Source organism: Lytechinus variegatus, chromosome 7 (assembly GCF_018143015.1).
Source record: "Lytechinus variegatus isolate NC3 chromosome 7, Lvar_3.0, whole genome shotgun sequence".
Lineage (NCBI taxonomy): Eukaryota > Metazoa > Echinodermata > Echinoidea > Temnopleuroida > Toxopneustidae > Lytechinus > Lytechinus variegatus.
In genome coordinates, this window is record NC_054746.1 from 24,631,246 (window position 1) to 24,919,603 (window position 288,358).

Sequence of the window (288,358 nt, forward strand, 5' to 3'; positions counted from 1 at the left end):
AAGTCCTGTATAAACTGCATTACAATTTGTATTTCGCTTTATGTCATTTGTGTCATAGCTTGTATCAAATGTAATCAACTTTAAAGAGTGAGGAGTATTCCTCCTGAATTTTCTGGAATCATTTTCTAGAGTGTTCCGTATTTTACGCACGACACTAAGAGCGATTGGTAACCTTAATTGTGTTTGTTTGTGTTCCAAGCATGTTAACAATATTCATGTTGACAAAATTGCGTTACATTTATACAGATAGTGACATATAACATGAACTGAGCATGAACAAAAGGTGTATAAAGCGCAGAGTCCTTTTTTATAATTCGGTAGAGTAAAACAAGACTTGAAATAAAGCATTCGCAGAAATAATAAGAATAATATGCCCACTGTTCTCATTACAGTCAGTGTGTGGTCGTCGCTCCTGGCCGGTCGTCACAGCCCCTCACTGTTTTCTGCAAAATTATTTACCCTCATGTATCAAACACTCCAATACTAAAGATTAAAACAATAATTATTTATTAAAAATGCACAATATTGGGCGATTCTGTGCTAGAAAAACGGATCATTTTCAAAACATTTATCAACCTGCTGTCCAAAGAGAGGAGGAGCTTCAATTTATTTTGTGATAATAATAAAAGTAGGACTACTACTGGGCAGTCTAGCGAACGATTACAACCAACAAAAATATTTTGTCAATGGGAGAACTACAGCTGAAAATAGCGAATTTTAGCATCTACTTCACAGACGCTTTCTGCAACGTTAATAATCTAATGAAAATGCCTGTCAAATCATAATGGACAGATTACAGGTCATTGTCGAAAGGTGGTGGACCGGGACAGTATTAAGGTATCGTATTAAGGTTCGAACTTTACAAACAATGCAAATATGTCGTTTGTTCAGAGTCCAGGACGACACTGCTTTTTTATTCACTGATTTTCGACAAAGGCTGCTTTTGACAAATTACAGATTATCATCGTTTCAGCAAGCGTCTGTGAATTGACTGCTAAAATTCCATAATATTTCGCGTCTTTCCTAAAGACATTTGGGACCTTTCGCAATCTTCACCGACGCTAATATTAGGGTCCCCTAACACAAATGTTAACGCTTAATCATACACTTGATTTTTAAGATTGATTGTACATGATAGTCAATATAATCAAACGTAGAAAACTGTTCTACAATCAATGCTAAGCTTTGTGTTACCGGGGGATTACAGGCCCTACAAATCTGCCTTTCGTGTGCAAAATCCTTTCCCGCGACACCCGCACCATATATGTGTATGTATATTACGACTGATGGCTGGAGATATTCGAAATGCAGGACCTAAAATAAGTTATGACATGGATAAGAGAGTGGTTTTTAGAAAAAATCGACTACATATTGAGAGGAAAAACTTACTGAATGAAGGCTTAGATATAGATCATTACAGTCCATCGAATCGATATTGCATTTAATGTGGATTATTGGTGGATCACTGGCAATTGATTTCATGGGTTGGATTAACCTCTCCAGCCGAACATTTCATTTCGCATGCGTTGATACACGTATGTACACAGCATGCAATACGTTTGACCAGGGACTTGTTGACCTCGCGGGTTTCTTTTGTTTCTTTTGTTTAACCCCTTCTACACAAACGATATGCCTCTAGCACACGATGTAATGGGCATTATGTTTTACTTTCCGCAGAAATGTGGATTAGATTCAAATTCCGGGGGGACCACTTCCATTGATGAGTGGATACCAGGCACGACCATAGGGTTTCGAACAGTACCCCGCTAAACAAGGGAAGCAATTAATTATTTTCCAGATTATGAAAATGCATCTCTTAACAAGTGTGAAACCCTACAAGTATTGGATATGTATCCTTTTTTCAGCATTTTAAACATCGTTTTGACACCTTTAATTATAACGTTACATAGGTCTATACGTAATGTACTTGCCCACTCTGTCCCCTTTTACGCGTAGTCGCTCTTAGTATCCACTAATCAATGGAAGTGGGCCCCCGGGCGGCCTCTCGAGCTCTAGGAGGAGTCAAATGTTGATTTGGAAAGTCGTCCTCAATCGGATATATCGCTGTTACCATAGTAGCAACCAGAATTTTGCACACGAAACGCATATTGAACGTATCCGTCGCAGATGCGAAACGAAAAAAAAAATCTCATGTCACACAATTTGCATTGCCGGCCAGAGTTTTACGACGGGCCCTAAAGTCTCTTCCAAAATCAACTACCGTTGTAAATTAGCGTACGCGTCCTCAAACGAAAGGTCGGGATTTTCACGTCTAGTTCGCCAATGGACAACGTGATTTCTTCTTTCTTCGTTTGCAACAGAGAAACGCTCATAATTCATCGCTCGTTTTACTACCTCGTATGCATATATTCAAATAATGTGTTCTAATTTGAAAAAGAATATATTGAAGAGGGAAAATTAGGAGGGAGAGCATATGCGGCATACATTCAGGAAAAAAAGATCGCCGAACAAACAAATCTTATCTCATGACTTATACCTCAGTGACATTTCCGTCCGATTAGATTTACGATATTGGCGATGTATTTTGGCCATTTTGGACTGCGTGTCGGCCGAACACCCTTGGTCATCGTACGATGGATTCGGGACCCTGAGAACGATTTCTTTTAGTGGGGGTGCTGAGGTTAATTTGGAAAGCGAATAAAAAAGGACCCCCATCACACCTGCTTTCCAGGAACATGCCGTGGCTCTCAGGAAGCACCGGAAGGATGATCGGCCAAGAAAACTATAATATTCCGATGTCTCCACCGATCTTTTTAATCACCCACCAATCCTTGACACATTGTTCGGAGAGGATATTTTGGTCGGATTGGGCACCACGTTTTCACTCTATGATCACTTGAAATCAGATATCCTTCATTTCTGGAGTTTTCAGTGTCTAAAAAATTGCATTTTGATATTCAAATCTTATTGATACACCAATGCCTCATACTTCGTTAGTGATAAAGATGCTCGGGCTTAAAATAATTAGGCGATGGGTGAACAAAATACGTATATCAAGTTCAGGTATCACAATAGTTCGTTTTCTCTTGTAGGTTTGCTAATACCTTGACATCGTTGAAGTGAGATTGCATTACACATGATTATTTCCATGATGATACATAGGGCCTTTTTATATTCCTTGATTGTAAAAGCAACCCTTTTTGCGAGTGTGCGTGAATATAAAAGGGGCGGGGTCATGTGCTTGTACATAAGGACCCATCGATAAGATTAAGGTAACAACCTCTCCCACAATCATTTAAAATAAGGACGCCCCTGATCACCGGAGTAAATCCCGGGGTGGGAGAATTTACCCCCCACGCTTTTCGGAGGGGTGGGGCTGTACAGTCATCCCCCATCTTTCAAGACAGAAGCAATATTTTTATGATTACCAAATTAATTTTGTTATATAAGCCCTACTTCTATTATTGCGTAGATAAATATAAATGCTGTTAAAATGGCTAAACTTAGAATTCTTTGCATTCCACTCAGCGAATTATGAAAATTTATACAACGCATTTTAATATATGCATCTTATAGTAACTGTTTCAACAGTTTAAACAATTTTTTGATATCTTAAACAACAAAGTTTAAGTTTTGATATTTCATTCTCAATAAACATAGTTGTTTAAACTTAAACTGTTAAATAACTACCGTAAGGTTTATACGGAAAGCAGCGTTGTATGAAAATTTAAACAGCGTTTTTACTGTTAATCACAGAGACGCGTTCAATCTTTCATTTAACTCTGAATTTGGCCGTGTCAAATTGTCCATTTTCGGGCTGCATATCAAAGCTTATATCCGCTGCACCAGGTTGAGTATGGTTATAAGAAAGCATTTGCACGCAGTGAAGACGCCGTTTTAAGTTGTGTACATTGCTAATCTTCTACTTTATGAAGCTTATTGTTTAACAGATTAAACGACCGTGTTTGATTTTATTAGAATAGAGTATTGAGCATCGAACTTAATTGTTTGAAATTGTGTGCACTTGTTTAAACAACTGCTAGAAGGTTCATGATATAGTACACAACGTTGTTTAAAAATCATAACAACATTTTTAATGAGTGAGAGTTGTATGGTATCAACGTGGCTCACGATTTCAAGGACTTTTGGCTATAACTTTTATCATAATCCTATTAATACATTCTCTAAGTACACTGGCGTGAATGGGGGATCCTATCCTGGCACTTGGGGAGGGGGGGGGGTAGTTTAAGTACAGGCCTACACCATGCTCCACCACGTTTTGGGTGTATCTTCTTTCATTATCATGTCAGTAAATGAGTTTTCATTGGATACATTTCAGTTGTTTAATCTCCATTAAAGAAGAAACAATTAAAGTTTCCATGGATACTGATTGGTCTCTCAACTACTGAAAAGTTGCTCACTCGCCTATTAATATACATGAACGGTCCAACTGCAATAGTATAGGCCTAGGGGAGAGTGGGATAAAAAAAAGGGCAATAAGACTTCCTATTAGTTTTAGCTCACTGCACAAGAATGGTAGGGTCAAATGGATTACTGTTTGTGTAGTATTTTGAGTCAGTTCCTATAAAGGCGCAGTCATGCAGTGTTCTGCATCCACCGTTGCGTTCAAAAAGGGCCAATTTTCCCGCGGATTCGCGCGGGTCCCCTCCCATCACCAATTATTTTGTCATAATACGGAAAAAGATGCGGACGATATGTATAGATACGTGTAGATACGGATTCTTGCGTCCACTTGCGGATATACTCTTAAAAATTGATGCACCATTTGTTTTTTCGACTTAATAATAATAATAAAATAATAACGTTTTATTTACCCAGGGTAGCCACTTCAGTTAGGAAACTGCTCTACCAGCGGGCCCTGCATAACATAACATGTTATTATTACCCTTCTCCAATCTAAATGCTGAGCGCCTAGCAAGGAGGCAGAAGGTCCCATTTTTACAAGTCTTTGGTATGACTCGGCCGAGGATCGAACCCACGACCTCCCGTTCATAAGGCGGACGCTCTGAGCCACCATGTCCGGTTGAGTAATCTTCCGGATACTTTTGAACCAAGTTTTGAACACTTGCAAATCTTTTCGGACAGTTGCGGAATGTTACGGATATCTACAGATTGTTACGAATAATTATGAACAAGGCTCGGAACATACCCTGCCCAAACAGTGTATATGAGAAAATGACTTAATACCTCCTAAGTGATGGCCCTTCAACACTCTCAACTAATAACAAGGCAGGCAACATTTTCAATTCAAATCTAAAAGAAAATGACAAAAATACAATCACAAATCGATAGATATGTAAAACAATGAATTATAAAAAAGGAGGAAGTGTAAAAATATGCATTTTTACATGAGAGGAAAAACTGTGAAAAGAAAATTTTACTCAAAATATAATGCAGATTTCTTAATTCGAACATGGTGTTTGTCTTTTCAGAGAAGTATTTCTAATGCCAAAACGTGCATAAGAATTAATAGTAACTAAAGCACATTTCCTATTTCTTGTCAACAAATTACTGATAAATCTTGATTTAAAAATGATTCATTGATTTTAAGAAAACAATCAGTAAAACGTAATAAACAAGGAAACTACTTTACAATTCGTTGGTGTTTAAGATTTACAATAAACTTACTTAGAAAGACCATATAAATGACGTATATAGGCTAAAATATCATGTACTGTTGGCTTTATGAGTATGGGATTAGTATAAGTATAAATATTTGTAATCATATCTTGTCAACTCTTCATCAACTGTTAGTTCTCTGGCCTTTGCCAATCACCTATATCCACTACATGTTGTCATTATACTGTTCTGATTTTTCTTGTATTGATTGTTTTCCTTTTATTGTTCATATATACATGCTCTTATTTTTCATTGGATGTGAATATAATAAATTTGAATTTTTATTTGAAAATTTCCCCAAGAAGCATGGTGATAGAGCTAGGGGATAGGGGGAACGGGTGGTTGGGGCTCCCTTTCGAAAACGGACGCGATTGTCCGCAGCATCCGTACTTGTTTGTATAAACATTGCAATTCAATCTACAAGTTCAATTTAGTTTCAAACGGACGTAAATGTTTGCATACGAGTACTTGAGGGTAATTGCGAATACTTGTGGTGGACGCAAATGAACGCAAATGGACGCGATGTAAAAAAAAATTAACGGATGATCTGCGTCCAAGCTACGGATTGTTACGTACATTTACGAATAGTTGCGTTTATTTACGGTTACTTGCGTTGGTCACCATCCGCAGCGACTCCCTACGAAATTTTGAACATCTCAAAATTTCACAAGCTTGGTGCCGTAAGTCTGCGTCCCACTACGGATCATTTACGAAGATATACGTTTACTTACGGCCCTGCAGATGGCTGCGTCCATGTCGCGTCCACTAATCCGTATCTATCCGCTGCGGACGTAACTCAACGTGAGTGGCTGTGTGACTGTGGCTCTAGCACAGATTTTGAGCATGGATAACGTCTCACAGCCGAGTGCACATGGCCAGGAGGAGCACAAACCCAGCAGCACCTCATAATCAAAATATTGAAAGTAGCATTGCCACTTTAGAGAGGCGCGTACTGTACCTACCCAGTATAACGTGTATTAGCTTTTATCTTTACTTGACTTGTTTACTTGTGTAAGATAACTTTTATCTTTACTTTACTTGTTTACTTGTGGAAGGTATTACTGTGCATGCCAGAATTGTAGTAAATTTCAACATTTTCCCTCTTTGTTTTCTCTGAATGGATGTCTATGAACTCAACATGTCCGATGGGGCAAATTAGGCCACCCATGTTAATACATAAGTAAAACTCTATGGTTACATCTGTTAAAACTTTAAAATGCAGTGTAGTCATCATCACGCTTGATTATAATGTATGTGTCCATTACCAATAAAACACGTAGATACACAATAATAACTGCTTCAATTACTACGTTACTTACACCATGGACCTATTACGTAATAGGTCCATGCTTACACCCCCTTCTTTTAGTGACCATTGTTAAATGTCTTGTATTGTATAATGTGTTTCTATTCTTAAGGTTGCCTCTTATTCTATTTCCAGTTTTCACCTCTTACTTTCCCTCTTTTGACTTATCTCTATTTGCTTTCCTTTTCCTCTCCTCTCTCCTATTTCATCCCAAATCTTTCATTACCCTTTTCTTCATTATTGACACCTTGTAGTAATTATGTTACAGGTTTGTCTGGGCATTTTTCTTATGATACATGTTTATTTTATATTTTGTTATGATTTTATTTCCCCATGTAAACAGTCGCTCATTTCAGTCTTTGACTGTTTGTGATTTTATTTTGATAGTTTTATCGCTATAAAATCCAATATAATACATAATGTAACTGTGACAGAAGAAAACAAATTACAAGATTTTTTCTCGATAATATCGGAAAGGAATAATAAATTAATCCTAAAATGGGGGTATTTTGGTAAATAACTAAATGTTTAGTGATTGTATCAAACCAATTGAACTATTTTACTTCGAATAAAACAACATAATACACTGTTAGAAAAAATAAAAGAAGTTCCTGCAGCAGAGTCTCGAGAACACCTGTAATCTTACCGAATTGCGTAATAATCATTCTGTAAATTCATAAAAGAAGAATTTTTCTGCAATTTAACAGAACAGGTCTGTTTAAAAAGGGGAAAAGGGTGTTTTATTCAAGGAAATTTGTAAGATTCCATACATCAAATACCAATTTCCTGTAAGATTACGCAATTCGGTAAGATTACAGGTGTTCTCGAGACTCTGCTGCAGGAACTTCTTTTATTTTTTCTAACAGTGTAGGTTTTAATCAGGTGGCCTTATTTACCCACAATCTCCCCTATATCACAATCAAAACCACTAAAATGCCATAGAAAAATATTGCTATCATATCCCCCCCCCCCCCCCGCTCGAAATTACGCCACCGCCCCCGATTGTTTGGTGGCATAATGAGAAAGAGCACTGACTGCACAATATTTTTTCTCCTGACTGAACATAAATAACACTCACCGCTTATAAAAGCCCTTGTCGACCCGAGCCATACGCCACACCTTACTATACCCAACGTACCAGAGAAGTCTCGTTCGTGAGCTCCAGACAGATTTCTGTTTTATCCACAACTTGCGGAGTTGATCATAAATTGGAGAAAATGGTAAGCTGGAATTACTTTTAAAAGCTATTACTTTCCTTTTTTTAATTACATTTCCGGACAGTTTTGATGCTTTGTAAATGCCCCTCAGTCATGAACGCTCTCTTTAAATAGAGGTGACATTCAGTTTCTCAGTGATAAAATTCACAGGTAAAGCCAGATTACTATCTACACGAATATTACAATTTTCGGTCATTCAAATATATACTCTAGAAGATTATTCTGATTTACCAATGAAAACATTAAGGGCCACTGATACGTATTTTCTCTTAAGCATTATGAATTCAAATTATCTTTTATATTGTTATCCTCACATGAATAGCAAATAAACAACATAACCTATCTCGGAAAATAATACTTTCATATAATATCAAGATAAATCACCGGTCAGACGGATTGCATTATAGTCTTGAAGATTCCTAACAAGAGAGGCCGTCGATAGAAACGATTTTTTTTTTGGGGGGGTGCAGTGAGATTTCGACATTCCTTTTTATGTGAAGGAGGCAACCAGTAGTGTGATGTATGACGGGCCGTTCATGCCATAAGTCGTCATTCAATCGCTCTCTCGAGTGAGTGAATGATTTGTACTTACTAGTATTTTTATCATAACTCAGTCGAGAGAGTGTCTGATTGTACAGTTTTATCAAATCAGAGAGCTATATAGTTTTGGGAAACCCCTCACTGAAGCGAATGTACATCCCCTCGGGTCGATATGCGAACACTCATCAGTGTTCTTAAAACAACCACTCCTCTGGTTCATCGACCAGAGTGGGTGTACATCCATTCATGAGGGGGTCCCCAAAACGATTCTAGCTCTCTGATTGGACAAAACTGTACAATCACTCATTCTCCTATAAGTGATTAATGTAAAATACATACAAATCATTCACTCATTCGAGAGAGTGAACGAATGACGGCGTATTGCATGGACGGTCAGTCATAGTGTTGTGGATTGTCAGGGACTCGATAGACTGATTTTTTAAAGCTTTATGTGAGACAATCCATAGTTTCAGCTGTAAAAAAAACAGGTGGTAAATCCCATAACTCGTCAGACGATGAACGCTCTAGACCTACTTGTAACAATAACTCTCTAGTGATACAACTGCATTTGTCACATTTGCTATACGGCGGCCGTACGTCGAATCGAAAACGGCCGTGTTTAACAATTTTGTACCGGCTATATAATAGGTGGTTTGAAGAAAAATGAATAAAATGGCTGTTTTCGACTCGCCGTATAACCGTCGTAGGAGAAATGTGACTGAGGTATTACGAACCATTCAAGTTTTATGTATGCTTTTTTAAACAAAGTTTTTTTTTCACTCATCCAATGGACGAACTGATTTTTCATGGTGCATTCTTATCAGGGCCCCGTCTTACATAGAGTTACGATTGATAACTGTCGTTATATTTTCTACCGGAAATGTGCACAATATCCTTTGTAAACAAAGAGAAGCACGGCGAATTTTCAAGACATCGATGTATGCATGTATGAATATAAATCATAGCTAGAAAATATTTTGAACAAACATGCGCATAATAGATGTTGACATTGCTGGCCATCCATAGTTGCGATCGATTGTGTCGATTGCAACTCGTTGTAAGACAGGGCCCAGATCTAGGGCGTGGTCTTGATAACCTCTGATCAGATATCATATATGCAAACTGAATTCCATGCAATGTTTTTCATTCATCTCTCCTCTACCGTTCATGATTTGGTTCACTGGAACGAAAAGCATGCCAAGTTATACAATACATTTCGTTCTGTCATTCACACTCAAACGATTACCCTATGTATATAATATCCATACATTGCATGCCTGTATTGTTAAAAAACAATCCTGGAAAAAAATGGCACGTTATCTAAATGATTTTTGCATGTTATTTTCCTCGGAACTCAGAAACAAATTAATCTGGAAGTATTAAATAACTTACAATACGTGGAATCCACTTTGCATACAGTATCTGTTGCCACATCTGGTATGTCAAGAACAACTTTTTTCAGAAGGCATTGATTCTATTTCATTTGATTTATTTGTTCAACTACGGTAAAGTGATCTATTGACAAATATGGGAACCGCTTATGTAATGATGGCTCTTAATTTTCTAGGAAAGTCTCCGAAGATGTTTTTGAATTTTTTTTTTAAGTTTGCATGTGCATCCATCCAGTTTGAAAGAGCTGGGGGCCGTTGCAGAAAGAGTTGCGTTTAAACGCAAGTCAAAAAATCAATCGCAAGTCCCAAATGCACGCTGTTGATTGGTTGAAAATCAAGTTGCGCGTGATTTTTATAGAGTTGCGATTGACTGCGACTCTTTCTGCAACGGGCCCCTGATGGTAGTCGATTCAACACTGAATGAAGTGTATTGGAACGATAAGATGACACCTATATTAGACTTAAGAATAATAGATGCGTATACTCAAGGTCCCTCAGTGCTGTCATCCATTCTGAATCAAAGGTTGAAAAATAATACCTCAGCCGAGATTCGAACCCGGTTCCCTGGCTCTGATCGCCAATGCATTAACCAATATAGACCACAGAGGCGGGCCAGCAATTAGGCGAGGCCGAGTTCAACTAACCGGCAGGCAAATTTCAAACCTTTAAAATGAGTAGCCGCAGCTAAGCTGACAACATGCATTCATCAGGAAGGGGAAAATAAATTGAGAGAAATTAGATAAATGAAAACAACTTGTGGCAACTCTCTGGTAAAAATAAACATTCTCTAATTTTCATTCGTTTCACTGTTTAACAAGAGATTTGCCACAAATTGTTTGCATTTATCTAATTTCAACCCCCTTCCCCACCCCCTCAAAATTAACTGTACACTATATGCTGTACGTACTTGGTGTGTGTCCTTTGTCCAAATGTGAAGTTCGTGTATTTTTCACCGTGGGTAAATAAGTGGACAAGAGAGTAAACACCCAAAAAAAGATAGAGAAGGGAGGGGCGGGAGATATAGTTCTTTTCATAACAGAGAGAATGAAAAACGAAATGATTAAAAGATTTGTTATGAATTAAACTTCTCGAAACTTAAATATTTCTTTTATTGTTCTTCCCCCTTTCAATGCAGGCAAGTGGGCTACCAAAGGAGGAGATTGAAGGTAAGAAATCAATCTGAATTCATATACATTCTAATTTTATATTAAGCAAGTATATGAAAATTTACTTTTTCTCTCAAATTTTGCGCTTTTTTTTATTTTATTAAATATAATATGAACTATGTGCAATAGTTGTCGCTGCCCTTTCCACACCAATATTCATTGTACTCTCATTTTGCTCAGTGTAATTTATGCCCGCTTTCTCGCTCACTTTTCCCCGCATACTTTCGTAATTCCGAAGCTTCGTTATTCCGAAGGTTCGGATAATCCGAAGGTTCGTTAGTCCGAAAACGAAGTGAGGTTCGTAAGTCCGAAGGTTCGTTAGTCCGAAAACGAAATGATTAACGAACCTTATTTCGTTTTCGGACTAACGAACCTTCGGAACAACGAGCCTTATTTCGTTTTCGGATTAACGAACCTTCGGAACATCGAACCTTATTTCGATTTCGGATTATCGAACCTTCGGAACATCGAACCTTATTTCGTTTTCGGATTATCGAACCTTCGGAATAACGCCACAAATGTTCGGATTAACGGACCCTTTTACGTTTTCGGATTAACGAACATGGAGGTATAGGCAAATTACGTGTTTCGGAATTACGTACCTTCGGAATAAAGAACCTTCGGAATTACGAAGTGTAACCATTTTTCCCCTCTTGACCCCTTCCCTCCTCCTTCTTTTCTTTGCCTTTAGTTTCTCGCCCTTCTTCCTTTTCGTATTGTGTATTTGTATTGCATTTGTGTTGCAGGCGGATCCTGTCACAAGCATTTGCTTCCAGGGAACTTTACGCCTTCTTCTGCTAACAAATATGTTATATATTTATACTTTTAATGAAAACATAGTTTGTATGATTTATATTTTTAAAAATGATATTTTTTTGAAAAAAAAAGAAAATAAACGTTAACTTGAATCGAATTTTTCAAAAAAAATCTTGACATTTTCCAATATGAATATCTCATGATTTAAAGCATATTATATGCACAAATAAACTATGCATTATAGTAAACCCCTCATTAGTTCAGTGGTCCCATTATTAAAAAAAGGGCTCTGTACGCAAATCAGCGAGCCAGTGAGGTCATGAGCTCACATGTTCTAACATCATGGCCTCTATATCAAACCAAACAGTATGTTTATCCATTGAAGGTATCATTCTCTGCAAATTGATAATAATAATAATAAAAACAACAACAACAATAATAATAATAATGACAAAGTTGATTATAATAATGGTTATAATAATAATTTAATAATAATAATAACAATAATAATGATAATAATAGAACTAATAAAAATATTGATATTTATATGATTCATTCAAATAGAAATGCATAAATCAATTACAAGAGTAAAAGGACACCCTACAGCAGGCGCGGATCCATGGGGGGTCGAGGGGGCCTTGGCCCCCCCCTTCGGCTAAAAAAAAAGAGAGAGGGAAAGAAGAGAAAAAGAGGGGAAGAGGGGAAAGAAAAGAAAAAAAGAAGGAAGAAGGGGAAAAAAAAGAGAGGAAAAGGGGGGGAAAGAAAAAGGGAAAAGAGAGAGGGAGAGGAGGAAAAGAAGAGGGGGAAGGAAGAAGAGGGGAAAAAAAGAGAGAGAAAAGGGGGAAAGAAAAGGAGAAAAGGGAAGAGGGGGAAGGAAGGGAAGGAAAAGAGAGAGGAAAAGGAGGAAGAGAAGAAAAGAAAGGGGAGGGAGAGAGAGGAAAGAAGAGAAGAAAAAAGAGAGGGGAAAGAAAAGAAGAGGAGGAAAGAGGGGAAAGAAAGAGAAAAAAGAGGAAAAGGGGGAAGGAAGAGAAGAAAAAGGGAGGGGAGGGAGAAGAAAAAAGAGGAAGAGGGGAAAAGGAAAAGGAGAAAAAAGGAAAGAGAGGAAGAGGGAAGAAAGAAGAGGAAAAAAGAGAGAGAAGGGGGAAGAAAAGGGAAAAGGAAGAGGGGAAAGAAAAGAAAAAAAGGGGGGGAAAGAAGAGGGGAAAGAAAGAGAAAAAAGAGGAAGAGGGGGAAGGAAGAGAAGAAAAGGGAGGGGAGGGGGAGAAAAAAAGAGAGGAAGAGGGGGAAAAGGAGAAAAAAGAAGAAAGAGGAAGATGGAAGAAAGAAGAGAAGAAAGAAAGGGGGAAAGAAAAGAAGAAAGGGGAGAGGAAGAGGGGAAGGGCGAGAAGAAAAAAAGAGGAAGAGGAGGAAAGAAAATGATGTTCGAACCAAAAGGGCGGTGAAATGATGTTCGAAGGAATGTCAAAATGCTGTTCAAACTGGGGGCAGAATTGATGTTGGAACTAGGGGGCGCCAAATTGATACTCGAGCGAGGGGGGCGAAACGGTATTCGAACTAGGGGCGCCAAATTGATGTTGGACCTACATGTAGGGGCGCCAAATTGATACTCGAGCTAGGGCGCCGAAATGATGTTCGAACTGGGAGGGGGCCGAATCGATGTTCGAGCTCTGGGGGGGGCCGAATCGATGTTCAAACTAGGGGGCGCAAAATTGATACTCGAGCTAGGGGGGAATTATATTCGAACTAGGGAAGGTAAATTGAGTTCGAAGGGATGCCAAAATGATGTTCGAACTGGGGGCCGAATTTATGAATTTATGTTCGAACGGGGGGGGGGGGGCCGAATTCATGATCGACCTACATGTAGGGGCGCCGAATTGATATTCGAACTAGGGGCGCCAAATTGATGTTGGACCTACATGTAGGGGCGCCGAATTGATATTCGAACTTGGAGGGCGCCGAAATGATGTTCGAAGGGATGTTAAAATGATGTTCGAACTGGGGGCGCCAAATTAATACTCGAACTGGGGAGGGGGGCCGAATCGATGTTCGAGCTGGGGGGGGCGCCAATTGATACTCAAACTAGGGGGCGCCGAATTAATGTTCGAACTAGGGGGGCGCAAAATTGATACTCGAGCTAGGGGAGGGGCCGATTCTAACTAGGGAAGGCAAATTGAGTTCGAAGGGATGCCAAAATGATGTTGCAACTGGGGGCCGAATTTATGTTCGAACGGGGGGGGGGGCGAATTGATGATCGACCTACATGTAGGGGCGCCAAATTAATGTTGGACCTACATGTAGGGGCGCCGAATTGATATTCGAACTAGGGGGCGCCGAATTGATGTTCAAACTAGGGGGGGCGCAAAATTGATACTCGAACTAGGGGGGGCGAAATTATATTCTAACTAGGGAAGGCAAATTGAGTTCGAAGGTATGCCGAACTGATATTCGAACTAGGAGGGCGCCGAAATGATGTTCGAAGTGGGGGCATCAAATTGATACTCGAACTAGGGAGGGGGGCCGAATCGATATTCGAGGTAGGGGGCGCCAAATTGATACTCAAACTAGGGGGCGCCGAATTGATGTTCAAACTAGGGGGCGCAAAATTGATACTCGAGCTAGGGGGGCGAAATGATATTCGAACTAGGGAAGGCAAATCGAGTTCGAAGGGATGCTAAAATGATGTTCGAACTGGGGGCCGAATCGATGTTCGAACGGGGGGGGGGGCAAATTGATGATCGACCTACATGTAGGGGCGCGAAACTGATATTCGAACTGCCGCGTTGTTGTTGGCTCATTGTCCCATATATTGAAAGTTTGAAATGCCTTGGCCTTGAGGTTTTTAGGCCTTGGGTTTCCATGCCTTGGCCTTGGCCTTGGGGATTGAAGCCTTGGTCTTGGGTATTAAAGCCTTGGCCTTGGAGGTTTCAGCCTTGACTACAACACTGATGGATATATTGATAGATATTATTTACAGAAATTTTGAAGTTTACTTGCACACACTAAGAAAAAAAGGTTCAGAATTTAACCCCGAAAGGTTGATGCAAAATCAGCACCCTATGGGTTCAAAAATTGAACCCCTGATTTGGGGTTCAAAAATTGAATCCTGCGGTTGGGGTTCATTTTTGCACCATGCGGGTTCAAAATTGCATCCCTAGGGGTTCAATTTGAAATTTAGGGGTGCAGTGTTCAGGCCATAATATCATCAGATTCCGCGCCCTCATTATGCATTAATACTAAGATATCAATTTAATAATTAAATTGTCACTTTTGTTTTATCTCGCGCTTAGCAAGATGAATAGGAAGATATAGTCATTATATTCATATGATAACATGTCCTAAGGATGTCAAGGTCCTATGTCTCAAAATTAAAGTAATAATGAAACATATCAGCTCTTTATCAAATGCGATTTATATCCACCTTACAAGTTTCCTACAAAGTGTTTGAAATATCAGATCGGAATATCAAATATTTTAAGCTCGTGTTTCGCGCTCGCTTTTATTTTCATGATAAAAGATTGTTTAGAATGCCTAGATTCTAGGTCTTAATCTGAAACACGCCCGGGCATTTTCATTCAGTTATCCAGTTTCAGATCACAATATAAAAAAATTCTGCTCGCCCTTTGTGCTCGTATTATTAATGTAAGAAGATCCCCTTTCTCATCCCTTTCATGATTTACAAAACATGAATAGAGTATCCCGTACAAGTTTTTACGCTCGTGTTTCGCGCTCGCATAAATTGATTGTGAAATATGTAATGTCTTCATGGCTAAATGCAAGCAGTCCTTAAAAGGCACTTTTCGATCAGTTCAAAACGTATACAAACATTTTCTGCTCGCGCTTTGCGCTTGCATTATTAATGTAGGAAGATCCCCTCTTGCTCATCTTTTTCATGATTTAGGAAACATGAACAGTGTCCCGTTCTTGGTCTCAATGTAGAATTTTTCTGCTCGCATCAATTGTTAAGTTATATAGCTATCTTGATCATGATTACAAAAACTGATTAAAGTTATCCATTCTTTATGAATGCCAAAAATGTTCAGTTCGCGCTTCGCGCTCGCATTATTTGATTGATGAAATATCTAATGTCTTGAAATGAATAGTGTCCCGTTCTAGGTCTAAAACTAAAATTTTCCGCACGCACTTCGCGCTCGCATCAATTGATTTGATTTGACTTGATTTATTATTTTTTTCTGCATCCATAACATTCGTATAATACATTTTTCACAACATAATAAACATAATATGTTAGCATTTTTGGCATCAATCATAAATAAAGAGTATAAATAAAGGGTCTGAATAGAGGTTGGAGAGGTCGGACGTGTTTTAAAAGTGCTCTGACATTTTGTGAAAACGTTTTATATGGTTGCAACAGAAACTGGATAGTGAATATCAAGGATATACTCATTTTTCATTTGGATTACTTATTTGGACACTATCAATCATTTTTAACTTGAAATTTTGATCATTTTGGAGAGGAAATAAAGTGTCAATAGACTTCTAAAACTAGCATCATTTACGCGTCATTATATTGCCTAGCAACTCATCATTAAACGCATACTGGCTTGGATGGAACGCATCACTGGTATCTCTTTGCGCAACCATTCTTTGTGCGCTTAATTCTGATTGTTTCAAGTAATTGTGACGTCACGATGTCTGGGAAGAGAAAGTCGTCGAAAAACAACTCTGGTGATAATGAAGAGACGAATGAAAACTATCTTCTATCACTGATCAAGAATGAGCTAGGGAAACTTTCCAATTCCTTGAATGCTAAGTTGACCGTCTTGGAGCAGTCGATCGACAGTATACGAGAGGGACAAAGTAGCATTGTCAACTCGCTGTCGTTCCTCAACGAGAAATTTGAGGAAATGAAGTTGAAGGCTCAGAAGATAGAAAAGGAAAACAGAGAACTGAAGGAACAAAACATCTGTCTTCAGAAGAGATTCAGTGAGTTGACCTTCCAGCTTAACGAACTTGACCAGTACCACAGGAGAGTCAACTTGGAGGTGGCAGGTGTACCAGAACGACAGGGCGAGGTTCCTGAAAAGATCGTACTTAATATCGCGAAACACATCAGCCCTGAGCTTGCAGCATCCGACTTCGATGTGGTTCATCGGCTGGGTTCCAAACGCCAAGCTGATAACAAAGCCCGCCCAATCATCGTGCGATTCACCACAAGACGAGCTCGGAACATCATGTATGATGGGAGAAGGAAGCTGAAGACTCTCTCCACAAAGGATCTTGGATACAACAGCGATGGCAAGATCTACCTCAATGAAAACTTGATCGCTTCCACTAAGGAGCTAATGAAAGATGTCAACAAGGCCCGCCGAGATGCCGGATACAAGTTCCTGTGGACCCAGAATGGCCGAATCTATGTAAGGAAGGATGAGAAGTGTCAACCCATCATCATTCATTCCAGAGAGGACTTTTCTAAGCTGTAGAAGGACTATCCATGTTATTCCATTTTCCAGTATTCTTTTTATTTCTTATGAAATTCACGTCACAACATTTTTCGCATCGATCAATATTTTTGTTATTTTCCGTGGTAAATTTTGCATTCTTTCACTGCCCTTTCAATAATGTTTCAATACCAGACATTTCATGGAGGTCATTTTACTTATTTTTGTGTGCAAATATTCTTCATCGACTGTTAATAATTGTATCAAATAATCTTTATTTTGTCAACTATTACAACTACAGTATTTTTCAAACTCGTATTTGGGGTCATGACGGTATCAAATCTAAAAGATGCTTTATATGCTCAGCTTACAAAGATTTTGATTTAAAATGGCAATATATTCTATTTCATAATGGTGGATAATATGCGTGATTTCCCATTTTATCATCTGAATAATGATGATTTCTTATTACTAAATCATCCAAGTCAGGATAAAAGCAATATTATCTCAAATCATCATACTCCATTTGATAGATTTTCTACTGATATTCTTACGAATAATTTTGATGAACTTCAAGTTGAATTCGATATTCATGATAAAGCATACAATCTTTCCTCCTCTCCATATTATACATAAAATTCATTCAAAGACTATGCTAAATTGATTGGAGAAGATGATGTTTTTATTTTGCATTTGAATATAAGAAGCGCTAACCAAAACTTCGAGAAATTACGATTATTATTAGAAAATACGCAGTTTGCCAATCCCCCAATCATTGCTCTTACTGAAACTTGGTTCACGGAAACACCGAATTCCTTATGCACCATCCCGAATTATGATATTGTTATAAACAATAGGAAAAATAAAATTGGAGGTGGACTAGCATTATATATTCCGTCTTCATTTGATTATGCAATTAGACATGAATTTGAATATATGAATGATATCATCGAATCCTTATTTGTAGAAGTAAAACTTCAAAAAGATAAGAAAACTCTAATAGGTGTCATCTACAGACCTCCTTAAACTTCTTGTATAGAAGATTTTTTACTTGCTACTAATGAAAACCAAAAACTTCGAGAAATTACGATTATTATTAGAAAATACGCAGTTTGCCAATCCCCCAATCATTGCTCTTACTGAAACTTGGTTCACGGAAACACCGAATTCCTTATGCACCATCCCGAATTATGATATTGTTATAAACAATAGGAAAAATAAAATTGGAGGTGGACTAGCATTATATATTCCGTCTTCATTTGATTATGCAATTAGACATGAATTTGAATATATGAATGATATCATCGAATCCTTATTTGTAGAAGTAAAACTTCAAAAAGATAAGAAAACTCTAATAGGTGTCATCTACAGACCTCCTCAAACTTCTTGTATAGAAGATTTTTTACTTGCTACTAATGAACTTTTGCAAAACGGAGAATTGATAAATAACAATTGTATCATCACTGGTGATTTCAGTATTAATCTCTTGACCAGTAATCACTCTGCAACAAACGATTTCCTTGAATTAATGTTAACTTCTACTTTTTTGCCGATTATTTCTAGACCAACCCGTATTACTGATCATTCTGCTACGCTTATAGATAATATATTCTGTAACTCTCATCCTCTTCCGAAAGCTGGCATCGTAACGACAGACATATCCGATCATTTTCTTATTTTTACCCATATCCAAACAATGCAATCACTCGCAAAAATGGAAAAGAAATATAGGATCTGTCGCAACTTTAGTGACAAAAATATTGAACGCCTCCAAGAAGATTTAAGCTCTGTTGATTGGTCTGACGTTTATAACTCGAAAGAGAATGTCGATGACTCATTTTACATATTTTTGAAATATTTCAATGATTGCTTAGATTGTGTTCCTTACAGAAATGTCGAAATTACGACTATAAACGTGTTCCAAAGCTACCATGGGTTTCAAAAATGATATTAAGGTCTATCAATCGGAAAAATAATCTGTATGTTTCTTATATATCAAATCCAAATGATGTTTCACGGAATACATACACGTCTTATAAAAATACCTTAACAACTACTCTCCGAATAGCAAAAAAGAGGTTTTATTCAGAAAAATTACAATCATATAAAAACGACCTTAAAAATACATGGAAAACAATAAATGGGGCTCTAAACAAAACTAACAAATCTAGTGCTGTTAATAAATTATGTGTAGATGGAAATATGGTTGAAGATACTCATTCTATAGCAAATGAATTTAATTCATATTTCTCTCAAATTGGACCAAAGTTAGCTTGAAATATTATCCCCGTAGAAAATTCGTTTAAGGACTTTTTGGACAAACAAAATGATGATTCAATATTTCTTACTCCAGTTCATAGAGAAGAATTACTTGAGATTGTATTTAATTTGAAAGCAGGAAAGACACCCGGATATGATGGCATTACAAATAAAGTAGTGAAAAACATTATACATTCTCTTGCTGATCCCCTGCTTCATATATTTAATTTATCATTACAGCTTGGCCAGGTCCCAAAGAAGATGAAAATAGCTAAAGTTATACCCATTTTCAAGAAGGGGGACCAATTAATTACTAGTAATTATCGCCCAATATCTTTGTTAACTTCGTTCTCAAAAATTCTTGAAAGGATCATTTATAAAAGGACAGTTGCTTTCCTTAAGAAATATAGTATTATATGTGATAATCAATTTGGTTTTAGAGAAAAACATAATACAACTCATGCTATATTGACATTAATAAATAAAATATCTACTTCTTTTGATAATTCTGATCATACTGTAGGATTATTCCTTGACTTCTCAAAAGCGTTTGACACAATAGATCATGAAATACTGTTATGTAAGCTATCAAATTACGGTATCAGAGGGACAGCTTTACAATGGTTAGGAGTTATCTTACTGATAGAATTCAGTTTGTTACAGTAAATGAATCAGAATCTCCAACAAGGCCAGTTTCCTGTGGAATTCCACAAGGTAGTATTCTTGGCCCCTTGTTATTTATACTTTATGTTAATGATATGAAAAATTCATCTCATGTTCTCTCATTTATTCTCTTTGCTGATGATTCCAATATTTTCTATACACACCATGATCCACATGTACTTGTGAGCACTATGAATACAGAATTTAAAAAAGTAACAAACTGGATTAAAGCCAACAAATTATCACTGAATCTGCAAAAAAACTAATTATATGCTTTTTAGTCATTCATTGAAACATCTACCGCATCAAATACTTTTAGATAATACTGAAATCAAAGAAGTGCAAACAACAAAATTTTTAGGTCTTACTATTGATAACAAGCTTACGTGGAATGCTCATATCAACAATACTTGCAAAACTGTGTCAAGAAATATTGGAGTCATCAATAAGCTTAAATACGTTCTACCAGCACAGGCGCTATCCATGTTGTATTGTGCATTAATTGTACCATATCTTAATTATGGAATTCTGGCATGGGGCAATGCCTCTCAAACGAGACTAAATAAAGTCTTGCTACTTCAGAAAAAAATACTGAGAATAATATGCAATATGTCCTTTAGAGCTCATACGGATGAATTGTTTCGTCAGAAACGTATCCTTAAAATCAATGACCTGTACCGCTTGCAACTATTCCAATTCATGTATCAGCTAGATAGAAATAGTGTACCTAATGTCCTACAAAAGAAATTTATGAGAAACAATACTTTACATTCATATAATACGAGACAATCAAATGACTATCACTTACCTAAAAGTAAAACAGTATTTTCTAGCAAAACTGTATTTTTCACAGGACCAAAACTCTGGAATTCTCTGGACAGAGAAATGAAAGAGGCAACTAATCTTATACGATTTAAATTACTCATCAAAAAATTTCTCCTGAATTCTTATTGATTCAATCTACTATTTGTGAACTTCATACTTATCCACGGTAGTATTGATTATTTTTTTAAGTCAATATTTAATTTTGTATATAGTGTAAATACATTTGTGTTACAGTGTGTATATCTATATAATTTTATAGAATTTTGCTGATTATTTTACTCTATTGTATCATATTACCCTTGTATAAAGTTTTGATAGGGGGTCTACATTTTACAAGCTCTGCTTTTTAGTAGGCCCCTCCACTTTTTTCATTTCATTGCTACGTTTCAATCCTGCATATGTTATGCATTTTTTTCATTGTAAACATGATTACGAAATGTACTTGTGGAATTTTTTTTTGTGGAATATGAATATATCAATAAATACTGAAAAAATAATTCTAGACAAAAATGATAAACTATATGATATTCACAATTTGCAGGAGAAGGATTGTCATCATAAGCAAATTGCTTAAAAAACGACAATCCCAAACTTATACTAATTGAATTAATAGATTTATAAAGCAGAATTGGCATTTATTTTCAAATACGAAACATGAATTCATGCAATATTATAGCATAAAGATGAAGATGATAAAGCTGAGGGTGACGGTGATATGATGATGATGATGATGATGATGATGATGATGATGAAGGCCATGGAGATGATGGTGGTCATGATGAAGATATTGGTAATAACTAAACCGAAGGAGGAATAAATTCACGATAAAAAGGATACGACACAAAAATTTTACTTCAAATATTCTGAAAATAACATAGATTTAACGTTTGTCTTAAATGAGTGAAGAGACGAAGATTGTTTTACAGACTCTGCTGGTAGAGAGTTCCACAAATCTGGATCATGGTGTCATATGGATCTCTGCGCAATAAGCAGTTTGGGGTTGATTAAATGGAAATTTGAAGAGTTACGGGCAGGGTATGAATGAATAGATGTATTCAGGTAATAAAAATTGTGGAATGAAAGTAGGTGGGAGCATGTTATTAACGTACTTAAACATAAGTAGTAAACTTTGAAGTGTATTTATGTCAAATACTGTTAGAGTCTTTAGTTTATGGAATAATGGATTTGTGTGTGATAAATATTGGGAATCAGTACAGATTCGAATTGTTTTTTTTCTGTAATTAAGTATATTGTATCAAAGTTTTCCATTCTTTATGTAGAAATGTCAAAAAAAATTAGCTCGCGCTTCGCGCTCACATTATTTGATTGATGAAATATCTAATGTCTTCATGGCTAAATGCAAGCAGTCCTTAAAAGGCACTTTTTGATCAGTTCAAAACGTATATACAAACATTTTCTGCTCGCGCTTTGCGCTCGCATTATTAATGTAGGAAGATCCCCTCTTACTCATCTTTTTCATGATTTAGGAAACATGAATAGAGTTTCCCGTTTAGGTCTAAATCTAGAATTTTTCCGCTTGCACTTCGCGCTCGCATCAATTGTTTAGTTATACTGTATAGCTATCGTGTTCATGATTACAAAAATAATTTAAAATTGTCCATTCTTTATGTAGAAAATGTCAAAAATTTTCAGCTCGCGCTTCGCGCTCGCATTATTTGATTGCTGAAATATATAACGTCTTCATAGCTAACTGTATGCAATCTTTAACAGGACTGGTAGGCCTACCTTTCCGATCGGTTCAAAACGTGTATCAAAAATTTCTACTAGCGCTTTGCGTTCGCAGTAATTATTGCAGGCACATCTTTTTTTCAGAATTTTCAAATTTTAGGGAAAAATACATACAATTTCAAAAAAAAATTGCTCGCACTTTGCGCAGGCATTATAAAATAAGGATTATGATATTATACATTTATGTTGATTTAAATAATAATGCTAAGAAATGACTTATAAGACTACCCCCTTCAAATAAACAAACGAAAAAAAAACATCTTCGAGCGGCCGATCGGGGAAATTATGGCTAAACAAAAATTCCGGGCCCCTTTATTGGCGAAGGCTGGATCCGCCCCTGATTCATGTGCCTATGAAATAAGATAATTTAACATGCATTTAACGCACTTATGATTGCCTGGGGGAGGGAGGGGCCGCCATTTTTCCGAAAAGTACACAGGGGCGCCAAAATCAGGTCGAATTTGGGCCCCCCCTCCCTACGAAATCCTGGATCCGCGCCTGCCCTACAGTACCCTTCAATCACATTCTCCCCGTTCATTCATTTCTTTTCTCATTTTATATAATTGTTTTGTAGAGCTTAGGAAAGAATTCAATAAGGAGGACATTAATAAAGATGGCAGCATCTCTGTTGACGAACTATCGAAAGTTATGGGAAATTTTTTCACGGATGATGAAACAAGAGCATGGATTAAAGAAGTCGATATTAACAGTAAGTAAAAATAATTGTTTTTGCTGAGATTTATTGTCGAAATGTATATTGTTATCGAACCAAACATTCCCATGTGCATCGTGAATTGGATAAAACAAACAAAATATTAGGTTACAATAAATACGATTTGCAAGCCCACTAAGAAAGGTAGGTACTCCCTTTTCTTTCGCCATATTTCTTAAAACTTCAATTATAGGCTTTATTATTTGCTTACAATACTTTCCCCATAAATATCGCATTTTTCTATGCTTAAAATGATTAAAAATTTGCAATTTGATTTCCCAGCTCTTGCACAAAACACTTTCCTTATCCGATCGTATAACTGCAATACGCATGCGTCAGCAGCTCTACAACGTGTACGAAGACAAGAACGAATGAAGTAAATAATGCAGTGCTTATCAAAAAAAAGTTTACACTGAGAAAAAAAAATCCTGTAAAATTATACACTTGTAATATCCTGAAGATTTTTCCCCATTTTAACATTTGTACAGATCCAATTAAGCAAATAACGATATAACTGTCGGAAAATATTTCCGCTTGAGTGAGCACCACTTACCTTTGGTAATTTTGTGAAGAATGATTTGCGCAGAACCCTTGAAATAGTTATGCGAATATAAGTAGACCTTAATCATGAATAACACGTGGAATTTAGCTAGTAAAATTGATTTGAAGATATCTTTTCACCTTTTTTTAAACTTGTTTCCTTGCCCAAACCACTTCGAGGAGTGCATTGCGCCCCACCCCACTCCCAACACACCGAGGCCATCGTGACGATATTTGCTTTATACTGACCTGTGATTTACATAAAATGGCTTCGGCTTAATTTTCATTTTGTTAGTCATTGTCAAGCTTGGGAAATGTGTGGAGAAACAAGTATTACATGAAAAATGAAATAGAAACTCACTTTAAATGATAAAAATTAGTGAAAAAATGCTTAAGATGTCTGGTATAAACTTTTGTTCAGGTTCAGTTATGTCCTCAGATCCACACTCTAAAAAATGAAGTGCTAATTCAGCTCTTAAAGAGCGTTTATAGTGACTGCCCTTCGGAGTGCTGATTTCCTCGTTCAAATTTGAACTAGACAAAACAGCACTCCGAAGTGCAGTCACTATACACGCTCTTTAAGAGCTGAATTAGCACTTCATTGTTTAGAGTGCAGCTGGCACAAAAGGGTAAAGGTTGTGTTAACTGTTTAAATTTCATTTTGGGTGACAAAATTGTTAGAAATGCTTGAATGTATCCGTTTTATTTCAACTGACTAAAAGTGCAAGGGAAATGTATGAGAAATGTTTCGCAGGGTAAGTTTGATTTCGCCCTTTCCCCTTGACAAAGTGTACAAATGAGCATTTCTGCGCAAACGGATTTCCGCGAGCTTTACAAAAATGGACAGTGCTCACTCAAGTGTAACATTCTGTTAAAACTTTTACTTTCATTGGATAGATGAGGCCAAAACCGAAGATTATATGAGAAAAAATTATCCACATGTTGCATATTTTCTAATTCTCAGGGCTTTTTGAAAGTGTAAACTTTTTTTAGATACGCACTGTATATACAAAAGATGCATGCATATGAATTCATTATATAGACGGGTCAGTATATGGTTTGACCCGGAACAAATTGCAACAAATGATTTTTCAACGATTTTTTTTGTACAAAAATTGACAGTGCTCACTCAAGTGTAACATTCTGTTAAAACTTTTACTTTCATTGGATAGATGAGGCCAAAACCGAAGATTATATGAGAAAAAATTATCCACATGTTGCATATTTTCTAATTCTCAGGGCTTTTTGAAAGTGTAAACTTTTTTTAGATACGCACTGTATACAAAAGATGCATGCATATGAATTCATTATATAGACGGGTCAGTATATGGTTTGACCCGGAACAAATTGCAACAAATGATTTTTCAACGATTTTTTTGTACTATTTGACCTCAGAAATAACATACTAAAAATCTACCAAAATCCGCATGTGGGAAAGTAGTTATTTTTTAAGATGGTGTCCAAGATGGCCGCCATTCACTGAAAATGGATATAACTCACTCATTACGCAGTGAGTAAGCGAATTTATTGATACAAGTTAGAGTGAATATTAGCACTCCTGGGGCCCGTTGCAGAAAGAGTTGCGTTTAAACGCAAGTCAAAAATTTAATCACAAGTCAAAAATGCGCGCTGTTGATTGGTTGAAAATGAAGTTGCGCATGATTTTTAAATTTGCGTTTGATTGCAACTCTTTCTGCAATGGGCCTCTTGGTACCAGAAATTCCAAGATGGCGCCCAAAATGGCCGCTGGAGGCTAAAAAAACAAACAAAAATTCATCTATTACTTTCTTAAGTGGCTTTAATTTTGTTTTTTATTCAGTGGTTTTGATGGTGAAGTAGTACATCGGTACAAGTTACAAGGACAGCCAGTGGCCTGGTGTGTCCCAAAAGCCAAGATGGCTTCCAAAACTTTAGTTTTAAATGGCTGCTAATACTTAAAATTGATATAGCTCATATAATATCCATCTGGGAGATGTGATTTCGGTATCTAGACCATGCTTTCAATTGTCAAATAATTCATTTGGGACATGTTACAGGGGCAGGCAGTGGTCCAGTATGTTAAAAAAAAATCCAAGATGGCTTCCAAAAGTGGATTAAAATGCTGTTTCTACTTAAGAAAAACAACAGCATAGTTTGTTCAATATCCGGAAATATGATTTTTGTTTTGCCTCTATACCGTGGTTAAATGGGTCTAATAATACATTGGGATAAGTTACAATGACGATGGATGGTCAAGTGTGTCCAAAAGTCCACAGTGGCTTAAAAATAGTGCCCATGTAATATCCATCAAGGGTATATGATTTTGATGTCTTTACCATGGTTTTAAAAGGCAGAAAATTAGTTACAAGGACAGTCAGTGGTCCAGTATGTCGAAATTCCAAGATGGCTTCCAAAAAATCGGAGTCTAAAATGACTGCTGTTCATAGTTCATTTAATATCCACCAAATAGATTTGATTTCGGTGTCCACACTATGATTTCATGGTTGAAACAATACATTTGGACTGGTTACATGGATTTGCAGTTGTCCAAGAGGGTTTCCAAAAAAAGCATCTAAAACGACTCATATCACTTAATAATGGTCAGAGTTCTGCAATATCTATCTGAAAGAAATAATGTTGGTTTTAAATTTTGGTATGAAGGGTCAAATGATACATTCGGATAATAAGAGGGATGGTTAGAATTCCATTTTGTCAACAAAAAACCCATGGCGGATTCTAAACTTTCATCAAAATGGGTGCAGCTGTTACCAACTCATGAAACAATATGATAATTTATCCCCATGCATTTAAGTGTAGGCACCAAGATTATTTCTCACAGGTGGATATTGTATGAACTATGTCCATTTTTAAGTAACAGCAGTCACTTTAAAACCCATTTCTTAAGCCAACTTGGATTTTAAGGCAAAATGGATAACTGCATATCATGGTAACCAGTCACAAAGTATTTTTACCGTTGAAAACCCTAGTGTAGATACCAAAATAATACCCCCAACTTGTATTTGTAATGTTCTATATCCAATTTTAAGTAACAACAGTCATTTAAGACCCCCATTTTTTTTAAAGTCATCATCAATTTTGGACATACCTGTCATCTGACTGTCCTTTCAATTTAACCCAATGTATTACTTGACCCATTAAACTCTAGTGTAGACAGTAAAATCATACCTCCGAGGTGCATTTCTAATAAACTATGTATAATTTTAAGTAACAACAGTCAAGTTACAGTCCATTTTTGAAGTCATATTGGGTTTTTTTTTAACATACAAACAACTGACTGGTCTTGTAACTAACCCTAGGGTCCCTAGTGTATTACTTGATCCTTTAAACCATGGTTTAGACACCGAACTCATATTCCCCAGATAGATATTGAACAAACTATGTCCTTTTTTAAGTAACATGAGACTTTTTTTTACTCCATTTTGGAAGCCATCTTGGAATTTTAGACATACTAGATCACTGAATGTCATTGTAACTTGTCCTTATATATGATTTGACCCTTAAAACCATAGTTTAGACACCGAAATCAAATCACAGGCGGGTATAAAATGAGCTATGCCACTTTTAAGTATCAGCAGCCATTTTAGAATTAATTTTTGGAAGCCATTTTGGATTTTTGGTCATACCAGACCACTAATTGTCCTTAAAACTTGTCCCAATGAATTATTTTGACCATTGTAACCAGTGGTTTAGATCTAAAAATCGCATCTCCCACGCCGATATGAAAAAGGCTATGTCCGCTTTAGGTTACAGCAGTCAATTTAGAATAAATTTTTGGAAACCAACTTAGATTTTTTGACAACCAGGCCACTGACTGTCCTTGTAACTTGCTCTAAAGTATTAATTGACCCTTGAACCAGTGGTTTAGATACCAAAATCACATCCCCCAGGCCGATATGAAATGAGCTATGCCTGCTTTAAGAATAAGCAGCCTATTTTTAAGACCAATTTCGGAAGCCATCTTCGATTTTTGGACATATCAGATCACTGACTGTCCCTGTAACTTATCCTAATGTATTATTTGACCCTTGAAACCAGTGGTTTAGACATTAAAGTCACATCTCCCAGGCCAAAATGAAATGAGTTATGTCCGCTTTAAGTATTAGCAGCCATTTCAGAATCAATTTTTGGAACCCATCACGGATTTTTGCACATACCCGACCACTAATTTTCCTGGTAAGTTGTCCCAATGTATTATTTGGCCCATTCAATCATGGCATAGACACAAAATCATATTTCTGGATATTGAACAAACCATGTCGGGGTTTTTTAAGTAGCAACAATTTAAGACTCCATTTTTGGAAGCCATTTTGTATTTTTGAACATACAGGACCACTAACTGTCCTTGTAATTTGTCCCGATGTCTTATTTGATCATTGAAAACATGGTATAGCCACCAAAATCATTATGTCCCAGGCGGATATGAAATGAACTATGTCCATTTTAATTATCCACAGCCATTTCAAACTCCATTTTTGGAAGCCATCTTGGATTTTTGGACACACCAGGCCACTGGCTGTCCTTGTAACTTGTTCAAATGTACTACTTCACCCTAAAAAACATCGAATAAAAACCGAATTAAAGCCACTTAGATCAATTGTGGATTTTCAGTCTACGGCAGCCATTTTGGGCGCCATCTTGGATTTGCCAGGTACACTGGAGGGGTTATAATTCACATTAGCCTGTATCAAAATTTTTTTACCCCTAGACCATGGATTATGAACCGAAATAGGATTCTAGGGTGGATAATAAGTCAGTTGTATCCATTTTCAGTGAATGGCGGACATCTTGGACGCCATCTTGAAAATAACCACTTTCCCGGATGCAGATTTCGGTAGATTTTTAGTATGTAATTCCTGTGGTCAAATAGTACAAAAAACCGTTGAAAAATCATTCGTTGCAATTTGTTCTGTCCTCATGCGAGTTGAGGCTCTGTGTGATGTATTTTTCCCCAAAGCGCGTAGCGCTGAGGGAAAATATTCTCCCGAGGGAAAAATATAGCTTCGGATGGGAGTTGAAATGTTATTTATTAAAACGATAGACCAGGCAATATCTGTTATATTATATAGTCTATGTGGATTCGCCATCAGAGATTGCATTCATCATGAATTTCTTGCTACAGCTCTGATCCATCTACGTCATAATATATATACTTTTTTTTTTACAATGACAATGACATTTATTCCCACGTCACCCATAGAGTGGGTATTGGAGAAACAATCATATAAATGTACAAAATCTTAAATAGTATTTCATCAAGTAATTTACAACTCATTTAGAGTACATTTAGAAAAAAATTAAAAAATACAAATTTTAGCATTAAAAATAATTTTATGATTACATTTAAAATATTACCTTGAAGCTTCAAAAATATAATCAAAGTTTACATATGATTAAAAAAAAGATAAATCATATAGTAACGACATTATCGCATCGTTGGATATTAAACCACCACAGCCTTTAAAAAAGCTCAAAATTTTATATTTCGAACGTGTCAAAGTTTAGAGAATTTGATAAGGCCTACAGAAGAGATAATGGATAAATTAAAGATTAAAAACCCAGGTTATTAACATTATAATTAGCATAAACATTTGTTTAATATAAGGCAAGTAATGGCATCAGCATATGATTGGCTGTTATACCACTTTTCAATTACAGCTCAAAGTATTGAATTTCGAGCATAACTTATTTAGAAACGAAGCATAATTTTCTTGCAAAATTTTACAAGGTTGGAACGGATTTCTGGTTTTTCACAGCTAAATAGCTGATTCATTTTGAGTGTATTCGGTCTATCAGTGTAATATGTTTTAAGATGAAACTTTCTTTCTTTAGCAAGAGAAGGACAAACGAATGTATAGTGAAATTCATCACCAATTGATTGAAGGTTGCATAATGTACAAAGCCTCATGTTTCTTTGACGGTTTCATATCTTCCTGAGGTAATAGGAAGTCGATGATTTTTTATTCATATTAATGAGGTAACTGTCTAGACGAAGATTTTCTTTGAATATTCTGTAGTTAATACACTGAGAGTTTTCGTTTATGAACGTTAACCAATTTTGAAACTGTGAGTCCTTTACTCGTAGATCTACAGCTTGCTTTACCCAATTTCTGCTCGAGGAATCAGAAATGTCAAATAAATTCGTCATACCAATCTATCAAGCGTTTGCTTTATCTTTGTTAACCAGCTTGTCTGATATAAACCTTGATCAGAAAGAATCTTTACAATCTCATAAATCATACCAGACATTTTTGTTTTACTACTGTGAACTAATCCACACCAAAAGTTTATCATTCTATTCTCAATATATTTATCTAATTTGAATCTTCCAAGTTCGCCTAAAACCATGCAGTTTGCCGTTGATTTATTAACCTAAAGAATCTGCTTGCAAAATTTCATGTGAAACACTTCTAAATCTCTAATCACATCAAAACCCCATATTTCTGACCCATAGAGGAGTATCGGTAAAACAAGTTGATCAAATAACTCAATTTGGATATCCACTGGTAAATCAAGATGATAAATCTTATTCAACATGCTATACATTGCTCATCTTGCTTGATTCAGTTGTTTAGCTTGAGCTTTCCGAAATGAATTATTATAATTGAAGGTAATTCCAAGATATACAGTCATCTACTACTTCAAGAGCGTGGTTATTAAATGTAAATGAACCAGTTTTCCTCACTTTGCCACGGGAGAATATAACAATTTTCGTCTTGTCTATATTCACATTTAAATACCATCTTTTACAATAATCTGATACTGCATTGAGCGCACATTGAAATTCTTGTTCAGATTTGGCAAGGACAATGGTATCATCTGCATATAGTAATAGAAATAACTTCATGTACACATCAATTCCATGATCTAGTAATGATGACTGAAGCTTCTCAGGTAAGACATCAAGACCATCATAACGTTCACTGATATATTCTTTAAAATCATTTATGAACATAGCAAATAATAATGGTGATAAATTTTCTCCTTGACGTACTCCGATATTACAGTCGAATAGGCTTGATTTTTCACCATCTTTGATAACACACGATTCAGCTTGTGTGTACATATTTTTAACCACTTTAAAAAAGTTTCCATTTATATCACTTGAAAGTAATTTGTTCCAAAGTGATGTCCTATCAACAATATCAAACGCCTTACGATAATCGATGAACGCACAATATACCCTTTCTCTGCCAAACAGGTATAATTCGAGTAACGAATGTAAAGTAAAAATGTGATCTAGCGATGAATGATTATTCCTAAACCCAGCTTGTTCATTTCCAATCTTTTCACAGTCTTCTAAATATAAATTCAGTCGATTTAAAACAGCTGTGAATAGTTTACCCAGACAACACAATAAAGTGATACCTCTATAATTGTTTGGATCATCCGGTTTCCCCTTCTTGTAAATTGGCCGTATTAAACCAATAGTCCAATCTGTTGGTACAATTCCACTTTCAAACACAGCATTGAATAATTCAAGAATAAGATGAAGCAGAGAATTAGTTGAGTTCTTCAAAAATTAATTCGGTAGCAAATCTTCACCATGCGCCTTACCGGTTTTTATTTTTTTCAACTGAGTGATTACCTCATCTCTGTCAACTGGTCTATTTAAAACTGGATTACTTGTTGGCGATTGAATGATTATTTCACTATTTCTTTCTTTGTGATCTTGATTCAAGTTTCTGAAATGTTCACAAAATGCTTCAATTTCAATATTTCCAAGCGTTCCTTTAGACGTACAAGATGAATTGATAAGTTTCCAATATTCATGAGGTTGTTTCTTTTTCAAACCTTTTAGCTCTTGGTGCAGATTATAATAAAATTCTGATTTGGCATTTTTTATCGCTTTCTTATACATGCGTTTCTTTTCTTCAAGTTTTTCAGTTAGGTTAATAATTTTGTTTTTCTTTTGATTTTTTTTTCATACCAAAATATTCATTTCTTATTTTAAAACATGTATCGGTGAACCAAGGTTTAGATCTCCTCTCTAATTTTTCCGTAGATTTTTTATGATTTGATTTGCAACCACTTTTCATCATACCACTCTTTTCTGCTGCATCATAATACAATTTTTTAAGACGATTGACAAGTTCATCAATTGAATGTTGCGTAAAATCTCTTTTTTTTTCTTTATCTTTAATATCGTGCAATAACATACTAACGCACTCATCATCTATGTTTTTTGTACAGTCTGTGGCAGATTCAGGATCCCATTTAATTCTTACCGTTTGTGTTGGTGGTGCATTATGTTTAGATAAGCTTTTCATTTGGTACGCATTGTCTTTAATACACACGGTAAGAATAATGGCATTATGTTTATCTGACAAAAAAGAATCAGATGTATCCACCATAAAGTCCTTATAATTGCAGAATAAGGAAGGTGATGAAATGCAGTAATCAACGGTGCTTGCATTAGCACATGTGAAATCTCCATCCTTATCTATGCCTATTCTTCCATTCACAATAATCAAGCGAAAACTTTTACAGAGCTCCACAAGACGATTTCCGTGATTATTAATTGTTTTATCTTTGTTTTTTCTTTCTTGATCTATGTTTAACATTTCTAGATCACTAGTATGTAAGATTTCATCACTACCATCGATCAAATGATGGAAATTAGATTCATGAATTCCAGTTTCAATTACTTCACACATATTACCTGTTCTTGCATTAAAATCTCCTAACAAACAGATCGGTAAATCGTAGGTGTTGTTGAACATAACAAGATCAGATGATAGATCATCAAATATTGACTCTTGAAAATATTTTGAGTTTTCTGGTGGAATGTACACTGCTCCAAGTATAAAAGAATATCCAAATGCTCTTTTGTCTATTATTAGCCATAGTACTGTTTCTGATAAAATGTTTTTAACCACAGTCACAAAGTCGAAAAGACTTTTCCTGATTAAAATTCCTATTCCATGTGCTTTACGTAGGGTAGTTCTTTACTAGTACATTTATATCCGTTAGAAACAAGTGATTCAGAAATATCATCTGCCCTAGTTTCGCCTTAACATATAATATCAAAATTCGAGATACGGAGTTACAAGAAAGCGAGAATGACAAAGAGCAACAATGATTTTTTGCGATACAAGAAACTTCAAAAAGAGTGTAAGCAGGCTTGTAAAGTAGCATACAGTGACTACATTACCAACATTGTAAGCCCAGAATGCTCCTCAAATCCAAAAAGATTTTGGAGTTTCATCAACAGCAAGAAGTGCGACAACAATGGTGTATCCACTTTATATTCTCCAAACAAAGGAATGGTGTGTGACAGTTCTGCTAAAGCTAGTCTTCTCAATAAACAATTTTCTTCAGTTTTCAATGGAAACGAAGACATCACTAGCATACCACAGAAAGGACCCAGTCCTTACAAGAGTATGGAATCCATTAATGTGTCACCAGCAGGGGTTTACAAGCTCCTACACGATTTGAACCCACACAAAGCTTCTGGACCTGACATGATTCCAGCGCGGCTCTTGAAAGAACTTGCACTTGAGTTAACACCAATCTTTGTTCACTTCTATCAGGCTTCCCTTAATCAAGGTACCATTCCTGAAGATTGGAAGAAAGGAAACATCGTCCCAGTCTTTAAGAAGGGTGATAGATCGCTGCCAGAGAACTACAGACCTGTATCACTCACCTCTATAGTATGCAAAACCTTAGAACATATTGTGTGTAGCAGTATCATGAAACACCTGGACTTGCATCATATATTATCTGATGCCCAACATGGCTTCCGGAAAAGGAGATCCTGTGTAACACAGTTAGTTAAAGTAGTTGATGATCTAGCTTCAACAATCGACAGGAAAGGGCAAACTGATGCAGTCTTGTTAGATTTTTCCAAGGCGTTTGACAAAGTCCCACATCAAAGACTGTTGTACAAGGTTGGATATTATGGTATAAGGAATGAGGTACATCTTTGGCTTGCTGACTTTTTGTCTCAACGTAGTCAACGAGTTGTTATTGATGGAGCAACATCAGAACCAGCACCTGTCCTCTCAGGAGTACCGCAGGGGAGTGTCGTCGGTCCTTTGCTCTTTCTTCTGTACATAAATGACTTGCCAGAGTATGTGACCAATGGCTCTTCAGTTCGTCTTTTTGCTGACGACCGTGCCCTATACCATCCCATCAGTTCACGAGAAGACGCCGAAGATCTGCAGCGTGATCTTGATGCCCTGCAGCAATGGGAGAGGGACTGGGGTATGACATTCCATCCCGGAAAGTGCCAGGTTTTACACATTACAAGGAAGAAAATTTTTTCCACACAACATGTACTTCATCCATGGCCAAGCTCTGGAAGAAAAAGGTAATGCCAAATACCTCGGCATAACCTTTAGTAATAATCTCAGTTGGAACGCCCATAGACTCTATTACCAAGAAAGCAAATAATACCAGATGTTTTCTGCAAAGAAATCTCACAAGTTGTCCAAGAAACACTAAGGTCATTTGTTACAAGATGCTCCTGGGGCCAATAATGGAGTATGCATCTGAGATCTGGGACCCATTCACACACTAAAAAATCAGAAATCTTGAAATGATTCAACACAGGTACGCTCGCTATGTTTGTCACGACTATCGAACTACAAGCTTCATTTCTGCTATGCTTCGACAACTACAGTGGCAAACCCTTCAAGAGCGTAGGGCCCAAGCCAAGACTCTACTAATGTATCGCATCATTAATAATCTTGTAGACGTCCAGCAACAACTGAAACACTCATCATTCAAATCCCGAGGTCATTTTCAAAAACTCATGATTCCATTTGCAAATACGGAATGTTACAAAAACTCCTTCTTTCCTGCCACTGCCAGGTTATGGAATTCCCTACCTCAGGACGTCGTAGACAGCACCTCGGCAAATATATTTAAGAGTGAGGTGCAACATGTCATACTATGTTAGTCTGCATTTGTATGTAAATATGTAAATATTATATATATGTTTGCTTTTTTTACCACAACTTCAACGGTGGATTCTCAGCACTCAGCATTCAAATCCACAATACAGTACGACAATACACCACAGGTGGTATGTACTTATATAGGAAGAAGAAGAAGATTTCTCAAGAATACTATCAGATAATTTTTTTCGGAGACCACAAACATTTAAACTCATTAATTTACCATCAGTCCTCGTTTCTTTTTTTGCTTTGCCCTCATCCTAATGTTGAATAAATAGCCCAGATTCTTTCATCTTCCTCTCACTCCATCCGATGTTGAATAAGTCGTCAGGAGTGTCGATGACTTTCCTCGTTCCATCCGTCATCAGGCACGTTACCTTTCCATCGAAAGAATGCATCAAGCATCGAAAGAATGCATCAAGCGCGTTCATCATGCAATCGACGCGTTAACACTAGCGCGTACATCAAATAATACCGTGTTTACACATGACTCGGCTCGAGTGTTGAATCCTCAAGCAGGGTCGAACGCTGCGAAGAGGGCATGCTGTGATCGCGTTTATACGTACATATAAAAAGGCGAGTTCAACACGGCTCGCGGATCTCGAACGGAAGAAGAATTATGACGTCGCAAATTAAAGGCGGGAAATTCACCGCCGGAATCGAATCTTGTCCGTGCGAACAACAACAATGCCAAAAGTGAAAGCGCGCGCAGTGACCTAGGTCAAGAGGGTTCGACACGGCTTTCTGTTTACACACGAAAAAATTGCCGAGTCTGACTCGGCTCGCGGGTTGAAACCTACGATTTTGGCGGATCAAAAAAGCCGTGTTCGACACGGCTCGCGGATCACAGTGATCGCGTTTACACAGCATAAAATTGCCGTGTTCGACACGGCTCGCGTGTCGAACCCCCGAGCCGTGTCCCTGTGTAAACACGGTATATATTACCTGATTACGCAACTTGTAAGCAGCGAGTGGTCGACGTCACCTTAGTGAATATAACGCCGCAATTGAAAATACAACGCAGTTATATTCACTGAGGTGACGTCAAAACTCAGAATATAAAAAATGCGATCCTCGCAGCTATGGTCACGTGATGGCGTATTGACCTGATCACTGATTCGAATCTACATAACCTATGTAATATTATCAATTATTGAATGCTTGATATATAGAAAACTATTCTTAATATTAAGAAATACAATTCTTGATATCTTATTCTTGAATTTATGACACCACGCATGAATGAATAAATTATTTTGAAAAGCAAATAGTGTTATTTAATTTTTTCAAGCTTTGGTAAAAAAAAACAGGGGGAGTGAAGAGAAAGGAAACTGATCGGCTATTGAAAACTGGAATCTTCTTAGCCTTGTATTCTTTAGAAGAGATCTACAAAGGCTATTCAATGTGAACATGTCAACATTGTAAAATAAATCACCAGTCTTACTTTCTCAAAACTTGGGAAAATTTGATTCGTACCTGGGGGGCGTTTCATGAAAGGACTTGTCGGACGTTTTATCCGACAAGTCCCATTTTATCCGACAGTTACCATAGGAACAGTGCCTCTGAGCCAATCAAAATCATGGAAAGATGTCAGATCTGACAACTTGTCGGATGAAAATATTTATGAAACGCTCCCCTGGTGTCTTCAAAATCACTTCATTCGGCTATGGTGTCAGTGCCTACAAACAAGATATCAAGCAGATGAGGAACTATTTCATATTTTTGGTAAATGAAATGCTCAATAATCTATATTAGCCCTTGAAAAGTAGTCTACATCTTGTATATGCATTGTACTATCCACTGCATCCATATAAAGCTGTTATAAAGGGAAATATTTATTATCTTGCTCATTGTTTTTTTTTTTTGTTCATTAGGTGACGGACGTGTTCAATTTGAAGAGTATTTGTTGTTGGTGCAGGGAAAGAAGATGACAAAATCTTACAACAAGGTAGAGTTAGAAAGAATGTTCAAAGACCTTGACAAGGATGGTAGCGGAAAGCTCTGGTAAGCACCTCCACATATAGTATGGGCCTGGGTGACTTCCATTTGTGCGCATATTCAAATCAAATGTCAAATATTCTGAAGGTGGAGTAAAAATGATAGACATAAATCTGCATTGCCAGTCATTGAAATTTCTTAAATAAAAAAAAATAAACGGTTCCATTGACGGTAATATTATTTGTCTTCTTCAGTCTTTTTTTAATAGAACGCAAAACTTGTATCTTTGTATGGGAAATAACTATTTTTTAGACTGGCACACGAAATTAAAAATCCATTTTGGAAAGAAATGTTCTTCGCGTATACACTGTTATCTATGCACTGTAATGATATACCTTGCCAACCCTTATGGAACAATGATTTTATCAAAATGGGTAATAGCTCAATTCACAGTAGATCTCTAAATAATAGGGGTGTTCGTTTTGTTAGTGATATTTTAGATGTACATGGCAATTTCCTCTCTTTGAATGACCTTCAGGAAAAATACAATGTTCAAATTCAGTTTACCTCACTCGACATGTTGTACCAATCAATTATAGCTGCTTAAACCCAAAACTGAAAACAAAACGAACGTTATTTCTCTTATAATGCAACCAAGTTTTCAACTCCCTATACCACTTCATAATCAAACATTCCCTTCTCTCCAAATCTTCCAAAACGCCTAAGACAATACCAGACCAATTGAACATGTTGAACAAATTTCCGCTGAAACCATCCAAGATGACCACTGTCTTATGGTTCTTCTTTTTTTTCGTTACTTGTATTGATTTTGTCCATTGCGCTTTGTCTTTGTGTTAGTATAATTTTCATGTTTTATACTCATTTCATATATGCTTTTTTAAATGAAAACCTATGCCATTACTTATTTTCAATCAATTTTTTTATTTCTCTGCATGTCATGTTTATATGTATGTACATTTGACAGGGCTCCCTTGAACGGGACAACCCTGTGTTATAAAGAAAACGTGAATAAATAAATAATACTATTTGTTTCTGACAGTGTCCAAGAACTGAGATTGGGCTTCAAATCGTTCTATGAAAAAAGGATCGATAAGATTTTAGCAGAATGCGACAAGGATGGCGATGGTCTCATCGACTATAAAGGTATGTAAATAACAAATATAAGTGGTCGAATTGTGTGCAACGTAATACTCCACCCATAAAACCATGAATTTAACATTGCGTCGATAATGAAGGAACCAGATGGAATCTCTTGACCGCTTTTATTGGCATATTTCTTTTTTTTTATTATTGTCATTATTTTAAAGGACAAAATCCTTCTGACGTCACCATTGTTTTGATGACATAGAAAAATATACCAATGTTTTTCATTATTCAGTTAAATTGTAAGAAACATGTATTTAATAAACCCTCCAATGACATGCAGATATGTAAATATTATACGCATGACCTTTCAAAACGGTAAACTATCACTCGCCGGTAATAGGGCATGTATGTAGAAAATATTTCAGTCGCTTTACTAGATTAAGTTCATCCTATGTAATTTTTGTCATATTTTTCTATTAAAAACAGAATTCACCGAGTCGTTGATTTTTAAACTTCCCGTTCCAGAGTGAAGGTGATGATCGTGTTCTCCTTACTACAAATCCTCTATTAGATTCCACTCACAAGGTCGACCCTCATATTTATATGTTACTTTAAGCGAAGGTGATAATTTCTGTTTGTGTATATTTTTCATCATTATCTTACTTCTGAAAGCCGACTTTACATTATCCATTATTTTGTTTCCTGGTGGGTGTTTCATAAAGCTGTTGGTAAGTTAAGAGCGACTTTAAGAACGACTGGTGATCCCTTCATGCGGTAAGTGGTATATTGTATTGGTGATGGTTTAGCGCGTAAGAAAGGTTCACCAGTCGTTCTTAAAGTCGCTCTTACGAACAGCTTTATGAAACGGCCCCTGCACTCGGGATACCTTATAATCATAACGGAACAAGGTGTATATGTGTGGGTTTTTTTTATTCTTGAGTCCAAACATTTGTCATACAATGCCTGTCATGAATGATACATTCGTTTCAGATATTATAATAATCACAATGGAGAATAAAGACTGAAAAGCGCATGAATGTATATATGCAGGTAGAAAATAGCCCCAGAAATTACGGACCTCCCAATTTGATTTTAGGCAGTTATTTTCATGTTTATCAGACAACGTGGCTGGAAGCCTTAAGAGCACACTTTCTAAAGTCCAGTTGTGTTTAAAGGTATAGACTTAATTCTTTGTACCCTCATAAAATTCAATTCATCTTTTTGACCTGTTGACACAAATGCAAAGTGTAGGCTTTCTTCAGTCAAATCACTGATAAACATTTATGCCACATTTGGTATCGCTGTGAAAGCGTGAAGAGGAGTTGACACAGTGCAATCATCATTTTGTGTATACATATATCACGTCGAAGAATAAATAATTATGGACGATGATAACATCTTCAATGTCATAGCATTTAGTCTTAATGTAATATTGTTACAACGAAATTCCAGTTCGTATGTCACATTTGTTTTTTCTCTTTTTGTCATATATTGTGTATGATCCACGTCAATGTGTTCGACAGCAGGCCTACGAGACAAACCCTGTATTGAACTTTTTTCTGAATTCTATGGGTTAAAATAAAAAAATTCACTCTTTTCTTTGTTTGCTTATTGTATGCCTATAAAAGAATAAATACTAATAAAAGAATAAAAGTAAGATTGACCTGCCTCGTGTTTCGTGTTGTTGAAAAATCATATCGATTGGAAAGCCTAGAAGATCCAGAATACGACAAAGCAATAGGCCAGTGCGGAGTTCCATTCAGCGCATGATCAGAAGAAGGTCATTCGTATTAAAAGTGGCATGCCATGGTGGTTTAATATCTAATGAGATAAGCATTACTGTTAAAGTTTTGATTACTAGTATTCATTTCTTCTTTTGAATTTTGTTTTTCATTAGATCCACAAAAACAACAATGCGTCCATTATATAGCGACTGGTATTTCAAGGTTGGCAAAGTACATTATATAGACTTGTTAATGCATTCAAAGTAAAAATGCAACAAATACTTTCAGTGTTCATTGGTGTGCTATTCCAGTCACCTGGTCTATACAATTACTCCATCCTGCTATGTAAGGCATCTTTACATAATATCTTGCTTTGAAATCTGCTTATCATAATCAGTGGCGTAACTACGGGGGGCATGGGGGGCACGTGCCCCCCCAATCGGCTGACCAAAAAAAAAATGGGGAAAAGGAAAAAAAGAGGGAGAAAGGAAGAGAAACGTTGTGGGAAAGAAGAAATTATTGTTCATTATAATGTTATATTATATCATAATTATGTTATGTTATATTACATAAGAAACATTTTTGTTTTCATAACTTAATGAAACATATTACATTTGCTCAGGGCCTAAGTCTCCATTGCTCCTGGTGCTCGCATTGTCTGTTTAACGAGATATATAATCCTGTTATACTAAATTAAACCTCCCGAATTCAAGTCAAATACACCAAACTGCCAAATATATTTCCTCGCACTTCGAGTTATTGTTTTATGTACAATAGTATGCTTCTTTTTCATTACTGCTTAAAGTGATTGCCCTATTTTAAGGTCTTAATATAAAACATTTCCTGTCCGTGATTACGTTCGCAGTAGTGGATTGGTGAAATATGTCTGCTCTCCATGAATTCCTAGAACCAGTCCTTAAAATTTCCCTTTTCTGATCTGAATATCAAAAATTTTCAGCTTGCGCTTCGCGCTCGCATCATTTGGTTAGTGAATTACGTATGGTTTTCTTGAATTCCTACAAGCCTTAAATTGCCCCTCTTCAGGTCTGAATTTCCTAAATTTTCAGCTCGCGCTTCGCGCTCGCAAGATTTGATTAGTGAGATGGGCATGTTAATCACGATTATGTTTAGATATAATTCTAACAAAATCAGCAAGTGCTTATTGGCAATCGCATTGAATGACTATGGTGAGATGTGTATACTCTTATTGGATTCCTAAAGTAATTATGCTGCATATACTGTAGAGCGCTCAGAGACTTCTGACGAAGAAGTGTTAAGCGCTATATAAGCAAGTATAATTAAAATATAGTCCTTAAAATCTTCCTGTTGGGGGGTCAATATTTACAAAAATTTCAGCTCGCGCTTCGCGCTCGCATTATTTAGCGAGACAGGTACGTATCATGGGTTACAAAATATTCATTATAATGTCCCTTTTTAGGTCTGAATATCAAAAATTTTAAGCTCGCGCTTCGCTCTCGCATTATTTGACAAGTGAGATACATATCCGTTTAATGGCACTGTCCTTAAAATGTCTCTATTAGGTCAGTATACCTGGCAACTGGGCGCGCTTCGCACGCTCACTATAAAGTGACTCAAATTTTTGTTTGTGCCCCCCCCCCCAATGCCGTGACCCACGGTACGCCACTGATCATAATGCAAAAATGAAAGGTAATTTGACAAAATTGCCCATGAGGTAATGCCGAACTTGTTTATTCTCATGCATTTCCCCGCTTACCAGTGAGGTATTTTTTGCTTTATAAACACTCGGATTTCGTGGTTCACGATAATGGGTTTCAGTGCGCTTCTCAAAGACCTATAATGTCATCCTAATATAGTATGTGGTCGGTTTTGGGATAACATGCGTTGTATGTAGACAAGATTGATAATTTTATTGTTTTCCAAATTACGAATTGATCTTTTAAGGACAATACTCACAGATGGAAGAAACCCAAGATCTGGAACTTATTTTGGTCAAGTTTCATTTGCTGTTTATTTGGCGCAACTTTGCATTGTGTGCATTGAGTTCGTATTTGACTGACATAGCAGTTATAGCCAAATAAGCGGCAAAAAAGAAAAATAAAATCACAAATCAATGGGAAAAGCTGTGGGGATAACATTCATTAAAGCACTAAATAATTACAAAAGACTTATAAAACAATAAAATTACCCTTTTACAAGCACAAGCATATTGTAATCACAGCTGTATCTACGTAAGATGTGGCAAATCCTTACTCGCAAATAGCTTTAAAGGACAAGTCTACCCCAACAAAAACTTGATTTGAATAAAAAGAGAAAAATTCATTAAGCATAACACTGAAAATTTCATCAAAGTCGAATGTAAAATAAAAAAGTTATGACATTTTAAAGTTTCGCTTCATTTCACAAAACAGTTATGTGCACATCTCGGTCGGTATGCAAGTGAGGGAACTGATGTCACCCACTCATTATCTCTTTTGTATTTCATTATATGAAATATTTTGATTTTCTCGTCATTGTCATGTGAAATGAAGTTTCATTCCTCCCTGAACACTTGGAATTCCATTATTTTAACATTTTGTGCTTCAGGCAAGGAGGTCCTACTCATCAAATTCGTAAAAATTGAAATATTGTATAATTCAAACAATAAAAAACAAAATAGTGAGTGACATCATCAACTCTCTCATTTGGATGTAACTGGCTCGTTCATATAACTATTTTGTTAAAAATACGCGAAACTTTGAAATGTCCCAACTCTCTTATTTTACATCCGATTTTGTTGAAATTTTCAGCATTGTGCTTGTCTGATTTTTCTCTATTGATTCAAATAAACATTTTTCTGAGGTGAACCCGATCTTTAATGGTACTTCGAATTTGAACGTTTATAACAGAAATGAGGTGAAACCGACCTTTAATGGTACTTCGAATTTGAACGTTTATAACAGAAATACTCAGCTGAGAAAGAAAGAAAGAAATAAAGAATGGAAGGAAGAGAGAAACGAAGTCAAGGTAGAAAGAAAAATGAAGAGCGGAAAGAAGTAAGAAAAATGAAGAACGGAAGGAAGGAAGAAACATAAAAAAGGAAATAAGAAAAAAAAGAGACAAAGATTTTTGATCAAATTAAGGATGTGTATGAAAAGAAAAAAAGTACAAGAGATGTGGGGATAGTGTGGGATTCTGGGCCTTAAATGAAATCATTCCCACGTAATGATGTAGGCAATATGATGATCATGTCGGACACGCTTCAATTTTTTTTCATCGAAATTCCTTACTCTCACTTATTAACATGATATTTTGTAATTATGTGAAGCTTGTTTGCAAGCCTCGCATGTATAAGTATAATAATTATCATTTTTTGTCAATATGAGGAATATAGCCTAAAATACCCGACACAAAGGGCTGACGAAGCGAAAACTTTCCACAAACAAAGTAAATTTTCGTGATTGTGGACGAAGAAAGTTTTCTCATAAAATACCGAAAATAGCTGTTTTGACTAAGGAAAAAACACAGAATTTTTAAACTGAAATGAGGTGAACCCGACCATTAATGGTACTTCGAATTTGAACGTTTATAACAGAAATACTCAGCTGAGAAAGAAAGAAAGAAATAAAGAATGGAAGGAAGAGAGAAACGAAGTCAAGGTAGAAAGAAAGAAAAATGAAGAGCGGAAAGAAGTAAGAAAAATGAAGAACGGAAGGAAGGAAGAAACATAAAAAAGGAAATAAGAAAAAAAAAGAGACAAAGATTTTTGATCAAATTAAGGATGTGTATGAAAAGAAAAAAAGTACAAGAGATGTGGGGATAGTGTGGGATTCTGGGCCTTAAATGAAATCATTCCCACGTAATGATGTAGGCAATATGATGATCATGTCGGACACGCTTCATTTTTTTTTCATCGAAATTCCTTACTCTCACTTATTAACATGATATTTTTTTATTATGTGAAGCTTGTTTGCAAGCCTCGCATGTATAAGTATAATAATTATCATTTTTTGTCAATATGAGGAATATAGCCTAAAATACCCGACACAAAGGGCTGACGAAGCGAAAACTTTCCACAAACAAAGTAAATTTTCGTGATTGTGGACGAAGAAAGTTTTCTCATAAAATACCGAAAATAGCTGTTTTGACTAAGGAAAAAACACAGAATTTTTAAACTGAAATGAGGTGAACCCGACCATTAATGGTACTTCGAATTTGAACGTTTATAACAGAAATACTCAGCTGAGAGAGAAAGAAAGAATGGAAGGAAGAGAGAAACGAAGTCAAGGTAGAAAGAAAGAAAAAATGAAGAGCGGAAAGAAGTAAGAAAAATGAAGAACGGAAGGAAGGAAGGAAGAAACATAAAAAAGGAAATAAGAAAAAAAAGAGACAAAGATTTTTGATCAAATTAAGGATGTGTATGAAAAGAAAAAAAAAGTACAAGAGATGTGGGGATAGTGTGGGATTCTGGGCCTTAAATGAAATCATTCCCACGTAATGATGTAGGCAATATGATGATCATGTCGGACACGCTTCATTTTTTTTCATCGAAATTCCTTACTCTCACTTATTAACATGATATTTTGTAATTATGTGAAGCTTGTTTGCAAGCCTCGCATGTATAAGTATAATAATTATCATTTTTTATCAATATGAGGAATATAGACTAAAATACCCGACACAAAGGACTGACGAAGCGAAAACTTTCCACAAACCAAGTAAATTTTCGTGATTGTGGACGAAGAAAGTTTTCTCATAAAATACCGAAAATAGCTGTTTTGACTAAGGAAAAAACACAGAATTTTTAAACTGACTCGCATACATGTTTTTTTTACGTGAAGTACACTTCTTAATGTCATATCACGAAGAATACAATGAAATCCATACACTCAGATTATATTGAAACTTTAACGACAGTTTTTTTAATGTAAAAATGTATATGCCCATCAATTAAGCTTCGAGCTCACTCGCATGACAGATTCTTCCCATGAAATTGGGAATTTATTTATTACCATTCACAATGCAATCAGGCGCGGTTTTAAGGGGGGGCTTTTTGGACTGAAGCCCCCCCCAAAAAAAAAAATCGACCACACAGGAAAAAAGATGTATATGTGGTCCCTATTTTCGTATATAATTAATACAGTATACCATTCATGTCGTCAAGTGCTCTAAAATCAAGTTTGTTTTTACTATTGAAATTCGATAATTTTCTCGCTCGGTCGCTAAACGCTCTCACAAAATATCATCTAAATGCAGAATACATTAATGCTCTCTTACGAAGTGCGAATATGGGAATCAATTATCTCCTGTAATATAGTAGACTTCCTTGCATTTTTTTAAATCAACATCCCTATATACTTTACCCACCACGAATATAACAATACTAAAGCCATAAAATTGAAGTTTTAACTCTCATTCCCTATATTTTTCTTAGAAAATAACTCTATCGCTATGTACTCTCCGATTGAGGCTAAACTTGTTTAAAACATAGTTTAGAGTCAGGAGTGTCGATCTATGTTTCCAATTAAGTCCAAAATTTTCGGTGCGGATAATGCAGATATTTGCAAGTGAAGCACATCGAAAAATTACAATTTCATATGTTTAATAGTATTTAAAGGTGAAGTTTGATGGTTTTATAGCACTTTTAGATATTTCTTCAATCACATTTTCAAATAGATTCATAAAGTTTTAATTTTGTAAAAATTATTGGGCAGGGCTAATCGATATGTTTACCGCATCACCAATATTTTCATGGCGATCGCCGATCATCGCCCCTTGCCCCGCCCCATGATAGAAGCAACATGCAGTATGATTCGGCTCTATTCTCTAGTACTCTAATTGTGTAGACTTGTGTTATACAGGGCAGCGTCATAAGGTCGTATTCTTTTGCAGTATGCATGTTGAATATCCCTTTCAGTAATTTAACGATGTTTTTGATGTACATTTATTTGGAAATTCATAAAGTGCTCAAAATGCAAGGTTTCACTTCAAAAAAATTCTCCCTGGTCACTACATTTGCTCGTAATATTTTCAAGAGGTGTCACTGACATTAAGATCCATCTCCTGCCATGTCCTATTATACCTTTTTACCTTCAAAATTTTGAGATTATTCTTTAAAAAAAACACCTTGAGAAAGTAACAGCTCAAAATCGTTTCCTGATATTAAGTCCTACCCTCCCCCTTGTCGTTAAAATGCACGTTGAAGATGAAAAATTCACAAGCATTTATAAAATGTGATTTTTTTTCGCTCGGTCGCTACCCATCTCGCATGATATTAGAAATATTTTTATGGGGGAGGGGGACTAGCGGCTTAGTCAGTATAACCCACAATAGGCTATCTTATTGTACTGAATAAGCCAACGTTTAGAACCGCGCCCAGTGGCGTAACTACGGGGGGCATGCCCCCCCCCCCAATCGGCTGGCAAAAAAAAAACGGGGAAAAGGAGAAAAAAGAGGGAGAAAGGAAAAGAAACGTAGTGGGGAAAGAAGAAATGATTGTTCATAATAATATGTTAAATTACATTATGTTATGTTATATCACAAAAAGCATTTTTTCATCACTTTATGAAACATTATTTGCTCAGGGCCTGTGTCACTGTTCGTGGTGCTCGCATAGACTGTTTAACGAGATCTATAGCCCTTTTGTACTAAAACCTCCCGTTCTGTACGCCAAATATATTTCCTCGAAATTCGAGTAGTTGTTTTATGTAGTGACATTTGCTTCTTTTCATGACCACTTAAAGTGATTGACCTAGTTTAAGGTCCTAATATAAAACATTTCCTGTCCGTGCTAACGTTCACATTAGTTGATTGGTGAGATGTCTGCTCTTCATAAATTCCTAAAATCAGTCCTTAAAATGTTAACTTTTCTGATCTCAATATTAAAAATTTTCAGCTCGCGCTTCGCGCTCGCATCATTTGGTAAGTGAAATACGGACAATCTTAGTGAATCCCTGCAAACAAGCCTCTTCAGGTCTGAATTTCCTAAATTTTCAGCTCGCGCTTCGCGCTCGCAGTATTTTTTATTAGTGAGATGAGTATGACTATGACAAAAAAAAATGTGCTTTGTGTTTAGATGTAATTCTAACAAAATCAGCAAAGGATAGCATTATAGCATTAGATGACTATGATGAGATATGTATACTCTTAATGCATTCCTAAAATACAGCCCTTAAAATATCCCTGTTTGGGGTCAATATACACAAAAATTTCAGGTCGCGCTCGCATTGTTTGTTTAGCGAGAGGTCCGTATCATGATTACAAATTGCTTATAATGTCCCTTTTTAGGTCTAAATATCACAAAATTTCAGCTCGCGCTTCGCGCTCGCATTATTTAATCAGTGAGATACATATTCGTTTAATGGCACTGCATGTCCTTAAAATGTCTCTATTAGGTCAGTATATACCTGGCAATTGAGCGCGCTTCTAAGTGACTCAAAATTTTTGCTGGTCCCCCCCCCACATGCCGTGACCCACGGTACGCCACTGACCGAGACTGAATGCAATGTTACAAGGAAAACATCGAATGCACTTCTTAAGATACAAAAATATTGAAATATCGGATTTTAATACGAAAATACGAAACTTTTCAAGGTTGCTCTCTACGCTCACTCGCATTTCCTCGTTTTCCGTTTACTTTATATAAAAAGTCTCGTCTTATCGCCTGTCTTTATATCTTTTGATTAAAAAAAAATAAGATGGTAACTTCGTATGCATAGGTTTTTTATTGTACAAACTGCCCTTTGGAAGTCTAATAATTCTGGAGATTCCGGAAGCTTCACCGGAACTGGTAAAGCACTTTATTGTTTCGACTCACAATGGATTACTTTATGAAGGCTTGCCGCATGGAGTAGATGCAGATCGGCAACACCTTGCCTTCAGGAGATATTGCTTTTCATCAAAATGTCATAACATTTATGACATACAATATAATATATATATATAGGTTACAGAACAAGGTATGATGTAATTGCTATATTTCAAGTTTTTACGCAAATAATTATTAAAAATGTGATATTTAGTGCAAGTTTGCCACCATGTGGGTGTACTGGGAATGCTGGATACATTAAATAAAAATCTAAACTTAACCCTATCCAGGCCAGGGGGGCTCTGAGCCCCCACCCCCCCCCCCCCTCAACGATTCGCGCAATATTTTCGCTGCGCGAATTTTCTTTTGACCGCGCCGTTCGCTGACTTTTTACTTTCAAGTCTTGCACCACTTTTGCGTTATCTGGGTACGCGGTTCTGGAATTACGCAACATTATGTAAGTGCATGTCAGACCAAAAATTGCTCAAAAACGTGATTTCGTGTACAAAGTCAATGCAAATTGTGTTTTCAACCAAAAATCATAAATCTACACTGTAAAAACTGTGGTGTTAAAACTGACACCAATTGGTGTTATTAGAGGACCACACCCTGAGGTGTTAAAATAACACCCCAGAGATTGAACATAACACCAAATATTGTTAATGTAACAACCATAGGTGTAAAACTAACACCACCAATTTAACACCGGTGTGAAATAACTGGTGTGGTCCTTATGTACACCACAGTTTTTAATGTGTATGATTATTTTTTGGTTTTCTGGTCCAAATGTATTTGCCGTTTATGATCTCAGAAGAGTCCCCAACAAATTTCAATGAAAAAACAATGAAAAACAAAAGGTCCAAAAACACAGAAATACATAAGAAATTGCAAAAAAACAATATTTACATAAGTAATTGATCTGATATCGCAATTTTTTCATGAACACTTGCTAAGAACACCACACAGCAAAAACTGTGGTGTTGACCGGTGTACATAAAGGACCACACCAGTTATTTAAACCGGTGTTAAATTGGTGGTGTTAGTTTACACCTATAGGTGTTATTACAACACCTATGGTTGTTACATTTACACTCTTTGGTGTTATGTTCAATCTCTAGGGTGTAATTTTAACACCTCAGGGTGTGGTCCTCTATTCACCAATTGGTGTCAGTTTTAACACCACAGTTTGTACAGTGCACAAAGAGTTTCCAAACCAAAGTGAGAACATTTGGAACTTAAGGAGTTAGAGGGAAAAGTGTGATTTCGCATAGTAATTACGCATAAATCAGCATATCACTTAATAGAAATTTGCATGAAATAAATTACTAAATAATTTTGTAGATTATGTCCCAGACGACCTGCGTGCCAATTTTCGGCGCGATCGCGCGGCCAACGGAGATTCTTCTGAGATCATAAACAGCATAAATTAAATACAAATATATATAAATTGATATATACATAAATATATATATAGACAGATATATATATGTGTGTAAAGTTATACATGTACAACAGCTTTTGGCAACTCTTTTTATTTAAATATTGTAAAGAAATGGATGAAGAGAACAATGGTAGGCGTAGCTTAAATCAAGGTTCCCCAGAGCTATCTACCCTTTGGAAAAATTGGTGATGCCGAAAAAATGTCTCTGCCGGGAATCGAACCCGGGCCCCAGCTTTGAACGCCGGTGCCTTAACCACTAGACCACAGAGACAGGTTAGTGGCTAGGCCGAACCCAATCCGATTGACCGTCAGATAGACAGATTTTCGACACTATACCAATTATAATTTCCTTTGTCGGGTGAAGGTGAGTTTAGAACAATGACAAGCCGCCATGCCTCAGCTGGATCAAAGCTATTGCTTCGATATTTTTTCGGCATCACCAATTTTTCCAAAGGGTAGATAGCTCTGGGGAACCTTGATTTAAGCTACGCCTACCATTGTTCTCTCTCTCTCTCTCTCTCTCTCTATACAGTGCGTCCCAGAAAAAACGAAACTGAGATTTAGCGATCATTTATCATTACTTAATCATAGATAAAATAGACAAATGACCTACCAATTTAAAGCTTAGAATCTCCCCTTTCATCTGATATTACTTAGGTTATTTGTTATTCACGCATGAGTGAGCAAATACAATTTGAAGAAAGGATACCAAAAACTCATTTGGCGAGGAGTATCTGGGTTTTAAAAAGAAAACCACATTTTTTAAAAGTTCAATATCTCCTCTTTAATTTGATACCTAAATTACAGAAAATGGTCAAGACATAACAAAGTTCTGGTCATTTGAAATAAGGCTTGAATATCAATAATTTCATAAAATGAAGAGGTTCTCCAGGCTTGCTTTCAAACTTACTCAACACTCCGTTTTTGTTGACGATTAGTCATGCATTAAATCTTTTGTTCACCATGCGAAAGCTTCTGTGGGAAAGCGGTGAAAACACATTTATCTCATGAAATTATGGAAATACAAGCCTTATTTCAAATGACCAGAACTTTTTTATTTCTTGACCATTTTCTGTAATTGAGGTACTAAATTAAGGAGTAGATATCGAACTTTTCAGAAATGTGGTTTTCTTTTTGAAACCCAGATACCCCTCGCCAAATGAGTTTTTGGTATCCTTTATTCAAATTGTTTTTGCTCACTCATGCGTGAATAAGAAATAACCTAAGTAATATCAGATGAAAGAGGAGATTCTAAGCTTTAAATTGGTAGGTCATTTATCTATTCTATTTATGATTAAGTTATGATAAATGATCGCTAAATCTCGGTTTCGTTTATTCTGGGACGCACTGTATATATATATATATATGTATATGTATATATATATATATGTATATGTATATATATATATATATATATATGTATATATGTATATATATATATGTATATATATATATATATATATATATATATATATATATATATATATATATATATACATATTTATACATACATCATTACTATCACAAACAGTCATTCAGTCATTCACTAATTGACAAAACAGACTACGCATTTAAATGAGTGACAGAAAAGTATTTGTCCATTTGTACTGGAAATTATGAAGAATCTCGTTCTTTTATTGTGAAGTTAGTGAAGATTTTATATAGAGGCATGCTCCATAAAGTTTGATGCTTCACATTAATGTAATAAAGAAATGATATATGTTTTGTAGCTGAACTATGAAATAAAATATGTGTGAGACCTACAGGGATAATCTATCAGCCATTCGCGCGTATCAATGTTTTATTTAGTGCTGTAGTATTGAATTCGCATCAAATCAATTTCAAAACGGTAATCATTCTTGGTGAAGTTTTTGAATTGCTGCCCCCACGGTTTCTCTGCAACGTGAACTCATGCCATGTATATCATAATTATGTCCATGCAATTCAGCCTGCTCAAATGTGTACAAAGTTTAGCGTCGCTATACATAAACCTGTTTTATTACTAATAAGTGGGCAATATTTTGGAAAAATACAGCATTGCATCGCCCATCCCCCGTCCTTCCCACACTCTCCACGCCAAACTTTTACTATTGTGTATTATGGTTAGAGGTCATTCAAAATGGAGATTGACAAATATTTATTTTAAAAAAAACAGGGTTGTAGAAATTATAAAGTTTTATTAGCCAGATATAGTACAATGAACATCTTAAAAGAGTAGAGCAATTTTGTTCTTGAAAAGTAAATTAATTCTAACTGAAGATAATGGAAAGTTCTAAGTACTAAGAAATATGACCGATAAGGGATGTAATTCTCCCTTCAGGAATACTAAACAAAAATCAAAGGATTTACCCAAGATAATCATTAAACTTTTTTATTAGTTTGAAACCATAAAAATATAGTAGAATAAATGTAATAAGATTATGTTAATATATCAATTGCATCCGCAGCTGATGATCTAGTCATTCTGACTCTGGTGTTTTTACACTCTAAAAACAAATCAGTAAAAAATGACTATAGGTAATAGGGTCAGCTGGATGAAACTTATTCTTGTCATATTTGACTATTTTATAGTCGTATACTAGAACATAGTTATTTCTGACTAGAATATATGTCAGAATTGTGACAAGACATATCAGTTGCACCCAGCTGACTACTGCACTGTAAAAAATGAAGTGCTAATCTAGCAATTACAGTGCTAATCTAACAATTACAGTGCTAACCTAGCACTTACAGTGCTTGCATAGTGACTGCACTACGAGTGCTGATTTTCTAGTTGAAATTTGAACTAAACAATCAGCACTCGTAGCGCAGTCACTATACAAGCACTATAAGTGCTAAATTAGCAATTTTGTTTTTTACAGTGTGGTCTAGTCAATTTGACTGATTTGTTTTAAGTGTAGAATGTTGGAAAGCAGGCTTGGGCCGTTCATCGTCTTTGTGAAATGGGAAGTTTAAGAACCATCAACGTCTGGACGAATTCTGAATTGTAGAAACAAACAACATAATTACCAATCTTACCTGATATATATAAAATTGGATGTTTGAACCTTAAAATTTGACATGATTATGTGCGAGAAATATAAATGTAGAGCAAAATAAAATACTACATAGGTCACAGGTGATGTAAAATCTTTCGGACCTTGACCTCAATGGTGTAGGCATATTTTGCTAAACGAAAGAAAACGAAATTTAAAAATGAAAAGCAAAGAAAATATACTTTCAGACTCGAAAATGATCGTGAAAAGGGTAATTGAAGGGGAAATGGGATCTTAATAATCTATTGATTGGGTGTGGTCAATTTGGTTGTTGGAGGTGATAACTGGCTGTAATTGTATTTATTCTGTCGATGAATTCATACACCTAGTAACGTCTAAAAAATATTATGAAGTTTTTATGAAATTACACTGCGATGTCGAAATAAAGAGCAAAGAAAGCGGTCGTCAGTGCTTTTGCACTTCTATTGATCCCTTCATACTCAACTACATACCTTCATAGTTGACCAAACCGTCACCATTCTTGTCAGATTCATTGATCAATTGATCAGCTTTCTCTTTAGACATGCTGATACAAAACTCGCCCAAAGCCTCTCGCATCTCCGTAGCACTGAGCAAGAAAATGATCAATTATCATTTATTAAAACATTTTCCATTCTTAACAATCATTGTTATCATTATCAGCATCATCAAAACAGATAGCTTATGTGTATTGTGGAAAGTATAAAACGATTCAAGCATTACGCCTGCTTGACAACTAAAAACGTTTTCTACCCCCTTTTCCACAAAAAGTCACCTTTTTTTCCTTATGGTCGCTCGTCATCCCAACCCCCTTCCAATGACAATGACAATGATTTTATTTCTTGACAGCCCCTCCTGGGGGCATAGAATAAATATAACAACTTATAACAATGGCAATAATAGGCATAAGAAAAATACAAACGTAACAAAAAGATAAAGATAAAAAAAATAAAACATGATAATAAACATATGTACCATACAAGAGCAAATCCCATCCCCGGATCCGTGCAAGGTGAATACAGTTAACTGAGAGTGGGTATAGCTTGGTGGAGTTAGCTAAATTACAAGTACAGAAACTGAAGAAAATAATCAAGAAGGAAGAGGAAAGGGGGAATGGAAGAAGAAGGATCAAGGAAAGGGGGAAGAAGATTATAAATATTAATAAGTAGTAGTATTAGAAGGAGAAGAAGAAGAAGGAGGAGAAGAGTAGATGAAGAAGAAAAAGAAGAACTTTTACCATTTTCTCCCGCTACGCCAAGTCTGGTCCCCCTCAAAATTTCTACCCCTTCCCAAATCTGTCTAGCTCACCTGATACAACCGTTGCCATCTTTGTCAAGTGTTTTGAACCATCCTCGAATTGCATCTTCACTGTAATAGGATTCCGCTTGTGTTCTTGCCTTCATCATCAGGAACTCTTCAAAATCAATTTTTCCGTCCTCTAGTAGAAGAAAATATCAAAAGTTTCAATATGAATTTATGTTTTCCGGGTGTCCGTTCCACATCAAAAAAAATATACCAGGGGCAACAATACCTACTTGTCATTTTGAAAGCAGTCTAACACATTAGATTTCCTTTATATTTATCCGTTTTCTTATAGTTTTTATAGTGAACTACATGTCAATCTTATACAACTAGATAGGCAGAATCAGAAACAAGCATTATTTTGTATCATAATCATCAGTGGTGTAACTACGGGGGAGGGGGGACATGGGGGGCACGTGCCCCTCCCCCGAAAAAAAACGGGGAAATGAGAAAAAGAGGGAGAAAGGAAGAGAAAGGTAGTGGGGAAAGAAGATATTGTTCATTATGTTATATTACATTGTTATATTACATAAGAAGCCTTTTTCATAACTTAATGAAACATTATTTGCTCAGGGCCTATGTCTTTGTTTTTCCTGGTGCTCGCATAGACTATTTATCAAGATATATAATCATGTTGTACTAAAACCTCCCGTTTTCAAATCAATATACTGTACACCAAATATATTTCCTCGCTATTCGAGTTATTATTGTTTCAGTGTAGTGACATTTGCTTCTTTTTCATGACTAAAAGTGATCGCCCTATTTTAAGGTCTTCATGTAAAACATTTCATTTCATGTCCGTGCTAACGTTCGCATTAGTTGATTAGTGAGATATCTGCTCTTCATGACTTCCTAAAATCATTCCTTATAATGTCAATTTTTCTTATCTCAATATCAAAAATGTTTAGCTGGCGCTTCGCGCTCGCATCTTTGGTTAGTGAAATACGTACGGTCTTAGTGAATTCCTACAAACAAGCCTTAGAATACCTCATCAGTTCTGAATTTCCTAAAATTTCAGCTCGCAGTAATTAATTAGTGAGATGCGTATGATAATCATGATTACAATGGTTAAAAAAAGTGCTAAATGTGTTAAGATGTAATTCTAACAAAATCAGCAAAGGATGGCACTAGCATTAGATGACTATGCTGAGATATGTATACTCTTTAATGGATTTCTAAAATATAGTCCTTAAAATGACCCTGTTTTGGGTCAATATATACAAAAATTTCAGCTCGGGCTTCTCGCTCGCATTGTTTGTTTAGCTAGACAACTACGTATCATGATTACAAAAAAATGCTTATAATGTCCCTTTCTAGCTCTGAATATCAAAAATTTTCAGCTCGCGCTTCGCGCTCGCATTATTTAATCAGTGAGATACATATCAGTTTAATGGCACTGCATGTCCTTAAAATGTCTCAATTAGGTCAGTATACCTGTCAACTGAGCGCGCTTCTAAGTGACTCGAAATTTTGGCTGGTGCCCCCCCCATGGCGTGACCCACGGTACGCCACTGATAATCATAGTATGCATGTCAAAATTTTATGATCGTGAAGGGGTGTCTGTAAGAGTTACAGTTTCACTCATTGTTCAGTTTGCGATTCCTGATATAAATCTTCGTTATGGACTTACTGGTCGTATCGGCTTTTGTTACCATTTCTTTAATTTCCTCCTCAGTAAATTCACATCTACATTTTTCCAGCGCAGCACCCAACTCTTTGCTCGTAATAAAGCCATCACCATCACTGTCATAAAATGAAGAGAATGTCTTCTTGTAATCTACAAAAAAAAACAAACGATTTCTTAGTACACAGTATAAAGGGAAATTGGGACTTAAAGCCAAATTTCACTATGACGTCAAGTTTGCTTTCCTAAACGAAAGCCAGGGAAACATCCCAAAGAACTTTTGGCCAAAATCCAAAGAATAACGAAATTATGGTTCTATCAAGTTCTCATTTTGTGATGTCATATGCCGACAGTGGCGTAGACAGGTCCTTAGACCTGGGGGGATGATCCCTACTAGCTGGGTCATATATATATATATATATATATATAATATATATATATATATATATATATATATATATATATATATATATATATATATATATATATATTATATATATATTTATACATACACACACACACACATATATATATATATATATATATATATATATACATAATTAATATATAAATATAAAGAATGAAGGAGATAACGTACTCGATAAAAACAAAATATCATGGGCCAAAGCAGACGAGTTAAAGATAACAAAATAACACGATCTGCCTCATGGATTATCTCGTGTGTCTTTTAATCACTTTGCTTTCAGCAATAAACAGGGCATCCAGTAATAAACAAACTTCCTTGCACATTTTTCATGGCAGTAATCTTTTGTTTGATTAATGACAATGAGTAAAGATGATCATAAGAGAAATGTCATTTGTCGGATGTCTAGTTATCATCTTGGTCATGACAGTCCTGCTAAACATGATCTAGAATAACTAGTATTCCTTATTTTACTAGTATAGTAGTATACTCTTTTAAAAGTAGCGATATTGTTAATGATCAAACAAATGAATCAACAACTAAAGGAATAAACAAATAAACAGCCAAATAACTAAAAAATATCAATTACAATTATAGTAATAGGGGTAAAATAAAAAAAAGCTCAACATTATATTTCTTATCCACGTGCAGATATGCAGACACTAAAATGATAGCACACTCTGTTTAAAATTACCATGATTACAAAGGCTTGATTGAATTAAGTATGGAAATGAAATAAACCTCATCGGGTTGTCGGAAGTAAACTGTATAGATAATTTTTATCGCGTAAATGCGCGAGATGATTATGTTTTTTGTCAAAGGTCCGACAGTGAACACGCTGAGGGTCGAGTTAGGCTTGTTCTGTGATCTTAGACCATAAATTAATCTTATCCATGGATTGATTCAATCTGCCTTCGTGAATTAAGGCATGTCTATATATTGGATGATTCTACCTTCTTTGAAAAGCGCAAAGTACTCTGAAAAAATTAGTGAAATAGTTCACTCTTTAAGGAGTGAATATATGAAAGAGTGAATATTGAGTGAAAAAAACCTCGGATATCACTGAGGCCATCCAAAATTTGCACTTTCATTCCAAAATCATTCATTTACTAATTCGCTCCTTAGAGACTGAAAATTTTCACCTTTCCTTTGCAAAGTAGGGGTTGAGGACATGGCCAGCAGGGAAAAGGGTCAGTGTATGTGTATAGGTAATTTCTTATTCATTCGTTTGAACAGTGTTCATGTGTTATGAAAGCAATTGCTCTGAAAGGGAGTGATTAAGCGACTTTCTTAAATCTGTAATGAAATATTTTGAACTTATCTCCTTTGCAAATACATAATTATTATAAGGAAATGTACTTGGTGAAACTCTGAATAACGATCCTTAAATGTATATGACGACGCAAGACAGTTGTTATTACTTAAAACTTGCAAGTTGTAAATACATATAAGATGATTGACTCTGAATAAAAGTCCAATTTTGATCATGTTTGTCATTGCTGTACGTTATGATTATTACTGCTATTATTATTGATTGATTTTAACTAGCATTCATTGCTTTATTACTGTATAGTTTTGCTTCTTCCCCCACAGAAACCTGGGGGATGATTGTACACACCATCCCCCCCCCACCTAAAATTCTGGGGGGATGCATCCCCCCGCTATCTACGCCCCTGTGCCGACAGCGCCCTTATAATCATATAATTTGATTTTTTTTTATCCATCAGAATTCTCAGAAAATTAATTATTTGATTTTTCATTAATCATCAGACAAGTCAGTAAAACAAAACCAAACAATTGTCATCCGTCAATTACACGATAAACAAATGCTTATAACAGTATTCAATTTTTTTCCAAACAGAAAATATTCAAGGAATAGTCTCCCTAGCAAATATCTAATTTAAACTCGAGAAAAGTAATCCAAACTTCACGCTGTTAATAACCTCATACTCAAAACCAGATGGAAAAATAAGACAATTATGTTATCTAAAATATTTGCTTAATTTAAAAAAACTGAATATCACTATATGTTTTTTTTTAATTTTGTTACAAGTCATATTTCCATGTTCTTCTCATACTTCTCAAACAAGGATTGACCCCTCCCAGAATTTCAATTGCCATTTTCGTTCAAACTATAGTAATTCATAATTTTTTTCTTTGTCAAATCTGCAAAAATTGAAATATTGTGTTATTCATATAATAAAACCTAAAAGAAATGCAAAAGAAATAGTTATCATTTAAACCTTACTGCGTTGTGTAGACAACAATATCTCTTTTTATTCAAATCAACTTGTTGTTTGGGTGGACAACTCCATTAAATGTTATTTATTCCGTTTAGATTTTAATAAAGATATTTCAATTATTAAAACAATGCACGAGAGTAAACTGGTAAGCCAGATTGTACAAAGTGTTTTTACTCAATAAAAATGGGAATCTATTAGATAAGACATATGGGGTAGGTGCTCACATGTGACGTCACAGGGTCAAAATTTTAAAATTGTGAATATTTCATCTGATGGCTTATCGCCGGACCTCCATCATTGTGCTTTTCTATTTTTCTGTTTTATTTAAAAAGGACTTGATATCGGGCTGAACTCCCCCTTAAAGGAGATTTGTTAAACAACAGATAGACGTGTGACTAATGATTCATATTTGAACGTTCTATATTTGCTGTTGTATATTTTAGTCTGTCCTAATACCAGACAATTCGTCTCTTTGTTCACGTCAGTGTTGAAATCATGGCCCAAACCATCAAGGCCAAGCAGTTATATAAGAAAATGGTGATATCAAATCAAATATTTTTCATACTAAGAAAAATATAAATGCATGAGACTATAAGATATTTGATGTGCTGAAGATTTCTAATTCTATGAACCATAGGGAAGGAGGGGTGAGATGAGCCATTTTTTGCTTTAATGCATTTAGGACTGATATGATTCATAATCTTGTAGAAATAAGTACCTAACCTTAAAATTTAATTCTTGGGAAACATGTCTTACCTTTATGTAACTTTCTACCCCCACAATGAAAGGCACTGTAACCTTTGAAAAAAAAAATGTCAAACGGCTCAACTAGCTCCGCCAGAGGGGTACGTTGAGCCACAAAAACTATGTACAAAAGCTATATGGGACAAGAACCATATGACAATTTTGTTTAGTCTTTTCACTTTCTAGTTCTCTATAAACACTTTGGTCTATCATGGTTTTATGATTCGTATTTGAGTAGGCGAGTGAGCAACTGAGCACATGCACATGAAATTATCAAATCCATTTCAGCTAAATATTGATAGGAATAAATTCAGAAAAATAAACAATAACGCTTACAATGTCATAAAATCTGATATAATGTGAAAAAGTAAATGGCAGTTTAAAGAAAATTATTATCATTTTTGGTATCCAACCATAAAGTGTTCCTCAAAATAATAAGAGGAACTCGAGTCCCGTGCATTCGTCATTCGGCCAATCAGTGTGCTCAGATTTGTTTGCTCATTTGTTAGGAATTGTGACATTCATGGCTTTCCATAATTATGATTGAATCATTGGATCTGGGGCCTGTTGCAGAAAGAGTTGCGTTTAAACGCAAGTCAAAAAATCAAACGCAACTCCCAAATGCGCGCTGTTGATTGGTTGAAAATCAAGTTGCGCATGATTTTTAGAGTTGCAATCGATTGCAACTCTTTCTGCATCGGGCTCCAGTTTTGGATGAGGCCCAGACAGTAGGGAGTTTCCGCAATCACTTCACACACGCTTCTATAACGCAGAAAAGCCCTTCAATGATAAAACAGCCTTTGTCGAAAATCGATAAATCAAAACAGAAGTGTCGTCCTGGGTAGCGTTTCATGAAAGGATTCGTCGGACGTTTTATCTGACAAGTACCAAACCGACAGTTACCATAGTAACATTGCCCCTCGGTCAATCAGAATCAAGGAAAGATGTAAGACCTGACAACTTGTCGGACAAAAATGTTGATAAAACGCTCCCCAGGACTATCTGGACAAATGACATTTTCTGAAATTTTTCGTCCGGTCCGAATCTTCGGACGATCTGCTGTCTCGATCCTTTTAATTTCGAAAAAAAAACTCTCAGCTGTCCATTGTGATTTGACTTGAATGTCAAGGGAATAATTGGTGCGTTGTAGAAAGCGTCTTCGAAGTGATTGCGAAAATATGCTATTATTTTTTGCTCATCGACGTATGGAGGATTCAAGTCAGAGTAAATGTATTCATGCCCGTTTAAATAACAAAGGCAGTTGGGAGGTCTTTGTCGAAAATTGGTGAACCGCAACAGCCAGTTTCGTCCTAAGCTACTTTCGGTGCTGAGGAAAAATTGTAATTATGTCTTTCCTCCAGAACTGCCGTTTTGATATTCATCAATTTTCGAGAAAGACTTCTTTTGTTTTGCTTTGTCATGCTGGACATTTGACAACATACTTTCAAATGTTACTTACTTTCAATTTCTTCGGCTGTAAAAAGAGAAGACGCCTGCATTGGAGCAAGAAGAAATATAAAACGAAATGAAATAATTTAATTTTCATGTATTTCTACAAATGCAGACTCTCTATGATAAAATATTGAACATTTTCAAGATATTCCAGAAGGTAAAAGCGGGTTCAAGAGAAATGTTGATGGTGTATATTGACTCCGATTATCTCGCAGAGCAAGACCGACCAGACTGAAACATGCTAATCAAGCTTGATGGTGGAAGGTCAGTAACCTTCGGAAATGGAAACTGAGCACGCAACCAGAAAATAAATATTCGCCTTAAATATTTATGCGTGTTTAGTTTTATCGGGGAATACTCATTTGCAATTTCCGGCTCTCACAAGGTGGTGTAGGAGGGAGAGAAGGGGGGGGGGGTAAATAAGGCCCCCTTTTTCAGAATTCCAATCATATCTTTTTAATACATAGTGTAGAATCGTGATATGCCTAAAAGCAGATCGTCACTAGACTTATACATTACCCAATAGAAATATGAGGACTAATCATTCTCATTTGCATATTAATGAACGTCAGGGGTCTTACTTGCCCCATCTAAATGAGGCCGGCCCTTGGTTAAGAAACTATTTTGTGTTGCTATATTCAAAGTAAAAATGGTTCAGTTGGTTTGATATACAGTCACTGAACATTTACTAGTATATCAGAGGATCAATATTCAATTATTTTCCTAAATGCCCCATTTAAAGATTTATTTATGAATCCTACCCAATATCATTGATTGGGGCCTTATTTACCAAGGGCCTCAATTACTCCACTCTACATATTTATCTGAAGATGTGCAGATTGTGGTAAATTGCCAATAGTCTACCGTAAACTCGTCCACTTACCAAATAGTCTTCCATTCCGTCCATCAACATTTCGTCTAACAACCATTTGGTCTAATCATCACTTCGTCTTATCACCATTTCGCCTATGACCACTTCGTTGGGCTAGGCCTATAAGATTTTATTTTCAATCATTTTGCACAATACACTTAGTCGAATTTTTTCAATTCAATTCAATTCAATTCTTTTATTTCATTTCCATTCAAAACATAATACAAAGTAATATAAAACAATACAATACAAAACAATACAAAACAATACAAAAATACAATACAAAACAATACAATAAAACAATACTTAGTCGAATTGGATCAAATAAAATGGTGTATGAACTAAATGGCTATTGGACCAACTGGTGATTAGACGAAATGGTGATTGGACGAAATGGCAATTAGACCGTGTGGATAGTGGACGAACTGATGCTAGACCAAATGATAGTAGACGAGTTGACAATCGGACGGATTGGCAATAGACGAATTAGAAATAAATCCAGATTGCAGTTAAAATCTCAAGTTGACGACAAGGGTTCTGTTGTACAAAAGCAGGGGCGGTTAGGAAGGGTATAAAAGAAACTCAGACACAATTTTGAAAATCTATCGGAATACAAATAGTCCAGTCAATCTAGCCAAAATAGGGGGGTGACCCGCCACTAATTGCAACACTTGATTTTCCACTGCAATGCATTCCAGGAAGGTCCCCTTAACAACATACTAAAAGTCCCAAAAAATCCAAGCAGTGGAAATTTACGAAAATTGCATATTATGCAAATTAGCCACAAAAAGTTAGAAAAATAAGGAAAATAGTCCAAAGATTTGAAATTAAGTGTCCTAAACAATTTAATTTGAGCGAAAAGTAATGACAAATAACTGTATTCAATGATTTTATTCCAAAGCGCCAATAAATCTAACTAATTTGCATATTATGCAAATAAGCATCCTGACATGGAAAAATGAAAACATTTCATTTATGTAGACATTTATAAGCTACAGTCACTAAGCATGAGAATTCATCCCAATGCCTGAAAATTAATTTGCATATTATGCAAATTAATATTAAAATTAAAAAGAGAAAATAAGGAAAATAATCCAAAGATTATAAATTTGATATCAAAAGCAAGTAATTTGAACAAAATTTCATGATGAATAAATAAGTACAATGTTTTTATTTTAAAAAGCTAGCAAATCTGCCTCATTTACATATTATGCAAATAAGTATCCATATATGGAAAATGTCAAGAAATTTTGATTTTCTCACATTGACTGTTGTTCAAATCAATATGCTGCTATCACTAAGCATGCATATTTATCCTGATATAATTTGTATTTAAGGGAAAATACTGGAAATGTGTTCTTCACGTCCTAAACCCATGTTGTTAGTCTGACAAGATGATGGGATTGGCAAGAACAAAGCACAGTATTTGAAATTGGTGAGTAGTTTGTTAGAGCTGACAACCCTTTCTTATATGGATGGGAACGACAGAAGGGAGGCAAAGAAAAGCAAACTTATGGCAGGTGAGATCTGATGAGTAGTCTCATTAAGAAGTGTAGCAGAGATTCCATCTGGCCTAGTAGCTTCATGCAGGTTGTTTTCTTTAACAATTTCTTCAGTAGTTTGGCTACACCCGCTTGACTAAAAAACATGTTTTCCGGCCATGTCTGGGTCAGAACAGGGTTCCAGGACTTGCAGAGCAGCGACATCATCATCATGATCAGTGGTAAATTCTGATACTAAAAATGTTATCTTCCAATGTTGTCATAGCGCATGATATTAACGGCTTCCAACATGTTGGTTGTTACAGCCTGGATCATTGCCAATCCGGTCAACAAATTGTGTATTATAGGCTTGTCTACAAACCATTCTATGGTCCTCTTTAATGCATTGTAGCAATTCTGAGCTTCACCTTACTGATGCTTTAGGAGCTCAACATGCGCAAGCCTTCCTATAAAACGTTTCTTCCGACACAACTTATGTCCAGTGTCTCATTGAGGCAATTTGTGTCGGAAGAAGACATGGGTAATGGTTTGATTTTTGTCAAAGTCCTCTTGATTGACATTCAATCTCCTATAGGCTATATGCTCGACTTGTCGGATTTGAGTGCAGAGAGTTGTATGATTGTCCAAAGTACAACTGCATGACATTGTGAAAGTCAGCATTCCTCTAGAATGCATCCTTAGTCGTACCATAATCTCTGAAACGTTTATTTCTCTGTATACCCTCACAGTATACCAATTAGTAACACAAAGTGGCTAACAAATCCTGGAATGGGTACACACAGTTTAATCAATGTTGGATGGTATTTGATGGTGATGTTAAGGGTGTTCCGCTATGTTGTGTCCTCTTGTTGGAAAGGCAATAATCTGGCTGTTAACGTCTACTTGGTTGTTCATTGTCTCACTGAGGAATTTCCATTTGCCATAAATAACAGGAAATTGATATTATTTGCATACGATTTGCTTAGAAACTATAGCCATAATATTTGTAGATAGTTGCCATCCTTAGGAGATTCATCAAAAAGGAAAGAACAGAAAATGGATGCTTCATCCTGAAGCGGCACTGGATTCAGCAAGAACGTCTACTCGTGATTCCTGTATCTGGGAAGATGTCTATATACACTTTAAGCATTTATCATGACTTTATGAATGGCTTTCATGTCGCTCGTATGGGCAAATGCTTATTGGTACTCTTATAAACCATGCCAAGAGATCTCGTGAGCAAGTACTCATATTCACCAACAAGACAAGTGGTGTGCTACAAGGACCAAATATTCGAAGCTAACGAACTTTTATTAGTACTGGGTGTGACATATTGTGCTGATCACTTGACAATCAAGGAGCATGCTAGCGTGGACTATACTAGCAAGAAACGCAAAGACTCTACATAGACTCTACCAAGTCAAGGAGAGAGCAAGACTTGGATGGAAATATGAAGCATTCAAACAGTGGGACCCATGACGAACTGACTCCTCATTGCACAATATGAGTGGGGTATCTGCCACGGTGGTAACTGCTATGAAAAAAAGTTAATATCAACCAAACAAGAAGCATAGGGATGGTCATCATGGTTACACTAAATCTACGTGGAATTTTAGAGGAAAATATCACAAGTTTCCTTGATTATTTATAACATGCCGGATGCTTATTTGCATAAAATTTACATTCCACTTTGGATATTAAGCTGATAATTAATGTACTAGGCATTCTTAGTAATCATATCTTATTGATCTAGATCTACAGAGTTGAGACCTTTGAAGGACCAAAAATTGGCAAGGTCTTATACAGCAGTCTCAAAGATCACTGAAATTTGCCATCTCTGTGGAATGGCTCAGAAAGACCCCTTAAAGAACTCTGAAAGACACCTGTCCTATAAAAATCTTTCAAAGGTCTTTCAGATATGTTTATGCATCAAGTTAAGTGATCTTTCAGAATTCTTTCCATAGACTTTGCCTGGTCTTTCATTTATCTTTCAATGATCTTTCAATGATCTCTCATGAGTCTTACAGTAATCTCGGTTGCTTTTTCATACAATGATGCTCATAATTATATATGCAAATGATATAGATTTATTTACAATTTTTCTTATTTGAAGAATTATTAAATTTGTAAAGATTATCATGAGCTTCCGTTCAATCTATATTGTTTTCCGCACTTGATTTCCAAATTTTTGATTATTTTCCTTATATGCAAATTGTTAGGCTTATTTGCATAAAATGCAAATTTGTGATTTTCCTATGCTTGTCTATTTAATGACTTTTAATATGGTGTTAACTTCCTGTAAGGCATTGCCATATTCAAATTTCAATAGATAAGGTACTTGCAATTTTCACCAGTGTGTTTTCTTGAATATTTATTACATTTTAGATTAATATACTTATTTGCATAATATGCAAATGACACTACGGACACTAAGCTTAATATAAATGTATTGAACGTCCTTAGTGATAGCAGCATGTCAATTACAACAATATTGAGGTTTTCAAGCAGTCAATGAGAGAAAATCACAATATCTTGACATTTTTGTCCATATAAGGATGCTTATTTGCATATTATGCAAATGAGGTAGATTTTTTTGCACTTTTGATTAAAAACATTGATTATAGTTATTCATCATGAATTTTCGCTCAAATAAAATTGTTTTGGACCCTTAATTTGTAACTTTTAGACTATTTTCCTTATTTTTCTAACTTTTTATGGCTAATTTGCATAATATGCAAATTTCATAAATTTACACTGCTTGGATTTTTTGGGACTTTTAGTATGTTGTTCAGGGGATCTTCCTGGAAAGCATTGCAGTGGAATATCCAGTGTTGCAATTAGTGGTGGGTCAAACCCTATATTGACTAGACTAAAAGGCACTCCTACAATCACTGACGGTGCACTATCAACGTGGGATTGATATCCCATGTGGCGTGCCGATGTTAACCCTTCGGAGCCAACTGGCTTCTGCAGAAGCAAAATATAAGTATTTACTGTTTTTGTCTCTAGAAGTATCGGTAGTGATCAATTTCTTTTGCAAATTTCAAACAAGTTATGAACAAAGAGTAAAACCATTGTGATATTTTCATGACAAAATACCAAAGAATCGTGAAGACAAGACATAAAATTTGTAAACTATACTGATAGAATTGACTAATTTCAGCATCTTCCGACAACTTGAGCCATTAGAACTCACTCATTATGGAAGTATGACATAATTTGTACAGTAATTTATGTGTGCTCTTGCGTGAATCTGAGATAATTAACTTTAAATATTACTTGAATTATGATTCTTTCTGTTCGCTGATACACATTTTGCCCACAAAATGTACTGATGCATCATTATACCCCCATTACACCAACGCTACGTCCATGCAGTTCTCGCTACGTCAAAGAAAAATTGCCATGACGCGGTGAGAACTGCTGCAGCGTACTGAGAGCGTAGAGAGAATTGTTATTGACGTGGCAAAGTCTGCATGATCTCCGAAAACAAATTTTGCGCTACGTGCACTTTGAACATGTCCAAAGTCTGCGTAGCGGAAGCGCCGTCTAAACCGAGCGTAGTAATGACGCAGTAAAGACCTACCAACAGCTTCATAGACGTAGCGGACACCGAAAGAACGCGGCAACAACTCTGTCCATGTCTACTGTACTGCCACTACGCGGCCACCACGTAAACTCGGTTGGCTCTATACGTCCAAATAGACGAAGGGACAGAAAGTCGCGCAATCTGCTGGATGTAGTCGGAACGTAGCGGGAACCGTTTCGACGCAGCATGGACCGGCTCTGCGCGCAGAATGAACTTTGTGGGCACACTACACACGCAGCATAAACGTCACATTAACGTGATGCGGACGTAGCACGCACGTGACAATTTCACATCCTTCGAGAAATTCAAACAAAGTTGGCGCCACGTCCCAGGGTTTCTTCTGAACTTCGAGAACGTAGCGGGAACTTCGTCTGGTGTAAAGGGTGTATTAAGAACTAGACAAGACAAGTGGAATCTGACTTTATCTTGTTGCTCCTGAAAAAAAAAGGTTCCTATTATATTGACACATCTGAATGTCATTGTTGAGACATCTGTTTTATCTTGTCGCCGCGGCTCATCACATGGGGTTAAAGCAGGCTGTATACATTCCTATCCTTTCTACATGTTCTCAAAACACATTCCTGATATAAGCTGCCGTTATTGAATATCCTATGGTAACTATGGAAGCAATGCTCATCATTCAGTCAAAGACTAGTATTCCATGAAAGATACCATTGGATGGTAAAGTTATCATAATGGTTATCATGATATAGGACACTGAAAGAACCAGCATTGATAATAAAAAGTGGGTGTATAGAACGTCCCTCGATCGTAGAATAAATTGGGATGCGATGCAGAAACAGTGTCATAATGGTGCATCCCATAATGCACTGTAGCGCACCTAAGAGGGGGACAGGAGACGTATCCCTGCACCCCCCCCCCTGACGAGTCGCAACTGATCCATGGGGTGTGCACCCCCCCCCCCCTTGAGAAGCTAAATTAATAATTTCTAATGTAAAAATGCAATGAAAACAGTTTTGTGCCTTTCTCTTTTGAACCTGAAGACTATTTTTTTGCTTGTCCAAATTTTCGCGGACGAAAAATTTGCCCCCCCCCCTTTAGAAAATCATAGGTACGCCAGTGCCATGATGGACCTATTACAAAGGTCCAATGATAATATCAAGGAGAGGTAGGCCTATATTTTGTCAAAATGGAATGGGCACCTATTCATTGTGACAGATCAAAGTGATAAACAAGTTGAACCCGTAACACTTTATCACCGAACAACACCGTTTATCGAGAGAAAACAAAGTTTACCGAGAGAAAACTATGTTTATTACTTGACAAAATATGCATGGATAAAACTCTGTTATTTCGCTCGAAAAACAGCGTTTTCGGCGATAGAAACCGTATTTCGCGATAAACATTGTATTTAGCGATAAACTATAGACAAATATGAAAAAATATTATTCAGATGACAATGACAGCCACAGCTAAGTGATTCATTAAAGGACAAGTCCACCCCAACAAAAACTTGATTTGAATAAAAAGAGAAAAATTCAAAAAGCATAACACTGAAAATTTCATTAAAATCGGATGTAAAATAAGAAAGTTATGACATTTCAAAATTTCGCCTCATTTCACAAAATCAGTTATATGAAGGAGCCAGCTACATCCAAATGAGAGAGTCGATGATGTCATTCACTCACTATTTCTTTTGTTTTTTATTGTTTGATATATGAAATATTTTTATTTTCTCATCATTGTCATGTGAAATGAAGTTTCATTCCTCCCTGAACACATGGAATTCCATTATTTTAACATTTTGTGCTTCAGGCAAGGAGGTCCTAATCGTCAAATTCGTAAAAATTGAAATATTGTATAATTCAAACAATAAAAAACAAAAGAAATAGTGAGTGACATCATCAACTTTCTCATTTGGATGTAACTGGCTAGTTCATATAACTATTTTGTTAAAAATAAGCGAAACTTTAATGTCATAACTTTCTTAATTTACATCAGATTTTGATGAAATCTTCAGCATTGTGCTTGTCTGTTTTTTCTCTTTTGATTCAAATCAACATTTTTCTGAGGTGGACTTGACCTTTAACTACCCGATGAATGTCCAGTTTGTATATAGGTAGAAAGAACAAAATGTCTACTATAGACCTGCTATAGACTATGAAAAAAAAAATTGAAGATAAAGTCATTTTTGCATCCGAGTATAATATCCGACCTGCATGAAACATTGCATCGTAAGCAATGCAGGCGAGGAAAATACGTTTTGAATTATGATTCCAACTTGGTGAACTTACCATTTTGATAGACTGATTTTACTCTGTAAACTTAAAGACCAAATCTGTCTGGACCTGTAGGCTGTCTCCTAGACTTGTGACAAGGGTGTGGTGCGCGGAAGGAGTTTTAATGAGTGAAGTCGATGCGTGTCGAAATAAATGTTGTGCAGCGACGCATATATCGACCAGTACAAAATGTATATATTCGCCAGAAAATAATGTAGTCTAAATAATAGATATCTTTCCGTTGAAAGTATGCTCTAGGATAATGACGAAGTGGATTAGCATTCACCTCAATGGGATTAGTTAAGGCAAAGGGATACAGCATTAAGAGTTAAAAGGATCAACATTTTATCAAGGAGAGGTATAGGCCTAATCAGACACTCCTTTCTTATAAAAAGGAAAAAATCTGCACAGAGCACTCTCACTGTTGATTAATGCGATATATTACTACGCCACACGAGATGACCACTGAAGTGTTGATGACCATGGGACCGATTGCACGAAAGGGTCTTTGCAAGGATAATCTTCCGTGTCGCCCATTTACTACGTGTCATGTGAAACGCATATCAAATAACCTGCAAATATATTTTATTCGTCCGTTAGAGTAAACAAAATGTTTGTCTATAAAATTATGTGACATCGCATGAAATTGGGAAAAAATGATTTAAAAGCTGACTAACGAATTTTATTTGTTTATCCTAAATTTCAGAAATATCCCGCATACACGGTACACCGCATCATAAAAGACACGAAAGACGGTCCCTGGACAGACCCTTTCATGCAATCGGCGCCTGCATTGTCCAAAAAAATAAAATTCAACTATGCAATTCGCTTGGTTAATTTGAGATCATTAAAGTGCTAGCGGCAAACTTATTGGTGTGTCTGCTGACCATAATCTGCTCATAATATTTGATCGGAGAATTGTTCATATGCCCGCCCCCATGGCGCCACCTGATGGGCACTGTTGCATAAAACATGAGAAAACTCTGGATATTTCTCACCACACACGCTACAATCAGTCAACTAAAATTGAACATATAATACCTCACTCGAAGAGTAGGGGAAGGCGGGGTAAGTTGAGCATAGGGGCAAGTTGAGCCACCACCCCCAGGCTAATAATGAATGAGTCAGACGTTGTGGTGATGTCACGTATTGATGACCCATTGTATATCCCTTAACCCCACCACACTGTTTTAAACTTAAAGAGGGAAAAATACAAATTTCATCCTAAAAATTAAGAAAAGGTGTGAAATAGATAAGTGTTTTTTATCCACACACATCTTTAAATATATTATAAAGATAAGAACATTATTGTTAGTCCATGTATGGATCTTCATTCTTGTCATAGTCTTTTACATGATGGATGCATAAAAAATGTGGGGGTGTGAAAATATCGCAATAAGTTCGGACTGGGGTAATAAAAGCCAAATCAACATGGGGCAAGTTGAGCCATGGTAATTCTTATGGTGATGTATAATGAAAAATGAAAAAACGTAAAAAGTCATTGATATGCAGGCAGAAGGGAGCAAATTCACATGACAGTTCTCTTACTTTTAGAAGATGTTAGTAGAATTAGCAAGTGAAAAGACTTTAAATGAAAAAATTGACATCCTGGTTTTCCCGCATACATTTTATACATTTTGTACATAGTTTTTGTGGCTCAACTTACCCCCACAGATGGGGCAAGTTGAGCCATTATGCATCTTTGTTTCAAAGGTCACGATGACTTTCAGTGTGGGGGTAGAAAGATTTATTTAGGTAAAAAATATTTCCCACGAATCAAATTTAAAGGCAATGTACTTATTTCTACAATATTACTAGTCATATTCTAACATGCAAAATGCAAAAAGTGTCACAACTTCCCCCGCCTTCCCCTACTCAATATATCACTTAAAAATTAATTGGCGGTTTAAAAATGAGTAGATTCGCCTTCCGTTTTAAAAGAACAAAATAAATAACAAATAGAAAAACAAGAACTCTTGTCATTCTGAATGATCGAAGCTAGCCATGTCCTAATATGAACAGTATTATTGATCCACTGATAATACTCGAGTAATATATGAGATTGTTTTAGAGTGCATCATTTTTGTGTTAAAATAAATTGCGTAATAATCAAATTTTGCTACCGGGTTGTTGGGGTTTTTTTTGGGGGGGGGTGGGCGGCGGCGGTTGTGGTAGTAGAAGTAGTAGTAAAAGTTTTCATGACACTCTAAAAACTATATGCATAATCACACATTCCTTCACCATAAGCCTTACTCCTTTACAAACATCATTTCGGTCATTTCATTGTTAAAATCGTGCATTGACGAGAAGGATGTCGAGAGCAGGGGAAAGGTGATGCGCCCCCCCACGCACACACACACACAGGCAGCGACGCTCCCGTTGGGAATAATCGGACTTCTCGCATCAATTCCTATAAATTGCAAATCAAATCACAATGGAGACCTCCTGAGAGGCATTTGTCGAAAGTTAGTGGACCGCGGGACAGCATCGGAATCTCTTGATTCTGGACAACGACATAATATGCAATTGTTTGTCTCAGGGGTGGATCCAGCCTTCGCCAATAGGAGGGGCTGGAATTTTTGTTTCAGCCATATTTTTTGAAGGGGTATTCCTAATAGTTATAGCTTTATTCTTAAAAATCAACATAAATATACAGTGCGTATCAAAAAAAAATTTACACTTAGAAAAAATCCTGTAAAATTATATATTTGTAATATCCTGACGATTTTGCCACATTTTAGCATTGGTACAGATCCATTTAAGCAAATGACGATATAACTGTCGAAAAATATTTCCGCTTGAGTGAGCACCACTTACTTTTGAAAAGTTGGTAAAAAATGATTTGCGCAGAACTTTGAAATAGTTACGCGAATAAAAGTAGACCTTAAGAACACGTGGAAATTAGCAAGCAAAATTGATATGAAGATATCTTTTACCTTTTTAAACTTGTTTCCTTGCCCAAAACACTTCGAAGAGTGCATTGCGCCCCATCCCACTCCCCCACACACCGAGTCCATCGTGACGATATTTGCTTTACACTGAGCTGTGATTTACATGAAATGGCTTAGGCTTGATTTTCATTTTGTTAATCATTGCCAAGCTTGGAAAAAGTGTGGAGAAACAAGTATTAAATGAAAATGAAATGTAAACCAACTTTAAATGATAAAAACTTAGTGAAAAATGCTGGAGATGTCTGATATAAACTTTTGTTCAGATTCAGTTATGTCCTCATATCCAGCTGGCACAAAAAGGGTAAAGGTTGTGCTTACTAAGTGTTGAAATTTCAAATTTGGGCGGCAAAATTGTTACAAAATGCTTGAATGTATCCGTTTTATTTCAATTAGCTAAAAGTGCTGGGGAAATTTATGAGAAATGCTTCGCAGGGTAAGTTTGATTTCGCCCTTTCCCCTTGACACAGCGTGAAAACAAGCATTTCTGCGCAAACAGATTTCTGCGAGCTTTACAAAAATGGACAGTGCTCTATCAAGTGTAACATTCTGTCAAAAAATTTATTTTCATTGGATAGATGAGACCCTAACCCATAATTATATGTGAAAAAATTACCCAAATGTTGTATATTCTTTAATTCCCAGGGCTTTTTCAAAGTGTAAACTTTTTTTGATACGCACTGTATATCATAATTATGCTTATCTAAATAATGCGAGCATGAAGCGCGAGCTTAATTTTTTTGTTGAAATTTTATGTATTTTTCCTAAAATTTGAACATTCTGGGCAATGCTTGTTATCCTGAAAAAAATGTATGCAACTTAATAATTACAACGAACGCAAAGCGCGAGCAGAAATGAACTGATGCAGGTACCTGTTAAAGACTGCTTGCAGTAAGCCAGGAAGGCGTTACATATTTTAAAAGTCAAATAATGCGAGCGCGAAGCGCAAGCTGATTTTTTGTGGACATTTTTAGCTAAAGAATGGAAAATCTAAGCACTTTTGTGACTTATTTAAGAGATTTGAATAAACAATAATTGATGCGAGCGCGAAGCGCGAGCGGAAACTTTCGAGATTTAGACCTACTGGATGACACTCTATTCATGTTTTCTAAATCATGAAAAGCATGAGTAATTGGGGATCTTCCTTACATTAATAATGCGCGGCGCAAAGCGCGAGCAGAAAGTTTTTATGTACGTTTTGAACTGATTGAAAAGGTTAAGGACTGCTTGCACTTAGCCATGAAGACGTTGCATATTTCAACAATCAAATTATGCGAACGCGAAGCGCGAGCTAATTTTTTTTGGCATTTCTACAAAGAGAATGGAAAATTTTAATCAATGTTTGTAATCGTGAACAGGATAGCTATATAACGAAACAATTTATGCGAGCGCGAGCTGAAAAAAAAAAGATTTAAACATAAAAACGGGACACTCTATTCACGTTTTGTAAACCATAAAAAGAATGAGTAATAAGGGATCCTCCTCCCTTAATAACGCGAGCACAAAGGGCGAGCAGCCAAAAAAATTATATTGTGATCTGAAACTGGATATTGATTTAGAATAGAGAACAAGTTGAGTATCTGAATAAATATGCGCGCGCGTGATTGATATTTAGGCCTAGAATCTAGGCTTTTCTGATCTTCCTATTAATTCCTCTTGTTGAGCGCGAGATAAAACAAAATGGACAATTTATTTTTAAATTAATATCTTATTCATTAATGCCTAATAAGGGCGCGAAATCTGAAGAATGGCCTGAAAAGTGAACAGTTCAAAGACAGCTTTATAATAAACAAATCATGGAAGCGCGAAGCGCGAGCTGAAAAAAAATCGAGATTTATACCAAAAAGCCAATCAAAATTCAAGTGTGCAGTGCTAGCTGATACGTTTAGACAATCAGACCTGAAAAGGGATGTTTTGAAGCTTTATGGAATACACGATAGGCACCTGCAATCAAAAGAAAATTGCCAGCCCGCAGCGCGAGCAGAAAATATTAATATTCAGACTTTTAAAAATAAATTTGTAAATCACACAAAATAATGAAAGCTCGATTTCCGAGGTGAAACATATTTTGTATTATTGACCTCCCAATTTGATATTCAAGCTGCATATATTAAGACCACCTAATAGGCAAAGCGAGCGTGAAGCGCGAGCAAAATTTTATATAGTGACATAAAATATTCTTTGTATTTTCCAAGTCTTCCCCTCATCTCATTTTATTCACTAGTTTTCCTCCTCTTCTTTTTTCTCCTTTCTTTTCCCTCCCTCCCTTTTTTTTTCATTTTTTGCTCCGCCAATAGGGGGATCCGGGCCCCTCACCCCCCCCACCCTGGATCCGCTTATGTGTCCGGTGCAAATCTTTGGATGATCTGCTGTCCCAGTCCACCAACTTTTGGCAAAAGCCTTTCAGCTCTCTATTGTGATTTTAATGACATTTTCAAAGGAATCGATGCGCTGTAGAGTGTCTCCGTATCGAAGAAGAGGGGAAGGAATTAAGGGGAAAGGAAAAACGTAAAAGAAAAATGAATAAAGAATTAAATAGGGAACAAAACGAAAGGATAAAAGGGAAGAAAGGACCAAAGAGGAGGAAGGCAAAATATAAATAAAAAAAGGTGAAAGGAAGGGGAAAGAGAAGGGGACGGGGTAGGTGAGATTGAGATACCCTACGCAAGCGCAGAGCTGTTGGACGACGTACGCCTGTCGGAAATAAAAACTGCCGGGTCACGAAGGACTTTTTATCTTTGTCGGTAAATGTCATATTGCTTAGTTGTATCATTAAATTGTTTTTTTTTCACAATGCAAACGTTATAGCTCTATGTACCGACAGTGACTAGAATTCCCGGCTTTAGGTCTAAATCGCTCCCCCCCCCCAAAAAAAAAAAATGCTCGTGCTTCGTGCTCGACCGCACCATTAATTTAGTGAGATCCATATCCTCGGGCTACCTTGCGGGCGCGTCTTGGTCTAGTGGTTTTGACTCTTGCCTTATAAACAGAGGGTCGAATCCTAACCGTGGCGTGTTTTCCTTCAGCAAGAAATTTATCAGCACTGTGCTGCACTCGACCCAGGTGAGGTGAATGGGTACCTGGCAGGATTAATTCCTTGCATGCACCGAGCGCCGGTGATGGTAGCTCGAGCCATGAATAGGTCCATACTCGAGCTAAAGCCGGGGTAATTAATAGCAGCGCTTTGTAGCCTCAGCCCTCAGGCAAAAGGCGCTTTATTATCATCATTATTATCATTATCCTCTTCAGAATTTTCCTACGTGTTGGACAATGCATATGATGAAAAGTTATCTTTTTGGCCGTCAGCCACTGGCGTAAATCCCGGGGGCAGTGGCGTACCGTGGGTCACGGCATTGGGGGGGCACCAGCAAAAAATTTGAGTCACTTAGGGAGCGCGCGAAGCGCGCTCAGTTGTCAGGTATACTGACCTAATATGGACATGCAGTGCCATTAAACGGATATGTATCTCACTGATTGAATAATGCGAGCGCGAAGCGCGAGCTGAAAATTTTTGATATTCAGAGCTTAATAGGGACATTATAAGCAATTTTATTTTAATCATGATACGTAACTGTCTCGCTAAACAAACAATGCGAGCGCGAAGCGCGAGCTAAAAATTTTGTATATATTGACCCTAAACAGGGAAATTTTAAGGACTATATTTCAGAATCCATTAGGAGTATAAATATCTCACCATAGTCATCTAATGCTAGTGCCATCCTTTGCTGATTTTGTCAGAATTACATCTAAACACAGTCATGAAGCACCTTTGGTAGTCATTGTAATCATGATTATCAAACGCATCTTACTAATCAAATACTGCAAGCGCGAAGCGCTAGCTGAAAATTTAGGAAATTCAGACATGAAGAGAGGTATTCTAAGGCGTGTTTGTAGGAATTCCTTAAGACCGTGCATATTTCACTAACCAAATGATGCGAGCGCGAAGCGCAAGCTATTTTTTTTGGTATATATTGACCCCAAACAGGGATATTTTAAGGACTACGTTTTTTAGGAATTCATTAAGGGTATACATAATTATCTCACCATAGTCATCTAATGCAAGGGCCAAGCGCTTGCTGATTTTGTTTTGTTAGAGTTACATCTAAACACATAAAGTACTTTTTGAAGTAATTGTAATCCTGATTATCATATGAATCTCACTAATCAAATACTGCGAGAGCGAAGCGCGAGCTGAAAATTATGTAAGAAATTCAGACCTGAAGAGGGGCATTCTAAGGCTTGTTTGTAGAAATTCACTAAGACCCTACGTATTTCACTAACCAAATAATGCGAGCGCGAAGCGCGAGCTGAAATTTTTGATATTCAGATCAGAAGAATTGGCGTTTTAAGGACTGATTTAAGTTAATGAAGAGCAGAAATCTCACCAATCTACTTATGCGAACTTCAGCACGGACATGAAATGTTTTATATCAAGACCTTAAAATAGGGCAATCACTTTAAGTAGTCATGAAAACGAAGAATATGTCACTACATAAAACAATAATAACTCGAATTGCGAGGAAATATTTTTGTTGTATATTGATTTGAAAACGGGAGGTTTTGGTACAACGGGATTATATATAGAGTTAAACAGTCTATGCGAACACCAGGAACAACTTGAACAATGAAGACACAATGAAGCAAATAATGTTTTATAAAGCTATGAAAAAATGCTTCTTATTTAACATAACATATAACATAACATAATATAACATTATAATGAACAATAATTTCTTCTTTCCCCACTACGTTTCTCTTCCCTTTTCCCTCTTTTTCTTCTTTTCCCCGTTTTTTTTTTGGCCAGCCGATTGGGGGGCACATGCCCCCCCCCCCGTAGTTACGCCACTGCCCGGGGGAATGGGAAATATACCCCCACACTTTTCGGAAAAGGTAGTGGCATGGACAATCATCCCCCACGCACACTTCCAGACAGAAAACAAATATTATTTTTAATCATCAAAATGATTAATACTTCTTTTAATGCATGGATTAACCAAATTGATTTGGCACAATAAGCATTCTCAATGCAAAATTTCTCGCGAGGTCGCTTCACTTCTGCACTCAATCTAATCTTAAAAGATTTTTGCCAGACAAATCCCTATACATTTCACCTTATTGCAAACCTTATATATCCACTGCATCATGTGGTTACGATACGTCTATGTATGAATTATTGAATGATGGTTAACTTTGATCATAATCCAATCAAAACATCATGTGAATACAATTGCGTAACGGCCGGGGGTCGTAATTATCCTGGCATCGGTTTGTGGGAACGGGGGATAATTCGTACTTATATAAAATACATGTATAGGAAAGTCAACTTCAAGTTATTACTGATATGACATTGACCAAATGAATGCCCTTTTTTAGAAGCACGGAAGTAAATAAGAGCAAAATTTTCCCACACACATTACAATTTCATCCGTTTTTAGGAGACTGTAAATCAAATTGATTCTATAACGATCTAACAAAAATTTGTAATATGAAGTTTGCTCAAAACTTTTAATGCTGCAAGATCTCCCAATATAATTTTTCCTTTAAATATGCATTATTGTGATATTTTCATGTTTTTGGAAGTTGCACTGTGGCCTTTAATGGCCTGTGATGGCCTATAATCATTTCATAAATCACCCTTAGTCCCGATAATCATGATCCCATTTGGTTTTAATTCTAAACTCAAGATTCAAGATTCAAGATATGTTTTATTCAATTTAGCAGCTACGAAGGCTGAACTGACATTGAATTTACAATAAAAACATATAAATTGCACATAAACATGGTAAAATCTCAATTACAATAATAATCTTAATTCAATATAGCCATTATAATTCAAATATACAGTGATAATTCAAATTTCGAAAATAGTGATTCTAATTGCAATACTAATTTCGATTAACCATAATTATTTCACTGAACAATAATGATTCAAAAGTAAGAGAAATGATAATTTGAGTGTGTGTGTAAGGAAGCGTTTACAAGTAGAACATAAAGAGGAAAAACGGTCCTGCTGAACACAAAATCGAAAAGGTTCAACATAATGGGAATAATATGGAAGGGGGGGGTAAAAACTATCTTTCAGCAAATTATTATTTAAGTTTCAAAATAGATGGGGCATTGTTACAAAATAGGATAAAGTCATAATTGGTAAAATTGGCCATTGTTTCGTTCATCTGGTGTTTGTTATACAATGAATATATAATTATTTGAACATACATAGGAATTTGGTAATATTCATCATGGATATAAAAAGGGTAATTAATACATTATAAGATCATTCCGGGAATACATAGGACGTTTAAACTTCATAGAAACACATGTGTTACTCATCTATCATTTAAAAGCCTGATTAGATAGGGCATGGTACTTTTCTTGTATCGTTCTGTGCGGCACTTCGTCAGTCTATATTTCTCGTTATTTCAGAGGGCTCTAAATTCAGATTGTTTGGGGGGTAGCCAGTGAGGAAAGAACTTTTCAAGGGATAGTGCAAATTTCATACACAAAGTGACACGTCTGTCATATAAGGTTGTAAGGCCAGAAGTTGAAAGTGCATTATCATACGAGTAATAATCTTTGCCAAAAATTATACGCAATGCTCTTTTCTGGATAGATTCTATTTGTTTTGATTCATTGGCTGTTATGGACGAGTGCCACACAGGTGCACAGTACTCTAATATGGGTCGTAGATAGCATGTAAAGATAGTTAGTAGGTCTTTTCTAGAGAGGTTGAACTTTTTCAGACTACGAATCATGTACAGTTTTTTACTTGCTCTGGATACGATGTCAGTGATGTGAAGACTCCACTTCAAGTCATTTTGGATTGAGACACCCAACAGTTTTACATGATTTGAATTTTCGATGACTTGATTAGAGATGCTAATTTCTTGTGGCAATGGGGGGTTTCTACCGAAAGACACTTGAAGGGATTGACATTTGCTAGGGTTTAGCTTCATATTAGCGTTTCTACACCAAGTCTCTAGTTCGTGCACAGCGATTGAAATGATGCCAGTGGATGTTGATAGTCGACTCTCTGCCAGTGTAAGATCATCAACGTACTTCCACCTAGGGACCGATGATTCAAGGAGGGCATCATTCACGAGTGCGAGGAAGAGCAAGGGGCCCAATCGTGTCCCTTGAGGGACGCCAGCATGTGTTACTCGCTGGTCTGATAATTCACCACTATACCTCACCCGTTGGGTTCGTTGAGTTAGGAAACTCGACAGCCATGGGATTAGTTCAGGTGTAGCTCCAAGAGAAAAGATTTTGCGAATAGCAATGTTGTGATCTACAAGATCAAATGCTTTTGAAAAGTCAGTCAGTACTACTGTTGAGGTATAACCAGGTTTGTCAGCATTGGAATGGAGGAAGTCTAACAAGTTGACAAGGTAGTGCGTGGTAGATGTCTTAGCCCTGTTTCCATATTGATGAGGGTCCAATGTGCCTTCTATGTCTCGGAGTAGCCACTTGCAAACAAATTTCTCAGCAAGTTTTGCAAAATGGCTGGTGAGGGCGATCGGTCTCAGTTTATCAATGGTTGCAGGGGAAGATTTAGGTACAGGCACTATTGTTGACTCTTTCCATTGTTGTGGTACAATACCTTGTTCCAGTGAAGCATTGACTATTTCGCAGATCGGTGTGGAAAGTTCGAGGGCATATTCTCTGATCAAGCGGGTAGAAATGCCGTCTGGACCAGCGCTCTTTCCTACTTGAAGTTTCTGAAGCTCGCGATAGACATCCCATGGTTGTACATAAAAAGGGAATTTCTCTCTTCTTGGGAAGGATGCTGGGAGATTGGATGTTGATAATGAGGGAATCTGTTCAGCAATCTCCAAAAAGCCATCATTGATTTTGTCGGCAATTTCTTTGTCAGTAATGTTTTCGGGGCCACCAGGAATATTGATGACCAATTCACAAGGTTTATTTGATGTCATCAACTTGATATATTTGTACCAAGCTCTAGGATTCTCTCGTTTCAATCGTTGAACTCTATTACTATAGAACTCCCTCTTGGCCGATGTACATTCTCTTAAGATCTGATTGCGGACACTTCTCCAAGCAGGTAGACTCGATTTAAATAGATGCTGTCGACGGGAAATCAAAGATTTTATCCGGGCAGTGATCCATGGCTTATCATCTTGATGCATCCTGACGCTTTTGATGGGAAAATGGGTACTTACAGCCGCATTCAACTCGCTATAAAACTGATCACATTTGATATTTACATCATTACTAGCAAGGGCAGGGGACCAGTCGTGGCTAGTTATCCAGTTGCCAAAGCTACGGATATTAGAATCTTTCATAGGCCGTACTATTTTTTTGTTTGTTTTGTTTGGATGAGATGGTAGGCATTTGGGCTTGAGCAGAATACCACGATGGTCGCTACGTCCAACAGGAGCTACTAAGTCGACAGGTAAGTAGAATTGTTTAAGATTTGTAATAATTTTGTCCAAAACCATGTCGTTCCTTGTTGGCTTGTCTACCAGCTGCTTTAGAGTGTGTGCGGAAAGAAGGGATGACATGTTACTGCGATTCATATCACCATTGATGAGCACACCAGCACCTGGATGGTTGTTAAAGATATCGTCTAAGGCTTCGGTTAGGTAAGTTACTAAGGTATTGTCATTGTTCATGCTAGGAGGGCTATAAACAGTTGCGATGAATATAGATGAGACTGACCTCGGGAGACGTTTTGGTCGTATTTGAGCCCATACCACTTCTAGGTCTGCTGGAACTTCTAAAGGGACAGGTTTGGGATACATTGTGTGCTTAATGTATGTCGCCACTCCTCCTCCACGCCTTCCATCACGAGATCTCATGAAGACTTCATACTCTGGGATACGGTAGACATTTGGTGGATCTGAAGCTTGGAACCAGGTTTCGCTTACTGATACAATATCAGGCTGTAGTGTATGTATCACTGCATAGAATTCATCAAGCTTGTTGCTCAAGGATTGGGGATTCACAACATACAGAGATGGGAGTACGTTACTAGTTGGCCTAAGTGTGCCCTGGAAGTTGGATTTATTTACTTGTATCAGGTTTGATCTGGAGATATCCCTTTTGGATCTGTTACTATTAGTTGGTATCAGTTGACTCTTTCTTCTACTAATAATGATTGGTATTGCATGCTGTCTCCTTATTCCGCCTCGTTTTCCACGATGGCTCAGGCGATGAGAAATGATACCAAGTTCTTTCAGGTTACTCCAAGTTTCATTTGATAATTTAGACTGGGGGTTGACTTGTCTTAGTTTGTAAAGTTCAGGAACCGTATATCGGTGAGCTTGTGGTGACGGGATAGGTGGGCCAGGGTTTAATTCAATGTCACCACAAACAAAAAGCTGGACAGTGAAACAAGCCGAAGAATTGGGGTAATAGTTGATAGGGTGATGTAAGTATTTCGAGGGGTGTATAGAGTTCTTGTGTTCCACATTTGGAGGATGGAGTTCGGTAATAACATGTTCATGTACATATAGCAATGTAAGTACATGAAGGAACACTTGCACTAACATGATGAATAGAGTGATCCCATGCACTGGGTACTTACTATTGTCAGGCGCGCCGGAACACTTTCAGTTTTGGGGGGCAAAATCCCGAAGGGGGCACAATATATTTGACAGCGTGAGATACCGAAGCGATCGTGCGGGAGAGGGGGTTGTAAGGACTTTGTGTAAAAATAGAGTATAAAAGTTGCGTTTCTAAGAGAATTCAAAAATAAATTTCTTGAGAATTAAACATAGAATTCACTACGAAAGACTATACTCAGAGTTTATGAGAACCTATAAAATCTACGCGCAAAATGTGTTTTTTGTGTCTGATCAATTAAATTACGTAATACGCTAATATTGACTCAAAATACCAGAAAATTTTCAGCATTGTCCTTTCAGAAATATTATTTATGAACATTTACATACACGGACGACGCGAGAGAGCACAATTATCATAAGTTTCAAGGAGTGTATTAAGCAGAAGAAGCGTAACAACAGAAACAACATACATTCTAATGAATGTCTTTTTAAATTCAAAATGTCATACTGTTCTGACGTGGCAGACGTCGATAAGCACTTATATCCCCACTTTATGCAAATCATTTCTGAACTGAGCATTGGAGATAGTCAGTCCCTGATTATCCATGCATAGGCAAAACGTTTCATATTCTGTAACTGGAGGAAAAATTGATATGACCTGCTTAATTATTGTCTAACAATTTTAAACTTTTCTGAAAATTTATAACATTACTCGATTTATGTGTTTCCTTTGGCATGTTTTGTATGGCTGGGAAGCACTTTTGGATGACCCCTTCAAAATCTTCTTTTTTCTTTACATATTTTCTGGGGAAAATGTGACCATAACTAGGAAATGATGAATATCAAATTCCAGGAAATATTCATTAGTAAATAATCATGAATTAACAAACTACGGCAGTTAATAATGTACATTATTTAGAAGAAAACAATTACATTCCAATAGCGAATATGGTTGTCGGAACACCAAGTGGAGTTTTCGAAAAAGTGGATAGAGGAAGAAGTGAAATTGATAGGAGGAAGTGGACAGTTGATAGTCGAGTAATTTTTTGTTCAAATGAGCGTAGTCCTGATAAAGACAGTAAACCAGAAAAGGTTGAAGACTTGAAGAGGCTTGATTAGTTGATAGATGAGTACTCCATTCGCCGACTCAAGCTAGCATCTTCTCATTTATCCAATAAGCAACTACTCAAGCCTCATATAACTCTTTAAACTTTTCGGTTTTACAGCTATTTTCCGATTCCATGTATATGTTGCTCGAGTAACTATAGCGTTCACGCGCGTTAGTGATATCGGGTCCGGGGAGCATTTCATGAAAGGACTTGTCGGACGTACTTTATCCGCCAAGTCCGGGGGACCGTTTCATCAACATTTTTGTCTGACAAGTTGTCAGATCTGACATCTTTTCGTGATTCTGATTGGCTGAGAGGCACATGTTACTATAGTAAATGTCGGATAAAATGGGACTTGTCAGATAAAACGTCCGACAAGTCCTTTCATGAAACGCTCCCCTGTTTTATCCGACAGTTGGGTAACAATGCTTCTCAACCAATCAGAATATAGGAGACGAAAGTTGTCAGATCTGACAATTTGTCAGACGAAAATATTGATGAAACACCACCCCGGTCTGAGCGTTTCTGGGCGACCGCGCGTTTGTTAGCCGACACAGCATTGGTGAACCACTTTCAATTTGCCATTCGGTTTTAGTCTGAAATGTATTCATTAAAAGGTTACACGTTATCACACTGTAATAAGATGGAAAAGGCGCTTATCAAAGGTATGTTTCACAGAGGGACATATTCGTCAAAAGACATAAGGCTTATACTATGATGTGTAATTGCCCCGTCAGGGGCGAATTTTTTTCATTTTTCACAATGGAAATGACAATTCTTAGGCAGGAAAGTGCCTTCATCGTTTACTTTTGTCCTTAAATAATATGATTTTTTTACTTTTAGGGGGGCACTTTGGGGGGGGCAAAATCTCGTTTTGCCCCCCCAAAATTTTCGTTGGGGGGGGCAAGTGCCCCCCCCCCCTGCCCCCCCGCTTCCGGCGCCCTTGACTATTGTTACAGTGAAAGGGTAAACAGGGTTGAGTGAATCCAGTGTAAGAGATGAATAGCACATGTGTAAGTCAATGGTAAGTTGCTGTGAGCAGAAATGGAGGCTTTCTCATTACAACACAGTCTGGTAAGAAATGTTGAACTTTCAAAATCCAAATGATGGTAAGGTGAAGTCAACTGAAACTTGTCCAACTGAGTCCAGGGATGATATAATCGCCAAATGAAACTCACGTTTAAACTGTGAGAAAATGAGTTTCATTGAACAAAATCTGGACTGTTTAATTTCTTTTTTCTTCATCATCAAAAGTATGTAAATTATTGATAAGTTACCCTTATTATCCTCTGTATATCATTCGCATATCAGCTACGAAGGAAACTGTGACCGAGGTGATGGTCGTCGAAGGTCGGCAATCGGTACCGATATCTTTCTGTAGCCCATATAGGATACACTGAAAAATCCGCTGCTACGGGGGGGGGTAGTTTTTTATATTTTTTATTTTATTTTTTCTACATTACCCGATTTTTCTCAGTTCTCCTCCTCAGTCGGGAGAGGATACCTCAAAGCCAGACGAAGTCTCAGCGGAGCATATGCAGACCAAACTATTATTTTTTTTGTCGGTCTATCGGTGGCCTAATCAAGTGCCTCTACCCCCTTACTGGGAAGACCTTTCGACGCCCCTGCTCCCCCCGCCCTTTAGCGACGGGGCCTGATCAGGTGACTTAGACATGCTCTCAGCCACGCACCTCGGGTCGTCTTTTTTTATATTAAAATTTCAAGTTTTCGAGTCGGAATATCAAAGATCTTCAGCTCGCGCTTTGCGCTCGGTTAATTCATTGATATTCTTCATTTTTATGATTATAAAAAGTGCATAGTATTTGCCGTTTTGATCTCAAAATATTTAGCGCGAGCTTCGCGCTCGCAATACTTGACTTGTTATTTAGTTTGTTGTTGTTGTAAAGCATTCTCTTATTGATTCATACAGTGACATTTACAAAGAGCAGTTTACAAACAAGTGGAGCGACTCTGGCAGTCTCACCTGCATTACGCGGTTCAATATTGCAGCAGTGCTGACTTTGAAATTTACCATAAAATAATTATTCACAAAAACACCATTCATAATGATACAATACTTCGATCGGCGGATCCAGGGGGGGTGCGCAGGGTGCGCGCGCCCCCCCTAATATTTGAGCGGCGCCGAAGGCGCCGCTCAAAATAAAGAAAATTAAAAAAAAGTAAAAGAAAGAAAAGGCGCCGCTTGAAAAATTAAAAATAAAGGAAAGAAAGGGAAAAGGCGCTGCTTAAAAAAAATTATACACTGATATAACATTAGCAACAGTAAAGAAAAGACTATCCCCAGCAAAGCGTAATCATATCATCTTCCTTATTTTTTCTTTTAACTACCCTTTTCCCAACAACTTCGCCGGTAGCAGTGCGCTGCCTGCATATAACTGGCGCCAATCAAGAATAATCAGCGCCACCTTAATCTAAATCGGCGCCGGACAAGAATAATCAGCGCTATTTAGTTATAAATCGGCGCCAGTCAAGAAAAATCGGCACTGCCAGAGTCTTAACCGGCGCCGATCAAGGATAATTAGCGCCACCTAAATCTAAATCGACGCTGGACAAGAACAATCGGCGTCATCTGGTTATAAATCGGCGCCGGTAAAGAAAAATCGGCGCTGCCTGAGTTCTCAACCGGCGCCGATCAAGGATAATCAGCGCCACCTATATCTAAATCGGGGCTGGTCAAGAATAATCAGCACCACCTGGTTAAAAATCGGCGCCAGTCAAGAATAATCGGCGCCTCCTGGTTCTAGATCGGCGCCAGTCGATTATGGATTGCCGCTGCCTGAATCTTACGTAACGTCGGTAAAAATAATCAGTACTACTTGTTTAAATCGGCGCCGGTCAAGACAAATCGGCGCTGCCTTTGTCTTAACCGGCGCCACCTAAATTTAAATCGGCGCCGGTCAAGAATGATCAGCGTCCCCTGATTTCAATAAATAAGCGCCGGTAGAATAATGAAGAAGGACCTATTGCTAACCAAATCTAGATCGGCGCCGCGGTCAAGAATGATCGTTTTGCCCTCCCCCAATAATTCAGCATGTGCAAAAACAATAAGATGGTAATGTTACACAGAAATCAGCAAACGAGATTGAGCTACACAACTCGTTCTTTATTAAAAATCGTGCTCAAATTATCAGATTGGAACATAAAAATTTTCAGCTCGCGCTTCGCGCTCGCATCATTTCTGTAGCAAAACCCCATAATTTTCATGATTAAATAGGTGAATAGAATGTCCCGTTTTTAGTTCTGAACCTCAAAAGAACTCCCGCTTCGATTTGCAATAATCTTTTGTTGGATATAATCTTGTTCTTTATTAAAACGTACATTAAACTGTAATGTTTTCAGATCGAAATATCAAAATTTTAAGCTCGCGCTTCGCGCTCGCATTTTTTTTTAGATACCCATCTTAATCATTGGTACCAAGAATGCTTAGAATATCAAGCTTTCTGGTCAGAATATAAGTAAATTTCAGCTCGCCCTCGGTACTCGCATTATCTGTGTAGTGAGATATGTATCCTCCTCATGAGTTACTACAAACAGTCCTAAACAGGCACCTTTTTCCTGTTTTCAGGTCAGTATACTTTAAAAATTTCAGCTCGCGCTTCGCGCTCGCATTAATTTGTCGGTGAAATATGTGTCTCTATCTCATGAGTCATGTATATCTATATGATATGAGTCATATATATATATGCATGTGTGTGTGTGCGTGTTTTGACAGGGTCAGGCATTACCCCTTTTTCTTTTTCAACATTTTCTTTTATGGCGCCGGTGAAGTGCAAAAATATGTGCGCCGCTCGGCAGTGCGCCCCCCCTTTCGCCAAAAGCTGGATCCGCCTATGATACTTCGTTCATTGACCCCAATGACATTTGACTTTGATCATGTGACCTAAGACTTGTAAGTGATACTTGGTTACCCCTAAGTCCACAATTCATAAACTGTCTCCATAAACTTTGAAAGTTATGACATCAATTTAATAATCACTTCCAACGTGGCCAAATAGACCTTAATGAACTTACCTTAATTGGTCATGTGACCTGAAACTCACACAGGATGTTCAGTAAAACTTGATTACTTTTATGTCCAAGTTTAATAAATCAGATCCATAGACATTCAAAGTTATAGATAAGATAAGATAAGATTTATTTTATTCATACACGGCTAAAAAGCCCAAACAGTTCGCAGACTGATTTCCAATGGGTCCGTGTGGAACATACAATTGACAAAAGAAACATTTTAAAATCAGTGTTTAAAGAACAATATATATGGAACAGAAACATCAATGAAATATTACAAAGCAATCAATGAACCGCGAAGAGGAGGGGAGGAGAAGAAAAAAAGGAAGAAGAAGAAGAAGGGAAAAGTGAGAGGGAGAAGAAAAAGACAACAGAGAAGATAACAGAAGAAGAAAAGAAGAAGAAAAATAATAATAATGATAGTAAGAAAAAGACGAAGAAATTATATACCGTTCTCAAAAACATCAATAACTTACAACATGAAACATCTATCGGTAAATTTTTTTTAACAAAGCGGTGCATACACGGTAATAGTAAATGTGTACATGGTAAAGTAAAATGTCAAAATAAATATGATGGTAACTCAACATATACGCCAAACTTGGCCAATGTTCATTGACCCTAAATGACCTTTGACCTTGGTCATGTGAATTTAAACTCAGGGAGATGTACAGTAAATAGTTTCATGAACTAGGTATACTTTCTAAGTTATGATGACATTTAAAAAAATGAAGCTTATAGGTCAAGATTTCAATATTGACTCCCCCCAACATTAAGTTCAGTAGCGTAGCTTCGGGGGGGGGGTGTCCTTCTTCTTCTCTCACTTTGTTTCTATTTCTTTCTCCCTCTTTTTTCTCCTTTTCTCCTGGATTTTTTTTTGGCCAGCCGATGGAGGGGGGCACATTCCAGCCCGTGCACCTATAGTTACACTTCTGGTTCTATATAATCTTTTTGAGACGAGTTCACTTACATGGACAATTTGTTGATATAGGGAAGATATTCATGAAGAAATAAATGTACTTTGAATAGGAAGCTGGGGGAATTTCAGTTTAAAATGCTATATTCACGAATTTAAGTTCATATCGTTTTGGTCAGGTTTTCGCTATGTATGCCCCTTTTGTAAAAAAAAAAGAAATTAAAAAAGAGGTAGAACATATTGAATATTCGAAGTACATATTCTTCGCATAAGAATAATGTTTTGAATATCTCTAATGATTCTTTTTAACCAGTTACCTACAGGAGTAATTTCTATTTATGAATTGAGAATAGTCCTATTCTATAAAATCTTTTGAGACGAGTTTACTTACATGGACATTTTTGCCCGAAACAGTGAATATTTTTCCCTTTTCTTTTCGTCGGTTAAAAATGCATATGCCTTTTCCAGCAGGGCGAAATTTTCTTTAATATATTTATCATCTGTCAGTCTATATTCCATGAAATGAGACCTGTACTTTTCAAATGTGCATCTGTTTTCAATTTACCATTTTCTTCTGAAATATTTTAACCTGATTATACCTATATCGAATGGAAAGCCTCGGAAACATCATTTTTCTATGAAACTCGAAAATCAATATGACTATAAAAGTGCTAAGTTTCTTTGATGACTTCACTTTCATTACAAGTTGAACATAATTTTTTCATCATTGGTACCTGTATAACTTTCAAACATTTTTAATAATAGACTAAAAAATTGAGGATTTTTCTTCCCACTTTCGTACAAAAGAAACTCTTTGGCCTATCAGTACGCCTATTCAAGCCTCCCCCCCCCCGCTGGAAAAGGCCAAACGTTATTGACGCCCTGCCTCCCCCAACCCCCCCCCCCCCCTTTCTTTTTTTAATTTTTTCTACCGGAGCTATAGCACTCGGACATCGCGGGCAGGGGCAGGGGCACGCGCGCTAGCTGGATATAGATCCGGCCTAGTCTGCTATGCAGACTCTGAATGGCTCATGAGGTGGGAACTGCTACTGGTTTGCGAAGCAAACCAGCCTGAAAGGGCGAGCGTAGCGAGCCTCTGTAGACCTAGTCTGCTATGCAGACTCGTTGAATCAGCTAAGGTACACACACTGCAGATGTGGGTCTACATTTGTAGACTAGATCCGGCCGGCCTGGCCTAGCGCATGCGCGATTTATAAGAAATTGCAGTCGAGTCGGCCATTATTTGCTTGACTGGTGAGTGGTGCTTCCACGACGTTGTTTTGCTGTTAAATCTTAAACGACTGTCTGTTAACCATGAATAGAATATTGGTAAGAGCTCAGGAAAATAATATCCGTTGATTTATCTGTGTGAATTTCAAATTCTCGTTTTAGGTCTAGATTCAGTATACAATTCAGCACAAGTCAGGTCACAACCTTTCAAGTTTCATTCATTATTCAACAACAGTCAGAGCCTCACACACTGTCACAGGCATTTTTGCTTTTTACGCTCCGGTATGATGGTGGGCCCCAAGTCTGCGCACCTAACAATTTGAGTTAAGATTTAACATGAATTTCTTTTTATTTCACGCCATCTTTATCTTTCAGTTAATAATGTTCCTTATATTATTAAGAGTAAGTGTACCAAATTTCTCATTAAAAATGAAAGAAAATATTTCTTGAAAAAAACCTATAAGCCAAAGCCCGGGCAAAGCCAAAGGCTAGCCTATAGGCTATATAGGCCTACGAATCCCCAGGCCTACCCCATGTCTGCTCATTCACTTTGCACACGATTCGGGGATTTTGATGAGAAAGGCTGCATTTTGAGGCCGTCGTATTAAATGCCCTAATTTCATTATTTTTCCACCATTTTGAGTCGGATTTTTTTTTAATGAATACCTGTCTATAGTAGCATTGCATGTTTATAGTTTGTGCTCGTTGCGTATCTTTTACTAGAATCGCTACTTGTCTGCTAACCGTTTCACGAAGCCCACTTGGCTCTTAGACTTAGTAACTTTACCAAGATCGGGTAGGGTCCTACCGTACTAATCCTGAGTCGAATCGATTTTAAAATCGGTGTTCGATCGATGTCATCGAACACCGGTGCAGATTTTGCAAAATCGGTGCATCGAAAAAAAAAAAAAAATACGTCGGCCGGCCGATTCGTTTGGTTTACACAATCAATCATCAAAATATCAGTAATGTCCAACTTTACTACTACTTACTTGATTTCTATTGCCCCCTAAATGAAACCGAATGAGTAATTATGATGCTATTCACCATTAATTTGAAGTATATTTCAATCATAGTTCGAGTCTTACTCGTCTGCTCGTGCCGAGATAATTTATGCATGATGAATTCATGAATGGAAGTCATGGCCATCGATCGTGCATGCGCAGTACTGTTCTTTAATCAAACCAGAAAATGGCTGGAAATTGACGCGATCAACGTAAAATAAATCTTGCTTTCATGAACAATATTAAAATCATGACCATAGAACATTATTTAATCGTAATATTTAACAATAATTTGCATATGATAATCATTAATATGAATTTAGAGCTTGATGTGAAACGTTTGTATTTCGTTTCAATTTTCAATGGCGGACATCTCATGACGATCGACTTGACTTCTTGAGTCGAGCTAGTGCACTTGTCTAAAAAAAAAATAATATCACGTCAGGATTGATTCTCGAACATTGTCTACATGCAAAAACTCTGTTCAAGTTCGTAATATCACCATATAATAACATTTTACATGACAAAACAGAGAAAATTGCGTTTGATATTTTTTCCCATCAATTTGAAGCTAGTTTGTGCCCAACTTTGGCCTCAGATTTCATGAATGGGAAAATATGTCATACGTCATCAAACACGCATGCACATTGTGCTTATTTTCTGGGAGCTTGGAGGAGACGTCCAGAGATGGAATAACAATAGAAATAATCCCAGTATTATTTCTTCCATATGAACATAACATACTTTGCTGACATCGTCAATATTCTTAGTATGACCATAAAATCTTGTTAAATCGTAATAATTTAGATGAATTTAGGGCTCGATTCGAAACATTCGTATTTATTTTGATCGCATGCTCAATTGCGTCTAAAAAACTGGATTGTCATCAGGATTAATTCTCGAACATCGTCATAACTCATATTCCACAATCTTTCCTCACAATCGTTATATCAGCATTGAATAGCGATTCAAATGACCATCCAGAGAAAATTACGTATTTATTCCCATGAATTTATTTGGAGCTCATTTTGGATCCAACTACACAATCTCAGGCAAGTTACAGCGCTCTCCGTTGATTGCAATTGTTTGCTGGCGCTGACGTCAAGCACGCCTGTCGTTTCGGGAGAGTGAGTGTACGGCGCTGCGGACGGGGCTGGTGAATGGACTGCGAATGCTAGTCGACCGAAAATCATTCGGATCGACTCTGCGTGATTCATGTCTTTATTATTGTTTCATTTTAAACTTATATGTTGTCATCTGCAAATATCATTGTTGAAGATATTTTGGGAAGAATTCTGCTTTGGTCCCCGGCCTTTTTTGTGTGTTTTGTGATCATGGAAAATACAAACGAACTTTGCTCTGTCATCTGCTTGTGCAACGCTCACCCGGCCAACGCCAGCGCATATCGTCAGTGCGTAGTGCAATATGCAAAGCGCATCGCATCGACGCAAAAACAAGACTAAATTTTCCCCGCCTTCAATATTCGATGCATCGATGTTCGATCGAATTAGAGCTGTCGAACACCGGTTTTCAAAATAATCGATATGACTCAGGCTTATACCGTACTGTACAACAACCTCACTAAATTATTTACGATACCTCCGAACCTGTCATAACTTCTTTTTCAATGACGTAGTGACATCATGTGGGTAGACTATGACAAGACAAGCAAAAGTGCCTAGAAATTTTGAAAATTATAATCTAATCAATCATAGAGGTTGAAATTACATCCCGAAACAAGTGGAATAATGCATTCAATGTCAAAGAAACTATGGTATGCCACAAAACCATTCATTTTGAAATAGTAATCGATAAAGATTCTACCACGTCAGGCCATCCATAACTGAACTCGTTTTTGTTGTTTTCAGAATCCTATTAACATTTGGATGAATCCTTTCTCTAGTTTATGCATAGAATTTGTCAAATCATAAGTTTTGGTTTCAAAGATTAAAAAAAATTGTTTTATATATATTATATATATTATTTCATTACTAAAAAATCACATGTAGACATTGAGATGGGTACCCCCTAGATATCCAATTTTAATAGTTTACAAAAGTAAACCATAGCAGTTTGCTTTGGAAAATGTTGAAACCAAAAAAATGTATATATAAAAAACAAGGTTTGGTCAATTTTGTATGGGGCCTATCCTGGACTAGTTAAAGGACAAGTCCACCCCAACAAAAACTTGATTTGAATAAAAAGAGAAAAATTCAACAAGCATAACACTGAAAATTTCATTAAAATCGGATGTAAATATGTAAAATAAGAAAGTTATGACATTTCAAAATTTTGCTTCATTTCACAAAATCAGTTAAATGAACGAGCCAGCTACATCCAAATGAGAGAGTCGATGATGTCATTCACTCAATATTTCTTTTGTTTTTTATTGTTTGAAATATGAAATATTTTTATTTTCTCCTCATTGTCATGTGAAATGAAGTTTCATTCCTCCCTGAACACGTGGAATTCCATTATTTTAACATTTTGTGCTTCAGGCAAGGAGGTCCTAATCGTCAAATTCGTAAAAATTGAAATATTGTATAATTCAAACAATAAAAAACAAAAGAAATAGTGAGTGACATCATCAACTCTCTCATTTGGATGTAACTGGCTCGTTCATACAACTATTTTGTTCAAAATAAGCGAAAACTTTGAAATGTCATAACTTTCTTATTTTACATCAGATTTTGATGAAATCTTCAGCATTGTGCTTGTCTGATTTTTCTCTTTTGATTCAAATCAACATTTTTCTGAGGTGGACTTGACCTTTAACCCTAAATAGACTGGGCTATTTCGACGCCTAAAAAGACTGGGGGGGCTGATTCAGCCCCCCCTTATGATCTCGGCCGTTGATCGCGCGATCGCGACGAAAATTGGCACACGCGTTACCCATGGCATTATCTACAAAACTATAACATCAAATTCGGCAAAAATCTCATGTCTCATTAATTATGCTAATTTATGCGTAAAATCATAAGTTTGCTCTAATTAATAAAATAATGCCCCTGAAATGCTAATTTTTGTTTCACATACTCTAGATAGGCATCTGATCAAATTGATTAAAAAAAAATTCAAAATCAAATTTATTTTCTTATGTATTCTATTGTTTTCTAAATTTCTTATGTATTTCTTTGTTTTTCGACTTTTTGTTTTTTATTGTTTTTTCAATGGAAATTGTTGGGGACTTTATTTTGACCATAAACAAGATAAAATTAATTGATTTTAAGCAGTAAAAGGAAAAATAATGAAACATTTATGAATTTTGGCTAAGAACACTATTTGCATTGGATTTGTACACAAATTCACGTTTTTGAGTAATTTTGGGTCTGCATGCACTTACGAAATGCTGCGTAATTTTGGAACCGCGTACCCGGGGGTCACAATTTTGGTCTCAAAAGTTGCGCGAGACTTGAAAGTAAAAAGTCAGCGAGCGACGCGGTCAAAAAATTTCGCGCGGCGGATTTATCGCAAAAAATGTCGAGGGGGGGCTGAATCAGCCCCCCCCCAGTCTTTTTAGGGTTAAGGGGGGGGGGGCAAGCTTTCCAACACTATGCATGGTGTCTCATTGACTATGTGTTATAAATAGCTAGTCCCACTCTCTCTCTCTTTAGATATCTAATACAGAAAAATTGTTAAACTATATTTCGATGATGTTAGGAATCATAAAATACTGTATAATTATCATTTTCCAAAGCAAACTGCAATGGTTTACTTTCGTAAACTATTAAAATTGGATATCTGGGGGGTACCCATCTCAATGTCTACATGTGATTTTTTAGTCATGAAATAAAATATTCATAATTTTATTTTCTCAGCAATTGAGTGCTCAGTGCTCCAGTCTTCATGGTCTAGGTACATGTATATGTATGATACCCGGGAGGGGGGGGCACTTACATTGACGAGTGGATACCATGCGTGACCCAAAAAACATGTAAAAAGGATGTCTTTTTCACGGTAGGGCACGTAAGGTACGTAACGTGATAAGGGTGTCAAAAACACAAAAATGAAAAAAGGTATCTATTTCACTAGTAAAATTGTGTGTTTAGGGTCGATTTTGTGGGGATGATAAAACTAAATTAAAATGTTTGATAAAGGATGTCCTTTTTGCGCAAGGCATAGAAGGTGGGGTCGTACTAAACCAAATAAGGTAAGCCGACAACCGAAGGACCCGTAACAATAAAACATTCCTGTACTTGTTTAGGGGTTCATTTCAGGGAATATTTGACAAGAGTATCGTTTTGTTTCCAATACTTGTTAAGGGTAGGGTTTCACACACCAATACTAGTTAAGGGGTGCATTTTCAGAATATGGAATTTACGTGTTTAGGGTGCTTTTCGAGACCCCATGGACGCTCATGGTATCCACTTGTGAATGGAAGTGGTCCCCCCTTGTATGATACATGATTTACCGGTACCTGTGCTATTATTTTTAAAAGATGTAATTCCCAATTCATCTCAATATTTGCAATTTTGTCATAATTTTCTTATTGAAAATTTTGCTATTTTGTGACTAAAGCTACGTCTCAGCTGCTTGTTTTTACCGATAGTATCGATATCAAGGTATTCAAGTTAGGAAGCCTTTTGTGAAACAGGTTTAATCAGATTCAAACTAACTCCGTGGTTGGTGGATAAAGATATGATTAACTTGTTCAGGTGTTGAGAAACGGGCCCCAGGAGTCCACCGTGCATTTACCATAGACACAGGATTAGGGCACTCATTCATTGAACAAGGTCATGATAGTACCTCAGGCAAAGTTCGTGCATGCTCCACTCCACTATCGCTACACTACGCTTCACCTACATGTATCCGGACTTCGGGACGGTGAACTCGATCAAATATTCCGAGTGACAAAAGTGGGATCAAAAAGCGGTTTATTGTAATAATTATAAAGAAAAAAATGAAATGTGAAAGAAAAAAAACTTAATTTCTTACTCTTCACCCATATTTCACTCTGTGTCCATCCTTCAGTTATCCTCAAAATTGGTGATTTTGGGCCAGTATCTTTTTCCTCACACATATTACTCACAGCCGATTTCAAAACATTGCATGCGGTCGGTCGTGCCTCTTTCTCCTATTCCTCCTTTTCTTCTTTTTTTTCGAGCAACGACCATCTTCCTCCTTCTTCTTCGTTCCTCTTCTTCGTCCCTCTTCTTCGTCCTTCTTCTTCTCTTTGTTTTTCTTTCCTTTAAAATCTCTATATCATTTTTATTGCTAATAGTATATTCTTGGTTTTCTTTGTGTAAATATAATTTTACCATTTTATTATCATAATTCTTTATATGTTGAGGAGGACCCCACTGGAAATAAGCTTTCAGGGGTCTTCCTGTGCAAGCCTGTTGTTTTTATTGCTATGGTATAGATGTTGTGTTGATATATGCTAAATGAAATCAATCAATCAGTTTACTAAATAAACCAGTCTAGTTCTGCCCACTCACTTTACTCGTCAGTGCAAGGTTAGTCCTGGTTAGGCTAGTTGCTACAAACCAGGGCTCCACAGTTACGCTCATCATGAGCTTGAGAAATATTTTTAGTTATTCATAATGAAGAATTTACGATTGTTGCTGTTATCAATCATATATGTTTGAAAGTAGCTTGACAGGTATTAAAAGAGCTCTTTTTGCATACGTAGTACAATGATGTACCAAATTACAGCAATGTGTGAAAAGAAAAACAATATGAAATGACACGCAGCCAGCTTTCCGCATTACATGTTTATCATGAAAAGTGTCTTTAGGCTTTACAGATTTAATAAAAGGGCTAACAAAATCTAATCTAAATGAGTTTTCATTTTCTGTTTATTTTATTTTTGTTGTTGTTAATGCAGGCTGTACGAAGTCTTGTCCCAAGGGCAGGCAAGAATTTCTCTACCTCGGCAAGGACACAAATTGAAAATAAAGTGAAAGAATCCCAAACAAGATTCCAGGTATGTTGTAAGAAAATGTCTTTTTATTAACAATCCACCACCACACAATAACTACATTTAAAAATCATGACTTTCCTTCTTTTTTAACTGGTTTGGAAAGAGGGCATACACATTTAGAATAACAATCTTGAGTAACTGACTATGTATGTACATGCATATTATAACTTCCTATAACTCAAATGAAACCAATGTTCTTTGATTTGAACACTGTGTAAGAAGTTAGAGAATGCCAGACATTCTCCATTAAAGTGTTATTTCAGGTCATCAAGGGAAATGGGTTTGGGCAACTTGACGACCTAATCACTCTGCATTAGGGTTGCAAAGGACAGGAAACTTTCTGGAAATTTCAGAAAATTTCCATAGAAAGTTTCTAGAAATTTCAGCCACCAAGAATTTGGGATTTAAAAAAAAAAAAAAAACTGAATCACTTGAGGTGTAACCTTTATACTTTGTAGTTTGTACGAAGATTTGTGAATATCTCATTAGAAGTGAATGAAGTGATGGCTGAAAATCAAGTTAGGAATATTAAAGGGGGCAAGCTGTCCAACACTGCATGGTGTCTCATTGACTATGTGTTATAAATAGCTAGTTCCACCCTCTCTCTCTCTTTAGATAACTAATACAGAAAATAGATATCTGGTATTTCATTTGTACAGAGAAACTATAATGTTTTGAAAAGAAAAGTGCTTGCTGAGGCCCCCATTCCACCGAGGGGAGACATTTGATGGTCCTTTGAAAAACCAAAAATTGGCAAGGTCTTATGTACAGCAGACTCCAAGATCATTGAAATTTGTCATCTCTGTGGAATGGCTCAGAAAGACTACTCAAAGAACTGTGAAAGATATACGTTTTGTCTTACTGGACTTAGACAAGTCCTATAGATATCTTTCAATTGTCTTTCAGAGATCTTTTATGCAACACATCATACACATGGTCTTTCAGAATTCTTTCCATGGACTTTCCCTGGTCTTTCAATGATCGCTCACAAGTCTTATAGTGATCTCCGCAATTATGTCCCTCACTAATTCCTTTTTTTATTTTTTGAATTGTCCAGTATTTCAATTTTTACAGATTTGACAATAAGGACCAATTTGACTGAACCATAAATATTTAAGCAATGGTTCTTCCACATGTTTGGTAGGAATAAACTTTGTTTCACATGACAGTGGAAGAATTTTTCAAATGGCATCCAAAAACCCTAAATAAACTAGGACTTGATACCTTTTGGAACTGAAGTAACCTTTTGGCTTTTTGCTCATCGTAGGTGTTCATTTTCCCCCCATGTTTATTAGGCACCTGATGGCAACCCCATCCATTTGAAGAAGGGAGGGTCTGACTATGCTATCTACTCCTTCGCCATGGGACTGACGGCAGTGGGCACTTTATGGAGCTGTTTCTCACTCTTCAAGTACGCCATGCCAAAAAAATAGGAAGCACCAATCCTCAGGACACTACCAACTGTGTGTAGAAATATGTCTCTCTTCATTTTGAACTGCTTTTCTGTGTGTGAAGATGACTTAATTGTACATACTACAGGGATTCAATGAAGTTTGACCAACAGCTATGCACACCACACAGCGATCTTAAACAACATTTACAGAATTTCCTTCAAGTCATCGTATTTTGGACACAATTCCTATTACACTTGCAGCCCCACAAATTATTATGAACCAAGCAAATATTTTTCCTAATGAAAATGAATCGCCTTCTGCAGGGCTTTTGGGAAAGTTTTAATTAATATATTTAATCTGAACGCATCTTTTTCTAAAGGTGAATATATGTACAGTTGGAAATGTCTGACGTGAAAAATATATATTGTGTACCCACCTTGTGGACTTGAAATTAAATTAATGTGATATATAAAAATTAATGACTTTGCTGTTTGTATTTGTTTTGTGTTTATTGATGATCTTTGTTCCAGGTATCCAAGAGTGCCTTGCAATGAAAAGGAAATCAAGTTCCATTTCAAGCAAATAAAGTTATGGATTTTCCAGACAAAGCAACAAAAAAAGAAGAAAGGAACATTTCATAAGTGAAGCTCAGCAACATTTTTACGGTACAAAATCTATGAGGCATAAACAAAAATGTTTCAGGATAAGATACTCTGTATCTAGATCTAGGTTATATTAAAAACAAAAAAGTGTTGAACAATCAAATTCCTGTTAAAAATATTAAAGAGCAAAACATGTTTGTGAAAAACATTTGGTGAAGCCGTGAAGGGTTGCATCTCAGTCGAACTCTTTTTTAGTGTTACTCATATTTTAAGTATTACTTGTGACATACATGTAAAGATGATTTTTTTCTTTTGACATCATAGGACATGAATCACTACATCATATCATGCTGTAAGTTTGTCTGCAATTTGGGATCAATTTGTTAGACTTCAACATACATGTAGCAGGAATTAAATGAAACAATTGATTTTTTTATGTAAAGAACCATGTAAATGTTGCTGAGCTTTACCTGAATAAGGCCTTTACAGTAGTGTGCTCTTGTGGGTGAAATATGATATGAACACTAGAATTGGATGGCATTTTGAATGATCTAATGCATTTGCTCATTTACAAGAAATGTCAGTTTTGTCGTTTCTTTATTTTGTTATTTTGGAGCATTCTACTTTAGTTGTGTTTATTTACAAAAGGGTGTTATTTAAAAAAAACAATGTGTCTTCAAAGTTAGTCCCTTTTCATTTCATTTACATTTTGAGTCCAGTGAAATAATCTCTGTTGAGATGCACTTCTATTCATAATATTGCGTCAAATGGGAAAATACCTTCAATAGAAAGTTTTACATGGATACATCATACATACCATTGGAAGAAATCCAGATTGGTCAGTCATGTCATATTAAAAAACCTGATAATTTTAATATTGCTATTGATCAATTACAAGTACATGTATAGGCATACCAGATATGAGTATTTTCTTTAACACACATGCTCTATGTAAATATGTATTAATATCTGTATGAATTTCTTTGAATAGAGGATGGAATAGATTTTGTCCATATGTTTGGAATGAAAAAATGTATGTTGGCTATATTTTATTGATTAAGTTGTACTATCTTATGTGCTAATGTGTTCATGACTTGAGATTTGGATAGCCTGATTGAAAAGTAGTCTTAAGCTTGGATGGTGAATTGCAACTTTTAAATCGATCTTCTTTTATTTTGTTTTTTTTCAAAGATGGACAGAAATTCTTAACAAAATTAAGTTGTGAATATGAAGGTCATCCCTGCATTTGATTTAAATATTGATATTTTTCAGTTATTGTATAACACACATCACATTATGTTAATTGTTACGGTACTTCAAATTACACAGTCAAAACCCGGGGGGGGGGGGGGGGGGGCACTTACATTGACGAGTGGATACCATGCGCGACCCAAAAATCATATAAAAAGGCTGTCTTTTTCAAGATAGGGCACGTTACGTATGTAACATGAGAAAGGTGTCAAAAACACTAAAATAATGAAAAAAAGGGTATCTTTTTCATTAGGAAAGCTACGTGTTTAGGGTCAAATTTGTGGGGATGATAAAACAAAATTAAAATGTTTTATAAAGGATTTTTGCCCCAAACATTACATGTTTTGAGTCCGATTTGCTTGAGGTGTGGGGCCGATGTGTAAAGGTAAAAGCGACGACCGACGGACCCTCGCAGAACAATAAAATATTGCTGTACTTGTTTAGGGGTTCATTTCAGGGATTACTTCCCAAGACTATCGTTTTATTTCATAATACTTGTTAAGGCTAGGGTTTTCACACGCCAATACTTGTTAAGGGGTGCATTTTCAGAATATGGAAAATCCGTGTTTAGAGTGCTTTTCGAGACCCCATGGTCGCGCATGGTATCCACTCTTCAATGGAAGTGCGCCCCCCCCCCCCCCCCCCCCCCCCCCCCCCCCGTCAAAACAGAAACTTAGATAACAGAACATTCATAAAATGGAAGATTTTTTTTTTTCTTTTTCAATTTTTCTCATCTATTTTCCAATAAATTGTTCCATATCTTACCTGAGAAAAATATTTAAAAGAACAGTGGCAATAAAAAGACACCGTCTCCCGAAAGTACATCTTATTAACATGTGAATGGCTAATGGATCTTCAACTATACATCACTGAACACTTGTGATGAAAATACATGTACACTGTATGCCGAAATATACCTGCATGCTGCACTGGATACAATAAACATTGAAAAATGGTCAGAATAAGAACATGTAAATTCTAACCACTGCTACCATTCATATATTGGTAATCAGGGTTTTGTTTTTCTTAAACAACCTGTTTCGATTTTTGAACATATTGAGCAAACTTCACATAAATAAAAATCTTTTAGAAGGATTTTTGAAAAGGCTAAGACATAAATTCCACTGTTCATCAATATGCACTTATATTTTTACCTACTATAACAATGCAGTGGAAGTGAACTATTTAGAAACAATGGTGTTTAGTGATGTATGGTAAAAGAAACGAAATTCAGGTATCTTTGGAATGCAGATAAATTGTACTTTCAAGTGATATGATTTCCTAAGTAATCTGATGGTGTTCATACAATTAATAATGAAAGTTAGGTTATCTTTGTATTGATACACCAGTGGCGTATCTAAGAAATACAGTGCCCAGAGCAAGTGCTAAAATCGCACCCCTTTTTACTAAGTGTACTTTATGCTATACAGTGCATATAAAAAAAACTGGACAGATTTTAAGTCTGTAAAATTGGTGCTCTGAGGTCTTATCTTTCAAATGCCATTAAAATAATTTAGTTTCATTCATGCTTGAGCGAACACGGGACGTTTTTGTCGGGGGTTAAAAAAGGCTTGTGCCAAAATGGTAGAAATTAGGAATTTGATGGTCATACTTGCTAATTTTTCATTATCTTTGCCATGATTTTCGAATTATGCTGTCAAATTTCATTTACAAATTTATTTACTTGAATTATTTTGTTTTTTCTTTAAAACTTCTTTTACCTTTGAATTTACCTTCATAAGTAAGAAAAGACTTTTTGTCAAAACCCAAGCAAGAAGATTTGCATTATTAATTGGGAGAACTTGTAATTATTCAAAACGTATTTTATTATGTGAAACAAATTATGTTATGATAACTTTAAAAACATGAATTCTATTTTTAAGGGGTTATTGATTCCCTGACCAAGTTTAATTATGTGTTTTACAGGACAAAGAGGAAATGATTTATGTCTTTCAATGGCAATGGTGTCTTTAGTCAATTTTGAAGGAGCTAGATATGGCAGATCGGAAAGAAAAAACAACAGAACAATTCAAGCAAAACAGATTTGAAAATGAATTTTGACCGCATAATTAGAAAATTATGGCAAAGATGATGAAAAGGTTAAGAGAAAGTCTGCTGTTTAGCAAGAAGTCTGATCATCATATTTATTATTTTATGCCATTTTGGCGCAAGCCTGCTTTTCAACCCCAGACAAAAACATTCCGTGTTTTCTCAAGCATGAACGAAACTAATTTTTTTGTAATGGCATTTGAAAGATAAGACCTCAGAGCACCAATCAACACCAAACTATATACATCATAATTTGAAACAAAAATTTTATAGACTTCAAATCTGTCCCCTTTTTTATACGCACTGTATATATCTCAATAAACAATGCAAGCAGATTGTCCGGGGGGGGGCAAACGGGGCATTCTAAGCACATTTGTCATGAAAAGGATGTGTATCTTCCTAAATAAATTATACCAGCGCAAAGCGAGACCAGAATTTTTTTATATTCTGATCTGAAAAAGGGAAATTTGAGGACTATTTTAAGCACTATGTGAAATGTAAGCAAAATGTTAGAGGATATGGATCGCGCTTCATAATATTTTTTTTTTGTTATATACAGTGCGTCCCAGAAAAAACAAAACCGAGATTTAGCGATGATTTATCATAACTTAATCATAAATAAAATAGTCACAAATGACCTACCAATGTAAAGCTTAGAATCTCCTCTTTCATCTAATATTACTTAGTTTATTTTTCATCTACGCATGAGTGAGCAAAAACAATCGAAGAAAGGATGCTAAAAACTCATTTTTAGCTTAGAATCTCCTCTTTCATCTAATATTACTTAGTTTATTTCTCATCCACGCATGAGTGAGCAAAAACAATTCGAAGAAAGGATGCCAAAAACTCATTTGGCGGGGATATCTGAATTTCAAAAAGAAAATCACATGACTAAAAACTTCAATATCTGCTCGTTCATTTGATACCTTAATCACAGCAGATACGGCTCGCCAAGTGACTCTTTGGAATCCGTTTCAAATTGTTTTTGCTCACTCATGCAAGAAATAATCTAAGTAATTTCAGATGAAAGAGGAGATTCTAAGCTTTAAAGTGGTAGGTCATTTGTCTATTGTATTTGTGATTGATAAATCTCGGTTTCCTTTTTTGTGGGACGCACTGTATATATCAAGAACTAGAAACGGGACATTCTAAGCACATTTTTGAGAATCAATTTGTAAATCAAACAAAATAATGAAAGCTCGATATGCGAGCTGAAATGTACTTAGTATATTTCATATATAATGTGAATAATATAATTTTAAGCCTACCTCTAGGTACACCAAAGCGATACACACACTTCATATCTAAACCCCTCAAAAAAAGTTTTGCAACTCAGATTTGGGGGATGATATCTCTTTGGTTAATGAAGTATAAAAGATGAAACTGATTTCATTGGAAAGCTGAATTATTCCTCTTTACAATGACATGCCATTTGCTGTGATTATGTAATCATGGAATATGCAGTCACCATGAACATTGAGAAAAGTCAGAAGTGAAATGTTGCAAAGTGCATTGATTTCTAACAAGAGTCTCCATTTCTATAGAATTTCCACCATGCTGGCCGGCCGGCGACAGTGAATGCACTCGGTCCATCCTCAAAACAATTGGAAATTCGCTATTGGCATGATTGGAAACGATGCATTTTGCAACATTTCATTTCTAACATTGCTGCGTATTATCATGTCTGTGTATTCCATGATAACACTAGCATTACAAATGACACATTATTGTAAAGGAGAATAATCATGCTTTCTAAAGATATCACTTTTACACATGATGATGGCACATTAAGAAATTTATTGGCACTCAAACTTGCAGTTTGAGTTGCAGAACTCAAACATGAAATGGCAACGAATTTTGCAACATTTCATTTTTTACATTGCTGCATATTTATTATCATGATAACACTAGCATTACAAATGACACATGATTGTAAAGAGGAATAATCATGCTTTCTATTGATACCACTTTTCGATATGATGATGGCATACTAAGAAATTTATTAGCACTCAAACTTGAGTTGCGGAACTTTTTTTGAGGGGTTTATATACAATCTCTTTCAGGGGGTGACATTATCCACCAAAATTACAGAATGGAACCCACTGAAGCAAGTTTGCTTGTGTGAAAGCAGAATAATCAAAGAATAAGATTGAGCAACAAAAGTTTGAGAAAATTTTGACAAGCAGCAAAAAAGTGTTGAGCATTTGAATGTTGAGATCAGTAATGCTATGGAGATCGCCCATTGGCAATGCGAGCAAGATCTGTGATGTCACACATGTACAACTCTCCCTATTGGACATTAAAAATATACCTCCAAAATGTCTTCCTTTTTTTGCTCATTCTAATGACAGTACAACTGAAATTCTTCCATGATAATGTGAAATCTCTATTACATGTCCTCTCATAAAAACGCACGATCTTGTGAGAGAGTAGAGAAAAAAGAATATTTGAGTGAAATATTATTTACTAAAGTAATTGTATGTGTATGACCGGGGTGTATGACTCCACAGGTATTGGTTGCATTGACAATAGGAGGATCTACATAGCATTTGTGATCTCAAACTTTCACTGATCTGTTTCTTTGATTTCTATCTTTTGTATGAATTTAACCGATTTCAATGGATTCATCCCCCTTTAAGTGTAAACACAAGGAAAAAATGCTACTGTAGGTCCCACATGAAATTTATCCTTTTTTTTTTATTTATATCTGTAAAAATTGAGTTCAGCATATGAGAAAAATATTTATATTTATGAGTTTTTATTTGTTAAGAAAGAAAATCAGTAGATACCAAAATAGTCATAATATATAGATAATACTTATTATGATAGGGATAATGAGATTTGTATAACACATTTTTCAATCTCCGATGCTCAAGGTGTTTCAGAAAAAAATAGAAAAAAAAAATAAGAAAAAAATTACATAAGAGGTTCAAACTTCAACAGTGAATACATAAATGGTTCTCCATTTAAAAAATGCCCTTATGAGATGACGAGATCTCAATATCTTGTCATGTCTACATCCTGCAGAAGAGATGACAAGACATTAATTGGATCTCGTCATGTCTACATTTTTCATAAGAGATGACAAGATCTCAGATCTCGACATGTCTGCATATAGAAGAGATGATCAGATGACAAGATCTGTGATCTTGTGTCTGCATCCTTTGGGAGAAATGATGAGATGAAGATCTTAATTGGATACAAGATCTTGTCATTCATGATCATCACTCCCACAGGATGTTAATAAAAAATCCAATAAAACACATGCAAGTGTGCCCCCACCCCCTTTGAAAGTGAAGACCTTGTTTTTTTTTCCTTATCATTAACTTTTGCCCCCCCCCCCTCCTCTCTGGATCCGCCCCTGTCCCTGATACATAACCAATCTCGTATCCATCAAACAGTCCGCTGCCCCCTCCCCCCCCCCCCCCCCTCCCAATTAAACGCAGACGCACACACGCCTCGTCCAGCTCACAGCTAGCCAACTCGAGACTGCTATACATGTAGTTACCAGTACCTGGCAGAGGGATTTGCCCCTGCGCAATTTGAGTGGCTTTATCACAGGAGTATGATAATCTCATTGAACCTATATGTGTATGTTACGGACATTGTCACTGCAGTAGGGTCGTCAGCATGCAGCAGTACGATATACGGTCTGGTTTCCTATTCCTGTGAAGATCAGCTCAACAAGTAAACGCGACGGAACACGCAAAAGACACAGCTTCCTGCACTAAAATCAGGGTAAAATAGCATTGATGTCGATTTCATGCATGTAATTTTTTATTACCGGGCGGTAGGCCTAGTAGGCCTACTGCACTCATTCAATGAACAAGGTTATAATATAACCTTGTTCTCAGTTATATCTCCATGTGTGACAAAATAAGGGTGGCAATGTTTGGCTTATTTTTCTCTTTTTCTTTGGGGCAAATGCTTGATTTTTTACACTGACAGTTTCCATTAGACCTGTTAATTCATACTGCTTGGCTCTTATTTAAATTTGATTCTTTATATAATTTTTTCTTAATTAAAAATAGAGATCAAAAAATGAAAATTTTCTTGCCATATTACTTTCCACCAATAGAGGGCGTACACAAAAATATGCCCAAAATTCAAGTTTTTGAGCGCTCTGGTGAATACAAAAATTATTCCCACATTACTAATGATAAATAAATTAAAACTGTATGGAAATTAGTAATTTTGGTCACAAAAGTGATATTTTAATGATTTTTTAAAGTGTGTGCTCTATACAGCATTGGCATACCACATAGACGTCCTACCTGTAGATTCTCCACAGGCCAGATGGTAGCAGTGAACAAGTGGCCTACTGTAACTTACTTAGACTTAGTCATGTAGAATAGTCCAGGACTGACTGAATCAGTGATTGAATGAGGGGCTTTTGTTTTGATGGTGTGGGTAGCCAGGAGGCTTCTAGAGAGTAAAAATCATTTACTAACGTAACTTACTCTCATTAAGTTACGTTAGTAAATGATTTTGGCCAAATCGTGGTTTTGGGAACCACTCGTCGATTTATATACGCGCACTTGTTGTGTAAAAAGTGAATGGAGGTGGAAATAGCAGAGATGCCAAGTTCAAAGACCAGCTAGGCGTGAGATTTTCTGTGAATCTGAGACTGAGTGAGATCACAGACATTGTGTACAAAGTATATGGAGATAGGCTGTGATAATTGTGTGAGACAGAGATTTGAGGGGATGAACAAGAGTCCAGAATGCTAGGGGACTTGCAATGCAAAATCCCCCCGTCGGGGCTCTTCAATTTTTTACTTTAATGAATAAAAATTTTGAAAATGTATGCAACTGAAAATGAAATGCAAATTAATATTCCCTCTTGGCATTAATTGCCAAAAAACAGAAAAAAATCAAGTTAAAAGGAACAAAAACAGTCACCTCGGCTGTCGCGCAAATTCACTTCCCCGTTTTATCCGATCTTAAGTACATAAACATATGGCCATTGACTTGAGTCCCCTGTACAGATCGCGCTAGAACTTCGGTCTCTGTATTTGGTGAGTGAAGCCAACGGAGTTCAGCTGAATAACCAACATAACAGAGACCGAAGTTTTGGTCTACTGTATGAAGTGAACAGTGGTTCCCATTATCACGATAATGCCATGATTTTTACTCTCTAGAAGCCTCCTGGCTAGGTGTGGGGTTTTTTTTGTCAAGGCAAGCTTATTATTTATGGTGGGCCCCAAGTCTGCACACCTAATGATTTGAGTTAAGATTTAAAGTGAATTTCTTTTTATTTCACAAAATCTTTCAGTTGGTAATGCTCCTTACATCATAATTTTGTTAGTGTGCCAAATATCTCATAAAAATTTGAAAGAAATATATGATTTTCTTGGAAAAAACCTCGGGCTGTCATTTTCAGATTGAAAAAAAAATGGGACCCCATGTCTGCGCACTCATTCACTTTGCACACGATTCAGGAATTTTGATGACAAAGGCTGCATTTTGAGGCTGTTGCATGAAATGCCCTGAATTCATTATTTTTCCACCATTTTGAGTCAGATTTTTTTATGAATACCTGTCTATATATTGCCAGAGCTACCAAGTCTCACGCATTATGCGTGAGACTCAAGCATTTTGGACTCTTGTTCATCCCCTCAAATCTCTGTCTCACGCAACTATCACAGCCTATCCCCATATACATTGTACACAATGTCTATGATCTCACTCAGATTCACTGCAAATCTCATGCATAGCTGGTCTTTGAACTTGGCATCTCTGTATTGCATGTGTAAAGTTTGTGCTCATTGCGTATCTTTTTTTACTAGAATCGCGCAGATATGCGGGTATGCAGACTTGGGAGACCGCGCAGACATGGGGAAACTGACCATGTAATATTTTTGTCCTAACCCAGGGTTAGAGAGCTCCGGCACGCTTGTTTGGCGGGCTGGAGCCCAGGGGCCAGGGTTGGTATTCTGAGATCCATTTTATCCAGGGTGACGAGACGTCCCGTACTTCCCGGGATCGTCCCCACATACCCTTCATGGGACGCCTAGGCCTAGGCTATTTGTCCCGTATTTCAGAATATTGAACAAAATATACTAGGCTATGCAGACGTGGGTACTCTCCAAAATGGGTTAGAATGGGGTCGCATGATCGCAATAGCACTCAAAATAAAAGGGGAATTTAAATAGATTATGCACTTACCTCGATTATATTGATGAAGGTCTATACACAGGATCCTGACATCGAGGAACAAACTGGATACTCAAAAAAAGTTAAAGTTAAAGACTCCCATGTTGCGTTCGTTCTCGGAATCGATCAGCCATTTTGTTTTCATTTTAGAAAGAAAGAACGAGACAGAACTTGTCCTTTTTTTGAGGGTCTTGTTTTGTGTCTCAGATGTCTGGATTCTGTGTCACGATATAGACCTTCACTTCATCTGTAAGTGCATACCGGTAATTTATTTTCGCCCTTTTATTTGGGGTGCTATTGCAACCCCATTCTATCCCATTTTGAGAGAGTATCCTATGCCTAATATTACAGACAAGTCCTGGGTTAATTTTAACCATGTAGGTCCATGTTTTAATCTGGCAGGGCTGCCAACTCTTGGAGACATTTTTTTTGGTATTATTTTATATGACCCATTATGAGACTCTTGAGAGACAGAGTAAGACTCGCTCATTTGGTTTTTCTCACTTCATTTCCCACTTACTGTTTGCATGCATTTCTATCAATCTCACTCATGAAAATATTGATTTGATAGACATTAGCCTCTGGCATTCTCACTCAGCTCAACTACCTGTAATTGTAATGTTGGTAAGAATAGTAACTGCCATCAGGTTATATACTACTAGGCTAAGTAACTGTGTTCGGCTGCCGCAGTAAAGTTAGACCTAGACAGTTTGCATAGCCAGGAGGAGGCTCCTTGAGGTTAATGTCATATCACTAACAAGACCAAAAGCTTTGGTCTCTGTTACGTTGGTTGTTCTGCTGAACTCGGTTGGCTCAACTCACCAATCACAGAGACCGAAGATCTAACTAGGTCTGTACAGGGACTTAATGGCCATACGTTAATGTATTAAGTTCAGATGAACCAGTGGGAGTTGCGCGACAGCCAAAGTAAGTCACTGTTTATTTTTCCTTTTAAGTTTATTTTTTCCGGTTTGGGTGCATTTAAGGCCAAAACGGAATAGAATAATCTTTATATTGGTCCAATTTTTTATATATTTTTATGAAATAAAGACAAAAATCAATGAGCCCCGTCGGGGGGATTTTGCATTGTTAACCCCCTAATGGCAGCTCTGCACCATCGCGAGCCGCCTGTGTATAAGGAGAAATAACAAATTTTTAAATGTTTTTAAAAAACTCAAAACAGACAGAACCCTGGCTGCTGTCTAATCACTGACATACTTATTCTCCCATTGCTATACACGCACCGAGTAGTATTTTGACAACAATAATGTTGCTCCAAAATACTTGGGGTTTTTTTTTGGACCCTTTCCGCACTTAAAGTCATATTTTAAAAATAATATTAAAGTTCATAAAACTGGAAAATATGAAAAGTAGATACTAGAGGAGCGTTTAATCAGTCTGTAATTGTCGCCATCTTGCCATCTTTGTTATCGTAGCCTAGGTTGCTACAACAAGACGCGTATAGAGGGCAACAATATCATGAGCAGTGCTAACTTAGATTTCTTAAAATTCTTGCATCGGCTGATAAATATCACAAATCGTACCTTTAAATTACCATCAGGGGGTTAACAATGCAAAATCCCCCAACATGGCTCATCGATTTTTGTCTTAATTTCATGAGAATATATTAAACGAATCGGACCAAAATGAAGATTATTCTATTCTGTTTTGGCCTGAAATGTTCCAAAACTGGAAAAAATAAACTTAACAGGAAAAAAAAACAGTGGCTTACTCCGGCTGTCGCGCAACTCTTACTTCCCTGGTTTATCTGAACCTAATACATAAACATATGGCCATTGAATTAGAACTTCGGTCTCTGAAATTGGTGAGAAGAGCCAACAGAGTTCAGCGGAACAACCAATATAACAGAGACTAAAGCTTTTGGTCTAGGTCTATTATAGATCTAATTATTATTTAGCACATGTCTAATTTTAACAGTTGACAATCAAGTTGCATTACATTCCAAAAGTTGTTTTAACTTAAGACTTAAATCTAGACTAATCATGATTTTTTTTAATTTCACAAAATATATTCAATTATGAAGTAGATCTATGCCAAAAAGTCTCCGTGGCCCTGGGAAGCGGGGGTGCTGCACTGCAGGGCCGTCACCAGCTTTTTTCTAGGGGGGGTGCTTTTTATGAAAAAAAAACACAAAAACACAAAAAACAACGTATTAACTCAATTTCATGCAGTTATTTAGCCCGCCGGCCAGATCTTTTTCAAAAGAGCCCTCAAGTATCCCTACCCCACCCCCCTCCGGTTTTTGTCTCACCTGCGAAGCAAAGTGAGACTATAGGCGCCGCTTTTCCGACGGCGACGGCGGCGGCGGCGTCAACATCAAATCTTAACCTGAGGTTAAGTTTTTGAAATGTCATAACTTAGAAAGTATATGGACCTAGTTCATGAAACTTGGCCATAAGGTTAATCAAGTATTACTGAACATCCTATTAGAGTTTCATGTCACATGACCAAGGTCAAAGGTCATTTAGGGTCAATGAACTTTGGCCGAATTGGGGATATCTGTTGAATTCCCATCATAACTTTGAAAGTTTATGGATCTGATTCATGAGACATAATAGTAATCAAGCATCACTGAAAATTTTGTGCAAGTTTCAGGTCTCACGATTAAGGTCAAAGGTCATTTAGGGTCAATGAACTTTTGCCGAATCGGGGGTATCTGTTGAATTACCATCATAACTTTGAAAGTTTATTGGTCTAGTTCGTTAAACTTGGACATTAGAGTAATCAAGTATCACTGAACATCCTGTGCGCGTTTCAGGTCACATGACCAAGGTCAAAGGTCAATGAACTTTGGCCGAATTGGGTGTATCTGTTGAATTACCATCTTAACTTTGAAAGTTTATGGATCTGATTCATGAAACTTGTACATAAGAGTAATCAAGTATCACTGAACATCCTGTTCGAGTTTCAGGTCACGTGATCAAGGTCAAAGGTCATTTAGGGTCAATGAACTTTGGCCGAATCGGGGGTATCTGTTGAATTACCATCATAACTTTGAAAGTTTATTGGTCTAGTTCGTTAAACTTGGACATTAGAGTAATCAAGTATCACTGAACATCCTGTGCGCATTTCAGGTCACATGACCAAGGTCAAAGGTCAATGAACTTTGGCCGAATTGGGTGTATCTGTTGAATAACCATCATATCTCTGTAAGTTTATTGGTCTAGTTCATAAAAAGTGGACATAAGAGTAACCATGTATCACTGAACATCTTGTGCAAGTTAGAGTAGTATTCAAAGTCAGCACTGCTGCTATATTGAACTGCGTGATGCAGGTGAGACGGCCAGAGGCATTCCCCTTGTTTTTTTTGTTTTTTTTTAATTTTTTTTTTATTTATTTATTTATTTATTTTTTGGTTCTGAAGGGGGGTGCGTTCGCACCCTCCGCACCCCCCCCCCCCCTGGCGACGGCCCTGTGCCACTGCCATGCTTTCTGGTGTTTAAAAATGGAGAAATGTAAGCAAAATGACCAAATATTTTGAAAACTTTTTTTGTTTGCTTGTCAAATTTACATCAGCTCCCCCAGTTGTTCCCAGGGCCTGAAAAGTCTCTTAAAAGTTAGAGAGAAATATATGATTTTCTTGGAAAAAACCTTGGCCAGTCATTTTCAGATAACAAACAGATCATGAAGATGGTGGCCCATGTCTGCGCACCCATTCTTTTTACACACAATTCAGGGATTTTGATGAGAAAGGCTGCATTTTGACGTCTTCACATGAAATGCGCAAAATTTATTATTTTCCACCATTTTGAGTTGGATTTTTGATGAATGTCATTCTATGTATGCATGTATAAGTTTTCTAAAGTGAACTGTTGGATCCAGATCTAGCCCAAAATGAAATTTTCATGTTTGTAACTGAAATGTACTGATCCTGGGGACTGGTGCATAAAATTTTGCCATATAAAACTGGCATTTTTTTTGCCAGAGTTTTTTAATGTGTAATTTTCATTAGCATGATTTTTTTTGCTAGAGTTTTTTTTTTATGACAAAAGTTTTATGCAATAGGCCCCAGATATTATCACAGAGTCTGAAAATTGTGTTGGATAGACTCTATATGTTCTTTATGAGCTGTAATTCCTTGAGAGCAGGGAAGGGGAAAATGAAAGTAAGGCTGCTTACATTGGTGCTTATCCATGAAAAGTGGTCATTTGGGTACCATCATACGAAGTTCTGAGTTGGTTTAAAGCTATACAAAACAGTATTTTGTTCATAACGTGTTATCGCGATATATATCAACATAATCATTAAACCATTATCGAATATTCAATATATATTTTTAATTATTGCTTAACCACTCACCCCCGCATATCCACAGGCCTGAATGATATTTAATAGGAAGTTGTTGAAGATTGAATATTCCTAGCATAAATAATTATTTGACTGTGCTTCCCTAGAATCAAGATGCCATCTGCTTGTGAAGTTGGGATTGATGATATTGAAGACATCATATCAGCTGGAGATGTCACACCAAAGGAAAGATTCGCAAACAAACAGGATGTAATGCCCAAAGTGATGAATAGAAAGAAAGACAGAAGGAAAAAAGAGGAAGATATCAAAGCAGACAGGTATTGCCAAATTTTCTTTTTAAATTGAGTCTCAAGTTTGGTTGTCACAGCATGGGTGTCCATTACGTTAAAAAAACCTAAAACTTGATAATTTGATTCTAATTGGCTGCTAGGCCCTGTTACCATAGTAGCCAATACCAAAGTTACCAAAATCACAAGTTCTTTACATTATTCCTCAGGGGCCACAGAACAGTTTTCAAAGTGGGGGAGGGGGGCTGAAGCCCACCCCCCCCACACACACACACACTTACACGGCCCCTGTGCTTGCTTGGGGTAGGTTCTGAGCTTCCCTGTTTGATGAGTACAAAGAAGTTTCAACCAGGGAATGATTTTTTTTTAGCATAGCAATGTGACGAAGGGCTAGGTCCCACAAGATTAAAAAAAATTGTTCTATCTGATAGTGATATTCAATCATTTCAAGTAAATGATGTAAACTTCTGATATTCGATCATTTCAAGTAAACGATGTAAACTTCAGTGTACAATGCAATGTTATCTTAAATTTTAGGGCTGTACATTTGGGTATACAGTCAGTCGGCAAGCCCTGAAAAAGTAGCTTCTTTTAACCAACTAATTTTCATGGCTAGAGGGTTTTTGCATTGTTAATAAGCTTGGTGCGTACAAAAACGCCTCTTTTTATTGGGCCATTGCTGCTATAAATATGGACCAAATTTCATGTTTCTGGTATCTTTATAAAGAAGAAAAATCATTCTTTCAGGTCATGTGTCTGGATTTTTAAAAAGATTTTGTAACATAGGTGAAACTTTTGATCTAAAACATGAAACAAAATAATTATTTTCATGCAACAAAACTTGTTGTTTTTACACTTTATTTCTGGTTGGGCCCAAACAATTTTTTGATTATCATAAAGCTGAAGATCTAAGCTTTCATATGATTTAATATTTATCAGAAGAGGTATCTTAGATGGGTCAGCAGCCAGCTTTCCATAGGCCAAGTACATTTAACAGTTTAAAAAGAAGAATACTGCACTCTGATTGGTCATGGAGACCACACACCCACACAAATTCCAATGTTCCCACACTCTTGCCTGTGCAAGGTCACATTACCCACGCTTGTTTTGGAAACACTATTCAACCAATCAGAACTCTGGATTGTATGCTACTCAGAAATTTCAGAAATCTTGTCTTGCATTTTGATGGAAAAAGCTGGCTGCTGACTCATCTAAAAGGTGCCACATATCGAGTGGCACTGTAAGAAATTATAGAGTTTGAGCTTTCTGATGATTTTGTGCCTAAAACACAAAATTTTGCACAATTTGCAAGAGAAAAAAAGGAAGAAAATTCCATTTGATGCATCTTTTCATGCCTAAAATATGCTTATTTATCAAAAGATTTTATTAAAAAGAATGATCTGTATAAAAGAGTAACATTTACTCTTTCATATGGTACAAAAATAATCAATTTCACTCAAGGAGAAATGGTTATTATTCTTTGAGAAACAGTCTCACAATTCACGAGCTTCTGCAGGGACATGAATTCAGCCACGAAAGGACTTTGATAAATCTTGCTCATTTGCTCATTAACACGGGCTTGCAGACTGACTTTTTTTCCATTTTCACCAGCGTTAAATTACTAAAAGTTGATCCCCATTTAACAATTTCCAAACTCCTTGTTTTCTGTTACTTACATGTTCAGTACCTCTCATTTAAACAATTAGACTAGGAAAAAAGTCAAACAGGGCCTTAGGGTCAAGCAATTTTTTTAACATAAGATTTGTACAGTTTTGAAAAAAAAAACTGAAACAAAGAAAAACCTTACATGTTGAAATTTGGAGCAACAGGTTTGATAAAAATTGATCTAAATAATGTGTAGTTGCAATTGATATCACAAATTCATAGTTTATGAGAGAGCTCGTACCTACTGGTGCAGTTTATTTAAAAATGGCCATACCTGTACTAAACATGTTTATTGGCCTTGAAAACTTATGTTTTCTTTCAGGTATGGCTATATGTAGTTTACATCATCATACATCAATTTAATTTACTTACTAAATATTTTGACATGTATAGAAAATACTGACTACACACTTTACAATACATGAACTCTAATTCTACTTCTATGTGTATTCTATTGTTTCTGTTAATTTGTTTCAGCATTATACCAGGAACCCAGAAAATCTTTGTGAAGACATGGGGTTGCTCACACAATAGCTCTGATGGAGAGTATATGGCAGGTCAGCTTGCAAACTATGGGTATTCAATTACTGGTAAGTCTATCACAATCACAATACTTCACATCTCTATAGAAGAGTAAATAAAGAATCTATTGTGGTTAAATTTTGAATTTCACATTTTATACTGTAGGAAAAAATGTCAAAAGACAAAAAAATCAACAACCATGGTTATGGTGTGGATGATGTTGATGATATTTATGATGATAATGGTGATGATGATGATGATGACAATGGCAGATAAGGATGTGGTGATAGTGGCACGGTTATGGTGACAGTTGCAAGATGATGATAGTAGTAGTGGTGGTGGTAGTGGTGATGATGATGCTGCTGCTGATGTGGTTGCAATGATGATAGTGATGATAATGACCATCGTAATGATGGTGATGTATTGGTGATGATGATTGCATTGATCATCATGAATATAGTGTATATAATGCCTGCAGATGGATGCTTCTTTTCTTACACCAATTAACAGATGATTCAACTGGAGCTGATGTCTGGTTGCTCAACAGCTGTACAGTGAAGAACCCGGCTGAAGATCATTTCAGGAATGAGATCCAGAAAGCACAGCAGCAGGGCAAAGCACTGGTTCTAGCTGGCTGTGTACCTCAGGCCCAGCCAAGAGCTAAATACATTCAAGGGGTCAGTGTCATCGGTGTGCAACAAATCGACAGGGTGGTGGAAGTTGTCGAAGAGACCATAAAGGGTGAAGTATTCCAATTTCATTTGACATCATGCTCATCAAAAGTTACTTCACTTTGATAATTGTGTGACTTAGGTTTATCTTGCAGAGAACCAAGTAATTTGATTTATATATTAAACTGATATCTTTCACAGCTTTCAACTGATAACTTAGATGAGATTTGTTTTGAATGTCTTTTTTTTCCTTTATCTCATCAAGATAGGCACTTCATATCTGTTTATAAGGAAGATACTAGAAAATGTCTCTCAGCAAAGCATTCAGTGGTGCACTGAGGAAAATAGAATTCTGTGAAAATATCAGAAGAACATATATCAATGTTATCCACTCTGAAATAAATAAGCATGCAAAGACTAAATCAATCTAAATGCTGATGGAAGAGCATTCCTATTGTCAAGCATCAAGATTTTATGTAATGAGGTGTGGTCCAGTCATGCCGATTAAGCCAAAGTCAAAACCTTATCTTTAAGCTAACCTTAAGTTCCTTACCGTGATCCCAACCCTCACAGTTTTATTTAGAGACATAATTCGGTCACATTCCTAACCCCAAGCTGAATAAAGGCTAAAGACAAGTCGAGAGCAAATGTCACAAAAAACAAATGTGAGGTCACTGAGTTATTGTGTTTCCCATTAAGTATTTATGAATGCTTGTTATCAATATCATTGTCGTTGCCATTGTTGGTTTCATTGTTTGTGGTGGTGATGTCATGGATGATATTGTTATGATCTCACAAACACGCGATTTGTATATTTTGGGTCTTCTAAAAAAAAAATTTTAAAATGCCCAGCAGCAGCACCATTATATAATCATTCTAACTCGGGTAAATTCAATAATTGCCACTATTTTCATTTTCAGGGAATACTGTGAGGTTGTTTGGCCAGAAAAAGAAGGAAGGAAAGAAGATTGGTGGAGCTAGTCTGGACCTGCCAAAGATAAGGAGAAATCCGCTGGTAGAAATCCTCGCAATAAATACAGGGTAAGAACTGAACACAAGGGTTTCATAACAAAGCTCAAAGATAAATACCAGTTGTGGTAACAATCTCAAAATGAGTTTGATCAGAATCCAATGAAATCACCACAAAGTGTTTGTATGTATTTAATTAATTATGTATCAAATAGCTCTAGAAGAAAATGCGTAATTGCTGAGAAATTAGCAAAATAACAACTGCGTAGCCAGGATTTGATTTTGGAGGGGGCGGTTAATGCACGCAAAGCGGGCCAACACTTACAGATTTCGCAAAGCGTGCCAACACTTACAGATCGCGCAAAGCGTTCTCCCTAGGGGAAGGATGGAGGGAGGGGGGTTTCCCCCCCTCCCTTGCGGAGCGTGAAGTTTTTGATATCTCATCAAATTCAAATAAAAAGAAGACGTCTCTTGTGTCTCTATTACCCTTATCAAGTGGAATTAAATTGACTTACTGTGATGAATAAATCTTGTTTTCGAAAGAAATTATAAGCGCCCTAAATGGGAAAAGATTGAGGAATTTGAAATAATTTCTCTTACCGCATGAAGCGCGGACGCTAAAATGTTTGATAAAAATTGAGAACAGAAGTAAATGTCTACCTTGGTCACATCAGATTTGTTTGCAAAAACTTTAGCCACATTAAATAAAAGGAGTATATTCCTTTCTGCAAATGACCTTGAAGCTCTGAAGTTTCAAAATTTCTCAAAAACCTTAACCTGCTCTAATTTTGATCTTTCTCAGATCATATAACTGTATTACGAAAAAAGAGCTCAAATTGTGAAAGGAATGATGCTAGAAGAGGAACTTTTCCATTCTTATGCACGCGAATCACTGAAACCTCTGTGATATATTTTGTAAGGAAAATAATTATGTATTTTCGCTCACATTAAGCGCTTCCTTAATTTGTATGATTAAGGAATTTCAGTGACATTCAAATTTCAAATTAATGGTGCAAAGCGAAACGGGAGGTGGATATGCAGCAATATATAATAAACTTCAGTTTCATAATGAATACTTTTTCACATAGCACAGGAATGCCACCCCCTTTGAGCAGATACTTTGATAAAAACTGCTTACTGAAAAGCGGAAGAAAATAGCATTCGGGACTTGGAGAGTGACGATAGTGTTTACCCGCTCTGAGCAGAAGACCCAAAATTTTGTGTCAATGGGATTGAAAAAAAAAATCTTTTCATATTCTTTTCACCCATGTATACTTTATAATTTTGGGCAAGAATATGCGAGTCATATGGCCGGAGAGGATAAAAACGTCTGGGAAACAAAGAGGAAAGGTATTTTAGATATTTTTCCGCGCAATTCGCGCAAAGCGCGGAAGCAAAATTTTGTTTGAAGAGAGAAAAGAATGCCTCATTTAGGGTTTTATTCTTTTGACAAAAAAAGAAAAATAAAAAACAAAGCTATCGTACCCTTCTCTTCCCCTTTCTCTCTTTGCCTTTTCTTTTTTTTTTCTTTTGGGGGCATTTTTGGGGGGTGACTGCCCCCCACCCCTAGCTACGCACCTGCAAAATAAGCATAGAATTCCATCAAATGTCAAGTATTTTTCAAAGCAATATTAATACATTGTCCCACATATGCTTTTCTGTGTTGGTGATCATCAGAACTATCGGGGCTAAGATTTCTTGATTTTACAAAGATAAGTTTGCATTAATGTACCAGATCTAGATGTTTGATAATATTTTGACAATTAACCATGACTTAAAAGACTTTCTCATGAAATAATTGTTTGCTGCAACTACTGTTTTTGTCTCACCTGCATAGCAGAGTGAGACTATAGGCGCCGCTTTTCCGACGGCGGCGGCATCAACATCAAATCTTAACCTAAGGTTAAGTTTTTGAAATGACATCATAACTTAGAAAGTATGTGGACCTAGTTCATGAAACTTGGCCATAAGGTTAATCAAGTATTACTGAACATCCTATTAGAGTTTCATGTCACATGACCAAGGTCAAAGGTCATTTAGGGTCAATGAACTTTGGCCGAATTGGGGGTATCTGTTGAATTCCCATCATAAATTTAAAAGTTTATGGCTCTGATTCATGAAACTTGGACATAATAGTAATCAAGCATCACTGAACATTTTGTGCAAGTTTCAGGTCTCATGATTAAGGTCAAAGGTCATTTAGGGTGAATGAACTTTGGCCGAATTGGGGGTATCTGTTGAATTACCATCATAACTTTGAAAGATTATTGGTCTAGTTCGTTAAACTTGGACATTAGAGTAATCAAGTATCACTGAACATCCTGTGCACATTTCAGGTCACATGACCAAGGTCAAAGGTCAATGAACTTTGGCCGAATTGGGTGAACATGTATCTGTTGAATTACCATCATAACTTTGAAAATTTATGGATCTGATTCATGAAACTTGGACATAAGAGTAATCAAGTATCACTGAACATCCTGTGCGAGTTTCAGGTCACATGATCAAGGTCAGAGGTCATGTAAGGTCAATGAACTTTGGCCATGTTGGGGTTTTTTGTTGAATAACCATCATATCCCTGTAAGTTTATTGGTCTAGTTCATAAAAAGTGGACATAAGAGTAACCATGTATCACTGAACATCTTGTGCGAGTTAGAGTAGTTTTCAAAGTCAGCACTGCTGCTATATTGAACAGCGTGATGCAGGTGAGATGGCCAGAGGCATTCCACTTGTTTACCTTTAATAATTGATCTTAGATGTTTTATAGATTGTATTCATGATATGTACAGTCAATGATGAAATCAACTATATAATCACTCACTTAGCTTTATGCAATGGAACCCTGCTGATCTTTATATAATATCTTTACATAGTATTGACTTGCTTTGAGGGAGATATCATTTATATTACCTGAAGTAGTATCATTGCCAGAGTCTTGACAAGAGCAATTTGAGGGAAATATATTATGGTATCTCCCGAAAAAAACAAAAGCTGGTCGATATTATTACTATTGCCTGTAGTGTAGGCTTACTGATGATGGAGATAGAAAAGAAAAATATTGCTCTTGTGGTTTCTTACTCTTATTTTTGTTTTTCTTCTATTAATTACTTGTCAAACTGGGAATGCATTGCAGTCTTTGCAGATTGAAATTCACTCACGTAAGGCTCTCGTTCAGGACAGCAATATCTCTGTCATGGATACTTCTGGTAATTTTGGATTAATATCGTGTTTTGTTTTCCTTTATTCCACCAGCTGCCTAAACCAATGCACCTATTGCAAGACAAAGCATGCAAGGGGAGAACTTGGTAGTTACCCACCAGAAGAATTAGTTGCCAGAGCAAAACAGTCTTTTGATGGTAAGCTTATGACAGTTGAATGTGTGACCTTTAACATTTCATTATTTATGTTACGAAAAATCAACTTGATCAACGTTGTCTCCTTTACATGTATGTTGTAGCTAACCTGCACCACCAAGGCTGCAAAGCAGACCGCACAGATACACACAACTTCAGAGGTCTTCTGAAAGCTTTTATTGCAACAAGAGCTATTATTTGACTCCTCTCCTCTGTGAACTGGGCATGCGCACAGATGAAGAGTTTCCCAGTATACACACACACTCGTTCAGACCTTCTGGTGCAAATGCTATTTCAGTCAATACAAAATTGTAACTAGCAGTTTAAAGTAATAGTAAATTGTTTGATTTATTTTCCCAATATATTTTTCTCGTCAATAGAGGGAGTCTGTGAGATCTGGCTGACCAGTGAGGACACGGGTGCCTATGGCATTGATATAGGAGTGACTATTGTTGAGCTCCTTGACCAGTTAGTAGATGTCATACCAGAGGGATGTATGATGAGGATAGGCATGACGAATCCACCTTATATTCTTGACCATTTAGAGGTGAGTTTAAAGAAGGACACTTCCGCAATCCCATCGATCCTTTACAAATCGAGAATCTTCAAACACCAACAAATAAACACCTCTTCCATAGATCCTTAACAAGTTTGTGTGTCATTTGTAGAGAGTTGTATGATTTCTTACTTAGTACTTTTATTTTGTTATGTACATCATTGCCAAGTACACTGAATATTTGCTGTGTGTTAAATAGTGATATAGAATGTTATATTATTGATATCATAAAAAGTTACAAATATCAAAATTGGTACATGAATTGAATTAGTACTTGAAATTGAAATCCTTTCATTTTGACAATAATTTAATTGCTAAACACCATCTCTTGATTTTTACTCTGGTTCACGATGAGCAGAAGTTTGCAACCTGTATATTTTCCTTTAGTAGACATCATAATCATTCTGTATCATTGACATTGAGGCTGATGTAGCCTATCTTGCATGACAGCCTCATTCAGACAAGTTGTAATAAAGCTTAGCATCATAGCTCAGCAGCATTCAGTAGGATAGGACAATATGAAAGCGTATGAGACATCAACAAGTTTTTGGATGTGCAATATTTTTTAATCACAAGACAAAAAAAACCTTCTCTAGTCAGATTTCTAACAATACCCTTAAATCAGCATTTGTAAAAGGCTACGCAGGTTATGCAGACAAACTCATGAACTCATTATGAAGTAATTTAGCATGGCTCATGCCATCATTATGGAATCCCTATGGTGTCAAAAGTTTACCAGCGCAATTTCATACAATTTTGGGGACATGGAGCGTGTAATCCGCATTGATTATCAAAAGTTTTAAGATTTGTCCTATCATGTCTGAACACTGGAAACTATTGCTGAGCATTGTGTCACTAAATCTGAACAAGGCTTAACACTAATTGCTATTGTATCTGTGTGTGTGTAATATTTCTATAGGGTATTGCCAGGATACTACGCCATCCTAGGGTATATTCCTTCCTTCACATACCAATTCAATCGGGATCAGATTCGGTTCTCATGGACATGAAGAGAGAATACTGCTCTGATGACTTTAGGAAAATTGTAAAGTTCCTTAGAAAAGAGTAAGATTTTAAGAAATATATTCTTTAAAGAAGTTTGTTTTGAGGCACATGACTTAATACTAGCAGCTATATAGGCTATGTAATTGGACTACGACCATTTCACCGCTACACATATGAAATATTTGGTTGAACAATACATTGCATGGTCAAATTGTCTCTAATGAAATAAATATACTTTTCCTGTTATTTCAAAGGGATGGTCCAGGCTGGAGATATATCTAAATAGATATTTCTATCTAAATGAATAAAGTATTAGTATAAATAAAGTGTAAGTATTCATGGAAGAAATCTTGAACTTTGAAATTCAGGCTTTTAAAGAATAAACCATCATTCCACATCAAATATTGATGCTTTTGAAATCCCCTCTTTTTCAGTAGTTTATGTACATTAAAATCTATTGCATATGTATTCAAACCTGTTAAAATCAAAGTCTTTATTGCTGTTGTGGACTCATTGTTTTGAAAACTTATTTTAATGACAGTGTACCATATATACATGCATGAAAGACCTATGAATTATAAAGAAGAATATTTGTTGCAGAAAAATATTAAGATTTAAGCTTTACACTAAACTGTCCTTTCTTTGCTTCTCAAATGTATTTAGCCAATCATAGTTCAGCATTATTAATCAATCAATGATGAAAATAACTTTTTTACTTTTTATATTTTCATATCTATATCTGCCTTTCAGAGTGCCTCGTGTTACCATAGCAACAGACATAATATGCGGATTTCCCACAGAGAATGACAAGGTAACTATCTGTCCTCGTGTGAAATACAGTTCTTAAATTAATGACAATAATCCAGAACAAGGGTATTAAACTTTGCAGCATTTAGTGAAATAAGTAATGCTGATAATGATAATTACCAATACTACAGTGAGATATGCAAAATGTATAGAACATGTTAGGCCAGTTGCCAATATTTTCCATTCAAATTGAATTCGCCCTGCAAAATGTTACTCTGCCTAAGATAGAGCTACATTTCACTTTTCATCGAAATCTAAAGTAATGTTTGATTCTCAGATAAAAAAAGTGTTGTTTGCATCCTAAGGTCTTCTGTCCTTTACAGGTGTGTTTCATTGTGCAATTTCAACTATTTTAGAATGAATTGCTTGAATTAAGCTTTATAAAATTCTCAAATTCACAAAGGTGGTTATAAACCTGTGGTCTAAAGCCTTGGCCAAAGTTCACTGAGGCATTTATGAATGGCTGAAGCCATTGTTAAGGCAGATTTCATGCTTTTATTACACTTAATTTAGTGCATGTATTGAGATATGGTACAATGTTGATACGATATGCACTTTTGTCACAGGGCACCAAAATCACCCTTGACTTTGTTGCCAGTGTTTGAAAAATTAAACGTAGCCCCCAGTCTTGAATTTATAAGTTTCCTACTTTGTTATGATCATTCAACGACTTCTCAGTATATGCAAAAAAAATAGTGTTATTAATCAAGGTAACCGTATGAAGTATATTTCAAATTAATGATAGAAAAACACCGTTGTGAATTTCAGGCCATTCAAAGTTCCATTGAGGGGTTCTTGTTCTTTGAGATTTTGATTTGTTCTTAAGCGGCACAATATTTTTGCTCAAAAAATATCAAACTGCACTATTGATAGTATTTTTTTTTATGATTGTAGAAATAAATTTTATGGTTAGTGTTAGGTTTTCATGTGGTTACTTGGTGGTGGAAGAAATGTTATTGGTTTTGATTGTTTCTTTTTTCAGGACTTTGAGGAAACTCTGAGTTTGATAGAGGAGTTTCGATTCCCCAGTGTGTTCATCAATCAGTACTTCCCTCGACCAGGTACACCGGCAGCCAAGTGGCCTCAAGTCCCTGCACAAGAGGTAATGGGTCACCTGTCATGACATCACTTCCCATATTCTAAAACATGGTGCGACCAAACATAGAAATGTTTGTTATTTTTGTCCGCAGAATGTACCGTGAAATGGGTCAAAATATCTTGATAATCTCACTGCAGTAAAACTCAGTCAGATGTGCTGATATGGTTCAACAAAGCTTAACAAGATGTGGTTTCATGTGCTGTGGAATCCTCTCTGCAATGGGTCAAAATAACTATCATAACATCAGTGATAGCAAAACTTGTTTAGACCTTGTTCAACAAACATTAGTAACATTTCTTATATTGTGTTTGAAGAATCTGCTGTGATATATTTGGTCAACATATCATGACTTTTTTAGGGTTAAGCTGGAAATTGGTTAGCTGCTTTATTATTTGCAGACAGACAGTCTGTCATTAGAAAACTTTGTTCTGAACACATGAAACACAAGATGAGTTTAGTCACTGGCGGGTTGTATGTTTGTGCCAACACAGTAAGAACTTTGCTTTGTCCACTGGTTTTTCAACAACGCATTGCCTTCCAAGATAGACACTATTTCTGGTCTTGAGATTGGAGTTAAATAAAATGTTTCAAATTATTGTGGAAAGGATGTTTTAAATGTATTCAAGAATTTGGTGTCTTCTTTAAGATATTGAAATCACCAACAGTTTAGTTACTTGACTCAAAACTGTCAGAATAATAGGCATGTATAATCAACCAAAATAGCCTTGTCTAGTTAGGATTGAAGGCCTTGTGAACAATGATTGGATATCATATGCTTTGTTTTCATCAAAAGCAGATGTTGTACCTTTGCAAAATAAACCATTTCAAATGTTGTCTTCACAGAAAAAGCGTCGGACAAAAGCTTTGACGACACTATTTAAGAGCTACCAGACATACGATGATAAGGTGGGTGAGAGGTTTGAAGTCCTCGTCACAGAAGTGTCACATGACAAGCAGTATCTGGTATCACATAACAAGTTCTATGACCAGGTTTGTGCATTTTTTTTTTTCATATCTGGGGTGTGTTTTATAGAGCATTAATAGATATTAGAAATGAATCTCAATGCCTTTGTATAAAGCTCAAGGCTATCAAGTCCATTCTATTGTTTGAGAATTGGTATGGTATTGGAGCTAATGCTAAGCATAAACTTTAATATCTGGGCCCCAATGCGTAAGAAGTTGCTATGATAGCAACTCTTACTGGAATATCATCTTTCATTGGAAGAGCCAATCAAGAAGCATACTTTTCACTGTTGTCATGGTAGTTGACATTTTCAGCAAGACTTACTTTTGTAGCAACTTTTTTATAAAATGGGGCCCAGTACTTACAATGAATTTTCATTTTATAATTTTTATTTCCCCATCAATTAAATACTGTTTATATTGTTTATTCAGAGGGATTTCAATGTTACAATATTGTAAAGCATCCCTAGATAAAAATTCACGTCCAATACCTATTTAATCCTACCTGGGTCCCGTAACACAAAGGTTTGCGATTGATCGCTAATATCAAAGAATAGTTCTGATTGGTTCATAGTCAGTCTACTTCGCAAATTGCACATGCAACAAGGATCTTGATTGGTCATTTCATTTAGCGATTAATCGCTAACCTTTGTGTTACGGCGCCCTGTTTGTAATATATTCTTGACTGTATAATTTTGGTTTGCAGAAGTTTGCTATATTTTTTCAAGATTGTGAACGTTTGAAATGGAAATAAACAAAATGAAAATTCAATATGCAACTCTGGTTGCTTATTTTTGCTGTAGGTACTGGTACCGCACAACAAGGAATATCTTGGTAGGACATTAGAAGTGGAGATAGAGTCAGTTGGAAAGCATTTCTTGATGGGCAAGGTTCTTGAAGTAAGGCCTGCTAGAAATATACCAATGCTGCAATCAGCGCCAATACACCGGATTTCAGCAAAGGTAGGTTCTTTAATTCCTGATATTTTCATGGAAATGTGTATCTACTGTACAGCTGAACAAGATTAGGAAAAATTAATAATCTATTTAACTTGGATTTCATATTTGGATGGATCTGTGTATCATGATGAATATTGAAAGTATAGAGAATAATGGACAGTTTTTGAAGAGCATTATTTTTTCATTTGTACATGTGAATAGATTATGCTTAGAAATATCTATAATTTTCTCATGCAAAGAGTTTGTCCATTATTTGTCATGAAATATTCTCTTCTTAATTTCATTTCCACCAATTTATTTTCATTTTATTGTGTTATGATGCAGGAACAGTCTCTTGGGAAATCTTCATCAAGCATGAAATCACAATTGCCTTGGATATCAATAATCATGGCAGTTCTTGTAGCTGTTGTCTTCCTGGATGTGTGCAGGATAGCCTATCAGCATGTCACAAGATAGCTTATCAACATGTCACAAGATAGCTTGTACTGCAATATCAAATACACTATAGAAATACCTTAGTGAGGCATCATTACTGTGGTGATTCTTGTTGCAGGAGTGTACTGGGCACTATTCACAAAGCCACAAGTACTGTATCAGTCACAGTGTCACAAGATAGCATGTGTGGATGTAGAACATCAATCATCATAGGTGCTTTTCCTGGATGTTGGGTTATCGTAACAAGCACCTTTACCCTGAATATGGGTCTTCATCTGATAAATGTGTTCTGCTATTATCTTCCTTGGTTTGTGCAATGAGTGTTGAGGCAACACTGACAAAAGACTATGCTGATGTTTTAAATGTGATCAAAGAATTAGATTGGGATTTTACAAATCATGCTCTCATGAAGTAAATCCTCATAGGTTTTACTTTCCATTCAGAGGACTTTACAGAAATGATTATCTTTGTTGGCTTGATTGGTATACACTATTCATTCTTCATGTCTAATCAAAACTACCTGAAAGTCTCATAGGAGAGGGAAGTCATCAAATATCTACAAGAGCATCAGATAGTTGAAGTTTGCCATAAACATGGCTTGAGAGCATCCAGCGACCGAGCCGCAGAGTAGCTACTGCAGTGGCATGGGACACACAAAGACTATGCTTATTGGAAGAATTTTAACAGTAAAATGGCACGCTATTTTGACATGAAATTGCTGTTGCAGATATCTTGGATATATTTTCTGTTTCCCCATATATTCAGAGAGAGGAATAATTTACCTGAAAGCTTTATCAACATATGCTCATACTTAATTGCTTATCTTTATAGTCCATCAGCCCCTTACTGGGGGCCTGTTTCACAAAACTTTACAATAACAATTTAAAGCTACTGAAAACCATGAATCTGATTAGCTTGTACTAAATTTGTAATAGAAATTGTGCATTTGTTATCATAACAAGTCTTTATGAAACAGGACCCTGATATACATGGACTAAAAACCTTCCTTTGTGTACCAAAGAATAAGAAGAGCTCACATCAATATTTCTTCGATTTAATTTTAATTTATATGTGAGAAAATAGTTACACACGTTTCCCCTATCACCATCTTTCTTGAAAGTGAACTGTAATTTTACTTGTAATTTAAAGAGAAAAGTTTTTGATTAACACTTGCCTTTGTCTGATTCAAGAGACAAGATTATTTTTTAATCACAGCATACACATTCGATATGCTCTATTTATGAATTAAAAACTTAGCAATTGTGATGTAATTGTTATTGATTGCATCTGTTGTTTAAGCATCGATCAGTAAATTTTAATGTGTACAAAAGCTTGTGCGTTTGCACTTTGACGTTGGTAATATTGATGGTAATGCTTTATTGAAAATCATTGTGTAGCCAGAAGCATGATTGCAGAATATTGTAGAAAAGATTCACATAAATTTACAATACTCAATCATCAGAAATTTCCTGCTCACTTAAGACTTAAAGGGGAAGTTCACCCTGACAAAAACTTTATTGTAAAAATAGCAGAAAAAATAATAAAAAATATTGCCGAAGGTTTGAGAAAAATTCATCAAGTAATTAAAAAGTTATTAGAATTTCAATTATTTGATTTGTGACGTCATATGCGAGCAGCATTCCTACATAGCGAATGGTAAAAAATCAATGAAATGCCATTTTCTAAGAAAATTGAAAATGGTTTACACTGTACCTTTTGTATATCAATAGACAAATCATTTCACATCCAATCATGAATAGAAAACAAAATTAAGTCATCAGGAACCATGCAAAATGTGAAATTCATGCATTTTATATTACATAACACATGGGGCAGCTGCTCGTTTATGACGTCACAAATCCAAAACTTTGAGCTCTAATAACTTTCTTACTCTTTAACGGATTTTCCTCAAACCTTCACCAATATTTTTTACTATTTTTTCTGCTATTTTTGCAACAAAGTTTTCTTCAGGGTGAACTTCCCCTTTAAGAGAGTACTTGAATTTTCAAGGAAAGCACTCACTGATCTATTACATTACATATCGAGGTTTATTTTAAGAACATACCAGTAAAAAGAACTTTATCAATGAAATAATTATTCCAAAAAGAAATTTAAACTCACAAATAATCTGTTTTCTGTATCAGGTGTTGCCATTTACATTGAGAAGGGATATAGTAGCAATATGTTGTCCAGGTCTTAATGATAGAAGTGGCAACCTTTACATCATTATTTCTATTATCATTTGTTATTCTTATTTGGTTGGTATTGTTATATAGCATCGGCCTACATTAGCCCAATTCAACATCTCATTGCTGTGATATTCTCTTTGGATAGCTGAATGTATGATGGAATATATGTTTTAACAAACACTTATGCATTTTTATTTTGTTGTCTTCATTTCTACTAACACGAGTTCTTGTTTGAATACATCCTGAAAGGTGTGTGGAAGGGGGTATTTTCATGTGCCGAAATCTACAGAGTTTAAAACGCCAGACTTGATTGGATAAGAAATATGATACTGCAAGGATACCTGTGATATTCTTTTATATTATATTCCCCACCCAACAATGATTTAGGGGATATAGGAATCAGAAAACTGGTTTTACAAACACTTATGCATTTATATTGTGTTGTCTTCATTTCTACCAACATGAGTTATTGTTTGAATACATCCTGAAAGATGTGGGGAAGGTGGTATTATCTATAGATCTTATAAAGCCAGACTTGATTGGATAAGAAATATTATACTGCAAGGATACCTGTGATACTCTTTTATATTATATTCCCCACCCAACAATGATTTAGGGGATATAGGATTCAGAAAACCATTATATGGCTAGGTGAGATAGAAGATCGATCGATCTGCATCCTCATTTTCAGGTGGATAATCACAAGAGTTTGCACATGCATTGGTCTTGGAGTGAAGACACAAGACTCATTTTCAGATATTCCATGGTAACAGCATAGTACAATAAATGAAGGAAAAATCCTTCCAGAAGCAAATTACTTCAAGTATTGCCCAGTGCTCATGAAACACAGTTTTATGTATTTCTTTCAGGTACTACATTCATACATTGTCACGGTAACATCTTTTCATGGCAATAAATAATGGCATTTTTTGAGGATCAAACTAGTTCCTCAGAGTTTACCCAGCTATCGAGTGACTTTGCTACACAAATTGTACTTAGAGTGAATATATGCAAGACACTCTTTTTAAAATCTGTCAGGTACTGCATGGTATTATGGCAGAGATGCCAGTATGAATATATAAATAAAGGCCATCGCACACCTTACAACTTTACCACGATCCGGATCTGGAGCAAATCACATTTTGCTCATTTTATGAAAATATGAGTGAAAAATATCTTTTCATTTGAGTTTCAAATTAACTGAAAGAATGCTAATAAATTCCCTTGCAAGCACTTTGTATACAGTCTGATTTATGATAATTTAGACGATTTCTACCCCTTTTTTTATTCCCAGTGGTGGGAATTTTAATAAAAGAAGGTAAACGCCCCAAAATCGATGTAAAACAACACGCACAAGTTTTTGGCACATTTCGAATTGGGATAAATCAAATTTGAAAAGCAAGCAATCACTGGTATTGTCTGTAATGGTAGTCTGTAATTAGTAATAAAAGGATATGCATCACAAATAGTTTGTCTTATTGGTAATGACCTTCATCAAAACAATAAATTGGGTCAATTTTCCGTAGTGATAGGGTGTTATAATGTGTTCACTCTCACTTGTGTGTCATTTCAATACTAATGGTGACTTGCAAATCATGTTCCTTTCTGGTTCTATTTTATGCTCCAAATAATACATAAAGTCATATCTTTATCTTTTGACCTTGACATGATCTGAAATAGCTATAAATGCCCTGACATTAGCATTTCACAACACGTGAGCTTTATAACGCCTTTCAAAATTGATTTACTCACAGACTGAATGTCTGATCATATGGATATTTGCAGTATTGGTAGTCCATAATGAGTACTTGGAAGATATAGCATTAATTAATTGTTCTTACATGACAATGACCTTGAAAATCCAGCTGAAATTCACACATAAAATCAATAATCCGCCAACATCCCATTTTAAGTTGTTTGCACAGACTTTCACTTTGGTCTCATTTCAATACTAATTGTGACTTTTAGCTGATAATTGCAAATCATGTTCTGTCTGGTTCTATTTTAAGCTCCAAAAAATACATTCGTTCATATATTTGTATTTTGACCTTGACATTGATCTAAAAATAGCTGTAAATGCCTTAAAATGTGAATATGCCAATTCCATTGACGAGTGGATACCATGCGCGACGAAAATAACATGTAAAAAGGATGTCTCTTTCAAGATAGGGCACATGTTATGTATGTAACGTAAATAAGGTTGTCAAAAACACTAAAATAATGAAAAAGGGTCTCTATTTTCGATAGGAAAGCTACGTGTTTAGGGTCGAATTTGCGATGGTATAAAAAATCGAGACAAATGTTTTATAAAGGATGTACTTTTTGCCCCAAGAGTCAACACCATACGTGTTTAGAGTACAATTTGTGCGAGTGGGGCGCTATACTAAACCTAATGATGCCAGAGGTAAAGGTAAAACCAACTCCGACGTCATTGACATAACAATAAATTGAAATATCGGCTGAACTAGGCTTGTTTAGGGGTTCAATACCTGCCTATTTAAATCGTTTTGATTCCAATACTTGTTAAAGGAAGATACGTGGTTAGGGTGCCTTTTGAGATCTCATGGTTGCTCGCATGGTATCCACTCGTCAGCGCCCCCCCCCCCTGGCGCCAATGGGAGTGCTTTGGAACTGGAATGGTCTTGCCAAGAACTGATGCCTGAAATTTAGGAACATGGGAGAATCGGTTGGTCAATGGCCAACACATGGGGTATCCCCCCCGGCCCCCAACATTTTGACTTACAAGGATTTTGTTTTTGTTATGTGTTTTTCAACAAAAAAATTCTGTGCACGACCATAAATGAAAAAGTGTGAAAGTGATATATTGGGAACCGCTCAAGGCGGAAAAGGATACATGATGAGTGCCCCCCCCCCCCTTCAGTGGGGGTGTATATATAGAACAAAATCTACTCTTCACTCGGATACTAGTAAATAAAAGGGAATGATGTAAAAACAGAAATCCCGGCCCGTTAAGATATGGAAACATATCATGACTGCCTAATCCTGGCCGATCAGGATTTCTTCAAGGGATGCCAGTCGGGTGCTAGTACAGTATGATATTTATGCCCAAGCCAAGACCCATTGATCCCATTCTTTCATGCATTATGTCTATTCAAATCATCATCCCACTACGCTCCATAAAATGCACGTATACATGTCACGTGACCTAAGCCAACAACAATATCCACCGACGCTATGACTCAACTCGAACCGTGGAATGCGAGTAATCTGAGCCGAAAATATTCAAAGAAACATGGAAAACATGTTATGTTATTGAATCAAGTACAAAATTACCGTGGATTACAAACAAAGCAGTCTAGCTGAGTGGTAAGTTGTGTAAGTCATGTTTATTAAACGTGTTTTCGCATCATGCAAATTTAGTGATTTTTTTTTCAGTTATATTTGTGCCGTGTATTGTGACTGCAGTGAGCGGGTGTTGCACGTAGTACCGCCCAGCGAACGCCCCGGCAAAGCACGGCGACTGACGCCGTCGGACCGTGTGATGGGAGCTCCCTTTTCCATTGGCATATCTACATCCGGATCCCTCTACTAAAAATAAAATTCAGTGTGTTTGATCTACTCACACTTGTAATTGATCCATCTTTTTAGTCTACCCCTGTACCTATTTCCCTGCTCTTCTAGACCACCCTGGCCCTGCCACTTTCAAAATAAAGATGAAAAAGTTAAAAAAACATTTAGGATCTAGCCTAGGTGGTAGGCCCTAGGCTAGGGCTAGACCAAAAGCTTCGGTCTCTGTTATTTTGGTTGTTCAGCTGAACTCCATTGGCTTCACTCACCAAATACAGAGACCGAAGTTCTAGCGCGATCTGTACAGGGGACTCAACGGCCATTGTTTATGTACTTAAGATCGGATAAAACGTTGAAGTGAATTTGCGCGACAGCTGAGGTAAGTCACTGTTTTTGTTTCTTTTAACTTGATTTTTCTCTGTTTTTTGGCAATTAATGCCAAGAAGGAATACTAATTTGCATTTTGGTCGCATTCATTTTCAATTTTTGTATTCATTAAAGACAAAAATTGAAGAGCCCCGACGGGGGGATTTTGCATTGCAAGTCCCCTGATGGTGGCTGCACGATAGCGAGCCGTCTGTGTACGAGGAGAAATAAAAAAAAAAAATGTTGAAAAACTCCTCGAAACAGACGGCTGCCAGCTGTCTAGGCTAGGGCCTATAAATAATATCAGTATCGGTAGATCCTCTAGATCTAGTACCGTACGGTATTATTAACATGATGAAAGCAACTTGCATGCATCAAATTAATTCTTTATGAAAATCATAGATCTGCGCACCTAAACTTTGGCGAAAAACTTGATTGAAATGAAAGTGAAACGATTATTGGCAGGAGTTCCAGGATTGGGTGATTTCAACTTACGGTGTTCGGTGTTGGTGTTGAGAGCATGAAAAGGCTGCTGAACTGAGCCCCAACACCGAGCTGAGTTTAGAGGAGCAATACCGATCGCGTTATCGATATCCTATGAAGTCACGCCTCTGCGCTGTTTATCATTTCAACTTTACGCAAGCAATTCTTGACGACGAAAGTAAAATCGGGAAGAAATTGCAGTAAAATTTTATCTTAAAGAATGCACAGGTAAAAATCACTGCAATAATCAGAAAGCATAAATATTATTTTTCATTTTTTCTAGTGATTTGCACTCATCTTAACTGTAATAGATAATTTTACGTGGGTGTTTCATCTTGTTCGCCTCCTGTTCGTGAACTACAGTTCATCAACACCAACACAGAACTTGAAATCACGATTTTCCCCAATCCCTGGGGTTGGTGTTGGTGAATAGGGAAATTGCACGTAGATTGTCAACACCAGCTGTAATGCTCGGTTCAGCAGATGACATTCAACACCAGAGCTCAACACAAACCGCCGGAAATACGTCATATTTTCCAAGGTCAATCAATCCAAACACCAGCGTGATTTCAAGTACGGTGTTGTAGCTGGTGTTGGTGTTGTCCCAACACCAGATTTCAACACCGTACTTAAAATCGCCCATTCTGTGCTTTGGCCTTTGGGAAATAGATCTACATGTAGCCTTGTAGGCCTATATATGTCTATGATGGGATGACCATGATTTGCACACATTTTAAGAATATCATTAAGTTGATTTTCAATCAAAAATTTCTCACAGCTCACACAAAATTAATCTAATCCATTAATACCAAACGGAAGGCAAGATCCCAAAGTCAAATTCTCTTGACAGAAATATAAACTAAGTCAAGGGTTTTGCTGGTATCGCGATCTCAAATTCCATGGCGATCGACTAGTGTGCTCTCGGCTAAAAAAAGTGTCATAAAAAAATGTGACCTTAATTTGCACACGATCGTTATGCAGGAATTTAGAAAAGAAATCACGCAGACAAAGGTATGATAATTATATCAAATGGAGGTTAAAATGCCATCAATACGGTTGCTACCAGATTATTTGGAGACCTCTGCTTGCAAACTGGTGATTTCTTGATGCTTGTCGAGATCAGATTTTCTCGGAGCGGACACAAAATTTGCCAATAATTCACAAATAGAGACCTTACCTTCAAGAAATCTACCATAACGAGTAATTTGAAGTCGTTCTTTCTGTTGGTGGTATCAGTTTTTCAAGATATTAATAATATATTGAGATATTCGACCATGTGCAAAATTAGGTAATGCGCAAATTACGGTCACACTACCATACATGTCAATGTAGTCACCAAATCAAATTTGTACCTTTTAACGTTAGATCTAACTTGTTAGATCAATTACAATATACCATAAGAGCACTAGTACCGTAATAGTATTCAACCTGTTAGGAGAGTTTCCTCAAATATATAAAAATATGGAATTTACCTTAATTTCAGACCTTAATTTCAGACCTTTCTTCTTTCCAAGAGCAAATTCTTATTCTTTTTGCGTTATTTTTTTCATCAACCCGTTGACAATGTGTGCGGGCGATCGAATTACGTGTATATGGCGACGGTTTTTGGCACTAGTGTTCAACCTAGCGGTGAAAGGTGGCCCTGTCTCTCAATCTGCCATTGTCCCATCCAACTATGGACTAGACCATTTGAGATGAGACCAAACTAGACAGGTGGCAGCCGTCTGTTTCGAGGAGTTTTTTAACATTTTTTTTTTATTTCTCCTCGTACACAGACAGCTCGCTATCATGCAGCCACCATTAGGGGGGGTAACAATGCAAAGTGCCCCCGACGGGGCTCGTCAATTTTTGACTTTATTTCAACAAAATATTTTTTACAAAATTGTACCAAAATAAAGGTCATTTATTATGTTTTGGCCTGAAATACACCAAAACAGGGAAAAATAAACTTAAAAGGGGGAAAAAACAGTGACTTACTTCGGCTGTCATGCAACTTCACTTCCCTGTTTTATCCGAACTTAACACATAAACATATTGCCATTGACTCCCCTGTATAGATCAAGATAGAACTTCGGTCTCTGTATTTGGTGAGTGGAGCCAACAGAGTTCAGCGGAACAACCAACATATAACAGAGATCAAAGCTTTTGGTCTAAGACCAAACAGTGAATTAGTCAAAGCCAGAGACTTACATAGATCTAGTTAAACAATCTAAACCATTTTGAGATTCGCTATCTATCATCACTACTGTAGGTTGAATACTAGTGCAATTCAGGGGCTGCGGAACGGTTTTCAAAGTGGGGGGACTGACCATGCACAAAACACAATCATATTGTCATTTTTACGTTTTTGTTGGGGGGGGGAGAAGTGGGGGCTGAAGCCCCCCGCTTCCGCGGCCCCTGCAATTCAGTGCAAACAGGTCATAATTTGATCCTCTGCACATACAGTCGACAGATTGATAAAGAAAATACCGACATCAGATTACTCAGGAAATAACAAAGGTGTGAAATTAAGATAAATTCCCTATTTCTAAATATTTGGGGGAATTTGTCCAAATCTTTGAATTAAGCTGGGTTGAATACTAGTGCCCATACGTTATTTGTTTTTGTGAAGAATCCTCTCTTCAGTAATTTTCGAAAGAATTGATGAATGCAAAATGCTTTATGAAGCGAGCTCTTCACATAACTGGTTCCCTCTTTCCATGCGTGATATTCATATCCGGGGGGAAACACTAAAATTATTTTTTGATGGGGGTGTGCCTCACGAACTCTGAAATGTGGGTCTAAGGAACTGCCTTAAAGGGTAAAATACAGGGTTTGGTGAACTAAATAAGTAGGCCTACCGAGCGGTTTGAAAAACGGTCTACGGAACGGGATCTTGGCACTGCATTGCACCATACATGTAGCTCTGTGCATGCACTCGTCATGCAGAATGGCTACTAGTTGTTATGTAGGGAGTTATGAAGCCGTACATGCATCTCTCGCATGCGGTGCTCACGCTGGAAAATTTTGGTAGGGTTGGGGAACTGAAATGTCTCGTAACGGGGGTCTTGCGAGTGGGGCTGGGTGGCTTCTACACTGAAATTTTGTCATTCAGAGTAAAACTAACTGAAAATTGGGTCTGAAAAGGGAGGTCATCAAAGCGGCACGTCCTAGTACCACCAATATATGTGGGTGCCCCCCCCCCCCAGGTTCGTATCGTACTAGGCTCAGAATCAGATTTCCATTGATAAACGTTTTTTCAGATGATATTGGTGATTCCTCACATGGATTTATTTACATTGGTCAAATATGGGATTATCAAATTTTTAAATTAATCTATCTGGATCTAGTCTAGAGTCTACCCTTTACTTACATGTTTTCAAGACCGCTCTGCCACTTTTTCAAAGTAAAAAAATTGCCCGTAAGTTACTAAAATTCACATTCTTTAAATGCCAATTTATTGTCTATATTTCATGTACTTTTCGTTTTGATTTGAGGTCTGGAAAATGAAGAATTTTCCCTCCTTTCTTTGCTAACAAATAATAATCTAAGAATAAGTTAGGCTCGAGATGTAAATGCGACCGTCAGGCTTGAAGCCGTCTCAAACGCCAGCTTGCGAGCTGGCTTTAAGCCTGCAATTTGGGTGTGTTACACAGATGCCAAAAGTTGACTGACACTGCTCTGGTATTATTTTTCCATGTCACCTATTAAAATACTTGAGTCTTTTAACATCAATATTTTTCATTATTTGTTAGCACTAACTATTGCTCGTTATTTCTAGTTCAGTGATTAAGCTGCCTTAGAGGTAGTTATGGGACTCACATAGCCTTTTAGGTAAACTCCGTCTCGTCCAGCAGTAAAAAATAGTTAGCTGATGCACTTTAATCGAGGCACCTCCAGCCTCCAGGGCCGGCCTTTCAATGTGTACATCTTAGGCCTTTGAATAATTTTGATTTTGAACAAATACCCATGTATACTTTTTGCTTGTATTGGAAAAAAAAGATCAAATGAGACCCCCAGATGGAGTTGTGGGCAAGTCGGTGAACTCTGACTTTACCCTTAATGCCATACAAGTCTACCTTGGATCCAATTTGATCTTTTTTTCAAGTCTGGAAAAGGAGTCCATACAAAGCTTGAAGTTCAAAGTCAATAAGTCTCTTGGATTATCCATTTGCAAATATGCTTATTATGTATGTGATCATGTACAATCAGTTAATCTATTTAATCAATTCAGTAACATTGTTAAGCATTATTCACATCTGTCTAATTATAAAATTTACAATGTTTTGGAGGTGACAACTTTGAAATCAAAGCCTGTAACAAGTGCACCAAAACTGAAAAACAGAAGGCCTAATAATGAGAGTCTGAACATGTGAATCATACATTCTCAGCAAGCTTTGAAGAGTTGTCCACTCCTTGTAACCACAACCAACTGTTAATATTAAATGGTTCAATGTTGTGGGGGATTTTAATATAACTCGGGGACAAATTTAAAAATTTAAAGTGTAATTTTTAATTATTTATTTTTTGTTTATTTCAATAAAGACGTGTTACATTTTTATATAATATGCTATAGGAGAGAAGAAGTGCTTAGGAGAAATCCTGAGAAATAGAATTCATGAGTGACAATTAGAAGAGTTGTCAAAACATGTAACATCTGATCACATATTTTTCCAATGCTTTTAGTTTGATTTTTTTTTCTCTTGTTTCTTTGGGGGGTTTTTTTTGGGGGGGGTAGTTTGGAATATTTTTTTTTTTCCATATTTATAATGTCAATATTTTGTAATGAAATTCTCATGAAATGGGGGGAATTCTAATCTTATATATCTGGAATCAATTTTTATACACAAAGTAAGAATGTGGCAAGTCCATCTGTCTCACCATGCGTGTGTACAGTGTATGGCTGATTGGGATCTATCACATTCACATGTAAGGTTGTCATGGCAATAAGATGCTCTGTGTTGACATTGTCTAGTATCACCTCAGGTGAGCGATCATGTGTCATTGAACATGAAAAACATTCACATGACCAAGCACCTGTGGAGGAGGGGTTGTTATGAAATCCTACTCAAATGTCAGTTATTTTGTTTTATTAAGCATCTAGGGCTTTTAGGGTAAATCTGTGACCTTGTCGAAAGTACTTTATTGCAGTTCATTTTGTAGCTATTGTAAAGTGATATAATTCTTTTTGTCTGTTTTCATTTTTATTTCGTTAAGACATGAATTACATGTATATCATACATACAAACTTACATGTTACAGTAATTCCAAGTATTTTGTACAATACAGAGGAAGATACTGAAATGTAAAAAATATATAGGTTGTTTCCATCTTTTATCAAGTGTGGGAGCACCCTTTTCCAGACAATACAAAGATTGATTGGACATCAGTCTTTTGATGATAGAATTTGTACAGGGGGGCTAGATCGGAAATATAAGGATTTTGAAAGGACCATTGGGGACGAAAATTGATCAGTGCAACTTAGAGCCGGGTTATTTGTTCAGAGAAGAAAAATAGATGCCTTCTATTAACTTCTTTCATGGAATTGCAAAGGAAGCTGCCTAAGTGCAATGCAGAATACCTTTTGATACACACCGTTACACATTCCTCAATCAGGAAAAGAATCCATAAAAGAATAAATATTTGCACTACCCCCTTGCCATCAATTGATTTTATCAAAATGATCGCCAATCAATAAGTACTGCAAGGTCAATAATCAAACTTCTCAAATATGGGAAAGGTTGGAGTAAACTGGAATGATGATTTACAATGTATTTAGCTGCAGTGGTTGTTGATAATGAAATTGAACAAAAGGAAATCATAGTTATGTGTTTTAGTGTGTAGAGTATTGCATGATGCAATATTTCTTCCATGCTGATAGTGATACATTGTATTTTCATACATGTAGGTACAAAAAGACGTTGAAAATAAGGCTTTATTACTAAACATGCTCTGCTCCTGTTTCATGCAACACTAAATGGGCAATTTTGAATTACTAATTTGTTGTAGTGACAAATATTTTCATGGATTTGACCATATTAAAAGATTTATCCTTAAAAGTTACTTACTTAGCAATCCAGTCTGTGTTCAACTTTATGTTGTTGGTCTACATGTACTTGTACATCTTGATGCATCCTAGTTGAACAGGATGTTGACATTTCTATGAGCTCCACAAATCCGAGACCCTGGGCATCCTGTACCCTTATTTAATCCAGGTGTACTGCCTTTGTTCCCCTAGCTTAATCCCTTTACCCAAATTTGAAATCCGAGGTGTGAAAAGGATAATTGAATTAGATTGATGAAAGGTTCACAGCTCCTTTGTACATCTTGTCAATACCTTATGTCCAAAAAGCACCTTGTTTTAATTACCCTTCTTTTTTTTTTGGGGGGGGGGTTGTTTTGCTAAATAATTGGTGTGAAATAGTCAAGTTTGAAGAGGATGAGGGTTGAATAGATTGTTGAAATCAGCAATGCTAAACCTTGCCCCATGCTCACTTGCTCAGTTATTAGGCCAGCACTTGAATACATAACAGCTTAGGAGAAGGAGTAGGTGACCCATGCCCTGCTGGTCAGGGGTGTAATTCTTAGGCATATATGGAGACAGTGTTCAGAATGATTTATATGAATTGGATTATGGAAGCTTCTGTAGTAACTTCAACAAGTTTGGATTTTGTCATTTAAGGTAGGTTTTGGGGTTTTTCTATTATTGCCTTCTGCATACTTCATATCCTTATTTTTTTGTTTTTCTTAAAGGGGGAGGGGGAAGATACTTGATGATTCAAATAGATGATTCAAATAGATATCCAGTGATGTTATCAATCAAGGAACAGGCAGAAATTTGACAAGCAAGTATCATTAATGTTGTAACTTTAAAGATATACATTTTGTAATTATGTGTGCACTGTTTTTTCAGTTGAAACTTAAATCCATAATTTGTATGCAGCCAGTATCAATTTGCCGTGCCTCAGATTTCTCTCCTTTTCTTTATTTTAGGAGCGAATCTCTCATAGCCCTCATGTTGGTGTACTAGGGGTTTATAATAAATACATGTATGTGTCATCACGGTATGCAGGTACATGTAGTTGTCGTTTTTGTACATTTTCAGAAGGTCTGCTTTCAAAAATCAGAGTTGAAGCTTAAAGGTGGATTTGGCGCGATATAAGTCTAATTATTATTAAGTCCACCCCAGCAAAATGTTGATTTGATTTTGAATAAATATAGAAAAATCAAACTTGCATAACACTGAAAATTTCATCAAAATCGGATGTAAAATAAGAAAGTTATGGCATTTTAAAGTTGCACTTATTTTCATCACAAAACAGTGACATGCAAATGAGTAAGTTGGTGATGTCCACCACTCACTATTTCTTGTTTTTTTATTGTTTGAAATATAATATTCTATTTTTATAGATCTGACCATAGGGACCATATAGTATTAAACAATGCTAATTCCACATATACAGGGAGGAATTAATCACTGTTTCACTTGTTAAGAGAAAATTAGAATATTTCAAATAATAAAACAAAAAAAGAAATAGTGATTGGATGATGTAATCAGTCTCCTCATTTGCATACCGACCAGGATTTGCATATATTGTATAGCTGTTTTGTGAAAGTCAGTGAAATTTTAAAATGTCATAACTTTCTTATATTACATCCGATTTTGATGAAATTTTCAGTGTTATGCTTTTTGGATGTTTCTCTTTTATTCAAATCAATTTTTTGTCGGGGTGGACTTGTCATTTAAGAACTTTTATTACCAATATACACATACATGATATTCAAGGTTACAGTGTCTCTTATAGGCAAAGTCTTCATTGTTTTCTCGTCATCCTTTTTTTAAGAAAAAAGGTTACATGCAGTTGTACAGTGCCTTCTCATATTATGTTTACATACCCCTGTCATAATCCAAAGGGATCTTATTCATTTATAATGTATGTATGTACTGTACATTTATGTCCTTGATGCACTAAGTACCAGTTGATATTATGATAACAGTCTCATTTATTTACCAAGTTGGTTGTTGAACAGGAGTCATCTGAAAGGAGACACTGTGATGGCTCTAACAATGAGTTTAGTACACAAGGCACCTGAAATCAATCAATAGTTTCCTTGAATGGACGCTTGGGAGGTATTAGAAGATACATTAACATCAAGACTTCCTTTGAGCAGTTTGTCCCACATTGATTGTCTGTTTAGACATTATCTATTATTCATCAATGGGTGGATGAAGGCTCAGTTTGGGTACCATAGACCTCAAACTATAGCATGATATACTTTGATTCATAGATCTAGTTTGATCTCCATTGGGTTTACTTTCCATTCCTAGGGACATTCATGTAACACTAATAAGTCAAGCTTTATTTTAATCAGATGTACGTGTAAAAGTGCTCAAAAGTTAGTGAACCCCACTGCAGAAAATGAACATACAACATGTATTTTTAAGTGTTAAGTTCTGCCATGTTTAAGATAAATATTTAACTGTGAAGTCAGGTGATAAAATGTTACAGAATTCAATGAAGTTTGTTTCTCTGGGCTCGCTGAACATTGTGGTGTTGTCTTTTCAACATTTTGCATGAAGAAGTGGTAGGCTGTGGGCCTAATATAGTCCTGTACTCTTGTTGCAAATCACTTATAGTTATATTTAATACTCAAACATGAACTTTGATGCCTCTAACTTTGATCAATACTATATAATGATATTTATTAAATTGAGCATGCCATGATGGGTCCTATAATATGAGTATTTGAGTGATTAGTGATTTTTTTTTGTACTTGCTCTACATGTAGGTCAATTCCAATTCTACTAATTTGGGAATTCATAGACCACCAATATCTAGTTTCCTACTCAAAGACCCAAAAATGTCTTGGAATATTCAGTACTCTTTTAGAGAAAAAAATATCTTCAGTGAGTATTGGTAATATTTCCTTCAGACCACTAGTTTGATCATTTTGGAATAACTCATAGTTTGGGTATTTTATCTAATGAGAATCATCTAATATATTAAAATCTTACTAATACTTTATAGTTACCATTAAATCTTTTTCATTTGTGAAGAAAAAAAAACACTTTTAGGATGAGTAACCCCTTTCTCAGTAATGTTTTTACACTTGTTTAACACATTTTTAAATGAAAGCTACATGTACATGTGCAAGCAGATTATAACTTGGAATTTCCAGCCCATTTCAAGTTTGAGAAGCAATATGAAAAAAGTAAGAAATATGCAGAGATTTAATATTGTTAGGATCCTGACCATGTAGGGTTTTTGGTGGAATAAAAAACAATTTTGTTCCTTTTTCATATTGTTATTATTTTTGATTTTATTATAAAATAATGATAGTAATCCATGTAACAAGTTCAGATAATGCACTTTCATATTTGATGTACATATATGGAATAAGTTCAAGATATTTATGGGTAGATAGTCTTAAGAGAGGCTGATTTGACATTGCATCCACAGCTCAACAGTTCATACATTGAATAATCCTACTTTTTATCCATGTTTATGAATAGCATATCTGATGACTTCTGTAAATTATATGTCCATGTACATTTATAGGTCAGGAACTAAAATGTATTGTGCTGTATGTACCATCTCATGATTTGTATTCTACTCATCTTCACGTTTATTTGGCTAGTTCTCATGCATACATGTACATGTAGGCCTAGATCAAAATGATATCCAATGGAGCCAACCAAAGTGTTTACATAGAATTTTTTTTTAAAACATAATCACGTATTGCAGGTTATTTTTGAATCTCACCCAAATAGATATTGAGATTGCAATCTTAAGAAGAATTCAATCAATGTTATTGATTTGCCCTTGGCTGTTCACAAGAAATACTGTGAACCCAAATCTGCATTGGACAATGCAAGCATTCCTGTCAATCCTGTGAAAAACATTGTCTTTATCATGCTCGGCTTAGCTATGGTGTAGGATTTATTGATCTATTAAGAAGCAAGGAGCGTCCATGCCTTGTCTGCATTAAGCAAGTTTGTGAGGTACATATAGCATGGTTGTTACTGAGTCTTTCAAAGGAATGTACCTCTGTACGAAACATTCTTATTTGTATGGCAATTGCTTTGTAGATTTGAAATTATACTGTGTCACAATTGGTTTTATTTGAAGGTTTTCAGGGCGGTATTAGAGACCACATGGTACACCATGACAGTTCAGCAGTCCATCATTCAAAACAAAAATGCATCTGAGCATGATATATCATGGAGCTTCTCATGCCATGAGCTACAATCATTGTGATTGCTGCGATTTTAATCAATTCATGTCTTGTTTTTTTTCAAGTGATTTTGTTCTTGTTGTTAACACCAGTGTCTCTCTACATTCTTGCCTTTTAGATAACAAACTACATGTATAGCGGGGAGCTGGTATAAGACCCCACCCTTTGCATCACCCTCACCTCCACCACCATCTACCACCATGGATGAGTCGGATGAAGATGTGTATGTCTCCCAACTCAAAGAATTGTTTGCCGGCTGTGATACCAAGGGACTTGGTCGCCTCGGTGCAGCGGAGCTGACGGAATTGTGTTCCAAGCTCCAGCTGGAAGGACAGGTGGATCTCCTCCTGGAGCAGCTACTTGGCAATGACACCTCAAAGACGGTACGTATTAGTAAAAGGAGAGTAACATACTGTTGCTGACTAGTGAACTTGAAAGAACGAATTGCTCTTGTCTCAATGTATTTTGTAGCTTGGGGGCTATGTTTCCCTTGGTCAAAGTCGTGCTGAGTTACTTAAAGGATTTCATTGGATGATAATGATCAAAGACCTATTTGAGGACTATGTTGAAACTAATAAAGATATCGGATATTTGCAGGTCATTTGATAGGTAATATATCAGCTAGTGTACAACCACTTTGTCTATTTTGCTTTTGTCTCATTCCACAACAGATTAGTTTACTGGTATAATTTCATTATATTATATCTATGACTTGGCTATGTTCAATATCTATTTGGTCTAACACTATTTTAAAGTGCATAGCATTAGATGAATTCTTTAAATGAACAAAAATTTTGTTTGAGAAAGCACAGAAAAAATAACTAGAAAAATTGTGAAATGAGATCATCTTGGCATTTGACTTGATGACAATTAGACCAAGTGGCGAATAGGCCAGATTGATAGTAGACCCCCATAACGTGGTATAGTCATTGTTTAGTTAGGCCTGGGTTAACTTAGACTACACTGTCATGGAGTGCCAATTGTCAACCTATTCATCAATTCAAAATTATTCTTATCCTGCTGCAAAAAGTTGTCAAAAAATCAATGTGCTGTAAATTTTTATTCTAGTGTAATGTATATGTACGTTTTATATTGGTCAAATAAATAATAATAAAGATGTGAAATAGGAATAATAGAAAAATATGAAAGTATTATGAATTTTTATGAATTTTTAGGAATTAAATTGATGCATTAGAATTGTCACAAATATGGTAGAAATATCACTACATGAAGCCCAGCATTCCATGGAAGCAGGCCTGCATGGAAGTGTGGTTTGAAATTCTACATGTAGTTTAGACTAGGGTTAAACCTAGGTTTATCAGAATACCAGTACCACCAGTGGTCTTAGCTGTGATGGTGTTTAGATGATCTGAGAATTTGACCATCTACTTGTAGACCACGTGAATACCAACCTTTTTAAAGGTCACCCTCATTACCCGACAGAAATCAATATTAAAACAAGATTATATCCATAGAAAACTCATTATTTCATGTTTATAAATACTTGACGCAGGTTGACTTTGATACCTTCAAGGAGGCTTTTGTGATGGTTCTATCGTCGACCGTTGATCTAGATGGTGTGGAAGTAGGAACTGATATTGATCAAGAATACAGCATGGGTAGCTTCCCCAATTCAGGTAATAAAAGACCAGTGAGGATACAGAATCAAGTTTTATTGATCAGATCCTCATAATTATGTAAATTAGCAACACCGATCATTTCATTTTATTAACACATTTTTCTCAATTGTTTTCCTAATTTAGTCATACCTTAAATAAATTTCAAAGAGAGTATATTGCTAATTTCTTGGGATAATAATACTTTTTTCATTGTGTGTCATATTGCTAATCCACAAAATATGGATAATCTGTTCCCAATTGGTTTGCTTACACAGTAAAATCTGTCCTCTGCATCAATGGAACTATGAGTTGGCTACCAGTCCTAATGTTAGTTTGGACATAGACTTTATAAAATGAAGGTGATTTACTCTTTGTGAGAGAAAACCATGACCATCTGAATCTATTCATCTTAACAAATGCTTGTAGTGTAGTAGTGTATATACCCATTAAGTAGATGATTTTCTATCAGTTATATTTTGTATTTGTGTCTGTGTAGCTTTAATAATCCTGAATTTCATGTATTCAGCTTTTTAGATTAGTTTGTAGTTCTTTCTTTATTGTTTCCCGTCTGATATACCTTTTGAATTTACATTAAATGATTTTCTTCTGGTCCCTGTTTTGTAACATCAGCATTTGATTTTTTTCTTTTATTTGTTTTCTTTTCTACAGCTGACCTGATTGATGAAGTATCTCCCAAGTATGTGAAGGATGGGAGGCGATACGGCAGAAGATCTCGTATAGACTTTGATGTGACGGCAGACTTCTCTGAAGTGGATGATGATCTGATCAGTAATGAACCCAAGTCCTTGGCTGAAGAGCTTGGTCCAATGCAGTCATATCACGAGAGTAGTGAACAGAGTGCTAATAGAAAGTCAAAGTCTTATGTTGAGGAAAACATTGAGGTGAGTCAAGTATGTAGAGCCAATGGCAGAGGATCTGCATCATAGAGTTAGGCCTACAACTTAAAATGCAGTTTAAAAAAATATCATGCCATATATTTAAACAGAAGAGAAATAAAAAATTGGATACATTTTATTTTGTTTTATGATAAATTAATCCCAGTGATACTGAAGATTGTAGGGTCAATGATAGTTATGTAGCCATCTTAATGGAACCATCTTAACAATTCTGGGCTGTAATACTGAATTTTTATTGTATAAATCAACATTAATAATATAAAAGGATGGAGCAGAATTTTACTATCTACTTTAATCAATTCAATTGTTGCTCTAGTGCTATATATAACAAAAACATGTATTGTATTTTTTTTTGTAATACTTTGTTCATATTCCAAAATTTTATCCTTTTTTAAAGTCAAATATGGCAAAATGTCATTCACAGGAGCAAGTGTTTAGTATTTGGCAACAGTTCTGGAAAAAGGGCCTTAGCACTATTAAATGTATATTATGGATCACAACAAATCAAGAACTTATATATCTTTTATATCTTCTTAAATTTTGCAGTATAGGTGACACCCTTAACTGCATAATTTATGATATTTTGTCTTCATTCTTGTATAGGCACTTGAGATTGATTATTGATTAATGATCCCATTCACACACAGCATCTCACCTGTCTAACCCACCTAAACCAAACCTGATATTTTTTACTTCATGCCTGTATACTTTTAGGCTCCTGAGATTGAACATGATGATAGACGCTCCCATTCACACTCAGTATCTCACCGGTCTAACCCTCCTGAACCACCACAAAATGAGACGTTTGAAGCAGAAGGTAACTTTTTTTTCATGTAATGCTTATTTTAGATGTCGCCTTAATTTTGGTCAGCTATTGTGGGATTTGTAATAGTAGGATTATCTTGTTTGGTTTCAAACCTTACAATTTTTTTTTTCATTATTTTTTGTTGCTACAGGGTGTGAGGAGGGGGAGGAATCACACATTCTTATATCTGTTTTCTTTTATAGGTTCTTGTTTATTTTTGTACTAATAGTGAAAAAATGTATGATATCCATAGAGTGATTATTTAAAAGTAAAACATTTTGGTCCGTATTCTCAAAAAGAGGTTTCAATTATATCATGCTACAAAACCATGGACTATGCAGATTATTTGTATTATCATGCTTCAATTGGGCACTGTTTGCCCAAAGCAAATATTTCTAATTAGACCTTTCACAGTATATACGCAATAAAGTAGCATAATGATGTATAGAAATATGCATAGTCCATGGTTTTGTACCATGGTACAATTGAAACCTCTTTTAGAATTATGGGCCAATGAAATACCCTTTTCTTGCAGATAATCAAATAACTTATTTGCTCGTTATTCATCTATTTCATCAAAATTCTATTTGTTTCAAATAAGTATTCATTGATGGATATTTTTTTGTATTTATCACACTTGTATTAACAAATAATTTTTTAATTCACAATATGACTGAAGCACATCAGCAACATACCACAATCTTGCATCCATGCCATATTATTCCATCCTCAATCTTGCATTCATGCCATGTTCATACTCTATTATTCCATCCACAACCTTGCATTCATGCCATGTTCATACTCTTTAATCCCATCCCTCAGGTCAGATGAATGCATCAATGAGTGTATATGATCAGGGTCAATCAGAGGCAGAACAGGTACAGGCCATCTGGGAGGAGGTCGGTGTAGGCAAGGATGGCTTCTTAGATATCAACGAGCTAGCCGTCGTGTGTGAACACATCGGCATGGAAGACATGGATAGAACGGTGAGTTCTCCTAATGCCCGAACAACAATTAGACTCATATTTAATTTCAATTAACAGAGATATGTGTTACCATGAGTAATCAGGGTATAATTGAGCATCATGCAGATATACAAATTTGGAATTTACCTAAAATGTCAATTTCTGACATCTTATTTGCAGTAATACGCACAAAAAATGCTCACCACAATTGCTACTCTTTGCCAATTTACACAAGCCATATTTACATGAATAAATTCATAAGTCTATGATAAGGGTGAATGTGATTGAAGCTTTCTTTGCTGTGTATGATCAATACTGTTGTTTTTTTTTCATGATATGATATAAAATTGAAATACTGATGCTTTTAAACTGAAATTAATCCACAGTATGGGGTATGCATTTATATTGCTTCTCTTTAATTGTTTTAGAAATGAGAGTTCACTGTATCACAGTCAACAACAATCTTGCCTCCTCTTTTTTTAGTGAAAACAGATATTATTTCAATTATCCTCGTCCAACTCACCAGGGTTTAACCAACTCTTCCACTCCATCCATGCTTCTGCTTTGAAATGTACTTAGCTAAAGACACAAATGTTTTAATAATTGACTGACAATTACTTGTAGAAGAGAATGTATAGTCTTATGGTATTACACTATTCAAATTTTTAAAATATTAATAAGTCATGAGTCATCCTTATAGTTATTTTAATGGAACAGTCTGTTAGTCTGATTGGTTCTTGCCAGTATGGTACTCCACAGTGGATAATTTCACTGCTACATTTTCTTTCCATCACAGGAGCTGAAGAATCTCTTCAACAAGCTTGACCGGGACGAAGACGGGAAGGTGGGTTTTGAGGAGTTCCTGGATGGACTCTTCAGGACGGCCGGTATCCGTACCCCTGCCCCCCTTACTCCACTATCCCTTGCCCCCACCCCCAGTCTGCTATCATCCCAGATAGCAGCTAAGAGAAGAATGCAAGTAAGTGTCATGGATGAGCCCATGTACAGGACAGCCACCCCTTCATTGCTCATGGCTCAACCGATCACAAAGCTCTTCAGTGTGCTGGATGCTAATAATGCTGGGTTAGTAGACGGAACTCCATTTTATAGTTAAAGTTTTTAATTATGAAAATCTTCAAGTTATCAGTCTTCTATAAAAAAATATTTTTAATCTAATTAATGAATGTATTTCAGAATAGTATCATGCATGTGAAAGTCAGAGATGTATAGCAATCTCCTGAAGGTCAACACAAAAGTAAAACAGAGAAGAATAAAACTTGTTGAACATGTAAAACTGCTTCCTGAGCTGACACTCCACACTGTTCATTTTTGGGAGCCTCTCTATGGAAAGGCAAAAAGGAGGAGACCTAAGAGAACATATATCGATTATCCACAAAAAGACAATGGTCTCCATGAATTACAAGAAATCATTTAATTCAATGACGGACACAAGCCTCTGAAGATAATGTGTCAGTCGATCCCAGGAATACTACCAAACTTGAACGATTGATTGAAATGGTACTCATTTGCATGAATTTTTTTTTAAATATCTATCAGTTTCACTACAATGGATGCTGTAAGTGAGCAGTTGATGGAACAAGGAATCTACAACCCTCAAGAAGTATTAGAGGTAAGCAATCATCCACAGTCAGGGTCCGTTTCATAAAACTTATTGTAATAACAAATATGCAATCATAGTTAAAAGCTACTAAAATCCTTCAATCTGATTGGCTGATCGTAATTCTGTTGTAGAAATTGTGCGTAAATTATTATAACAAGTCTTTATAAAATTGGGCCCTGAAATAGACAATGTTCTGAAAATATTTATTTTGTTAATTGGGATTGTGTGTAAATAAGAAAAAATATCTGTTGTTTCCAATTAAATTCCTCTGAAATTGCCCATTTAAAGTTTGGTTGTCTTTTTCTTGCTTGCATAGCATAAGCAAGACATGAGAGTCATTTTCCATTGGCAACAGAAGAGGCAACGATGGAATCAACATCAAATAGTTCACTTGACAATGAGATTTACAGTTTTCTGATAATTTTTTAAGTATATGTTCCTACCCCATGAAAAGTGGACACAAATGTTGCCTAGTATCACCAGTTATTTGCTTTGAATTTTAGTCCCCAGATATACAAATTTTTAAGATAAGATAGAGAATTTAGCACAATCATATCCGCTGATTCCTGCATCTGCCGCTGAGATTTACCGACTAATTCTCTTCACTCTATCACTTTCACAATCTTCCATTGTTCTTTTTTTTTATTCTTGCATCAATTGGTTAGTTCCATTTCAACCTTAAACTAAATTGAATTTGTATTCTTTGCAGGCCCTTGATATATACCCAGATGTGAGTGGTAGGATCAATCTAGAGGGTCTATCTATGGCTCTGGATAACATTCTCATGACAGCAGGAGAGAATAATGGTGTCTACCAGGCCGCTCTTACCTCATACCAAAGTGAACTCAAATACCTCAGGTAGGAGATTTACTTCACATTTTCTTGATAAATCCTGAGCTCTATTGTCATAATTATCATCGTTATTCACAGTACAGTAAATATTGATGAAATTTAATTAATATATTTTAAGCACACTTGTATCCTTGTATTTACACATGAGGAGTACAAAAGTAGCTTCATGGTATATTTTGTTGTCTTGCACAACATTAGAGGCCAGATTATGAAGTTACATACATGCAACACTTTGAAAGAGCATGTCATACCCCAAATTGCTCAAGAAAGTGATCTTGTATAATCAAATGCAAATTCTGTTTTTAGCCCCAAATCATTATTATATCATTTATTTTCACTTTTACTGATTAAACGCAATTGATTTTGTATTGTTAATGATTTGAGTTGTGCTCACCGATGATTTCCATAGAAAAAAAATACAGTAAAAAAACCCAAAGAAATACACCTACGGAATATTAAAAACAGTAAAATACATAGCAAATGAAATTTGGCTACCAATCGTTTTTAACTTACATTTGATCTGAAACCCTCAAAGAGTTTTAAAAATCAAAGGTTAATAGTTTGGGAGTTTGATTCAAAGATTTACTGCAGAATTTTGATCTATTGCATAAATTAACTTTATCATTTCATAAGAAATGAAGGAAAAAGGATTTCATTCATGCAATTCAAACCTGAAGATTTCAGCCCTCTCCCCTCCTATCAAAATATACAATGAGGATAAAGAGAGAGTGGGGAGGGGGAGGTGATAAAACAGTAAGAGAAAGCTAGAGACAGGTAGAGAAAGAGAGAAATAAAGAATGCTGAAAATGAAAACCTATGAAACCACCTGTCGTATTGTGCTCATAGCTTTTGCTAGTACCATTGATGGATTGGTATAAACACTCTATTTGTTACCAATAAATGAATGCCACTTCCTGTAGGTCAGTCTGTAATCAATAACTCTCACCTGCATACTGTGGGTTTTCTGTGTGGAAGGAATTATCAATGTCATGTATTATCAGCCAGGCAGGTGGCAATGTGTTTCATTCACTTCCTGTCCCTCTTTTCTCTCTTTCTTTAATTCACTCTCTCCTCTTATGCAAAATGTGTGACTCCTACTCCTCTCTTCCACTCTCTTTCTTTCTCATTCCCCTCTCTCTGTTTCTCACCCTCTATTGACTTCTTCTCTTGCTAGACATTGACCAAACACTCTACATGTGAGTTTGTTAATCCCTTCCACCCCTAGCTTCCAAAGTAGCACCAAACCCAATACAGACCTCCATCCTCTCAGCAGCGATTGATGATATAACCATTGAGGGATCTCATTATGAATAAAAAATGATGTAAAGATAAAAGATTCAAGGATTTCTATGCACTCAAAGTCCAGCAGCTCAAGGGAGAATCAGCATTAATCCATTTTGACTCATGGATGCAGGTTTATTCTGACATTATCTTGCCATTTTATCCATCTGTTTATACATTTAATCTAGCAACATCGCATGAGTTTTCATAATATTGTTGGAGTGAAAGTGGCTCTTTTTGTTTACTTCACATTCACTTGTTGAGGAACAATTTTTCTTCAACTGGGTATGAATATCAAGCATTTCCTCATTCCTTTCCCCTCATTCTAGGTCTTTAAACGATCAGCTAACGACGGAGCGAGACAAACTCAAGATGGATATTGCTGAAGCAAACAGACAGAACTCAAGTCTTGTCCAGGAGATTGATGATCGTCATGCCAACATTGAGAAAACAAATGAAACTAAATTGAGGTAAGTCTTGAGGACTGATGAGAATGTCTTTCAGTTAAATGTTTTGTTTCTATAAAAGAACAGGAAATTGGATAAATGTTTTTTTTTCTTTTTTAACATTTTTTTTGGGGGGGTGTCTATAGTATGCAAGAGCTTATAAGAACTGATAAATTGTTTTTCTGATCAGGTATTCCTTGGAGATGGGGCGATTGAGGTATTGGAAACTTCATTTATTCATTAAGACAAAAAAATTCAATGTTACTGGAAGCCATTTTCACAAAGTTGGGCCGGTGATTTTTTTTCTCCAAGCATCTTTTTCATTTCCTCCCTGCAGAGATATGGAGAGGAAATACCAGGAGAAGATCAACTCACTTCAAGCTGAGATAGAGAAAGAAAGAGAGATGATCTCATCACAAGCCACTAATCAGACCACTAAGCTACTGGATGAGATGGAACAACTCAAAGGAGATGAAGCACTCTCAAAAGAAAGGTTACAGAACATTGTAGAGGTAAGGCATTTTAACTCAATACATCTTCTTTCCTTCCATTCCTCTGCTGCATTGAAGTTACCATACAGATTTAATTTGTCAAAACCAAATTATTATTTTGTATTATCTGTTTTAAGGTGTTTCACTGCAACTAATTTTGTCAATAAGTTCTATTCTGTCACTGATTGTTATTTGAAGTATTTTGTATCATTACAGTGTATTGAAGCTAAATGGTTTAATGTAATTTATGATTTCAAAAATCTCTTTGTAGCCTAATGTTTCTTATATTTCAGCTTCTTCGAAGTTTACTATCTTTGCAGCTTACATATTTACAGTCAAACTACCACCTGTTACCCCATTCAGATGTGTATTACATGAACTTGTGGAAGTATGCCATCTCTTATAGACGGCTTTTTCTTGTCTCCATTTGTTAGTCTTTATATCCAGGTTCTAATGTAATATTTTTGTTTATTAACCATCTATTTCAAACCCAGGATAATAATCGCCTTGAGCAGGATCTAAATGATGCTATGGAGAAGCTATTAGAGTACGAGAAGACGATAACCAAGCAGCAGAGAGATCTTGATGGATTCTCAGAGCTTGAGGAAAGGGTGAGTGTCAAATTCCTTCCTGAAGAATCTGATGAGATTATCTTAGTGGGTGATTTCAAGTTTGGTGAAGACCTTTCAGATGTTGATGGTGGGGTGTAATTACATCGACACAGTACTGGAGTTAAAACTAAGACTGGTTTTGAGACAAGTATCACTTAAACTCAGATTAAGTGTTGGAGCTATAGAAGGCAATCTTAATTGTGCTTCCAACACCAACACTTAATTTTAAATCACCAAGTAATCTATTGACCACCCCACATATTCAGATTAACATTTATTTGGTATAAGATAAAAATGAAATTACAATAATATAATGTAAAACAACGTAGTAAATAAAATACCAGGATTGCTAAAAAAGTTAAAAACTTGTAAACAAGCAACCCTCGACATATAAAATAATCAAATACAATGAGAATACAATTACATAAGATAAAAAAAAAAAAAAAAAAATATACATAAAATAAATAACGATGTAAATATAACAAGAAAGTCATACGAAAACTTAAGGATTAACTAACATTAGAGAAATAGTAAGAATCATTCAGCATAATTTGAATATATCAATAAGTGGCAAGTATTGTGCTCTTTAATTTATTTTTGAATGAAATGTAATTGAAAGTACCCTTTAAATCACTGTTTAAAGAATTCCATTTTTTTGATCCCTGAAATCTATTTGATCTATTTTGTAAAAAAGAATTTGTAAATTTCGGAAGACGAAAGTCGCCCTTTTTTCTTGTATTAATTGAATGATAATCGGAGTTCAAATGAAAACTGTCATAAAAATATATATTTAGGAGATTCATATTGTTATGATCCCTGTGGACTGACAGTGATTTTTTTTTTTGGGGGGGGGGTGCATATCACCAACAACATCTCATAAGGGAACTATAATTTATTACAACCATTATGAGATTGTCTAATATCCATGCACTTGTAATAAATATATCAATAACTTATTTTATTGTAGATATGAAGTTATGTCATGGTTTATTTGGCTTTTGATAATAATTTGTATATATATTTTTTTTTTATATCAATGTACTGAAGAAAAGTGCATTGGGAGTAGTATTGAAATGTTTTGGCTCAAGATTAGGTATGAACTCCTATCACTTCTTTTCTTTAGTTGGCTGAGTTAGAGACCAGCAGAGATGGCGTTTCCAAGCAGCAGGAGGTTTACTATGAGCAGAGCCTCAGAGATATGCAGGAACACATGCGGGTGAGTTGCAGTCTTGAGTCACGTCAAAGGGAAATCTTACTTTTACGAACAAAGGTATTTGTAATAATGGTGATGATAATGACGATGATGATGGGGAGGAGGAGGATGATTTAGGATGCTGATGATGACGACGATGATGATGATTAAAATGATGATGATGGTGATGATGATGATGATGGTGGTGGTGGTGGTGGTGATGATGATGAAATGTATCATATGAAAAAGCAAGTTAAAAAATATGATGATGATGATCCTCTGCAGTGTTCAAATTGCCAACTTTCGTATGACATATATGCATTTGGCCTTGATAAAATGTTCTTCTGATTAATAATTACATTTACCACCTTACTTAATTCCATCTCAAATGTTTCCTGAGCGTCCTACCTGTTAGCCTGAATTTCTCATGAAAGATGAGGATATTGAATGTGATATATAATTTTTGTATTCCCTGTAGACATTGCAAGATCAATTGGATGAGACAAGCCAAGAGAATGAGCTCTTGAAGCACCAAGCATCAGAGAGGAAGGTCAGAAGGAAAGGAAGCAAGTTGCAGGGTGGACCTCGCCGGGGAGGATCAGTTCTCTCAGACTATACCAATAAACCATCGGTGGTTAAAAGGAACCTTAACTCCTCATCAGGTTAGTGATGGAGGGGAGGATGGGTGTGGTGGTTGCAGTGGTGATGATGATGGTTGTCGTGATAAGGATGGTGATTTTGAGGTGGAGGATGATCGTGATGGTCTTGTCGATGACAATTATTTAAACCACAATTTAGACCAGAATTTATATTAAACCCGAGTTCAAAATATGGGCCTAGTTACAAAATAATGAAATGTAAGCAGAAAAGCAAGCACATTGTATGCAAATCTCCAACACGGGTAAGAATGTTGGAATGCGCATTGTTATTGGGCAGAACAAGAACCATCATCTGGCGGGGATGACATTGTATACTTTGCTCATTTCTCAGCAATTACACATATATTGTACATAAAAGAGCGGTGTTGGCTCAGTCGGTAATGCGTCTGCCCGTCGAAACAACGATTGTGGGTTCGAGTCCACCCCGGGCGGATGACTGAAGCCAGTGCGTTGTGTGTAAACGTCTCTCCATGTTTCATAGATGCAGGCTATGTTACAATGGAAAACACTCCGTCCCTCGGATAGGACGTTAAATGGAGGCCCCGTGTAGAGGAGAGTCACCACCTTTGTACATTAAGAACCCATTGCACTATTCGTATTCTATTCGAGTAGGGGAAAACCCCGGTGTAGTGGTCCTCCTGCATTCCCCCCAATCAGTTATATCGGGAGGAGAGACCTGCGGGTCACAGTGATTCAGTTCACTTTTCGCCTCCCAGGCACAGGTGACGCCAAACAAAAAATAACAATAATAAAAAAACATGTTGGTAGTCATTTTGATGGATTCTGAACAATCATACTTTACGATTGTTACCAAAGCTGGAATTTACATTAAATCATATTGCATATATTTTTGATCAAGTAATTCCTTCTGTTTCAGATAATGATGATTCTGAGCTTGATGAGTTGGATCCCAAATCTAAGAGACGTCTTCCTCAGGTCAGCGGTATCCCGGAGGAAGAAGAAGAAGATGAACTTAGTGGAGAGATACAGAAACGACTTGAAGAAGAGAGTAAGTTTACTATTAGAGTAAAACATTTGATAAAAATAGACAGATCTCCATCTCATGCGAATCGTAAAAACCTCTTACACTTTCATCTTGTTATGGTTTCTATTTTAATTCCATTTCACATAAGTTTTACTATATTAAACAAATATATATAAGTTTTCTCTACTTAGCATATCTGTAGATTGCTTTCTGCAAATACACTCTCACTGTGTTTGCTTCCGAGCATAATGTTGATAAGTGTATCATTATAGAAAGCACCTCTTATTTAGTCCATGTTTGATTTTTGTTGCTTCTTTCACTTTTGTCTATGTTTTTTTCTGTGCAGAAGCCAAGCTTGAAGCCAAGATTGAGTCCCTGAAAGAGCAACATCTTGAAGAAATGGAGGAAACCAAGGAAACCTTTGAGACGGAAATCAAAGAGATTGAAAAACGTTACAGACAGGAGATGAGGGAGATGGAGGAAAGGTTTGAGCAGGAGAGTGCCAAGTTAGCCAACGACCTGCAGGAGAATGAGAAGCATTCCGAAGAGGAGAAGGTATCGCTTGCAATGCAGTTTGAGGAGGAGAAGGCTCAACTGATGGAAGAGTTTGAAGGAGAGAAGGCTGCCCTGGAGCAAGCCTTCGAGATCATGAAAACAGAACTTGAGGAAACTCTCAAGAATGAATTTGCCGATGAGCTGAACGATAGACTTGCAGAACAGGCAGCAAAGTTTGATGAAGAAAGGTTGTCTCTAGAGGGCGCCCTCACGAATGATAAATCTAAGCTTGTCTCTGAGATCCAGCAGGTCAGGGAAGATGGTGAGTCCAAGCTCAGGAATCTCAAGATGGAGCTAGAAGTTCAGCACCTTGAAGAGAAAGAAGATCTGGAGTCCAAGTTCGAGGAGGCAAGGGAGGATCTCCGTCGACAGCTCCGGGAGAAACAGAATGAGCTGGATTCCATCCTTGATGATGGAGAAGTAGGGTTGAAAGGCCAGCTCAAAGAGGATTTCATTCTCCTGTTGGACCAGCACAAGCAGGTGACTGAGAATGACTTCCTGGAGAAGCTGGAGGTGGAGAAGGAGGCTCTGAGTCTCCAGCTTCAGAAGGAGCGGCAGGAGATGCAGGACGAGTTTGACAAGGAGAAGTATGAACTCTCGGATGCTGTCAGCGGAGAGAAGTCTGATCTCCTGGATCACTTCCAGAGGGAGACAGATGAAATGATTGAGAAGCATCAGAGGGAGAGGAATGAAGCCGAGGAGAGATTCAAGGCTGATAGGAATAAGATGGCAGATAAACATCGTAAAGAGATTGATGATCTGATGAGGATGAATGAAGAAACCATAGATGATCTGAAGAAACAGCATGCAAAGGTAATATATATCACTGGATTTTTGCAATTTGAATAGGGTCAGGTCTAGAAATATTTCTAACTTTAATTACAGAACAACCTATTTAATGCTGCTTGTTACTCATGCTCAATGTTTAATACAAATCATCTATATTGTCAGTTGTTGTCTTGTTGAATCATGTTAGTATGTTTCTTAGTCAGTTTTGGTCAAGATGTAGTAAAGCATATTTTCCATTCCTCATTATTGCAATTGAACTTGGAATTTCTTCTCATGTTATTCTTATCACACAAAATAATTAGCAATTTTTTTTTAGTGAGAAAAATGACATGTTTTCTGACCGTTTTACATATAAACCTATTCATTCCTGCTCTTTTGTTAGGCCATTGATAAACTCCAGAAAGAGAAGAATAAACTGGAGGAGAAGCTGGAGAAGGAGAAGAGGAGACTGGAGGAGCGTATGAAGACAGACAAGGAGCGATGGGAGGAGGAGAATGCTAAATTGAAGTTACGACATGAGCAGGAGCTGCAGCAAGCTATGGATGAGGCCGAGAGGGAGAGAAACATGATGGAGATGGCTGTCAGGGTCGAGGTCCAGAGAGATGTAAAGGTGAGATTCTATAGTTTAATGTGGCTTCTTGAATTGATTCTCAGCCTATTAACCCAAATTCATAAAATAACTTGAGGCTTAAAAGATGATATAGGATATTTATATTAAGTACACATCCACCTCGTTTGATGCTAAAGGAACTCCTTGAGCACCAAAACTTCGTTACAAATTTAGGCATGCAAAGCTCTTTCCTTCCTGCTGGTACCCATTTACCTCACCTTGGTAAGTGCAGCATAGACTTTGACTTGAACCCACAATCCTGTTATTTTAAGGTGAGGGTTAAAACTGCTAGACCATGATGTTTTTATCTAGGATTTTTATATATCACACTTGTATTATTGAGTAAACATTTGCCTTGTGCACAGCTAACAAAACTCTTTATTATCTCTTTTCTCTCTGTGTTCTGCAGAAGGAGGTGACCGATGAGTACGAGGAGAAGATGGATCAGGTCAAGACAGAATTTGAGGATGAGAAGGCAGAGATGATAGCTGAGAATGAAATGCTGCAGAATAAACTGAGAATGGTATGATATCACCACATGCTTATAATGTCTTATGATATTTCAGATTTGTTTAGTAGCCATCATTTTATCAAATTAGCAAATCAGCTATGTCGGCAGTCATATTTAGATTTTTTGTGCATATGAATATTTTGTTACATTTTTTTAGTTTTCGAGCATGAACTTCAGAAGGTTCCAACCCTCCCCCCTCCTGAGGTTTTGTTATGAGAAGAAAAGTGTTATATATATATTTGTTTTTAATAATCACTCATTCTACTTATGGTTGCTGAACTTTTTTATCCATACTACCATTGTACCATGTATTTACCATAATTTTATAAAAACTAAATGCCACCTTCAGATCAATTAAGCTTTATTAAATATGTTTCCCTTTGTTTCTTTTCCTATTTTTATTTCCATGTTTGCTCATGTTTGATATTTTCCATAATATCTGGAAATGTATATTACACATGTCCTCCTTAATCCAGGGTTCATTTGATGGGGGATGACCCTGTCATTATTTTACATTTCATTTATATGTTAGTTTTAGTTTAAAAAAGAAATGCTGCCAAAATAAACATGTATTCCACATGACAATGCCGAGTTTGATTCCCAATTTTGTTCACTGATGAAGTCTCCATGATTAAACATGTGATCTGTTATTTGAATGAATTTATCATGATAGGCTGAGGTGGCTAAAGAAGAAGCTGTAGTAGCTATTCAGATGCAAACACAGGAAGCAGCATTACAGCAAGCCAGGCCTGATAGGGTAAGTCATGATATACTGATTGGACATAAATCATTCCAATAGAAAATATTATGCACCAGGTTTCATCAAAAGAAAGAAAACCGTTGCTGTGTCAAGTGTTGTTAGTGTCCTTGTAGATAGTTTGTGTGTGTGTGTGTGTTTGCTTATACTTTTCTATGTTATTAGGACTAGTAATGGATTATCCACCCATCAACAAAATATGTGTGAGTTGATGTGTCAGGTGACTCGGGTCGCATGTGATCCTAATTCATAATATCAAAAAGGATACCTGAGACCTGTTGCTTAAAAAAAAGTTGTTAAATTTGTTAAGGTAATTATGACAAATCTTGAAAACAAGGTTTGCATTATAGTTTCCTTAATCATAAGTTAATATTTTACAAGACCCAAACTTTCAATTTAAAGCATTCCACTAAAAGAAAATACCCTAAATATATAGCAAGTATAGGATGTCCTATCCCGTAGCATTGTTTTTATTGAATTTAATTTGCAGTGCTGTGATTATTTCTTAAAGACATCAATGGTATAGATTATTCATTTTTGCTTCCAAATTTTATTGAAATTCATTGTGACACTTCTCTGCACGCTTGTGTCAATCTTTCATTTTACTTTGTCAATATAGTGGGCAATTATTTTAGATTCTTTACTGTCAATGAAAATTTATAGCATTATAATTGCGTGCTGCGTAAATTTTGATTCAATGATTCAGATTCAATTTGTTTGACTGTTTTTTTTTAGAGAAACGATCATGGTTTCTATGGAAATAAAATATATGCTTTCAATTTCTTGTCATTCATGTTTTGCATCATTCTTTTTTTTCCAACCTTTCATACACTTCAACTGAAGTTTTAGAAATGTAGTACCCCTAAGCGAAAAAATCTGCAAACACAGTTAACTTTAAAGTGATGGCACAATGGTTGGTTATTGGCAATTGCTTTGCCATTGTAAATTGATTATTATCAAATCATGGGATATCTCAATCTGCTCAAAAGATATTGATTTACATGTATCATAATATCTTTGCTTATATTGGGAAATTACAGCAACACACAACATTTGAATGAGTAATTTCAAATGAATATAATTAAAGATTCCTTTGCTCAAATCTTGTTTGATGTACTCTGATTTATCTCCACTTTTCTATAAGTAAAATATTGTCAAGATAATATGTTTGCTCTGTGTGGTGTCATAACACAATTAGTGTGCTGTAAGTAGTACAGTACCTATTTTGTTTCTTTGGTATTTTTTTTATCTGCAATGGTAATTTTGCATTCAGGCTTGTACAGACTTGGTGCGACAGTGCCACACAATAAACCTATGCGACAATTTTAATGTTGAGATAGGGCTTCAAAATTATGAACTACACTCTGAAATTGAAGATTTTGCCCTTAAATGTTTTGACCAACTCATGGAAACATACCATGCCTGAACATGATCGGTCCACAGCTTTTTGTAGCAAGCTGATAACAGTCTTGTCACAGCAACATTTGTTTGGTCTTCTCATATTCCTTTGGTATTGTATTCATGAAAATCCTGTAATACGAGAGAGGGGGAGATATTGTGCTATGTCTGTACAAGCCATTTTTTCAGTGTTATTGCTGTGTCTTTGATCTCTTTCTTGCACTCTCTATTCCTATCCTGCTGTGTATTTAGGCTTCTTATGATGCACTTTCTACTGAACGTGACCTTCTCAAGGTCGCCCTCTCTGGGTCCGAGGATAAATTGAAGATGATGACAGAAAAAGCAGACTCGACGAGTAAAGATCTTCACACCTTGGAGGTTGGCTTTTTTTCCGGAAATTTTTCTGAGCTATTATTCTTTGCGAGCTATCTCATTTTTGTGTGTAGAACGGCTTAGTTGGAGCTATTTTATATTAAAAACATTTCTTTTTAAGCTTTGAATCGACTGTGCATTAATTATTTGATAATAAATAATGTAAGCCTTTGGTAAGCTTTCAGTTTGTCAAAAACTATCTTTGTCCAAAAGGTATCTATATTTGAGTACATTTCCAGTGAATATGTATTGTACTCTGTCTTCTAGATTTGATAAATTTAACAAAACCCATGCTGACCACCATTTTGGAGAAAAATGAATAATTTCTGCAAACTTGAAAATAAAACTTTTTGTTACTCGACTACAAGACAATCAACCTTGTCTTTAATCATTTACCTCCAAAGTAATAAACACAGTCATAGTAATGTGTTAGACTAAATGTGTGACACATGTTATTTCTTCAATATGGAATGCATGTAGATATATACAGAACTGATGTAGAAATGATATGTATTATTAATATAATTTGAAGTTTATGTGTGTGAAAAAGAATTCAAATCTTTTTTAACAGTAGGTGCATAAAAAACAGTGGAAATAACTTCATGGTATTTGTGTTACTATTCCAAAGAAACCATTTACACCAAACATGCTCATGTTGTGATAACCAAAGCAGTGACAAAAGTAGTTTAATGGGATTGCTCTCCAGGCAATTTGATGTCATTTGGGACATGGTGATGTGGACTAGATTCAGTACAACAAGGCCCCTAATCACTTAAATCACTTTCATGTTTTTCATTTGTTGTACGTAGGATTTAAAATTTGAACCAATGTTTTGTTATCTTTGCAGACAAAGCTGATTGCTCTAGAGACAGAGAAATCTCGACTCAAGATGGAGCTAGAGGATCTCAACAAAAAGGTAGATATCATTTTAAAAAAAAAATTTTTTAAGAGTTTTCTCCTCTAGTTATCTCCTAATGTATACTCGACACTTTGCATATGTTACAACAAAGTATTAGGTTCGATTCTCATGATAAAGAAGTATATCGCAAGGTCAATCTGCCTGTCTTGATAGTCCATGTTGTTTTATTAACATTATGATAATTCATTCCTCCAGATTAGATTTTATTTAGTTGTTTTCATCCAAGAAATTTCTTTAAACATCAATATTTTCTAGCCTTTTGTGCAATAGGACATTGTTCAAAGATATAAACAACTGCTAAGATTTTACTATTTTACAATGTTACATCATTGTATTTATGTGGGATGGATGCAAAAAATTGATCTTGAGATTATGGTGAGTACAGTTGGTATAAACTTGAGGACCAGAAATAGAAAAGGCACAGGAACCTCAGGGATGGTGGGGTTTTTCTGTAAATATGAAGATTGATTAGAAATATTAATATGAAATTATCTTTGTTTTTTCTACCTTCACACCAAAGTACATCAACATGCAGATGCAGGTGTCGGTAGCAAGTTCGCAGCACTCCAGGGAACTGGAACGGGTACGGCAAAAACAGACTCTGGAGTTCCAAGGAGAGCTGGGCCATCTCAGGGAAGAACTGGCCCAGAGAGATGGGAGGATCAAAGAGCTTGACAGGCAGATCAGGGAGAAAGCCGAAGAACTCAAGAGGGCGCTGTCCATCGGGAAGGAGACAGAGGGGTCAGAGGTTAGGAAGATGAGGAGAGGGAAGGAGGAAGCAGAGAAGAAGTACAGAAAGATGAGGGCTATGTTGGAGGAATACATGAAGAAACTGAAAGATCAGGTGAGCTATATTGCTTCTGGATTTTTAATATTGGACTGCGAGGCTGATAAAACTTAAAAATCTTAAAAGAGTTTATGTTAAGAAAAGTGAAAGAAAAATGGCAAATAGAGCAATTACTTGGTATATATTATGCACATGTCTGATATGTATATTGAGAAGGCTCCAAGCTGATTTGTGTTTGATTAATCACAACCAGGCAAATTTAGGTTTCCTTATTTCATTCTTTAAAAAATTATGGAATTTTTACTGATCATATTTTTGCTTGGAACTTTTTCAAGAGATTTAATATGTTTTGATTGTGGATTTTTTTTTTAATTGCTGAGATTTGCAGCATTGTTTTTTTTTTCTTCCATAATGTTATTTGTCCAGCATCACCAGAATTTCCATTTCCAAACAGTGCCAGAATCTCAAGAAGCACTATCGATATTTTAATTGAGTACAATATATCATGAAAATGTCTGTACCTCAAATGTAACCATTCACAGTATAAATTAAATATATATTTGCTTCTTGACATAATGTTATCAAATATTTGTATCCACTTCATCTTTTTTCTTCATCTTTAGCTGGCTAAAACAACTCGTCATGATGTCCTTCTCAAGGAGCTGTATGTGGAGAACTCAAAACTGCAGAGGACACTGCAGCTGACAGAGGAAAGACAGAAAACGGCAGAAAGAAACTGTCACAACCTGGTTGAGAAGAACCAAGCATATCTAAACATTCTTAAGAAGGTATGTCCTGCAGCTGTCTGAATGTGAACAATCAAAAAGATCACAATGATTGATGCAGAACATGATAGAGATGTACCTCGACATTCTGAAGAAACTGCAAAAGATGTCAGAAATTGCCACGATCTGGTTGAGAAGAACCAGGCTTATCTAAACATTCTTAAGAAGGTATGTCCTGCAGCTGTCTGAATGGGAACAATCAAGAAGATCACAAGGATTGATACCTAACCTGATAGAGATGTACCAGGACATTCTGAAGAAAATAAAAGAAAAACCTGATGGAAAAAAACCAGCATATCTGAACATTCTGCAGAAGGTTTATTCTGTAGAGATCCTGCATGGGAATGTAGAACAATCAAGGGTTGAATCAGATCTAGATAGAGACATACCTTGACAGAAGAAGACATGTTTGTCATGCAGCCATTTGAATGGGATTGATCTAGATAGCAAAGATAAGAGAGTCTATGTGCATATGAGCTGAACTTTCAGAACCTGATAGAGGTATACAAGGACATTCTGTATGAAGGAAGAAAACTGTGGAAGGAAATCGTCTTGAGAGATGCAGCAGAGAGAAGGAAGTCCTGAGACCTCTGGAGAAAATACAAATTCAAGGGTAGGAGTTGATGAATGTTAAACATTCTCTGAACTTCCTGTCCAATAGCATTTAAAAGAAATCATTAAATTCTAAGAATTAATGAATAAATCATAGATTGTCATTTGAAGACTCTCTGTCCAGCAGTTGTCTCAGAAGTTCTATGCAAAGATGAAATAAGCCATCAGTACTTTTTGAAGCAAATTGGCCTTACCCAAGACTTCAAATGACCGCACTGTGTGTAAAAGGATTCAGTCAATAATACATAATTACGTTGCCTTGTCAGTCTTTCAGACACACAACTTTCTTGTCTGTACACTTAATATTTATTCCAGTTTGTCAGTCTGGCCTATCACCATGATTTCCTGGACGATATTGTCCTTACCAATATTCAAGATGACAGTAATCATCTAGAGACTACTCGGGTTTTAGGTTTCGTTTAATAGCAAGATAAATGTCTAAAAGGAAATTAAATCAATCATAGCGCCAATTGGCCTTTGTCAATTAAATTAAATGCCCCCAAAACTGTATTGTCAAACAATTATTTGAGAAATTTTATTGGAATGCTTAATATTATATTGATATTACACTCATGTAAATTACATGTATTCAGATTGACAGACATTCCATTCCATAAGTTTATGATATATAGATTTGTATAGATTATTACAAATACCGTCCTATATTTGGAATTGTATATATGTACATATTTTGTAAATGCTGCAATTTTTTTATATTTATAAGTTGTAAATAGATGTACACATATTTATTTGTATATAAAATGCCTTTAGGTTTGTGTCTTTCAGAAGGGTAGCGATGATAAGATTAGATTTAATCAATAATAATTGGCATTATCAATGTTTGTAATTTTATAATTGATTCAATTGATTATATAAAGAAATATTCATCAAATGATGTTCTCTTTTAATTAATTCAGTATTATATCAACAGTAAATTTGGATATTTGTCACTTTCAACTCTGCACATTCAGAGATTTCTTTTATAATTCCAAAACCATGGTTTTTATCATTTTTGCTTTCTCAATCCTTTACTGTTTTGTTTATCAGGCCTATAATGTTTTGTGTGAAGTGTGGTATATATGTGTCAGCTATTATATTTTGTGCAGAATATATATTTGTGTGTCTTGTGTCAATTTACTTGACCATTATTGACAGCTGTCAAGATTCAGGCAGAGCTACCTACATGTCTATGAAAGATGGACAGTGATAGGCAGGTTTCATATCAAGTGAATAAATACAAAAGAGCTCCTTAACGATCAACCAGAAATGTAGTTTTATTTGGAGAGAAGTGGGTGCCTTTTTGGTGATTAGTCGAGTGTATGTTTGTGTGGTCTGTGTACTATACCAGTCAATGCTAAAAAGATTGTTTCACTGCATTCAATACTCGGTATGCCCCCCAAAAAACACATTATTCTGGCTTGAGAAATGGTCCAAATTCTGTTTTGATAGCCATGTTGTTCAAGTAGCTTGTCTAGTATATGATAGTTATCAGTAAAAGCTAACAATTGCTGTGGTCTTATGATGTGGGGATGAGTTGACAATGGCTACAACTGACTGTGATGTGAAAACATTCATCTAGGGATCTCTGCCAGTCAGATCCAAGGGGCACAGGTGGCATAGACCCCCCCAAGAAAAAATATGTTTTAAACTCCGTGCGATCAATAATGCCCCTCTTGACAATGAGGATGGAATTCAGAGTGGCTTTGTGGATTGGAGACCCTTTTTTCTTTGTTTCTCATCATTTTCGTGTGGAATGCCAAATGAGAGATCATTTTGGGGCACATCACCTATCATGAAATTCTAGATCTGCTCATGGCTTATTTCATTTGAGTATTTTGAATTGGATTTAAGAATAGCATTGAGTGTGACTGAGGTATGGTCGAGTATGCTGATTGGCTGAATTGAGAGCCTACAGGTCTTATCAATGATTGCAAATGATGGTGCATGTGATTGTGTGAGAGAGGGGGATAAGGGCGTCTTACCTGATGCTAAGACACCCCAAGAGATTCAAATTAGGCAGAGCTGTCTGTATGACCAATGCGTGTATATTAACGACACGGACAAAACATTTCATTTTATATTGCATTTAATGAATGTACAGAAATATTCTTTATTAAATGATAATCTTTTTAACAGAGTTGTTTTCTTGCAGAGGTTTAAGATGACCAAATATTTGAATACACTTTATAAAGAATACATTATTGCATGAAATACTGTCACACAAGTTCATTTTATCCCATCTAGTAAGCACAAACAGAATATGTGGGAGTAAAGCTTTTTACGCTGTGCTCCCAATGTGATGTGCTTTTTCAAGAATCCTATTATTTCAACAAGACTTTTTTCTTTGACATATACAAACCAATAATAGCACTTAAAATTATGTCTCTGCCTATCACAAGATATTGTTTTGTTCACATACAATGGTACTATGAATGAGTAATGGATGGGATAAAATGGAATAACATGACAATTTATTGTAAGAAAATTGTATTTTAAAAATATATATAGTATTTATAATGGGATACAAAATGTAACACAATAAATATAAGATAATATTCACATTATACAAAAGCACAGCATAAGAAATAAGCATGATATCTGAATACAATAAAAAGTGAATAAGTACAAGATGACATAACAATCAAACAGTTGATGAGAAATATCTTTCCTAATACTGTATGGTATCAATCGTGTATTCATTTATTCATAACATTCAATTAGGCACTTCATAGTTAATTACTTAGTTTCAGAGATTTGTCTTTCCTATCTTATTGTTGAATTGATTGTAAATGAATACATTATTGGTAATTTCCCTTCTCCATCCCCTTTTTATGCATGTAATCATATTACAAATCATGAAAGAGTATATGGTATTAAAAACCATGAAGTCCAAATCACTCTAACGTCATGAGCAAAACAAAACCTGAATACCAAAGTTATAAAGTACTGAAATTTCTATTCATAGCATTTGATTAATGCAGGCAAGCCATCTAAGAAGCATTTTACTCATGCTCATTGGAAATATCATGGATTTTATCAATTCATTTATAGGTGGAGAAACTTGTTGACTATATTCACAAATTATTGTGAAATTAAAATCTTAATCTAAAAAGAATGTCAAATATGTTTATGACAAACTTGAGTTCAGCACATGAAGTATATAATTTGTTAAAGGTTCTATAACATTTCTTTTGGTAATAATTGCTCCTAAGATAAATGTGCGTGCTAAACTAAATATAAACCTTTATCATAAACCTAATCCTAAAGAATTTTTTAAAAAAGGACTTAAAGAGGTTCATAGACCCCTGTTACAATCCTAACTTCAGCCAAATGAGATTAATAAAATCCAATTTCAAACAAACATTTCATTACTGAATGGATAAAGCATGGAATGTCTTTATGAATGGTGAATTGCAGTGCTGAGACAAAATTATTTTTTTAGAAAAAGGCCAACAATAACACAAATATTTGTTGATATCTGGGTTTTTTTCACAAAGAGTACTGTATAATGATAATGAAAAGGATAATGATAATGATGACAATGATAACAATTATGATTAACATATCATTATTACAGGTTATAAAATGGGCATCTATCGTCACTATTATCACCATCATAACATGTTATACAATGCTTGTCTATCATTATCATCATCAGAGTAATGCCAATAGAGATCTATGTAGAGCTAGTATCCACAATAAAAAGCACTCAATGCATGGAAAACCTTGCATTGTGATAAAAAAACCACCAAATATCAATCTTGGGGAGGGGGGAGGCAGTATTCGGTAGACTCTCATTTAGATTATATAACACCACATGTGCACTAGCACTGGTTTTCAGCTACCTTTGGATAAGTGATGTTAGGTGCAGTTCCATCTTTCATCAAGAATCCTTTAAAATTCACTTGACTTAACCTCTTATTTCAGATTCAACAAATAGTAGGGGAAAGTCAATGTTAAAACAAGAAAAAAGATTGATTTCTGTAAAGCTTTCCATGTCAAGTTGCCTACTTGTGAAACAACCTTTTCATTTATAATGATAATGCGAATACTCTGGGAGTAATACCCTTGTGAGATATGACAATCCCTAACGGAATGAAAGGACCCACAAAGGATGTTTCAAGTATGGTGCTAGTGTTGGTGTAGGTGTTGACACCATTAATCAAGTTACAGGTACTAGTAACTAGCTCCAACACCAAAAACCAAACACACTGTGGCAGCTATACCACCACCTGTCCCATATCAGGTTTGGTGTCAGGGCTGGTGCTAAAATGCCAAACACTAACACTAGCATTCCCAAACATTAACACCAACAATCAGCACCACACTTGAAATCATCCAATAGGAAATAACATTATTAGACACACATGACATTGGAATGGGTGTTTAGATCAGCCGAGTGTTCTTGAGAGACTGGATGAGAGCCTTGTAAACAAAGGTATACTGTCCCACCGTCTGAACCATCAGCATTCGCTGCTGACGCAAGATACCCAGCATCTTAGGAATGTTGATTTCCTGTGAGAAGAAAAGCAGAGGAAAAATTGAATTCTTTGATACAATACTCATCAATTTTAGTTTATAACTGTATATTAACGGACTCTGTGAATTTAACCCCTACTTACGAATGAGCAGCAAATCCAGCCCTAACAATTCAGTGATGAAACTCAGAATAGCTTTTGATTCCTCTTTAAACAAGAACTTTTGTGTAGAATATGTTCATTCTTATCTGAAACACTTTTTTTCCATTTCGTACAAGAAAAAAAGGGTTGATAAATTTGCTTCTTGAAATTTTACTTTGGGTAACTGCTAGAAAAATGTGACAGCATAGAACGATTAGTGTGCAATGATGAAGGAACACAAATTTATACACTGGTTTCATGCATAATTAGTTCATCTAATTCTTTTCACTAATTGATGTTCATTATGATTGAGCTACATCTAGAGCAAGATCTTATGATCCTTTTAGCAACAGAATATCACCTCCTTTCAACAATAAAAATGAAAATCCATATTTTATTGTTCAAAATGAAATCTGAAATTGAAATACCTCGAAAATTCTGGACCCCTACTAAATTCAATTTAGTAAGGGACCGGAAAATATCTACTGTTAGTCTTAAAATAACATGTAAAGAACATGGAACCATACAAATAATTTTTCATCCTTTCAACAACAAAAAAGAAGAGAAATTTTCCTTCAAGTAATAACAACTTCAAGACTCATGTCATGAAAAAGCATATTCAACATAGCTCCATTTACAGTGTCCTCGATATTTTATTTTGTTATATAAATTCTAATTCACTTGTTTGTACATTGCATATTTCCTACATTGTAAAGTGCTTTGATATGGAACTCATGATAAGTGCTATATATACTAAGTTATTATTATATAACAAATCAATTTTTATACAAGACTTACCTCATTGTGTTCCAGACTGCTAATCATAATATCAACCAGTAACAATACTCCAGTCCTTCCTACCCCAGCACTGCAGTGTACGATAGGAGGTGGACCCACATCAACCTCATTCATACTGTTAGCATGCCGACATACAGACTGGAACTCCTCAAGGAATGCTAACGGGAAACAAAAGAAAAATAAACATTTGATATAAATATTTACTCAAAACCAAAAATGACTATATATGGATATTCCACTTTGGATCATCATACAGAAATGTGATGTGTGATTCATGAAAATAATTGTGCATTTCAATTACAGTGCACTTTACCTGTCTGAGGAGAGTTTTCCAACATCCAAATTTATGAAGGTAAAAACTAAATTGATCATGTAAATTTAGTGCACTGATTTAGAAAAGGAGTTTCCATAAAGATTTAGCATTTACACAAGAGTTCCTTGAATGTCATCTGATAAATTCATGTTTTTTACAAGAATGCATTCACATGGGATACCTTGTTCTTTTATGTGTAAAAGCAACAGTTGTAAATAAATATGAATATGAAGTTATCTCAAGTATGTGACTATAACTGCCTCTAATCTCTACTGGATCTTACAAGCAATCTAAAAGATTGGCAGACTTACATAGGAAGCCATGCACATCATTGGGGCATCCTTTATTAGGCCAATCGTTGTACTGTAGATGCCAAACAGTCCTCTGTTCGCCCGACGGAAGATGACGCAACGTAAGCCCACTGGTGATGTAACAACCAGAGTCATTGCTGAACTGTGCTATCACACGGAACTACAAACATACAACAGATGGTCATGTTAGATAATGAACATGAGTACACAGGTACAGTCATAATATCTAGTTGGCAAATGAGTTTAGCATAGCATCAGAGATCATTCCAAATTTTCATTTATTACTATTCTCGTACCTTCTGTAGAATGCAATCTCTACATAAGGCATTCAGTTTCTATGTAAAGTATGTCTTTCTCATCTAATTCATTTAAGAAATACATGCATAATTCATAATCATATAGCATAAGGAATATAAATTGGGGCTATGCCATTGTGACAACTTAAAAAAAAAATTGGCACACTTACAGGTCCAAACTCAGCTGTGTTCTTCTTAGGTGAAGTACAATCAGGCCAGTACTTGAAACACTTTTCTCTGCCATCCTCCTGAAAATAAAATTAAAATTTAAAGGTAATTTGTATCAAAATGGGAAACATTTTACATGAGAAAATAAATAAACATTTAACTTGACTTCCTTGTGCAGGAGTGTTTAATTAAGGTAAATGGTGCATGTCATGACCCATGGCCATGAAATGCTAAAAATAAGCATAACAAAGGGAATGAAACTGAAAACCAATATTGATTATTTATTATAACTAGAAATGTCATAACTTCCTTGTACATGAATGTTTAATGAAGATTGAAAAAAAATGCATGCAATGGCCCATGTCCATGGACATGCTAAAAATAGACAAAGGGAATTGAACTGAATATTGTATTTCATTTTTTTTGTAGAAAACTTCCTGCTCAAGAAAAACAAGGCCCATATGGTGATATAATGGAGCTTTACTTCTGTATGTGTTTGAGCAGATTCATCCAATTGTAATTCAAGACAATTATGGTATAATTATTTTGCCATTCAATCTATTGGACTATAATGATTTGGTCATACCATTGATGCCTCTGCATGATTTTTTTCCTCTTTCTTCTAGCAATTACTTCATCTCTGACCAAAAAATGCACTTCAAAACACAAAGTTCAGCCATTGATCAGAGGGCCAATCATAATAATGATAATAGCACATATGAGCAGTTGAGTGTATACATATAGAAACTGCACAATATAAATGTACAATTATTGTATTTTTACCTTGAGTTTAGTGAGCATAGCAATGACCTGTGTACCACTCTCCCATACCATCCTCCACCAGTCTTGGACAGTGTTCTCCATAGGGCTCTGAGCAGCAATGTAATGTAGCATCTCACCAGCGATGGGTACCTTGACCAGTGAGGCATTGATGTAACCTCCACTGTTATGATGAGATGAGGATAACTCCACTCTACAATCCTGTCAATCCAAAGCAATCAGAAAGTCTTGGTTTTACATCATTTTCAGAATTTCATGAAGTGATTTGTCTGTGACAAACTGTATCAAGCATCTGAAATCCTTGTATTGGCCGACTGCAACTTTGTCCATGAAGATCACTGGCAATAAACTAACTGAAACAATCTATTGAGCCCTAGGTCATCGAACTTTTATCAATGGCCAGTTACAAGCTTATGTTAAAAGCTACTGAAATACTGTACTTTGATTGGAAGAGAATGAATCTGTCATAGCATTCTAATATTTGTTTGTTAACACATCATACAAAGTCAGGCCTTGATAAATTCTTTTTCATATATTTGGGCAGGATCAGACAAGAAACTCGGAACTTCATTCTTACTTGTCCAAAGTCAGACAATAACATGACCAACTAAAAAATAAAGTATTTCATAACATCACATTTCTAAAATACAAGCATCATACTGACATTGTTATGCATCACTTTCTTGATGATTTGTTACATAATGCAGAGTGGAACATGTACTGATAGCCTTTAATATGAAAAGCTTCTTATCACAATTCAGAAATATATATAAATAGTATAACGTACCTTCAAGAAATACCATATACCCAACAGCTGTGAATATCAACTTTTCAAGCAAAGGGATTTTTTTCTAAAATTGATCCATACCTCATATGGTAGGACATCTTTGAATCTGTTTCTGTTGACGTTCTCTGGTAGTTTTGATGTATAGCACACTGCTCCTTCTCGCTTCTTTGGAATCTGCTCATACTCTGTGAATACCTGACCTTCCCTCAATTGTTTCTCAAGGATTTTCCGCTGTAAAATAAATCACATCAATCAAATATACAAAATTAATTAATCAATGATCATAATGTGGAATGGGATGAATTTACAAGTTAAAAAAAAGTATCATAATGAACTTAATATTATGGTGAATGTTTCCTAAACATCGAAAATACATTTGAAAAATAAAAAGGCTTCCATCTTTTTTATACACCTTTTGATAAATCATTATTTTTTTCTTATTATTTATCAACTTCGCTATTGTGCTGTTAAGATATTTACATTCCTGAAATGAAATAACAAAAAGCAAAAGAGAGAAATAGAAACGAACATGAAGTAAAGGTAGATTATGATATCAAATTTACCAAGGTGAATGTTTGAATTGTTTTGTACTTCTCAAACCGACCTACATGTAGATTCATACAAGCACATACATTTTCAACTGTATTGTTTTCAAAATGTTTACATTCCTATACATGCAATAAACAAAACAAAACATCAACATGAAGTCATAACAATGAAATGGCTTTCACCCATTTGCACTTTCTAAATCAGGTTTAAGAAAGCAAATCACAATGTTGTTGTTATAGAGGAACATAAATATTGATTAAATACATTAAAATCATTCGCAGTGAGATCATGTATTTTCTAAATGTGAGGTTAATACATCCAAATTTGGACAATTTTGTCCTGTTTTAGCCACATAACATAATAAATAACTGAGCTGTCAGCAGATTTTCCTTAAACATTTTTTTCTTCTCCAGGCAAATGAATTAAGGTATGTTAGGATCGATTATGAGATTTAGCTTTATGAATGGGTATGGGGCTAGGTTTAGTGTAAAGACTTATTTTCGGTCTGGACTAAAACAGATTTCTTTGCTTAGTGTAAAAAATGAGGCACAGTGTAAGAAAACTAAAAAAATTCCCACATATTTGCTTTAAGGTCCAAAGCATGAATTCTCTACTTACCCTTGCATCTCTTGGGTGTTTAGATTCTTCCTCTGGTTCATCAGGCATGTCCCTTGGTCTGAGAAGGGTTAACCCACTCATGGCAGCCAGCTTCAAAGGACCGATGTATCCTCCATTCTCAGTCCCTACATCCTCAAAAATTCCCCTTCCTTCAGGATCAGGAGACAAAGGCAGCGTAGGTGACTCGGGTGCTTTGGATGATTTGTGCTTGCTGCTGCTGCTAATTGGTTGAGCAGATGAGGCTTTTGATGTGGAAGGTTGCTGAGATGTAGTACTGGTGGAAGGTTTTGAAGATGGAGAAGTGGCTTTCAGTTCAGGTTGCTTGGGCTGGTGAGTGTTAACATCAACTGTCGACAGTGGAAGAGCTGGAGGCGGAGAGGGCGACTGAGTTGCATGCCCCTTCTGAGGAGTTTCCTGAGTGATATTGTCCAAAGGCGTAACATTCACATTAGAAGCAAAGCTACCAATGTTATGATTGTTCACTGCAATAGGACTGCCTTGCGGCTGATGATTTGTCCTCTCTGCTAGTATTGTTTCTACTTCTGAGGTGTGTTGCTGCTGGGGATGCGCATGGAAGCCCTGTACAGTATTAACATAGTTGGCCTGATCAACATGGAGCATGGCATAATGACTGGGGTTCACCTCCCGCATTTCCGGATGGAGCTGAGGCATAGAGTATACTCTTGTGGGCGAGCCATGCTGACCAGTGCCATTCATCTGTCCAAAGCCACCTGTCACATATGTCATATGGTTCTCTGGAAGTGATGGTTGCGAGTTGTAGATATCCCCCAAGCCTTGAGGAGGTAGGTGAAAGTGGCGTGGAGGACTCCCAACACTACCCGGAGACATGTTTGAATCAATGTCACTGTGATCTGCAAATTCACTTGGTGGGCTGACCAAAGGCACTGCAAATTCCTGGAAAGGACTCATGATCCTACCCTTGTCTGGCGGGGTAGGCAGTTTGTCCTCGTACCCGGAGGGCACACCTATCATGGAGAGATCAGACGGTTGGGCTTTGTCTGTCAGATTTAGAGTCAATGCAGGTTTGAACTCTCGTTGCTGTGGACTGTACTGCTGCTGATATCCTTGTGATACGTGTCTGCTGTACATACCAACCTGTGGATGGTAGTCCTGTATCCTCAACTGTTGGAATGCATCTATGGGTAATGACTGAGATAAATCTGTATCAATATTTACATTCCCGCTTCCATGGAGATTAACCTCATGCACAGCTTCAATAGCCTGTAACCTCCTACTCACCAGATCAGGGCTACTACTGCTCACTAAGTAATTATTACTCTGCCTGGCAAGGTTAGGGGTACTGGCACTTCCTCTTGGGTAAGGCGGTGGTGGTTTGTACTTGTTTTTCAACAGTTTTGCAGTAATATACTCCTCTGTGGTTTGAATATGCTCTGACGTCAATTCAGGCACACTGATGGTATGTACAATGTTCCCATGGGGAGTCTTTATCAACAGCCCATGCTGCAGTGACTCCAGGGAGTAGTCCATGTTGTTGGAAGTGTAGTAATTGTTAGGCATGCCTCCATAGCTGAGTCTGAACTGCTGCCTGTAGTGATTGTTATGACTATGTTGCCTCAGTTCCGGCTGAGGATAGAGCACACTTTCCACAGGTCCAAACCCATTCTGCTTACCAAGGTTCCCAACACTCTGACTCTGCTCACTCACAGTCAACAGCCTCTGCTGCAGTCTCGCCTGGATGAACGACTCATAGTCCGGACTCTGCCTGTATGCCGGCAGAGCTGCTTGCAGCTGAGCGCGCAGTTTCTCATTGTTCGTAAGGCTAGGATTGGACGAGTTTGGTGACACCTGGTTGTGGAGTCCATAATTCAGCGAATTCACACTGGGGGCACTATACACACTGCCATTCTGATCCAGCATGACTAGGTTACCATTCGAGTAGCTGTAATCAGTAGGTGGTCTGTCCAGACTCAGCTGGGAGGTAGTGAAAGGACCCCTGTCATAGGCATGCTGGTTATCAAGACTCAGTTGAGATGTGGTGAAGTTGGTATTTCCTGTTTGGCTAATGATGAATTGCTGGTTACTTAGTTGACCATCAGCCATCATGTGATGTGGAAGGTTCTCTGTCAATTAAAAAAATGTAATTGTTCATTAAACTATTGATAAGCAAAATGAAAACGGTATAACATTAAAAATACAAACACAGACTTTGATATCACTTATACAGAAGTGATGTAGTACCTCAAAGGTAGCTTTCATAAATACTTTTTCATTAAAGTATATCTACAAGGTCATAATTCTATATAACAGCATTGTTTTTCTTATTTCTCAGAGTGGGATTGAGTTGGGTGTACCTAAATTTGGACCTAATCCATCACTATATGCTCACCAACACTTAAAGAGGCATACATATATTTTCAGCTAGTATTGTTCATATCTTACCCTCTGAGGAAGTTCCTTCACCCATCATAAGACTATCTCTATTCCTCATCTTTCCTGATGACTGGTGTCCATCCGTTGACATTCTCCTCTCTGGATCTACCACAGTGATTAGCTTGTCTGCTGGGAAACCATCGACCAGAACCTCTCTGCTTCCAAGCCTGAAATATACAAAGACAATAAAAAACCCATGTTCAGACATTGCGCAACAAAGCTCTGACACACGTTTCATAGTGTTCAAATATGGTGAGACATAACATCTCACTTCTGTTAATAAAATAAATAAACATAAAAAATATAGTGTCCCAAGTTTCAGACAAACTCAAAATATCATGATTATTTAATTATATTTTGGCTGATCTCCCAACCTTTCTGATTGAATAATAAGGATGATTGGGCTAAAAAAAAAGGATAAATTGCATGACCCATAGGAGTGCACAGTAAAAATAACGAAAATACAAACAATTAAGAATATTTAGCTTGACTATTTCCAGACAGAAATGTTGATTCAAGTGCTAATCAGTCTGTGTGTTCAGACAAGCATTGATGTGCCACTAGCCTGAGGTGGCTTGACCAATCCAGGCTGCACTATTGCTAGCCAATGAAATACAATGATTCAGTCTACAATGACCATGATCCAATGATGCTGGGGAGAAAATAATTTTGCTGACCCTAACTACACTTTCAATCAGACCTTAATTTGACGTGGACAAACTTTTTTTGTGGCACCAGCATAACAGATTTTTTCCACTTCAAGAAACACCACATATTTATTCCACAAAAAGCCACTACACAGTCCTTTTTTCCGGTTGAACCCCAATAACAAAACCCCAACGCATTAGATATTGTGGTAATAAATTTCATTGTCCCATCAACAACAATATATAAATACAACTGATTGTGTAAGTCAGTTGTTTAGTTGCTTCCATACATCAGTATGTGGTTTTGTTATGCATTTTAGCTCCAGGGAGGGATTAAAGCACTTTAAAAACACATTAAGCATTCATAACATTCCATAATTCATGAGTTTAGTTTTATTAGAGTTATAGAAGAGGTCAAATAGAGGCCAAAATTCACAAAACAAGGAAGTGCATTTTGCCCTTTTCTTATCAAATGAATCAAAGCTCAAACCCCTATCATACACACAAGGATGCTTGTGTAATAAAATGTTTCTACTATTGATTTTTAACAGCTTCACAACTTCCGGGAAGTGTGTTGGTTTTCCCACTGTTTCATGTCCATGTATATACCGAAATGAGAATATAAGAAGGAAACGATCTTGAACAGGATTCAGCTGAAAGACATCACTAACTGTGACACAGAATTTTCCAAAATGTTTCATAGACAGAACTTGCCCTAAACATATTGTACATGCACATCGTAAAGGTAGTCTTCAAAACTGACATCTTTCTCGGTATTTCTAATATTCTTTATCTGCTAGTACACCCCACTTGCTCAGGATACTAAATCTTGTTTCTGTGAAGATATTCTACAAGTGTACATAGTGCCATGAATAGCTCTTAAATGTTAAGGCATATTCTAACTGACTCACTTGACTGTTTCAACTGTATACTTGTGGAACTGCTGTTGGAGTCTGCATATTCTGCACACATACTTGGCTGTCTCCGCATCATCCATCTGAAATTGCAGGACATCATGAGAGCGGGACGTCCCAACCCCAAAGGCCCGTCGATTGTGGCCCATGCTCACAACCTCATGCCACCTATTTAAGACAAGGAAGGCAAAATAAAAATATCAACATTTTCTTCAAGCTAGGCATTTTATAATTTTTTTTTTGCAAGAAGCAAGAATCAAAATAACTATGGAGATGTTGGTTGAAACACACATAATTTCAAGGAACAAACCACAATATTGACAAGTGGAATACCTCTGGCAGTCCCACCTGCATTACATGATTCACTATAGCAGCAGTGCTGACTTTGAAAGTTAAAAAAAACTTCACAAAAGACACAATTAGTATGATAAAATACTATATTCAATGACCCTAAATGACCTTTGACTTTATATCCTTAAACTCATGGAGAATGATTAGTGATACATGATTTCCCGTATGTCTAAGTTTAATTAACTACATATAGATCCATGAACGCTCAGAGTTATTATGACATTAAAAAAATATGGTAACGTATATTCTAAAGAATGCTCAAAGTTCATTGACCCTAAATGACTTTTTACCTTAATCAAGTGACCCACATGTAAAACTCAAGCAAGGTGATCAGTGATACTTAAATACTAATTACATGTATGTCAAAGTTTCATGAACTGGATCCATATACTTTCAAAGTTATTAGGGCACTTCAAAAACTTAAGAACTTTATAAAATATTTGCAATAATGCAGAATCATGAGGAGTACAGTGTATACCCATACATCATGAGATTTTGGTATTGCTTGATGAAATGCAACAGTAATATCACCATATTATTGCAGTATTGGCATACACAAACAAGATATATTAAGAGGTGTATTGGATTGACATTCTATGAGACAACAAATATTTAAAAATGCACTCATGTTCATATCATATTTATCAGAATGTTGAAAAACATTTTTTTTTATTAACTTCAAAACATGTACATGTATGTTCTTTATGTGGAAGAGGTTCATCATGGTGAAGGATTGAGTAGAAGAAATAACCAGTTGTCTCATGATGTATCAAACATGGTTTTTATGTTCTTATTACCTAAGAGGTAAGTTATGTATGTTCTTATTACCTAAGAGGTAAGTTATTCATCATGGGTTATTCTCTAAGCACAGTGTACACTACATGTATGACTATTAAAGCATATTTATCATATTCAACAAACAATGTTGCCTCAGGTACACCTTAATGTTAAACTTGAGACAGATATTATCAATATTACTCATACATGTACTTGACAATCATATCATCCCTAAATTTGGTCTTGTGTTTATACAATAACTCATGCAAGGATGTGCACTTTATAATAGTAATATTTGCACACGGTATCTCACTACAGATGTGACATGTCAAAATAGAGTATGTTTACATTTTGGAATTCTCGATGCGATTAAGAGGTGGTTCTCATCAGCCTCAGTTCTGTTCTCTCTTTCTTAACAAGCCCAATTGGACTGAAAGAAAGAGCTTGAGATTCAGGAAATTCTTCTCTAAACCCATCAGAAAGATAGAGATGAGGTGATTCTCAATTAAGTAGCAAATAATTCCATTATCTACATTACAAAGCATGTTTAGCTTCTTGTTTCATGGTCTAGTATCATGATATAATGTATTTGCCTGATGTTTTAATATCAATCATATTATTAATATCAATAAATATGCACTATTTTGCACCACTCCCCCCCCCAAAAAAAAAAAGAAGAAAGCCTGAATTGGCCCAAGCATCATGTAATCTCAGGATGAAACTCACAAAATATTAAACTGCTTCTTAATATAAAAAAATATCTCAAGTCTGTTCTGGTCAGAGTATCAAGCTGGATCAGACAAACTGATTGAGACTATGTTAATTCAACACTTAATTTAACCCTAGAGACATTTTTCAAAGAATTTTATGTCAAACTTCACACTTACATAAATTTCTTGTAGGTCCTAAAAATAAATGTCTTTAAATATCAAACATGAACATGGTGCATTTTGAAAGGATATCCTGCAGAGCCAATACTTTGGGTGCTCATTCTGATTCGAATATGTATTGTATACATTCCAAGATTGACCTTTACTTCCCAGGTCAAACCCACTAAGCTGTGATGTGTGGGCTAGGAAAATTGTGCGATTGAAAGCTCTACTGACATAACCGTAATTACGTGAACCATTATTTAGATTTGTTTCTAACCTTTTAAAGAAATTTTAATGAACTTAACTTAAAACTTAGGCTGATGTTGACAGGACTTTTAAGGGATATGTTTAAACTTTGGAGCTCTCTGCTCTATCACTTTACATTCCATTCCTCTTGATATTTTTCAACAACCCTGTTGACAAACAGCTCAAAGTCTGGATAACCTTTTGGTCTGATCTGAAAACTTAAAGAAATGTTTTAGACTTTGTCCCTACCTGACACCTCTCATTGTCCCCTCTGAGGAATGCAATGGCAATGACAATACAAAATCAATTGGTATTGACTATGAACTCTGCTCTGGAATGGCTAACAATCAACAAATGAATCACACACACACTTCCTCTTTTGGTTCCATTACTTAAAGGGAGTCTTCACTCAATTTTTTCCTTCATATAGCGAAAAGAATAACAGAAACATTTCAATGAAGGCTTGATGAAAATCCTTAAAATGGAGCTGCATATCTTTTTATAACTCTCTGTAGATCCCATGTCACAAGTAATACACAGTAAAATTTGATGAAAATGCAATTAAGTTTTCAGATTTTATCCACTTTTTTTTCCTGAGAAAATATTTAAAATTTACTCTGCAATATACTCACTCAAAATGAACAGTCTCTTGTCTATCTAGATGTTTAACACTTAAACCTGAGAAGGATGCGCTGATGAATAATTCATTCCCAGAGTCATCCTGAAATTAAAAAAAATTATGAAATGAGTCATAATGTGAGTATATGTAGATAATTAATTTTCATACTTTATAAAAAAATTGCCAGACATAACATAGTGAATTGTCTATGGAAGATTTTCTAAGCTAAAATTACATGTAATAACGTGGGTAATTACATTCAATGTTAACGAGTGCAATCTTAATTTAGGAACATCAATTAATTAGTGAATTTATGTGTAGCATTACAGTGTTAATAGCAAAGCTTTGACAAACAGTTTCTCAATTTCATTTTGGCACAGAATCAATCACATGTAGAACAAAATAAAACAAATAACACCTGCATGGAGGAACATGTATGTCCACACCAATTTTAGTAAATCATTTTGACTGCCTGAAAACACACAATATTGTGCTCATATCTCACCATGGTAACCATTAACTTACTTTTCGTCATGCATACATGTACATTTACTAATTTCAGGTTAATGCAAATAAACCAAAGAATTTTGTAACCATCCCTTGAATACATAATTATATGAACGCTATATTACAAGGTCATAAAACGCAAAGTAAATTTCAATCAAGAGTGAAATACAATACTTAGTAACCAATGAAGCAGTGTTGCTATAAAAGGAAAGCATAATCCACCTCACATTCTCTATTTGTTAATTTTTTTCTTCAGTTTTAGGATTTTTAATTTAATAAAAATAAATCTCAAATCCCCATTGAAATTCCTGATTGATGAAAAATTAAACTACAACTGAAGTCATCTAAGTTCAATCAAATAGACTTTAAGAAATTTAAGCATAACTAATTGTAAAACTATTTCAATAATTTCAGTAATGATATGCCAGGGCTTTTTAAAAAAGGCCTACAATACCAGTATGAAAAACAAATTGCTAAGCAAATAGCCAAATGGGCTACATGGGTAAAGGGATAGTTTGCAACAAATGTAATTTTCGCCACCTACAGTGTACATGTACATGTATTTGTGGTTGAAAAACTTGAAATACCAAACAAATGAGATGTGTTTTTGCTATTCAGTACCACCAGTAAAAAAATGTGTGGTTTATATGAGCAGTAGCATGACAAAGAGTGCAATTGAATACTATATTTATAAATCACCACATACATCTGTACAGTTATTGGTTGTAAATTGCATACCTGGATATTGATGTCATAAAGAGCAAAAAATCCAGATCAATGAATCACTCACATTGCTCAAGGGAGCTGCATTTTTTAATGACTATGGATATTCATAGTAAAACATTTGTTTCTAATTCGGTTTTTACAATAAACCAAGAAAGTAGGCCTACATGGCTACATGTATATAATGTTTTTTTAATAAGGTTAATGGAATAAGCAGTATCCTCTTCCATATCATAATGCACAGGAATCTTCGACGGATAACTGTCATAGGATTATGAATCTTTTAGTAATAAAAACATTTTTTTCTTTCTACAATTAAGCTCATCGTGTGACAGGGCAGTTTCATACTTAGCATTTTTTCCACAATCACAATAAAAAATTAATAAAAACATTCTAAAAATTAATTAATCAAATCATTTAAAGTCTCAAGCCAGGTATAGTAATAGAGCATAAGCTGATAATTAGGGATCAGATTAATTTTCAGGTTTGTTAATATCAAATTACAAACTAATGAAAAACATTCAGGTTACAATGACTTTGATACATGTAAGTAAGTACAACCTTAATACCTCAGTCACATTTCCTCTATGACGGCCATACGGCAAGTCGAAAATAGTAATTTTCTTCATTTTTATTCAAACCACCTATATATGTAACTGGTACAAAGAAAGTCAAAATGGCTGTTTTCGACTCGCCTGTGGCCGCCGTAGGGAAAATGTGGCTGAGGTATTAGCGCCCTTGGCCAAAGGGCAAGTTCATTATTGGTCCTTGTCAGAAATGCAATAACACTGTAAATTCTGCACAAACCATGGATCACACTGAATACAAATCTTTGTGAATCTGGAAAACGAAGTAAAAATTAATGACATTTATCTTTTTTAACATATTCTACAATGGCATTGCCAACTGATAATTTATCTCATCTTTGATGTTCATTTTTTCACAAGATTGCTTCTTAAAAGAACTTGATACCTAAAGGATTTGAAACCAGATTTTACTTACTTTAGCAGGGAAGCTCTCTTGTCCATAACCTTGTAATTTAGCAGCCTGGTCAATATACCCTAGTTCACTCTGACATGTTGACATGCCAACCTTGGCCTGATGTGCGTTCATAACCTTGAGAAATAACTCAGACAAACTCACATTCTCTGTCGTCATGTTCTGGAAAAAATTAACAAAAATATAGATCATGTAAATAATTATATTTCAGGGAAGGTTTGGGTCTGAGGGTGATAAAATGTTTAATGTTCTGTTCAATATGTCAAATACTAAATTCGACATACATATATATTTTCAATCTTGAAGTCACAAAACCCAAGAGCAAGTGGCCTACTTAACAAAATGTATCATTGTTGCTGACATAATCTATGTTATATTTAGAGCAGTGTACAAATATTTGCCTTGAAATATTATTGAAGAGACCTACATGTATCCTCCATCTTTGAAAGAGGAAAAAGTACATATTCTCAAGCTATGATTAGAGAACACTCAATCTTTGAGAGGATTGGAGATCAAAAGGATGGGCAAACAATGACAAATACATCCTTGCCTTACATCATGGATGAGCATGATTGAACAGAAGGTATTTATTGTGTTGACCCAGATCAAGAACACAATAATAACAAAAGTAGGACAATACAGACTCCAGATAGAGATAAGCTCTTCTCACCCTGTCTGCACCCCCTAATCCGATGTGTACATTTCTATGTGCATGCATGCATGTATGGAAAGCAAAAAAACTTGGATAGAATGTTACAGGCAGGTTTATGTTAATTTCTTTGTTTCACAGCAGCGTAATCCAAGCCTCCCAATGGAAACCACTGACTGCTTGTGCTGCTAGCCTACACTGACGCCTGTCTTGGGTTACATCCAACCACTCCTGGAGAACCCAGATTCCACAGATGTCCTGAAACTCACTGGAAATCAAAGAACACTTCAATCTCACTACCAACCCAATAGGGCCAGGCCAAACAATTTTATCATCAAATCAAGTTTTCCTAGAATACATGAACATGTACATGTAGGCCTAATCTTACACTATCAAAGCTTTCAAACAGCCCATTAACATTCCTTCTAAGAAAGCAATACTGAAGAAGATAATGGTATTCTCTCATTTCTCTTTCGTTTCTTTTCCTGCATACTAATTGACCCATTAACCTTCCTGAATAAAGATGTCTATTTGAAAGCAAGACAGTCATTTCTTTTTTTTTTAATCTTTTAGATGACGATTTACAATTAAAGTAAAAGTGGATCAACCAAACAACACTTGAACAGGTAACCAGCAGTAAATATTTTTCCAAAGAAAAAACACAAAAAAAACTTTTATTGCATCTACGTTTCAAACAAGAAACAAACAATAGCCTCTTTTCCAAGACTAAAAGTAGATATGGGAGATGACTATGGGAGATGAACCACAAAGACTACATTTACTGGAAACAGAGGGGGTGGGGGCAACAGGGGGTAACCTGGAATTCTGCTCTTCATAGATACAAAGACGTTTATCACCATTTCATCAGGGAACATTTCCCTAATATTACACTGAAGGCCTACATTATGCTCCTACAACATATTCTTTCATATTCTGTTAGCCTGGCGCACCTACAGAAAATACTTTCAAACTCAGAAATATCATTCTTTATAAAATCTTAACTATCATGTAGAAAAAAAGAAACAAAAAAACACATTCACACTTTTTAACCTAAAATGCATTTCATAAAAACTATTATTTCAAACAACACTGAACTTCAGAACCTCAGGCTTCAACATGCCAGCACATAGCAATGTGAGTATGGAGTAAACATTTATACCAACATGTACAAACTTGTAACTTTGTATGAACATAAAAATTTTATTCAGGCCTATATGATTGTAGGTTGGCATAACAACAAAAAAAATGCCCATGAACTTGGAGCTACATGTACATTGAACTACTTTCATTTTGGCTGCAAAAACAAGCAGTTGATGACCTGTGACCCTTCAACCTGTCACGGAATGGAACAGCAATGGGGAGAGAAAAAGGAGGGATTGGGGTAGCAGCGAAATGTTTGAGACAGACAAACAGTCAGAAACCCAGATCCTTATGAGAAAAAAACCCAGACATGATTGCTCTACCATGAAAATAATGAAGAAATAGGACAGAAATCAAGGAGATGATGTGAGATAGGAAAATATATCTAGTGATAGAGAGGCAGAGAAAGAAGGAGGATGTATACATGTGAAAGGCAGAGTAATGGGGCAGTAAAAAAATCCTTATCAACTTAACAAAACTTTTCAGGAATAATAATGAAAACTATAAATTACACTAATGATGATGATAATAAGAATTATGACCATGAAAGTACTAATAATGATATTAATAACAAAAGTAGGAATAAAAAAGTGTACATTGCTTGGGCAATGAACACTTAAATCAATATCATTATCAATGAATAAGGCCAAACAAAAAATCAGAGAAACATACATGTATGGACAACTGTCCATATTTTTTTTCTTTTTTTAAAGATACATGTAGGTAACAGCTTAAATCAATAAATTATGAAAATCTACTCATTTTCAGCTGTAAGACAACTTGAACACCAAACTGGAGATATATTTTTATAAGTACAGTGTAGACATAATACATGTACATGTACTTAAAATCCACTATTTAATATGTGTCCTTTAGCTTCAAATGATTTTTTGAGGATGGATCTCCACCTCACCAAATCCATCTCCTCATCATCACATGATACATGTATATCCCTACAGGAGAGACAGATAAATTGCCTGACACTATCAAGGTCAAAGCTAAGGTCAACTCACCTTAGGCAGCAGAACATATTCATTCTGGTAGAATTCCACGGTGTGCTTGGCGGGGTCAAAATTTCCTATCTCAGCTGTCAGAGGGGAAAGAGAAAGAGAAAGATTGAAAGAAAAACATAAGCTCAGTAGTCACATGCATGAGAGACAGACATTCACTGGATTTTGGGAAGGCATTCACAAGAAATAAGGTCACAGCGAGAGACCACATTTGACAAGGAATAGTGGTTTTCATTTTCAGGAAGGAATGTTCCTGGGCTGGTATTTTGGGGATATTTTGGGGTGATTTTGTGACCATTTTGATGGAAAAGGCAAACCAAATAATGACTCAGAAGGGACATGTGAAATTCCTCAAACTTGGAAATTAAATAGAATTCATTGCAGATTTGATGTGATTATGAGGTACCAAAGCAACTGTCTCCTGCTTCATCACAATACACTATGATGCTAAAAAGTCAATGCAGACAAGACAGGGCCTACATATACAGTGTACGCAGCTATGGATTGTGGTTATTGCATAGGCCTAATTGATAATCATAAAATATTAAATAAAAAACAGAAAACATTCTTAATCAACATTCAATATACATTTCTTTTATCAGGACCTACAATGTAAATAACTAAATAAATAAATAAAAATAAATAATAAATAAATACATATAAATAAATAAATAAGCAAAAAACACACCTTGTAAAGCAAAGCTGGCCAGTGTCACTGCTTGTTCTTCACTGCATGGTAAAATGCCCTCAATAATATCACTCTTCAACTGCAAGAAGTACATGTATCTAAAACAGACAAATAAATAAATAACAATCACGATGCATAAGTTTGTGACATGTAATTGACCTGTTAGAATGTATTGTTTCAAAGTTCAAACAATTCAAGGAATGCAATGCATCAGGTAAATGAGTTTAAACTTCACCTGACCTTCTCATTTTTGTAGCTTAGAAAACTTTATTATTTATTTACAATACACAGATAATAATGTACATGTACATGTAGGTCTACATGTTGGCCTGCTGTGCGAGTAAAATGAAATCACAAAAATTTAGTACATACAAGACTCTGACATTTTGGTAACATACATGTACGTTGACGTTTGTTTGACAATTTTAACAAACATGTATTTGGAATCAATGTGGGTGCCTTTAAATTTAAATGCAACCTTGCGTTTACTTAATTTGACTGATTTATTAGAATTTTGACATTTCAATTAAGGTTGAGAAACCATCACTTGCAAATTATCACATGCATATTTCAACAAATCACCTACAGATACAGTACATGTGGGCCTAAATATGGAAGACATCATACTTATGGCATGCACAAGATAATAACTTTACATCTAAATCCTCTTTCACAGTACCAAGCATAAATTCCTTATAAAATGTCCACACAATACATGTACTAAACATATGCTGACACAAGTTTATAAAATGTAAATTATCATTACAAATTGCCTGACTTATGAATTAAGTTTGCTCCTTCCAGGCTCAGTCCTAAAGTGTAACAATAAGGAATGCAGAAAGCTACAGTATGCTACCAATACCAGTATCACCATTTTGTGCATTAGCAGTATGGACCATTGGACTGGACAGAATACATGTACTTCTTGCTAAAACACAATGACCTGCGAGGAAGGAATGTGACCTGAGTCGTCAATAAAAGACTGGTATGCAACGGGCCAGTTGACTCTTTTCATTATTTTTCAAGGAAATAATCCCACATACTTCTGGCCAGGCAGGACAAGGCAAAAGATACTTTAGAATGTACTTTTTGTTGCAGCAATCAAAAAAAGTACAACAAGCCCCAAAAGATCCTGGACAATGTTTTATCAAAACATTGTCCAAACCTCTTTGAAGGCTACAAGAATAGTGTCCAATCATGAAGCTAAAATGATCCAATGTTGGTGTTTCATGTGTAGGCATACATTTAGGCCTTTTTTAACAATTGCTATTCAGAATTACAATGCTGAAAGTACAAAACCCTATTTTCTAATTATGTTTGCTATTTTAAAGCTACATACATGTACATTGTACATTCAGGCCCTGTAAAACATATTGATTGAAAATATTCAAACTTTTCAAAGGACAATTCTGATAAGCTCCTGATCAGTGTTTGAACAAATTCCTTGGTATTTACCCGCTGTATACATGCACAATCAGGTAGCAAGGTAACTAAAAATATTTTTTTTAACTTACATGTACATAGTATTATGAAACATTTAAAATAAAATGTTTTACATCCAAAAATTTAGGCCAATTATTGTAAAATGGCCTACTATTATCAGGCCTGCTATTACTATTATTATGAATTACACATTGACATGGTGCAAAAGCAAGAAGGGAAACAAACTAAAGTATTGAGCAATTCAGTATGTTTTGAAGTAGGGCCTACTATTAAAAGCTCCTTTTTACTGACAAAGGCACTGATCCTTTTCCGAATTCCAAGAAAGTTCATCACATATTTCTTGTGAAATTGAATCAGTGTGGGAACTCGGACTCTGGACTGCAATGCCATGAACTGGAAAGCTGGAGGACATTCAACAACTTAGCAGCTGGCATGCACAACGATTAACCTTCTTACCCTCTCATTTCACAACAAAACTTTCTACATGAAGTTCTGAACCTTTTTAAATGGTTCAAGGACATGTGCAGGCAGAGTTGTATACTACAGACCAACAACATTATCAAAAAAGGAGAAAATAACATTCAACGTTCATCATCACTGTTCCCTTACCATTGCATTTTTTATTGGTAATACTGTATGTACAGTGTAGGCCTACAAAACAAGTTGTTTGCCAGAGGCTATTTAAATATATGTGTACATACATGTACATTGTAAACTACATGTAGCCTACATGTACACGCTATACTATGTGAAATTGTATTTAAAGGGGATGTTCACCCTGACCCTGACAAAAAGTTTGTAGTAAAAATACCAGAAAAAAAATATATCAAAAAATATTGGTGAAGATTTGAGGAAAATCTAATATGAAATTAGAATGTTAAATTTTTGATTTGTGACGTCATACCAGCAGCTGCTTCATATCATACAATATAAAAGTGCATTAATTTCAATTTGTTAATGGTTCATGAAGACTAATTTTTTTTCTTTTAGAAGCGGGTGTGAAATGATTTGTCTGTTGGTATACTGAAGACCTGTAGCCCTACAATAAAAACCATTTTAATTTTTTCTGAGAAAATGACATTTCATTGATTTTTTTTTCAACACAATATATGGGGAAGCGGGAAGCAGCTCGAATGTGACATCACAAATGACAAAAAAATAACATTTATATCATAAATTCTAATAACTCTTTTAAATCTGACAGATTTTCCTCAAAATTACACAATCCATCTATTAGTATTTTTCCTGCTACATGTATTTTTAAAATAAACTTTGTCAGGGTCAACTTCCCCTTCACTTTAGAGCATACATGTATGTACATACCAAACTTATTGATCATTGCATGATTGAGTATTGAGTAATGTGTAATACAGTAGGCCTACATCATACAGTATAATAAAACTATGTAGGCCTACATAAATATCAAAACATGTACATGCAGACAAAATTTAAGAAGTAATGGTACTACATTTCCAATAACATTGACTCATCATTCCGGCACGCAAACACCTACATGTGTGTGTTTAAAAGGCAATACATATGTATGTCTGCCTACGCAATATGCATACTGTACATGTAGGGCAGGCCTATGTGCGCATACATGTGTATGTGAATACAAGTTATCATCTACAGGCCACATATTTTCTTTCACCTTTTTTCACTTTTGTTTCAACATTTTTTTTTAATGAAAAAAATAGGGCATACATTCTTGGTATTGGCTGTAGAAAACAGCAGATTGTTTTGAAGGCCTACAATATCCAGCAGTCTAACATGTTATACAAACACAATTAAGTTGATTCTTAAACAGTCCAATCGAACTGAATTGTCCAGAAATGTGTGAGATTTGCTGACACAATAGAATGCCTGTATATTTCACCTTTACCTTGTTATTTCATGCCTCAGTGTTTGTATGTTGGTTGTATAGAGCATGACACCCAGGCGAAGCATAGAGTCATGGGCATTCTTGTCCAATTGTTTCTTTAGCGGTTTCTCTAGATCCACCCATCGGAGCTTGTAGTTCTTGTTGCTATACTGGAGGCCAAAGTAGATACTCTGCAAACACACACAAAAAAAAATATTCAAGACTTCACTTTCAAAATAACTTTTTCCTTAGAGAGATGTTTACTGGATAAGGCCTACATGTAATATTTTGTAAATAGGAGAAGGGGTGTTCAAGTATGATCAATAGCAATATAATAACATCTAAACAGTAACAAATCAAAATTACATAATAGGCACAAGTTGCAGTATAATGTACATCCAAATATTTTTACAAATTGATGTAAATGTAAACAATAGGTTGTGTAAAAAAAAAAGATATCACCTGTAAAAAGTATATGATACACACCCCATGTATTCACACAGACATACAATGTATATACATTCATAACAATAAAACAGCTATTTACAGATTTATAAAGCAAGAAGAACTGACTCCCTCTTGGTAAAATAGCCAGAGGTAGAGAGCACAGCCTACCAGGAAAACCTATTGGAATGTTGAGAGTGCCCCTGGGGTCAGGAATGGAATGAATTACCATCAAACAATACAAGGAGAGCACAAGGATGCAACTGCAAGTGGAAAGTACTCTCCAATAAATCATCCCTCAGTCATTGTTCACCCTCATCATCACCCCCCCCCCCTTATCTTGTGTTAAATGCAATAAATATTATTCATATTCACACATCAATACATGTAAGTAAGAATGACTTTGAAATATGACATGCTTAATTAATCTGCATCCGTATTGATCAGAGAATAAGAAGGAAACCGTTTGAATTGTAAATGTAGGGCCTGCGTGTACTGTACTTGTATTTGATGTAGGCCTACATGTATGTAAATGTAGCTAATTACTTTAAAGTACGGTACATACATGCATTGTACATTATTATATATCTATTTTCAGGTAGTGCCATGGTTCATTGTACTGGTATACGGTACATCTATTGATTGGGATGATGACACATAAGGGAGTTCCAGTTATAACAGCCCCACCTCCAGCTAGTCAGAATACGTAGCAATTACATGTAGTAGTGGGTGTGTGCTCTGATTCATACCATACATTACATGTTCATGACTTGTAAACATTCATATTTTTTTTCACATGCTAAAGGAGGGCTATGTAGGCTCATAATACATTGTAAATAATATTGTACATGTGCACGGAATGCACATTATTATTATTCTTTAACCCATGTTGATGTTTTACATAATTACATTTGAATATATTTTTAGTTTTTGTAGTCAGTCATTTTTTTCTGTTGATTAAAAAAAGTGATTCTTATCTTAAATAGCTCATGTCTGCATCTTACAAAAATTATAATTCCATTCACTCATTCACAAACATATCATATTCTAGTGTACATGTACAGCTGACAAGAAAGAGGTCTTCATCTGATTATGCAAGATACAGAATAAGTACATATTCTGACATTATCCTGTACATGTGTGTACAATATTGTAGGCCAGGCCAAAAATCTATTTCTAAATGATATTATCAACTTCTGCCTCATAGAGGGGGAAAAAATAAGCCTTACCTCTTCAAGCTGAAGTTTCTGGGCAATGGTATCCAGACAATCCTGTCCCAAACTTTCTGGTGTTAATGTTATTTCCAAAACAGCACTGTCCAGAAGTTGAATCCTGGCAACGAACGAATTCTTTCCAGACACGTTATACCTCCGGGTTTTCTTCAGACGAAGACCAAACGGCATCTTGCCAGGAATAGATGAAAAACCTTCACGGTTCACAAAAATCTTCAATTTTCCCCCTTGTTCAAGGCACTACAAACTATTGAGTGTTGCTCTTTGGAGTGAATGGCTGATGATTGCATGCCATGGTTCAATGTCAAAATTTCCTAATCACTTATCAGACACTCATCCTTCACAGGCTCAGCTATGCTAGGTATCCACAATATAAATTCCTGGATGAAATGATAGCTCAGATAGGGGTCCCTTCAATCCTCCCCTGAAACAATAATTCTCCTCCAGCTTATATTCCTCAGCATACGTGTTTATCTACAACAAGTACGTGTACCTGAAAATAAACAAAAATGAAAACCTTGTAAAAGTTGATAAAACTTTGAAATCGCAATTAGGATAAAAACAAAGAACAAAAAAATTGTGTGATCATAATCTGTTTAGAAATCCAATTTGTACTCCTACATGACACATCGAGACATGTACATGTAGTGGTCATACTGTATGCAGTCAATCCACATCTATAGTATTATTTATAAATGCACACTATTATTACACTAATTACACTAAATCACATAAATTTAGTGTTCACTACTAGCGTCTTGTATTAATCTACAGTACATTTGCCTATCATGAAAGTACTGCAGGTGCTCAACTACAGATGCTGTTGAACTTTGATTATCATCAACAATCTTTATATGGTCAAGTCCGAACAAATTAAATCTTAAAATCAAAATAGCCGTTTGTACCCTAGTTTTTAACTACAACATGTAGGCCTACTGATGTACAGTGTACATGTACATGTACAATGTACATGTAGGCTATATAAACATATAAAATGTATAAACTGAACCTTTCCAAGAAGTAGCAATTTATTCCATAATGCTACACATATTACCGTACTTTGCATACATTGGCACAATTCCCAAATGCACTGAATCATATTATATGGTCAGTGATTTGTAATCAAAGGGCAAGGCTATAATTACAGCCTTGCCATTTGATTACAAATCACTGACCTTGAAATTCCACTCAATTATTGGTCAACTCAAATCATGCTTTAATACATGTAGTCCATAAAAACCACAGTCCACAGATATTGTTGAAAAGTTCATACCATTAAAGTTTTCAAAAGATGTAAATGTACAGTATAGTTCACAGTAACTTAAACAATCAATGCATTATGATTTTTCATGTTGTTAATTTTAAAATACATGACAAAAACATGTGAAAACTACATATATACAATAATATACAAAATTCACATAAATCAAGTACTCATAAGTCATAATGAATGTACATTCAGCCTTCCAAACAAATTACAAAAGCATACCACACCTGCATAATGAAAGAAATCAATAACAGCTGTATTGATCCCCAACCATTTTTATACTCTAAAGTGGTACACAATGCCTATGATATACACATACATATGTACAAGCATACTGTATGTCTAAGGGTCTAACATACATACTAAGCAAAACAAAGTCAAACACAATCCAAACTACATATTTTGCAAGCACTGGTAGCACTAATAAGTCTATTTGGGACAATAATTGTCTAGCCTATATGATACTTAGCCTGTGTAAAACAAAAAATGTCTGAATTCTTTCCTTCTACCAGGCCATTGAGACTGTACCCCGTCACCCGGGGAAGGGGAGAGAAATCTTATCTCTTTACGACCGACCGTCCATACATCCCCCGATGTCCAGGAGATTGGCACCGGGGGATGAGTGCGCTAGGTCATCGGCATGATTACGTAAGGTGTGCCCGCACATAATGCGGGAAATGGAATTACTTCCAGCTAGCCGAGCACTAGCACAGTACTAAAGTGGAAGCAGTTCTCTTGACATCACATTTCGCGCATGCGCACTTATGATTAAAACAGGTGCGCGATCTCGGATTATGAGCCGAGGTCGCTCTTCCTTCGAAAAACCCAGGGGATAGAACCAGGAGAGGGGGGACTATCCTCCAGACTGTCGATTTTCCGGAGAATGTCCCGGGTGACGGGACAGTCTGAACAGGGTATACATGCAGCCTCTTAACAATCAACCAGCTAACAGATGTGGCTCAAGGTCTTGTATCTGGGTGATATTTTGTCTTGATTTGCTCCTCATGGTTATTTTTGTTTGTTATACTTTACATTTCATTTAATGCAGATCGATATACATGTACATGTAGATAGGACCAAAACCTTATCGTCAAACAGTTTTATTTTGCCCTTTTTGTTTCAATATTGTTATTTTGTTTGTCTTTTTCTGATCACTTGTAAATATTGTAATTTGCCCTTACTATATAATAATATATACATGTACATATGTATATAAAAAAAAGTAATTTGCACTTGTCAAAGTCATCCCAAAAGTAAACTCTTAAAACACTAAAAAAGGGATTATAAGGATACCAAATCTCATTTTCTGGACAAATCTGTCTGTATTTTTCTTGTTGATGTTGTATGTGCAGGTTATTCAAAATCATACATGTAGAACATAACAAAAGTAATATCTCTACATGTACGTTTAAACTTTAAATCCTATCTTTTAAATGGTAAATCCCCCAAAACGTATTCAAATTCATTTTAGATTATATTTGTGACACAAATTTTGTGTCAGCCTATGAACGAGTATGATGTGAAGGATACAAAATACATGTCAGATTGTGTTTTATTAGATAAATTTACTTAACTGCCATTCCTAGGTCAATTAGGCGTAATCTATTTGGTAAATTGCCAATTCATCTACTGCCAACTCATCCACTCACCACATGGTCTACTTTCATTTAGTCTAAATGCCATTTCGCCCACAAACATGTTGTCTATCAACCATTTAGTCCAATCATCACTTTGTCTTATCACCATTTTGTCTGTGGCCATTTCGTCTCATAATCAGATGGTCTAATATCCATTTCCTTTTTATTCACTTTGCACAATTTAACACTTACTCCAATTAGACCAAATGGTGGACTAAATAGCTAGTATTGGACCAACTGGATATTAGACGAGTTGGCAATTGGATGAATGGGCATTAGACGAATTGGAACCATCTATTTCATCTTCATGTATAATTCATTTTTAATCATTTGTTCCGTTTACATGTAGATCTATTATTTTTTTATATTGATCTCCCATTTCCTTGATTTACCTTACAATCCCTACAATAAAGGGTGTATTTTACTTTCAATATAATCTTTAAATATGCATATTGGATTGTATTTCAGTGTATAATATTATACCCTGTTTCTAGAAATTGATGAATTACTTTATTATTTTGCACTAACATAAATAAATGATATAGTTACAATCCAACGTTAAATTAGGTCTACATGTAGATCCTAAGGTTTGACAGAAAAATTAGTCTAAAGTTTAAAGAATTTTTACACATTTTTTACCTTTTTATTGATGGAGGTGAGTAATGTGTGAATGTGTTGGGATATTACAGGGTAATTTTTTTTTCAGATATGTATCACTCAGATAATATTTTTCATCTGGGTACGACCTAGTTTATGACCAGAGCTTGAACTTCGAACCTCTGCATCAATGTGTAACTTACCCCACTTAACTTGGATTACAGACACATGCCACAATGCCAATACCATGAAGCCAAATGTAGTCTCACTCTCAGCCAAAGATTAGCAATGGGAAGTTCGGTTTAGGCCTATAATTTATTGTTTGTGACATGATACATCATACATGTATGCGAACAGCCATAAATGTAGCCTAAAATAATGGAACATGACTCAAACTAAAAACATTTTTTTCATAGAAAGGGGTATACTATAAAATGGTGTGTCTGATTTGTCCACCACACAAGTAAGTCAACACAAATAAAAACATTTTTAGTTTTTTTTTAAGAAACCTGCATATTTCTTTACCAGCTTACACAAGTCCTAACATTATTTATGGAGGAGCTGTTCGTCTCTGATGTAACCAAGGTAACCAAATCAAAAGTTTAAATATTCACGAAGTTCTCTGGTTATTCTTTGAGTTGACTGATTTTCGAAAAACCTTCACCAATATTTTTCTTTATCATTTCTTTAAAAAACAACTTTTCCTCAGGTAACATGATCTCCCATTGTAAAGTTATAATTATCACTAAAACTTTAAAGAAATTAAGTTCCATAAATTAACTGTGCACTGCTAACTTATCCTGCCATTTATAATCATCAGTCTCACTAGTCTCAGATCATATAAAAAATAATGATGATGCACACAGTAATTTAGACTCTAAAGTTAGAGTATAGACCTCTTGAAGATTTTATTTTATTAATTTTTAATCAAAATTTATACACGGTATGGTGGTGTGACCTTAATTCGCACGTTACCTAATTTTGCACACAGTCGAATATCTCAATTTCTAATTAATATCTTGAAAAACTGATATCACCAACAAAAAGGGCGACTTCAAATTACGGTGATAATTTTCTTGAAGGTACATGTAAGGTCTCTATTTGTGAAAATATTGGCAAAACATCAGCAAATTTTGTTACATTTTGTGTCCGTCCCGAGAAAATCAGATCTTCTCGACAAGCATCAAGAAATCGCCAGTTTGCAGGCAGAGCAGAGGTCTCCAAATAAGTAAAATGTGGTACCAACCGAATTTATGGCATTTTAACCTTCATCTGATATAATTATCTTACCTTTGTCTGCTCGATTTCTTTTGTAAATCCTCGCAAAACGATTGTGCGCAAATTAAGGTCACACTTTTTTTTACACTTTTTCAGCCGAGCGCACACTAGTCGAACGCCATGGAATTTTTAGATCGCGATACCAGCGAAACCCTTGACCTGCTTTATAATTCCATCAAGCGAATTTGACTTTGGGATCTTGCCTTCCATTTGGTATTCATGGTTTTGATTAATAATTGTGTGAGCTATGACTATGACTTTATGAGAGAAATTTTCGATTGAAAATTAACTTCATCTTTCAATGATTTTTAAAATTTGCGCAAATTATGGTCACCCCATCATACTACGGGAGTACAGGACCTGTATAATCTTCAAGATAGAATTAGAAAAGACTCCCATTCCCAATCCTGGTCAAAATGATTGCTTGATAACAAGCTTCCACCTCCATGACCTTGCTGATTAAGACCACCGCACTGGCATGTAAATGTAGCACTAGCAGGACACCGTATACGCAACGTCCTCACTTTGTACCTGAGAGCTCGGAGTCGCCTCCCGGAGTAGTAGGCGAGCAAGAACGATGTTGAATTGCTATGATGCTAGATGCTCGACCTCGAGACAACTTGTTGATATACGATACGAGTGACGCGATGAGTTGATCTAAAGTTATACCGTCACAGGCAAAAGAAAGTTATCAGTTATACGTTACCTTTAACATTTCAGAAATGATATGACATCCTGCTGTTGTCAACCTCTTTGATTATCTTGCAATCAAGCAAGATTTCTTCATGAATTCAGTTCAGTTTATCGTGAAATGTCCACCGTACTGCACGTACCGCACCAATACCCATATACCACCACTTGTTTTCACAACCCGGCACCGCCACCGGTACCAATTTCTCTACTCTGAAAAACTCAAATAGTATCCGGTGTGTCATGTGGCCGTGGTATTATTGTACCGCGAGACTGCATGAAATGAGCCGAGTCGTTCTTGAGTCATTGCTTTTATTTGGGATTGCCTCGAAAAAATGGAATTTCTTATCATCAGCTATGACGTTATTATATTTCGAAGTGTGATGCTGTCATGCGTGTTGTCGGTCGAAGAACAAACAAAACGGAAAGCACTGGGATCAAATGCCACCCTATGAGGGTTTGAAATAGGAAAAAAATAACTAGACTTCTCATCATCATCATCATACGGGATGAAGGCGCGAGCCTGTAATTCCCGGTCGCATAAAAAAAGAGAAATGAAATTATACACAACAACTTAATTTTGTCACTTTTTAAATGTACAAGGATCTATGCCTATATAAGCTAGACCCCCCCCCAAAAAAAAAAAATATATATATATCCCTAGGCCTATCTCATAATGGATTGCGATCCAATTCTGGTCGGGGGCAAACATATCGGGGGGTCGGGGCCTCACCGATGCTCCAGGCTGAAGATATTTTTATATCTCAATAAACAGAGTAAAATTCACAGTGCAGAATGTTGAACATTTGATCAAAATCAGATAACTAATAACAAAGTTATTGATTTTGGAGATTTGCATTATTCCGGGGCATTATTCCAGTAAAACGGTTCTGGCATTTGTCTTCATGAATATTCATTGGGCTAATGATGTCATATTCCCACTTGTTCTTTCGTATCCTATTATATGAAATAAGGTTTATTTCAGAGTAATTATACCAAGAACTAAAACAATTGGATTGGCAACTGATTAAGTGCATTAGCTATTTATTGCTGCAACTTATTTCATCAATATGGAGACACATCTTTGACACATTTACTAATTGAAAAATAAAACAATTATCATGACTAGGCCTATGTGATAACATAAGAAAAAGGAAAGTGGGGGTGTGACATCATCAGACCACCTAACGTGCCTAATGAATATTCATGAAGGCATGCCAAGAAGTGAACTGTTTCTGATTTTGATGAAATTTCAGAATTTTGCTTTGTGATTTTTTCTTCAGTCCGGAGTATGAGGACTGATCAGGGGTAAGACCTGCTAATGCCTTGTAAAAAAAAATATATTCGTAAGTGGAGGACTTTAATGTGAGTGAGCAATGTATTACGTACGTACGGGGCCCCGAGTTAATACAAGGCCTCTTTTGGTATACAATAATGGATAAAGTTTTGATCAAAGTTTTCACATTTGGATCGGGGTAGGATGGGAGGACAAGTGCATGGACGGATCCAGGACTTTCCAAAGGAGGTGGGCAAATTTTTTGTACCCGAGAAAAAATTACAAGCCAAAAAAAAAGGGGGGTTTTCAAGACGAAAAGAGGGTGCACACCTTTGTTATCATGGCATTTTTACATTACAAAATTTTAATTTTGCTCCTGAAAGGGGGCGGGAGCACGTGCCCCCTGTCCCCCTCCCCCCCCCCCCCTGCATGGATCCGCGCCTGGACAAGCGCTTGCCCCTCCCACTTTACGTGTGGACCTAATTGGCATTTGCTTCATCACATTGGTTTCATGATATAGATTTCGCAAAGCGCTTTGCGGCGAACATTATGCATTGAGACTACATTGTCGTTTTTCTTCTTCTTCTCCAGGTCTAATTGGTGGTGGGTCTAAAAGTTTTCGCCCCCCACAAGAAAACGTTATTTTGCCTCCAGTCTTTTAAAACCCCAGCATGCAAAACAAGTGACAGTTCATGCATGAATTTTCTTACAAAATCAAAAATATATAGTATACCATGGAATTGGACATAATCATGTTTCATATACTTTCATGATTAAATTTATAATGAGTTGAGTTAGAGTCTCAAGAAAATCGCATTTTTATATATTCCCAGGGGATGCTGCGTATATTATATTTCATAGGCAGCATCCCCTGGAATTCTGGTAGGTGTGTCATAGGAGAGATGTATGAGAAAAATAATCAACATCTTGTGTTGAAACCCTTTTATTTGTTGACTTGTCAATTTTTTGGCACCAAAACGACCTTAATTTTGCATTGGTGGAGAAGAAAGAGGAGAATGGCGAGTAAATAAGATAAGGTGAGGAGAAAACTTGAAATATAAAATTTAAAAATCTTTCATGTCGCTATATAAAATTTTCGCTCGCGCTTTGCGCTCTCAATGCATGTTTGATAAGGCAGGCGCAGGCCTACATAAGATTCTTCCTCAAAAATTGTCATGATAAACTACCCTATACCATGTGAACATAAAATTGGGTATAATTAGGGCTTATGAGATTGTTGTTTTATAAGAATATAGCTGTAAAGAGGCTGTTACGAATACCCCTTCAAAGAAACAAACAAAAATCAACTTTGAATAGCCGATCGGAGAAAACATTTGTGATTTTTTTCGCCGCCCCCCCCCCCACCTCCATCGGCAAAAGCTGATACAGTGTACGTGATTAGCCACAAACTCAGTCTAAACTGTTTTGTAGAACTAGGTAAACATACTTGATAATTATTTTGTCATTGTATACCAGCAATTAATGATTTTTTTCTCATGTATTCATTAAAAAAATTGTCTTTTAAAGTTTAATTTCAAGTTGGAATATTTGTCTTTGTAAATGAAAATCGTTCTACATCTAAATATTATTTCTTAATGATTCATAATTGTCGTCTACCATTAGAATAATCCATTTAGATTAAATGAAGCCTATACGGGCCATGCATGACATGACAGATTCCCTTATCAGACCCAGTGCTATAGTTGGAGGAGGAGCGCGGCATACGCGGCGAGGTACATAGGGGCTAATTTTGAAGAAAATGTTAAAGCCTTTATCTTTTCCCTGACAAAGAAACTTTGAATTTCTTATAACCCCATGCGCCAATTTCAATGTCAAGATGATACTGTGTCTTATCATGCACTCAAAATCTTCAAAGTTTTCAGACACGCTTCGCGACTGGGGAAATTTCATCTTTTAAAAGCCCCTGCACCAATCCATAGGATACATTATGTAGTAGCATGCAGTAAAACAAAAGTAGCATACGTTGCCTAAAATCCCACTTCCCTTATTCGCCTATTGGGACTGCATGCCATTTTTAAAACTGGTAAAAAATTAACGCTTTATTCTGTTTGTTTAATTTATTTTCCTCTGCATTCATAAAAGGCACAAATTAGTGACGAATAATCCGGCGAATAATAAATAAAGAATGAATCTTAAACCATTCTGGAGATACTAGTATACGTGATTAAAAAAATTGCTTTGTCACTTTATTTTACTTATTTGAATTTTAACTTGAACCTGGAGAAAATAAATGTGTTAGGTTAGAATAGAATTTCCCTTACATTTTGCAACCATGCAATAGACCATGGACCTAGTATGTCCAAGAATAGACATATACCGGATATAAAATGATACCACTGATCTGAATACACACTTCGTCGCTGGTTTCGCAAACCGACGTATCTCAGCGCGCGATGCGAAAAGACAGTTTCGAGAAAAACGCATTTAAAGATTTCTTTTTTTCCAAACAATAAATTCGTACTTATTATTGTACTAGATTGTAAATATTTTAGAATGCTAGCATACTAAGGCATTCATTCTGTCTGATGATAAGAATTTTCAGTTGCTACACATAAGAAACAAGAAGATATAAGCCAGCAAAGTGGTACGTCACTTCGCGAAACCAAAAAACTCGGCTCTCACAGAGAAATATGGGTGACGCATCCCTGTGCGTCCTTGAAATTTGCACCGAGACGCTAAATAAAGGTTTCGCAAACCGACGTATCTCCATATGCGCGCATTGGCCTCCGTGTTATTTGACCCTCTTCCTTTTTTATTTTCTGTCTTTCGCTCTCTCTCATTTGACTCTCCCTCTCTCCCCTCTTTTCATTTCTCTTTCTTTCCATCTCTCCCTCTTTTATGACTCTCTCTATCCCTCTACTCTTGTCATTTGTCTTTTTCGTTCTTTCTCTCCGTTATTTGACTTATTTTATCGCTCTATTTCTCTGCCTTTTCTTTCTTTATCATTTGTCTGTCTTCATTTCTCTTTCCCTATTTTTCTGTCTTCCTCTTCATTTCATCTCTTTATCTTTCACTGAACATTCTTTTCTTTCCTTTCTCTCATTTGTTAGTCTTCTTCTCCTTTTCATTTCTCTATCTTTCCTTTTTTTCTTTTCTCTCATTTGTTAGTCTTCCTCTCCTCTTCATTTCTCTGTATCCCACTGTATTCCTTTCTTTTCTCTCCCTCTCTCTTATTTGTTAGTCTTCCTCTCCTCTCCATTTCTGTGTATCCCTCTGTCTTCCTCTTTCTTCTCTCTCTCTATCTCTCTCTCATTTGTTAGTCTTCCTCTCCTCTTCATTTCTCTGTATCCCTCTGTCTTTCTTTTCTTTCTCTCTCTCATTTGTAAGTCTTCCTATCCTCTCCATTTCTGTGTATCCCTCTGTCTTTTTCTTTCTATCTCTCTCTCTTTCTTTCTCTTTTGTTAGTCTTCCTCTCCTTTTCATTTTTCTGTCTTCCTCTGACTTTTTTCTTTCCCCCTATCATTTCACTCACCTCCTCCACTTTTCAATTCTCTACCTCTCCCTGTTTTCTCCCCCCCCCCCGGTCCTTCCTTGGCACTCACTGACGTTTCACTTTACATTTATATCCATCCTATATTCCATTCGTATGTGAAACTTTTATCAAATTTAAATATAAATTTAATGAAATTTGATTTATGAGTGCTGGATTATCAAACATCGATTTCAGGTATGCTTGTTTGTGCTCTGCATTCATGCCTAGACTGGTCATAAGGTTATGATTACTAAAAGCTAAATTCATCTGTTAATGCGGATGGCATTATGCAATTGCTTTAAAATTTAAAACAGAGCACATAACCTGTAATAATGAATTACTGAAGGTCTTCTTTAAAATATTACATTCCATTCGAATACCTGAAGATTTCTATAACACATGTACAAAAAAATCAAATTATTCAGATTTCCCTTTACAGCCTCTTCTTCAATAATGGAATGTTTACATGCATTACACTTCATGGAATCTAATACTTTGCATGTAGTTAAATACTAGATCAAAATAAGTTAGAATTTAAATATTATAAATAAGCTTAATCATGTATATTTCATTTAATACTGCAATATTATAAAATTTTCACAAACAATATTTCTGAGCATCTGCAGGTATTTGTCTGTACTCATAATAAGACACGTTGACTTCCCCAAGAAAAATGTACAACAATGAACGATAACAACAATAACAATTACAATCAGGATCACGTCAAGAATAATCATTTGAAACTGCAAAATTAAGCAGATCAAAATGGTATGTACATAATAATCTTCTTCACACTGTGCATAACATCAATAAGGTCCGTTGATCCATTATCAAGACATCAAAGTATAAATGACATTGTATAGAATAATCAGAAGTCAAACTAATACTGATAATTTAAATTCAATAAATTCCATTCAATTACAGTCACAATTTCAATTAATCTCTATATAAAGTCACGAATCACATCAATTTGTTTGTAGTGCAGAAAGACAAGATAAAGGTTTAATGTTTAATTAAGAATGCATTGATTTTGCCAAACATTCTCTTTGAAGACCCCAAATGAAGCGAAAAGTGAAACTGAGAAATCAAAAGCTTGTAAGCTTTTGTTGTAAGCTAAAATGCATAATGCAAGTTTTAAACCTTTTCTCTGCTGGTCAGCTGAGTATTTTGCCTTGAAATAATTCAAATCAGCAGTATTCGAAAATAGGGGGGGGGGGTTGCTAGCCACTGCCTCGAATTATGTGAGATCTGTTTATAAAGGGTGCGACTACATGTGTTTGGGTGTGAAATATATCAAAAAAAAAATTTTCCTTTCCAGATTAGGGATTTGAAAAAAAGAAGAAATATTTTGCCGAAGAAAAAATATTATGAAAATACAAAGTATGTAAATTCAATTGCTTTGTCAAATGACATGCAAACCAGAAAGCAAATATTTATAATGGAAAATTTGTGCACTTCTTGCAAACATAATGTGTTGTGATTCCCATGGTGCCTTCTCTTTCCTCCACACCATTGGAAAAGAATGTGGTTACATTCCATTTCCAAAGAGTACTAAATGAGAGGAAAGAGAAATAAGGAATCCAGATTAAGTGGACATTCACTTCTTGCAAATATATGTGTTCTGATTCCCACAGTATCTTCTCTTTCCTCCACACCATCGGAAAAGGATGTAGTTACATGCCAGAGAGTACTAGCTTTGAGGAAAGAGAAAGAAGGAATCCAGATTAAATTGAAGAAAAAAAGTCAGTTTATTGTAAAGTAATTGAATGTTATTATGAGTAATTTGAGTCACTTACAATGTTTCAATTACAATTAGATCAATTTCTCTTTCAAAACTTCGATTACAATTACAATTACTAAAAAAATGTAATCAATTACTCTGTAATTGAGCCCAACCCTGGTATCTGTAAGTTTTGTCTGCAGAAATAAATAAAACGACATTCACAACACTGTACTTAATCCCGCGTACGTCACTTTGCGAAACCACTATTCGCTGTTTTCATCACGTACGTCAGTTTGCATGATGTCATTATTACGTCATCAAGGACTTTCCATGTCTAATTTCTTTTGGAAGTGATAGACAATTAAATATAGAGTTGAAAAATGATTATAACTCAAAAACCAAAAAAATCAAAAAAATTGCCACTTACGTCGGTTTGCGAAACCAGCGACGACTTTAGCGACCGCAAGATGTCGCTATCCAAAATATCATAATCCTGGAATCGTTACTTTGCCGAACTGAGTGAGAAAATGAGTCTTTGTGATTAAATTTTAGTCAATTACAACATTCACTATCTGTTTAATTGGAGATATATATATATGTGTGTGTGTGTGTGTAAATTGTTTGCAATTTCAGAATAGATTGGAATGTCAATTTTCCTGATATAGGCCTATAATCATCAGAATATTTCAGCTCGCATTTTGCGATAGCATGATAAGCCTCGATAGGTGGTGGTTTCAGGGGGGCAATGCCGCCGCCCCCTCCCCCCCAACACTTGTGGCACACACAGAAAAAGGGAAGAGAAAAAGAGGAAAGAAGAAAAGCTAAGGGGGGGAATCGAGAAAAACTTTCAAGTCACTATAAACGATATAAAATTTCCGCTCAACATAATATCGTGCTCTCCAAAATTACGTGGAGCTTTTTTAATTTTTGCCTTTTCAAACCAAGATACACTTCTTCTCCTTCTTTTTCTTCTTCTTCTCTCTTCTCCTCCTCCTCCTCCTTCTTCTTCTTCTCCTCCATCTTCTTATTCTTCTCCTTCTCCTCCTCCTTCTTTTTTCTTCTTCTTTTTTTTTCTTCTTCTTAATTCTTCTTCTTTTCCGAGCGCTAGCTTCGTCAGCAAATTTCACGCATGCGCTGTAGAGCTTGCAAAAATATTACAGCGAAGTCATCGCGGAGAGAATCATTTCTACACTTTGATGCGACCGAAACTGTAGCGTACATCATGGTAAGCATTACAGACTTAATGGAATTTGTCACTTATTTTTAAAATTTTGTCGTGGATGATTTCATATGTTATAAAACGTCTTTCCATTATTGAATTAAGAAGACAAGAATGACCTCAAACCCCCTCAAACATGAAACAAAATTCCTCTCCTCAGTCCCATTCACCTAAACTCACGTAGAGTTTTAGTAGTGACTATTAGTACCGGTACCCCTTTCTTTTTTGATGGAATTGGAATTTGGTATTTTTGAATGATGCATGTCGATGAATTGAATGGCGGTGATTTTACTTGATTGCTGATTATGTCTATTTTTTCTTTTAATTATGAACCATTTTGTGTGAATTTAGTTATTGTTTATTGCAGTTTTTTTCTAAATTTTGATTAAAATTCTATCAAAACATCACTCTAGGCGACACCGCAATACTTACCCGTGTTAAGAAACTGAGACTCCACTCACGCGCATTTGGGCAGCCCTAACTTAGAACTAAGCTTTCTTTCCGTAAAAAATCTTTATTCTTATGATTCAATAAATGTTAATGAATATATAATTACTCTTAAATCGGTACTCACCGGTTCTTTTCTTGAATTTTCTGCCAAATTCCCACGCTTCTGGCTTCAATTCTGCGATGGATTCTGTTGCCATAGACAGCTACAGCCTACACATGCAACTCTATTTATAAATGGAGCGCCCCTTACGAGAGTTGTTAATGCCGCGGAAAAATTGTTAGGCATTTTGGCCTGTGGTCAAGGCGTTCTTTTGTTCTATTTTTTTTATAGGTATGAGATCGAAATCACAGCGACTATTCACACTGTTCCATAATGATTCCGAAAGGAGGTGCAGCACCCCCCACCCACATGGGAGCAAATCCCAGGGGGACACTTCCCCCTAACCCAAAATAGTAGGGGCACATTATCAAATGTCCCCCTACTATTTTTGTTCTTTTATATATGATGGAAAGAAATAGGCCTACATCATTTAAATCGAAGTAAAACATGTATTTTGGACGAGACGACCTTCTTTTGGGGGTGATAAACCTTCCTTTTTGTTTTTTTTTGTTAGTTTGTTTTTGTTTTTTTTTTTGCCTGTTTTCCAGCCCCTGGTCCCCTACCTTAGATTTCCACCCTTGCCTCCCACTACTCTTGATATTGTTTGCGAATCAGTTTTGTAAATTAAAGGGGAATTTCACCCTGATAAAAAGATGATGAAAATATGAGAAAAATCATTTCAAAATATCGATGAAGGTGTTATTTGACAAAAAATGGAGTTGATGAATTTAGAATGCTTGATTTATTGTGACGTCTATAACGAGCAGTTGCTCTATCCTAAATATAAAATGCCCAAATTTCCCATTTTTAATGGTCCGTAACGACCCACTTTTTTCTTTTTGATAACAAGTATGAATTGATATAGGCCTACTAAAATGTACCATAAAAATCATTATCATGTATTTCTTGACATTTCATTTACTTTTTTACCATAATAATAGCTGCTTGCAAAGGCCTACGCCGTCACAAAAAAACCCGGGGGCCGGGGGGGCACTTACATTGACGAGTGGATACCATGCGCGACCAAAAAAAACGTAAAAAGGATGTCCTTTTCACGATAGGGCACGTTACCTACGTAACGTGATAAGGGTGTCAAAAACACAAAAATAACGAAAAAAGGGTATCTATTAATTCGCTAGGAAAACCGTCGTGTTTAGGGTCTAATTTGCGGGGATGATAAAACAAAATCAAAATGTTTTATAAAGGATGTCCTTTTTGCTCCAACACTTCGTGTTTAGAGTCCGATTTGCGCGAGGTGTAGAAGGTGGGGTCGTACTAAACCAAATAAGGTAAAGCCGACGACCGAAGGACCCGTAACAATAAAACATTCCTGTACTTGTTTAGGGGTTCATTTCAGGGAATATTTGCCAAGAGTATCGTTTTGTTTCCAATACTTGTTAAGGGTAGGGTTTCACACGCCAATACTTGTTAAGGGGTGCATTTTCAGAATATGGAAATTACGTGTTTAGGGTGCTTTTCGAGACCCCATGGTCGCGCATGGTATCCACTCGTGAATGGAAGTGCCCCCCCCCCCCCCGGGCAAAAAAATAAATCTTACCTTTGAAAAAGATTGGTGGGGGATGGATTTTCCTCGAACGCATACCAATTTTTTTTCTGCTATTTTCATAATAAACTTTAAATGAATTCAACTTTGCACTAAATTTTTTCAAAATAACAATTTTTGACAAAATAACAAAATTACATCTCGTCATCATCATCATCACCACTATCATTAGCATCACCATCATCATCACCACAACCGTCACCACAACCATCATCATCACCAAGATAATTTTCATCATCGTCATTGCCATCATCATCTTTTTTTTCTTTATTTTTTCCCCATCCCTTCTTCTTTTTTTTTTCTTCCAATATTCCTCCTTTTTTTTAGAGCGGCACACCGTCATGCTCCCTCACTGATTATCCGCCTCTATATGCTTGGTGTTGTATAAATTGGCGGATACCTGAATGAAATACTGAAGAGAAAATAAGGAAAGGGAAAAAGTAAGAAGAAAAAGAAGATGAGGAGAAGAAAAAAAGAAAGCCAAACAAATGAAACAAAACAATGTCAAAATTTCGTAATAAAGTCTTCTACATGTACGTCAGTTTAATAATGATGTTTTCATTGAAATGAGAACAAAAAAAGAATTGAAACCATAGGCGGCGGAAGCGGGGACGTTCCCCCCTAAATTTGTTGTTGACCTTTTTTTTTTGCTTGTCAATTTATTTTCCTACGTCCCCCCTAAAATGTTTGGGTTGAGAGCCTTTTTTTTTGCTTGTCAAAATTTTTTAGGTTGTCCCCTCCTAAAATTTGGGGCTTCCGCCGCCAATGATTGAAACAAGACTACATTATAGTGTAAAGATATAGAGGGAAGCTCCGAGACAATAAAAAGGTTGAAAAAGAAAAAAATGTGAAAACACAAAGCTCTCACAACATGAGCATAATAACAAATAATAACAAATAAGCGAGGACAAGTAGCTGAGGGACCCCCCCCCCCCACTCTCTCTCTCTAGTTATCTATCTATCTATCCGACTCGATTATATAAGAGAAGAATTTACTAATCAAAATATTATGAGCAAAAAGCACGAGCTGATATTTTTTATGAATATTCAAAACTGATAGAGAGACGCAATCGAATTATTCGATTGCGACAAAATTGATGATCTGAGAATTTATTGTTTTTAGGAATTCATTAAAAGCATAAAGTTGATCAGCATTAAAATATGGCAGGCGCAACGCATGAGCTAAAGCTTTATAGGCATACACCGATAAAAAATTTTAAGTATTTTTGGTAATCATGAAAAAAATTGATATTTCATGAAAGAAAGCTCAAATCCCGAGGAGGAATATTCTTATGAATTGACTTAAAAAAAAACTGTGGTAAGCCCCATTTAATATTTGATTATAAGTCGAATAAAACAGTAAAAGCTGACAAACGTTCGCGTGATATTTGGCAACCTCCCCCCCCCAAAAAAAAAAAAATAAATAAATAAAAAATAAAAAAAAGTTTTTAACTATAATAATGATCGAAGGTAATTTTGTCTCGCGTAGAACTGGACAAATGAAAAAAAGATTGTCACTAAAAAAATGAAGGTAATTTTGACCCACGTAAAATTTGGCGAGCCCCCCCCCCAAAAAAGGAAAAAAGGTTTTAACAAGCAAAAAAAGGCTAAAAAGGAGAAAGAAGAGACAAGAATAATTATGAACGAAATATCCCCATTACAAATAATGCTGTGATCATCATAAGGGAGGGGTCGCATAACTAATATGAACAACGTATTTAATTCCAAAATATTTACTACAAATCTCAAAAGGGGGATCGGGCAGAAATGCTCACCCCCACCCCCACCCCCCCGATCCGCCACTGATTCCAATCAATAATGACATTTATCTGCAATACTGATACTTTGGAATCAAGATACTGAAGATTGATACGCTTTACATAAATTATGAACGTCTGACAAAAAGATAATCTGCCGATCACCTGACCGATCAGCTGACCAGTTCGCGTATCACTTCGGAGTTGATCACTCGTCGCAGCTGTGTGGAACGCTCACCGAAAATCAACAAAAAGGGCCTGAAATGTAAGTTTAATGATAATATATTTTAATTTGAACTACTTAATTAATACTTTTAATGTATCCCCACCAAATGAAAGTCATATCACGTAACTCCAATTTGTATTAAGGCGTACATTTACCAAAGTCTTGGGTTGGAAATCAGAACAGCATTGTCTAACCCATATTTTTGGGTAATGTCGCCTATGAGGTCCATACATGTTAATGTTTGGACCTCATTGGTACTAGGAGTGCAAAACATTTGCAAAATTTCCACTCTTACAATTACAGTAATTTTGTTGAAATTTGGACTAAATTTTAATTTAGATTTTGACAAACTGCATTAAACAATAACTTAATTCACTAAAAATGGTTCATAATTAAAAAAAAGATGAACAGATGGGGAATAAGGAAGTGACTTTGTGATTATGGAGTGTGCAGCGCGAATTCAAGAACCCGCAATATGTTTTGAAGCTGCCAAGCGCGAAAAATTAATCCTGCGAATATAACAGCGTTTACAGTAGCTGGGCCTGGCCTGAGGAAAAAAGTTGGATCGTGCCAGGCCGAATTTACAGGGACTGTCTCAGAATTTAAAGATTTCTCCACACAAGAAAAATCTTGGGAAGTTCATTGACATTACCCGTCATATGCTGACACCAATCGAGTGCGCTAGTCAATGTTGTTAACATATCAAGTTACATTTTATAACAAGATTATCGGAAGACGAATAAACAGTGAAATGTGGGAATTGAGCTCCCTGAATCTATATATTTGGTAAGAGTTCCATACAGAGATGCCAAGTTCAAAGACCAGCGATGCGTGAGATTTTCTGTGAATCTGAGTGAGATCACAGACATTGTGTAGGGATAGGCTGTGATAGTTGCGTGAGACAGAGATTTGAGGGGATGAACAAGAGTCCAAAATGCTTGAGTCTCACGCATAATGCGTGAGACTTGTTAGCTCTGTCCATATGCACCCCCACTAAAACTGAAAATAAAAACATGGAGAAGGTTCAGAATGATCTAGCCCTGATATAGAACATACAGGTATATGGGGGAGTGGAAATACATACCAAAATATGGCTTTATTCCGTCAAATTTCGAGCAGGACCTAGTGCGTGTAATTGTCGATAGACATCGGTTTATTTAGTCAGTAAAGGGACTGTGAGTCAAGACTTATTCTATCGGCTGATAATCATTAAAATACCCCTTCCGATATCAGTGCTTCTTGCTAGCATAGCGGGAAGAGGTCTTGACTGCAGATAAAACGAGGTGAGTTTGAGTCCCAACTAAGGTAAGCAACAGTAAAAACAATGATAGAAAAATCTGAAGTGGACGAACCAAAAGTCTCAGCAATCTTTTGTTATTTTTGGTGGGGGGTGCATAAGGAACGTTTTCCCTATATTTGGTGCTCTCAATCCCGGTAATTGCAGTCTTTGTCCCACAGGGGAGGTGAACAAAATTAATCAAGACATGATTTGTCTCTGTTTCTGGGACAATCTCTCTCTTGTATCCTTCCTCCGTTAAGGTCGGAGATCACTGGTATTAGTAGAAATGATTTCAGACACTCAATCTGAATTCTTTGACCAGCTCCAGAGCAGTTTTCGATTCCAGATGTAAATGAAATTTAGGTGATCAGTTGCAGTTGGGTCTATATTTTGTAGAGTAAATCTTGGCAAAATTTAGCTGGAATTTGTTCGCCAAAGTGGCTAGGAAAGTCTATAGCACCTGAAAAATGCGGAATCTGCATCATATATCTGATTCACATTGTGTGTGCGTGTGTATTTCAGTTTGTCAGAGGTGCATCATTCAGATATGATTATTTACGTCTGGGACCGACCTATAAAGGACAAGTCCACCCCAACAAAAACTTGATTTGAATAAAAAGAGAAAAATTCAACAAGCAATAACACTGAAAATTTCATTAAAATCGGATGTAAAATAAGAAAGTTATGGCATTTTAAAGTTTCGCTTCATTTCACAAAAAAGTTATATGTACATCTCAGTCGGTATGCAAATGAGGAACTGATGACATCCAAGGCTCGACATTAGCGGTGGCCCGGGGCCACCAAAAATTCATCTCGGGCAACCATTATTGAAAAAATGTTAAGTTTTGGTGGCCCGAATCGGGCAACCAATAATTTTCAAAGTAGCGCAATTTTTCTCCCGAATTTGCATGCATTTATCAACCTTCTACAGTTAAAATTGCAAGCCAATTTGTCATGCGCCTTTTTTGTTAATCTACACACAAATACACACACACAAAGATTGCATAGTCATGACAGTATGTAGGCCTACCGCTAGCATACAGTAACTATTATTCAGCCGGCCGTGCCGGCTGTCTGGCTGTGCTTTGCATGCATGAAACCAATGCAGCTAGCTGTGCGCGAGCAGACTATTCAGACCCAGGGAGCTGCGATACGAAATGTTACTGCTAAGAAATCTTCCCCCAGAACTTTGGAAATCTACGTCAAAGTCACATTTTACACCAATGAAATGCCCTTCTGCAGTCCATATTACTGAAACCTGATTAATTGCAAGCATTAAAAGGAGGAATTATGACCTCTCTTTTGACTCAAAAAGACCGATTTCCAAATGCATTTAATACACATAAAACACATAGGTGAGTACATCACAGTCCCATATGTGCATTTGTATGTATGTTGATATTTGGTTTATTTCGAAGCTGTGTCTCTTTGAGCCAAAAATAAATAGGCCGCTCTTTCTTTCTTGTTTACAAATGACTTCTTAAACCACTCTTAAGGAAGTAAATACTTTGGGAAGGCATTTCATTGATATGACATGTGAATTTTTTCCATCATTTTGTCAAATATAGGGAAGGAATTTTCTCACTGTTTTTTCCAGATAACTTTTGCCATTTTATTTTTTTCTTTCATTTTTTTCACAGTGATTAAACCATTTATACCCCTTCACATTGAAAATGCCTGATTAAAGAACATGTTTCTACTGAATAATAATAATTTTCCCCATTTTTTGATAATTTTGTTTTATTTATTTTTCTTAAATTTTCTTTTGTTTTTTCTCAAAATTTTTTTATGACCTGTTCTTTGTTTTTTCTTTCTTCATTTTTTCTTTTGTTTTATTTCACTTACCGTATTCATTTTCACAATTTTTGTTTTCTTTTTTCAATATACTATTCTAAAAATTATTTTTGTTTATTTCCCCCTTTTACACATTGTTCTAATTCTGCAGCATGTGATTTTCTCCTGCTATAATATGCTGGAAAAGAGAAAATAAACTGGATTTGGGGCCTGCATAATCTAGGTTTTACAATCAAAAAGGAAGAAAGGAAAAATCATTGTTTTGTAAATCTATCTGAGTTTGATATATGCACTATTTATTTACTTTACCATTATGAGTATGTGTCTATACGGAGATTAAAAATCTACACAACCTGGGAACAATACAATTCTTTTATTCTCTTTCAATCATTTCATATTTACAATGATAGAACAATTTATATATTACCACAAAATAAGCAAAGTAAAATAACAGCAAGCACGATTTACATACAAGATGTACAAAGAATAGTGGTACGTGTTGGTGATTGCAGAATATTTCAGTTTTATTCATTTTTAATTAATGTTTTTCTTTATATTTTTCGGGCCACCAAAATTATTAGTGGGCCACCAAAAAAAATTATTTGAAGGTTTTGGTGGCCCGAAAGGGCCACCACCAAAAAAAGTTAATGTGGAGCCTTGTGACATCACTTAATTTCTTTTGTATTTTATTATATGAAATATGAAATATTTTTATTTTCTTGTCATTGTCATGTGAAATGAAGTTTCATTCCTCCCTGCACACATGGAATTCCATTATTTTAACATTTTGTGCTTCAGACAAGGAGGTCCTAATCGTCAAATTCGTTAAAATTGAAATATTGTATAATTCAAACAATAAAAACAAAAGAAATAGTGAGTGAGTGACATCATCACCTCTCTCATTTGGATGTAACTGTCTCGTTCATCTAACTATTTTGTTAAGAATAAGCGAAAGTTTGAAATGTCAACTTATTTTACATCCAATTTTGATGAAATTTTCAGCATTGTGTTTGTCTGATTTTTCTTTATTGATTCAAATCAACATATTTCTGAGGGGGATTTGACCTTTAACGTCACCAGCTGAAAGATGTGACTGGGGCTCGAACCTCTGCATCAATTTGTAACTTCCCCACATAGCTAGGATTACAGGTGCACGTCACAACATCAGATCAGCTTTAGCCCTTATTCAAGATATGACCTAACCAAAATTTATAAGGAAGAGCTATTTGGTTTTCTTTGTAACTATTAAATGTCAACCGTTTTGATGGAAAATATATGAAACTCCTAGTCACTTGTCCACTTTTCATCCATAACCACATTGTGGGGGGAAAGGCAACGTATGAGAGAAATGTAGATGAAAGTGAAAGAAATCCACCACCATGGGGGTAGAATAAAGAATAACAATAAAGAAAAATAATAAAATTAAATTAAAAAACAATTCAACATTTGTATCTATTTTGTTTAAACCTGTTTCTTAGCATAATTAGAAAAAAAAACAGAAAATCTAGCCTTGTGTTAAGACACATAATAATTAAGTGTAGTTTGGACTGATTAAGACAGAAATTCTTTGTAGTAGGGAGCCTGTTATTTGGATAGGGTCTACCGTATTTGCTGTCATGAAGGCAGCAGCGGCGTATTTGCTTCAACCCCAAAATTGCGAATCATGTTTTTAAAAAAAATAAATTTGAAGATAAAAAAGTCTGCTAAAAAAATTCTGTGAAATGAATGCCAGAAATCCCAGGAAAACAAAAGTCGAACAAAAAACTTGGCAGGACAAATTTTCAACAATTGGCACAGAATGTCAAATAATGAGCGCGGGAATGAGTTTCATTGTTATATTTCTTACGTATTATTTCATTTTGGGGGGAAAGGCAACGTATGAGAGAAATGGAGATGAAAGTGAAAGAAATCCACCACCATCGGCGTAGAAAGAATAAATGAACGCAGAGGCAAACTTACGTGGCAGAGATGTGTTTCAAAGTTTTATTTCTTTTAGTTAATGTTTTATTTTCTTTGGAATTAAGAAAAGACCATCATGAGAGAAAAAGTTGAAATTGAAAGGATAAAACGAAAGTAAATCCACAAGCACGAGTGGTGTTTCAATGTTTTTCACAAAAAAAATGGACCAGTGACCTATTTCAAGGAAAATAACCTGAGGGATTAAACAGAGAAACAAAATTTAATGCTTGAAATCTTTGTACTTTCTTCTTCTAGGGTCAAAACCAATCAGGAGGACCTGGCGGTGGTGGAAGGAATGGTGACAAGAAAGATGACAAGGTTAGTAGACTTGATGCTGTTCCTGTTTTTTTTTTTTTATTATTAGTATTCTGTCATCATTGTATTCTGTCATCTTCATTGCTTTCATTCAACAGATATTGTGTAGCTTTCCAATGTAAAAAAATTATTGTCCTTCTGTTCAATGATTCTGATTCAATTTTGCAAAAACTTTACCCCAGTTCTCTTCTTTACATGTATTTATGTCTAGAATTTTTTTTTGTTTACTCCTAACATGCCACATTAATTTGTATTGAAAAAAAGTGGATTTTCTATTTGATGATTAGGAAAATATGGGAAAGCCTTGCTTGGTATAAATGATTGGAAATTAATCCACAGACACAAGACAAGGAATATTGTTGCTTAGCAAAGACTGTACTGCCAGCAATAAAAAGAAAATTGATTATCACAATTGCATAGATGATATGTACAATTGCACGAAGATGTTACTGTGACATGCTGTAAAGGGTTAAGAGAGATGGGGTAGAGATAAAACTTATTTATCACATTTTCTAATGTACATGTATATTAACCTTTTTGTTCTAGGACAAGAAGAAGAAGTATGAGCCTCCAGTTCCAACCCGTGTCGGTAAAAAGAAGAGGAGAACTAAAGGACCAGACACAGCTAGCAAACTACCACAAGGTGTGTATTTGATATAGCTTTGTAATCCCCTTTTTTTAACCAGAATGAGTGAATCCTTGAATTCCAGATTATTCTTACATGAATTCATTTGTTTGTTATTATCTATATTTTTGGTGTTCTTTTTACATTTTTTTAATGTAACTGAATATTATATGGCTTATATGTTGCTATGTCAGTGAAGAGTAAAATCTTCATTTTTTACCTTGGATATCATGTTGATTACACAATGTACCTATTCAAGTACCTGTACATGTTAAAGGTGAAATTCATCCTGAAGAAAAGTTTATTGTAAAAATAGCAGAAAAAATAATAAAAAATATTGGTGAAGGTTTGAGGAAAATACGGCAAAGATTAAGAAAGTTATTAGAATTCAAAGTTAGGATTTGTGACGTCATATGTGAGCAGCATTCCTACATAGCGAATGGTAAAAAATCAATGAAATGTCATTTTCTCAGAAAATTGATAATGGTTTTTACTGTGCCTTTTGTATATCAATAGACAAATCATTTCACACCCAATCATAAATAGAAAACAAAATAAAGTCATCAGGAACCATACAAAATTTGAAATTCATTGATTTTTTACCATTCGCTATGTAGGAATGCTGCTCGCATATGACATCACAAATCCAAAACTTCGAATTCTAATAACTTTCTTAATCTTTAACAGATTTTCCTCAAACCTTCAATGTTTTTTTATTATTTTTCTGCTATTTTTACAACAAAATGTTCTTCAGGGTGAACTTTCCCTTTAAATGTCAGTATGTCTTTTCACCAGAATATTAGGCTTGGACTTGGGGATACATTTTGAATGATATTTGCACTTTTAATTTTGTTCAGTTTATGTGATCCCTTCCCCATCTTAATTTTTCTATTGTCATTTGGAAAATGGCAAAGGGCCGTCGAATCATAATTGGTTTGTTGTACATCTATCATTTGCAGTCACCCCACACACAAAATGCAGGCTGCGGCTTCTGAAGATGGAACGCATCAAAGATTACTTATTGATGGAGGAAGAATTCATTCGCAATCAGGAAAGACTCAAACCACAAGAAGAGAAAGATGAGGTAAGCATATGCTCTTCTCAAAGTTACTGTAGATTATTTGCTAGACCAAGAATTTATCTTGTTTTACTACATGTAGTTATACATTTAATTCAAATTTAATGCAAAATACGTAAGTTTTGCTGTATTCTAATTGGTATTTTTATGAAATCAAAATATTGATCACGCATTGGTACAAAAAAAAAATATTGAAAATCTAATTACTTGGGGCATTTTAGTCTAAATTAGTACTTAATATATTGGTATATTCATGTATTATTTTAAGAGCACTTTTATGAAACATGAAGCATTTAAAATGTATATAACATCCAATCTGTTTTCATCTTATTTTTATATGTTGTATGCTAATTTCATTTATTTATGCACCCACTCATAAGCAAACATTTTATCTGCAATTCCTTAGCTCCCTTTTCCCTCTGCACAAAATAGTTCACTAGACAGATGGCACACGATAAATGCTGTATTTATTGTTACTAGCAACGGATTTATGTTGTCAATCTGTGTTTGTAGGAAGAGCGTTCGAAGGTAGATGATCTGAGAGGTACCCCAATGTCAGTAGGTTCTCTAGAGGAGATCATTGATGATAATCACGCCATCGTCTCAGCATCAGTAGGCTCAGAATACTATGTCAGTATCTTGTCTTTTGTTGACAAGGATCAGTTAGAGCCGGGCTGCACAGTCTTACTTAATCACAAGGTCAGTTCAAACTGGGAATCAGTATTCATCAATAAGTGTATTTTTATTCAAGTATACTTCTACTCTTACTTTCAGACAAATACCAATGTTTTTATCAACCGTTTTTATATTTCGTGTACCACTGTGATGTCCATACACATAAACATGATATTAATATATCTTTGGTAAATTCTACCACTGGTAATTGAGCAATTATTAGTTATATATCAATGAAAAACTACTATTTTTTTACTAACTAGTTTTATGTTTTAATGCTCAAGAAAGTAACAAGTCACTGCTGTAGTAGATAAGTTACAATTTGTTAACATTGAACAAAGGAGATGAGCAGCTTCCCATACTTGTTGCATATTGTTGGCTTATGTCATTTGTTATTACTCTTCATTTCCAGGTGGGACTTTAATTTAAATCCACATTTTTTTTAACACCCCCCCCTCAAAAAAAAAACTTTAATTTTCAGAGTATTCATTTTCATTAAGATCCGTTGGCTGAATTTTTGGATTTTTTTTCTGAATTCATGAAACAAGTTTATTTCCTTTTAAAATTTAATTTGTGTTATTGTATGTTGCAGGTGTTAGCTATTGTTGGAGTGCTTGGGGATGATACAGACCCAATGGTATCAGTGATGAAGTTGGAGAAAGCACCACAAGAATCATATGCTGACATAGGAGGTCTTGACACACAAATTCAAGAAATTAAGGTATGTTCCTTTCTAGGCGTAAAATTGATATATGTTTTTGATTTATTTGAGAGCTATATTTTGTTTAATTTTCTCTTTATTCTAAATTCATTTTGAATTGAACTCGGGGCTTACTTTTGTAATACAACACAACTCTGATCGCAATGCCAACGCTACTGTGATGTCTCGTTCTAACTAGTATTATTACAGTTACATTTATAGTGATAATTCATTATTAGTATAATTACAATTATGATTATGATCATCTAGCAGATGTCTCATTCTAACAGTGGACAATCAAGTTGCACTGCATTCTAAAAGTACTCCGAACTCACTGAGGGGTGACTCGTCCCTAAGATGTGTATTTCTTGAATGTTCTTCTCATATACTGTTTATTTGAAGTTTTGCTGTTTTGTAAATTTGGTAGCTAAAGAAATAAAACAACAACATAATGTCAAGGTGATTTGGATGTAGCTATCTTTCCAAAGTAAGGCTCAGGAAAGATAGCTTTTATTTTCATATAGTTTGTTTCATCCATTGAAAGGAAACATATTTCTCTTTGAAAAAAGTGCACCTAAACTGAAATCATATGTATTGCTTACTTTGTAGGAATCTGTTGAGCTACCCCTAACCCATCCTGAGTATTATGAAGAGATGGGTATCAGACCGCCTAAGGGTGTCATTCTGTATGGAGCACCAGGAACAGGTGAGCTTTCTCTCTCAAATCATCTGCACCTTTCATTATCATGGTTTTAACTCTTAAATTAAGGGGCTGATCTTTCCTTCATGACATTTTCTGTATATATTTGTTTTGTGAGAAGCTCTTGCAATGATGTTTTATTCCTTGAATCTTGCACATCTTAAATCAGATTTCAAAGTTACAGATGATTTTGTTTTGTATGTCTGCATTACAGATAAAATAAAGCACTTTTTTATTTGGGTCAACAAGATCATATTATAAATTTCAATAAAATCTTTGTTAAATGTCATAAAAAATTTGTTTTCTCCATGGTGAAAAGCATGTATTCGATCCAACTTAGCAATTTTTTCATCAATAAAGCATTGATTTGTTCTAGAAGACTTACTGTATTCTGTTAATGGCTTTACAGCATAAATATGTGCATGATGTAGCTTCTTTTAACCTATATTATTTTTATCCTGATGTCATGAATTAGGAATTCAAATAATTCCAATGTAATATCTATTTTACTGTCATATGGCTATCGAATGAGGAAGATGGCCCAAAGCTTCCCATATAACTGGAATCAGTATCATCTTCCATCATAATTTCATGTCACTGACTTATGCCAGATTAGATGAACTGTGATTATATTAATTGTGTGTAGACCATCCAGCTGAGTCTAGACTGTTTGTAATCATGTCTGCATAGTACAGTCTTCAAGTATTCATGCATTATTCTGTATGCCCCTTATTTCAGGCAAAACTCTTCTAGCTAAAGCTGTTGCCAATCAAACTTCGGCCACATTTCTTCGAGTTGTCGGCTCAGAACTCATTCAAAAATACTTGGTAAGGTTTGACTGTACCTTTTCATATTTCACTAATTTGCTCATCCCGTTCACTTATATTCTAGTTGTTGACATTTTCATTTGCTGCACATGAACAAAGAACCAAGTTAGGTGTCGTCAAACTTGAATATTTTGAAAATTGCAGTATTGTAAAAATATCTATTGACAGAAGTTGGGCTGTTATATGATGAATAATTAATCAAAATCATTATGTTTGTCTCTATTTTTTCTTCCTCTGTGATATCTAAATATTGTAAGGATGCGAAAAATGCACAAGTTTGGCTTTAATTTATAAATGTGTGCCTCACTTCTAATGAATCTGAAAGTAAAATGTTTTTAAAAGAAAAGTTGTTTTGCCTTTCTTCTTTTCTCTTTCAGAGTATTCTACATTAGTAGAACCTCCCAGGTTTATCCATCTAATCAGTTAGGACTTTGACTTTTTAATTGACACATGATTTCATGAATATTGATGTTTTATTGATTTTTTTTAGGGTGATGGTCCAAAGCTTGTAAGAGAGTTGTTCAGAGTGGCGGAAGAGCATGCACCATCAATAGTCTTTATTGATGAAATTGATGCTATAGGAACAAAGAGGTATGAATAACACATTAATATCAATTGATTAAATGTAGTTCAACAGTTATAATGGCACTGGGGGAGGACAGGGCTCCTTCCACAAATTTTTGTTTTATATATTTTATTGCATTTTTTATCAATTTGAAACACCCTTGTTTTCAGCTCAGTGCCTTCGCTCTCTTGTTAGTACGTACTCTTTGGCAATTTCATTTGCTCCCTTAAAAATAAATAACCTCATACGGTAAAGTTTAATTCGCAATTCAGGTTGTTTTTATTGCCAATTAGTAGTGAATTGCTTGGTGATGAAATTGTAAATAAGTACACTCAGTACTCAGTTGCAGTACGACATCTGTGATGCAGTTGACAAGTAAACAGTGTTCCTAGCTGCATGAGCAAGCTTGCTTCACCTCATATCTCTCCTAATGGTCCAAGATTGAGAGTCTTTTCAAATATGCATCACATTATCAAGAGATGGGCATCCTTGGTAAATGTGTTTTATCATCATAAGTCTGGGATTTTACTGTGTGCAGCAGAAAAGCTAAACAAATTGGTAATGCATTGACTCCTTCACACCATTTCATAAATTGTATTCCCAAACACGACATGAGGAGAATGTTAGTCATGCTAGCCTGACTCTGCATCGCTGAGGTTGCGTAAATGATAAAAAGAAACAGTTTATTTTTTAAGGGACTACACAAATATGACAGTCAATTGCAGATTGATATTGATTTGAATTATTCACAGGGTGTCTTGTTGTACATGTAAATGAGACTGAAAGAAAAATATTAATGATATATAATAATAATAATGTAGTTCTTATATAGCGCATTTCAGACCTGAAAGGACTCTCAATGCATTTTACCAAAATAAAAAAATATACAATATAAGGAATTACTTAGAATAACGATTGGCAACATCAACATTAATCAGTTACATACATGTATGGCATAAGTATTTGGAAAGGCCTAGTTGAATGCTTCGTTAAAAAGAAATGTTTTAAGTTGTGATTTGAAAAGTCAAGGATTATTTTGTGATCGGAGAGTACTGGGGAGGGAATTCCAAAGGGTTGGGGCACTGTAGGAGAAGGACCTTTCGCCATGCGTCTTAGTTCTTAGTCTGGGTACTTGAAGGAGTAGTTGAGTTGATGATCTAAGTGTCCTAGAGGGGATGTATGGAGAAACAAGTTCAGAAATATATTGAGGGGCAAAACCATGTACAGCATTCAATGTTATTAGAAGGACTTTGAAGCGAATTCGTGATTTGATAGGTAGCTAGTGAAGTTCTTTGAGGATGGGGTTGATGTGGTTGTGTTTCTTGGATCTGGAGTTAGTCATTGTTAGTCATTATATTTAAATATTTTACAACATATTCATGAAATTTAGACAGAATCTAGATTTTATTGTATTTTTTTTTAATGTGAACAGGTATGAATCCAACTCGGGTGGAGAACGTGAGATTCAGAGAACTATGTTAGAACTTCTCAATCAACTTGATGGGTTTGACTCCAGAGGTGATGTCAAGGTCATAATGGCTACTAATAGGATTGAGACGCTAGATCCAGCCCTCATTAGACCAGGTAAACAAATTGATGTGTTTGTAACCAAGTTAATAAAAAAACAGCTTGTTGCTTTTTATTCTAGAAATGATGTCAAGGTCATTATGGCTACTTACAGATTTGAATTGATTAGAAGAAGTAAACAATACATGTTTGGTTAAATCTGACCCTATAACATAAAGCTTAGCGGCATATGGTGGGACTGATTCTATTTTTTTAATTATTTCCTTGAATATTGTATAAATCGACCCCACAATCAATTGCTAAGCTTTTGTTATGTGCCCTATACTGAATTATTGATCGACTGATTTAAGGTCAACTGATGCAGACTTACTTGCGCATAAACTCAATTCTTCCTGCAACTGGTACCAGATGTAGTTCATACCTTAGAAGTACAAGATTTCAATAACGTCTTTCATGTTATCATTCTCAGGTCGTATTGACCGTAAGATTGAATTTCCTCTCCCCGATGAGAAGACAAAGAGGAGAATTTTCAACATCCACACCAGCCGCATGACCCTTGCTGAGGATGTAAACCTTGATGAATACATCACCTCAAAGGATGATCTATCAGGAGCCGATATCAAGGTTTGTATTTTAGAAACTATTATTAAAATTGGAAGAGGATCTGGGAATCCAGGCATCCATGATTCTACTGAAAGGAAAGTATTCACCATATGTTTGTTTTAATATTGCTTTAATGCTCTCAGACTCTGTTTGTTGAAAATTGAAACCATGTTGAAGCTCAATTTCAGTTTTAATAGGACCTGGAAAAAGGGAGCATCTAAAAGGCAAATATGAGAATAACATCCCCCTCCCCCCCAAAAAAAAATCATCAAGATGAATATTAAACAAATGCGATACGAAATAGGCCTATATTTGTTTTGTGACTGTATGTCGAAAATCCCAGTTTGGTTGAGATATTCTATGCTTGGCTTGATGATGTCAATCCAATGACAGGCAAAATATCACTTCTTGTTCCTGCTTTTTATGTCTTGCTGCCAACTATCTGAAAATATGGTCCTGCCAAAACTGCTTATGAGCTCTATAGGTCAAATCCTGTCCACCTCAACAGGAAGTTTATCTGAATATTTGAGCGGAGATAAACTAAATAAGCATAATACTGAAAAACTTCCTCAAATGGGATGTAATATTAGTGAGGTACAACATTAACCTTTAATGTTTAATCATTTTAGTCATTATTTAATGGTTTATGTATTTTTTAAAGTTTACAATGTGCTCTTTTCTCTTTTTACAATTTGTCAATCACTTAAAATATCTAAAAAGTTTATATTTTGATCTTTTTACAATATTTCTATAGGCTATCTGTACAGAGGCAGGTCTTATGGCATTACGTGAGCGCAGGATGAAGGTGACCAATGAAGACTTCAAGAAGTCGAAAGAAAATGTCTTGTATCGAAAGACTGAAGGCACCCCAGAAGGACTCTACCTTTAAGATCGATGTCCAGAATTTATTAGTTGGATGAGGGAGGGGAGAGGGGGGGGGGGTACCCAGGCATGTTAACTTATTCCATAAATGAATTTTGTTCAAAGACAAAAAAGTGTCTTTTGGGGGTTTCATGACATTTGTTACGGTGACCCGCTCTGATGGAAAATCTGTATGTTAAGCCAAACATAAAATCTAATTTTCAAATTTGAATAAACCCTAATCCTTATCTTTACATTATTCTAAATCAAAAACTATATTACAATCCTAACTCTAACCCCATGCAGTCTGAGAAAGTAAGACCAGAGAAAATGTCTCAGGAGCAAATGTCATGTAACCTTATTTTGTGCTATTGTTCCGTTCTAAAGTAATTTTTAGGGTTGGATTTAGCTTCTCTGATTAGGGAAGTGATTACAAAAATACTAGTCTGGTATACAGCTGTGCCATTAATCTATTGACACTGATATGTTATCTCCCTTTCTATTTATTATCAGGTGTGTTAGGATTGGTGTCCTGGGTAAACATCTCTGATTAGACAGTCATTTCATGAAACCTCAAATTGATCCCTTGGGCTGTTTGGATAGGCACTATGGGGTATAAACATTTTTGTGTCACTGTCATAAATCAAATTTGCGGTTAGTTTTGTTGTAAGGAAATGTATTTGTCATTCCGTGCAGGGGCCCATTTTCATGAACACTTACTGGTACAACTGTTGTGACTTTGCCATTATGGCAACTACCATGGTAACCTTGACTTTGATTGTTGCCATTGTAGTTGCCATAATGGCAAAGTTACAACAGTTGTAACTTTTTATGAAACGGGCCCCAGAAATGACGTGTGTTATTTCTACTGTACTTGCATACATTTTTATTTCTACATACAAGGTAGAATGAATCACAGACTCTTGTATCATTAAGAGCTGTGATTGATCCAGATCAATTGCAATGTCAAGATTGATCGCAATATTGATCTCAAAACAAGTTCACAATTGAGATTTGACCGGGCATGGTGGCTCAGTGGTAGAGCGTCCGCCTCATGAACGGGAGGTCGTGGGTTCGATCCTCGGCCGAGTCATACCAAAGACTTATAAAAATGGGACCTTCTGCCTTCTTGCTTGGCGCTCAGCATTTAGATTGGAGAAGGGTAATGATAACATGTTACGTTATGCAGGGCCCGCTGGTAGAGCAGTTTCCTAACTGAAGTGGCTACCCTGGGTAAATAAAACATTATTATTATTATTATTATTATTAATCTCATGATGCAATTAATCTGAGTCAATGACAGGTCTTTAATAAACAGGGTCCAGGCTACATCTTCAAAAGTAATAATAAAATTTTATATTGAATAATATATTCACATAAGGAAAACAAGTTTGGTCAAAGTATTAATATTGGGATATAATTAACAAACGACTAAAGGGGGAGGGGTGTTGTGTAGATCCTGTGGTGTTTTATAAAGCTGTTCATAGGTTACGCACAACTTCATGCAGTTTGATTGTTCTTAGCGCTAAGACAGATATATAGGAATATATGTGTATCATCTAGCACAAGAAAAGGTGACATGTTATGTGTTAAGTCATTAAAAATGATGACCAGCTTTAGAAAGCAGCCCCCTGGCTTGATTGGTTTTGATTTTGATTAATTTTTTCAATTTCCATTATGATACGAGACCGGTTACACCAAGCTATTCAAATTTATGTTTTACACTGTGATTGTCATTGCCATAATTGAATCGACGTTGATTCTTGGAACTCAGTTTGCTTATGTGACTTTTTGCTATGTCAGGAAGTTATGATTCAAGCTTTCAAGTTCATCAGAGTGATGAATTATATGAGTATTTTCTATGTTGATAATATTTGGATTCCAGTTACTTTCCATGTCAGAGTAAAAGCTTATGTACAACCAAGACTTAAATAAAACATAAAAGCAATCTACATGTACATATGTGTATTTTTTTATCATCCTTTATTCATAGTCATACATGATTACCATAATTATTTAACATTTACAGGTTATATTAATACTGCACCATCAAATTAATATTTCCATGTGCTCCATATAAAATTACCACTTATTAAATAAGATTTACAAATAACCAACAACTCTTGCTTACAAGTTGTAACAGCCCATTAACACCAAATTGTCATCCATATACACATTGCACCATTTAAATTGACTCGTAGAAAAAAAATAAACCAGTCTTTTGTGAGAAAATATTCAAATTAATATAGCCTTCATGAATACAACCATACATATACATATAAAATTTCCAAAAAATGCATACACCCCAACCATGAATGAATTGACATGTTAATTTATAAAACACATAACAAGCTGAGATAATATATGCGTTTTGTATCCTCTGGCAAAAGGTGCTACTTGAATTAAGTTATAATAATTATCTTATTCAATAGAGCAATTTACAATGCTCTAAAATGTGTATGGAAGCTTAAAAATGCCACCCAATTGTTAAGATAATCTCGGCAGATTGAGATCTTATGACTAAAAAAACCAAAGCATAATTTCTTGGATCTCATCATGAAGACATGCCTTGGAAGAGATGATCAGATGGTGATATTCTGGATCTTATCATGTCTACATCTTTTAGAAGAGACGATTAAATGGCAGGATCTCAGATATGGAAAGCAGAGACGATATGATCCTGGATCTTATGTCTAAATCCTGTCTTACAAAGAGTAATGATTGATCTGATCAATCACAACTATGGACGGCCATCAAAATCTATTATTACAAAGCAATATTTGAGCAATTTTTTCCCAAAATATGTTCAAAACAAGCCTTGTGATGTAAAATTCACTAAAATGTATGTACTATGGTATAGTCATAAATCACTAATGTTACAAACACTGCACAAACATTACTGTTGTTTACATTCTCAAATGTGATTTGCATGTTTACTAATGGCTACAACACAAGGGAGATAATCCTTTACCAGACATTTCAAAGGATGTTTTGCACATAGCACACTTAACATGAGTAACCTTTCAGTCATGAAACCTTTTGTGTACATAAACAGTAAAACTACTTGTACAGATACCTACTTTGAAAGCTTAAATAATAACTCTGTGCATGGGGTGTGTACAAGATCTCATTTCACAATATTTAAAGCACAATGCAGTTTTGATAGGCACTCAAAAAACAAATTATTAGTTTCTTTTTAACCAGTAATAAGCCACACAAGCAAAACTAGGTTGCTGCAAAGTTTCATTCTTTTCAATTACAATCCAAAATATTTTGTTATAAATTTGTTGTCAACTACTTGTATTCATCTCATGAGGGAATAGTATCCTGGTTTTGCCTCCTGTCTTGCTACTGATCAATATAAGAAACCACCAATTGTTTTTGGAGTCCTATTAAAACTGAAATAGAAATATAGAACAATTTTCAGTCAAAGCATTTGAAAGGGTCAATTTTCAAGATAATGATTTACTCAAACCTCTTATCTTGCTCCACATCTGATAAAATGAGAAACTGCAACCCGTCAAAACTTTGAGATGGAATTTTCTTGTACAGGAATCCCGGTTGATGCAATGGTTTTGAATTATGTATTTTACAACATACCTGTACACTAGACACTCATTAGCTTACATTTACTGACTAGGCATGTGACTCAACTGTCTAACAAAATAACAGGCTGTTGAATATAAAAATTAAATTCATACAATTTCCTGATCATGATTGAAATAATGACATGACAATGAATAGCAATTTCCTCAAATACATGTATTAATTATTTATGTGTCGTACACAACCTCCTGTTTTCCTGTTTGAAAAAAGACTTGCCACTGTGGACAATGTCTTTAGTTTGATTCAAAAACTGCAATATTCTCTTTCAAGTGGAAAGTGAAAACAATCATTTTTAGCTTTCACATGGGTTTTTTATGTTCTTTAGAAAAAATACATACTGTATGATTAATGGTCATTTGCTGCAAAAAAAAATCAATATTTGCCAGTTACCTCAAGAGTTTGTTCCACACTTCAATCTAACAAGTAACGACTAGAAGTTCTGCTTTATCTTTTAACAAATAATGAGGTCAATGTACAAAACAATAAGGAAGGAGAAACTTTTAATATCACATGATATAGGAGCAAACAGTCTAAATGAACCAGTTAATTGTACTCCTACACATAAGTGTAGGAGTACAATATGTTTTCAAGTTCTGTAACATCATGGTTTGAATAATTGTCCATGGCATTTGAAAGCAGAGTTTGAAGTTTGTTTCGACAAATTTCAAGCCATCATGATTTGCAATTAGAATAACTTTAACCTAGAGAAACTTTATCACCATCATCAAGCAGGGAAACAGATAAAAATCATGGAAAATCCAGAGTGGGAGTGGGTAGCATCTTATTGGTGACTTTTTTTTAAAGGTGTCAGGAATGGTTGCTGTTATCAACTTTGATGCAATGTAATAATGAAGTCCAATTGAGTCACCTTTTTTAAGTCACAAGCATGTATGGGACCAAAGAAAAATGTGCAGGTTTTGCAACATGTCATGTAAATTACTGTAAGTTTGCTCTATAAGATGTCAGATTCCAAAATCAATAAATTGCGAGTAATTCAAAACGTTACCTGAATTGAGAAACATTCCCACATCACATCTGTCTGAAAAATACTACAATGTTTCTTTGTCTAGTTGTGTATAACATTTTAAATACTGCTTCATTGTCTCCATGCAATGGCTCCAAAATATCTGAGTGAATGTTTGTACCACCTAGTACACTCGGTCCAAAGGGCCTTTTGCATTTTCTAGTTTTTAGACCAAGTTTTATGGAGAACCATCTCTTACCAATGCTGCCCCTTCACTTTGGAATATCACCCCATAATTATGCAAAGAACTCTTCTACATCCAAGTTAATATCTACTTTAAATCATACTTATTCATAAAGTACTTCATGAGTCAGTGTTACGACTGCCAGCACCAGTCACTTTTATGTCTTTTTCAAAGAGTGCATACGGATGCATTTGGCAGTGATGAACACTACATGTACCGTATATCAGAATGTTGCAATTATTTATTACTATTATGGTCAGTCAAACCATATTTTATCATATGAATGAGGGGCCATTTGATGACAATCCTTTGCAGTCTCCTATTCATAAAACCTGTCATTTACAGAATTTAACATATTCAATACTCTTTTTTTTTCTTTCATTAAGGAGGAATTATGATTACATGGCTGTAAAAAATATGGCAAATTATTTTTTTCTTTCCCAATAGTTTCTCAATCAGTAATCCATGACCTGCATGTGTCATATAGCAAGCAGTTTAATCCCACTGATTATCACAGAATAACCATGGTTACATTTTTGGCACTAAAAACTTTGAATTTCAACCACAGTTTACTAATTAATTAATATTCTTGATTTGCCAATTATCATGGAGGTCTGTTGGGTTTGAGAGTATAGTAATCACAGATTGGCCCTGAAACATATTGAACTATTTATGCAAATTTTTATTGTCTCACCTGCGAAGCAGAGTGAGACTATAGGCGCCGCTTTTCCGACGGCGGCGGCGACGGCGGCGGCGGCGGCGGCGGCGTCAACATCAAATCTTAACCTGAGGTTAAGTTTTTGAAATGACATCATAACTTAGAAAGTATATGGACCTAGTTCATGAAACTTGGCCATAAGGTTAATCAAGTATTACTGAACATCCTATTAAAGTTTCATGTCACATGACCAAGGTCAAAGGTCATTTAGGGTCAATGAACTTAGACCATGTTGGAGGAATCAACATTGAAATCTTAACCTGAGGTTAAGTTTTTGAAATGTCATCATAACTTAGAAAATATATGGACCTAGTTCATGAAACTTGGACATAAGGTTAATCAAGTATCACTGAACATCCTGCATGAGTTTCACGTCACATGACCAAGGTCAAAGGTCATTTAGGGTCAATGAACTTTGGCCGAATTGGGGATATCTGTTGAATTCCCATCATAACTTTGAAAGTTTATGGATCTGATTCATGAAACTTGGACATAATAGTAATCAAGCATCACTGAATATTTTGTGCAAGTTTCAGGTCTCATGATTAAGGTCAAAGGTCATTTAGGGTCAATGAACTTTGGCCGAATCGGGGGTATCTGTTGAATTACCATCATAACTTTGAAAGTTTATTAGTCTAGTTCATTAAACTTGGACATATGAGTAATCAAATATCACTGAACATTCTGTGTGCGTTTCAGGTCACATGACCAAGGTCAAAGGTCAATGAACTTTGGCCGAATTGGGTGTATCTGTAGAATTACCATCAAAACTTTGAAAGTTTATGGATCTGATTCATGAAACTTGTACATAAGAGTAATCAAGTATCACTGAACATCCTGTGCGAGTTTCAGGTCACATGATCAAGGTCAAAGGTCATGTAAGGTCGATGAACTTTGGCCATGTTGGGGTTTTTTGTTGAATAACCATCATATCTCTGTAAGTTTATTGGTCTAGTTCATAAAAAGTGGACATAAGAGTAACCATGTATCACTGAACATCTTGTGCGAGTTAGAGTAGTATTCAAAGTCAGCACTGCTGCTATATTGAATCGCGTGATGCAGGTGAGACGGCCAGAGGCATTCCACTTGTTTCTTTATATAACACCCAAACTCCATCCCCCCCCCAACCTGTAACCAAAAAAAGTCAATTGATTAAAAGTAACTATAAGTTCATGGCAAACTCTGCAAAAAACAACACTAAATTAATTAAAGCACCTTCATGTCACCTTCCCCTCCCCCCACCTGGTGGTCTTGTAACCAACATCCCTGTGATGAATTGTCATGCTGATGTAATCCCTTTTTATAATCATCCTTTCTTTAAAATAATATCAATTTGTGGATGAATGCCACCGAAGGATACATCCTTATTTAAAAAATAAGAGTCAATATATATTATCCAATAACATGCACAAGAACCATACTCAATCACATTCATGAGACAAATATGTTGACAAATTATGCCTTATTCTAATACTACCTCAACATACTGTAATGGTGTCAAAATGAAATATGCTATTTTCAACTCCTTTAATATAATCAGGGGCCTGTTGCATAAAACTCTTTACCTGAGTAAACTCCGGTAAAAACTGAAAACTAAGGTCAGACTGATTTCTGCCATTGACTTTAACACACAGCAAAAACTCTAGTAAAAACAACCTGAGTTTTCTCAGGTAAAACCTTTTATGTAATGGACCCCTGGTCAATTAAGGCGGGGTATAACTTTCATATACTTTGATCTTGAAGGCACAAACAATTATAATCTGTACATTAACTACAAAAGTCAGACACATTTCATAAAGTTGAGGGTTTTATAGGAGGAAAAATATTCTTCATGATCAATTCAAATTGGCAATTTATGAAATTCATGATATATAGTATATGGAAGAGCAGGTTGTAAGTGACAATACACAATTAGAACTAAATATGGTGATGGATTTTCACCTTTGAATTCCACAAGTGTTTCTTAAAGGTCAAGTCCACCTCAGAAAAATGTTGATTTGAATCAATAGAGAAAAATCAGATGAGCACAATGCTGAAGATTTCATCAAAATCAGTTGTAAAATAAGAAAGTTATGACATTTCAAAGTTTCGCTTATTTTTAATAAAATAGTTATATGAACGAGCCAGAACTGAGAGAGTTGATGATGTCACTCACTCACTATTTCTTTTGTTTTCGATTGTTTGAATTACATGTATACAATATTTCAATTTTTACGAATTTGACAATTAGGACCTCCTTGCCTGAAGCACAAAATGTTAAAATAATGGAATTCCATGTGTTCAGGGAGGAATGTATATAACTTCATTTCACATGACAATGACAAGAAAATCAAAATATTTCATATTTCAAACAATAAAAAACAAAAGAAATAGTGAGTGAATGACATCATCGACTCTCTCATTTGGATGTAGCTGGCTCGTTCATATAACTGTTTTTGTGAAATGAAGTGAAATTTTGAAGTTTTTTAACTTTCTTATTTTACATCCGATTTTGATGAAATTTTCAGTGTTATGCTTGTAGAATTTTTCTCTTCTTATTTAAATCAAGTTTTTGTTGGGGTGGACTTGTCCTTTAATTGTGTTTCTCATTTTTTTCTGTTTTAAACATGCTTTTATGGTTGTTGATTACAATGAAATTAGTTAGTATGCCCAGACACAATTCCACTGAATTATACAAGTAAAGAAATATTACTACAATTCTGTCCCACAATGCATTGCAAGACAAAAACCATACATATCAAATCAAAATGAACTTGATGCCAGGGTAGACTTCATCCTTTAAGAAAATGCCTCATCAGTATCATTTTGAAAAGATAAAATTTAGTTTCATTTTAATGTCTGGAATATATCAGTCATATAAAGACAGTAAACAAATAAAACAGAGCATGAAATACAATATACTGTACTTAAATATTTTGATAAGCTTAACAGGCAGTTCAAGCTAAATTCTTAAGTACATGGATTAATACACTTTCATTGCCAGCTATATTAAAGCTATAATACTAAAAAGAAATGCTAAGGTGTAAAGTATAAAGCTATAGTGCAAAGGTGTAAGGAACACACCATCATTAGTATACTGTTAAAGTGTATAGTGGGCAGATTCATATACTCTGAGTACCAAATTCACTTTACTAGCTGAGCTAAAAAGGTGCAAAGTGTTCTATTGTATGAATTAATACAACACGATTTCTTTGAATCTACATGTATTTGCTCACCTTTTTTTCCTCTGCTTCTTGATAAACACTCTAATCCTAACACTCATGTAAATAAGAATTACACTTCTTTTATGATAATCGTCATATAATATCTTTTTTTCAATAATGCTGGCAAGTTTGAAGTATGAATTTTTACAAATTACGATACTTGCATAGAATTTGATTAAACAGCAGTTCACAATAAATTCAAATTAAAAAAAATGTTCAAAAAATCTTTAAAATGACATTTACATGTATTACTCAAAATATAGTTTCATCCATGTGCAAGATCAGAATATAGATTTTATGGATAAAAACTCATTTAGATTTATATTTGCAGTACACTCATCACTACAGTCCAGCTTTGTTTCCTCTCTCTCTCCCTCCCTCCCTCTCTCTCTAGCTCTCTCTCTCACTATCACTTAGTCTTGATCATCATCCTTCATTCTCCTTGTACTTGCTTACAGACTTTTTAATTCATATTTTACATAAGTATGTACAAATCAGAAATTTGTTCAAACCTACAACAAAGAAACAAAACTTAAATACATAGTGAAAAACTTAACACCTCAAATTCATGGAATCGGTCACATTGTTGTGCATGATGAGAAAGTACTAATTGCACATAAACAGTGTATACGTAAAATCATTCACATACCTCTAAAAAAAAATTAATGATTATTAAAATGTGAGAAAATATAACCTAGTTTGTCTTCTACAGGCCAGTTATTTTCATATACTGTATGATTATTTCCGAGGGGGGGAGGAGGTGTCTTATGTGGTATGCTACTGAAGTAAAAATACAACAACAAAAAAGCAAACAACAACCATCATTTCAGATACCCGAAATGTTACCCATCACTGGGTGTGGTTCTTTTAATGCCGTTATTACTTTTTGTGCACCTTTGTGAAAAATTGTGCAAAATATCTACAAATGTAGCATTTTCAGCAAAATTTCCCATTTCAAAATCTCACTAGACAAGAACCACTCCACATACACAACCCTGTTTACTTCTGAACAGAATACCCAACATTACACTCACATGATGATATATTTTAAGGAGCAAGAATAAAAAATGTACAGGAAAACTAATACTAGGGATGCCAGTTGGAATTGATCAGATGGCCTGAAAATCACCTAGAATACAATATTTTGTACACAAAAGTACTAAAACTATGGCCTGAAAATAACTGGCCAGAGCCTGAATTCAGGGTTTTGCCTGAAAACTGGCATCCCTGTAAGACATCTTTAAAGGGGAAGTTCACCCTGAAGAAAACTTTGTTGCAAAAATAGCAGAAAAAATAGTAAAATATTGGTGAAGGTTTGAGTAAAAACCGTTAGAGTAAGAAAGTTATTAGAGTTCAAAGTTTTGGACTTGTGACGTCATGTGTTATGCAATATAAAATGCATGAATTTCAAATTTTGCATGGTTCCTGATGACTTAATTTTGTTTTCTATTCATGATCGGGTGTAAAATAATTTGTCTATCGACATACAAAAGGTACAGTGAAAACCATTTTCAATTTTCTGAGAAAATGACATTTCATTGATTTTTTACCATTCGCTATGTAGGAATGCTGCTCGCATATGACGTCACAAATCAAAGAATTGAAATTCTAATAACTTTTTAATTATTTGATGAATTTTTCTCAAACCTTCGGCAATATCTTTTATTATTTTTTCTGCCATTTTTACAATAAGGTTTTTGTCAGGGTGAACTTCCCCTTTAAAGGTCAATTACTGTGGGGTGAAATTCATAATGCATTATTTTGAAGCACATGAAATATGAATTATCTTAAAACAAAATTTTCTTAGGTTGATCAACAACACAAAATCTTCATTTCTCAAATTCATGTATAATGTACTTCATAAGAATGCGAACAAGACATGAAACTTGAGGAGGGTTAAATACTTTTATACATGGGAAATAAATATAAAATACCATCACCAAGTTTACAAAAAATGAAGGACAAGGAAATAATAAACTGCTACATGATGATGACTAAGCTTTGTTATAGCTTATATAACTGGAGTCATTGTATTTCCTCCTGCACATACCTACTTGTGCATGTACACCAAACATTCAGAAAAGAAGGTTTGATTATCGCATCGAACCTTACATCATTAGTACCATTTCTCAAAAGCCTATTATCATTCAATATTATAAATACAAAGTTGTACAATAATTTTCATCAGCCTGGTTCATTCGATTATTAAAATTCATGATTTGATATAGCTTTCATTAATATATTTCAAATCATAATTCTGTTATAGAAGTTTCAGGGTACAAGACCAAGGTCGTACTCACATGATTGACATGAGATCAAAATATCAATTATAAAAATATGGATTTCTGATTCTCGCGTAAATCATGATTAAAATATCTAAAGCTTTTGTCATTGGAAGCTGTATCTCTAACAGTCAATACTTGATTTATCTGTATCTTTGGTAGGCAAACTACGTAGGTGTGAGTTGTAGAACATTCCCAAGAGGACGACTTCCCACAAGAACATGAGAATTAAGTCCTCGAGGGAGTCATCATCCATGAGAGTTGTCCTACTCAAGAAACAAAACATTACCATAATCGAAACTCAGTACACACACATATAGGACACACCAGGCAACCCGTATTTCAACTACGGTAGAGAGCTTTAAACAATGGTTACTTAGTACACCTTTGTGAATATGAATTAATTACTCAAAGAAAACTTACAACAGGTCTGTTCCAATGTGGCACATATGAGATGGAAAAACAATGAACGCTTCCTCTTAACTCAACATAGGGTAGTAAATTTTCTTGTCGTGTTCACAGTTCTCATCCCGCAGATTTGATTTCGGTGCTGAGTTTGGTGCAATGCAGTCAATGAGCTTGAAATCTTTGTCCAAACAAAATTCAATTTGTGATAAGTACACACGCTCCGTCTTCTACAAATAAAAGAAACAAGTATCTCATTTAATTAGGGATTCAGAGGTTTAAATACTGAAAAAATATATGATTTTAAGCAAATTGTAGGGTTAGAAGAGACAGAAAATGATATCAGTTTGATGAAATAACCTTTTAAAATTTGGTGTTACATCAATTATGAATCAACATACTAACCATTTAACACTCATGTTACAATATCTGTTACATAGATGTAGCATTGTTGAACTGATAAATTCTGTTTGGATGTCGACATTTACAGGGTATGTTGTTATAGCCTTCTTTATATTCATTTATAAAATACAAAAAGAATCAATTCAAAAGAAAATATTTTCCTACAAAAACAAAGACTTCGAAAATGATTTGTACAATCCATCAAGATGCTATCAGCCCATTTCCAAAGGAAAGCCCTCTGCAGGCCATCAGGACTTCATTGTCCCGGCTTGGAAGTCATAACTCTCGTCAAGTTTCCCTCTTTTCTACCAGAACATATTACTTTTTTTTAATAGTTTGGAATTATTAAGAAAGTTTAGCTAGGAGCTTGAAAACTAGGAGGATTTTAAACAACAGGTACCGGGTAATGTAGAACTAAAAATATTTACCTTATCATATACACATGTTAGTGTTGGATCAGTGCCAATGACATCCTTAACAGCATTATTAATTGTTTGGTACATATACCAATTTGTATCAGAAGGGACGACTGCACTAGCTTCAAGCATCCTGTCAGAGAACAAATAAAACACAAATGAAATGATACCTGACAAATCTAATTTAACGATCACTATAAATATTCTCTTTTTTTCAAATCTAATTAACTTGGAGACTATTAACTTCGGGGACAATTTGTAACATACTACACTTTGATACAATGATGTTTGATCCTGTATTTTTAAAAGGACCACCAAACTCCATTAATTGGAATGTATGGTTTTGATGTCTTCAGGAGAATGGTGATGTTGAATAGTAATGGTAAAGATGCTAGTGATGAAGATGAGAATGGTGATGATGAGGAGGAGGAGAAGGAAGAAAACTCTAATGATGTTCAAATAACGCAGAATTCAACAAGATTAAATAAAGACCTAACCTTGAGATTGTTAATAGTAGTACATACTGATGATCTCGACATCTTGTTTCTTATCTAATTGTGATAACGCAAAAGAAAACATAATTGGCAAATATCGGCCCGATAATTATTGAAATTTTACTTTGAAATATAATCTTCCATGAAGGCAAATAGCAAGAACTACCCATTTGGGTACATGTAATTATACTGATGTATTAGCAAAAAGTTTGTTTGTTTCATCAAATCATTTCATTCATTTCAAACAAATCCATCATGTAATATCATATGAATTATTCAGTTTAATAGCAACTCAAATACAATTATGGATAAATAGAAAAAGAACAACAAAAAGGCTTGACATTGATGATTTGAAGGGACATACATGACATGTAATGGACCTAAATGGTAATATGTAACCTAGTTATTTAATAAATCATTGTTTTGCCATACCATGATCTGTAATTTTATTTCAATTCATATGTCCAGTACTCACCAATGAACAAAATTAAATGGGGGCTAGGGGCGATCCAGCCCCCGAAATGCTCAAAAGGGCCGTGGTAACTAAAAAAGGAGCCCTGGACATCCTAATTCATTGCAATGTTAAAGCTTGTCCAATGTTCAGATTTAGGCAGTAGTTTGTGAAAGTAACCCCCAAAATGAAAAAAAAAAAAAAATTTAGTTTTATAAAAAGCCAATTTTCAAACAGTTATTTTTTTTATTGTGACATCATATGTGAGCAGCTTTCCACGTATCATGCATTAAAATAATCAACAGACAATCATTTCACAACCGCTCCTGAACAAAAAGAAATATATTTTAGTTATCATGAATCATTAACATTGAAATTTATGCATTTTATATAACATAACATTAATATATGAAAAAGCAGCTGCTCTTATACAACATCACAGATCTAAAACTTAAAATTCTAATTCAATCTTTGATGGATCTTTTTTTCAAACCTTCACCAATGATTTTTATTCCTGATATTTTACATCATTGCTAAGCTTCGGGGTCCAATGACCCTTTTCATCCATCTTATGAATATAAATCAAAGCTCAGGTAAACTGCCCACTGGTCATAATGTGAGCAACAAGAAATGTGCTGCACAAGTAATTTATCTACAGTATATACTGTACATGTAGGTCCTATCCTGTATTTCAATGGAAGATTGAGTACTGAAACAGAAGACACTTAAGCAAGTCATCGTGGTAGACCACATCCATCATTTTATTTTTCATTCAGGAACACATTTCACAACCTTGTTGGGATTTCCCTGATCAACCCATGACAACATTCTGTTCAAACATGATACAAGAGATTTTTAATCAGCTGACAATTTAATGCACAGCTGAGGCAGCTCAAAAATCAAACTCTGTCATTTTCACTACCCTCAAAGTTTATGCACAGATTGGCTTTGTTTCAAAACACTTCCAAAAGCTTCAAAATATTTGGGAAACAGGATATCTGTAACAAAAGGAACATTTAATAATATTCCAGGAGGAAATAAAACATAGAGCACAGAGTATTCTGTCCAACTCTGAGAGTGAATTGTCACTTGGCTACACACTTATCTACATGTAGCTTCATCTAATCTAATACCAATCTGGAATCTGGAAAGGTTTACATGTATCTAATACCGTGTTTACACATTGACTCGGCTCGGGTGTTGAATCCGCGAGCCAGGTTGAACACTGCGAAGAAGGGATCAGAGATCGCGTTTATACGTACATATAAAAAGGCGAGTTCAACACGGCTCGCGGATCTCGAACGGAAGAAGAATTATGACGTCGCAAATTCACCGCCGGAATCGAATCTTGTCCGTGCGAACAACAACAATGCCAAAAGTGAAAGCGCGCGCAGTGACCTGGTCAAGAGAGTTCGACACGGCTTTCTGTTTACACACGAAAAAATTGCCGAGTCTGACTCGGCTCGCGGGTTGAAACCTACGATTTTGGCGGATCAAAAAAGCCGTGTTCGACACGGCTCGCGGATCACACTGATCGCGTTTACACAGCATAAAATTGCCGTGTTGAGCACGGCTCGCGTGTCGAACCCCCGAGCCGTGTCACTGTGTAAACACGGTATAAGTGGTGTGATGATAACACAAATTGTTCATTTTCCACATTCATATTTTGGTAAGCTTTTTCTTCCAAAGCGGCAAGCTTCACCTACACCAAAGATTGTAGAATGCGTAGTTGCTGATCAACGCAGCATGGCAAAGGTAAAAACTCATGACTGAGAAAAACAAATAGTTTTGTCATGCACATATAGGTCAAATGTCCTAGGAAGAACAGGAATTATTTGATACAGCTGCAACCTGCCCAGAAAAGAGCAACAGCAATAAGGTACCTAACATACCCCAAAATAAACCATTCGCACCAGAAAGGACTGAGCAGACGGAAAGTTTGAAGGGTTTGAAAAAGGTTAGAGGGATTTGTTACCAAGAGCTTGCCCCATCATCCCACCCCCCCCCTCGGACTCCATGACACAAAGGTTTGCAATTAATACTAAATACTTGATGACCAATAAATATCATTGTTGCATGCATACTCTGTTTAAAACACTGACCAGGAACCAATCAGTGGGGTTCTTTCATATTTGCAACTCGTCTTGCACCGTTGTATTAAGGAGCCCCGAATGCTGTTCTTATGCTTTATGGAATGAAAGGAAATAAAAATGGTACTTACCCTTTGATGTCATATTGTTTTCTCAGAGAGAGAGTCTGTTGAAAGTAATTATGCTCTCCATACAAGGCCGGCAATGATGAAGCACAAGTGCCATGCTTTTCCCATTCATGTGACCTGATTGAGGAAAACAAAATACAATGGTTGGTCACCTGATATGCCTTGTTTACAAAGTGAAAGGCAAGCAAAGGGGAAGTCCAATCCTGACATTTTTTATGGGGAATTTATTTTTTGATCCAAGGGAAAAGTTGATTGAAAATAAAAGGAAAATAATAAAAACAAATTAAGTAGTTAACATGTTAAAGTTGCGAAAAGTTGTTGTCTCTTATTGACGAAAATTTCAAGTTGACTGTGTAAGTGATGTCACTTTTTTCTTAGTTGTTATATAGGTAGCTTTAAAAATACCTGAACTTTTTAAATTTGGCTGAAATACATAGATGAACTTTTTTAAATTGAAAATTAAATTATCCTCCCTATGCCCTTGGTCACAATGTAATTGGATGCTGGGTAAGGGCTGTATTCCACCATTTGCTCTCATGCACAAAATTACTAAAATGTCTTTTTTTTTCAATAATATAAATCATCATAATTTTCTTTTTTATGAGGACTAACAATACTGTCTGCATTACATTTGAGATGCACCCATAGAGAAAGGGGCTTAATGAAAAAAAAAATTCTCACAATGAAGCACATGATAGAGATCGTCTCTACCACTGTATTGAATAGCTAGCTTGAAGTGGTGATCTCACTTATAAACAGAAATAATTTACTCCATATCTGATTTCTTTCAGACTATTACCATTCTGCTTCTCTTGTCAGAATTATTTACAATTTGCTTATAGACAGACCACAATGAGTTAAGTGCAATAATTTGAATTCTGTCAGCAAATGTTTGAATTTAGGTTCTCCTCAAGGCTGTGTAATTTCACCAACTCTCTTTTCTCTCTATACAAGCGATTGTAATGTCACCCACGATAATTGTTCAATAATTAGGTATGCTGATGACACCGTCATCACTGGTTTCATCCTAGGAGACAGTAGGTCATATCTTAGGCAAGTTGATCAATTTGTAAACTGGTGTGATCAACATCACCTAGTTCTTTACGTAAACAAGACTAAGGAAATGGTATTTGATTTTCGTCGTTCTTCTCAACCCCATGAACCATTACTTATTCACGATGAAAGGATTGAACATGTTTCTGAATTTAAGTACATTGGAATCACTATTGATGGTAAACTGAACTGGAACAAGAACTCACAAATTGTAGCAGGCAAGGCATGTCAAAGGTTACACTTTTTGAGGAAACTCAAGGAGTTTCGTCAAGATAATAGGATCTTGGTTCTTTTCTACCAATCTCTTATTCAGGGTATCCTCACTTTCAATTTTTTGTGCATTTTTGGCAATCTCTCAAATAAAAATCTGAAAAAAATTGAAAGACCCAGGAAAATCACACAAAGACTGATTCACTCGAATCTTCCCCCCATCAGTACTTTGTATGAAAAACGTATTTTACTAAAAGTACATTGTACATACAATCATGAATGATCCATCACATCCATTGCACAGTTTCTTTGGATTCAACCGCTCGGGCATTCGCATCCGTGCACCCAAGAGTAACCGTTCACGATTTAGACAATCGTTTGTACCCAATGCAATTCATATGTACAATGAGAAAGTTAAACGTTGAGGCTTTTGTAATCACGTACAGTATGTCAGCATTCAATCCTTGACGTCTTTGCCCGTCTACCCGATATTATATTATTAGTATTATGAAGTAATTCAATTCGAACACACTTGTAATTGATCTCCATGCAGCCCATTCTTGCCTCTGTCCTTCCCATCTTCACTTCAAAGTCGGTTTTTTAATGTGTTCTTTTTTGTTATGCAATTACTTTTACGTATGAGTACAGCTGTGTATCCTCGCTGCAATTCTGTAATGCCTAATTATCATTCCGTTGAGTTTTTTTTTCTTTCCCTCTCTATCTCTTTCTGCTAAGATTTCCCTCTATCTTCTTCGCTCACTTTCCTTCTCCACTGTGTTCACTTTTGTTGTATCCACCTAATTGCATTGACGCCCAATGGCGACAATGCATTGTTCTTGTTCCATATTCCTATTCCGTAATCTTCTTCTTCTTCTTCTTCTTCTTCTTCTTCCACCAAAATCCCATTTGTTTAACACATGGTTTTGTTAGCTCTACCCTGACTCCGTCCCTGATCCAAATTCATCCAAATTTGGTAGACATGTTGTCCAGCATCCCTAGTTGTGCCTCTCGTCTTCCATTTTCCAAAATCACTCATGCATGACCATCCAGGCGCCATTTTGTCAATTTCAAGTCCATTTGCATACCATTCTTCATTCTTTCATATCTCAGTTATCCTGCATGCTACAGACTTCTAACAAATTGCTATAGATAGTCCAAGAGTTGCTCCATCATCTGCGACGTATAACTTGACCTTCAAAATGCCATCTTCATGCCTTAAATTCAAATCCGAAATAGCCTTCCTTCAAAATCTTCATATTTATTGAAATGTAATGTCTAAAAGTCGTAAAATGGCCGTAACTTTTCTGTTTTTATTCATTTTGCGCTCATTCTTTTAGAAATTGATCACGGTATCATAACATACATGCTACTAAGTTTTCACGCATCATTGATCTTCCATCATTGAAATAGCGCCCTCTAAAGTTTCAAAAACGCTTACCTTTGAATGCCCCTCATTGCGTCATGCATGGCCAAACCCGTACCCTTTCTTGGATTTAGGGTCTTCAAGATATGCCCTTTCATGCCATTTAAAAAAATATATACCTTACAACTGACGAAATATCTCAAAAATGCTCCCGAAAATCAGCAAAATACCCAAAAATGCACTTTACTGCCAGCACAACTTCAACTTGCTCTTTTTCCTTATTATTGAAGCTTATTCTTTTTAACTTGGCAGATATGAGTATTGATATATACCTAAACAGTTCGTTAATGTTTTGTAACAGAAACTAACAAATTGCTGACGGTAGCTTAAAATTATTGTGCAAAACCTTTATTTTTAATGTCTTTCTTTATATGGCATTTACTTCCGGTCTATTGCCTCCACACAAATAAAAGTGGTATCAATGTCACCGCATTGCAATACTCTTTCCAGTGATACCAAATACGACATAGGTTACAACAGAAAATTTCAAGATAAGTCAATCTGAACACATGGTATACTGCTCACAATGCACACATTTTCAACAACCACGTATGGGCCGCCAATATGGTCTAAAAAAATTTTACTCGAGAATGTAACTTCCTATGGACAGCAAAATGTGCTAATATCCAATTTGATTAACATGTAATATTTGTTAGTCCTCCCCTGCCACCGTTCCTCATCAAAATTCATTCTAATTTGGTAGACATGTTATCCATAATTAGTGACCATAACTTTAGAAATAGCGCCCTCTATTGCAAAGTCTTAAAATAGTTGAATTGCCATAACTTCCTTTGAATTTATTTTTGTCTCATATTTTCAGGGTTTGCCAATTGTATCATTTCACATAATCTAACTGTGTTTTACGCATCAGTGACAATTCCTTTAAGAAATAGCGCCCTCTAATATTTTGAGAATGTATATCATCTACAGTTTTCTTTCTATCTCTTTCTGTTTCTTGCCCTCTATTAAATCAGAGGCGTCAATGCATGCACATCGTTCTGAAACGATTGCAGTTCTAGTCTTCTTCTTCTTCTTCTTCCACCAAAATCCCATTTGTTTAACACATGGTTTTGTTAGCTCTACCCTGGCTCCGTCCTTCATCCAAATTCAACCAAATTTGGTAGACATGTTGTCCAGCATCCCTAGTTGTGCCTCTCGTCTTCCATTTTCCAAAATCACTCATGCATGACCATCCAGGCGCCATTTTGTCAATTTCAAGTCCATTTGCATACCATTCTTCATTCTTTCATATCTCAGTTATCCTGCATGCTAAAGACTTCTAACAAATTGCTATAGATAGTCCAAGAGTTGCTCCGTCATCTGCGACGTATAACTTGACCTTCAAATGCCATCTTCATGCCTTAAATTCAAATCCGAAATAGCCTTCCTTCAAAAACTTCATATTTATTAAAATGTAAAGTCAAAAAATCGTAAAATGGCCATAATTTTCTTGTTTTTATTCATTTCGAGCTCATATATTCAGGAGTTGATTACAGTACCGTATCATACATACTACTCAGTTTTCACGCATCACTGATTTTTCGTCATTGAAATAGCGCCCTCTAAAGTTTCAAAAACACTTACCTTTGAATGCTCCTCATTGCGTCATGCATGGCCAAACCCGTACCCTTTCTTGGATTTAGGGTCTTCAAGATATGCCCTTTCATGCCATTTAAAAAAATATATACCTTACAACTGACGAAATATCTCAAAAATGCTCCCCAAAATCAGCAAAATACCCCAAAAGGCACTTTAATGCCAGCACAACTTCAACTTGCTCTTATTTCCTTATTATTGAAGCTTATTCTTTCTAACTTGGCAGATCTGAGTATTGATATATACTTCAACAGTTCGTTAATGTTTTGTAACAGAAACTAACAAATTGCTGACGTCAGCTTAAAATTATTGTGCAAAACCTTCATTTTTAATGTCTTTCTTTATATGGCATTTACTTCCGGTCTATTGCCTGCGCACAAATAAAAGTGGTATCAATGTCACCGCATTGGAATACTCTTTCCAGTGATACCAAATACGACATAGGTTACAACAGAAAATTTCAAGATAAGTCAATCTGAACACATGGTATACCGCTCACTATGTACACATTATCAACAACAGAATTGTACACAGTGTCTATTGCATCGGTCTCGCGCAAAAACGAACTGAACGTACTATGGCACGCCATTTGTCCAATAAGGCGATAAACTCAGTTTATGCATGCACATCGTTCTGATATGTACTTAACACTGGGTTACGTTGATGAATTGTCAGCGAATTCGTATGCTTATTTCTATTACTCTCTCTGCGTCTTTCTGTCTCTCTCTTTGTTCAGCGGCCACATGGTCTAAAAATGGACGAAATTTGTTTGACTCGAGAATGTAATTTCGTATGAAAAACAAAATCTGCCAAAATCCAATTTGATTAACATGTAATTTTTGTTAGTCCTCTCCTGCCTCCGTTTCTCATCCAAATTCATTCTGATTTGGTAGACATACTGTCCATAATTAGGGACCATAACCTTTAGAAATAGCGCCTTCTATTGCAAAGTCTTGAAATAGTTAAATTGCCATAACTTCCTTGTTTGAATTTATTTTGGTCTCATGTTTTCAGGGTTTGCCAATTGTATCATTTCACATACTCCAACTGTGTTTTACGCATCAGTGATCATTCCTTTAAGAAATACCGCCCTCTAATATTTTGAGAATGTATATCATCTAGAGTTTTCTCTTGATCTCCTCCTGTTTCTTGCCCTCTATTAAATCAGAGGCGTCAATGCATGCACATCGTTCTGAAACGATTGCAGTTCTAGTTTTTTCTCTTCTTGCTTGCATGTTCTCTTCAATATATATCTCTTAGTTAACTCTCAGCTGTTTCTCACTCTTTGTCCTTAATGGTTAAGTAAATTATTTGACATCTCCTTTCTATTTTGTATATTGCAATATATGTTTGAATTGTTTATGTATATTTTCTTTCAACATATTCGCCCAATGTATATGTCGTTTGTGTTTGTATACATATACTTTATATCATTTTTATGTACAGCCAGTGGAGGCCAAATTTCTATGTATTTTATCATGGATCAATAATAAATTAATCTGAATCTGAATTTTATGCTTTTACCTTCATACAAATAACCTATTATCAAGGTTTGATTCCCTGTAATGTTCGAACAATAGTATACATTGCCACAAAGCCACCAATCATAAATAATTATTTTCTTTTCACTGCTACAAAAACAGAAGATGATGATAGAGAATGATCAATACTTTCAAAAAGAATTTCCGTCATGTAATGATATAGAAGGGATGAGTCGTCAGAGCACTGAACAATATTCATTAGTACAACTAACATTGAGCTTGTTCATCTGGCAATAGTCCAGTGCCACTACAGTATGTACTACCACAAATCAATTGTACCTACAATTTGCAACAAATAAACCTGAAACTGTATCTCTTGATTCACTTCAGGCCTTTGATCAATTGGTGATGGTTAGCAAAAATAGGTTTCCCTTAATCTGTGGATTATTGAGTTAAACCATAGAGCTGGTTAAACTTTAGTGGTATGTACATGTACTTGGCATTTTGTCAATCAAATATACAATGTACATATAAATATAATAAAAAGTTAAAAACGCAGTCCTTGTATAGCGCATATCACATTATGTCATAACATCCCTATGAGCTTCCAAAGGACTTGGATATTATTACCCTGGCTTTAGCCCCGCAGCCTTTTACAGCGTGGTGGCATTTCAAGGAATAAAGTCCTACCAGGTACCCATTCATCTCACCTGGGTCGAGTGCAGCACAACATGGATAAATTTCTTGCTGAAGGAAATTATGCCATGGCTGGGATTCGAATCAATGACCCTCTTTTTTAAAGTCAGAAGACTAATCTACTGGGCCACATCACTCCAATATAGTACAAAAGTGCAAACCAATGAAGAGTGATATCACTTTAAAATTCCTCTTCAATGTTTCACTTTGCGAGGAAATTGATGGGGGAAGGCATGAATCAAGAAGTAGTGGAGAACTGGGTTAGTCAACCCAGGGATACTTGTAAGTCTGCCAACCATGGGATTCTCAGATCTGCAAAGATTGAAAGAATCTTTTGATGATGTGCAAAATATAAACATGGCAGTAGTAGAATAGTAACTAGTAGAATACTTGAAAATGACTTCATTTAGATGTCTGACTATAACCAGGGATATGCAACAACTGTGCTGTACTTGCAAAGGCTTTTGGTATTGGTGCTCCTCAGAAATGGATTAATAACCATTGTAGGGGGGGAATGGTCTATAGGCTTTTTTGAAGTGGTATTCTACACTGTCAATTAAACAACCTGAGGCAACAACCAGCATGGGCAGAGTAATTACTTTCATCAAATGTACCAGGATTCTTTTCAAAGGTAAATAAAGTCATTGAGGCATGCATTCAAAGCCCATGATGTATGGAATGGAGATAAGACTGGAGTCCCTAACTTATGGAGAGAGAGAGAGGAGTAAGCTTGTGAATGTGTGTTGGTGCATGTCCAACAATATGATTGGACATTGCAATGGACAACTCCAGGGCAGGATATTTTATCAGTAACATGGAGAAAAGACCAACATGATAGTAGATCCAGTAATAACATCATGCATTCAATTATGTTGCAAATTACTTATTTCCCATCCAAACCACTGGGCACAAGATATTCAGGTGTACATAGATACCTAGATTACATATATTTTCACCCAACGAAAGTTGATTTGAATAAAAACAGAAAAATCAAACACATAACACTGAAAATTTCATCCAAATCAGATGTAGAATTAAAAAAAGTTATGACATTTTTAAGTTTGCTAGAAAAATTCAAATTGAATTTTCTGATACCGTCGACTTGACCTCTAACTCCAAACAAATTATCATGACTGAAACTCACATTCACAGATATCAATGGGATAACTCACAGGCACAACAAACACTAGTCTAAAATTTATTGACACACACTCTGAATTCGATCAATTTCAACGGAAAGGGAACTTCAGCCCAACGATCCTATGGTTTGAAAAAAATATGTTAGAACTCTTTCAAATCCCACTTGTCTGCACCAAAAGACTACCATTGGTGCATGAGGTGTACTCCAACAGGAACTAAGTAATTTTATTCAAAGTTGTTTCATGTTTATCTTTCAAAATAACCATAAACCAGAACTGTAATCAGATGACAATTGAATACATCCTTGAGTACAATGAAATGATTGAAATCCCCTATGTATGGTAGAAGACTAGAAGTATATGTACGTGAATTGGTGTACAAAGCACATAGATAAGTTTCAAAGCAATATCAACGATTGTACCCAAGTCTTCGTTGGAGTATGTTCTTGCACTTCTATTTCACACACACAAAATAATACCCCTTATGAAAAATATATTTCATTTGGAATTCTTCTATCACTTTTCCAGCATTCAGTATTTTTGTATTATTTAAGATAATCATTGAAACATGTATGTAAATTGTACAACAATATTGAATTGAAAAGAGTAACTCACCACAAGCTATCATAAGGCTCATCTGTTATACAATTTGGCCAGCTAGTGTTCATCTGTTTTTCAATGTCCTACCGAAGAAAAATAACAATTAAAGCAAAATCAATGAATGAAATTCACATATTTTATTATCTTGATAAAAATTGATAGTGAATGTTTAAGATAAACAGAGAGGGTTATCTAGATATCAAAGGGTTGGGGAAAGAAAAAAATATTAGTTTGGGACAAGGAGCTGCACATAGAAGAATTGGATGATGTTATTCTATGAGGTAACACTAAATAATTTGAATGAGATGATGAAGCAGCAAGTCCATTTTTCTTTAATTTATATCATAAGCAATTACAAATATTTCAATTTCAAGATTTTCTTAAGGAATGTGTAACTGATATTAAAGCAACTTATTTGGATATATGGGAACTTGGGAAGGCATACTCATTTAAATACAAAAGAAAAAAAATAGGCTTGTGAAAAGACGTGGAATAATAATGCATGTATCAAACTATTAATACCACTGACTGTTTTCTCTTTTTTTCCATTAAATTTTTTTATAATTCTCCTGTAATCATTAATAATTCTTCTGTAATCATCATCATAATTTTTTTAATTGCCTATGTATGCTTTATTGATTTCCCAGGATCTAAATAAACTTTCTATAAGGCTGGAGCACCTCTCTAATAATTTATTTCTTTGATTTCTACACCATGCAAAAATATTTTTTTACAAAACTGGAAACAAAGTTAATAAACAAAAAATGAATCACAGAGTCCCTTGAGTATCATAGCTGATGATTAATTTGTTGTAGTAAAACGAGGTTTAAAATCAAGTATTCCATAATTCTATTTTGGAAACAGAAACCCCAAAAAATAATTCTAAAAGATAAATAACAAAACAAATGGAATAATTATCTCCCTGAAGTCTTATCTCATCTTGTGAAAATGATAAACAATGTGTACCTAACATATCATTATGAAGAATATTATGAAAGGAATATATGTATCTCCTTCACATTCTTTTTAAAAGATAAAGATATCCTAAATACATATTGATTCTAATGCAAGGGAAATTTGGAGCAGTGCAATTTGTTGTAACTTATGTAAAGGGCAATTCAAACAAGTACTTCAAAGTTAGAAGTATGCATTGTGAGTATGCAAAAGTATGAAAAAAAGTTCCTCAAGAATACACTATGATTTAAAAAGAGAGAAAAATACATCCTTAAATTACTTACTGATATTTTGGTGATGTCAAACTTCCATGTATTATTGCAAAATGCTGGGCCTATTTGACCAGGATTAGATGGCCTGATGACATGAAAAGAAACAGATTTAGAACAGATTTCGGACATTTACAATGCTGAACAGTAAAAAAAAATATTTAAAATGAAGGATTAACTTGCTATATATGCAGTCTTTTTTTATCACCTTTTATTATCACCAAAATGGAAATAATTATCAACAAAAAGCCCATGTTACATGATGCAGGGCAACATAAAATGAATACAGTATGGTAATACACAAAAACAAATATTAAAATTACAGCTCGCTTGAAATCAGATCCAGAGTGTAAAACAAATAGAAAGCAAATGATTACTGAGCACTACTAAAAGGGAGAAATCATTATTATCATATATTTCCCGACAGAAACAATTTAATCATGGAGAAAAGGAAGCATATAACTCTTCTTTAAAATGGCATTTTAGTCATAATAATCATACCACCAAATATCTCCTGGGTAGGCACTTCTGTTTGATTTATTTGCAGTCATGTGTTTGCTTTGGTCCCATGACATGTCAGGGTACTGTACACGCTTGGTTATAAATTCTGAATTGAGTGCACTTAAGGATATTTCATACAATGCAACACGCTTTCATTTAGCACTTATGAGGTTTGGGTTTGTAGAGATTCAGTCTTATCAATGCTGTTAGTTTTAGAAATAAGTGAAACAAAAAAGCCACTTTGTCATTAATTACTACAATTTCTCACATGATTTGCTCTACATTAGACAGCAAATTTCTTCGTAGTGTAAGTGGACGAATGTAACTCTTTTTTAAGATGCTAATTGGCACTAAATAAAATCAATGGGACTATAGTTTTCACTGGCATTAAAAAGTAAAAACACAACAGAATATAGTCAGACTTTGTGTACAAATACAACTATCAGTGGAGAGCAGCACAAGTTATGTATACCAGGAAAAGTGGCATCCAAAAAATCACTTGCCAGTCATAAATTTATATTTCATGTAAACTAGAACTACATGTAGATGGATTGATCTCCAAACCACAATGCGTAGTTCTGGTAAACTTACAATCTTTCTCTCAGTAAGTAGTAGTACAAAATAAAATCTACTACTATGCAGGAAGGCTGACATACATGTAATTTTCATTCAACTCCTATAATTTTCTGTCATGCTTATTTGTACTACCAGACAACTGAGAGGGGTGTCCATAACATTGACTTGTGGTACATGTAACTTGGTTGGTAGGAGGCCACATCTCAGCTCAAACTCATTTATGTTCCACATCCTCATTAACAATCAATCATTGTCATAATACAGCTATTGGCCGATACCAATTACTGAACTCAAAGAAACTTAAACAAACTTACCATAAGCCATGAATTGTCCAATCATCAATCCCTTCAGGGACTTGGCATTTTCCTTTCTCACCCGAGTCCTTTGAGCCAATGAGGAAAATTAAAACAAAACATTTATTTTATCAATATAAAGTAAAACACCCTGCCCATCATAGAATTTTTGTTTTGGTGATCTTAACGTCATTTTGAAGAAAGCATGTGCAATGGAGCCCTCTTTTAGGGACCTTCAATCTTGCTTCAGTGTAATTATAAAGACCAGTATATTTCTACTTCACTTGCAACTTGCAAGTGGTTTTAAATTAATTAAACATGTTAAATAGATGAAGATCTAGTAACTTATAATTTTGAGAACATTGTGAGAGATTAAAAAGCACTAAAAATAGGATTAAAAAAATCTATTGAGAATATTTAATTTTATTCATTTCATTTTCCATTATGGGTACAACATATAAAGTCAATAAATATTTCAAATGGCAGGGGACTATCATTCAATCATTTAGAAGAAATACTTTTGCTTCCAACAACCTACATGTAATATTCCAAACAAATCTGATACTAATTATTAAGAAAGATGTCAGTTTTCAATGTGAACAAATGTCTTAGGAAAGAAAAATAAATGAATGTTACTGTACATTATACTCTATGCAGAAACTCTTTGGCCACTGTATTGTAAGCACAAGCTCAGTCCAAGTGTCATTCGTGCTACAATGATAAAGATATACATGTATCATACACAAATAGGTTTATATTAAAGTAAACAGTACAGTATAATAATCATTCAATGCACATCAATTTAAATTTTAATATAAATCTACAGTATGAAGTAGCCTTTTAGGCCTTGAAATAGGATTTTGGAGGTGTAAGGCCAATTTGGTGAGGGTCACTTTTCCCCGGGCAGCAGAGGGCTTCAAAGTTCAAGCTCGGTTGAGGGGCACCAAGGCAAATTTGGAAGCGGCAATTACTTAAAATGACATTGACATGAAAAAAAATATATGGCCAAATTCAAATGGGCACATTTTCAGTGGCCTAAAGTTTGGTATTAAAAAATGGCATAGTAGCCTAAGTAACTATTTTTTAGGCCTTACAAAGTTTCAAAATGATCTTTATTTCCATTTTTATAATAAACAAATTAAATACATACATTCAACTGGACACATTCTGAAATCGTATTCATCTTGAGCCCTTATAATTTCATATTTTCTTTGGTTTTGTATTTCACATAGCCTTTCAAGTAAATTACATTAAGTGTGCACACTAAACAAATTCTGTATAAAAATAATACTTGTATGCACAATCTAAAAATTGAACAGTATTACTTCAGAAACAAACACCTTTTATCTTGTTATGATCTATAAACATATTCTCCTAATTTCTCTTAAGCTGTAACTGACTTACATGTAGCTAAGTATTTTTGTAGGTGTTAAATTCTGCAGAATACTAGTTTCTGAAAACTAAAATGTACATGTACTGGCTCATGATTATAAGCTTTATTATCTTTTTCCATGTACAGTACAGACTATGAATATTATTGTATTTCCACATCAATTCAATTCCTTTTAATATCATTCTTTATAACATTATCCATGATTTCATTTCTGCATCTATCATTACCATCAACATGGTTTCTCTTGAGCTGTAACTGACTTAGCTAAGTATTTTTGTAGGTGTTAAATTCTGCAGAATACTAGTTTTTGAAAACTTACATGTATTGGCTCATGATTATAATCTTTATTATCTTTTCCCATGTACAGTCCTATAAATATTATTTTATTTCTACATCAATTCAATTCCTTTTAATATCATTCTTTATAACATTATCCATGATTTCGTTTCTGCATCTATCATTACCAGCAACACAAATTTCTTTAGAATATGATATTGCGTTGTGTTAACTGCAACAGTCAGTAGGCCTACAAGCTACAGCATACCAATAATTTTCCTAGTTTAACCCAGGACCTTACCGTGTAATTGACCATACTCACGGGACTAGCGTGATTTATGGTCTAAATATTTCTCCAAATGAATTGTGAAAAGAGAAATTATGCACTTACCATGATTGTATGGATGAAGGTCTAACGAGTGGCAGTTTTCCTGACATTTGGGCACAGACTGGAACCTCAAAAAACGAAAAGTTCTCTCCTTCTACCCCCGTTTCGATCGGCCATTTTGTTGCAATTCTTAACAAAAATGGTTGATCGAGACGGGGGTAGGAGAGAACTTTTCGCTTTAGAGGTTCCAGTCTGTGCCCAGATGTCAGGAAAACTGCCACTTGTTAGACTTTACATCCATACAATCATGGTAAGTGCATAATTTCTCTTTTCACAATTCATTTGGAGAAATATTTAGATCATAAATCACGCTAGTCCCGTGAGTATGGTCAATTACACAGTAAGGTCCTGGCCTCCCTAGGTTATAATTTTCCCAAACCAATTTTCTATCAAAAATCATTAGGCATTATCGTGATATAGGTAACCACCGTTCACTTCATACAGCAGCGCTTTATTTAGTCGCACGCACGGTTCCCTATTTCCACCTCCATTCACTTTGTACACAAATCTATGAGTGGTTTCCTAAACCACGATTTGGCCAATCATTATTCCTCTTTTAGTCTTTATTGGTCTAGTTTAGTGCCTACTTTGACATGATTCATACCTTTGCTTGTTCACATTTCGATCAAATGTGAATGCTCCTTTGTCTACTTCACCAGTAACATATTCTAGCCTGGATTCCAGTATGCTACGGACGCTCGAATGCCTCACTGGGGCAGACTCGGGCGACAGCAGTCTCGAAACTCGTGATACCACATTCCACGCAAAAATCTGTCGTGAGTTCAGCAGACAGACTTCGACAATTATACACAGAACAATCAAGCGGATACCCATTGTGGTGAAGTAGTAGTCATTCATCGGCGTCAAATCAAGGTCTGTGTCAAATCAATTGCTCAGCAAACTGACTGTGTGTGAGGTGAGCGAGTGTTAAATGAGGAAGCAAATTCAGGTCGAGTTGTTATTCTTCATTTCATCGCAATTCCGCACTGTATATGCGGTTGTGTTAATTGTTCAAGCAAGCTGCGTGCCTATATGCGGGAATTTCCCTTCGTGCGCGCGTGCTCACTTGCTGCTCAAAAAAGCGGAAGAGGGAAGAATGACCATAAAAATGATACCCACTGCTGATCTGGGACCCGTTGCAGAAAGAGTTGCAATCAATCGCAACTCTAAAAATCATGCGTAACTTGAATATCACCCAATCAACAGCGCGCATTTTAGACTTACGATTGACTTTTCTGCAACGGGCCCCTGGACAGATTGGTGATGTGACGTGCGCGGTGAGCGAGGGATTTGGGGGATTAGGTTGTATGATTTTCAAATGCATATATAGTACCTATAGCATGATAACCCTCAGATTTTTAAATGTAATCTACAGTTAAATTTGGCTTTATTTTCGTAATAATTCATTTTCAAAGTATATAGGTCCATATATCCCACATGGGCGGAAATCCCAGGGGGCGCGTCCCCCTTGGACTAAACGACCTTACATTTTGGGTGAAAACCTTTCCAGCCCTGGTCCCCCTACCTTTGGGGACAGATTTCTGCACATGCATGCTATCTCATATCAAAAGCCTCCATAACATTATTATTTCTATTTCACATAAATGCAATTCTACTGTGGTTCAAATAAAAACATTCTTTCAGGGACTCGGAGTATGAACACCCCCCCCCCATATAGATCAATCGCACTGGCTATCATCCCTCAACACCGACTCGCTCTCATTTCTTGTGATTTGTCAACATTTTCTTCAAGTTCAATAAACAATACAATATTTTTTACAGGTGTTTTCATGAGAGGATGGGGTAGATTATATTGACTTTATTAAAATTGATATGATTTTTTAAAGCCGTTTACAAGTACCAAAGGTAATTTTGTAGATGCAGGCAGAACTGATTATTAACGACTGAAGGAACGTTAAAAGAGCCCTCCCATTCACGATTACAAAATGTGATTATATTCAGTCAGTTTTCAGTTCAGTATATCCAAGTTACTTTGTGGTCCAAATCTATATATAAAAAAAAAACTCAGCGCTTCACGATCGCACTATTTTGTTGGGTGAGATTCGTATACCCTCTTCGTTAAACCTATCAACATCTGATCAGCTTTGTATTTCTTTCAGGATTAAAATACATTTTTAACCATAAATTATTTCAAATTCAAGCTAATATTTTAATTTCAGGACAGGTCCACCCCAACAAAAAGTTGATTTCAATAAAAAGAGAAAAATCAAACAAGCACAACACTGAAAATTTCATCTAATTCGGATGTAAAATAAGAAAGTTATGACATTTTAAAATTTTGCTTCATTTCACAAAATAAATTATGTACATCCTGGTCAGTATGCAAATTAGGGAACTGATGACATCACTCACTCACTATTTCCTATGTATTTTATTATAATGAAATATGAAATATTCTAATTTTATCCCCATTGTCTTATGAAAACAAATTTTATTTCTCCCTGAATTAATCTTTTATGGATCAGTCAATTTGGTCCTTATTGTCAAATCTGTGAAATACAAATATTGTATAATTCAAACTATGAAAAACAAAAGAAATAGTGAGTGAGGGACATCTTCGATGATTCTCTCATCATTGTCCAGAACTATTTTGTGAAAAATAAGCGAGACTTTAAAATGTCATAACTTTCTTGCATCTGATTTTGATGAAATTTTCAGTATTAGGCCTATACGTGTTTTTTCTATTGATTCAAACCAACATTTTATCAGAGGTGGACTTGACCTTTAAAGAACAGCGTGTGTCATCACATCGGGTTATCGCGTCGGGGTGCATGCGCAATCACCTTTCGACTAAATTCCCGATATGCCGGGTCCAGCAGTAAACCCGACCATTCGATAATTTTCCTGTCTGAATTTCCACAAAACATCGGGTAAACTAGTCCCGACCTTTCGGAAATTCTGGAGGTCTTTTTTCTCGAATTAGGGTATATACATGCATGCGATTGCCCGACCTGACGCGATAACCAGATGTGATGGCACAAGCCTTAAAGAACTTCCCTACTCTGCATTTTCGCTCTTTTAACAGCCTAAATTCTTGATGATTTTTATTTATCGCCCCTCATAATCGAATTCATGACTCCGCCCTGAGCATCTTCCGAATCCTACTATCAGTAATGGCGGAGAAGGGGGGGGTATCATGTGAGTGAACTAAAGACGCTTTTTTCCTCCGATTTGCTGAAAGTTCCTCTTTTCCCCATTTTCTATGAAATCATTTCACAGGGGGGGATGTATGGTATTGAATACGATTTATTATGACTTTAAATTTATCTAGTTTATTATTTTCTTTTCCATTAAAGTTACATAATTTTGTTTTTACTCGACAGTGTTTAATATTTACTTCTTTGACAACTGATTTCCGTTCAAAATACCTTTCGGTTAGGATTTATAATTTTTCTGTGTGTGTGTGTGTTTGTTGGTTTTTTTAAAGCAAGCGTGTATTTATTTCAACGAAGTCAGTTTTAATGAACATCGAGAGCAATGAGGGGTCAAACCACTGATCTAAGATCAGTGGGTCAAACGAAAGAGCTAGGACCTCTGTCATGTAGAAAACGTAGAACTCATTGCGTACGCAAGCTTCAAAGTGTATACTGCCATCTATGGTCTGAAGCAGTATACCAACTCGATTGTCTATGTTAATCAATTGCAGACAATATCCTTTTTTTAAATAAAAATCATATTATGTTACTTATATCTTTACTTATGAATTCATTTATACGCCTATTATTTACAACTGTTTCATTACTGATCCCTTTTTGACCTACCTTATGTTACAGAAATACAAATTTTTCGGGTATTACTATTTATATCTTTATATTATTTTAAGATGGAAATATTGTAACAGATTTTTTTTTAATCCTTGATGATTGAATTGATCACCATTTCATTTTTAACAAAAAAATATTACGAACTGGTACAGGTTTTTATTGTCTGTCCCTCATTTGTAAAGACTGAAAGAAAGAACATATCATTGTATCATACTAAAACAATATGCTGAAAGAATGGCTGATTGGTTATCATTATAATGCTTCCACTCCCCTCCCACCCCACCTCTTTGTCTCTCTCGCTTTCTTTTTTATTTTTCATTGAGGACCTGAATTTGTTTTTGCCCATTCGTACATGCACTTTTAATAAACCACGCGCATAATAAATGTATAATACCAGTCACGGTCCCCTGATTATCTCTATTTTTCGGGGTACTCATCATTCCTTTGATTTCTCTTTTCAAAAAATCACTAATTTGAGGGCTCTGAATCCTACATTTCGCTAAGAAATTGACGAAAATCCGCACAACAGAAGTGTGCCAATACTTATGAAAGACTAATACGAATTGATTCGGTACTTTTTATTCCAAAAGACATTCCCTTATAAAACTCTCTTTGGGCAAAAGTTATTTTTTATTGCACTTGCCAGCTTTATAGACTACTACTTTTTTATTAGTAATAATGTTTGGTACAGATAAACGGATTTTCGACGACAGTCGATAATAGACTCGTATTCTGAAAAATCAAAATTTATAATTATATTGGTTGCATTACGCGCGGCAATATATTGAGACTTTTCCTCTCACTTTAGCAAAGGCGGATCCAGGGTTGCCAAAATGGCGCGGCGAACAAAATGAGGAAAAGGGAGAAAAAGGATGAAAAGACACCTCCAAAAAAAGGAAACTTGAAGAGAAGAGAAAAAAGTAAGGAAAAACATAATAGGAGGAAGGAAATCTAATGAAATGAAAGGAGTGGAAGAATTGTAAATTGAAGAAAAAAAACCTCATAACCATAGAAAAAAAAGAAAAATAGATAAAATTCCGCTCGCGCTTCATGTTCGCGGTAATGTTGCCTATAAAGTTTATTGAGACACATATCCTGTTCAAGAGGATTAAATGGCGGATGAAATCTGTTTTCAAATCAATGTACAACATATATTTTGGCTCGCGCTTCGGGTTTTCATTATTATTTTTGGGTTAAGTGAGATATGCATCATGTTCATCATTATAAAAAGTGCTTAAAATGTCCCGTTTTCAGGTCTTAATCTGTTAAAAAAATATCAACCATAAATAAATCATGCTAGCTTCGAATTTCTAATTTTTCAATGAACTAAAATTTTTGGTATTTCAGTGGATATCTTAAAACTGTTACCATTATAATTTTCCTCCTTGCTTAAAAAGAAAAAGAAAATAATTGCACCATTACTCGTTGAAAAATAGGCCTATGGCCGAAAACAGAAAGGGGAAATATGCAAACCCACTGGCCTGTAATGTCATCGGAGAAAGTGATGCTATAGAAAGAGCTTTTAGTGTTGGCCTTCACAAGATCCCCATGTGAGATAATTATTTAATCACGTCAACCATATACTTCGATAACACACACCAAACAAAAATATATATATATCCATCACTAGTGCCAACAAATTGATGAAAATCTAGACATTATCTTTATTATTATTTTTTTTTTAATTCAACACGATTCCATAGTGTCAATTTTCTTATGAATAATTTCTCATGCATGATAATGAAGCCCTTGTCATAACCGGATTGTGGCCTGTCTTTTGTTCCCCTACCTACAAATCACCGAAGGTGGCGTTGTAATCATCAGTGGTGCATCGATTTAGGAGGTGCCGTGGCCGAGTGGTCTAAGGCGCCTGGGCTATACATGGAAAGTCCGGGGTTCGATCCCCGGCCGCGGCACCTATGCCCGTGAGCTAGGTATTTAATCTACAATGCTCTTTTATCTTGCTTTCAAATAAATGGAAAGTCCGGGGTTCGATCCCCGGCCGCGGCACCTATGCCCGTGAGCTAGGTATTTAATCTACAATGCTCTTTTATCTTGCTTTCAAATAAATGGAAAGTCCGGGGTTCGATCCCCGGCCGCGGCACCTATGCCCGTGAGCTAGGTATTTAATCTACAATGCTCTTTTATCTTGCTTTCAAATAAATGGAAATGCTGAATGCATTATTGGTAACTAGGTGTGCACTTGTTTAAAAAAAAGAAAAAAAAAAGATTTACGATATTCATGTTGTAATATTTAGCAAACTTATTGATCAGGTATAAAAATTGACTGTTATATGACGCATGTCACCATCTGTCCATTTCTAGTTTCTTTAGGCCTACACTGGTTATCATGAGTGAACGTGTCAAATTCAAAATCCTTTTGTGGAAAAAGGGCTTACCACTTATTTCGTGGATCTGCCCCCGCCAACCCCCCCCCCCCACTGTAATACACTGCTCTCATCAAAACCTACACAGTATTATGGCTTCATAGTCTTCTCCGTCGCATAAAATTGTTGGAAAATATTTGCACATTAAAAAGGGCCGTGAAAACAGTATTCCAGATTTTCTGTAACTTTCGATTCAAATCTCGAATCTTACTCTCCTTATAAATATATCTTCAGTATATTATGTCACTTATAATGTAAATCATTCCTTCCCTGCTTTATACTAGGGACCCTCGTGTTAAACAGCGCGTTGATATTTCATTAACAACGGAGTAGGACAATCCATCATCATTTTTACTGATCTTTTCCTTTGTAATTCAATATATATATATATTTTTTTTATTTGACAATGAATACAATACAATCACTAGCGTACCTACTGGGGGGGGGGGGGGGCAGTGTGCCCTCTCTGACGAGTCACAACCCATGCAAATGACGTATCCCCCCTGACGAACTTGAAGACTTTTTTTTTTGCTTGTCTTTTTTTTTATGGAACAAAATCCTATATTTGTGGTTGGAGACATTTTTTTTGACTTGTCAAATTCTTGGGCGGACCAATTTGCCCCCCCCCTGTGGAAAATCCTATACGCCACTGAATACAATACAACACAATACAATACATTACATACAATAGAATACAATACAATAAATGCACGCTATATATGTGCTCTTGTGACTCCGGTATTTTCTCAGTTCCAAGAATCTAAAAACAAAGCGAAGGGGGGAGGGGGTCTTTGATGTAGGGCCCTTGCTATTAAGCAATATTCTCTCCCATGCGTGTCGATACAATTAAGATTAAACCAAAAATATACTTTCAGAATTCTCGTTATCAACGATTTTAGTAAAACATTCTTATTTTGTTTGCTTCATCCTCATTTGTGCGCCTTGATGACAAAGGCGATGGATATGGCGCTAATTTTATTATCACTGAATAATGAGCATAACGGATTCCGGATCAAAAGAAAAACGTGATACTGAAAACAGCAAAATTTCGAATTAACATCATTTAGAATTCCTACACTCACCTCTCCATTTCTTATTTCCAAGAAAATATTTCATTTGACATTATTTAATTTACATCGACTTGATTATTGTTATCAATATATGTATTTGTTCATGAATTATTCCATAATGCAATGATTCTGTTTAAAAAAAATAAAAAAATGAATGCAAGACATTGCATAACGAATGACACATTATGATCTATATTTGTACCTTTTTTGTATATTTTAAAATATTGCAATTTTGTATCCCAAATCTTCTGAAAAGTAAAAAAAAAAAAAAATTAGAAAGAATTTGAAATAATGCCATGTCCAGAAATCACGAGAATTTAAAAAAAAGTCGAGAATGGACAAGACAAGCAATCTATAAGAGAGCGTTTTAAATTCGCAAAATTTTTGTGACGTAGGCCTATATTTCGGTTACAGCCCGATAGACCGCGGGTCCGATAGACCGCGGGTCCGTTAGACCGCGGGTCCGATAGACCGCGGGTCCGATAGACCGCGGGCCCGATAGACCGCGGGTCCGATAGTCCGCGGTGTGTGTAAAATTATGATCAGGACAATATAGTGAAATCCATGTCAAGAGGTCAAAAGGCCATTGATATGAGTCCATGGGGTTCTATAACGATGACCCACAGGACAATCGCCCCCTGACATCTACTTCAAGGAAAATATTATCTCCATATTTTTATCGTCGGGGACTGTTACCCCCCACCCCTGAAATATGCCCTCTAGACGCCGTACGGAGCCTCGGAGGTAAGGCATTATCACAATTATTATTTTCATAATTATCTGGGGTAATTGTCTGGAGAGTAAATTTCCGGGGGGGGGGGGGTAACAGTCCCCGGCGTTGAAAAATATGGGGATAATATTTTCCTTGAAGTAGTTGTCAGGGGTGATTGCCCTAATTGGGATTTCAGGATTTCAAGGGGAGGGAGGGGAAGCAAATTTGACCTGATGTTTGGCACCCATGTGTACTTTTCGAAAATGGCGCCCACTCCCTCCCGTCCAGCTAGGCTAACTTAAATCATCTTATAATCACATTAAAAAAATAAAGACCACTTTTTAATGTGTTCTTGAAAAAAAAAATCCATGAATACATAAATACCAAAAGGTAGGGGGGACACAGGGGCGGTTCCAGCCTTCGCCAATAGGGGGGGGGGGTGGTGGGGCGGAAATTTGTTTCAGCCATATTTTCCCCGATCAGCAGCTCGAAGATAATGTTTGTTTGTTTCTTTGAAGGGCTAGTCCTCATTAGTCACTTCTTGGCTTTATTCTTATAAATTAATATATAATATCATAATCCTATGATGCGAGCGCGAAGCGCGAGCTAATTTTGGGAGAAATTTTATGTATTTTTTCCTAAAATTTGAACTGATTCTGGGCAATGTTTGTTATCCTGAAAAAGACATGTATGCAACTTTATAATTACTACGAACGCAAAGCGCGAGGGGAAATGAACTGATGAAAACATACATGTTAAAGTAGCATTTAACAATCAAATAATGCGAGCGCGAAGCGCGAGCTGATTCTTTTTGAAATTTTCACCCAAAGAAAGGAAATTCTAAGTACTTTTTTTAACTCAAGCATAGGTATATGAGTAAACAATTAAAGCCAGCGCGAAGCGCGAGCGGAAAATTTCTAGATTTAGTCCTATAATATTTACTGAACGAGACACTCTATTCATAATTTGTAAATCCTAAAAAATATGAGTATTAATAATGCGAGCGCAAAGCGCGAGCAAAAAAAATTTACATTTTAAACTGGTACCTGTTAAGGACTGCTTGCACTTAGCCATGAAGGCGTCACATATTTCAACAATCAAAAAATGCGAGCGCGAAGCGCGAGCTGAACATTTTTGAACTTTTTTAAAGAAAGAATGGAAAATTTCAGTCAGTTTTTGTAATCATGAACAGGATAGCTATGTAATTTAACGATTGATGCGAGCGCGAAGCGCGAGCAGAAAAAAAAAAATATCGAGATATAGATTTAACTCTGTTAATGCTTTGTAAATCAAAAGGATGAGTAATATGGGGTCTTCCTACATTAATAATGCGAGCCGAAAAGTTTTGATATTGTGATCTGAAACTGGATAATGATTTAAATTAGAGAACAAGTTGGGCATCTGAATAAACATGCGCGAGCGTGTTTCATATTTAGACCTAGAATCTAGGCATTCTAAATACAACTTTAATCATGAAAATCATGAAACTTTGATAGTCCGATCTGAAAAAAGAGTCAATTTCAGCTTTATATTTCTAGCACTTTGTAGAAAAATTGTAAGGTGGAGTATGAATTGCACTTAAAAAAGAGCTGATATTATTATTACTTTGAGTTTTGACATAGGACCGGGACATCCTTACGACATGCCATTATATGAAAATGATGACTATCTTCCTTTTCATCTTGCTAAGCGTGAGATGAAATATAGGGACAATTTAATTATTAAATTTATATCATATTTATTACTGCCTATGAGGGCGCGAAATCTGATGATATCATGGCATAAAACATTTTACTTTTGTGATTATGAATAGGATGCATCAGTTTATATATTTCTAACCATTCATGCGAGCGCAAGTCGCGAGCTATAATTTTTGATAAACTGTCATGAAAAGGGGATTTTAAGTAGTTTGTTGTATAAACAATATTGAAACATTTATATAACTCGCCAATCAAAATGCGAGCGTGCAGCGCTCTAGCTAATGCGCCTTAACAATCAGACCAGAAAAGGTATATTTTGAAAACTTTATGGAATACACGAAAATATAGGTACCTGATAAATCAAAATTTGCGAGCGCGTAGCGCAAGCAGCAAATGTTATCATTCAAACCACAAAAATTGACACTTTTACAGAGCACTTTTTAAAAACCAATTTGTAAATTACACAACATAATGAAAGTTCGATTTCCGAGGTGAAATATGTGTTGTATATTGACTTCCAAACTTGATATTCGAACTCCATATTGAACAAGATATGTAAATCACCTAATAGGCAATGTGAGCGCGAAGCGCGAGCGAAAGTTTTATATAGTTGCACGAAAGATTCTTTTTATTTTCCAAGTCTTCCCCTCATCTTATTTTATGCCTTCGTCGTCCTTCTCTTCCTTTTCTCCTCTCTTTTCTCCTCCTTTTTTCCTTCTTTCTTTCCTTTTTTTCTTGTTTTTGCTCCGCCAAGAGGGGGGGGGGGGGGGGGGGGCTCGGCCCCCTGGATCCGCCTATGGGGACAAGGGGCGAGAAATATGACAAGCAAAAAAAAAAGGTTATCATCGCCAAAGTAAGGTCATCTCGTCCCAAAATAGATGTTTTATTTCGATTTAGAACGATGTATTTCTATGATTATCAAAGACCAAAATAGTAGGGGGACATGTGATATTGTGTCCCCCCTACTATTTTGAGTAGGTGGGACACGTCCCCCTGTCCTCCCTGGGATTTCCGCCCATGATGTAATATCAATGGGAGCGCGAAGCACGAGTGATTTTGGGTGGTTTCAATTTGGTTTAACTTCTCATCAGAGTAGGCCCTACAAGAATATTGTGAACGGGAGCTGTAGTTTCTGTACTGTTGTTTTAGTATACCCTTCAATATTATTAATGATAACCTCTAGGAAATATGCAATCTCGACTAATTATCCTCATCAGTGGCGTATTTATTCAGCATGGGTGCAGAAGGGAGGGCCGAGGGCACCAAGATAAAAAAAATAAATGAAATGGGGGTAGACGTTGACGAAAATCTGAGATTTTATTCTTGAAAAACACATTGAGGTATCTCACAAGGCCTAAATAAATAATGAGAACGCGAAGCGCGATCTGATTTTTTTAAAGAATTTTCCTGTATTTTATCCTGAAAGCCTAAGTCAGGGGCGGACCCAGCTTCCGCCAATAGGGGGAGGGGCCATTTTTTCACCCATATTTTCCCCGATCAGCCGCTCAAAGTTGATTTGTCCAAGTGCCGTAATGAGCCAACGATTTCGAGGGGGCTCGATATGGCGTATCGCATAAAATTAATAAGAAGTCGGCAGTGAGCGAAGCGGACAAGCAAATATGTTGACACTTTCATTACAAAAATACAAGGTTGTGATAGATTTTGACATAATATTTGGAAAATAATAGGATATTTCATCCTAATCCCTTTCCTTTTCTCAGTATTTTTTCTTAGCCTTGATTCTCTCTTTTTTTGTTTGGGGGGGGGGCAAACGCCCATGTCCTAATAGTCATTTTCTAGATTTACTTTATAAGCAACATAAATTTGTTATAATCTCATAAGCCATATGCAAGCTAAAAATTAAATTTCATGTATATTGTCCTGAAAATTTAACATTCTGGGCAATGTTTGTGAACCTGAACAGAACGCGTAATAACTAGATAATTACCACGAGTGCGAAGCGCGAGCAGAAATGTTAAATATTATGGACTGGTCGAAAAGTTAGTCACGATACATATTTCAACGATTAAACTGAAAAATTTTGATATTCCAACCTAAAAAGATGAGATTTCAAATCCCCCAATGGGACATTCGACATTCATTTCCATTTCTCTTTTTCTTATCTTTCTTCCCATCTTTCTCTCTTTTTAATATTATTCTCTTCCCTTTTTTTTCTTATTCTTTTCCTTTCTTTTCTTTTCTTTCTTTTCCCTCTTTCTCTTTTTTTTTCTCTTTCCTTACTTATCCCTCTTTCTTTTTCTTTCCTTTCCCCTTTTTTCTCTTTTATTTTTTTCTCTCTCTCTTTCCCCCTTCCACTCTCTCGCTTTTTATTCTCTTCTTTTCCCCTCTTCCTCTATCTCTCCTTTTTCTTATTTTCCTTCCCATCTTCCTCTCTATTTAAATATTCTTCTCTTCCTTCCTCTTTTTTTTCTTCTTTTTCCTCCTTTTCCTTTCTCCTAGATTTCTTTTCTTCTCTTCCTTTTCCCCTCCTCTCTTTTTTCTCTTCTTTCCCCCTGTTCTACTCCCTTTTTCTTTGTCTTTCCTTTCCCCCTCTTACTCTCTTTTCTATTATCTTCTTTTCCCATCTTCCTCTCTCTTTTTATTCTCTCCTTTTCCCCTCTCCCCCTCTTTTTTGAGCGGGGGGGGGGGTGAGGCAGTTCCCCCTCGCCCCCCATGGATCCGCACCTGATAGAACCCCATGGTCTCGTATCATTTGACCTTTGGACCTCTCGATGACATTTGATATATCTGATCATAATTTTACAAGCACTGCGGACTATTGGACCCGCGGTCTATCGGACCCGCGGTCTAACGGGCCCGCGGTCTATCGGACCCGCGGACTATCGGACCCGCGGTCTATCGGACCCGCGGACTATCGGACCCGCGGTCTATCGGACCCGCGGTCTATCGGACCCGCGGTCTATCGGGATGTCCCCTATATTTCTGTCAGTCAGTCAGTCAAATGCTACAATCCAAAAGCAAATCAGTAAAAAATCAGTAATTGGTCTGCTCGGTGCAACCGTTATTCTAGTCATATTTGACTAATTTCTAGTCGTATTTACTAGAACAGAATTATTTCTGACTAGAACATATGTCATAAATGTGACCATCAGTGATTGTCATATCAGTTACACCCAGCTGACTACTGGTCTAGTCAATTTGACTGATTGTTTTAAGAGTGTACGATATAAGTAACTTTTAACACTTGTTGCACTTTTGCTAGAATCGTGATCCAGACTTTCATCATACCTATTACAGCATTACAAATTGCCGAAGTACCCAGTGTGCAGCTTTATTGTTTCTTCCTGACCAGGGCTTATAAATATTATTTTGATGATTTATCTCGATCGATCTCGCATCTGACGTTGAAACAATTCATTCCCATGGAAACTATTTTATAACGTCTCAAGAAAACCAATTAAAAAGCACCAGTGATGAAAACAGTCGGCTAACAATTCACGTGTATTGCCCAAGATACCCCCCCATAAATTAATGAATGGCGCAGTTTTTTCCGTTGGCGATCCAAAAACAAGACAAAACACATGAGTAACGTCATCACTTCGGTACTCTCACCACGTGAATGGGCATCTTTGTTGATAACTAATTATGACGTCAGTATCGTATTTCATTAACGTCGGTCTAATGCTAGTGGAGGCCGATGTCGAAAATTCCGATTATGGATCAATAATATTAATGTAAATAAATTGAACGGATTTCCAGCCATTTCATGTTTTTCTCTGTTCAAAATGAAAACTTTAGATCAATTTTATTGACAGCTAGCAGAAAGTGCGCAATTTTTCATTTTCTAAAAAAAAATTACCGTTTCCTCTATACAGCATATACGTCATAATGACCAAATCATGATTTAGGGAGTTACAAGAAGAAATAGGGACTCGAAGTTTAATCGTTCGTTGTTTCTTGCCAAACAGGTGTCAATCTTGAAGACACCTCTATGGTGTTATTTAGATTGACACCATTGTGCAAGAGAGTGTCACCTCATGGCGTCATTTCATCGGTTGTTACCTAAAATAAAGGTGCGTCTGAATTCTTTATTAACTTTCACTTTGTATTTCATTTTATTTCTTTAATTTCTTTAGACCTATTTAACTACTATGGAACTTCACAACCGGATTGATTGACGTTATAAAATCACGTTAAGGTGCCGGCTATCGCTTCATTAATTAGGTCATCTTCACACAGCGAAATAGAACTCTACACTATATAGCACTCAATCAAAAAAGTGTAAAAATGTTAATGACAAAGGAGAGGGGACTCAAGTGAGTGAGGGAGGGAGAGTAGAGAGGGAAAGAGAAGGGGAAGGGGGGGGGTGACAATTTGAAATTGACTAGAACTACATTACAATTTCTGTCTCTCTAAGGGAGTAAGGGGATAATGTGCCACAGAAGATGAGCTTTATATTAAAAAAAATCCAACCTAACTTCATGATGATTTGAAGACCTTTTAGAAAGACATAAGAATAGTTGATTTGATTGAATGGAGAAAAAATAAATAAGCATAACACTGTAATATGCAAAAAACATGTGACATGTAAATGAGAATGTTGTAGATGTCTCACACACTCATTATTTCTTATGTATTTTATAATATAAAATATAGATTTTTTTCAGATTTGAGAATAAAGAAGCTCTAAATTGAATCACAATAGGCCACAGCAACTGCAATGCCACATGCTCACCAAGTAATCAAAATTTATTTCACATTACAGCAAGAAAAAATAAGATATTTCATATTTCATACAATAAAATACAAATAATAGTGGGCAATGTAATTGGTTCCCTCATTTGTATACTGACCAGGATGTGCTTTTAACTGTTTTGTGAAATTAAAGCAAAATGTAGAATTTCAAAACTTTTTAATGCTACATCTGATTTTAATTGAATTTCAGAATTTTATATGTTTAATTTGTTATTAATCTAAAGCAAGAATTAGTCGTGGTGGACTTGACCATACAAAAAAAGTCATCTCTGTGTCATCGTGCCTTTACTAATTAAAAAATACCCTGGCACTCTCCCTGTATTTATGTCTTTCTACTAAGCCATGTAGGACCATTTCTTCAATAGATCTTGTCATACACAAATTGGTATCTCTGCATGAAGATGCTTGTGATGAGATTTTTTTTCTGAATATATATTTTAGCACAAAGAATCCAATAGAGTTTGATCAATAGGAAATCATCTGTGATATGAAATCATTATTAATCTACCTTTCTATTTTCATAATTATCCAATCATTCAGTAAGGCACTCATTCATTTGTTTGTTAAGTAATTAATCAATTCATTTATCTGTTCATTCATTCATCTGTTCCTTCCTTCCTTCATCCATTCATTCATTTATTCATTCATTCATCAAGAATTGATTTATTGGTTCATTCACTTATTCATCAATCTATTCCTCTATTCTTTCACTCCTTTATTCATTAATTCATCAAGCACATTAATTCAATCTTTAATTCACCACCCATTTATCTTTAATCCTTTCACATAACAGGCCATTGATCAATCCCGACATTCACTCAACTACACTTTGAAACTGATGAATGAATAATTCAAACATTAATCAAAAACTCATTATGAATGTTGTCAACATCTTACAAGACACAAATACACTGCAGAAATGATTTTTTTATAAAATGATTTATTTTCCTCCAAATATGAAGGTTTTAAACAATCAAGTACTCTGGCTAAAATAACATTTAAAAAATATTAAAATATTAATCACATCTCACATTGCATCCAGCAATACATATCTAACAATAAAAATAAAATGTACTGGTAAAAATACACAAAAGATATACCAGAGGAAGTATTATAAGCACACATTGCTTGTACATGCTTAAAGCCCATCTTTGGTTTTGGGAAATCCCCCCCCCCCCCATTAATGTCTAAATTCACTTTCATGACAACATTATAATATCAAATCATATGCCCTAAAATGGCTGTGTTATGAAGGGTATAAACCAAAACTGTGCCTTATTGGACAAATTGACTGATTTTGCATCAGAAATTTAATTTAATCAGGCGCCCACTTAAAATAGCTATCTGTGTATTTTTACTTGTTCTCAAGCATGCAATGGGTTGGAAATTTCAGGATATAATCTTTGTCAGTAACCTTTCTAAATGGCTATTTGAAATAAAATTAAAAACATTACAGACAGAGGGAGCTAATTTAACAGCCGGAAAAGTGCCATATGTAATTTTTAATGGTTAAAGGACAAGTCCACCCCCAAAAAGTTGATTCAAGTAAAAAGAGAATAATCCAACAAGCATAAAACTGAAAATTTTATCAAAATCGGATGTAAAATAAGAAAGTTATGACATTTTAAAGTTTCGCCTAATTTCACAAAACAGTTATATTCACATCCTTGTCGGTTGGCAAATGAGGAGACCGATGACATCACTCACTCACTATTTCTTTTGTATGTTATTACATGAAATATTCAAATTTTCTCCCTGTTGTCGTGTGAAACAACAATTAATTCCTCCCTGAACATGTGTAATTAGCATTGTTTAACACTATATGGTTCAATCAAGTTGGTCCTTATTGTCAAATCTGTAAAGAATTAAATATTGCATAATTCAAACTTTGAAAAACCAAAGAAATAGTGAGTGATGGACATCATTGACTGTCTCATTTGCATGTCACTGAGTTGTGCATATCACTGTTTCGTGAAAAATAAGCGAAACTGTCATAACTTTCTTATTTTACATCCGATTTTGATGAAATTTTTAGCATAATGATCATTTGATTTTTCTCTATTTATTTAAATCAACATTTTTCTGAGGTGGACTTGACCTTTAAATCATGCATTCATTGACTACTATGATATTGTAATATATTATGTTTGATAGTACTCTGTACTATAGTTCACAATACTGTTCCTTCACCAAAGCTTTTTTCAAATTTTTTTTCAGAGTGTTGTTATTACGTTGAGATAACATGGGGCAATGCGACTGTATTTGCCCACGGATTTTCATCTCACCGGAAGCATGTACAAAATGACGTCATTTAAACACGTTTACGATCGTGGTTCTGTTTATACTTCCCCAGAAAGCCTGATTCTGGTCAAACGACGTTTACAAACGCACCTTTTTGTGAGTTTACGATTGGCGTTTTGAAAACAGCATTTAAATGAAAGTAAGCATGGACGCAACCGTGTTTTGGACTAATCACGTTTGGAAACGCTGATTCTGGCCTCAAAAGTGGAAGCATAAACACGGCCTAAGTCAACAGCAAGCTAGTCTCTGAATTACTTTCTGTGACCATGGGTAGGGGTTTAAGCATCCCCTCTCTCTTGGCTCTGATTTAAATATATGCATCATACTGACAGAGTTTTTTTTCATCCAGATTAAATATAATTTTGATTATCACCACTTTCTCTAAAGAAAAGAAAGAAAGAAACACTTGGAAAAAAATCAACCAGAACATATAACTTAAATGACAGTATTGTCCTATAGGCAATTACACCAAGATTTTTAGCTCCCGAGTCAAAGAAATAACAATAAAGATGAAATCACTTTCATTACACTCTTATTATTCTTTGAATGTAGCTCTCAGAAATATATTGCCTGGGTAAACAAAATGACATTTAGCCCTTCTTAGCAGTTGGATTTTAGAGCAATTAAATCTTAACAGAAAACTTGTTAAAAGCATTTGAGAATGGCAAGGACATTTACTCTCTGGAGATATAGTTCACGTCCTTCTAAATCTCAATCAATGATACAACCCAACTTGAAATGATCAAGAGAGCTTATAGCCGGTTGCTCAGCACATCCAAATCGATCACTATGTTCAGTTTACTCAGCTGCATAATGGCCATACACACAAGGGTTGAAGATAGCCCCTAAAATGGTCACGGTGAGGAGCCTGTGTGACGATTAGAAGCAGTGATTGTCACATAACGTGCTAGGAATGAATTTATTGTTTTATTAGCCTCTTTTCACTTTTCACATTGTCTCTTCACTGTCAATAACCGTGTATCTCTCAATATCTATTGATACAAGAGGATAAAGGACAAATAATTACACAATGAGAATAGGTACTTATTCAAAATGGATTCTGTCAAGAAAAACCTAGTTTTCTTTAACCCTTGTCCTATTCATTTTAATAAATAAGAAATATAATACACCTACGTGTATTACAACTACAAAAGAAACAAACAAAACATTTATGAGAATTCCTTCTCTATAATCCTTAAAGTGCTATAAAAATATATGCATCAATGAGTTTCATAAAAGTGATAATGCAAATGAAGACATTGAACTTCAGCATATTTAGTGCCTATAAAATTATGATAAACAAAGAATAACATAACATATTTCAGAGTTAACAAAACTTGCACTATCAAAACCAATGTAATATAAAGCAAAATGACTGCATTCACAAGTTTGCCAGGTGATATGAGTAGCCAATTTGACATGTATGCCTCTAATGGTAGGCTAAAATGCAATTATGGTGCCAAAACCAGAAAAAAATGCTTAAGAAGGAAATCTGATAACTTTAAGAATAATTTAAGACTATATATCTGTAGATTTCTATATTTTGCTTTGTAGTAATTTATATTAAACAGCAAAAATAATGTTACTGTCCAATAGCAGATAATTGTGCAATAAGAAAGCTATAACAGTAAAATGTGAATAACATGAAAATGGTTAAAAACATATTTTCAATGGATATATGTATGTGTAGCAATTGTAAATTAGTTGGGAAGTATACAAAATCCCTCAATACTTTTAATATTGAAGCTGCCAGAAGAATATAATGCATGAAACACCTGAATAAGATATCTATACTGTTAAAGAGTATTTAAACTAAATCTAATTACTTTACTCAGCATTATACAAGTCAATTACTTTTACAGGAAATTAAGGATATCCTTTACATGATCAGGTGGATTTATCTAGGTTAAGCTTCAGCTATCATGTTCATGATATCAATTCATTGCTTGTATTCAAAAGTTTAAATGCCCCCTCAAATGATGAACCATCCCATAAAATAAGTGCACTTCCAGGGGTTGCTAAATCAGCTGTAAAACTCTCTCTCGGGTAGCTTATATATCACTTGACTGTTCTAATACAATAAATCTACTATCATATATTTCAGTTTGATGCTCCCTCCTCCTTGATTTTTGTTTATTGACCAGTTTCAATCAGACCTCCCAATAACTCTCTCAATATTGGGTGATTTTAAACGCAGTTATATGTGTTGGTTCCATTCAGTTGTGATGATATAACTGGAATTGTTTAAACCAAGCAGGAGGTTAATTAAGATAACAAGGTGGTTCACAAATCACGAGTCTCGCCTGATTTCGCGATCAATGAAATATGATCTTTGGAACCCTTGATGACCTTTGACCTTATCGACCTCAAGAACATATGTGTGGTACTACCCAATGATCATTTGTACCAAGTATTAACTCAATTGATGCAGATATAAAGAAATGAGAGCAAGTTGAACAAAAACTTGAAAAAGGATGCACATGACCTCATATCATTTGACCTTATGACCCCAGCAACCCCATGGACACACATGTGGTATTACCTAAGGATCATATGTACCAAGTCTGAACACAAATGATGCAGAAATAATGAAATGAGGGCAAGTAAAAAAAAAAAATTGTAACAGATTAACAGACCAACACACTAACAAATTCACAGGAAAAAAGGCTTCTAGGTCTCTGTTGAAGAGACAGAGTATAGTACCATTTAAGGAAAAGTATAGAGAACCATGGAAAAAGAGACACTGTTTACAAAATTGGTATGGTGCAAGTGAAGCAAAATTTGAGAAACAGTCCATTCAATAAACAAAAAGGTATGGTAGAATTCCAATAAAATTGGAGCAAAAAAGTATAGCAAAACTACTATTAAATTTAGACAAGATTTAAACAAGGAGGCACTTAATCTATTCACAGATTTCTGGTCATTTAAAATCAACAATTTCAATTTTGTGCGCTACATACATAGGTCAGGTATTTCAACTAACCCGCTGAAATATGAGATTCTAAATCACAATGCCAACTTCCCAGAATTCTCACCTCACCACCTGCTCAAGATAATGATCATCCCAAAATCAGCAAGACTGAATATATGTATCATATGATTTTGACCACTCTCTGTTGTTAACTGCAGAAGATACATATTCTTTACAACACACCTTCATGCCACTGGCTCGAAACACATGCTCTCATTTTCCTTCATTGCAAAGGACTTTTGAGGATCAGGATCGATTGATCGGCAGCCAATGCCATTGTTTCGCTGCGTAAAGGTCTAGGGCGAAAGAGTCCCTGTGGCTACTTACTCCCGTTGTAGCTCAGTCTTGGTAATCAATAACAGATTGCTTTCATTTTCCAAGCACAAACATAATTAAGATACATTATTAATGTAAACATTCATCAAAATATCAATTATCAGGATACTCTGTACTTTTTAGATTAGTACAGCATCATTTTGAAAGGTCAGCTAGGTAACATGTTTGCTTGAAAGCTACTTTAATAAGGATGAACTTATTATTAATGTTGTGGGAATGGAATAGGTAAGGTAAGCACTAATGAACAAGATATTTGTATTTTCCTTTTTATTTTTGTATAAACGGCTCCTGAAAGTGTCTATATTATGTTGAAATGAAATTCAGCACATAAGCCTGTTTTTCTTCAGTCATCAGCAATTTCTGAAATAGCCATCCCAATAAAAGATAAGCGGGGACACTATTTCTGCACATTAATGAAAATCTGATTTCATTGGATGAGTACTGGCTCAATTGAAATATCTACTCTTAATTAAATCGATCTATATATAGATGGATTCTCAACCACAAGCTGTCAAATTATGCCTCTGCAATCGCGATATAATTGAAATATATACCTGATAATAATGATAATAATAATTATAAAAAACAATAAAAATAATTGTAACAATAATAATAATAATAATTATTATTATTATTACTATTAAATATGTACCTCTTATTTCTTTTCAATTACTTAAAACTTGCAGGAAAGACAACTCACAAACATGATTTTGGTGACCACCTTCAGGTAGTGGAGACACAATACTTCATATTACTACAATGCTTCAGCCAGTAAATGTAGCTCTGGAAAAGCTATCAAAATTAATCTGTACAATTTAATTGGGATCTATAGTACTATAGGATTTCTGTACAGCAGCAGCACACACCTCTCTTAGCTTTCCTCTTGATTAGTATTATCATTAGTATGATGTGCATCATCTCCTTGTGGCTCGGCTCTTCTCTGAGGAACCTCAGCATAGAGATCATTACCAACCATACTATGGGTTGGTCCTCCACCTTCCATCACTTCTTCCTCACCTCTCCTGGCCTGACTGTCCTCCGCTGGAGGGCTTTCTCCCTGGACCGCATCTGCAACATCCAGAGGCTCCTCATGTTGCTCGTACGCAGGTGGAGACGGGGATGGATGAGTCTGCTGACGACCTGCACGGCGCTGTCGTCTAGAACGTCCTGATCTTGTTGATGAGCCTTGATGTGGTAGCGGGGGCGGTATCGGAGGAAGAGGCCTCCCTTGTACCGAAGATCGGTTCTCCCCACCATCATTTGCATTTGAGTCATCACCCTCAGTTGAGGGAGCTTGGAACGGTGGAACATGGGCAGTCTGGATCTGGGCCACCGCCTCGTCATATGATGGCAAAACAACGCCAATGTCATCCGTCACCGCAAGAAGAGCCAGGGCATCTGGGTCACGATGTAGCCTCGCAAGCTGGGCACGCAATACTGGAGGGTAGGTTTGGGGCACAAGATGACGACGGGACCGACACTGACGACTTGTCAGAATTACCGTGACAACCAGGATCCCAAGGATCGAGCCAGTGGTTGCCATGACAATGGTCAATGTTTCTGTGTTGAACATACTGCTGTCCTCTGGTGTTGGAGGTACGGTAACTGTAAAAGGGCAATTGAGAAGAATGATGAAAAATAATAAAAGTATTCAGCTTTATATAATAATAATAACACTTATAATACATCGAGATGAAATGTGTAAGTGATTCTTAGATAAATTATCATTGTGGCCGTCAGACTTGCCAAAATAGAATGATTAAACTTTCTCAACTCCCTGCACAGCATTCCAGCATACATGATACGCTGGCATATTTTAACAACTAGGAAAAGAATGGTAAATCCTTGTTGGATGTCAATGGACGCTAGTACCACGGTGGGTTTCTGTCACAAGATCCATTGATAATAAGGTGGGAGACAGAATCAGCTCACCATGATACACCCCAGTGGCAGATGTGTTATTATTTGAAAATTAATCAGACTTTTGTACACTGAACCCTTATCTTAACTGAGCCAACATAATGTATAAGACCGCTGTCATTCATATTTTACAATGAAAACACCCCCCAAGGTTACTCAAGGCAATGACCAGTTTAGATTTTGAAGGGGTAATTATTTGAAATTAAGGAACTAAGAATATCAAAGAAGAAAAACAAGGAATAAAAAAACAGAAACAAAAGGTGGTGTATTTCATATTGAAGATTGTAGATAAACAAACCTCCTCTATTATCATTTCTTATATTTATTCATTATTATTAATATTCTTTTATGGGGGAGGGGGGGGGGGTAAGAAGGTGAAAATGAGTGTCTTAGTGTCTGCCTTGGGTCTGACAAATCATATGGCTGTTTGAATAGAAATGCAGGGCATGAATATCAGGTAAGAGAAAATGATTCAACTTACTCTCATTACAGACCGGCTGGACCCCAGACCACTGACCGTTGGATAGACATGTCCTTTCATCACTTCCACTGATGTTATAACCCTCATTGCAGTAGAAACTAAGTTTTACACCGACATAGAAGATATACTGGCAGCATCTCTGAGAATTCACTGGCCAGCCAGGGTCGTCGCAGGAGGCTTGCTCAACTGTATGGATTATCAGATTAATGAAGATAGGATTAATATATACTTTATATTCCTCCATTAACTGAAATAATGATGATTACTGCTAGTGCCACTTCCCCCCACCACCATCACTACTGTTTCTTCTATTACTACTACTGCTACTACTGCTACTGCTGCTACTACTACTACTACTACTACTACTACTACTACTACTACTACTACTACTACTACTACTACTACTACTACTACTACTACTACTACTACTACTACTACTACTACTACTACTACTACTACTACTACTACTACTACTACTACTACTACTACTACTACTACTACTACTACTACTACTACTACTACTACTACTACTACTACTACTACTACTACTACTACTACTACTACTACTACTACTACTCCTGCTGCTGCTGCTGCTACTACTACTACTGCACTACTACTACTACTACTACTACTACTACTACTACTACTACTACTACTACTACTACTACTACTACTACTACTACTACTACTACTACTACTATACTACTACTACTACTAAAAGCTTTCTGTTAAAGTGCATACCACAGGCAAGTTTCTATGAGTAGAAAAATTAAAATATTTTAGAATTAGAGCAATATATTCTGATGATCGCCAACTTTTCATACCGAAACAATGGACAGAAATCTTTATCATAGGTTTATTATATATAAACATATCAACAAATAACCGCCATGTCTTATTGCCCTCAATATCATGCATAGCTTTCAAAAGTATTAACCTACATTTTGCACGAGAGAAAATGGGAAAAAATCTTTAATTATAATGAAAAATTAGGCACGAAGATGCCATGACACCAACCATGTACCCCCGCTCTTACATAGAACTGTTGATTTCCTGACACACATTTTCATGATGATATTCATAATCAATCCCTTCTTTTCCCTCGGAGGCACACCCATGATCATCTCAATGATCCTCCTTTTATGTTCTTCTCCATCCTCCACATAAACAACATGTCAAACCTATCCCATAACATCAGACAGAGACTGGCATCCATGCATTCTGAATGGATCCACTGTCAAACAGGGAGAATCCATGATCCATAACCAGACAAAAAATTCGCAATTTGCCATCAATTTCCACCAAAATATATACTCTCCTCCTGACATCTGCGACCTCTTTTTCAAGAATCTCAAAGAGTTGGATTCAGATGAATAGTAGGATGGGGATGCATGATGCTAATATACTTCCAATGGCTTAACACAAACTCTAAACAAGGGGGATCATACATTGAATGTTTAAAATATCAGGTTTCCCCAATTCCCCTGTTCAATGATTTATTTATCTTTAAGTTTGAATCAAAATTGAAATTCGATTGTATTACTTGATATTGAAAAGGCATTTGATAGTGTCTCCTATGACTTTTTAATTTAAATCCTTGAAAATAAAATCAATTTTGGCTTCTGAATTTACTGACTCTTTCAAAACTTTGTACTCTATCTGTCAGAGCTATGTAATTAATACATTCTTATCTGAACGTATTTTAATGAAAAGAGGAATTGTTCAGTGGTGCCCAATATCTGCCTATCTCTTTCTTCTCGTTATTGAGATTATGGCATTTTCTGTTCATCAAATGATTTAATGAGATGTATTCCTTGTGTGGAGGACGAGGTTAAAATATCTATATTGCTGAAATACTCTACTTGTTTTAATGATCGGTCTGATATTTCTTTCTCTCATTTACTTGAACTTTATCTAAACTTGGTCAGTATTCTGGATGTAAACTAAATTTTAGTAAACAGAGGCTATATTGATTGGTTAAAAATAGAAGATGTCTGGATTTTCCATTCACTAATCTTGGTTTATGTCGGCAAAAATCTGATTTCAATTGTTTACGAGTTGCATTTTTTATAAATGGTCACCGGATCTTTGATTAAAACTTCAAAGGTAATTTGAAAAGAATTGAGCAAACTATAAATTGTTGGCGTATGAGAAATCTTTCTCTGATTGGTATGTGTTATAAAAAATTCCACATTAAGACAAGTTATTAGTATAATCTTGCAGATAAACAATCTGAAAAGTCAAATGACATTCTTTTTTTTTATAATGCTTGAATTCATACATCCCTGGCATTCCTAGGAATTCCTCCTTTTTTATCTTCATAATTTCTGTAATGTCTAGATCAAAGTTAAATACAAACCATTAGAAAATCCGGAAGTCAATAGTCTGAATTGTCCATCAAATCTGTCCCCCTTTCACATGATCTTCCCCGGAGGTTTTCAAGTTTAAGCGAGATTGAAATTTGTTTTGTTCACTGAGCAAACAATGTAATATACTAGTCCATGTGATTGCTTCACAGGCCGAGGTATAGCAATTCTCATAATGGATATGTCATGATATTGCTGAAGAAGCGATTCCTCAAAAAGGAAAAGCCACCATCTTGTTTTAGCTGGAAATAACTTTTCTTCCCAGGGCAACTGGCAAATGAAACTCAAAACTAAAACAAAAACAGTCCAGGGAACACATCTAGTACCTTGATGCTTTATTTAGAAATAATTTTAATATTATCTGTTTAAATTAAGAAAAAATGGGTAAAAATATTCATGTATGTCTTGTGGTGTCCAGAATTATTTTATGAAAATTATTTTGTGTGAATTATTAAAACTGGCTGATAAATTTGAATGAGATGAGAGACACACACCCCTCCATAGGAAATATTTTAATTACTCTTAGTCATAATAAAACCTAAGTGAAATCTAAATTTAGTGTATACCGTATATTGCCCTTGCAAGTATCTACAGGATATATATACATATATATATATATATATATATATATATATATATATATATATAAATGCAATATGATCAGATGATTTTACCATTTATTAAAAAATACATTAGACAGGTGTTTGATCAGTAATTTTATATAAAATTATTTTCTTTTATTAAAAGCAACAGCTTTCCACTTCAGAAGCCTTAATTCACCAATGGATGGAGATGAATACACCTAAACTAAAAAAAATAAAACATGCTGTAAAAATTTAAAGTTGAAATTTCCAGTAGCTGAATTTCAACTATGATATTTCAATAAACGTAAGTGTTGTATCAAATGCTCTAGGATATTCTATAGCTTCACATATCATGAGAATCATAAGATCAATCCATAAAACTATTTCAGTAAAATTTGTGATTTAAGATTTTATCATCCCTTCGGCAATGCATCCAATGTATAGATTGTGTTAGAGATGGAAACTCAATTTTAAGATTATATTCCAATCTCAGTTCAGGTTACATTACTATATAGGTCGCAGCAGCAGCAATAAGGCATTTTCCCTCTAGCAGTCTAGAATTTTCATTATCATAACATTTTTTTAACATAAAACTTTGTGTAGATTAACTTTACAGTTAAGTATGTTATTTGTCTTATTCGTATCATATTCCATATCAATTTACAGAGTTTTGTTTACAATGAATAATAAAATAAAATTCTATTTAAGGCTATTGGATTTGATTTGGAATGGTAGTTTGGATAGTCTCAAAATGTTCTCCACAAAGAGATCAAGATGGTTTTCATAAAGAGAGAAGAGAATAGGGAAGTCAAATAATGAAATTCCACCAATATTGTGTGAAAAGTAACAAATATACAGTCATTGAAATTTAAAATTTTTTGTGTAATATAAACATTTCATAAAATAACAACAATAAGGTCATATGTATATGGGAGGGGTGGTGATGTTGCAGGCAAACCTTACAGAAAATTTTATACAAAATTACATCTATCGAGATGGCATCTTCATTTTGTGCTAAAAGAAATTAGACTAGAATGGGCTTTTCATTGAATATGTTAAAATGAACATAACTGCATCCTACTTTAAAGAGAAAAAGAAATTCTTCGTCATAGTATGAAATAAAAATTACATATATATCACTAATAAAGTTCAAAGCAATTAGTGTGTTTATAATATCATCTGCTTGCCCTATGTATTTATATCAATGTTTGATGAAATTATGCCAAAGTAAGGATTCAATAACTTACTTTCAATTGATTTTGATGAATTGTTACATTGTTTGATTTGTCCATTTTTATTCTATCTATCCAATAAGCTTGATCTGAAGGTAAGTAGAGTATACACCTTTAACTACAATCCAAGGAGTACAACCTACCGCACTGAGGTTTCTCTCCAACCCAGAGCCCACTCTGACACTGTCTTGTAGACACGCCCCCTTGCATGATGTAACCTGTATCACACGTGTACTCCAAGACAGCACCGGGAAGGTACCAACCCTCGCTGTCCGACTCCTCACCCCTCACCGTATAGTGACTGTTGGGCACCTCCAGATCGGGAGGCAGGGCGCAATCCATCCCTGAAAGAAAATATTAAAGCAATATAGTTTCACCAATAATTTTCAATGAAAGTAATAAGGATTGATATAAAAAGTCCAAGGTTTACCGAGTCTACTCGCTATTGAACGTGTCAGGTAAGGAATTCATCACACTTCATCTTTAAAGGTCAAGTCCGCCTCAGAAAAATATTGACTTGAATCAATAGAGAAAAATCAGACAAGCACATTGCTGAAAATTTCATCAAAATCGGATGTAAAATAAGAATTTTTTATTTATTTTTTTATTTTTTTATTTTTAACAAAATAGTTATATAAAAAAATAGTTATATGAACGAGCCAGTTACATCCAAATGAGAGAGTCGATGATGTCACTCACTATTTCTTTTGTTTTTTATTGATTGAATCATACAATATTTCAATTTTTACGAATTTAACAATTAGGACCGCCTTTCCAGAAGCACAAAATGTTAAAATAATGGAATTCCACGTGTTCAGGGAGGAATGAAACTTCATTTCACATGACAATGACGAGAAAATCAAAATATTTCATAATTCAAACAATAAAAAACAAAAGAAATAGTGAGTGAGTGACATCATCGACTCTCTCATTTGGATGTAACTGGCTCGTTCATATAACTATTTTGTTAAAAATAAGCGAAACTTTGAAATGTCATAATTTTCTTATTTTACATCCGATTTTGATGAAATTTTCAGTATTATGCTTGTTGAATTTTTCTCTTTTTATTCAAATTAAGTTTTTGTTGGGGTGGACTTGTCCTTTAACAAGACAAAGGGTAAGACACAGCTTTAATTTTTGGTAAGGTGCCTCATACAGTAGTAATAAGAAATATGTCAACTATAAATACAATTTTTGTTATCCTGCAGTGGCCAATTTAGAGGGAGATATTTCCTGCCTGCATGAGCACCCTCTTAAAAAATGAACCTGAAAATTGGACCCCACCCTTGAGAGTACTTTCTTTTGCAAGCTGGATTTATATATATTTTTTTATTTGATAAGTAAAAGATATGACATTTTTAATAAGAACAGTGTTTTGCTTATAGATAATTTCGAAAAAGCACCAAAACGATTTACAAAAATTTGTGCACACCCCATTTTGTGAAATGATAGACCCCCCTCCTGTATCAGGGAAGTGGGCAGTTGTATTAATTTGTATATAAACAAATAAATGCATTACATTTTTCAAAGATCAATTTTGTTAATGCAAAGTTATAAAAGAAGTGCTAAACCATGACAAGATCAATTAAAACATGCATGAGTATCTTACTTGATAACAGCTAAAACGTACTTAGAAGAGATAAAAGAGTTTGGTTCAAAAGTTACATAAAAATAATAATTTCAGCATGTGTAGTGGTTGAGCTTGGGCCCTTACCCTTTGACAGAGAATAAATAAATATATATTGCACACTAGTACACAATTTAACACTTTTTTATTAACACTGAGTTAAGGTCTGAAAAAATATATGTAAGTACTACCTACATTCTATTATCAAATACAAATCTCATCTAAATTGGGTGATTTAATAGCATAACGATATCACAGGATACTATATAACATAGAAATCATTGGAACTTTTTAAAGGAAAGGATCACTGACATATATACCAAAAGTGTATTTGTAGTTTATATACTGTTTCTTAAACTATATTAACAAATGAAAAGGGTTTTCAAGAAAAGTTACTTTACATCTAATCTAGATTTCTTGTCAACATGGCAAGAAAAGTCTGAAGATGGAAAACCTGACATAGATGCTGATATTAGAATTAAATGAGTGTTGGATAAAACCTTTGATAAAAGTAATATTACATGGTGACACAGTTGTGTCAGCAAAGAATACAACCTGACCATCTATTGTGCCTTATGATGGATAAGTCTGGTCTAGTCCCATCAGTAATACAAAAAAATATATCATTGCAACCTACGGCAAGATTGCCTGCTAATTCTCAAACAAAAACCACTTAATACCCTATTTTGCTTTTTATAATTTGAGATATATTCTCAATAACTATGTAGTCATTCATCATTAACTGATCTTTAATGAATACTAAGAAATGGTGGGAAGTCATTTCTAATGACTTTATTAGCATCTCTGATTTCATTTGATTGAATGATCTATACAGATGTGTCAAAGACCATGCTTTGGGGCAACAAATCATATTGCCTGACAGAAACATGATGTTATACACTAATTTTTGTTGTATATATGGGCATGTCATGATTGATTTCTGATTAATTACAAACATTGAATCTCACTTTTATATCATTGTTTTGTTGTGTCAGGGAAGAATAAAAGATGTTGGTATGCTAAAATTAAAAAGTAAAGTATTTAGTAAATTTGAAAAAGCAACTTTAAAAGTTTCAATTAATTTTCAGATTATAAGAGAAGACTTATAAAAAAAAGATAATGCACAAAAATGTGACCTAATAAGGAAATGAATGAAAAACTAAAGTTCGAACTGAAAAATCTCTTTAATATAGGTCTCAAAGTTTACTTCAAAGCATAGAATGTGACTTCAAAAGCATGTAATGGGAGGAAAGATTGACGATAAAATATTGGTCCAAATGAAGTCTTTGTTACGGTATTGGTGAACAGGTCAATCTTAAAAAGAAATCATTTAATTGAAGAGGCTGAAAACTAATTTCCTACACCAGGTAAAAAAACACCCCAACTTTTGACAGTAGTCAACTATGCGACAGTCATTCGAGAATATATTTGTACCTTGATTACCTTCCAGGAAAAAGAACTATTTTATTCTTCATTTCTATGGATCATCAATAGCATTATCTGTCCGAGACCTAAAGAAATATATTCAAACTACAAATATTTTCAAAGTACAACAGTAAGTTTTACCTCTGCCACTTTTTCCTCTGCCATTTTTGCCTCTGCCCATTTTCACCTCTGCCATTTTTTAATCAAACCGTTATGACTAATCATAAGGCGAAATTTATTTTCAAAGCAGTTTAATTTTTTTTATTGTTATAACTAGACTGCATTATCTTTATGACAGTAACATTGAGATATTTCCTTGCATTGAGAGATTTCCTATGCAATACTTTTCTTTATGTTTTCTCTTAGAAAATAGACTAAGATCTTCTTAGGTAAAAAAAAAGAATAACCCACAAAGATATTTTGAATAATTCAATTCAATTCAATTCAATTCTTTATTCATTCAAGTTCAAATAGGTTAAAAAAAACATATGTACAATGCAAACAAATTAAAAATGCATACAATAATACAGAGTAAATCATTTCATAAATAAACAAAACATTGCCTTGATTAAATATCATAATTGAATGAAAGAGAACTTGAGAAGAAAAGCACAAAGGCCTTGTGAGAATAAGTTCTCAAAAGAAATTATAATATATATTACACAGGCATATCTAGATCATTATAATAATGTAGGATGACATCAAAAACATGTAAAAAAAAAAAAAAAAAAAAAAAAAAAAAAAAAAGGGAGAGCAAAATAATTAATACTTGGATAAAAGGGATTTTTAAAGACATCTTTTAAATAAGTTTAGATTTGTGTATGATCGTATGTTACGAGGAATGGAATTCCAAACAGTGGGAAAACTAAAACGGAATGATTTTTTGTGAAGGTTGAGGAAACTTTAAATAAATGAAAATCATTGTTTATTCGAGTGTTGTAATTGTGAACATTGCTATTTATCTGAAACATCTGTAAAACATTCGATGGTAAAACTTTTTGAAAATAAAAGAATCCAAGAACGGCAGTATAATAAATGTATAAGTCATAAACATTCAATATGTTTAATTTTTTAAATAATGGTGCAGAATGTGCAAGATAATGACTTCCTGTGCAAATCCGGACTGCTTTTTTTTGTAGTTTAAATAGTGTGTTTAGCTTTGATTGATTGCAATTGCCCCAAAGTGGTATACAATATATTAAATAAGGTAATATTAAGGAATTATACAAAATAAGTAGAGCAGATAGGGGTAAATAATGTCTGAGTTTAAATAAAATACCGACGCACTTTGATATTTTGTTGTTTATATAGTCTAAATGTACCTTCCATTGCAAATTTTTATCAACATAAATACCAAGAAAATTAACATCATCTGACTTTTTTAAAGGTTTTGAGTCAATGGATATGACAATATTTTCTACTTCATTACTCACATTGCTATATTTATTGTGGAATGGAACAAAATATGTTTTATTGAAGTTGATTATCAATCGATTAGTCTCATACCATGTGATAACTTTGCGGAGTTCAGATTCAATATTTTCTTGTAAATTTTCTGTGTTTGGTTGTGTATAAAACAGAGTTGTATCATCAGCGTAAAGTATATATTCAAATTTTTTAGAGGATTTGGTGATATCATTAATGTACAATAAAAATAACAGGGGGCCGAGAATGGACCCTTGAGGCACGCCATATTTAATCAAAGTATTGTCTGAAGAACAATTTGCAAAATATGTATAATGGTAGCGATTATCTAAGTAGCTAGTAAACCATTTCAAAACTGTTCCCCGTAAACCATAGTGATTCAATTTATATAACAAGATATTGTGATCCACAATGTCAAATGCTTTTGACAAATTCAGAAATATCCCAAACCCTAACTTATTATTATTAATAGATGAAATAATTTCATCTTGAATGTCTATAATTGCATGGGAAGTAGAATGATTTTTTCTGAATCCATATTGGCTGTTAGTGATAATATTGTGGCTTCAAAGAAAAGATTACACTCGATTATAAATACATTTCTCAATCAACTTAGAAAAACAGGGTAGAATAGAGATTGGACGATAATTGTTGAAAACATGACAATCTCCCTTTTTATAAATGGGCACTATTTTTGCAATTTTCAATTTGAGTGGAACATCACCAGTTTCAATAGACATGTTAAAAATATGTACTAAAGGCTTCACAATGGAGTATATAATTTGCTTCATAATATTAACATTTAAATAATTAAAGTCATATGAATAACTGTTTTTTAATGATTTACAAATTTCAGCAATTTCAGATTCTGTAATAGGCTTAAAAAATATTGACTTTGGACAGCTATCAGCAAGATAATTATCAATAGTGATGTTACATTCATCATTAACAGGAGACGTTGATTCCAGTGCTATTGAACAACAGTTAGCAAAATAGGAATTAAACTCTTTGGCAATATTATGTGGATCATTGATTTCTTTCTCATCACAAATAAAATAGTCTGGAGTATTTTTTTCTGATTTTTTTAGTATATTGTTGATAATTGACCATGTTCCTTTAACATTGTTTTTACTTTGACTTAACTTATTAGAATAATACATTTTCTTGGCATTGCGCAATAAATTATTAACTTTGTTACGATGCCTTTTGTATTTAACTTCACTGGAAGATGTTTTATTTTTTAGAAATTGTTTGTATAACTTGTGTTTGCGTTTGATATATCTCATAAGTTTTGGGGTTATCCATGGTTTCCGAATCTTTATATTACGAACTTTATTTGTCTTAATAGGTAAACACTTATCTAACATAGCAATGAACATGGATAGAAATATATTATAAGCTTCATTCACATCATTAGATATATAAACAGGGGACCAGTTTAAGTTATAAAGCTCATGATTTAACTTATTGATTCCTTCGACTGACAACTTACGAGATATATTTTGATTCTTTTTCTTATTCTTAGATAGTTGTATATTTGTTATGAGAAAAATAGGTAAATGGTCAGTAATATCAACACTTAAAGAACCAGAATCAAGTTTAGAATCTATGACATTTGTAAAAATATTATCAATAAGTGTTGCACTGTTTGAAGTTATACGAGTAGGAGAATTGATAACAGGGAATAAACCAAAAGATGAATTGATGTTCAAGAAAGTACAGGCATCATGTTCCAAAGGATATTTACATAAATCAATATTAAGGTCTCCTAAAATATAGAGTTTCTTACGCGAACATGAAATCTCACAAAGTAATCTGTTGTAAAAGTTTAAAAACACATCATTATTACAGCTTGGTTTTTTATACATGACACCAACTCTAAAGTTAATATTATTTTCACTAAAATCAATAAATAATGCTTCGCAACAGTCTTTTTCTTCATCTGTTTGAATAATATCATTACAAATTTTGAACTTGATGTTATCACATATAAATAAACCAACCCCACCTCCACGTCCGATATGCCTATCTAAGTGAATAAAAGTATATCCCTCTATTTTAAAGGGAATAAGTGGAGTTTTAGAAATCCAAGTTTCTGAAATGGCAATAACAGAAAAAGAGTGTGTTAATAATGATAAAAAGTCTGTAATTTCGTCAAAATTCTTTTGTAGACTTCGAGCATTAAAATGTATTATGCTGAAACCAGAGGGTATATTAAATTGCAAATTGAACTCATTTGTGGTATAACAATTGTATGAATAGGAAGGATTTAATACATTTATATCAGGATCTATATCATGAAGAGTACTAACCATAGACTAAGTGTAAAATAGTATAACAGCTATGAATGAAATTCCATAAAAGTGTATATATATTTAAAAGGAAACACATTTCTCCAGATTTGATATTGAAAGGTATAATTGAATAAAAAGTTGATCTCCTCCAAAAATACATTACATACAAAAAAGAACAAACATGTAAAAAGGTAAAGAAAAAAGGGACTTACGAGTTCTGTCAATCAGATGATATAGTAGAGATAATGAAACATGTTAACAATATACACATGAATATACATGTACATACAGGAAATACAGACACAAATACAACAATCTTCAAATAAGATATTAAAGTCCAGAATGGGAAAAACTCCACCAGGATTAATGCAATGAAATCGAGATTAAGTCTGTTCAGTTTTAGTCAGTTTGTCCATTACTTGCAAGATGTGAACTATAACTTCTTTAGAACATCAATGTTATGGATTAGTTTTGTTTGATTCTCTTTTCCTTTCAACACGGCAAATATGCGTCCGTCTTTACTCCATGTCTTGTCCACTTTGTCATTTTGTCTCGTCTCATTGAGCAGTTTTTGATTTCTAGCTGTGAGGTCCTCAACGATGGACATTTTCTGACCTTTCAGCTTGCGTCGCTTTGAGATGAACTCCTGGCGCTTCCGATAGGATTTAAATTTGACTATGATGCCTCTTGGATGATCTCTGTTGGGATGCTCTTTCCTCTGACCCACCCTGTGGGAGCGTTCAATGTCCTCGATCTTGAGATCTACTTGGAGATGTTCATTTGCAACTTTTAAAACGATGATGTCGGTGTTTTCCCCTTGTCTTTCTGGGCAGCCAAAGATCCTTACACAATTTCTTCGTGAGTACTGTTCTTGTGCATCTAGCTTTTTGTCAATTGCCTGTAGATTGGTATTATGGAGACTAATCTGCCTTTTGACTTCGGTGAGCTCCCTGGATTTGTCATTATTGCTTATTTCGAGTTCCATGATGAGGGCACTTTGTTTTTCAATTGTCTCTTCCATCGCTTTGACCCGCTTTGCGATTGATCCTTCCACCAGAGATAAAAAGCTCTTACTTTGAAGAATGTCTTTAATGACCTGTTGTACCAAAACAGAGTCACTTTGTTCCACTGATTGACTTACTGACTTGGACCTAGTCTTTACAGAGGATGATCCTGGGACTAAAGAAGTCATGATGAAGAAAGACTGTCCACAATATTAAGACCACCACAGTATATATAGTGTTCACACTACAAAGACCTGTCCACAAAAAAGACTGATGGTCTATTATCAGAGGATTAGCAAAGCAATTGAAAGTTCAAAGAATTCATCCAGTGTGCTATTGTTGACAGCTAAGGGACTCAATCAGTGTTACTGTATGTCAGCAAACCTTACAGTAAAAAGAGTGCTCTAACAGCTAACATCAAAGACATCCTGTGGGACCAGAGCTCTGATTCTGATATATGGTCTGAATATCAGGTTGGAGTATAGCTTTTCCAGAATCAGTCACAGCTTGAAAATATCACAATATTTCTCCTGGTGAAAGACAGTATCCCAAGTAGTGTTTACATGATGATATAACTCACATAAAGATGCAGATAAATGAGTATAAACAGGAGAATAATCAAGAGCTTCCTGTGCTTCCAAATCTAACAGTGGAAAAATTCAAAAGATAACACTCTTATAATTGAATGTTATGTTAATAATTTCAAGGGTTTTAATGCTTTTTGATAATTTTTCTCAAAGATTATAAGTAATCCTCTCAATAACCATTTAACTTGAAAACCTATCCTATGGCTCTAGATATATATTATTTTAAAAACATTAACTGCACAATAATATAATCTCTCTTCTTCAACACCACTACACCAAAAATATTATAATGAAGTACAATTTAAAAGCAATAATTCATCATAAAATATGCCATCACTTACTATGGCTTGATATTAGATGTTGGACACCAATCTAATCACTACAATCAAATTGGCTATTCATCAAGATGAAATAAAGTCCCCATCCCTAAATGGATTTTTGACACTAGCTTTTGCCACTCCAGACCATATTAATGTCATAATTGTTCAGTAAAGTGTGATAAATAGAATCTCATTTACATTTTACAGCATCCACTAAAATCTAGATGCACTCTGAGATATGTGCAGACAAAATTTACCCTTTTCACTATCATGTATGTCTCCTTCATTGAACGCATTTTCATTAAAAATCATTCTCTAGTGAGCAACAGTAGTGTTCAGTCACAAAAGCAATTATCATTTGAAAAAAATATAGAGACTACTGAACCAAAGTAAATTAGCCTTATTTCATCTTCATCAATAAATCTTTCATTAAAGGAGAATGAAACCTTTGGAACAAGATAGCTTGTGTGAAAACAGAAAAATCAAAGAAACAGATCAACAAAAGTTTGAGAAAAATCGGACAAAAAATGAAAGTTAGGAGCATTTTAATATTGCGATCACTAATGCTATGGAGATCCTCAAATTGGCAATGCCACAAAGATGTGTGATGTCATTTGTGAACAACTCTCCCAATTACTTTAGTATATATTTCACTTAAATTGCCTCTTTTATCACATCTATCAGTAGATCATGTGTTCTTTCTACAGGAGGGCATGTAATACAGATTTTTAAAGAATACATGATGGATAAAGAGCTTATATCACCACAAGAAAAAGCAGAAAGAGACATTTTGAGGGTATTCCATAGTCTATCAAAGGGAAAGTTGTTCACATGTGACATCACACATCCTTGTTTCATTGCCAATAGGAGGATCTCCATAGCATTAGTGATTGCAATATTAAAATGCTCATAACTTTCTCATTATTTGTCCGATTTTTCCTCAAACTTTCTTCGTTCTTATTCTTTGATTTTTCTGTTTCGACACAACCCTACTCTTTCCAAAGGTTTCATTCCCCTTTAATTTTCTTCACACAGTTGTCTCAACTGACTTCCTCAGCTACAGACCATACAGTGAGGGGTTCAAACCAGTCTTTCATCTCTTCAATTATACAGCTACATCTCTATCAACATATTTTTTATTCTGTTTTCTTTAAATCCAACAAGACAAAATGACAAAGAGAATTCAACAAATACTTCAAGAAACACTTATCTTTCTTTATCCGTCTTAAATAAGTTCTGTCATGGGAATGTGAAAGTTAATGAAGTATCTTCATTGATTTAACATGCAATACTCCACATGGTATACTCCATGAAAAAAACAAGGCACTTTGACCTTTCCTTGTCTATTTTTTTCTGTGTACAGAAAAGGTTTTACACAAGTGACAAATTGACATGATGATCACGATAACAGACTAAGAGCAGGATAATCCACAATCAAATGGGTTCTAAAGGGAAACAAATTCTGACCAGATTCCACAAACAATATTAAAACAATTCTGTTACATTGTCTCTAACGGGAGGGAAAGGGGAAGGAAACAGGAAATGTAGGCAAGGATTAGTTGATGTAGGATAGAGATAGGTGCCAATATGACAGGGCTGGGTCAATGGAAAAAAAACTATCACCTTTGTATTTTCTCAAATGAAAACTTCTCCCAATTTTTCCTTGATTACATGCAAGATCACCCATTATCTCACATCAGCTGACATTGGTTTCTCATTCTCAGGGATGTGTTCATATTAAACTTTATACTCGAGGCAGAACACGCATTCAAAATTATGACTTCCTCAAGTAATCATCAATGACAACATTAAAATGTATATCTTTGATGAAGGCTATATATCTTTTCATCCAATAAATATCAATTACAGAGCTTTGAAAAAAGTCTCGAAATCTATTACTGATTACAAATTTTGTTGTTTACACATTTTGAATGCTTTGAATACCTTTAAATTGGTATGGGTTGGAACGATGGCTAATGTAAGAAAAGACTATCAAATTGAATTCATAACATATCTTGCCGACTTTATTTATGAAAACATAATCTGTGAAAACAAATCCCAAGTGATTTCATTGCTTTGTTTTAAGGAGTAGTTGATCAGCTAAGCAGATACTGGAAATACAAGTTACTAAATAGTGACTTATACCCTTTTGATAAACCCATCCTCCAATTAGCTGCCTAAGAGTAATGCGGATAATTCAATAAAAAATTGCGTTCACAAACCCCGAAAATAATCTGCACTATTTTTACGAGCGACCGTCCTGAAAAAGGCCGATAATCGTCATGACAACTGGACACGCCCCCTCCGATGCGGTGGTGTTGGAAAAGGGTGACCTTGTGACCGCACCATGGCAATTATCCGCATTATTTGGAAATGCGTTCATAAAGTCAAAATCTGGTTCCGATGCTGCTATTATGCGGATAATAGCAGCATCAAAATAATGCGGATAACTCTGGTCCTCCTCCGATTTTACGACCAAATTATGCTGCTATTAGCCGCATAACTGGGTTTATGAAAGGGGTATTAGGGATCCCTAATAAGTAATGGCCCTGCAGAGTGAACAAGGTTTCCATTGCTATGAAAGGTGAGAGGATATCTAAGAGGATTATAGAACCATCAAAATACCTACCTGCCACTCAGCCTTACATACACCCTCATGCACTAATACTTGAAAACTTCCTACCAGCAAACAAGAAACTCATGAAAGTTCATCTGTCTCTTTTAATCTCTATATTTCATGGAAGTAGGTAAATCTACATTTTCTTTTATTTGGCAAATCTAAAGAAAAGTCATTCTTAAAGTTTGAATGTGTGGTTGTATGAAAGGTTGGTGAAACGATACTTGCTGCAGAGACAATTGCTCTGTGCTTTATCTTGTTTAAGAAATAAGGTTAGGGTTGCAATAGGGTTTCATGTTAGGTTTAGGGTGAGGTTAAAGATAGGGTTTAGTGTTTAATCCAGGATTGAAGTTGGCCATTCCTTCAAAGCGTGGAATTTTCAGCGGACCAATTGTCACCAAAGCAAACGTCATTGAACCAAAAGGTTAAATTATTATACCATAAAACACACAGTGTGGAAGACAAGATCTATAATCAATATAACAAGATAATTTTATAAGAATGTCCTTGATCAATTAAGATCCTCATAATTTGGCTGTTGTTTTTTTCTTCCTTTTTTAGCACACACCCATCAGTCATGGAGTCAGTACACACTCTATGTCAACAGCTTCCTCATATGAACACATTAGAAAAAAGTTTTAAAAAGCCAAGTGAAAACTTCACACTGAGAGGGGGCTATACTTGTTCCCCTATATGATATTAAAACATGAGTGTAATTTAGTTTGTAACCCTAATCCTTATCATAACTAGCAAATGTTTTTACTTCCCTGCTGCATGCTCTACTAAACTGCATCTACTGCATTATTCTGACTTGATTGCCGAGTTGGTTAATATCTACTTGAGACGGCACTTCATCTTTGAAAATCCTTATATTAACCCAATGAACTCCCAATATGACAGTTTTCATATACTCTGTAAAAAGAACACCTGTTTTGGGAAGATAAACTTTGACACCTAATTCTGAAGCAGAATAAAATAATTGGCGACAACATGTCAATTGGACTATTGGTCAAATGACACCCTTAGCATATCAACCTCTTTCAACCTCTAGGTCTGGGGTTCACCTCCAATCCCATCACCCATGTCCTGTGACAAGGGCGTTCGTCTACTTTTACCACTCTCTACCCAGGTTTAGTAAATGGTACAAGGGTCATATGCAAAATCTTTCTAAGTAACTTCTTATGTTATGAAGGCCAAGAATTTCGAACTTTTCATGAAGAAAAAAAAAATATTTTAGCAGTAAAAGGTATGAAAAATTGATATAATTTTACTGATGATACAAGAAGATCCAAAACTGAAATGAATGGAATTATCAATCATCTTGAAATTCTGTTGATTCAACTTTGAAATACCTAACAATCCACGAGGAGGTTTTTCTCACAACTAAAATTATCCCAAGCAAATATGTACCTTGGAATTACATGAAAGGCTTGTAAAAGATACAGAACCAACAATATTTTCCACCCTGGCTAGAAATTACCCAGTCCATATCATGGCACAGGATTTATCCTATTCTTTAAATATATTTTAGGCTGGAAATCTAAACGGAGTTCAATTATTCATCGATCAAACATGCTGGAGAGACTGCACTTTGAGTGCCGATGATTGATACCTTCACAGGCTTATTGGTAAAGGATCAAATTTGTTTAATCAAAACGCAATGATTGTTCCACTGATACTGCGGTGTGACGTGGTGTTTCTTGATTGAGATTTGCTCCAACAGGGATGAATAGGTGACCTTTCATGAGATCTGCATCTTTCTCTGATGTAAGATGATGTATTCTGTTCATGCATGATATCATGGGACAAAAATTCTAGATAATAGAAGCCAATTATGCATGTGGAGCACCCATGGAACTTGTTTGAATGATAAATAATTAAATTGACAAGTATTAGACAAAATGGTTTATAAAGACAAACATCAAGTGATTAGAATATGTGAGATTAGACCAAACAGCCATTAGACATGTTAAATCAACAAATATTTTTATTCCATTATTCATTTAGCTTTGTCTTTAGTGTTTCATTTTTGGTCTATACCCAGGTGTTTAAATTATTATTGTTCATGTTTTTAGTTTACATTTCAACATAAGCCATTATAAACTTTAAAGTTTAAGGTGATCAATATTGCTGACACTATGTAGCACATCAATCATTATATTAGGAACAATGACAAAATGTTCTATTTAAAAGTCATTTAACAGCTCATTTGCAAATTATTGCTAAACACTGAAAATTAACCGTTGTTAATCTCCATTGTATGTTTTTACCACCTACCACCAATTGAAACAAAACACCCACGCTCACATCCACACTAACAAACTTGAAGAGGCAGTTACAGTATAGATTCCTCTCTTTCTCATCTGTCATACACTGTTACAAAGTATTTTTTTATAAAGATGTACGAGATATGAATTAAGTTCTATATTCATGCTGAAACCAAGAAACACACATTACACAACTCCTTGGAGATATTTAAGTGTCATCAGTGGAGACTGTGTATTGATTTTTCAACACATCCTCCACAAGCAAATTTATCCAACGTGTATCCATTCCGCAAACCAGGTTAATAACTAAATTCACTCAATGTCTTTGAGCTGATGGAGGGTTGCCTCTCAACATGGCACTGACCACTGAATAAACTGGACTTGTTTGGAGGAGGATGGTCTTGATCAATCATTCCACAAAAAATCATTGTTTTAAAATATGTGTGGTCAGATTTATTTGTAATCCTAAATTTGTCTGGTGGGAATATACTTTATTTGCCAACTCCATTCACTTGCTGCTGCATAGGTTTAAGAAATACATGATCCTTGTCTGTGTGAGTTTTCATGTAGCTGTCCTTAAGAAATTTTTTACGCAACTGGTGACCATTTCGTAGGTGCTTTATCATATTTTCAATAATTTTTACTCCAATCAGCTCCAGATCAAACAAACATAATCTTTGCACATTAAAATTCTCATTTTGAACAAGTATCTAAATGGAAAGATTCAATATTTCCAAATTTGATTATAAGATTATAAGATATACACGCCCCTTTTGTAAAAACAATATCTCATTTCACACAAGAAATGGTCACCAGTCACACACAAAGTTGTAAATAACTATTTAACAGCTTTATGAAACATCCAACATCCGCTGGTAGATTTCTATTTATGTTTTGAGCAGAAAGAGGTGGTTTTCATCGCTTGATACATTAGATCTTGAGTGATGGATCATCAGGAACCTGATTTGTTTTTCTTTCGTTTCCAAGATTGTGACAGGGTTGGAATACGATTTGAAAGCAAATAGACCAATGATCTATTTCAACAAAGCCAAGACACCTTTTAAGACGGCATGTGTGTCAAAAAGCGTTGGTAGGATAAAGGTTAATCCAAACGGTACTTATTAGGATGTGCTGTATTCTTTTCCCGATTATGATAATTGTAACATTAAAAATCTAGGATGGGTTTATATATGAGAATTAATGGTCTTGTAATGACAAACATAATGTAATATAATAAACAAGTTCAAACAAATTCAGTAATGTAAAATTGGAATACACCAGTTATCCATTGAAATAGATTCACATCAAACAGATCATTCTTTGATGAAATTGCTAATGCCTTTCTCTCAGACTTTTTTCTACTTCACTTCCTATCATATCTATAATTATATCATTAAATATTCATTTCAGATGAAACTTTATGACTA

General features: G+C 35.5%; 9 protein-coding genes across 15 annotated transcripts in view; 5 read left to right on the top strand and 4 right to left on the bottom strand.

Moving 5' to 3' along the window:
• The first annotated feature begins 6,457 nt into the window (after positions 1 to 6,457).
• LOC121418822 (calcium-binding protein LPS1-alpha-like) lies at positions 6,458 to 39,563 on the top strand. Of its 2 annotated transcripts, XR_005970516.1 has the most exons (8): positions 6,458 to 6,612; positions 7,998 to 8,127; positions 11,191 to 11,221; positions 23,447 to 23,581; positions 36,897 to 37,026; positions 38,021 to 38,124; positions 38,554 to 38,780; positions 38,898 to 39,563. XR_005970516.1 is itself a non-coding variant. In XM_041612992.1 (7 exons), the coding sequence occupies exons 1-7, from the start codon at positions 6,473 to 6,475 to the stop codon at positions 38,595 to 38,597; spliced, it is 714 nt and encodes a 237-aa protein (XP_041468926.1). In that variant the 5' UTR covers positions 6,458 to 6,472; the 3' UTR covers positions 38,598 to 39,563. The 2 variants fall into 2 exon arrangements, 1 of the variants encoding a protein (XP_041468926.1); XM_041612992.1 differs by having other exon boundaries at positions 38,554 to 39,563.
• An 11,025-nt stretch (positions 39,564 to 50,588) lies between these two features.
• On the bottom strand, positions 50,589 to 68,170 carry LOC121418823 (calmodulin-A-like). Of its 2 annotated transcripts, XM_041612993.1 has the most exons (6): positions 67,997 to 68,170; positions 59,808 to 59,841; positions 54,944 to 55,090; positions 53,320 to 53,449; positions 52,485 to 52,600; positions 50,589 to 51,976 (listed from the first exon to the last, which is right to left on the bottom strand). In XM_041612993.1, exons 1-6 carry the CDS (start codon positions 67,997 to 67,999, stop codon positions 51,924 to 51,926), a joined length of 483 nt encoding a protein of 160 aa, XP_041468927.1. In that variant the 5' UTR covers positions 68,000 to 68,170; the 3' UTR covers positions 50,589 to 51,923. The 2 variants fall into 2 exon arrangements, with proteins under 2 accessions (XP_041468927.1, XP_041468928.1); XM_041612994.1 differs by lacking the exon at positions 54,944 to 55,090 and having other exon boundaries at positions 67,997 to 68,167.
• A 19,553-nt stretch (positions 68,171 to 87,723) lies between these two features.
• Positions 87,724 to 96,533, top strand: LOC121418824 (cytochrome c oxidase subunit 7A2, mitochondrial-like). The gene is made up of 3 exons (XM_041612995.1): positions 87,724 to 87,836; positions 94,569 to 94,667; positions 95,960 to 96,533. Exons 1-3 carry the CDS (start codon positions 87,822 to 87,824, stop codon positions 96,095 to 96,097), a joined length of 252 nt encoding a protein of 83 aa, XP_041468929.1. The 5' UTR covers positions 87,724 to 87,821; the 3' UTR covers positions 96,098 to 96,533.
• A 6,874-nt stretch (positions 96,534 to 103,407) lies between these two features.
• On the top strand, positions 103,408 to 123,696 carry LOC121418825 (threonylcarbamoyladenosine tRNA methylthiotransferase-like). Its single transcript, XM_041612996.1, has 13 exons — positions 103,408 to 103,698; positions 110,531 to 110,701; positions 112,814 to 112,926; positions 113,369 to 113,599; positions 114,450 to 114,570; positions 117,751 to 117,854; positions 118,232 to 118,398; positions 119,327 to 119,472; positions 120,163 to 120,223; positions 121,202 to 121,321; positions 122,162 to 122,308; positions 123,085 to 123,243; positions 123,565 to 123,696. Exons 2-13 carry the CDS (start codon positions 110,538 to 110,540, stop codon positions 123,694 to 123,696), a joined length of 1,665 nt encoding a protein of 554 aa, XP_041468930.1. The 5' UTR covers positions 103,408 to 103,698; positions 110,531 to 110,537.
• Positions 123,697 to 129,040: 5,344 nt separating this feature from the next.
• Positions 129,041 to 161,206, top strand: LOC121418827 (ninein-like protein). Of its 3 annotated transcripts, none has more exons than XM_041612998.1 (23): positions 129,041 to 129,200; positions 140,575 to 140,839; positions 141,970 to 142,093; positions 142,745 to 142,977; positions 143,707 to 143,809; positions 144,620 to 144,783; positions 145,559 to 145,845; positions 146,320 to 146,392; positions 147,093 to 147,241; positions 148,846 to 148,986; positions 149,300 to 149,474; positions 149,948 to 150,064; positions 151,188 to 151,280; positions 151,735 to 151,918; positions 152,793 to 152,924; positions 153,247 to 154,268; positions 154,627 to 154,854; positions 155,264 to 155,377; positions 156,039 to 156,122; positions 157,773 to 157,898; positions 158,740 to 158,808; positions 159,332 to 159,655; positions 160,222 to 161,206. In XM_041612998.1, the coding sequence occupies exons 2-23, from the start codon at positions 140,657 to 140,659 to the stop codon at positions 160,405 to 160,407; spliced, it is 4,311 nt and encodes a 1,436-aa protein (XP_041468932.1). In that variant the 5' UTR covers positions 129,041 to 129,200; positions 140,575 to 140,656; the 3' UTR covers positions 160,408 to 161,206. The 3 variants fall into 3 exon arrangements, with proteins under 3 accessions (XP_041468932.1, XP_041468931.1, XP_041468933.1); XM_041612997.1 differs by having other exon boundaries at positions 129,041 to 129,191; XM_041612999.1 differs by lacking the exon at positions 157,773 to 157,898 and having other exon boundaries at positions 129,041 to 129,191.
• Positions 161,207 to 164,542: 3,336 nt separating this feature from the next.
• On the bottom strand, positions 164,543 to 193,422 carry LOC121418828 (tyrosine-protein phosphatase non-receptor type 21-like). Of its 3 annotated transcripts, XM_041613000.1 has the most exons (16): positions 193,254 to 193,422; positions 187,766 to 188,261; positions 186,114 to 186,283; positions 182,789 to 182,886; positions 182,104 to 182,177; positions 179,305 to 179,463; positions 177,086 to 177,174; positions 174,205 to 174,375; positions 172,656 to 172,813; positions 170,235 to 172,336; positions 169,149 to 169,298; positions 168,284 to 168,481; positions 167,503 to 167,580; positions 167,037 to 167,196; positions 166,413 to 166,570; positions 164,543 to 165,510 (listed from the first exon to the last, which is right to left on the bottom strand). In XM_041613000.1, exons 2-16 carry the CDS (start codon positions 187,937 to 187,939, stop codon positions 165,382 to 165,384), a joined length of 4,068 nt encoding a protein of 1,355 aa, XP_041468934.1. In that variant the 5' UTR covers positions 187,940 to 188,261; positions 193,254 to 193,422; the 3' UTR covers positions 164,543 to 165,381. The 3 variants fall into 3 exon arrangements, with proteins under 3 accessions (XP_041468934.1, XP_041468936.1, XP_041468937.1); XM_041613002.1 differs by lacking the exons at positions 186,114 to 186,283; positions 187,766 to 188,261; positions 193,254 to 193,422 and adding an exon at positions 183,567 to 183,630; XM_041613003.1 differs by lacking the exons at positions 182,104 to 182,177; positions 182,789 to 182,886; positions 186,114 to 186,283; positions 187,766 to 188,261; positions 193,254 to 193,422 and adding an exon at positions 179,729 to 179,787.
• Positions 193,423 to 200,859: 7,437 nt separating this feature from the next.
• Positions 200,860 to 218,774, top strand: LOC121418830 (26S proteasome regulatory subunit 4). The gene is made up of 12 exons (XM_041613004.1): positions 200,860 to 200,954; positions 210,333 to 210,395; positions 210,939 to 211,035; positions 211,977 to 212,101; positions 212,609 to 212,794; positions 213,363 to 213,491; positions 214,080 to 214,176; positions 214,909 to 214,997; positions 215,488 to 215,588; positions 216,995 to 217,146; positions 217,559 to 217,713; positions 218,447 to 218,774. The coding sequence occupies exons 1-12, from the start codon at positions 200,952 to 200,954 to the stop codon at positions 218,579 to 218,581; spliced, it is 1,332 nt and encodes a 443-aa protein (XP_041468938.1). The 5' UTR covers positions 200,860 to 200,951; the 3' UTR covers positions 218,582 to 218,774.
• A 10,375-nt stretch (positions 218,775 to 229,149) lies between these two features.
• Positions 229,150 to 247,807, bottom strand: LOC121418831 (ribonuclease Oy-like). The gene is made up of 8 exons (XM_041613005.1): positions 247,409 to 247,807; positions 245,389 to 245,458; positions 244,769 to 244,836; positions 243,393 to 243,465; positions 242,170 to 242,237; positions 233,960 to 234,073; positions 230,806 to 230,926; positions 229,150 to 230,205 (listed from the first exon to the last, which is right to left on the bottom strand). The coding sequence occupies exons 1-8, from the start codon at positions 247,660 to 247,662 to the stop codon at positions 230,050 to 230,052; spliced, it is 924 nt and encodes a 307-aa protein (XP_041468939.1). The 5' UTR covers positions 247,663 to 247,807; the 3' UTR covers positions 229,150 to 230,049.
• Positions 247,808 to 267,395: 19,588 nt separating this feature from the next.
• LOC121418832 overlaps positions 267,396 to 288,358 on the bottom strand; it is a 21,848-nt gene continuing 885 nt past the window's right edge. The window contains exons 2-4 of the mRNA XM_041613006.1: positions 273,509 to 273,709; positions 269,184 to 269,369; positions 267,396 to 268,387 (exon numbers count right to left, since the gene is read on the bottom strand). Coding sequence (XP_041468940.1) covers positions 267,654 to 268,387; positions 269,184 to 269,369; positions 273,509 to 273,707 — 1,119 coding nt within the window. The 5' untranslated portion in view covers positions 273,708 to 273,709 and the 3' untranslated portion in view covers positions 267,396 to 267,653. The remainder of the gene's footprint in view (positions 268,388 to 269,183; positions 269,370 to 273,508; positions 273,710 to 288,358) is intronic.

Excerpts from the sequence above, each read along its gene's own strand:
- LOC121418822 (XM_041612992.1), top strand. The coding sequence starts at position 6,473 with ATGGCCAGGAGGAGCACAAACCCAGCAGCACCTCATAATCAAAATATT. Across the intron at positions 8,128-11,190 it reads ATCATAAATTGGAGAAAATG|GCAAGTGGGCTACCAAAGGA; the intron begins GTAAGCTGGAAT and ends CTTTCAATGCAG. Across the intron at positions 37,027-38,020 it reads GATGGTAGCGGAAAGCTCTG|TGTCCAAGAACTGAGATTGG; the intron begins GTAAGCACCTCC and ends TGTTTCTGACAG.
- LOC121418823 (XM_041612993.1), bottom strand. Across the intron at positions 52,601-53,319 it reads GATGGCAACGGTTGTATCAG|TGCTACGGAGATGCGAGAGG; the intron begins GTGAGCTAGACA and ends TTTCTTGCTCAG. Across the intron at positions 51,977-52,484 it reads CGGTTTGGTCAACTATGAAG|AATTCGTCCAGACGTTGATG; the intron begins GTATGTAGTTGA and ends TCTACAATTCAG.
- LOC121418824 (XM_041612995.1), top strand. Across the intron at positions 94,668-95,959 it reads AATCCCAAACAAGATTCCAG|GCACCTGATGGCAACCCCAT; the intron begins GTATGTTGTAAG and ends CATGTTTATTAG.
- LOC121418825 (XM_041612996.1), top strand. The coding sequence starts at position 110,538 with ATGCCATCTGCTTGTGAAGTTGGGATTGATGATATTGAAGACATCATA. Across the intron at positions 113,600-114,449 it reads TGTCGAAGAGACCATAAAGG|GGAATACTGTGAGGTTGTTT; the intron begins GTGAAGTATTCC and ends TTTCATTTTCAG. Across the intron at positions 118,399-119,326 it reads ATATTCTTGACCATTTAGAG|GGTATTGCCAGGATACTACG; the intron begins GTGAGTTTAAAG and ends ATATTTCTATAG.
- LOC121418827 (XM_041612998.1), top strand. The coding sequence starts at position 140,657 with ATGGATGAGTCGGATGAAGATGTGTATGTCTCCCAACTCAAAGAATTG. Across the intron at positions 142,978-143,706 it reads ATGTTGAGGAAAACATTGAG|GCTCCTGAGATTGAACATGA; the intron begins GTGAGTCAAGTA and ends GTATACTTTTAG. Across the intron at positions 157,899-158,739 it reads AAGATCTTCACACCTTGGAG|ACAAAGCTGATTGCTCTAGA; the intron begins GTTGGCTTTTTT and ends TTATCTTTGCAG.
- LOC121418828 (XM_041613000.1), bottom strand. The coding sequence starts at position 187,939 with ATGCCGTTTGGTCTTCGTCTGAAGAAAACCCGGAGGTATAACGTGTCT. Across the intron at positions 172,337-172,655 it reads TGAAGGAACTTCCTCAGAGG|AGAACCTTCCACATCACATG; the intron begins GTAAGATATGAA and ends TTTAATTGACAG. Across the intron at positions 167,581-168,283 it reads CTATGCTCACTAAACTCAAG|GAGGATGGCAGAGAAAAGTG; the intron begins GTAAAAATACAA and ends TTTTATTTTCAG.
- LOC121418830 (XM_041613004.1), top strand. Across the intron at positions 210,396-210,938 it reads GTGACAAGAAAGATGACAAG|GACAAGAAGAAGAAGTATGA; the intron begins GTTAGTAGACTT and ends TTTTTGTTCTAG. Across the intron at positions 213,492-214,079 it reads CACAAATTCAAGAAATTAAG|GAATCTGTTGAGCTACCCCT; the intron begins GTATGTTCCTTT and ends CTTACTTTGTAG.
- LOC121418831 (XM_041613005.1), bottom strand. The coding sequence starts at position 247,662 with ATGAATGACTACTACTTCACCACAATGGGTATCCGCTTGATTGTTCTG. Across the intron at positions 243,466-244,768 it reads TGGACAATTCATGGCTTATG|GCCATCTAATCCTGGTCAAA; the intron begins GTAAGTTTGTTT and ends TCATGTCATCAG. Across the intron at positions 242,238-243,392 it reads TTGACATCACCAAAATATCA|GACATTGAAAAACAGATGAA; the intron begins GTAAGTAATTTA and ends TTTCTTCGGTAG.